Below are 248,967 nucleotides of genomic sequence, written 5' to 3'. Positions count from 1 at the left end.
TTATCATATCCTAAATATAATTGATATCTATTAGGAAAAAAAAATCAAGCAATGGATTTTTCATAATAATGTTTTTCATATTGGTCTTATGCTCATCAGGGGTAATCAAGCAATGAATATCTAATTTTCTTAATTGTCATATTGTCACGTCTTGAGTGGGGGCATTTATCCCCCACACCCACAAACGCCCATTTCCGGAGCATATTTTGATATTATTCGTGCATTCAGGATGACATTGTGTCCAAAATTATAATTTCCATGTACATATTTGTATATATCGACCATTTCATTTGACTTGTTTTATATTAACCCTTGCTATGGTACATGTCTTAATTCGCCTCGTGTATATATATTTCTTCTTCGTGTAGTCCCTTGGGATTTTTGTTATACACTCTAAAAAAAGGTTTACCTAATATCAGGTAAATGGGAACATGCATGTTGGTTGGTAAAAAGATATATTTTGTAAATTTTACGCGCGTTGAGATAGCCCTATGTGGGGTAAAAAAAATACCCAGCAAGCATGCATGTCACCTTTCTACCCAATATTGTGTAGAATTTTACTGTGTACTTTTTAGAGTTTATAGACAGATACATAATTATGTTAACTATACCCTGCTCCTGCTGAAAGGAAGTTGACATGTATTCCACATGATATTGCCGTTTGCACAACATACAGCCATCCCCCGGAAGGGGGGGGGCACTTCCATTCACGAGTGGATACCATGCGCGACCATGGGGTCTCGAAAAGCACCCTAAACACGTAATTTCCATATTCTGAAAATGCACCCCTTAACGAGTATTGGCGTGTGAAACCCTACCCTTAACAAGTATTGGAAACAAAACGATACTCTTGGCAAATATTCCCTGAAATGAACCCCTAAACAAGTACAGGAATGTTTTATTGTTACGGGTACTTCGGTCGTCGGCTTTACCTTATTTGGTTTAGTACGACCCCACCTTCTACACCTCGCGCAAATAGGACTCTAAACACGTAGTGTTGGGGCAAAAAGGACATCCTTTATAAAACATTTTAATTTTGTTTTATCATCCCGCAAATTCGACCCTAAACACGTAATTTTCCTAGCGAAATAGATACCCTTTTTTCATTATTTTTGTGTTTTTGACACCCTTATCACGTTACGTACGTAACGTGCCCTATCGCGAAAAGGACATCCTTTTTACGTGTTTTTTTGGTCGCGCATGGTATCCACTTGTCAATGTAAGTGGCCCCCCGGGAGCCATCCATCCACCCATCCACTCACTCACTTATTCACCCACTCACTCAATCACCCATAGAGTGCTCTACATTCTATGCCCACATCCACCCCACACGCGCGTTCGTACACTTTCTCATATATCTTGCACACACATCCATCATACGCACACCTTCACAAATTTAAACGCGCATTTTACGTTGAACTAAAACAGCAATTATAATTGATGTTAAGTTTACCATGACCAATTTTAAAAAAGTATTTGAACTATTTGGAGTATCAACTGATAAGTTTTTGTCCTATTCATTTTTACTGGTTAAATGTTATGCAGAGGCTTTTAAATTGTAAAAAGTAGTAAGATTTTGAATACTCTTTGTAGCCAACACAGAAATAAGCATTCCATCCACTTCAAATGATAGAAATTTGAGGTGTAACCCTGATATTTCAAAATGTTTTTTTTTTGGAATTCAAGACTTTTTGAACCTACACATGCGCAGCAAGTAGGAACTATTAGCAACTATGTCACGATAACTCTGATCTGTGAATAAGTTGTGAATATTGTAATTTTATCTTGAATATGACTTTATGATTCAATAGAACATAAAGAAACCCGGAACTTGATGTGTTTTTTTTAGTGTTGTTAATGTGTATATCATGGGTGTGTGCAGGAAGAATACAAGAATCAATTCGTGCAAACTGCAAACATATTCATGACATTGGTGACTGAAAAAAAAATCATTCCATTTTTTTTCTGGGGAAATAATACTGTAAATATGATATCATTGGAATGAAAATGGGTTGGCCTCTTTGCTAATTTGTAGTACAATTTTCTCTTTTTTGTGCAGCACATAATAATGATTTCCAGGTGATTTCTTTTTCAAGACCTCATTTTACCACATATCACAGAGACAGGCAACAACCTCGGGAACTTAAGCTCAGATTTCTGAAAGTCAAGTCATGCTTAACCAATGTCTTTACATAATGTTTTGCTCTGAGCTTTCTCAACATAAGCCTTCAACATATATCACAAATGGGAAGGTTTGTGTCTGTAATTATCAGACATTGTAAAGGGAACATTTTTTTTATTTAAGGTCTTTAATATACTGTTATAGTTTTACTCTTCAAGTAACATGATGTCTAGCTATATATACAAAATTTATTCGATTGCATTTAATTCCAATACGAATCTTAGAAGTTCAGATGCATTTTGTTACATAAATCTTTTATATCGATGTAATAAAATTTGTAAAACATTTTTTATTAAACATTTTGAATATTCGTCCATTATAATTATGTAAACGCATGTTTGCATGTATGTGCAGGTGTGTACATGTATGGCGGATGTAAACATGGTAAATGCATTTGTATATTTTCAAACCGTGTGTGTGGGTGAGTCAAGGTGCGTTTGTGTTTCTGTAAAAAAAAACGTGTGTGGAATGATGATTGAGTATCTACAGAGAGTGGGGAAAGGGCTATATAGGGGAAATAGTGACGTGAGAGAGAGAGAGAGAGAGGGGGGGGGGGATTTACGAGAGAGTGTGGGTGAAATTCTGAACTTCCGGATTTTACTTGGTATTGTGAACCAAATTCGCAGAGAACATTTCCCCCGCAGGAAATATCAGATGACACTTTCACGTTACACCAAATCCTTTTTAATTACTAATTCCCCACACCTCAAAATTTCACAAAACAGTATAGGCCTACCAGGAAAAACAAAACATATCACCGCATTTGGACAGTTACTCAATATTTTCGATGTTTTCAATCATGTCAATGATCATTTAGTTCATTTTTGTTCCATCTGCTCACTGAGACTACAAGCATCCGTGCCGAGAAGAAAAAATCTGCCGATATTACACTCTACATTCTTTATTGATACAAATTCGATTAGATAAGAAAAAATTACATTCCTCCACTGAAAAAGAAATTCATGCAGTTTCACTATTACACTGAACATTCTGCCAACTATATCTTCAAAATCATACTGAAATTATATATCTCTGATGTGTAGATTAGGGAATATCTATCTCCTTTGAGGTTTCACCGCGAAAATCTTGTTTTAATCTATGCGTTAATCTACAAAATCACCCTTAACCTAAATGGATCGTATTACCTGAAACACGAGTATAAGTAACATGATTCAAATTACTAATCATCATTGGATTTATCTTTCATCTGCCATATTCAACGACCGAGCGGAGGGGCGACTGTGCTTGAATAAGCTTTTCATAGCGTCAAGTATAGTATATTGTTTCAGGAAAAGGTAAGAGATAGATTTGCTCGTGTTAAATATCATTAATCTAAATAAATGTTCTCTGTGTAAATTGAACGACCTGCACCTGCATTTAATTATTTTATCCTTTAATGCAGCTTACTAACAACTACTAACACAGTTACAGGTGTTTAAAATCGGTCTCACAAATTAATAAGAGTGATTTTATCGTACATTTTAATCTTTTTTCTGATAACTTCGTGTTTGCAATTCTATCTTGTGTGATCAAAGTTGAAGTACAAGAAAGATTACCTGACTGCACTGGAATATTGGATAGTACCCAAATTTTGACAACTGGAAATTATAATGGAGTCTAGAAGCGCTGTAAAATAGAAAACGAGCAGGAATAAGAAAAATGAATAATTATATTATTGGTACACATAATTACATTTAATCTAAAAACTAAAGCAAATAAAGCTCGGGATTTAAACTTGTCTTTCTTCAATGCAGAGTTCTCTAATTTGGTTTTTTGCCGGGTTTTGTTTTAGTGGTATATTAAACCAGAGTTTTGCGTTGGTAAAATGGGGAGGAGCATTCATGCATTTAGATCGACACTCTTATACATATCTCCTCGCAGAAAAGACGTCACAATCAGTTACTCAAAATACATTGTTAATTTTTCCTAGTTCACATTATGAGCATTTTCAATGTTCTTGAATAACTTATAATGCCAGATGTAATATCAGTTAATCAAGGTGAATGAAACCTTTGAAACAAATTGAACTTCAGAAGGGGAAAAACATAAGTTACACTTTAATTATGCTATGGTTACCCTTCTGGGAATGTGACCAAGATGTGATGTCACACATGAAATGTATTTAAATAATTTTTTTACATGAATTATAGGCCTAATATAGGAGGGCATAATTCAGCTTTCACAAAATATGCATTTGCACTATTACTAGAATGAGCAGAAAGAGGTGTTCTGTGGTGCATTTTCATTGTCGAAAGGGAGAGTTGTACATGTATGACGTCACACAATTTGGTAGCAATGACAATGTGGGGATCCCAATAGTTTAAGCGTTCTCGACATTCAAATGCTCATAACTTTCCTGTGTCAAATTGTTCTCAAACTTTCATTAAAAGGGTAGTCCAGACTAAAAATGAAACGATTTGAACAGATAAAGAAAAATCATACAAAACATTGAAAATTCGGACATGGGATAACAAAGTTTAAACCCAGGGTTTAAACATTTCCATTATTTCGGTGAAACAATACTATGCATGTCTTCACGAATATTCAATGAGAAAACGGATGACGTCATATCTCCATCTCCTTTCGTTATAAGGGAGACATATCCCTCACGCATATGAAAAAATGAAATCATAATTATCATACGTAATAACATAAGAAAAATGAATTTTCATGTCGACGTGCATATAGCTGTTTTCACAAATTATTGCTTCGTTGTTTGGATCCGATTTGATTTACCTTTCAGCATTTTGCTCAGTGAATTGTACTCCCTTTGATTTTGTTTAATTTTTTTTTTTTTACAAGAGATAACTATATAGTCCCAAGGGTTTGCTCTGCTTGAACGTACTCAACAATAATTGCTGACATGGCTAATATATTCAAGATTTTAAACGAATGCTATGTTCTTTCACTCAGTGGTACGAAACAGCAACCGGGGCAAGTGCTAAAACTTAGGGGAGCGTTTCATCAACATTTATAAGTTGTCAGATCTCAGAACTTTCCTTGACGTCAATTGGCTGAGCGGTCTGTTACTCTGGAAACTCGAATAAGACGAGTTTGTAGGATAAAATCATGTCCGACATTTCATGAAACCGTCCCCAGGTCAGACGTTGCCGGAATGTTTCAGATAAAAAAAGGGCTTACCTTTACAGCATCATTCGCCGGCATTCACAACTTAGGGTAGCATTTTGTCCCCAATTTCGGGTAGCGAATTGGTTATGATGACATTTACTGTGCAATTTGACGTCTTTTCATTCGAACCCCCCCCAAAAAAAAAAATGATTAAAGAATCATAAGTTTCCAGCATTTTTATGCCTGTACTTTCATTTTGAATTAGCAAGGTAACGGAATCCTTGCATTTCCCTTGACTACTTTGTTAAATACCACTCTTTTCCCAATAAATTTCCTTTCTAGACTGCATCCAGGAGACGGCATCTACCATGGGCCTTAAGGCGACACCTCTCCTGACCATTCTGATTCTTACAGTGGTATCAGCTCGTTTGATCAAGAACCATGCCGAAAGCGTTTCCAAATCAGACAGCCGGGGCGACGGAAGAAGATGGAACAAAATTCTGAATCCTATTCAACTTTGGGTAGACAAGGACAAGCGTGAAGTTGTCCCAGACGTGGCGATCACCGGCACAGCGAAAGCCGTACCGGACGCCGATGTGACCATCCAAAGCCATAGCGACCACGGTGAGGAAGATTATCCGCCATTTCCCGACGGCGATGATGTCGGCACGAGTAATGAGAGAAACGGGGTCGATACGACCAGTCGGTCAATGGAGAGCGATCATGATGATCGCAACTCGGATGGTCGCTCGAAGGGCATGAGAGACGACAGCGATGGCAATAGCGACTCGGAGAGCAGTGACGAGAGCGATTCGGGAAGTCGTCATAGTCGAGAGGTAAGCAAGGAAAGCGGCAACGACAGTCGACAGAAACGAGGCGCAGCATACCGTGAGAACCGTGAGAGCAGTCATTCTGGAGTTTCTGAAAGCGATAGCAACAGCAGGCAGATGTTTAGGAGGCAGGTGGATGACGTCTCAAATGAAGAAGACGATGATTCTAACAGTAGACTTAAAAGAAGCATCAGCAACGAACAGGATAACAGCGCCGACAGTAGATATAGAAGAAATGCGATCGATGTCAGCCGTGATGACGACCGCTCTAACAGCAGACAGGTGAGAAGTGCTGACGATGATAGCGCCGATAGCCGTCAAAAAAGGGAGATCCACGAAAGCGGTGATGACGACGAAGATGACAATTCGGATGAACAAACACAAAGAGACAATGCAAGACCCGTCGAGCCACCTACCGTAGGCGCTCAACCGTGATAATCATAAATCGCATTTAAAAATTAGATTGTAGGCCTCTATAGCATGTCGGTATGATATTTAAATTTGCATGAATGTATAAAGAATTAACCCATAGGAAATTCAAAACGTCGAATTTACAGGAAATACATATACCAATTAAAAATTGAAATCACAAATACGATGGATTTGAAATGTGTCCACGGGAAAACGGAAGAGATTGAACTTGACGATCGATAAGCGTTGTGTTAGGGACTTATTGGTTTACACCCTGGGCGTTTAAATTATTGATTATCATATTATTATTTCACAATTTTTATTATCATTGTTATCATTATTATTATTATAAGCATCATCAATATCGCGATGATGGTCATAATTATTTTACTATTGTAAATATACTTATTTACATTATTATGAAACATATCAATATCGTTACTTTTGTCATTAAAGACCATATAATTTCTCAAGGAAGGTATATTTTGTCCATCACAGATAAACTATGTCTGGCTGTCTGCCATCTATAATTTTCTGACTCCTTTGTAATTTGATTTTTCTCATTTTCAGAATCATGGCACACGCACACCTTATAAACACAAATAAAATAAATAGGCTTATATACAGTGATTACTTTACATAATTTTGATTATTTTTTGTCAAAAAGATATGTTTAACATATATCAATAAGTTGTTTTATGTTGAAGAGTACTTCTATATCTTTTATAAAAATGCTTCCAAAAGACATCTAAATAAGCATAAAATGATAACCATTATCCCTTATTCTCGTTAACTCAAGATTCCATGTTGATATAATTTTTAACCCCCAAAATGGTAAATGAATAGTACTATTTATGTTGACATTATTGTTACTATTATTATATTTTCTTTTATTCTTTTCAGTATCATTATTATTATTACTATTATTGTATTATTATGATCATTACTATTATTATGTACATTTATCATCATTGGATTATTTGTATTAATACAAATGTTTATTACAAAATATTATTGTTAATGAGGTAGATCCAGCTGAAGAATAGAGAGAAGAACGTGAGAAGTATCATCAGAAAAATAATTATATAATACTTTTGTTTCAATGGACTACGGAAAATGTGTATCTAATAAAGATACACATATGTCTGCATCCAAAAATTGCATTTAAAGGGCAACTGATGTCCAGTCGCAGACCTACTGCGGTGCTCTAATAGACTGAACCCGGGGGGGGGGGGAGGGGGGCACTTACATTGACGAGTGGATACCATGTGCGAACAAAAAAAAACACGTAAAAAGGATGTCTTTTTCACGATAGGGCACGTTACGTACGTAACGTGATAAGGGTGTCAAAAACACAAAAATAATGAAAAAAGGGTACCTATTTCGCTCGGAAAATTACGTGTTTAGGGTCGAATTTGCGGGGATGATAAAACAAAATTAAAATGTTTTATAAAGGATGTCCTTTTTGCCCCAACACTTCGTGTTTAGAGTCCGATTTGCGCGAGGTGTAGAAGGTGGGGTCGTACTAAACCAAATAAGGTAAAGCCGACGACCGAAGGTCCCCTAACAATAAAACATTCCTGTACTTGTTTAGGGGTTCATTTCAGGGAATATTTGCCAAGAGTATCGTTTTGTTTCCAATACTTGTTAAGGGTAGGGTTTCACACGCCAATACTTGTTAAGGGGTGCATTTACAGAATATGGAAATTACGTGTTTAGGGTGCTTTTCGAGACCCCATGGTCGCGCATGGTATCCACTCGTGAATGGAAGTGCCCCCCCCCCCCGGACTGAAATAAAAGAATCTTGATACATTTAAGGTTGATAAAAGCAGTCAAAGGTACATTGTGAAGTTTGGTATACATCATGCAGGCCATTGAGATAAACTGAAACATTTCGAGGTTATTGATGATCAATCCCGTGATCAATCCGTTTATTCCTTAACAACGTATTTGTGGTAGGACTGTTGGAAAGAGTAGAGTTGAAAAAAAGTTTTATCATTTGATTGGGTTTAACATTGTATAAGAAAACATGTATATGATCAACATGTTGCATTCTGGGAAAGAAAGCAGGAACTGTGAGAGCACCTCAGGGTACTGCTGGTCTATTTGGGTATATAGCATATGATCTTTCAGGTCAACCCCCTCCCCCCCCAAAAAAAAAAGTTGACTCGTATAACTATAGACAAATAAGACAAGCATAACACAGAGTTACATTTTGACGCTTTGCTGGTTTTAGTTTCTTCACAAAAAGCCTAAAACAAATCTTGGCAATATGAAACTAGCACATCAATGATGTGGAGCTCATCCGGCATCTCGCAACGAGATTTAACACAATTCTAATTTCAGCCCAGTTGACACTGTAGTGAGTTATATTGGTCACATAAATTGAGCATATAGAATTGAAATTGATAAGAAATGACATAGAAGCATTTTTTGTGATCTATGAATAAATTTCATATAAATTAAGCATAAATAACTTAAAATAACTTTCCAGTCAAAATGCGTTCTCTATGTAGAACCTTGGTGAACCTCATGTAGCTCTCAGATGGAACAAAAATAATCAAAATCAATCAACAAATAAAGATTTTTTTTTTGAGTTTTGAAAATAAATGAATTAGCAAATTTAATGAATTTCAAAATTCTGTGTTGAAATTTTGTATCACCACCTCGAGCTATCATATAAAGCAAACAAAATTGAAATTGATCAACAAAATAATGAAGATTTTTTTGTGATTTATGAATAAATTTTGCATTAATTAGCATAAATAATTTTCCAGACAAAATTTCTAAATTTTGTGTACAAGTTTGGTGAACATCATGCAGCTCTACCAGATGGAAGAAAAAAATAAAATCTGTCAAATAAAGAAGAAGAGTTATTTTCTGTGATTTCTGAATAAATTTCGCATAAATTAGCTTAAATAATTTTCTCCTGAAAATTGCTATATTCTGTGTAGAAGTTTGGTAAACCTCGTAAAGTTCAACTAGATGGAAGAAAAAAAATCAAAATTGGTCTACAATTAAAGAAACATTTTATGTGAATTTTAAAAATGTGCACAAATTAGCATATCTAATGAATTTCAAAATTCTGTGTAGCAGTTTTGAATCCCCAAACTAGTGCTATCATATAAAGCAAACAGAATTGAACTCGACTTGAAATGGCAGAGAAGTAGCATTTTGAAATTGTGGACGGACGACAGATACCACACCACGGCATAAGCTCATTTGGCCCTTCGTGCCGGATGAGCTAAAAATGAGGGGGTTCATGTAGATGATGTCATACACCTTTTCTCATCTTTTGAAAAGATTTTTTTTTTCCATATGAAACACCAAATATATTTTTATATTTTCCTCCAATAATGCAAAATTTGGCTTTTCAATCACTTTTTGTCTTTTGGAAAGAATTTTTCATATGAATTATAAAATGAATTTCAATATGTTCCCCCACTAATGCCAAGTTTGAATTTATACTTTATTCATTGAAAATAAAGTTCATTATAATTTGTTATTAAATGAAGAGCTTCTTTATAAATACACTGAAATATTTGATGTACCATAAAAAGATCTACCATAAAATGATGAAAAACAGTGTGTGTGTTTGTGTAAACATAGAATAATGAGACTGATTATAGTGATATCATCTGCACATAGGGGAACTATGGTTTTCCCACGTTCCATCTGATCTGGATGACATTTTGCAACATTATATTCACTTTTCCTTCCGGTTATACAAATCTACTTGTTCTTTGTGTGGATATTAAAGGGGAATCCAGCCTTGGCCATAAAATGTTGTTTTGGAAAAGAGAAAAATAGATTAAACAGAATGGTGAAAGTTTGAAAGAAATCAGACAAGCAATAAGAAAGTTATAGCTGCTTTAAAATTGAGATCACTAATACTATGTAGATTTCAAATTGGCAACTGGGTAAGTAAATTATGACAAGGGGCAAGGACAACTTTCCCATAGGCCATGTACTTTATTATCAGGGATTTGTGGTTTTCTCTTCAGTACCAATTCCCCTGGGGAAGTAATCTAAATATAACCCAGGTAGTATGTTGTTTGATGTCCTCATGAAAGAAAAAATTCAATTTGAAATAAAACTTTGGGACAAAATGACATTTTAACCATAATATGCATTGGAGTACATGGAAGAGTAGTCCTTGCCTTACATCACTATGACATCACATGTGCGGCCAATTTGAAGTCTCCATGGGTATAGTGATTACCAATATTAACAACTTTTAAAAATTAATAACTTTCTTGTTGTTTGTCCCATATTGTTCAAACTTTCACCTATCAACTTGTCTGACATTTCTTTTCCTTATAAAAACAAGTTTTTATTTGGGTTGGATTCCCCTTTAATACATTTCTCCATGAAAGATTGAAGTGAGACTTTGGAATGCCTCATCTTCCCCTGCCAAGATGAACAGTGTCACAATGTGTTCAACATTTATGAGATGTGATTCACAGTGTGAAGAAATTTTACATTGTGGACACCTTCACAGTGTGGATGTTCAGTGGCGTGTTCACTCAGGGAATTTATGAGATATATGATTTACATTGTCAAAAAGGCTCATAATTTAACAGAGTGAAGAAATTTCACTGTGGACACCTTCACAGAATGGATGTTCACAAGAGTATTCACACGGTAAACTATGTAAAATGTTCACACTGTCCAAATGCAGTGTGAAGAATAATTCACATTGAGGACAGCTTAACAGTGCAATGTTTACACAGTGAAAATGCTCAAAATTTACCAGTGTGTAGAAAATTTTACACTGAGGACACCTTCGGAGTGTGGCTGTTCACAGGAGTGTTTACACAACGGACATTGTGAACATATGGTTCACACTGTTAAAATGCTCAAAATTTCAGTGTGAAGAAGATTTCACACTGTAGACACACCTTCACGGTGTGGATGTTCACAGCAGTGTTCACACAGCGGACTTCGCACTAGTAAAATGCTCAAAATTTAAGTGTGCATAAAATTTCAGTGTAGACATTACCTTTATTCATTTTTTATGGCCGTGAGTGTTCGCACAGCTGACCCTGTGAAAATGATTCACACTGTTAATACGCTAAAATGAAATGGCGTAAGAGCGATTTCAGACTGTGGATACCTCTACAGTGTGAATGTTCAGTATGTTCACACAGTGAACTACTAATACATGAAGATGTGATTCACACTGTTAAAATCATCATATATAATGTGTGTAAAGGTGATTTCACATTTTGTTCCACACTACACACATTTACAAAATTTCTAGAAAGGAACTCCAAAAAAGAGTGCCTTGATGTTGGGCAAATTGTGTAAAACATTTCTGTTCATCTTTTTTTCATGAATGAGTGTGTGTGCACTGGAAGCTTATATTTGTTAACTCCTGTGGGACACCATTATTTGATTTTTCTTTGGTTTATGCACCGCTTCCTTGTTTACAGAACAGATAATAGAGTTTTTCAACAGCTTGTTATTGCATGGTGAAAAATGAAATAAAGGAACTATTCCATTGTTAACCATTCAATGTCCTTGTACATCTGCAAGGTGTCATTTCTCATGTTGGTCAATTTCTGGGCTATGGCAGGAGGGAGGGGGGGGGGGGATGAGACGTCCACCACCCAACTGAAAAGTTTGATATCAATTTTCCAAAATAATGTTCTACAACAATCATGTTAATACATGTATATGCATTATAGCTGCCTGTTTTTTTTTGCTCTGGTCTAAATGACTGTAGGGCAAAACATTCTAATGTTTAAGGGATATCAAGCACTCTATTTTTGTCATATTCTATTATATAAAATAATCTTTTTTTTATTTCCTACAATACACAAGCTTTTATTTTAATAATGCAGTACTTAATTGGTGATAAAATATGACCGTAGAACAGTAAAAAAAAATCAGTTTTATACCACATGATGGGCTGTTTCTCCCTTCGCATTTCAATAAAACAAAAAAAAAATGTGCCATCATTCAAGGACTATCCAATCATACAGGAAATGTTAAGAAGGTTTAAATCTGATTTCAAATCATGTTTGATAGGCAATGTGCACATATGATATTCAATACGTAATTCAATAACAGACACGCATTGGTGTCTACTGACCATGATCTAACTTTTGACAAGGTACCCACTACCATCTTAATCAGAGCAAATTAAAACAGAACGATTTATTTGTTTGATTGAATTAAATCATGCATTTAATAACATAATCTAGTATTACAGAATACAAATTTTTCATACATAAAATTTTTCTTTCAAATACAAGAGCAACGGTATAGGAAACATAATTTACGTAAGCAGGAGAATATATGCACACAATATTTTAGAACAAAATAATTTGGAATTCACTCAAAGAGCAAAATGTTTAGATTACATGTATTAAAGACGTCTTTTAAACAGACAAAATATATCTTACAACTTGATTCTGCTTGTTTCAATATCATTAAGAGCATTCATAAAAAGGAAAGTAGTCAAGACTGATGATAGGTCCGAGTCACGAGGCAGATGTAGAAAATATTCCCCTAATGACTTTGAACGTGTGAATCAGGCCATGACCAGCAAAATGTGGCCTTGAAGCCAGCTTCTACTACATCCTTGTTCATTTTGAAATACCAAACTGTTTCTGATGAGGCCCCTAAAAACAGATACACATACTATGCTAGCAGAGTAGTGGTATATGTACATAAAATTATCATGAAGCGTAGAAGTACCAGTCAGTGAAATCCATCAAAATGTATTGTTTTAGGTGATGTCTCTAATTCATTTTTTTTTTAATTCAGTAACAATGAATATCAGTATAATCTGGAGAATGCACAAAATGAAAGCATGATGCACTCTCATTAACAAATCCGTGCTAAGAGTGTTGCATTGTGCACTATCATTAGTGAACGTGTGTTGCACTCTGCATTATTGGTGAAAGTTTGTCACACTGTGCACTATCCTTGGTAATAGTGAGTACTGTGTATCATCAATGGCGATGTGTTGTACTGTCCACTTTCATCAAAGAAAGTTTGTTGCACTGTGTTATATCATTGGCGAAAAAGTGTTGCACTGTGTCATATCATTGGTGAAGGTGTGTTGCACTCTGCATTATCATTGGTGAAAGTGTGTCACATTGCACTATCCTTGGAGAAAGTGTGTCACACTGTGCTCTATTCTTGGTGAAAGTATGTGTCACTGTGCACTATCACTGGTAAAAGTGTGGTGCACTGCACACCAATACTGATGAAAGTGTGTTGCACTGTGTATTATCACTGGTTAAAATTTTTATTGTCATAGTGAAAGAGTGTGCACTGTGCCCTATCACCAATGAAAGGGTGTTGCACTGTGTTATATCATTAGCGAATGCATGTTGCACTGCACTTTGAAAATGTGTACTGTCATGGTGAAAGTGTGTCACACTGCACTATCCTTCGTGAAAGTGTGTTGCACTGTGCACTATCACTGGTAAAAGTGTGTTGCGCTGTGCACTATCTTTTGGGAAAGTGTGTCTTACTGCGCTCTATCTTCGGCGAAAGTGTGTACTGTGTATCACAATTCATGACAGTGTGTTGCACTGTGTTTTGTCATTGGTGAATGCCTGTTGTACTGTAAGGTGAAAATGTGTAGAAATGTGTACTGTCATGGTGATAGTGTGTATTATGTGTACTATCATGGATAAACGGGTGTTACACTGTGCACTATCACTAGTGAAAGTGTGTTGCACTGTGTACTATCATTGGTGATTGTGTGTGCACTTTCATTATTGAAAGCGTGTTGCACCATGCACAATCATTAATGAGAGTGTGTTGCACTGTGCAGTACCATTGGTATAAGTGTGGTGCACTGTAAACTATCATTGGAGATAGTATGTTGCACCGTGTACTATCATTGGTGAAAAAGTGTTGGACCATGTACTGTCATGAGGAAAAAGTGTGTACTGAGCATTACTACTGGTAAAAGGGTATTGAACTGTGTACTATCGTCAGTGAATATGTGTGCACTATGCACTATCACTGATGAAAATGTGTTGTATTAGGAATTTTCATCTCCAAAAGTGCATCTAAAGCATTAAATTGTGAACCTGAACATGAAGCAAACACATGCACCATGAAAGGAAACAAGAACACTTATCAAGGAAACAGTTATGTGCTTGTTAACTTTGCCTGAAATAAGACACTTAACTTAAACATAATTGTAACTTTTTAAAAGGAATATCCTTCCTGTTATATCTGTAGTTTATTTTGATTTTTTCAGATATGGATTATAAAGCATGTAACCATCAGTTGGTTTTGGAAAGATAGCTTTATGTCCATTAATACCTTCAAATTTTTTTTTTCTGTCACTTTCACATTTCAGAGTCAAAAGGGGCCTAAGCTTTCGATCCTAGCAGAATCTTCTTCGGAGGCAAAATGACAAACATATAAAGTGGAACATTCATAATATAGACCACAGACATTCAACAGCAACACTAAAAACAAGGAGACAAAAGGGACATTAGTGAGAAGAGATGACCAATCAGGTTAATGAAGGGGATGAAAGAAAAGGAGTAGCCAGACAAAAAGCGGAGTGAGTGTAAGTAAGGCCAAAGAAAGACCTCAAGCCGGGAGGGATTAAGATAACTTTCACATTTCATTAACATTTGCTTTCTAAAAAAAAATGATTTCACAACCTTAGTTTACAAATTATTGTGGTAATACAACACTGTAGTGTATGAAAATAATCTACTTGCCAACTGATGATTGCATTTTTCCAAAATTAATAAATGAATGCTATACTCTCTAACACACAATAAACCTAATTCAAGATAAAAGTGGAAATTCCACACAATCTGAGGGGTTCGTTACAAAAATAGTTACATTTTTACAGGCACAATATGCAGATATGATAAAAATCAAACCACAAACTTTGCTGAAAGTTTCAAATATTCAAAACCATTTTTTTGTTAATGTTGATAGCAGCATATCTGTGATTATTTCCCCCTCTTTATCATCCTAATAGATGTGTGTTTTATCACACTTTAGCAACCAAATCTCAATGCTTTCTAAAAAAAAATGATTTCACAACCTTAGTTTACAAATTATTGTGGTAATACAACACTGTAGTGTATGAAAATAATCTATTTGCCAACTGATGATTGCACTTTTCCAAAATTAATAAATGAATGCTATACCCTCTAACCCACAATAAACCTAATTCAAGATAAAAGTGGAAATTCCACACAATCTGAGGGGTCTGTTACAAAAATAGTTACATTTTTACAGGCACAATATGCAGATATGATAAAAATCAAACCACAAACTTTGCTGAAAGTTTCAAATATTCAAAACCATTTTTTTGTTAATGCTGATAGCAGCATATCTGTGATTATTTTCCCCTCTTCATCATCCTAATAGATGTATGTTTTATCACACTTTAGCAACCAAATCTCAATGCCAACAATTCTTTGATTTAAAAAAAAGTTAGTGTTTTTGGTGATTCTGTTTTATTGATTACATGTATATAGCGTTCTTTGTTCGAACTTGTCATTTCCTGACTCCGTCTTTCTTTGTACGTGGGCAGCACAAGACGCTGGGCGCCAACCGGCGGTCTTGCAAAGCCGTAATACATGTATAAAATATATAAGACAACACAATTCTGAATAGATTAATATCTTATGCACTTACGGCCAAAACACATGTTCACATGTACCAATTTAAAACAATTTTGGTTTACATATTCGCAATATATGGTTTTATTCACTGGATGATGCTTGGCACATCAATGTTTTTCGCTATAATTCATAACTGATGGTTCATTTGGCAAGGTAAATTGTGTTTTTTGCGTATTATTCAGTGTTCTTCCTGAAATTGGTAAGTTTTTTTTACTGCAGAAAACTGTAGACTTCATCTTCAGAATTTTATAAGACTGATGGTCTACATCTGCATTTAATAAAGGTCTGTGGTTTAAGATTTTCATCTGACAATGTCCTGGGCCCGTCTCACAAAGAGTTGCGATTGATCTGATAAATCGCAACTATGGAAAGCCAGCAATGTCAACATCTAAACTTACATGTTTGTTCAAAATATTTTCTAGAAATGATGTATATTCATATATTCACTGTTTTATCGACAATTCAGTATGCTCCTATTTGTTTTCAAAGGACATAGAGCAAATTTACTAAAGAAAAATTATGACATTGATGGATTTCCATATACTTGAGATTGATCGGATCCATCGTAACTCTTTGTAAGACCGGGCCCTTCTGTTATGTCCTATTCCATGTGTACAGTGTATCTGTATCATTATTTTCACACCATTTCTTCATTGCTTTTCATAAAATAAAGTGATGCAAAAACAGCACATACTCTAGACCGTCCACATCCCGTATAATGGCCCATGCCATGAGGAATTGTTATTTGGCAATGAGCCTATAAACTAGACTGTTGAATCCTCAATATTCTCACTGACAATTAGCCCAAGGTGTACACACCTTGTAATGTATCATACCAAAATAAAGGACTACTTCTGCAGATTGATGGAAGTGTTCAAAAGTCAGCAGCTCATTTCTTCTGGTGTTGGAGTAAGAGATCCACAGCCTGAGCAAGGTTGTCTACAAAACCATCAGGCTTAACCTCAGAATGATGTTCATCAGAAGGTCTGAAACCCAAGAAAAAAATCGGTGTGATTGTCAATTTCTTTTCTTTCTTGGAGTATTGAATAGGTATATAGCCTGTGCAAGGTTGTCTACAGAGTCATCGGGCTTAACCTCAGAATGAGGGTCATTGGGCAGTCTGAACCCAATACAAAGTTAATATGAATATTCATTCTGCATTTTTATAGTAAATTGTAAACACAAAACATAAATTGTCTCTAAAATCTAATATTAATGGAATGTAGATTATGAAACACATATTTATTTAACAATGTAGATGTTTTATGCTGGAAATAATGATGCTTCGAATTTGCTGGACCACACAAGTTTTAACGAAAAAGGGTAATATGGGTTTGGAGAATTACAGACAGTGATATGACTCGCAATTTGCAATGGTTTTCGAGCATGTTGGATTTCACACACCACTGAGTATACTTGAACCGATTATTGTAAAACATGAAAATGCTTCAGCAGGGAAAATTGAGAGAAGGAATAGGGAAAGAGGAAAGAAACTTTGGATAGAACAGTCTACAAGAAGTTTTAGAAGAGAGGGGTGAAGATATGCGAGTGGTGCAGATAGAGTAGGCTAGGAGATAAGGATTGTGGAACATGATGATGATGATGATAATAATATAATAATACATATGATTTATGTAATGTCTTTCCAGTTTGATTAAATGCTCAAGGTGCTAAGAAGAGAGCTAAACATACATGTAGATGTAAAGAGAACTTAAAGAAGTACAAGAAAGTATCACGATATAATTCATTAGAAAATAGTATCTCGAGAAAACTGTACCTGAATTTTCCTGTTCTGACTTGAAGGCCTCGCAGTCCACACCTCTGAGCACCTCCAACATCATTGACTATATCATCTCCTATCATTATGGCCTGAAAGGCAAACCAGATGAAAACATTCAGCATTTCCTTTCCAATAACAATTCCCTAAGAATAGAGAAGAGATGGATTCTAGAATCCTGGGAACTCAATGATATGGGCTGACCAGCGGAAGTCTTCAAGAGATATTGCCTCCGGTGGGCGGAGGTATCAAAGCATGTAGCTTAATAGAATGCATAGAAATATATTCTACACAAAAGAAAACAGTGAACTCCTGTACATAACAGTATAGGACACTGGCATAAATCCAAGAGGTCACACTATTCAAGTAGGGGGGGGGGGGGAGATGACACAATGGATCACCCCCCCCCCCCCCCCGGACAATAATGTCACTGCTAGGTTTCACATCAGTGGTATGGGATGAGGCCATAATTTCATCTGCTTATCTTCACACATTAAAACGTGCATAGCACAAAATGAATTTAACTTAAAATAGCAGAATATCCTTGTAGTATGCAATAATTTTAGGGTTAAAAATAATCATGCAAGCTGGTTCATGACAAAATTGATGTCTACATAATTAGTGACCTTCCAAGGGGAACACAAAATGTGGCTTTTAATGACAGGTGGTTGCTATTGACAGGTTCCTATATACACAATCTGCTTCCATGGAATGCAGTTCTGAAAGTGATCACTTTAGGCAGGTAGTTGCTGTCGACAGGTGGATGCTATAGACAGGTGGCAGTAACACATCTTTTTAATACACAATTTGATTACCATTAATGTATTCACGATAATGAAAATTAACAGTAAACTCTCTTTCTGATGAAGCAAAATTGACACTGTATTGAGCTTTCATAAGGACTACCGGTATATCATAATTTGCGGACAGTCACTGTTCTTTTTTAAAAGCACTGGAAATCTGTATCATTGAACTGAATCTTTAGGGCTCAGTGAATTTAGCCGTCCTGTAGAATTGATTCATATGGCATTCAATCTCCAATTAGATCTGATGCTGACAGTCATCAACATAATTCTTTGTCAATTTAACCTTCAAGAAACCATTTGAAAAGGAATGATTTAAGAAAAATGAGACAAAACAAGAAAAACAAGCACACATCTAATTTTTAAATAACAAATATTGAGTGGACTTTATCATTCAGTCAAAGTAGCTGTCTAATTTTGTAATAATCAGTGAACTCACATTTTGAGGCTGAATTCCCATGTCTTGAAGTGCTCCAAGAAAGAAATTCTTGTCCGGCTTTCCAACTACAACAGCTTCACACCTCACGGCGTACTGATTAGAATGAAAAAAATTTCAAGACAAAATGGGAGATTAGAACAGAAATCATTATTTTTTCATCTATTGGTAAATTAAAAAAGCATTAAAATTAAATGTAAAACAGAAGTAGTTTGAGTTTTCTTTGGAGATAATAAATACTAGCAATGTTGCTAAATTTATAGGTGTTTTACTTCTTAAAACCCACTCCAGTTCAGCACTGTCATACAGGAGCAGGAAATAATTGGATATTTGTTCTAGTTTAGTTCATGAGTAGTTTTGCTTTGCTGTTTATAAAAATTATGACAATTGTAATTGTTATAATTATTAGTACATCTGTGTACTTGAAACATTTGTTTTTTAAATATGTCAAATAATTGTTTCTTTTATTAGCATTACCATTATTATCATCATTGATGATAAATGTAACTGGTATCATGATACTTCCACTTCTGATTATCATAACTATCATCATCATCATCATCATTATCACCACTACCATCATCATCATCGTCATCATCATCATCATTATCACCACTACCATCATTATCATCATCATCATCATCATCATCATCGTCATCATCATCACCACTACCATCATCATCATCATCATCATCATCATCATCATCATCATCATCATTATCATCACTCATCATCATTATAATCATCATCATCACTATAATTATGTTAAAACATCATTGATGTTACTATCAATATGATTATTATCAGCATTATAATTTTAATATCCCATACTACGTACATCAGTAATTCATGTAACAATCCGGAAAATAGATGACCCTTTGTAATCTTTTTCTCCAATTTTGCAGTACCACATACTAATTCATTGCTTTGCTTCTTCTTATCTTTCTCTGGTTTCTTAACAGACCGTTTATCGATCTTCTTCCCGCTCACAGAGCTCTTGGGCTCATGACTTGTGAGGCTTTTGGAGGTTGATGTGCTCGCGAGGTGCTTAGACCCATGGTGGAGCATCACCGCCAGAGTTTCGGGGGCCGAGGAGGCTCTCGGTCCGGTCGCAGACGGACTAAAATCCACCGAGTCCTGATAACGAGCGTTGCTCGAACTCATGACAGAAAACGTAAAAATACGATTCCAAAGTGCAAGAAACTATCACCTTGCCTTGAATAACTTCTGAAAATAGATATGAATAGTCCTTTGAGTCAAAATACGTCGTATTTCCGAATAAAAAACTTTTTTCTGTAAGAGTGCGGCAGGTGTTTGAACCTGCTATTTTTGCGATGAAGCGATAATGAGTGCACATGCGAGAGGCGGGATCTCAATTAGTCTCCCCTCGAGACGAACAAAATAAAATTATTCATTTCATTGACTATTATCATTCATGAAAAAATGATGCCCAGATCAACTTCATATATTATTTTGTGAAACCTTACCTCTAACGCTTTTGTGAATGGACCTACATCTAGCATTAACTCTGTTCCATGACGATAATACTTCCTAATCAAACAAAATGAGATAGAAACAAAAAAAAAGCATGAACATGAATACATACAATAACTAAAGGAAAAGCTGCTAATCGTAATTGTGAAAAAAACTTTTTTCTTTATTACTTTTTATCTTACTTTCAGGCCTAAAATCCTATATTTCATTAGAATCTTTAAAACCCCACCAAATCATCATTCTTGCAAGTTAAAAAAACATCCAAGGGGAAAAAAATCCTACATAGTGTCACTTTCCCCTTATAATATAACTCTATTTTTTTAAATAGAATAAAACCTTATTATAATTAGCAGCTCTGAATCGACATTTGCATATTAAACCACATTTATCTATGACTATTCTATTCTGAGGCGCACTTGAACAAAAAAAAGAATAAATGATAACTTGGATGAGCGATATGATGGGCCAAGAACTTATAAATATTACAATAGGGAAGACTTCAGCTTAGTTTTGAAAGTCTCTTATTTCCTACGTTCTCTAAGGGTTAAAGTGGGCACACCGTGGTCATAGGTTCAAATCCTAGCCATGGTGTGTTTTCCTTCAGCAAGAAATTTATTCACACTGTGCTGCACTCGACCCAGGTGAGGTGAATGGGCACCCGGCAGGATTAATTCCTTGAATAAACGACTGCTGAAAGGCAGCTCGAGCTAAAGCCGGGGTGATAATAATGATAACAATGCGCCTTGGAATAGAATATTTCTAAATAGATGGCACTATACAAATGTCTATTATCATTATTTTATCTGACCTTCATTGGCTACCCATTCGATCAAGGATCAAATATAAACTTCTCATATTAACATTCAAATGTATTCATGGTATTGCCCCTGCTTATCTTCAAGAACTTGTCCAGATTCATAAACCTAAGCGTAATCTCCGTTCTGGCTCACAAAATCTTCTCTCTGAAATTACTGTGAAGACCAAATCATATGGGGATCGGGCTTTCCAGAAAACTGCACCAGCACAATGGAATTCTCTTCCATCGACATTAAGAAATATTACCCAGCTTGAGAAATTCAAAGTTCAATTAAAAACCCACCTTTTTCAGAATGTTTGATTTAGTCACTCGCGCATAGAGACCTGTAGGTGTTATGCGTATTTAAGAAATGTACTATTATTTTTATTATTAAGATTTCCAAATCATATAGTCATTTAGATGGCCTTTGGGCCTCAAATATTTGAATAATCAAAAAGGGTTAACTACTTTATTTACTGGGACAATACTAAGTCATATAATTCAACTATAAACAAGATGCAAGCATTTTCTAAGAACAATTCCTCCAATTGTCTGGTTCCAACAAATCTTCCAAAGTATGTGCATTTCATGGTTGAGTGACACAAAACTTCAAACACAGAATTTGTTTTTGATGGTTCAAAAAATTACCTTGCCTATCTTTTTGAGTTTTGAACACGAGGGTCAAACATGATATTCAAATAAACAGTACAGGAATTCAGAGATGCCAAGTTCAAAGACCAGCTATGCGTGAGATTTTATGTGAATCTGAGTGAGATCACAGACATTGTGAACAATTTATATGGGGATAGGCTGTGATAGTTGCGTGAGACAGAGATTTGAGGGGATGAACAAGAGTCCAAAATGCTTGAGTCTCACACATAATGCATGAGACTTGGTAGCTCTGGGAATTAAAGCATTTAGGGTACTTGCTACCAGGACCCAATTGCATAAAAAGTTATCACACTGGTGGCTTCCATGGAATTGTTGTTATTGATTGGGTGTTGAACATCGCTACCTTGGTTATTACCATTAGATAGTAACATTACCGCAAAAGTAATTTCTCTGCAATATGGCCCTAGAGGGTAACAACAGCTACCAGCTTACCCTGCACCCATGGATATAAGAACAGGTGGATCCATCTCCAGGAGTTTCCTGAAGGCGTTGTTCATCGTCTCATAGTTGAAGACATCAGCAGCATCACCTACAACCACACAGGTTGGCTTAGCTCCAAGGTCAAAGGCCTCAAACTCTGGTAAAACATCTGTGGGAGCAATGTAAAGAACAGCATTGTTAGGACTCTTCCAAAGGCATTAGTCATGTAGTTGAAGACATACAGTAGGCAGAATTATATAAAACCACACATAATGGCCCAGCCCCTAGGTCGAAGGCTTAAAATTGTGGTGAAACATCTGTGGAAATAGTGTAAAGAACAACACTGTGACAACTTTTTTTAAGGCATTATAATACGCAGAATCATCTACAACCCCACAGATTGGCTTAGCCCCAAAGTCAAAGGCTTCAAACTCTGGTAAACATCTGTGGGAATAAAGCACATGAGGTCTGACAATCAATCCAAGTTAAATTGCCACTACTGTCAAAATAATCATGATGTGCTTCTTACTCTGAAGGAAATCTAAAACAGAGTTGAATAATTTCTTCTTGATATTAGGTAATCAAGGGGCCAATCTTGATATGGGTTACAATCAATTAAAGTCCATCTGAAACTAGGTTGAATTCAAACTGTGTAGTTATTAAACAGGAATTGAGATCGATCAAACTGAGCTTGATATGGATCTAACTCAACACTTTTAAAGGAGGGGCCTAAGGACAATGGGTGATATCGAGTTTGGTGCTGAGCTATTCGTGTTGGAGATAGGGCCTAGTGTTGGTGTTTGGTCAATTTCTGTGTCATCATGGCAACAAACTTAAAATGAAGCTACGATGAATCTCACTATAAATTGAGCCATCAATATTGCCATATGCATCATTTTTGTAATCTCATATTAGGTTTTGGAGCTGGGAAAGTAAAAAAAAAAATGTGCTTCTGACGCCAACACCAGTACCAACACCAAAGCTTGAAATCATCCATTCTTCTCACCTGGATAGACCAGCAGGTGTGGTGTTAAACCTCTTGCCTTCAGCAACTGGCAGGCTGCAGGTGCAGGCGCAAAGACTTCCGGGACAGAGAGCTCAAAACCCAACCTCTGGAGTTTATCCACCAGCTGCTGGCGAGTACACTGGGTCTCGTTGGTGCAGAACCTGACCTGGATACCTGAGCCCTTTAATCTGCAAGCAAAAAAAAAATATATATATATAAAAAGGTGTTAAGGTTTGGGATTTTATGATTATTTTTCTAAAAAGATTTTATTTTTTGGAAACAGGAACCAAGTCTCAAGATTCAAAGTTAGAAGTACCTGTCTATCTCTGTGGATGGTCCGATTTGAAAAAACATCTACATTGTAATTTTCATTCCCTTGTGTATAGATAGGGAAGGTGGGCTTGGGGGCACTGGACGCTAAAAATATTCTACAACCAAACAAATCGAAGAATAAGGAGAAGGAAAAGTAAGGGAAAAGGCTGATATATCTATTTGAGCAAAATCTATCACAAAATAAAATGGACAAACCTTTTTGATCGCCCACCGCTTCTAATGGAAAATTTTGCCCAGCCATACTTCATTATATGCCCCCTAAAATCTTTGGGCTCAGCATGCCACTGATTTCTGTGTGACAGAGAATCCAAAGTCTTGAACTTCTGAGCGTGAGATAAAGACATCCTAACAAAAGATGTCAGGAACAGACTCACTTCATGAAGCAAAACTATGTGGGTGGTTGGAAACAAACTCTGCATTATCACAATTCATTAATAATATCTCACCAAATTTTATGGTTGATAGTTGATACCCCATCATACTGGAAAGATCAAGATGGAAAAAATACAATGAAAACAAATTCTTGATGAAACAATCCTCACATAGGATAGGAGGATGTATAGGATGATACAACACAACTAATAACATAGAAGTGGTGCCTGAACTTTCATTGTCCAGAGGGGGATGCAAATTGCAGCTAGGTGAATTAATTTAAAGATTATTCTTGATGAAAAAAAAGGGTTTTAGTCATTACATAATAACTCGATCTTCAGCACCATTTTACCTCTACCTCCCCTTTTCCTCTTATTTTTTTTTATAAGATGGAGCCCAATTTCAACAAGAGCCATGCTCAGGAATGATAAGTTACAGCAGAAATTGTTACGATAAGATACAAGTAAAACTATGGCCTACAGCATATCCATGTATGCAGGCTTGAGTTTTTTTTTTTGGGGGGGGGTTTGCTTTAACTGTAACTGGTGCAGGCGTCAACTCTTGCTTTCTTCCTTGCTTACCTTTTAACTGCATCGATTGAACCAGGTATTGGAACTCCCCCTTCGTCTGTGCTATCATACAGTACACCAGTAATGTCTAGAAGGATGCCCTCTATGGCAGAATCATACCAGTTTCCAGTAGACATCTTGCAATAGCTGTATTCGAACTGTGGACATGATTGATAGAGAAATCAGCATTCTTGCCAGGCCTACATCTCACCATGTTGATTTTAAATCATATTACAAAATACACTCCAGTATAGCATTTACTACCGCAAACAACAGTGTTTAAAGCCAAAGGGAAAGTTAACCCTAACAAAAGTTTTGTTGTAAAAATACCCAAAGAAAATTATAAAAATATTTGTTAAGGTATGAGGAAAATTGATCGAAGACTCGGAAAGTTATTCCAATTTTAAATGATTGATTTGTGAAGTGAGCTAGCAGCTGCCCCACATTTTATACACCAGTAGGCCCTAATATAATATGTATTTCAATAATGATTCATGATGACTATTTTTTTTATATATGATGGTGGGCCCCAAGTCTGCGCACCTAACAATTTTAGTTAAGATTGAACATGAATTTCTTCTTATTTCACAAAATCTTTCAGTTGATAATGTTCCTTACATCATAATGAGTTAGCGTACCAAATATCTCATAAAAATGTGAAAGAAATGTATGATTTTCTTGGAAAAAACCTCAGGCAGTCATTTTCAAATTGAAAAAAAAATGGTACCCCATGTCTGCGCACTCATTCACTTTGCACACGATTCGGGGATTTTGATGAGAAATGCTGCATTTTGAGGCTGTCACATGAAATGCCCTGAATACATTATTTTTCCACCATTTTGAGTCGGATTTTTTAATGAATACCTGTCTATGTATTGCATGTGTAAAGTTCGTGTTCGTTGCGTATCTTCTTTTACTAGAATATCGCAGATATGTGGGTGCGCAGACTTGGGAGACCACGCAGACATGGGGGAACTGACCATACTGTTTTGAAATAGATCGGCAGCAAATTATTTCTACGTGTGAGGAACTCAATGTTAACTTGGCATGAAGTCACCAATTTCGAGGCTATATAATATAACCGGAGGATGGATACGGAGTGAAATATTGTTTTAAATTCAACTCCACTGTAGATTAATTAATGTTAGACTCCTCAGCTCAACCGAGTTGCATGATGTAACTAGCTTGTTAACAATCAATCCGAGAAACAGATCGACTTGAACTTAAGTTGTAGCTTTATTTCACTTACTCCAACAAACAAGTATAAACTTTTGATTATCAATCAAAAACAGTCACAAGTCATGGCTTACACAATCAATGGTTGAACCACTCATTCAATGAACAAGGTATGATTGGTTGAACGTAGACTCTAGATTATAAATTCATACAAAATACAGCACGTCCTCCGGTCCGGGCCGGGGCAAGACTAACACTAATAACGTATAGTGATAGATCGATGGAATGGAATCATCACTTTATTCAAACTATAATTGATAAACTCAGTCAAACTACTGTCAGACTCAGAGAAATATTGGTATAGTACCGTATTGGTAGGCCTAGTTGACCGCTCTGCTCCGCCCACCTCAGAGTTCCGGCCGACTCAGCTCGCTCCGGCTCCGTGCACGTTAGTTTCCAACTGCCAGGCTGACCCAGGGAGCTCCCTGGGTTACTGCCAGGAGATCCTAGATCCTACGGGGGCGCGGCCGGCGTCTATACCTTAGCTCTAGCTGTGTGCTGCTGCCGCCGCGGACATTGACGCGGTACACGTGTCACCTGCCGAATTGGTGTGGAAGGCAGCTCCAGCGGAAAAGACTGTCAATTCGTCCAGGAATTGATGATTTGATAATAAACTGGGATTCATTAGGTAATTGTTGTCACTTGAAACAATTGGTAAGACAATTTTAAAATGTATGAATAGATGACTGCTCGTTTTGCTTACCTTTTTCAATCGTGTTTTTCTCCACCAGTTTTTTTTTTCAATCTGCATAGGCCTACATAAGATTTAACATGTGGGACTGTACTAATGTGTGAAAACGAATAGATAGCGGGCGCGGGGAACCGAAGCAGGGGCGGAGGGGGGGCCGGGGGGGGGGGGGGGGGGCGAGGTGGACCAAAATGCTTCAGGCGCAGGCCTTAGCCAAGGCACTAATGCTGTTTCACACCGGCCAACTTCGAAAGAATTTCCCCATCTGGTTAGACTTTACGACAATCTCGACTGGTATCTGTCACCATTAAAGTGGCGAGATCAAAATAACATAAATTCTACAAACACAAACGTTTTTATAAATAAAAATGACCTAGGCCTACACGGTAAAATAATATGATACAGAAAATTATTACATTTAAAACTTACATCGTGTACTTTGAGGTCCACTTTACAGAACAAAGATGATCTTGATCTTGTCACTCGTACATCCACGATAAAGGTCGCCATCTTGAAAATATCGAGTTACGCGAAATTTGATTTCCGGGTTTTATTTTCTCCCTCATCATCGCCATTTGATGAAACATCAAATTTTTTTCTTTGCGAGCATGATTTCGAATTTGATAAGTTCTTTTGATCCTGGAAATATGAAATGGGTGAGCAAAATTGTGTTTTTCCAGTGATTTTTTGTTTGCATAATTCCTGAATAATATCAATTTTTGTTTGGACTTTATCTTTGGGTGATGGTCATTATCCAACTTTACTAATGTGTCGCATATCGCCCCCAAGTTAAACGCAAGGCGATATCGGACTAATGAGTCATAATCTTTCTCGAGTTTGAACGAGATGAACTGGCATTAATAATGACCCTTTTGAAATTTTTGTTTGATATATATAACAATTCGTGCCTCTATGAATAACAAATGTCGGGTTCAACTTGTGCAGTGAGGTGAATGAATGGATCGAGCTAAGTGTGTCTCTAGCTAGTGCAGTGGTCACTGGTACGGTAGAACATGTCTTTGACTTTTGGTTAAATTTGTGGAAATTTTAAGAAAGGAAAATGTAATTTTCGAAGTCCCCACCCCCTGCTGCATCATACTGGATAATTGAAATCTGCAAGACTAATTTCTTGTTTGTTTGTGTTTTGTCTCACCTGCATAGCAGAGTGAGACTGTAGGCGCCACTTTTCCGACAGCAGTGGCGTCATCACCAAATCTTAACCCCAAAGGTTAAGTTTTTGAAATGACAGCATAACGTAGAAAGTATATGGACCTAGTTCATGAAACTTGGCCATAAGGTTAATAAAAGTATTACTGAACATCCTGCCCGAGTTTCAGGTCACATGACCAAGGTCAAAAGTCATTTAGGGTCAATGAACTTAGACCATGTTGGGAGAATCAACATCAAAATCTTAACCTAGGGTAAGGTTAAGTTTCAGTTTCAATTTGGTTTATTTTCATATCTCCTAAAATATCAAATACAATGTAACGTCCATCAAAAGACAGTAAATACAATACATCACCATTATTCATAATAAATAAGACAAATTTTATACAATTGAACGTTCAGATTGGAGACAGAATAAGATGAGGATATGATGGGCAAACTATTAAAAAGCAGAGCTTGTAATTTATATTTTCTTTTTCTCTATTAATATAAGTTGTCGACTTGTTTTAATATCAATATGTTACAAGAAAAGAAAGAAAAAGAGAAAAAAATATTTCCTAAAAAAAAAATGAAAGGAGTGAAAAAACAACAGAAAAACAGTTTTTAAAATTTGTTAAAAAATGTTTTGTAACAAAATATATAGACCTAGTACATGAAACTCGGACATAAGGTTAGTCAAGTATTACTAAGTATCCTGCCTGAGTTCAAGTCACGAGACCAAGGTCAAAGGTCATTTAGGGTCAATGAACTTTGGTCAAGTTGGGGGTATCTGTCATAACTTTGAAAGTTTATGGATATGATTCATGAAAATTGGACATACGAGTAATCAAGTATCACTTAACATCCTGTACAAATTTTAGGTCACATGACCAAGGTCAAAGATCAATGATCTTTGGCCATGTTGGGGGTATCTGTTGAATTACGATCATAACTTTAAAAGTTTATGGATCTTATTCATGAAGCTCGGACATAAGAGTAATCAAGTATCACTGAACATCCTGTGGGAGTTTCAGGTCACATGAACAAGGCCAAAGGTCATTTAAGGTCAATGAACTTTGGCTATGTTGGGGTAATTGTTGAATTACCATCGTAAGTGTATTGGTCTACATAGTTCATAAAACTTGGACATTGAGTAATTAAGTATTACTTAACGTCCTGTGCGAATTTCAGGTCACATGACCAAGGCCAAAGGTCATTCAAGGTCAATGAACTTTGGCCATGTTGGGGGTATTTGTTGAATTACCATCATAAGTGTATTGGTCTAGTTAAAAAAAACTTGGACGTAAGAGTAATTAAGTATCACTGAACATCCTGTGCGAGTTTCAGGTCACATGACCAAGGTCAAAGGTCAATGGACTTTGGCCATGTTGGGAGTGTTTGTTGAATAAGCATCATAACTCTGAAAGTGTATGAAAGTGTAGTATCACTGACAAGTCTTAGGTCACATGATCAAGGTCAAATGTCATTTGTTGTCAATGAACATAGTATTGTATCATACATGTATGAATGGTGTGTTTTGTGAATGATTATTTTATACTGTAGTACTTAGTTTTCAAAGTCAGCACTGCTGCTATATTGAAATCGTGTGATGCAGGTGAGACTGCCAGAGACGCTCCACTTGTTTAAATATAAATTTACAGACTTAAAAATGATATAAATCCAAGAAAATAATACTAGGAAAGGGTTCCAGTAAAAATCATCTCTAAAATTATCACAACAAACCCCCTCTTTTGGTTGGATTCAGACAGTTTTCTCAGTGTATGATGTATTGTAAACTTAACCTCTAACATGTGGTCCGTCACCGAACTCACTGAGCTAGTTGGATTGGATTTGTGAAAGACATGGGTTTCACAGTGATTACAATCCCACCTGTGCTTGAACCTCGGGTCTGAGCATCAGTCTGTAAGTTTATAACCTCCCCAATGTATCTTGGATAGATTCTAACCCAATTTTGTGACATTCCCAAGGCTATTGATTTTGATTATTTATTATAAAAGCAATGCCATGGGAATAGAACACACAATTTATTTAATTACTGGACAGGATACAGCTTAACTCCCTTTATCAAACAGGCATTTGATGGAATAAAACCATATTTTGGTATGTTCATGTTGGGTCTATCCAACTTTTCCTTGCTAAATATCTTATTTTGAGATATGAATTTTGCAAACTTTCCCATTGAATTTTTAGAAAATTTGATAGAGGGTTCATACAACTGACCCCCCCCCCCCCGGAATTCCAAATTGTGCCTTTAAATTTTGGGTCTATAGGTGATTTTTGTTGTTGATTTAATGACAGTTTGACAGTTCTAACCCTTATAAATAAGTCTTTAACCAAGTATATCTTTTTTTATAACTTCAGGTAATGTTCATCAATGGCTTTCAGACGTCTATCTCTCACCAGACTCATCCTCTTCCTCATTGTGATATTAATCTTGCTCGTTGCCAACTTGTTAATGCGGAAACATTGTGACTGCTACGAATTAGACCAAATGGCACTCAAGATCCAAGGCTTGAAACAACAGGTCGGGGTCCAAGAAGAACAACTCAAACAACGCAGGAGACAAGACGATGACGATACTGAAGAAGATAATCTTTCATGGGGACCTCATAAATTGGCGGTCATTGTGCCATTCAGGGAACGTTTTGAGGAACTCATGGAGTTTGTACCGTATATGCACAAGTTTTTAAACATGCAGAAAGTTCGGCATCATATCTATATTGTCAATCAGATGGATAATTTTAGGTAAGTTTGGGCGAGACTCCCATATTTCATTAAAAACCAGATCAGATCTAGGAATTCAGACATAGAGTGAAAGTTTTTTTGTAAACTATTTAGCTATTTAACTATTTCATTATTAAATTGATCAGGTAAAAAAATATATTTTGTTTCTGTATTTACCATATTATTAATGAGGTCTGTGCTAAAGTTTTCAGTAGTACCATCATCATGCAGTTCTAGTAAATTCTTCAAGTCTAAATCGAAAGCATGTAATTCAAATGACATCACGAAAAGGAACTTATTGATAAAAAATGTAAAAAATAGAAAATCAAAATACATACAAATTTTGAACACACATACTCTAAAAAGATATAAGGACATAGTACATATACTTCTTTGATCATGTGAATAAAATCAATCTCTAACTCTAAAAGACCAGAAGTACGCCTAGATTGAATTATGTTATCTGTTCACTCAACTTGGAAATTCTAAAGTAGTCCATGTCATATAATGTCAAATGAAGTGCTGTACGCTTGACGTATATTAGCCGCATACTTATCTAGAGTCCATTATAAGTTAATGATTGCTTTGACAATGCAAAACGGAACAGTCATGCAAAACACACAACTGACCCTTTTTAAAAATAGCACCATAAATAGCAGTCAATTTGCTGGGACATCTACATGTAGGGATTGCTACGCAATTGTCCTGAACGACAGATTGAATTCATGAAGTCAATGAACTGTACATAGTAAAATAAAACCAATCTCATGATCTCCGTAAGTTGCAATGTTTTGATACTCAAGAGAATAGCGACCAATCTTTAAATCACCTACTAGTATTGAGTATTAAGAGGCTAAACTTGATCCAATCTTTCCATTGGAATCCTGGAAGATCAACTAATCCGAAGACTGAAGTTTACTCATGTGAGACCTCTTTGTTAATGTGTAGTGATGACCTCCATTGGTTATCACACGTATCCGACCGTCTTGTGTCCAGATGCTTTTACATTTGCCTTTGTGTTTAGACTTGAGCTCTTTGAAGAGTTCAGATCTTCACCTCGTTAAGTTCTCTTGAATGAAGCTTGGGTCAACAGATTGCTCCCTCCATTGTCTCCGTGCTTGATATACTCGGTTTTTGGCATCGTAATTGGTGAAACATATGATGATACCATGTGAGCTCCCTCTTTTCGCGCCAAGGCGCTGCGTCTTATCAATGCCGCCATCTTGAAGAATGATTCCAAGCTTTTCCTTACACATCTCTTTCACTATTCTAGTAGTAGTTTCATTTTCATTCTCCTTAAGACCATGAAAAATAAGGCAGTTTCTCCTGGATTATTGCTCAGATTCATCTTGTTTTTCTTTAAGCTCACAATTTCACTTTCCAAAGTGGTTATTCTCTTATCTCTTGAGGATAAACTCAAAATCAATTGATTCTTTCAAGTCTTCTCTGACTATATGTCCCCTCCACTAAAATTGAGAAAAAAATATATAGACAATGTTTATTCTGTAATGGTAGATCTAAGAGATTTAGGAAGGAAAAGTTGAATACATACAAACGTATGACTTCATTCTATCAAATTATTGAGTGTGTAATTGTCAATGGCATCGGTTAAATTAATCAGGAAAAGAAATCCATGATACTCTTTGAGACTAGACTTGTCTTAATATCGAATATGAAAATATAATCACTTTGAAACACACGGCATTCAGTAATTCCTGCTAGCTCAGTGAGTAAAGCGGCAGATTGGAGATGCCTCGTTCTGCAGTAATAGGTTAGAATCTTAGGCCAACCGGAAGTAAAAAAAAAAGAGAAAGATATAGATAATGAAAGAAGGTGGTATTGCCGTAGAATATTTTTAATTAGTGGAGGGGACATTTGCAAGTCTTTCCTAACTTGTACGGGTCATTGCAATTGTGTTTGGGTTCAGTAAAAAGATCAACTAGTGAAACTTTGGTTTGATAGTCTGAATAATGAAGTAACGTTTCAATGCATTTATTGTTTTCATACCTATTAATCTTATTCATTTCACCTTTTTTTGGGGGGGATTGTACCTTCAGAATAATTTGCCTTATTTTGTTGTCCAATAAGAAACCTTAATAGAAATGCAAAGCCTATTTTATTTATTGATTAATGAACCTTTAGATTCAAATAATACCACAAATGTGAGAATTAACAAACCTTTCTTTATTTCGGCACAGTTGAAGTTTATCTTGTTACACTTGGGACTACCAACCTTTGAATAATGAACCTTCATAATCATACCGGTAATGGCAAGCATATACCTCTATAATGATCATAGTAACTTTGATAAGCTTCTCTACAGTACGACTTATTACATTTGGCTTTATAATCTTTGTTTTTCAGATTCAACAGAGCAGCTTTGATCAATGTAGGTTTCCTGCATAGCAAGGAGTCCTGTGATTACATGGTGATGCACGATGTTGACCTTCTACCTCGTAACCGTGACCTCAGCTACCATTATGAGAGGATTGTCAAAGGTCCTCACCACATAGCAGCACCAGAGATTCATCCAAGATACCATTATAAGACCTTTATAGGAGGTATACTCATGCTCAAGAGAGAACATTATATAGAGGTAAATGGCCTTGCCTCCTGTCATATTTAAATTCTTCTGTTTAACAGAGGAGCATTTTGGTCTGGTAGTTCTGAATTTCACCTATGAAACAGAGGGTCATGAGTTCAATTCCCAGCAATTCTATCATTTTCTTCAGCGAGAATTTAACCCCTATTGTGCTGCACTCAATCCAGGTGAGGTGAATGGGTACTTGGAAGGATTAATTTCTTATGTGCATTTAAGTAGTTGGAGTCAAAGATTCGTTGATAAATGGTGTTCCATTGAAATTTGATTAAAGGAGAATGAAACCTTTGGAACAAGTAAGCTTGTGTCGAAACAGAAAAATCAAAGAATAAGAACAAGGAAAGTTTGAGAAAAATCAGACAAATAATGAGAAAGTTATGAGCATTTGAATATTGCAATCACTAATGCTATGGAGATCCTCCCATTGGCAATGCGACAAAGATGTGTGATGTCACATGTGAACAACTTTCCCTCTGATGGACTATAAAATACTCCGACAATGTCTCTTTTTGCTTTTTCTTAAGGTGATACAAGCTCTTTATCCATGATGTATTTAAGAATTTGTATTACATGCCCTCCTATAGAAAGAACACATGATCTACTGATAGATGTGATGAAAGAGGCAGTTTAAGTGAAAATATACTAGAGTAATGGGGAGAGTTGTTCACAAGTGACATCACACATCTTTGTTGCATTGCCACTTATGAGGATCTCCATAGCACTAGTGATCGCAATATAGAAATGCTCATACTGTAACTTTCTCATTATTTGTCTGATTTTTCTCAAACTTTTGTTGATCTGTTTCTTTGATTTTTCTGTTTTCACACAAGCTATCTTTTTCCAAAAGTTTCATTCTCCTTTAAGCAAGTTGATAATTGGTGCCTCATAGATGCTATTGCTATATATTTTTGTTATTGTTTTCCCCTCTTGCTGCTCAAGTTTTCTATTTTCCATATTTTTAAATTACATCATTAAATGTATGTTTTTTTTCAGGTGAATGGAATGTCAAACAAATTTTGGGGCTGGGGCAGAGAGGATGATGAATTTTACCATCGACTCGTGAAAGTCAATTTAGATGTAAGTACAATAGACCAGTTCGTAGTTATTCATTGACGATTTTGGTCAAATGACCTTCATTTCTTTCATTATGATATGCAGATTTCAAAGCAAGATATTACGTAAGCTTGCCTTACATAGCAGGATGAAGAAATTGAATGGACCAGGTGACTAGAATAGCACACCAATGAACTCATGAATTTGTTGCATTCCTACTTTGAATGCATATCATAGCATGTTGCACAATGACCTTGGCAAACTGTGAAATACCAGTCATTCGTGGATGCATTGTTGTTTTTTGTGGATGTAAAAGAAAACCACAATTCAAAAGAATATAAGAATAATCAAGACATCAACGTTGGTGCTTATCTCATTAGATTTTAAACCACCATGTCACTTAAGTACAAATGACCTTCATCTGATCATGCGTAGAAGCTTTTGATCATGCGCAGAAAGGAACTACATGTACATGTAAGAACTGGCTTATCATGCTGTTGTAACTATCTTTCACATGGTGACCAAATAGTGTCAATTTGCACTTTTCATAATAGAGGCCTTACTATGTTCGCTAGAGGCCTGTATCCTGTAGCATTTCACTGTGAGTGCAAATTGAAAATGAAAGTGATATTCAACTTAACAATGAATCCCAAGTACATCATATACATGGCAGAATAAGTATATACATATTATACATATTAGTAGATTTACAAGTGTGCTTCCAGGAAAACTGTTGTTTTTTTTAATGAATTTTATAATCACCTTGAAATAGAAACACTTTGATTAATGTATGGTTTTTGTTGACCAGTATCTTGGGATTATTACGAAGGAGTTTTGTTACAATAAGGACGGAAGTGGTGAACATGTACAATATATGTATTGTGAAACGCGTGAATTGAAGTTTGAGAGCCGAAATAGATAAAATCCAATTTGAAACCTCAAAAGTGCCATTTTCATATCATACGAATTTGCCCATTTTTAACTTCAAATTATTTTCCATCTGTATCCATCCCTCATACATGTATATAAAGTCATAGAAGAAAATGCAGCATTGAAAGACAAATGTTAATATTGCAAGTTTTTGAAGAATAAAACTAAGCAGATCATGCAAGACTAAAAATGAATCATTGACATGAATGAATTTTATGATTGCAGATAAGTAAACCAGAAGGAATTAAGACTGGACCAGAAGATACATTCTATCACATCCATGACAGTAAGAAGAGGAAACGGGATATGGTCAGGATACAAAATCAGAAGCAGGCAAGTTTTATTTTCTTGAATTCTTTTCTTTCATTCAGTGACTTGAATATCAGGTAAAAATTTTATGATATGATCTTCGTACCCATTAAAATTATGCTGTAGGCTTACATGCTTATTCTGTAGATCCCAGTCTACACATAGAGTGTATATGGGCTTTGTCTCCAACATGTTTAAGTATTAAGGTTTCCTTGGTGAATGGTCAGTTGCTTAAACCAGAAAGCAAATTTTAGACCCAAAACATTTTACCTGGAGAATGTCTCATAAATATTAGTTTAGTTTATTCAAAATTTCTACAAAAACAAGAGATGCATTTAAGTACAATAAGATGTAACAATACATTGGCAAAATGTGCAACATTAACTTGCCTGACAAGTTGTCTGATCCAACAACTTTCCTTTAAATGTATTGAGAGGCTCAGTTGCTATGATAACTGTCAGATAAAACATACTTTGTCAGATAAAACGTTGACCAAGCCCTTGAAAAGGTCATCTTGAAAGTTAGGTGCAGATGATTTATCATCAGTACGTTATATATTTGAGCGAGATGATACAACACACACTAGACATCCAATACAATGAATTTGAGCAAAGAAAGTAATAAACACATTTGCCCTTTTCTTTGGCTATCTCTTTTTAAATTTATTCTCTTATTAAATGAGTTTTCTTTGTATCAAAAGATGTGTAACTTAGTTAGATTTGCATGTCTATTTTTGTTGCTCATCGTATTTCTGTTATTAATGATTTGTATGTTAAAAGTGAAAAGAAGTGAAATATGATAAATAAATGTAATACGTAAATCTAATTTAATGAATTTTATAATTGGTATTCCATTGCAGGAACAATTTAAAAAGGATCTGGAAACTGGGGTGGACAACATAGATTACAAGCTCATGAGCCAACAGACATTGAAGATTGAGGGATCCAGCTGTACTATACTACATGTATCTTTAAAATGCGACAAAGAATCAACACCTTGGTGTGAACACGAAGCCAGGTAGCACATAGATGATGCGAAAGCAGACATTCCTAGACAGTAGAAGCAACTTGACGATACTACCACGTTTCTCAGAAGTGATGTGGATTTGATTGAGTGGAAAGGCCACAGAGCTTCTGAAAGCCTGCTGCTTCTCACACAATATCTGAAATTAAACTTTGTTAATTCAGGTCAAGTGTAGCAGTGGGCCATTAACTCTTTGCTGGTGAAGCCACGATGCATGTGACATCGAAGTCTGAAACTCGTTAGCTTACCCGAGGTATCAGAGACTACTTGGGTGTTTACCCAGCAGAGATGAAATTCACGACGGCTGTGGGGATATTTTTGGCCCTCAAAATGTTCAAAATCCAGAAGAATTTCAAATCACCCTCTATCAAAAACGGTTGTGTTCAGCACAGAAGATAATAAATAGAGTAAACAGAAATAGAAAAATGGCCCCCATTCTTAATGTATATTGTTTCATTGTCTCCCAGTAACAGTGTCAATCACCCAGAATAGAATTCATTGAAGACCAACAAACCTATATTCCATGGATTTCTTAAATGTTGGTAAAGTCATTGTCTGACCAAGCAACCCTGTTCAAGTTTCTGATGCTATTCTTAATATTGCAGCCCTTTTGCCTGGAACAAAAAATATGTGCTTACACAAATTACAATATTTTCTTTATCATATTGGACTCCTTCACATCAATGGTAGTGATGTTGTATACATTACCATGATAGATTAAAGATGATATTTTGATTGCAAATTATTGTCTCTACAAAGCAATCAAAATTTCATGGGGGATATACGTATATATTTATTAGCTATATTTGGACATTCTATTTTATACAAGAGGGTTTTATTGTGGCTATCTATGCAATATTTTATTTACTGCATCTCTGTTTTTGCAACTCAATTTATTGACGAACGAAGACCATTTCCATCTCATTTTTCAGTACCTTTATTTAAAAGTATAGGTGTACCATACAACTTGTCTTACACTTCTCGATTCCCCACAATCACAATGCAGTGTATGAAAAAAAAAGTATCTTTCATTCCTTTTAGTTATAATTTAAGTCTGCAGAGGTGCTAACAGATGTTATGCAAAAAAAATGTATTTTTTATTGACAAAGAAAGAAAAAACAGGGTGTGAAAACATTGTTTGGAAGTCTCTCTCCCTGAACATACTGTAATTGTAAAAGTTTTTACATGTAAAACCCATTTGAGTAGAGACTCAGCCTGCATAAAGAATGTTGGTGACATGACATTTGATCCTGCGACAATTGATCGAGGCTTTATTTCTTCTTAAGGTGAAGGGATAGGGTTGTAATACAGTACCGAAGTGTGACGTCAGTTGCCATGGTGTCATGGCGGGCTGGTTCTATAAACAGAGTCGCAGCAGACGATCGTCTGTACACATTGGCTCGTCTGAAAAATAGGTTGCAAGCGATCAAATTCCAATAGCAACCATTTTCTCCTATGAGAAACACCTGCTTTCATTGGCGGGTTCATTTGTTTAGAACCAGGTCGCCATGACACCATGGCAACTGATGTCGGCACTTCCGTACTCTAGGGTTTAGGGTTAGGTTTAAGGTAGGGTGTAGTATAAAATCCAGGGTCAAATTAGTCATTTGATTAGTGTTTGGAATTCACAGCCGAGCAATTATCGCCAGAGAAAACATCATAGAACCAGATGTTGTTTGAAGGTTTGCATGGTGGCATGTACAATTGCTGATGTGGTTTACGGAACACCATGTAGAGTGTTATAGAAACAGTGGATAGAAGAAGTTGATAGGCGAGAAAGTGGAGATTTGAGAGTAGAGTATTCTTTCTTGAAAATAGTCCTGAAAAGGACTGTAAACCAGAAGGAATGTTGAGTGAGAACAGCTTGAGTAGTAGAGCTGATGAGTCTCTACTACTCATCGTCGAGTCTCTCTACTACTCATCATCTCTACTCGCCAACTCAAGCCAGCATCTCCTCATCAGCTCTACTACTCAAGCTGTTCTCACTCAACATTCCTTCTGGTTTACAGTCCTTTTCAGGACTATTTTCAAGAAAGAATACTCTACTCTCAAATCTCCACTTTCTCGCCTATCAACTTCTTCTCTTCTTCTATCCACTGTTTCTATAACACTCTACATGGTGTACCGTAAACCACATCAGCAATCATAGAACCAATATGCGGGCTGGAGTCATTTGAAACTTTACAGCAAAGTCATTTAGTCTCCAACAGGTATATGGTGCAATCATATTTCCCCTGTGGCTGTACGGCAAGTTGAAAACAGCTGCTTTAACATTTTTTGTACATGTAATGTACGAGCTACATACATGTACAGGTGGTTTGAATAGAAATGAATAAAACGGCTGTTTTCGACTTGCTGTATGATGCTGGGCCCCAATTCTGCGCACCTAACAATTTGAGTTAAGATTTAACATGAATTTCTTCTTATTTCACAAAATCTTTCAGTTGATAATGTTCCTTACATCATAATGAGTTAGTGTGCCAAATATCTCATAAAAATTTGAAAGAAATATATAATTTTCTTGGAAATAATCTCGGGCAGTCATTTTCAGATTGAAAAAAAAAATGGTACCCCATGTCTGCGCACTCATTCACTTTGCACACGATTCGAGGAATTTGATGACAAAAGCTGTATTTTGAGGCTGTCACATGAAATGCCCTGAATTCATTATTTTTCCACCATTTTGAGTCAGATTTTTTTATGAATACCTGTCTATGTAGTGCATGTGTAAAGTTCGTGCACGTTGCGTATCTTCTGTAACTAAAATCGCGCAGATACGCGGGTGCGCAGACTTGGGAGACCGCGCAGACATGGGGGAACTGACCATACAGCTGCTGTAGGGGAAATGTGACTGCAGCCTAATCAACTGTTTGGTTTAGAGTGGAGCATACTCATCTTGTTTTAACTCCCTAGCCTGACAAGGTATTATTATCAGGTCCCTATTGGTATGTTAGAAGTGCAATATAGTAGATTCCTATTGTGTATATTGCTCAATATTCTGTCAAGAGAGGGAAGGTACAGTAGTGCGCATTCAGTTTACTTTGACCAATCAAGATAAAAAAATGTAAAAAAATAATTAAACAATGTGATCTCATTGGCTCTCCATAATTGAGGTTAAAGTTCACTGTCTTCTCTGGGTGGTGTTTCACAAGACTATTTGTAGATTACAGCTATTTTTGAGGTTTGGAAAGAGCCGAAATTTGCTATCACTGATTGTAATCCTTGGTATATAAATCATGCATTATTTGGTGTTGTGATTCATTTATTATTTTCAGTTAAACGATTTCTGGGATGTTTTCAAAGATGTGATTTGGATTTTTGTTAGTGCAGCTTGTGCTATTTATTCTACATGTATACGTATCTCAGTTTGTTTGGTTTGTTTTGATACTGATTTAGATTCACCGTATCGAATACATAAAGTGTACAACACTCGATGCTATGTGTGGTTTAAGTCCACTGTTCATGCAAATAAATTGAATACAATAAACAGTGGTCTCATTCTTTATTTATCCCTTGAATGCATTAGTGCCTTTACGGTGGCTCAGCTACAGCAGGGGTAATAATACTGTGCCAAGTATCAAGCGCAGTAGAGTATATGCAGTTATATAATTAGCTGCACTATACAAATGGAACATATTATTAAATAAAGTTTTTAGGATGCCTAAATCATAGCAGCAGCCATGAGTTGTTAAGGCCCAGTATTAAAGAAAAGCCCATAAAGAAATTCTATTTTTATAATATTTTGTATTTCAAGAGGAATTTTAAATCATTGTATAAAGTACTAGTAATCAGAGCCCATACCTGCCATTTGTTTCTAATTTGTGTGTACTACATGTAATGAAAATGAAATTTACTGACGTCATTTCAACCCATGAGTAGTGGAAAATATCTAGAAATTTTACAACCAGGAATCCCCTCTTACAACTATCTGGATGAATATCTTGAGATGTTGATGTAGCTAATGAGGTGTTTCACACAGATTCAAGTCTGAGCAAAAATTTGGTCATTCGATTAGTGTGTAGAATTAAGAGCAGATCAATTGATGCCGGAGCAAATGTCATGGAACCATCGTCAGATCATGCTTAGAGTACATGGGTGTTCATAAGTGAGATTACACATCAAAGTCAGATGGATGTCAGCTTTCTTGGGGAGCTGATAATTATTTGCTGATCCCAGACTCTGGGAAAAGTATTTGCAAATGCCTGTATAAACAGAGACGTCTTGGGAAAGAGCACACTCGGCTTACCATTGAGATTAGAAAGTAATTGCAGCAAATATTTAATAAAGATAATAGCTGGATTTGTAAAGCGCTTTTTGCCTGATACAAAGCGCTGCTATTATTAAACCGGCTTTTGTTCGAGCTACCATCACCGGTGCACAGTGCATGCAAGGAATTACTCCTGTCGGGTACCCATTCACCTCACCTGGGTCGAGTGCAGGAGTGTGGACAAAATTTCTTGTTGAAGGAAAACATGCCATGAGAAAGTTTTTAAAATCAAGGTCAATTACCACAAATTTTCATAGATCTGGTGAGTTGAAATTAACTCATACAATACAATACAATATAAGTATAATAAAGCGCTCTTCACAATGATTGTATCACAGCGCTTTACAAAATGAGCAAAATCAAAATTGTGAAAGAAGAAGAAAAAAAAAAGAATACATACATACATAAATAACAAGTAAATTTCATCTTTTTGAAATCATGAAATCTTAGCTGAAAACCGATAACTCTTACACAAAAATGCATATGTTGGACAGTCTATATATATATATATATATATATTGCTTGTAAAAGTACCTGATATTTTATGGAATTCTATCCTTATTTTGCTCATTTTTCTGCAATTACACATTTTTTCTAGAGCCATTTGGCATATATTTTTTATATAGACATACAAACACCAGGGTGGTCTGGTCATTTTATTGGAATTTTTTAACTCCTTGAGATCGTTACCACAACTGGTGTTTAAACTTTATCTTTAAGTTGCTTTGTTCTTTGTGAAACTGTACCCTTTGATTATATATTTTGTTATGTGGTTGGTTTCTAACTTATTAAAATATCTACTTGTAATAATATGAACTTGATCTCTTGCCACTGTACATTATAAATACTAATGTGAATGGTTTATTTTTCTTGAGTATTAGATTATATTCAGGACAGAGTTCGAGGAAAGACTATAAAATCTGCCCAAAGTATGTTACTGTTGATTGATTTGTGTATAAAAATATTAGTCAATTTAGTCTGAAATGTTACTTTCAATCAATTTTTATTTTCAGAATTCTAGGATTCAGATCCAGCGAAATGTATCTTTGTACACATGCATGACCAAATTATTTACAAACACCCCCAACAAGCTTTTTCTCTGTGTTCAAAATAACCCCATAAACAATTTTTTTTTGCAGGCTTTATTTACACATTTTGGCCCCAAAACAAGTTGTTGCCAGAATATGAACATGGGGAAAAGCTTAGGGAAAAAACATACCCTCAATAGATATGGCCATGCAATTGATCATTGACCAGTCTTTCAACAGGACCCTTTTTCTTGAAAATACCCTAACGAGTGCACATGAAAATGGAGAAAACACCCCTTTAAACACATTTTGGGGTCATGCATGTGTAGAGCAATATATTTGACTGCCCCTCCCCTGGGAGTTCATCTAACAGCCTATACACTTTTTAGATATTAGACTATTTGGTGTAACCTAACTGGAAATCAGATGATGGTTAATGGGCTATATTGTAATTAGCTAGACCAAATTTTTAGTAGAAAAACTGGTTGTATGCGAATTAGGAGTGAATACATTAACCTTGTAGATCATAACAGGAATGTTACTAGGGCCCTAAAACCATCCTGGTTGTTTTGCTTATCAAAATTTTAGAATGCTATATGGAGGTTGTTTGTTCTTATCCAATGTGAAATAAAACATTTAATATTTTCCTAAACTGTGACTATGTTATTATTTGTCTTATTTTGGTTTTGAAAGGATCTTTTGGTAGGGAGAGGGGGGGGGAACAAGGGAGAAGCTAGAAAATTGAGATATGGAAAGAAGTTTGGAAGGATTTACTGATAATTAACACTTATAACAAAAAGAAGAAATGAAAGTATGCTACATCATGTACATGGGTATAGAGTTCGGTAGAGTAGATACATTATGATTGTGATTACAAATCGCGACAGTCCACGTGTGGTATTTCTCGTAAAGGGTAATCCCCTGGCCTTGGTTTCAAACGGACGTAGAGGGTGACGTAGCTGAAAATGGAGCAGTTTCATATGCGCAGCGGTACGGTACACGTTCATCATGGAGCTGTTGAAAAAGTGAGCTGAACAAGCTAGCGTTAGGCTGAAGTTTAGGGTGTTAGGTCTCATGATCATCTCTAAAATTTGGGATTTGGGGAAAATATCGATTTCATTTTGAGGTAAGTAAACTTATGGATTGAGGAAGAGAGAGAGAGATGGAGATCGAGCGAGATTTTAAAATATTGACTGTTTGAACAACTTAGAGTGACGTCGACAGTGCCTGATCGGGAAGGCCGGGGCGGCGTAACCCAGCAGGGCCAGGGAGCTCCGGCCCGCTTCGCGGGCAGGAGCCCACGGCTCGTCCGTGGAATACTTGGCAGACATCACCTACATGACCTATACTCTTCAAAATGGGGTCCCAATACTAGCACTCCAAATAAAATGGGAAAAAATAAATTATGTACTTACCTCGATTACATGTATCAAGGTCTATCGTGACACAGAATAAAGTGATAAACTGGACCCTCAAAAAGACAAAAAAAGGAAAACTGAAAGTTCTGTCTCATTCTCCTGTCAAAACAAAATGGCCGACAGATACTGAGAACGAACGCGACATAGTCATAGAGGTCTAACTTTTCCTTTTTTGAGGGTCCAGTTTGTTCTAGTGCTGCAAGTCAGGCGGCATGTTCGGGTTCGGTTCGGCAATTTTTTTCCGAACTTTGGTTCGGTTCGGCGATCGGCAATAAATGCCAAATTAAATTTAACATATAAAGATCGCCAACCCACAAACAAGTGATCTCCAGGATGATCTGTCATATATTTATAATAAATTTTGTTTCTAAAAAGAATAGTTATGAAAATTGTTGAAATTTCTTTTGTTTTAATCTTTAAAGTTTAAACAAAAAATAACAGTCATTTAATAAACTACTTTCTTTTTTAAAATGAAAATTTAAAAAAAAAGAGAGCAGGTTGTTTGGACATTCTGTTTCAACTTTCCTTACCATTTCCGGAACATCGATCAGGGAACATGCGTTGATTTGGTTTGAATTTTTATATTTTCTGTGTTTTCACACTCATTCCTTCATCTCTTATTTATTTATCTTTTATATTAATATGGAAATTTCAGAAGGTGGAATATATATTCTTTACCATTACTTTGTCAGTCACAAGAAATTAATTTGTCTTGTCTTTTTTTTTTTTAAATACAAAACAAATGTACGTCCGATTACAGCAATACGTAATTAAACTACACTTTTTAACTGAGTTAAGCTTAAAATGTCCCCACATTTTACAAGGAAAACAATATATTCATGTTTATAAAAAAGAATTGAAAATGATAAAAATTTAATCAAACACGAGACCGAAACTGTCATACTTTGTCATTTACGAGGAATGAATTTATGTCTTGTTCTTTTTCTTTATTAAATACAAAATGATTAGGTCCGATTACGATCACGATCGATTACGGCATAAGTATTTAACACCACACTTTTATACCGAGTTTAGCTTCAAAATGTCCCCTCATTTTATCAAGAAAAATATATTTATATCAATAAAATATTCTTAAGTTGATAACAGTTCAATTAAAGACGAGATGGGAGCTATCATAGTGGATTTTAAAAATATATTGAGTGGAATTCTCTTTGTGCACAATCACTAACCAATATTTTTTTGTTTAATTTTACACTTAAATATATGTAGTCATCGCACTTACGCATTGCATATTAACATTTTTTTTTTACCGAACTTCCGAACCAGGCCTTTGCGTTCGGTTCGGTCCGGTTCGGAAGTGCCAAGTTCGGCGAACGTCCGTTCGGTTCGGCTGCAACACTAGTTTGTGCCTTGATGTCAGGATTCTGTGTCACAATAGACCTTCATCCGATCCATGTAAACAAGGAAAGTGCATACTAGTGTGGGGTTGAAAAAAATACAGTTTAAGGGGAAATATAAAAATAACTGAAGAAGGAGTAACATAAGCTCAATCACACATCAAACAGAAGCAAACGGAGAGGAGAAGAGGGAACTTAACTCGAAAGACACAGGAACAAGATAGAACTTAACTCGATGAAGTCTGGTAGTGCACTGTTTAATATCTGGGCTGCTTTGCCTCAGCTAAAATCAAATCATTCTATAATTTACATAAATATTTAAATCAGAAATAACAACCAATCAAAGTAAAGAAAATGGAAGGATCGAACTAAAATGTAAGAACCCAATTCATAAGATAAACCAATAAGGAATGAGATGAGATGACAAAGATGTCTGGTGATTATGTAATAATGGAAGTAGAAACTAAGGAGTCAGGTGAGGGATGGAATGAGTGGAACACCTGAAGAGAGAATAGAGAAGGAATGAAGATGACAAAAGAGAATCGGGGAAAGGCATTCAGAGAAGAATGAATGAATGGCAACTGAATATCATTAAACTCAAATAACCTAAGTTCAGACTGCAAGGGCAGTGCTGAAAAGAAATGCAAATGAACTAAAGTCTAGACAGAACAGAAATGTACAACAGCTGAAGAATAAAGGAAATAAACAAAATAGCAAAATGACAAAATAACCATCCTACACTAGTTTATTTTTTCCCCTTTTATTTGGGGTGCCCCCCTGGGATCCGCCAGTGTTACTATCCTTCAAATTAATTTCCAGACGTATGGTAGTGAGTCAAAACTTCGAGTGTGTCCATATATTGGCTACCGTTTATATATATAACTTTGTTCGTAGGATGAGTGCGTGTGTCCATACTTCGTGGACGGTCATTTATCTCAAAAACTAACCAATGTTCTTAAAATCTGACATCATCAACATGAAAAACGACCTAAGGTTACCCTTTGGCATAATTTCATTTAGGATGACTTCAGTATTCATGAAAATATTTACAAAAGATCAGCAATTGTCACTGTTCCAAGAAATTGTGCCCGTTCCAAAGAAATCTGATATTCTCAACTAATGTTGTAAGTTAGAGCAATTACGGGATCGGAGTTCGGTTCGGAAGTTTTGCTCCTAAAATCGGAATCGGTTCGGATATCGGATCGGAAGATATTCAAAAACAAAAAAATACATTAAAATTTGCATGTGGCCGGCGCGTGGACAAATGCGGCACGCTACACTGATGGCAGAATTTGTTTTGATCTCTGACAAAAGCGGAGGAAGAAGATGATGAGTTGTTTTGATCTCCGACATAATCGGAGGAAGGAAAATAAGATGACGTTCCAGCGCGCGACACTACCGCCGATCAATGATAGGCCTCTTCTCTACAACATCGTGGTGATGGCGGAGTCCGTCGTGAACTTTTAGAGGCCGCATTACTTACCGAAAAAGACGCACTATTATCCAAAGTTGTTTACGATGATATTCACCTTTTCTACAATATCGTAGCGATGGCGGAGGTAATTGTAAACTCTTAGAGGTCGCATGACCTTCCGAAAAAGACGCATTATTATCCAGAGTTGTTTACCATGATATTCACCTTCTCTACAACATCGTAGTGATGGCGGAGGTAATCGTAATCTCAAAAAGCTCGCATGACCTCCCGAAAAAGACGCATTATTATCAAAAGTTATTTGCCGTGATATTCACCTTCTCTACAACATCGTAGTGATGGCGGAGGTAATCTAATCTCAAAAAGGTCGCATGACCTCCCGAAAAAGACGCATTATTATCCAGAGTTTTTTACCATGATAATCACCTTCTCTACAAGTACAACATTGTAGTGATGGCGGAGGTAATCGTAAACTCTTAAAGGTCGCATGACCTCCCGAAAAAGACGCATTATTATCCAGAGTTGCTTACCATGATATTCACCTTCTCTACAACATCGTAGTGATGGCGGAGGTAATCGTAAACTCTTAAAGGTCGCATGACCTCCCAAAAAGGACGCATTATTATCCAGAGTTGTTTACCATGATATTCACCTTCTCTACAACATCGAAGTGATGGCGGAGGTAATCATAAACTCTTAAAGGTCGCATGACCTCCCGAAAAAGACGCATTATTATCAAGAGTTGTTTACCGTGATATTCACCTTATCTACAACATCGTATTGATGGCGGAGGTAATTGTAAACTCTTAAAGGTCGCATGACCTCCCGAAAAGGACGCATTATTATCCAGAGTTGTTTACCATGATATTCACCTTCTCTACAACATCGAAGTGATGGCGGAGGTAATCATAAACTCTTAAAGGTCGCATGACCTCCCGAAAAAGACGCATTATTATCAAGAGTTGTTTACCGTGATATTCACCTTATCTACAACATCGTATTGATGGCGGAGGTAATTGTAAACTCTTAAAGGTCGCATGACCTCCCGAAAAGGACGCATTATTATCCAGAGTTGTTTACCATAATATTCACCTTCTCTACAACATCGAAGTGATGGCGGAGGTAATCATAAACTCTTAAAGGTCGCATGACCTCCCGAAAAAGACGCATTATTATCAAGAGTTGTTTACCGTGATATTCACCTTATCTACAACATCGTATTGATGGCGGAGGTAATTGTAAACTCTTAAAGGTCGCTTGACCTCCCGAAAAAGACGCATTATTATCCAGAGTTGTTTACCATGATATTCACCTTCTCTACAACATCGTAGTGATAGCGGAGGTAATTGTAAACTCTTATAGACGTATACGGTAGTCAGATAGTCGTAAATATTACCGCGCATGTCAGCGTGTTCAACTATTTTTATTTGCCTCCGCTTAAGATCAAAACATATCGTCTTTTCGTTGTTTTTCTTCCTCCATTTTTGTCGGAGATCAAAACAAATTATCACCAATTATCATTATCATCGTTTTGTTCTTCCCCGATTATGTCGAACATCAAAACAAATCAATCTTCTCCACCTGCCTTTCCGCTAATATCGGAGATAAAAACAAATCATAATTTTCTTCCCCTTTATCTTTTTCCTTCCACCGCTTTTGTCTGAGATCAAAACAAATCACCAGCGCATTTTGACGGCAAACATGTCGCCACATGTTGTTTTTTTTGTCTTGTTATGTTTTGGTTTTTCCGATCCGATTTTTTCCCCAATGGTCAAAAATCGGAGGTCGGAAAAATGTACAAAAAAGGGGAAAATCGGATCGGATCGGGAATTGGAATAAAAATCGGTTACAGCATTATTCTCAACAAGCATGATAATATCATTTTGCAAGCAGATATCATGAAAAATGTGAGTTCAATGTGGTACTGACTGATTCTATAGCATTTTGTTGTCAATCTGATATAAATATCTCACCTTTTGCAGTAGAGGCGCACGGCCATTATGAGAGAGATTATCTCCAATATCAGAGACTTTTATAAAGAATTTGGGTATCCAATTTCAGAGACAGCCTCCAGTTTGGGAGACCAAGTTTCTTTGTTTATATTTGCTGCAAAAAGATACCTTGGGGGCAAATAAAAATGTGATAAGCAGATTCCTCATGAAAAATACCCCTTTTCACCATCTATTTAAAAAAATACACCATCTACTTTTGTTTTTATTTATAAGGATTTTTGTTTATATCTACACACAAAACAATGGGCTACTGACCTCAGCTCAGTGGGACAAAATTTGGGGTGAAAAAAATCATGCTTTTGTTGGTGTTGTTTCTTTTGTTCTTTTGCAAAGCAAGTGTCCAATATGGGAGATTGTCTCCCTTATTGGAGAGAGTCTCCCATATTGGCCGTGCGCCTCTACTGTTTTGAGCTTGAGTTTTTGTTTAAATCTCCACAATACTTTGGTCCGTGAAGTTAGGTCACACTTTTCAGAACGGTTTTCCAGCACAGCGCGCATTCATGGATCGGAATAGAATTTTGAGATCGCAATACCGGGGAAACCCCTTGACCTACTTCACAGTTTCATCAATGATTTTATCGTTCACAACTCTGTAATAGAGTTTTGGTTCAGAATAATGTAAAATAGGGATAACTGTTTATTTAGTTTGGAGGTTAGAGATAAGGTTTGGCTACATAGATTTTCCACTTGAGCAATTATTGCCAAGCAAATGCCATGTAGCCGTTTGTAAGATTAGAATGTTTGATAAAACTCAAGTATTATTACATAATTAATCCTAATACCAAAACTTTTCACAAGCTTGACATGAGTTCTTACAAAAGAGAGAATTCCAGAGAATTCTGAAATACTCATTTCATCAGGACGTAACTTGTCTTGGTTAGCAAAGGTAACTTTGGCATTTCCTAGACAAATGTTTACAGAACAACGCCCCTACTGTAGACTCTGCTCTTCTTTGAAGGTTATGATATCTTTATCAAACACACATTAACTAAAATATGTGAATATCATCAAACTTGTATGCAGATAGCATGGATGTAAAGCAGGAAACTGGTGATTGCGAGTATCTCTTGGGCATTGAAGGAGAAGGAAAATGTGCAGATGTAGGTTGGTAAATCTTTAGTATTTCATAGTGCAGTAGGTTTCACGGAACACCATGCATCGTTCTTGGGCAAATGTTGTCCTGAATAGGACTACCCAAACTTGACGTTTCAACAAGTTTGTTCTTGTTGTTTATCCCTGTAGTAATCTATGATAAGGGAGCAAAAATACTGAAAGCGGAAAGCAAAATCCCACAAGTGCTCATGACCTTGGGGAGCATTGCGCATTTAGCCAGCAGGCTTATGCGCGTATTGCACCTTCATTTTTACTGAGCGCAATGAATTGAATTAAATTGTATTGTGACGTCAGCTCCTAAAGCCGTGCAATGGTACATTTTGGATGATACGTTTTGTGTGCAACGGTACGAATGTTTGACCTTTAGTCTCCCATTTGCTTGCGGACAACAAGCTAAGAAGACTTTGTACAACATGTAATGTAATTTGAATAGATGAGCATGGTAGTAGATTCCAATCAGTTGTAATTTATTGATTCTTACTTCAATTATCTTAAAACCAATACTATCAATTAAAAGAAATGTAATGGCCCTCACTGTTACATGTCATAACCAATACATTACACAGTAGGGGAGATCGGAGTTATTTTGAACGCGGGTTAAGTTGAAACATTGTAATTTTCTTTAACGCCTGTAAAATAAATTTATGCAATACTGCCCTCAATTTATTGAGCCTATTAATAATACAACAGTTTCTAACCCCGATCTCCCCTACCCAGCCTACATTAAGGGTTAAGCATGGTTGACCGTTATCAGTCTTAAATATTTGCTTACTATTATTTCTTCATACAAGTTTCATGAGTTATTAAACTTCTACTCAGAATTTTGAGTAGAAAAGTATTTATGCTAATTTATGCAAAATCATAAATCACAAAAGATGCCTCTTCTTTATTTGTTGAATGTTTTTGATATATTTTCTTCCATGTGGTAGAGCTGCATGAGGATCTCCAAATTTTCACTCAGAATTTAGAAATATTGGAACAAAAATTATTTATGCTAATTCATGCAGCCAAAATTTATTCATAAATCACAATGTTTTTTCTCCTTCATTTGTTGATTGCAATTTAGTTTGCTTTAAATGATTGCTTTAGGTGGGGATATAAAATTTGAACATAGAATTTTGAAACCCATTAAATGTGCTAATTTATGCATATTTTCAATACTCACAAAAACTACTTCTTTAATTGTTGACTGATTTTGATTTTTTTTCCATCCGAGAGCTACATGAGGTTGACCAAAGTTCTACACAGAATGTAGAATTTTTGACTAGAAAATTATTTTAATTTATACGAAATTTATTCATGAATCACAAAGAATGCTTCTTCTAAAGTCATTTCTTCATTAATTTCAGTTCGGTTTCCTCAATTTATGTCACCAATATAATTCACTACATTTTGAACTGGACTGAAATTGAAATTTGTGTTGATTTCTTTGCGAGATGCCGGATGAGCTCCACATCATTGATGTGCTAGATTGTAAAATTTCGGGCTTAATTTCTACCTTTTTGGGACTACCTTTTTCAATTCAGGGGCTCCACTTTTTGTAAATACATTGTATGTATTTTGCTACCCAGGACAATTCACCCATCCTGCTTGTTTATCATTTGCGATTAATTTTCAAATTGTTATTTATTGTTAAATGATGAGCTGATTTATTGTTGTTCACTTTCGGGGGGGGGGGACTTCCAGATTTTTTGCCGCCCCTGAAAGCATGATTTTGGGTGACTTGGGGGGCGACTAGGTATTATCCGGGCGAATTTTTTCCTGCTTTGTATTGAAATGAAAACACTATCACTGAATTAAAGGGGTGGTCCAGGTTGAAAATATTTATATCTTAATACACAGAGTAGAATTCACTGAGCAAAACGTTGAAAATTTCATCAAAATCAGATAACAAATCATAAAGTTATTGAAGTTTAAAGTTTAGCAATATTTTGTGAAAACAGTCGTCATGAATATTCATTAGGCGAGCTGATTATGTCACATCTCCACTTTCCATTTTCTTATGTTATTACATAAAGTCATATTTTTTCATTTTTTCTTACTTGTGTGAATAATATGTCTCCCTTATAATGAAATAAGTGGCAGCAATAAATATCTAATGCACTAAATCAGTTGTCAATCCAATTTTTCTAGTTCTTGGCGAAAAAAATTTGAATAAACCTAATTTCATATAATAAAATACAAAAGAACAAGTGGAGATGTGACATCATCAGCCCACCTAATGAATATTCATGACGACTGTTTTTACAAAATATTACTAAACTTTAAAATTCAATAACTTTGCTATTTGTTGTCCGATTTTGACGAAATTTTTGGAATTTTGCTCAGTGAATTCTACTCTATTTATTAAGCTGTAAATACTTTCAGCCTGGACCACCCCTTTAAAAAAGTGATTTTGTCTTCCATTATAGATTAAAGCTCTTTTACTTTGCTCTCAATATTTATGTGAGCTTAAACGAATATTTTTCCCTTCTCCCCAGATAAAGAGATTGAGAATGAAGAGGACAAGAGACAATCGCCCATGATAGAATGCAGTGAAGAGAAGTCATATCGGTGTTTACAATGCAGTAAGACATTCATGGATGAGAGCGCTTTAATTCTACATGTACATCTGAAAGCATGCTTTAGAGAAGAGGGATCAGTTAGCAGTCTGAGAACAAAGTTAGATATGAGCTTTAAGTGCCCCCATTGTGATAAGATTTTTGAATCCCAGGATCATCTTATGACCCATGTGAGCTCACACACTGGAGAAGAGTTTTATCATTGCTCTCATTGTGAAAAGGGATTTTATAACAAGAGAGATCTTACACTTCATATAAGTGCACACACAGGAGAAAAATTTTATCATTGTGAGAAGAGATTTTCTAGAAGCAGTATTCGTACCCGTCATATAAGAAGACACCCGGGAGAAAAGCCTTACTGTTGTTCTTCTTGTGAGAAGAGATTTTGTTATAAGAGCGAACTTACTTGTCATATAAAAACACATACAGGAGAAAAAACTTATAATTGTTCTCATTGTGAGAAGAGATTTTGTTACAAGAGCCGTCTTGAAACTCATATGAAATCACACACGGGAGAAAAGCCTTACAGTTGTTCTCATTGTGAGAAGAGATTTTGTTACAAGAGCGAACTTACTCGTCATACAAGAACACATACAGGAGAAAAGCCTTACATTTGTTTTTATTGTGAGAAGAGATTTTGTTACAAGATCAATCTTACTCGTCATACAAGAACACATACAGGAGAAAAGCCTTACATTTGTTTTTATTGTGAGAAGAGATTTTCTAACAAGACCAATCTTACTCATCATTTAAGAATACATACAGGAGAAAAATCTTATCATTGCTCTCATTGTGAGAAGAGATTTTCCAGAAAGAGCACTCTTACTCATCATATGAAAACACACAGAGGAGAAAAGCCTTACAGTTGTTCTCATTGTGAGAAGAGATTTTCTCTTAAGAGCACTCTTACTCATCATATGAGAACACATACTGGAGAAAAGCCTTATAGTTGTTCTCATTGTGAGAAGAGATTTTGTCACAAGAGCAAACTTACTTGTCATATACGAACACATACAGGAGAAAAGCCTTATAGTTGTTCTCATTGTGAGAAGAGATTTTCTGCCAAGAGGACTCTTACTCATCATATGAGAACACATACAGGAGAAAAATCTTATCATTGCTCTCATTGTGAGAAGAGATTTTCTCTTAAGAGCACTCTTACTCATCATATGAGAACACATACTGGAGAAAAGCCTTATAGTTGTTCTCATTGTGAGAAGAGATTTTGTCACAAGAGCAAACTTACTTGTCATATACGAACACATACAGGAGAAAAGCCTTATAGTTGTTCTCATTGTGAGAAGAGATTTTCTGCCAAGAGGACTCTTACTCATCATATGAGAACACATACAGGAGAAAAATCTTATCATTGCTCTCATTGTGAGAAGAGATTTTCTCTTAAGAGCACTCTTACTCATCATATGAGAACACATACTGGAGAAAAGCCTTATAGTTGTTCTCATTGTGATAAGAGATTTTCTCTTAAGAGCACTCTTACTCATCATATGAGAACACACACTGGAGAAAAATCTTATCATTGCTCTCATTGTGAGAAGAGATTTTCCAGAAAGAGCACTCTTACTCATCATATGAGAACACATACTGGAGAAAAGCCTTATAGTTGTTCTCATTGTGAGAAGAGATTTTCTCTTAAGAGCACTCTTACTCATCATATGAGAACACATACTGGAGAAAAACCTTATCATTGCTCTTATTGTGAGAAGAGATTTTCTAACAAGGGCAATCTTAATCATCATATAAGAACACACACTGGAGAAAAGCCTTACAGTTGTTCTTATTGTGAGAACAGATTTTGTTACCAGAGTGATCTTACTCGTCATATGAGAACACATACAGGAGAAAAGCCTTACAGTTGTTTTCATTGTGAGAAGAGTTTTTCTGTTAAGAGTAATCTTAATCATCATATACGAACACATACAGGAGAAAAAACTTATCATTGCTCTCATTGTGAGAAGAGATTTTCTAACAAGTCCAATCTTACTCATCATATAAGAACACACACAGGAGAAAAGCCTTACAGTTCTCATTGTGAGAAGAGATTTTGTTACAAGAGCAAACTTACTCATCATATGACCAGTCCTGATACAGGTCAAGACCAATGTACTATACAAGGTAAGATACACTGCTTCATGTATGTTCAAGAGCAAGCTTGTTTAAAGGGTTAAGCATGGTTGACTGTTGAGTAAATCTTAATTATTTTGTTCGCTCTAGGTCAAACCTTCATGGTCAAACAGGAATTAGATGAAGACATGACCAACCCTGATACAGGTCAAGACCAATGTACGATACAAGATATTAAGATAGGCTGGTTTATGTAGGTTGCTTGATTGATGTTTAGAGAGTTAAGCATGATTGACTGTTATCAGTCTGAATTATTTGCTTTCTATAATTTATTTGTTCATACTAGGTCAAACCATCGAGGTTGTACAGGAAGTAGATGAAGATATGACCAACTCTTATACAGATCATGACCAATGTACCACACAAAGTGTGCTACACTGCTTAATGTATGTTCAAGTGCTAGCTTGTTTAACCCTTTGAACCCGATAGGCCGGAATACTGGCCCACCAGTAAACGCACATATACCCGATAGGCTAGAATGCCGGCCTACAGCTATGTGACTTCAAAAACATGGATTCTAAATGTCAGGTGATCTTTTCAAAATGACGTCATCTTTCTAGTACGTGTTGGAATATTTAGTCGATAATTTCAGTCAAGGTTTGTGATGATTTCGATAGGATTTAGCATAAAAAATGGCCCAAATATGCCACTTTTTTGTGGTTGCTCATGTCGTATGTTCGGTAACACAATGTGTAATACGCGGCGAGTCACATGCTTACTACGGGGAAGCAATTGGTATATCTGACTTTGGCAAAAACAGTGATTTTGAGCCCAATACAGACACTAAAGTTGATATCTCTGTTTATGGACTAGGTCTACGAGAAGGTAAACAATGTCAGTCGGCTTGGTCCGGGTACTAGCGGGGGGAATGCCGTTGGATCTTGAATCATGAGTGTTATTGAATGTGGTTGATATGTGCAAATAATTAAGGGTGTAGGTCACCAACGCCCCTAATAATTCAGGGTTCAAAGGGTTAAGCATGATTGACTATAGAGTAAATCTTAATTATTTTCTTAATTTGTTCCCTCTAGGTCAAACCTTCATGATCAAACAGGAAATAGATGAAGACATGACCAATCCTGATACAGGTCAAGACCGATTTACTATTCAAGGTAAGATACTCTGGTCTATGTAGTTTGCTTGATTGATGTTTAACCCTTTGAACCCGATGGGCTGGAATACCGGCCTGCAGTCATGTGACTTCAAATGTCAGGTGATCTTTACAATGACGTCATAAGAGTTTTATCATTGCTCTCATTGTGAGAAGGGATTTTCTAACAAGAGCGATCTTACACTTCATATAAGTGCACACACAGGAGAAAAAAATTATCATTGCTCTCATTGTGAGAAGAGATTTTCTCTTAAGAGCAATCTTAATCATCATAAAAGAAGACACACAAGACAAAAGCCTTACAGTTGTTTCGTATTGTGAGTAGAGATTTTGTTACAAGAGCGAACTTACTTGTCATATAAAAACACACACAGGAGAAAAACTTATAATTGCTCTCATTGTGAGAAGAGATTTTCTCTTAAGAGCACTCTTACTCATCATATGAGAACACATACAGGAGAAAAGCCTTATAGTTGTTTTCATTGTGAGAAGAGATTTTCTGTCAAGAGCACTCTTACTCATCATATGAGAATACATGCAGGAGAAAAATCTTATTGCTCTCATTGTGAGAAGAGATTTTCCAGAAAGAGTACTCTTACTCATATGAGAACACATACTGGAGAAAAACCTTATCATTGCTCTCATTGTGAGAAGAGATTTTCTCACAAGACCAATCTTACTCGTCATATAAGAACACACACAGGAAAAAAAGCTTTACAGTTCTCATTGTGAGAAGAGATTTTGTTACAAGAGCAAACTTACTCATAATATGACCAGTCCTGATGCAGGTCAAGACCAATGCCCTATACAAGGAAAGATACACTGCTTCATGTATTTTCAAGAGCAAGCTTGTTTAAAGGGTTAAGCATGGTTGACTGTTGAGTAAATCTTAATTATTTTGTTCACTCTAGGTCAAACCTTCATGGTCAAACAGGAATTAGATGAAAACATGACCAACCCTGATACAGGTCAAGAGCAATGTACTATACAAGGTAAGATCTCTGATTTATGTAGGTTGCTTGATTGATGTTTAAAGAGTTAAGCATGATGGACTGTTATCAGTCTGAATTATTTGCTCTCTATAACTTATTTGTTCATACTAGGTCAAACCATTACCATCAAACAGGAAGTAGATGAAGATATGACCAACCCTGATACCGATCATGACCAATGTACCACACAAGGTAAGCTACACTGCTCAATGTATGTTCTAGTGCTAGCTTGTTTAACCCTTTGAACCCGATAGGCCGGAATACCGTCCCACCAGTAAACGCGCATATACCGGCCTACAGCTATGTGACGTCAAAAACATGGATTCTAAATGTCAGGTGATCTTTCAAAATGACGTCATCTTTCTAGTACGTGTAGGAATATTTAGTTGATGATTTCAGTCAAGGTTCGCAATGATTTCGGAAGGATTAGCATAAAAAATGGCCCAAATATGCCACTTTTTTTGTGGTTGCTCGTGTCGTACATGTATGTACAGTAACACACGGTGTAAAACGCGGCGAGTCACGTGCTTATTACAGGGAAGCAATTGGTATATCTGACTTTGGCGAAAACAGTGATTTTGAGCCCAAAACAGACACTAAAGTTGATATCTCTGTTTATGGACTAGGTCTACGAGATGGTAAACAATGTCAGTCGGCTTGGTCCGGGTACTAGCGGGGGGAATGCCGTTGGATCTCGAATCATGAGTGTTGTGAATGTGGTCGATATGTGCAAATAATTCAGTGTGTAGGTCACCAACGCCCCTAATAATTCAGGTTTCAAAGGGTTAAAGGGTTAAGCATGATTGACTATTGAGCAAATCTTAATTATTTTCTTAATTTGTTCCCTCTAGGTCAAACCTTCATGATCAAACAGGAATTAGATGAAGACATGACCAACCCTGATACAGGTCAAGAGCAATGTACTATACAAGGTAAGATCTCTGATTTATGTAGGTTGCTTGATTAATGTTTAAAGAGTTAAGCATGATGGACTGTTATCAGTCTGAATTATTTGCTTTCTATAATTTATTTGTTCATACTAGGTCAAACCATTACCATCAAACAGGAAGTAGATGAAGATATGACCAACCCTGATACCGATCATGACCAATGTACCACACAAGGTAAGCTACACTGCTCAATGTATGTTCTAGTGCTAGCTTGTTTAACCCTTTGAACCCGATAGGCCGGAATACCGTCCCACCAGTAAACGCGCATATACCGGCCTACAGCTATGTGACGTCAAAAACATGGATTCTAAATGTCAGGTGATCTTTCAAAATGACGTCATCTTTCTAGTACGTGTAGGAATATTTAGTTGATGATTTCAGTCAAGGTTCGCAATGATTTCGGAAGGATTAGCATAAAAAATGGCCCAAATATGCCACTTTTTTTGTGGTTGCTCGTGTCGTACATGTATGTACAGTAACACACGGTGTAAAACGCGGCGAGTCACGTGCTTATTACAGGGAAGCAATTGGTATATCTGACTTTGGCGAAAACAGTGATTTTGAGCCCAAAACAGACACTAAAGTTGATATCTCTGTTTATGGACTAGGTCTACGAGATGGTAAACAATGTCAGTCGGCTTGGTCCGGGTACTAGCGGGGGGAATGCCGTTGGATCTCGAATCATGAGTGTTGTGAATGTGGTCGATATGTGCAAATAATTCAGTGTGTAGGTCACCAACGCCCCTAATAATTCAGGTTTCAAAGGGTTAAAGGGTTAAGCATGATTGACTATTGAGCAAATCTTAATTATTTTCTTAATTTGTTCCCTCTAGGTCAAACCTTCATGATCAAACAGGAATTAGATGAAGACATGACCAACCCTGATACAGGTCAAGAGCAATGTACTATACAAGGTAAGATCTCTGATTTATGTAGGTTGCTTGATTAATGTTTAAAGAGTTAAGCATGATGGACTGTTATCAGTCTGAATTATTTGCTTTCTATAATTTATTTGTTCATACTAGGTCAAACCATTACCATCAAACAGGAAGTAGATGAAGACATGACCAATCCTGATACAGGTCAAGACCAATGGACCACACAATGTAAGCTACAGTGCTCAATGTATGTTCTAGTGCTAGCTTGTTTAACCCTTTGAACCCGATAGGCCGGAATACCGTCCCACCAGTAAACGCGCATATACCGGCCTACAGCTATGTGACGTCAAAAACATGGATTCTAAATGTCAGGTGATCTTTCAAAATGACGTCATCTTTCTAGTACGTGTAGGAATATTTAGTTGATGATTTCAGTCAAGGTTCGCAATGATTTCGGAAGGATTAGCATAAAAAATGGCCCAAATATGCCATTTTTTTTGTGGTTGCTCGTGTCGTACATGTATGTACAGTAACACACGGTGTAAAACGCGGCGAGTCACGTGCTTATTACAGGGAAGCAATTGGTATATCTGACTTTGGCGAAAACAGTGATTTTGAGCCCAAAACAGACACTAAAGTTGATATCTCTGTTTATGGACTAGGTCTACGAGATGGTAAACAATGTCAGTTGGCTTGGTCCGGGTACTAGCGGGGGGAATGCCGTTGGATCTCGAATCATGAGTGTTGTGAATGTGGTCGATATGTGCAAATAATTCAGTGTGTAGGTCACCAACGCCCCTAATAATTCAGGTTTCAAAGGGTTAAAGGGTTAAGCATGATTGACTATTGAGCAAATCTTAATTATTTTCTTAATTTGTTCCCTCTAGGTCAAACCTTCATGATCAAACAGGAATTAGATGAAGACATGACCAACCCTGATACAGGTCAAGAGCAATGTACTATACAAGGTAAGATCTCTGATTTATGTAGGTTGCTTGATTAATGTTTAAAGAGTTAAGCATGATGGACTGTTATCAGTCTGAATTATTTGCTTTCTATAACTTATTTGTTCATACTAGGTCAAACCATTACCATCAAACAGGAAGTAGATGAAGATATGACCAACCCTGATACCGATCATGACCAATGTACCACACAAGGTAAGCTACACTGCTCAATGTATGTTCTAGTGCTAGCTTGTTTAACCCTTTGAACCCGATAGGCCGGAATACCGTCCCACCAGTAAACGCGCATATACCGGCCTACAGCTATGTGACGTCAAAAACATGGATTCTAAATGTCAGGTGATCTTTCAAAATGACGTCATCTTTCTAGTACGTGTAGGAATATTTAGTTGATGATTTCAGTCAAGGTTCGCAATGATTTCGGAAGGATTAGCATAAAAAATGGCCCAAATATGCCATTTTTTTTGTGGTTGCTCGTGTCGTACATGTATGTACAGTAACACACGGTGTAAAACGCGGCGAGTCACGTGCTTATTACAGGGAAGCCATTGGTATATCTGACTTTGGCGAAAACAGTGATTTTGAGCCCAAAACAGACACTAAAGTTGATATCTCTGTTTATGGACTAGGTCTACGAGATGGTAAACAATGTCAGTTGGCTTGGTCCGGGTACTAGCGGGGGGAATGCCGTTGGATCTCGAATCATGAGTGTTGTGAATGTGGTCGATATGTGCAAATAATTCAGTGTGTAGGTCACCAACGCCCCTAATAATTCAGGTTTCAAAGGGTTAAAGGGTTAAGCATGATTGACTATTGAGCAAATCTTAATTATTTTCTTAATTTGTTCCCTCTAGGTCAAACCTTCATGATCAAACAGGAATTAGATGAAGACATGACCAACCCTGATACAGGTCAAGAGCAATGTACTATACAAGGTAAGATCTCTGATTTATGTAGGTTGCTTGATTAATGTTTAAAGAGTTAAGCATGATGGACTGTTATCAGTCTGAATTATTTGCTTTCTATAATTTATTTGTTCATACTAGGTCAAACCATTACCATCAAACAGGAAGTAGATGAAGACATGACCAATCCTGATACAGGTCAAGACCAATGGACCACACAATGTAAGCTACAGTGCTCAATGTATGTTCTAGTGCTAGCTTGTTTAACCCTTTGAACCCGATAGGCCGGAATACCGTCCCACCAGTAAACGCGCATATACCGGCCTACAGCTATGTGACGTCAAAAACATGGATTCTAAATGTCAGGTGATCTTTCAAAATGACGTCATCTTTCTAGTACGTGTAGGAATATTTAGTTGATGATTTCAGTCAAGGTTCGCAATGATTTCGGAAGGATTAGCATAAAAAATGGCCCAAATATGCCATTTTTTTTGTGGTTGCTCGTGTCGTACATGTATGTACAGTAACACACGGTGTAAAACGCGGCGAGTCACGTGCTTATTACAGGGAAGCAATTGGTATATCTGACTTTGGCGAAAACAGTGATTTTGAGCCCAAAACAGACACTAAAGTTGATATCTCTGTTTATGGACTAGGTCTACGAGATGGTAAACAATGTCAGTTGGCTTGGTCCGGGTACTAGCGGGGGGAATGCCGTTGGATCTCGAATCATGAGTGTTGTGAATGTGGTCGATATGTGCAAATAATTCAGTGTGTAGGTCACCAACGCCCCTAATAATTCAGGTTTCAAAGGGTTAAAGGGTTAAGCATGATTGACTATTGAGCAAATCTTAATTATTTTCTTAATTTGTTCCCTCTAGGTCAAACCTTCATGATCAAACAGGAATTAGATGAAGACATGACCAACCCTGATACAGGTCAAGAGCAATGTACTATACAAGGTAAGATCTCTGATTTATGTAGGTTGCTTGATTAATGTTTAAAGAGTTAAGCATGATGGACTGTTATCAGTCTGAATTATTTGCTTTCTATAATTTATTTGTTCATACTAGGTCAAACCATTACCATCAAACAGGAAGTAGATGAAGATATGACCAACCCTGATACCGATCATGACCAATGTACCACACAAGGTAAGCTACACTGCTCAATGTATGTTCTAGTGCTAGCTTGTTTAACCCTTGGAACCCGATAGGCCGGAATACCGTCCCACCAGTAAACGCGCATATACCGGCCTACAGCTATGTGACGTCAAAAACATGGATTCTAAATGTCAGGTGATCTTTCAAAATGACGTCATCTTTCTAGTACGTGTAGGAATATTTAGTTGATGATTTCAGTCAAGGTTCGCAATGATTTCGGAAGGATTAGCATAAAAAATGGCCCAAATATGCCACTTTTTTGTGGTTGCTTGTGTCGTACATGTATGTACAGTAACACACGGTGTAAAACGCGGCGAGTCACGTGCTTATTACAGGGAAGCCATTGGTATATCTGACTTTGGCGAAAACAGTGATTTTGAGCCCAAAACAGACACTAAAGTTGATATCTCTGTTTATGGACTAGGTCTACGAGATGGTAAACAATGTCAGTCGGCTTGGTCCGGGTACTAGCGGAGGGAATGCCGTTGGATCTCGAATCATGAGTGTTGTGAATGTGGTCGATATGTGCAAATAATTCAGTGTGTAGGTCACCAACGCCCCTAATAATTCAGGTTTCAAAGGGTTAAAGGGTTAAGCATGATTGACTATTGAGCAAATCTTAATTATTTTCTTAATTTGTTCCCTCTAGGTCAAACCTTCATGATCAAACAGGAATTAGATGAAGACATGACCAACCCTGATACAGGTCAAGAGCAATGTACTATACAAGGTAAGATCTCTGATTTATGTAGGTTGCTTGATTAATGTTTAAAGAGTTAAGCATGATGGACTGTTATCAGTCTGAATTATTTGCTTTCTATAACTTATTTGTTCATACTAGGTCAAACCATTACCATCAAACAGGAAGTAGATGAAGATATGACCAACCCTGATACCGATCATGACCAATGTACCACACAAGGTAAGCTACACTGCTCAATGTATGTTCTAGTGCTAGCTTGTTTAACCCTTTGAACCCGATAGGCCGGAATACCGTCCCACCAGTAAATGCGCATATACCGGCCTACAGCTATGTGACGTCAAAAACATGGATTCTAAATGTCAGGTGATCTTTCAAAATGACGTCATCTTTCTAGTACGTGTAGGAATATTTAGTTGATGATTTCAGCACATGAAAAGAAATTAAGCTTAATCAGTTTACAAATAAAAGATTAAACCTTTATGCTCATGAATAGGTATCTGTTTATTTATGATTCAGCAATATATATCATATACATATATATACATGTATATATTTTGATGATAAAAGTGAAGACTTTACTACCATGAATATATATGATATATATTGCCGAACATCATAATGAATATATATTGATGAACATCAAAATGCCTAAACAGATACCTAGTCATGAGCATAAAGGTTTAACTGTTTATTTGTAATCTGATTAAGCTTAATTTCTTTTCATGTGCTTGCATACTGTAACTTAAGATTGGAAGAAATCATGTAACTGGTAAACACTTTACTAACATGAATATCAGTGTGTGGGACTAGAGTGAAATTTCATGGTATCTTTGGAAGAGTTTTTAAAGGTGAAGACATAAAATATCATCATTGATTTTAACATATTTTGTCAATATCATACCAATAATTAACATACACGAAAATCAAGTTAAAAAATTATTTGTCCGGGGGTCAAACTCAAGGTCAAAGTTAAGGTCAAAGGTCATGACCTTATAAATTGCTCCAATATATTATTCGATGCATGTTTTGGATTCCTCTCTAAATTTCCTATCAAATGGTACCAGTTTCATGAAAATTGGTCAACACGTAACGACACAGTGGCCATTGAAAGTTGAAGGTCACGCCCATTTTTGTCAAAACAAGGAGAAAAGGGCGGGCCGTAGCGCGAGAACCGACGGACCGATTGGACTAATTTTTTTTGTTTTGTGCTTGGGCCATGGTGAATTTTATGTATACCAAATTACAACGAATTCTGAGACGGTCGGGTGCAACCACTGGGTGAATCCAGATGGAATGACCCTTTAGTTTATTCAAAATTTCTACAAAAACAAGAGATGCATTTAAGTACAATGAGAAGTAACAATGCATTGGCAAAATGTGCAACATGAACTTGTCTGACAAGTTGTCTGATCTGACAACTTTCCTTTAAATGTATTGAGAGGCTCAGTTGCTATGATAACTGTCAGATAAAACATACTTTGTCAGATAAAATGTTGACCAAGCCCTTGAAAAGGTCATCTTGAAAGTTAGGTGCAGATGATTTATCATCAGTATGTTATATATTTGAGCGAGATGATACAACACGCACTAGACGTCCAATACAATGAATTTGAGCAAAGAAAGTAATACCGTAAGTAACGGTGTATTAACCGCACCCGTGTATTAACTGCACCCCCAACTTTGGACTAAAAAAAAAAAAAATCTTACTTTTACATGCACATTTGAGGTACGAAGAAACAAAGTTTTTAAGATTTCAAAGTATCCAAAGAGATTACCGGTATGTGGAAATCTGCTGTTCTTGATCAATTCATCTACAAATGTAAAGAAAGAAAGAACGGTCCCGACAATATTGGCAACTTACACACTCACTCACCTCACAGTCACAGTGTACACGCACACACACAGCACTGCCATTACATTGCAAACTACGATACAGTACCAGTCATGCCAGTACATCAAATTATGATCTGTGTCTTTCCCAGCGTAGGAGGAAGAAACATTCACATTTCTTGCATCACAACCTCACAATCACTTTCAGAAATTTGATGTCTTAGCATGAATTTTGGATACGGGATTACAGGAAGGTTCAAGAAACAAAGAAATTGACATTTTGTCCAGTTGTTTTTTACGGCTTCGTGCCGTCTCTCTCGTGCGTGGTTTACATGGTATCTTATGAAAAGCAAACAGGAAGGCAAAAAAAAGCTGGCGCGAAACGGGACTTTGAATAGCGCCAGCTTAAGTTGCACTATAACCACATTCTAACGCAATCTCTAAGCAAGCGTTAAGCTCACTCAACTCTCGCTCATCGGTGACAAAAATATTACCGAGTATGCTTGGCGTCTCTTTTAAATTAGCCAGGGAACTTCACTACTTTGAATCGAGAATAAAGTCAAAATTAGTGTCATGAAGGTGGGTGCGTTTGTTATGGACAACATTTAATTAAGATCGTTCGCTTCCCATTACCCGCGGCTCATACCCCTCTAAACGACATTGCCTGGGCGGCTACGCCCGGCCACTCGATGTGTTGTGAACTGGCAGACATCGTACATGTACGGGAGGGGTTACGGCGGGCTGGCTCGGACCCGTCATCGTGTATAAACCGCACCCCCGACTTTTGCTTCTATCCCGCCGAGAAAAATGTGCTCATTGTATTTCTGTTATTAATTAATGTAATAATGTTAAAAGTGAAAAGAAGTGAAGTATGATAAATAAATGTAATACTTAAATCTAATTTAATGAATTTCATAATTGGTATTGTTTCCATTGCAGGAACAATTTAAAAAGGATCTGGAAACTGGGGTGGACAACATAGATTACAAGCTCATGAGCCAACAGACATTGAAGATTGAGGGATCCAGCTGTACTATACTACATGTATCTTTAAAATGTGACAAAGAATCAACACCTTGGTGTGAACACGAAGCCAGGTAGCACATAGATGATGCGAAAGCAGACATTCCTAGACAGTAGAAGCAACTTGACGATACTACCACGTTTCTCAGAAGTGATGTGGATTTGATTGAGTGGGAAGGCCACAGAGCTTCTGAAAGCCTGCTGCTTCTCACACAATATCTGAAATTAAACTTTGTTAATTCAGGTCAAGTGTAGCAGTGGGCCATTAACTCTTTGCTGGTGAAGCCACGATGCATGTGACATCGAAGTCTGAAACTTGTTAGCTTCCCCGATGTATCAGAGACTACTGGGGTGTTTACCCAGCAGAGATGAAATTCACGACGGCTGTGGGGATATTTTTGGCCCTCAAAATGTTCAAAATCCAGAAGAATTTGCAAATCACCCTCTATCAAAAACGGTTGTGTTCAGTACAGAAGATAGTAAATGGAGTAAACAGAAACAGAAAAAATGGCCCCCATTCTTAAAGTATATTGTTTCATTGTCTCCCAGTAACAGTGTCAATCACCCAGAATAGAATTCATTGAAGACCAACAAACCTATATTCCATGGATTTCTTCAATGTTGGTAAAGTCATTGTCTGACCAAGCAACCCTGTTCAAGTTTCTGATGCTATTCTTAATATTGCAGCCCTTTTTGCCTGGAACAAAAAATATGTGCTTACACAAATTTCAATATTTTCTTTATCATATTGGACTCCTTCACATCAATGGTAGTGATGTTGTATACATTACCATGATAGATTAAAGATGATATTTTGATTGCAAATTATTGTCTCTACAAAGCAATCAAAATTTCATGGGGGATATACGTATATATTTATTAGCCAAATTTTGACATTCTATTTTTATACAAGAGGGTTTTATTGTGGCTATCTATGCAATATTTTATTTACTGCATCTCTTTTTTTGCAACTCAATTTATTGACGAACGAAGACCATTTCCATCTCATTTTTCAGTACCTTTATTTAAAAGTATAGGTGTACCATACAACTTGTCTTACACTTCTCGATTCCCCACAATCACAATGCAGTGTATGAAAAAAAAAGTATCTTTCATTCCTTTTAGTTATAATTTGATTCTGCAGAGGTGCTAACAGATGTTATGCAAAAAAAATGTATTTTTTATTGACAAAGAAAGAAAAAACAGGGTGTGAAAACATTGTTTTGGAAGTCTCTCTCCCTGAACATACTGTAATTGTAAAAGTTTTTACATGTACAATGTAAAACCCATTTGAGTAGAGACTCAGCCTGCATAAAGAATGTTGGTGACATGACATTTGATCCTGCGACAATTGATCGCGGCTTTATTTCTTCTTAAGGTGAAGGGATAGGGTTGTAATACAGTACCAAAGTGTGACGTCAGTTGCCATGGTGTCATGGCGGGCTGGTTCTATAAACAGAGTCGCAGCAGACGATCGTCTGTACACATTGGCTCGTCTGAAAAATAGGTTGCAAGCGATCAAAGTCCAATAGCAACCATTTTCTCCTATGAGAAACACCTGCTTTCATTGGCGGGTTCATTTGTTTAGAACCAGGTCGCCATGACACCATGGCAACTGATGTCGGCACTTCCGTACTCTAGGGTTTAGGGTTAGGTTTAAGGTAGTGTGTAGTATAAAATCCAGGGTCAAATTAGTCATTTAATTAGTGTTTGGAATTTACAGCCGAGCAATTATCGCCAGAGAAAACATCATGGAACCAATATGCGGGCTGGGGTCATTTGAAACTTTATAGCGAAATCATTTAGTCTCCAACAGGTTTATGGTGCAATCATATTTCCCCTGTGGCTGTACGGCAAGTTGAAAACAGCTGCTTTAACATTTTTTGTACATGTAATGTACGAGCTACATACATGTACAGGTGGTTTGAAAAGAAATGAATAAAACGGCTGTTTTCGACTTGCTGTATAATGGTGGGCCCCAATTCTGAGCACCTAACAATGTGAGTTAAGATTTAACATGAATTTCTTCTTATTTCACAAAATCTTTCAGTTGATAATGTTCCTTACATCATAATGACTTAGTGTGCCAAATATCTCATAAAAATTTGAAAGAAATATATAATTTTCTTGGAAATAATCTCGGGCAGTCATTTTCAGATTGAAAAAAAAAATGGTACCCCATGTCTGCGCACTCATTCACTTTGCACACGATTCGAGGAATTTGATGACAAAAGCTGTATTTTGAGGCTGTCACATGAAATGCCCTGAATTCATTATTTTTCCACCATTTTGAGTCGGATTTTTTTATGAATACCTGTCTATGTAGTGCATGTGTAAAGTTCGTGCACGTTGCGTATCTTCTGTAACTAAAATCGCGCAGATACGCAGGTGCACAGACTTGGGAGACCGCGCAGACATGGGGGAACTGACCATACAGCCGCTGTAGGGGAAAATGTGACTGCAGCCTAATCAACTGTTTGGTTTAGAGTGGAGCATACTCATCTTGTTTTAACTCCCTAGCCTGACAAGGTATTATTATCAGGTCCCTATTGGTATGTTAGAAGTGCAATATAGTAGATTCCTATTGTGTATATTGCTCAATATTCTGTCAAGAGAATGAAGGTACAGTAGTGCGCATTCAGTTTACTTTGACCAATCAAGATAAAAAAAATTTGGTGTTCAGTGTGCATTTTTTACTATGTGATGTCATTGGCTCTCCATAATTGAGGTTAAAGTTCACTGTCTTCTCTGGGTGGTGTTTCACAAGACTATTTGTAGATTACAGCTATTTTTGAGGTTTGGAAAGAGCCGAAATTTGCTATCACTGATTGTAATCCTTGGTATATAAATCATGCATTATTTGGTGTTGTGATTCATATATTATTTTCAGTTAAACGATTTCTGGGATGTTTTCAAAGATGTGATTTGGATTTTTGTTCGTGCAGCTTGTGCTATTTATTCTACATGTATACGTATCTCAGTTTGTTTGGTTTGTTTTGATACTGATTTAGATTCACCGTATCGAATACATAAAGTGTATAACACTCGATGCTATGTGTGATTTAAGTCCACTGTTCATGCAAATAATTTGAATACAATACACAGTGGTCTCATTATTTTATGTCCTTTATTTATCCCTTGAATGCTTTAGTGCCTATACAGCGGCTCAGCTACAGCAGGGGTAATAATACGATGCCAAGTATCAAGCGCAGTAGAGTATATGCAGTTATATAATTAGCTGCACTATACAAATGGAACAAAGTTTTTAGGATGCCTAAATCATAGAAGCAGCCATGAGTTGTTAAGGCCCAGTATTAAAGAAAACCCATGAAGAAATTCTATTTTTATAATATTTTGTATTTCAAGAGGAATTTTAAATTATTGTATAAAGTACTAGTAATCATGGACCATACCTGACATTTTTCCTAATTTGTGTGTACTACATGTAATGAAAATGAAATTTACTGACGTCATGATTTATTTCAACCCATGAGTAGTGGAAAATATCTAGAAATTTTACAACCAGGAATCCCCTCTTACAACTATCTGGATGAATATCTTGAGATGTTAATGTAGCTAATGAGGTGTTTCACACAGATTCAAGTCTGAGCAAAAATTTGGTCATTCGATTAGTGTGTAGAATTAAGAGCAGATCAATTGTCGCCGGAGCAAATGTCATGGAACCGTCGTCAGATCATGCTTAGAGTACATGGGTGTTCATAAGTGAGATTACACATCAAGGTCAGATGGATGTCAGCTTTCTTGGGGAGCTGATAACTATTTGCTGATCCCAGACTCTGGGAAAAGTATTTGCAAATGCCTGTATAAACAGAGACATCTTGGGAAAGAGCACACTCGGCTTACCATTGAGATTAGAAAGTAATTGCAGCAAATATTTAATAAAGATAATAGCTGGATTTGTAAAGCGCTTTTTGCCTGATACAAAGCGCTGCTATTATTAAACCGGCTTTTGTTCGAGCTACCATCACTGGTGCACAGTGCATGCACGGAATTACTCCTGTCGGGTACCCATTCACCTCACCTGGGTCGAGTGCAGGAGTGGACAAAATTTCTTGTTGAAGGAAAACACGCCATGAGAAAGTTTTTAAAATCAAGGTCAATTACCACAAATTTTCATAGATCTGGTGAATTGAAATTAACTTGTACAATACAATATAAGTATTTATATAGCGCTCTTCACAATGATTGTATCACAGCGCTTTACAAAATGAGCAAAATCAAAATTGTGAAAGAAGAAGAAAAAAAAAGAATACATACATAAATAACAAGTAAATTTCATCTTTTTGAAATCATGAAATCTTAGCTGAAAACTCTTACACAAAAATGCATATGTTGGACAGTCTATATATATATAGCTTGGAAAAGTACCTGATATTTCATGGAATTCTATCCTTATTTTGCTCATTTTTCTGCAATTACACATTTTTTTCTAGAGCCATTTGGCATATATTTTTTTTATTTAGACATACAAACACCAGGGTGGTCTGGTCATTTTATTGGAATTTTTTAACTCCTTGAGATCGTTACCACAACTGGTGTTTAAACTTTATCTTTAAGTTGCTTTGTTCTTTGTGAAACTGTACCCTTTGATTATATATCTTGTTATGTGGTTGGTTTCTAACTTATTAAAATATCTACTTGTAATAATATGAACTTGATCTCTTGCCACTGTACATTATAAATACTAATGTGAATGGTTTATGTTTCTTGAGTATTAGATTATATTCAGGACAGAGTTCGAGGAAAGACTATAAAATCTGCCCAAAGTATGTTACTGTTGATTGATTTGTGTATAAAAATATTAATCAATTAAGTCTGAAATTTTACTTTCAATCAATTTTTATTTTCAGAATTCTAGGATTCAGATCCAGCGAAATGTATTGTTGTACATATGCATGACCAAATCATTTCCAAAACCCCCAACAAGCTTCTTCTCTGTGTTCAAAATAACCCCATAAACAATTTTATTTGCAGGCTTTATTTACACATTTTGGCCCCAAAACAAGTTGTTGCCAGAATATGAAAATGGGGAAAAGCTTAGGGAAAAAACATACCCTCAATAGAGATGGCCATGCAATTCGTCCCTGTTTTCACGAAGTGACGGATGTGCGCGCAACTTTTTAAAAGCCAGTTTTGAGTAAATCGCTTGCAAAGGTTTAGACCTCAATCTCAACCTCTTTAATGTATGCAGGGTGAATAAATATCATATTTTCGTAGAGAGCATATTCTAGACAATCTTCGATTCCAATCATTTGCATTTTCCTTTAGTATTTACGAAGATAATGAGCTATAAACAGAACCATATTTTCGTGAAAAAAAAATATTACGGGACACGCTTAGATTTATTTTCACGAAGTGACGGATAGTGCTCCGCGCGCATAGCCGTCACTTCGTGAAAACCCGAAATTCAAGGACGCGCTTCAATTTTGTTTTTACGAAGTGACGGGAAGAGGTTCCGCCTTAGTCCCACGTATAGCCTAGTGGATGCAATTCCATACTTATGTTTTAGATATACACAAACTCTTTATTTCCTATTGCAAACAAAATTAATCCTAAATGTGAGATTAATAGGGCCTGCAGCTTCCGCTAATAAGTACAAAAAATTACTTATAATACTGTTTTCTTTTTTTTCACGTAATAAAAGGGAAGCCCAATAGACACACGTTTTAAATTCTTAGGCCTATTTTATTTCAATATCATATTCATTTTTGAAAGATGAACAATGAAATTCGAAAGCTTTGTATAACAGGTCATGAAAAATGTGACTACAATGTAGTCGAATTGTCTTTTGTTCTTGTTAATTTATAAAGAGTTTAATTATATACCCTTTGTGTGCTCTGACTCCGTTTGGAAATTGAAAATTCAACATTATAAACTTTTGTTAGTCTATTAACCTCCCTACCCCCTTCATAAAATGAAATCCCGATTGATCAATGTCTCTTAAATGTTGTGTATTAATTCTTTGTTAAGGCCGAGTTAGTAATTCAACATTATTCTTTGAGACTAATACCTCGAAAATTGTAGTCAACTAAATGTGGACCTAACTTGTCAAAGGCAACAAGAATTGGTAAATTATGACTAATTGCTACCCCCCCCCCAAAAAAAGAATTTGTCAAAATAAAGCGAACAAATTTCGAGTTACATATCACTCTCGCCCCCCCCCCCCCCTCATTCTATCTCTACTCCATTTTTCCTTTATCACAATGGTCATGTATTCTCTCCTGAAAATCCTATTAAAATATCTTTTCATGCAAAATGAGAGTTATGTCATAAATCATTAAAAATACTAACGATATAAAATAAATTCTTCAAAGTTAGCAATGTGAATAAATTTAGAAGAACACTTTTAATTCTATAACATATAAAATCATAGCAGCAAGTGACAAATAGAAAATTAAAATGTAACATTTTTTTTCATATCAATCATTTCGATAACATGATAAAGGTATGCTTAATAAATTCATTAAAGTATCATCTCCATACAATGTTAACAATGGAAATATATTTTTGACAAAATTTTAAATTCAATAATACATAGGACCATAATCGCTAGTGACAAACACATCAACATTCATAATTATTAAAATTAATTTAATATTGCACTGTGAAAGGTATAGGAAATGAACCATCAGGTACACATTGTCAGAATTTTGTCATTTTATACATTTCATAAAATTTGAATATACTGTTATGCAACAATGTATTTATTTGTATATCATACCTTGCTAAACACAATCAGTATAATCCTAGTCTGGGAATGCCACATTTAGAAATACAGAATTGCTATCAAGTACCAAATTCTACATTCAAAACATTCCAATGACAAATTAATAAACTTTCAATTACAAGATTACTGGAAAATAATTAATGCTAGTGGTGCAGGAAAGTTGTATTCTCTAATGTATATTTGTATTAACATACACGTATACAAGTATAATGGCCTATTTCTTTTTCATCAAAATAGAAGTAACATTGTCAACATTACTTATTACATTCACTACTCTTTGGAATTTTTTAATGAAAAGAATGTCATAATTAAATCAATTGCCTTTAGAGTTATTTCATGTTTTTACACACTGCCAAGGACTAAAAAGTCCAATAGTACAAAAAGCTTATCTTTACCGAAGGAAACATGCAAACATTTGAATAAACAATTATAAACTATGATGGTCAAAGAAAGAAATATAATTTTAAATCAATAATTTAACGTCATATCAAACAGGATAATTTTTTAAACAAATTCATAATAAAAAATCCAAACAGCGACAAAAGCAAAAAAATATGCAAGGATAAAAAATACGAATGACTAAGTAGATTTGTATTTTTTCCATCATTCTCAAGTCATTGGCTAAATAACATTCATCAATACATTTTCCAATCAAACACTTGTTTTTTAATTGCAAATTATTGTCAGAGTCCAAAACAGGAACATATATTAAAATACACCTTAGTTTCTTCCAAATCTGAAAACTTTACAAAAAATCGTCTTCATGGTTTTAGAAAATAACATCTTTGATCTAGTGGGATTAAAAAAAGAGTAAAATTCTTACTACAAATAGACAGAAAAACATGTGCTGCAGTGTATCTTTAACCTCCAGCTAAACATAATCATGTATTACTTCTTTCGTGAATAACAAAATCTAACAGTTGGATTTTCTGGAATAAAATTACGACACATCAACTGCATGAACCAGGTGTGTGAGCGATGACAAATAAAGACCTGCAAATTCTGTAAAGAGTTGGGGGATTAAATTGAATGAGCTCTCAAACTATTGTACAGAAATGGGGGATATCAAGCTTAAAATAAAAAGCAAAAAATAACTAAAATCAGCTTAAGAATTCTCACACCCCTGATAAACCAATAAAACATTACCTCATGGAAGAGGGGGGGGGGGGGGTGTCTGTATTAATACATTTGGCTTTTGAAAATGAATTTACAAAAACCTAATATGATTTTCACCCCTACATCCTTACTAGTAATATATCATGCAGCTATCGAGTTTCACAATGCATGTCAGTCTAAATTGTATGATTGTTATTATTAAAGAATATGTAGTATTAACACAATTCATTTAAGCACAATACAGCTAATAACATTCAGTTTTATTTTAAATGTAGAAATATGCAGTATTTCTGTTTTTTAGATAGCACCAAGCAAAATGAAAACATGCGAATCAAATGAATGAAAAAGGGTAATTATTCTGCATCCATATGTGGACGATGTGTATAAGCAATTTTAACATGTAAGTATAGAAGATAAGTGACTATTCTGAACTTTATATTTGACTGTATATATAAAATATCTTTAAAGGAGTTCATAATCATATCACTATAAGAGCAGAGACTTATAGTTCAAGCAGTATAGTTTCTTTATATAATACACTGCTCTAAAAATGAAACCAGATTTGAAAGTCCTATCAAAATTAAAACTAAACTTATGTTGAAGTCAAAATCTCAAGAAAATTAAAATTGATATCAGTTACCCAGCTGGAAAAAGAAAGTTAGATGAGAGCACTGAACCTGAAAGGCCACGAGGTAGAGCCAACTCCTTCACATTTTCACAAGTGTAGACAGAGTTTCATCATTAGAATTGCAGTCAGAGTTCTCAGAAGATGTTTCTAGTTTGGTTACTTCAATAGTTCAAAACCAGGGCACACTATAAAAATCCAGTCACTACCAATTCCACTGTCATGTCACCAAATCAGATCATATCTGCGATGTTCAGGGAATCATCAATGACACATCTGACAAGTGTGTCGGCCCCTGGATGTAACCTATGTGTGTGGAATGAAATAATGTACAAATTATCTGTTTGTTTTCAAAGTTTTTTGTCAATCCAATATCAAGTTTGTAAAATAGATAGCAGACTCAATATTTTAAATTGCCCTTACCAAACATAAACCTCCCCAGTCAGTATGGTACAAGAATATACTTTATACACTCTATTTACCAATGATAATTTAAGCAAATATTTCAATTAGATGTTTCCAATTTATAAGAAAGTTTCAGCTGAAAATATGATCACATGTCAAGTTTGTAATGCTCTAGGGCAGTACACAAAGCATCTGTTAAAATGAGAATAATGTTCTTTTACAACTTAGAAATACATGTATATCTGCTAAATTATAACGTATTCCAAAATTAATATTTTCTGATTATAACTTTGAATCAACGTAGTTTTATAGCTTCATTGTTTACCAGATTTGCAATTGAAATTAATTTTGGTAGTGAGTGAAAATCAATGAATTGCTTATACTGACAGGATGTCATGTGAGTTTATAACACTATGAAAATTCTCACCTGGAATTGTATCTGACCATCAGCAACAAGTGTACCAGGACTTGGACTTCTCTCATTTGTTCTCTGAAACATCACTTATTGTATATACTGCATCTGAAAAAAATGAAAATATCTTCATCATCATGATTATGATCAAATCCGAGGTGCAATTATTTATGTAGATTCTTTCAGTTTCTGTAAAACGTTATATAGAGATAAGGGCGAGGAAGTGGCCACCAAACAACAAAGTATAAAGCTCTATCTACATTAGATGTAGACTGAGTCTGGACTTGAGATGATTTATTTAAAACATAAATCCCCAGTAATCTTCAGTTTAACTAAGGACTCAACTTATTTGCCCACACAGGTTGGCCACTAACTTTACCAAATTAATTCATGATCTCAGCATTCATATTGTTATTTATAGACCCCCCCCCCCCCGGGTGGGGGGGGTATCTTTCCATTACATATTTTTTAAAGTATGTAATTACATGATGAGTTCACTATAGCAAAGCAGATAATAAAATATATGTATTCATTTGTGATTTTTTTATGTAAATTTATTGCAAATACTATTCATATGGCCTGGGAACTTGTGAAGACAAGTTAGAACTTAACGAGTATGAGTTAACACAATGGCAATGCATGTAAATTAGACTAGATCTAGGCTAGGCCTAAACTTTTGCACCTATATACGATTATTTCACCAAATCCTCAGCCTTCATTAAATCTATTTAGTCTTGATAAATGTTATAAAATATTCTAACCCTTATGGTTTGACTGAATTTACATTCAAGTTCGATTGAGTGACAAAGTACACGCAATACTCAGTTCAATTTTCACTGACACGAAAATAAATATGTGGGGCAATGTATGTAGAGATTGGACGTTATTTTAAGGATTTTTGCTATCAGAGACGTTTAAAAAGGGTTGAAATCACTCGAAATGACTTTAAAGGCTGCATTACATTTATTTCCTTTCCTACATTTACAAAAAACTCACCATTTCATGGTCTTCGGCTGTTCCAAACTGTAAATATTTGCCTTCCGTCACTTCGTGAAAAAACTCTTTGAGTGCAAAGCGTATTCGTTTGTTTTCACGTAATGACGGCTGCTTATCCGTCACTTCGTGAAAACAAGAAATCCTTTTACCCGGTATTTTATTGAATGTCATGTCGTCATAGCAACGTAATTAGACATTATTGTGATCTGAAACTTTTTGAGGTTCAAGATATAAGTCATAGATGTCCAAAAATGCAAAAAACTCAAAATTGAAAAAGGTGAAAATTTTCCTCTTATCCGTCACTTCGTGAAAACAGGGACGAATTGATCATTGACCAGTCTTTCAACAGGACCCTTTTTCTTGAAAATACCCTAACGAGTGCACATGAAAATGGAGAAAACACCCCTTTAAACACATTTCTGGGGTCATGCATGTGTAGAGCAATATATTTGACTGCCCCTCCCCTGGGAGTTCATCTAACAGCCTATACACTTAGTAGATATTAGACTATTTGGTGTAACCTAACTGGAAATCAGAGGATGGTTAATGGGCTATGTTGTAATTACCTAGACCAAATTTTTAGTAGAAAAACTGGTTGTATGCGAATTAGGAGTGAATACATTAACCTTGTAGATCATAACAGGAATGTTACTAGGGCCCTAAAACCATCCTGGTTGTTTTGCTTATCAAAATTTGAGAATGCTATATGGAGGTTGTTTGTTCTTATCCAATGTGAAATAAAACATTTAATATTTTCCTAAACTGTGACTATGTTATTATTTGTCTTATTTTGGTTTTGAAAGGATCTTTTGGTAGGGAGAGGGGGGGAACAAGGGAGAAGCTAGAAAATTGAGATATGGAAAGAAGTTTGGAAGGATTTACTGATAATTAACGCCTATAACAAAAAGAAGAAATGAAAGTATGCTACATCATGTACATGGGTATCGAGTTCGGTGGAGGAGATACATGTACATGGTAAAGATTGTGATTACAAATCGCGAAAGTCCACGTGTGTATTTCTCGTAGGGGTAATCCCCTGGCCTTGGTTGCAAACGGACGTAGAGGGTGACGTAGCTGAAAATGGAGCAGTTTCATGCACGCTAATGGTGAAGCTGTGAGCTGAACAAGCTAACGTTAGGCTGAAGTTTAGGGTGTTACTGTTAGGTCTCATGATCATCTTTAAAATTTGGGATTTGGGGAAAATATCGATTTCATTTTGAGGTAAGTAAACTTGTGGATTGAGGAAGAGAGAGAGAGATGGAGATCGAGCGAGATTTTAATTGACTGTTTGACGAACTTAGAGTGACGTCGACAGTCGACAGTGCCTGATCGGCAAGGCTGAGCTGGGGCGGCGTAACCCAGCAGGGAGCTCCGGCCCGCTTCGCGGGCAGGAGCTCAGCTCAGGCCAGGGCTCGTCCGTGGAATACTTGGCAGACATCTACAAGGCGCTAATGCAGTTTCGCACCGGCCGGTTACCAGCATACCTCATCACCAATATTTGTTCCCAAATGTCATGACAAGTCTCTCAGTCACATTTCGATGTCAAGATATCCACCACTTTTCAAAATATCGTGATGGGGAATGGCTGTATTTCGGCTTCGATCTCAACGTCGTTGATCGACACGGCGTAGACATAGCTCCGCGGATCGCTTGGATTCACCGTGCACCGTAATGTTGATATGAACTGAAGTTAGCAACCAAATCATGCGAACATAGATTCGCATGCTGCATGCTGGCAGTTTGTTCGCCACATTTTCGCATGATTTGGTTGCTAACTTCAGTTCATATCAACATTACGGTGCACGGTGAATCCAAGCGATCCGCGAAGCGATGTCTACGCCGTGTCGATCAACGACGTTGAGATCGAAGCCGAAATACTGCCATTCCCGATCACAATATTTTGAAAAGTGGTGGATATATTGACATCGAAATGTGACTGAGAGACTTGTCATGACATTTGGGAACAAGTATTGGTGATTAGGTGTGCTGGTAATCGGCCGGTGCGAAACTGCATTAGCGCCGACATATACTCCTCAAAATGGGGTAGAATGGGGTCCCAATACTAGCACTCCAAATAAAATGGGGAAAAATGAATTATGCACTTACCTCGATCGATTACATGTATCAAGGTCTATCGTGACACAGAAAAAGTGATAAACGACACCCTCAAAAAAGGAAAAGTGAAAATGAAAAGTTCTGTCTCGTTCTCCTGTCAAAACAAAATGGCTGACAGATACTGAGAACGAATGCAACATAGTCATAGAGGTCTAACTTTTCCTTTTTTTGAGGGTCCAGTTTGTGCCTTGATGTCGGGATTCTGTGTCCCACTAGACCTTCATCCGATCCATGTAATCGAGGAAAGTGCATACAACTAGTTTATTTTTCCCCCTTTTATTTGGGCCCCCCCCCCCCGGATCCGCCAGTGTCCCTATCCTTCAAATCAATTTCCAGACGTATGGTAGTGACTCCAAACTTCGAGTGTGTCCATATATTGGCTACCGTTTATATCATGTATATATGCATGTAACTTCGTTCGTAGGATGAGTGCAAAAACTAGCCAATGTTCTTAAAATCTGACATCATCAACATGAAAAACAACCTAAAGTTACCCTCTGGCATAATTTCATTTAGGATGACTTAAGTATTCATGAAAATATTTACGAAAGATCAGCATTAATTGTCAATGTTCCAAAGAAATTGCGCCCGTTCCAAAGAAATCTGATATTCTCCACAAGCATGATATCATTTTGCAAGCAGATATAAAAAATCTGAGTTCAATGTGGTACTGACTGATTCTATAGCATTTTGTCGTCAATCTGATATAAATATCTCACCTTTTGCAGTACTTAGAGGCGCACGGCCAATATGAGAGAGATCATCTCCAATATCAGAGACTTATATAAAGAATTTGGGTATCCAATTTCAGAGACAGTTTCCAGTTTGGGAGACCAAGTTTCTTTGTTTACATTTGCTACAAAAGGATACCTTGGCGGCAAATAAAAATTTGATAAGCAGATTCCTCATGAAAAATTACCCCTTTTCACCACCTACTTAAAAAATACACCATCTACTTTTGTTTTTATAAGGATTTTGTTGTCATCTACACACAAAACAAATGGGCTTTTGACCTCGGCCCAGTGGGACAAAATTTGGGGTGGAAAAAATCATGCTTTTGTTGGTGTTTCTTTTGTTGTTTTGCAAAGCAAGTCTCCAATATGGGAAATTGTCTCCCTTATTGGAGAGAGTCTCCCATATTGGCCATGCGCCTCTACTGTTTTGAGCTTGAGTTTTTGTTGTCTCACCTGCGAAGCAGAGTGAGACTATAGGCGCCGCTTTTCCGACGGCGGCGGCGGCGTCAACATCAAATCTTAACCTGAGGTTAAGTTTTTGAAATGACGTCATAACTTAGAAAATATATGGACCTAGTTCATGAAACTTGGACATAAGGTTAATCAAGTATCACTGAACATCCTGCACGAGTTTCACGTCACATGACCAAGGTCAAAGGTCATTTAGGGTCAATGAACTTTGGCCAAATTGCGGATATCTGTTGAATTCCCATCATAACTTTGAATGTTTATGGATCTGATTCATGAAACTTAGACATAATAGTAATCAAGCATCACTGAACATTTTGTGCGAGTTTCAGGTCTCATGATCAAGGTCAAAGGTCATTTAGGGTCAATGAACTTTGGCCGAATTGGGGGTATCTGTTGAATTACCATCATAACTTTGAAAGTTTATTGGTCTAGTTCATTAAACTTGGATATTATAGTAATCAAGTATCTCTGAACATCCTGTGCACGTTTCAGGTCACATGACCAAGGTCAAAGGTCAATGAACTTTGGCCGAACTGGGTGTATCTGTTGAATTACCATCATAACTTTGAAAGTTTATGGATCTGATTCATGAAACTTGTACATAAGAGTAATCAAGTATCACTGAACATCCTGTGCGAGTTTCAGGTCACATGATCAAGGTCACAGGTCATGTAAGGTCAATGAACTTTGGCCATGTTGGGGTTTTTTGTTGAATAACCATCATATCTCTGTAAGTTTATTGGTCTAGTTCATAAAAAGTGGACATAAGAGTAACCATGTATCACTGAACATCTTGTGCGAGTTAGAGTAGTATTCAAAGTCAGCACTGCTGCTATATTGAACTGCGTGGTGCAGGTGAGACGGCCAGAGGCATTCCACTTGTTTAAATCTACTTTGGTCCGCGAAGTTAGGTCACACTTTTCAGAACGGTTTTTCAGCACAGCGCGCATTCATGGATCGGAATAGAATTTTGAGATCGCAATACCGGCGAAACCCCTTGATCTACTTCACATTTTCATCAATGATTTTATCGTTCACGACTCTTGAGTTGGGATTGTAATAGAGTTTTGGTTCAGAATAATGTAAAATAGGGATAACTGTTTATTTAGTTTGGAGGTTAGAGATAAGGTTTGGCTACATAGATTTTCCACTTGAGCAATTATTGCCGAGCAAATGCCATATAGCCGTTTGTAAGATTAGAATGTTTGATAAAACTCAAGTATTATTACATAATTAATCCTAATACCAAAACTTTTCACAAGCTTGACATGAGTTCTTACAAAAGAGACAAGAATTCCAGAGAATTCTGAAATACTCATTTCATCAGGACGTAACTTGTCTTGGTTAGCAAAGGTAACTTTGGCATTTCCTAGACAAATGTTTACAGAACAACGCCCCTACTGTAGACTCTGCTCTTCTTTGAAGGTTATAATATCTTTGGTCATTTTCAAACAAAAGTGGACATGGGGGTGAAAATTAAAACTTGCTGGAAATCATTAGGCTTCAATGTTTTTTGAAACTAGACATCTTAACGTATATTTTTCCATTTCATTTACATAAAATTATTAATTATGTCTTGAGATACAGTGAATTTTATGCAAGGGAAATTAAATGTTACAAAATGTTGATTTTTGCATTAAAATTCACATATTGCCTATCACAATATAAAATTTGTATTAGAAGCACATTTGTTGGCAAGATACAAGCTGTGTATTGTATCTAACTCCTAAAAAGCAAAAAAAAATTCTGTGAAGTGTTTTTCTGAAAAAAATTGGGTTTCAAAGTTTTCAAAACTGGTTGTCGTGTCACTCACGTTTTAAATGCAAAAAGTTTTCTAGAGCTGTGTATTCTGAAAATTAATTTATCCCAGTACTGGAGCAAATACAGTTTATCTGTACCTTATTGCATATGAAGTAACTTTGTCCAATGTGTTAAGGTAAAGCTAAAATTAACTGTCAAAGTTGTGTCGTGTCACTCACAATGTCGTGTCACTCACAAAATGTCGTGTCACTCACGTATTATATTGTGTATAAAAAAGGACATCCATTAATTTTTGAAGCGTTTTACCAGGGATACAGTCAAAATGTTGTTCCTGACATCATTTAGGCCTATTTCAGGCTAATAATTTCCTCCATCTTCCTAATTTTACTCCTTTTTATGGAAATATTGAATTTGACATTGAGTTCATCTATTTTCTCTCCTCTCCTTGGTTGCCTTGGTTTAAAAAATCCTGACAATTTTCCATTGGTGTGAAGACTCGGATCCTAATTCATATTTTGGTTAATGTACTGTGATTAAGAATATAACAACATAATCAATCAACCCAAAATTATGAATGTATCAAGAGAAAACCACTATACTTAAGCAATGGACATATTTACAATGCATAAAGGGTTGGTGAGGGTGATGGTTCAAGTCATACCTACACGTAGGTATTACTCGAACATTCTCTGTCTCCATTTACAGAAATAAGCAGAAAGTTCACCTTTCTTTTGAGTAAAGTTATTTCTTTGTTATACTCAGCTAGAAAAGTCACGGATCCTTTTTTGAAATTTGCAGAAATTTTAGTGGTAAAGTAGTGTACATGAGATACAAGAGATCACCATGAACACCAAACATTTTTTTCAAATTCAGAAAAGAAAATATTTTTCTTTTCCTTCTGATTGATTAAATCAACCTTTTCATTTGCCATAAAGCTTGTATTCCAGGACATGAAATAAACAAATTTGCAAGAAAACAAACATTTCAGGTGAAGCAATGAAAAGGCGCTTACAAATTCCAGCAAAAAGCATAGAGCTGAATTTTGGTACAGTGCCTACATGTACTGCCTTGGGAGGGTCCACATACAAGCAGTGTTCAGGAGAAAACCTATGCTTGTTGAGTTGAATTTCCAATTTTCTCAAGGCGATTTGCTGATAGTCCATCTGAAGTGTGCAGCAACGTGATTGTGGTTTGGTACCAAAAAAGACATTTAAACTGCCATGTCCTATTTGGACAATGCCTATAAAAATATTAAAGGAGGATAATATTGTAATCCAATATTTCAAGAAAAGGGAGTCATACATGATATCATTGGCTACCAGACCATGCAAGATGATGTGAGTGACTATTGAGAATACCTTTCTTACAAGGAAAAATTATTCCATCCGTTGTGGATGCTGAATTGTATAAACCTGTAAACTTTCATATACAGATAGGGAGAAAGAGTCAAAGTTTTGAATGATATCAGGCCACAAAAAGAATGTTTGAGTTGATGTCAATGCCAAGACCTCATAACACCTCCTTCAAGTGCCTCCTCCTCCTCTAAAGAGGAGAGTGGTAGAAGCCCTAGTGTGACAATGTGGTATGGTATAGGGAATGTGAGTTGATGGGCAAATATGACCATAAACCAAGAATAAAACATCAGGATGACATATTATGAACTTAAAAGAAAGCAGTTATTATGTAATTAAGCTTGTTTTTTGGTTAATGGTATTTTACTCTTCTACATCATGCAAAAAATACTTTCAATGTTGAGATAAATGTTGTATTTTTGCACTTGTCGTGTCACTCACGTTTTGGATGTCGTGTCACTCACGGTATATAGGAGGGTACCATTTTCCATAGAGAAGGCTTGATTGATTTCGACCATATGTGTTAGATAGGTACACTATTTATGTCCATTTACTGGTACTCACAGTACTCCATGACAACTACTTGGGCACGAATCCAACCATATGTGTTAGTGGTCAGAAACCCATGTCCAAAATTTGTCGTGTCACTCACGCACCATTTTTTAATCATATCTGCTAAACGAATTGTTGAATTCAAATCAAACTCGTAGTGGCCCATGCCAGTCCTACATTGTATATAATATAGTAGTCATGATTGATTCATAACCTTAAAGTTTGAAGATATGAGCCCTTAAACCTCTCCGATTGTCGTGTCACTCACGTTTGAAAATGACCCTTTATCAAACACACATTAACTAAAATATGTGAATATCATCAAACTTGTATGCAGATAGCATGGATGTAAAGCAGGAAACTGGTGATTGCGAGTATCTCTTGGGCATTGAAGGAGAAGGAAAATGTGCAGATGTATCATCATATGAACAAGAGCAAGGTTGGTAAATCTTTAGTATTTCATAGTGCAGTAGGTTTCACGGAACACCATGCATCGTTCTTGGGCAAATGTTGTCCTGAATAGGACCACCCAAACTCGACGTTTCGACAAGTTTGTTCTTGTTGTTTATCCCTGTAGTAATCTATGATAAGGGAGCAAAAATACTGAAAGCGGAAAGCAAAATCCCACAAGTGCACATGACCTTGGAGCATTGCGTATTTAGCCAGCAGGCTTATGCGCGTATTGCACCTTCATTTTTACTGAGCGCAATGAATTGAATTAAATTGTATTGTGACGTCAGCTCCTAAAGCCGTGCAATGGTACATTTTGGATGATACGTTTTGTGTGCAACGGTACGAATGTTTGACCTTTAGCCTCCCATTTGCTTGCGGACAACAAGCTAAGAAGGCGTGGTACAACATGTAATGTAATTTGAATAGATGAGCATGGTAGTAGATTCCAATCAGTTGTAATTTATTGATTCTTACTTCAATTATCTTAAAACCAATAGTATCAATTAAAAGAAATGTAATGGCCCTCACTATTACATGTTATAACCAATACACCACACAGTAGGGGAGATCGGAGTTATTTTGAACGCGGGTTAAGTTGAAACATTGTAATTTTCTTTAACGCCTGTAAAATAAATTTATGCAATACTGCCCTCAATTTATTGAGCCTATTAATAATACAACAGTTTCTAACCCCGATATCCCCTACCCAGCCTACATTAAGGGTTAAGCATGGTTGACCGTTATCAGTCTTAAATATTTGCTTACTATTATTTCTTCATACAAGTTTCATGAGGTTATTAAACTTCTACTCAGAATTTTGAGTAGAAAATTATTTACGCTAATTTATGCAAAATCATAAATCACAAAAGATGCCTCTTTATTTGTTGAATGTTTTTGATATATTTTCTTCCATGTGGTAGAGCTGCATGAGGATCTCCAAATTTTCACTCAGAATTTCGAAATATTGAAACAAAAATTATTTATGCTAATTCATGCAGCCAAAATTTATTCATAAATCACAATGTTTTTTCTCCTTCATTTGTTGATTGGAATTTAGTTTGCTTTAAATGATTGCTTTAGGTGGGGATATAAAATTTGAACATAGAATTTTGTAACTCATTAAATGTGCTAATTTATGCATATTTTCAAAACTCACAAAAACTACTTCTTTTATTGTTGACTGATTTTGATTTTTTTTTCCATCTGAGAGCTACATGAGGTTGACCAAAGTTCTACACAGAATGTAGAATTTTTGACTAGAAAATTATTTTAATTCATACGAAATTTATTCATGAATCACAAAGAATGCTTCTTCTAAAGTCATTTCTTCATTAATTTCAGTTCAGTTTCCTCTTATGTCACCAATATAATTCACTACATTTTGAACTGGACTGAAATTGAAATTTGTGTTGATTTCTTTGTGAGATGCCGGATGAGCTCCGCATCATTGATGTGCTAGATTGTAAAATTTCGGGCTTAATTTCTACCTTTTTGGGGCTACCTTTTTCATTTCAGGGGCTCCACTTTTTGTAAATACATTGTATGTATTTTGCTACCCAGGACAATTCACCCATCCTGCTTGTTTATTAATTGCGATTAATTTTCAAATTGTTATTTATTGTTAAATGATGAGCTGATTTATTGTTGTTCACTTTCGGGGGGGGGGGGGGACTTCCAGATTTTATGCCGCCCCTGAAAGCATGATTTTGGGTGACTTGAGGGGCAACTAGGTATTATCCGGGCAAATTTTTTCCTGCTTTGTATTGAAATGAAAACACTATCAATGAATTAAAGGGGTGGTCCAGGCTGAAAATATTTATATCTTAATACACAGAGTAGAATTCACTGAGCAAAACGTTGAAAATTTCATCAAAATCAGATAACAAATGATAAAGTTATTGAAGTTTAAAGTTTAGCAATATTTTGTGAAAACAGTCGTCATGAATATACATTAGGCAAGCTGATGATGTCACATCTCCACTTTCCATTTTCTTATGTTATTACATAAAGTCATATTTTTTTCATTATTTCATACTTGTGTGAATAATATGTCTCCCTTATAATGAAATAAGTGGCAGCAATAAATATCTAATGCACTAAATCAGTTGTCAATCCAATTTTTGTAGTTCTTGGCGAAAAAAAATTGAATAAACCTAATTTCATATAATAAAATACAAAAGAACAAGTGGAGATGTGACATCATCAGCCCACCTAATGAATATTCATGATGACACTTACAAAATATTACTAAACTTTAAAATTCAATAACTTTGCTATTTGTTGTCCGATTTTGACGAAATTTTTGGAATTTTGCTCAGTGAATTCTACTCTATTTATTAAGCTGTAAATACTTTCAGCCTGGACCACCCCTTTAAAAAAGTGATTTTGTCTTCCATTATAGATTAAAGCTCTTTTACTTTGCTCTCAATATTTATGTGAGTTTAAACGAATATTTTTTCCCTTCTCCCCAGATAAAGAGATTGAGAATGAAGAGGACAAGAGACAATCGCCCATGATAGAATGCAGTGAAGAGAAGTCATATCGGTGTTTACTATGCAGTATGACATTCATGGATGAGAGCAGTTTAATTCTACATCTGAAAGCATGCTTTAGAGAAGAGGGATCAGTTAGCAGTCTGAGAACAAAGTTAGATATGAGCTTTAAGTGCCCCCATTGTGATAAGATTTTTGAATCCCAGGATCATCTTATGACCCATGTGAGCTCACACACTGGAGAAGAGTTTTATCATTGCTCTCATTGTGAAAAGGGATTTTCTAACAAGAGCGATCTTACACTTCATATAAGTGCACACACAGGAGAAAAATTTTCTCATTGTGAGAAGAGATTTTCTAGTAGCAGTATTCGTACCCGTCATATAAGAAGACACCCGGGAGAAAAGCCTTACTGTTGTTCTTCTTGTGAGAAGAGATTTTGTTATAAGAGCGAACTTACTTGTCATATAAAAACACATACAGGAGAAAAAACTTATAATTGTTCTCATTGTGAGAAGAGATTTTGTTACAAGAGCCGTCTTGAAACTCATATGAAATCACACACGGGAGAAAAGCCTTACAGTTGTTCTCATTGTGAGAAGAGATTTTGTTACAAGAGCGAACTTACTCGTCATACAAGAACACATACAGGAGAAAAGCCTTACATTTGTTTTTATTGTGAGAAGAGATTTTCTAACAAGATCAATCTTACTCGTCATACAAGAACACATACAGGAGAAAAGCCTTACATTTGTTTTTATTGTGAGAAGAGATTTTCTAACAAGACCAATCTTACTCATCATTTAAGAATACATACAGGAGAAAAATCTTATCATTGCTCTCATTGTGAGAAGAGATTTTCCAGAAAGAGCACTCTTACTCATCATATGAAAACACACAGAGGAGAAAAGCCTTACAGTTGTTCTCATTGTGAGAAGAGATTTTCTCTTAAGAGCACTCTTACTCATCATATGAGAACACATACTGGAGAAAAGCCTTACAGTTGTTCTTATTGTGAGAAGAGATTTCGTCACAAGAGCAAACTTACTTGTCATATACGAACACATACAGGAGAAAAGCCTTATAGTTGTTCTCATTGTGAGAAGAGATTTTCTGTCAAGAGGACTCTTACTCATCATATGAGAACACATACAGGAGAAAAGCCTTACAGTTGTTCTTATTGTGAGAAGAGATTTTCTCAAAAGAGCACTCTTACTCATCATATGAGAACACATACTGGAGAAAAGCCTTATAGTTCTCATTGTGAGAAGAGATTTTCTGTCAAGAACAATCTTACTCATCATATGAGAACACACACTGGAGAAAAATCTTATCATTGCTCTCATTGTGAGAAGAGATTTTCCAGAAAGAGCACTCTTACTCATCATATGAGAACACATACTGGAGAAAAGCCTTATAGTTGTTCTCATTGTGAGAAGAGATTTTCTCTTAAGAGCACTCTTACTCATCATATGAGAACACATACTGGAGAAAAACCTTATCATTGCTCTTATTGTGAGAAGAGATTTTCTAACAAGGGCAATCTTAATCATCATATAAGAACACACACTGGAGAAAAGCCTTACAGTTGTTCTTATTGTGAGAACAGATTTTGTTACCAGAGTGATCTTACTCGTCATATGAGAACACATACAGGAGAAAAGCCTTATAGTTGTTTTCATTGTGAGAAGAGTTTTTCTGTTAAGAGTAATCTTAATCATCATATACGAACACACACAGGAGAAAAGCCTTACAGTTCTCATTGTGAGAAGAGATTTTGTTACAAGAGCAAACTTACTCATCATATGACCAGTCCTGATACAGGTCAAGACCAATGTACTATACAAGGTAAGATACACTGCTTCATGTATGTTCAAGAGCAAGCTTGTTTAAAGGGTTAAGCATGGTTGACTGTTGAGTAAATCTTAATTATTTTGTTCGCTCTAGGTCAAACCTTCATGGTCAAACAGGAATTAGATGAAGACATGACCAACCCTGATACAGGTCAAGACCAATGTACGATACAAGATATTAAGATACACTGGTTTATGTAGGTTGCTTGATTGATGTTTAGAGAGTTAAGCATGATTGACTGTTATCAGTCTGAATTATTTACTTTCTATAATTTATTTGTTCATACTAGGTCAAACCATCGAGGTCGTACAGGAAGTAGATGAAGATATGACCAACCCTTATACCTGTAGATCATGACCAATGTACCACACAATGTATGCTACACTGCTTAATGTATGTTCAAGTGCTAGCTTGTTTAACCCTATGAACCCGATAGGCCGGAATACTGGCCCACCAGTAAACGCACATATACCCGATAGGCTAGAATGCCGGCCTACAGCTATGTGACTTCAAAAACATGGATTCTAAATGTCAGGTGATCTTTTCAAAATGACGTCATTTTTCTAGTGGAATATTTAGTAGATAATTTCAGTCAAGGTTTGTGATGATTTCGGAAGGATTTAGCATAAAAATGGCCCAAATATGCCACTTTTTTGTGGTTGCTCGTGTCGTATGTTCGGTAACACATGGTGTAATACGCGGCGAGTCACATGCTTACTACGGGGAAGCAATTGGTATATCTGACTTTGGCAAAAACAGTGATTTTGAGCCCAATACAGACACTAAAGTTGATATCTCTGTTTATGGACTAGGTCTATGAGAAGGTAAACAATGTCAGTCGGCTTGGTCCGGGTACTAGCGGGGGGAATGCCGTTGGATTTTGAATCATGAGTGTTTGTGAATGTGGTCGATATGTGCAAATAATTCAGGGTGTAGGTCACCAACGCCCCTAATAATTCAGGGTTCAAAGGGTTAAAGGGTTAAGCATGATTGACTATTGAGTAAATCTTAATTATTTTCTTAATTTGTTCCCTCTAGGTCAAACCTTCATGATCAAACAGGAATTAGATGAAGACATGACCAATCCTGATACAGGTCAAGACCGATTTACTATTCAAGGTAAGATACTCTGGTTTATGTAGTTTGCTTGATTGATGTTTAACCCTTTGAACCCGATGGGCTGGAATACCGGCCTGCAGTCATGTGACTTCAAATGTCAGGTGATCTTTACAATGACGTCATAAGAGTTTTATCATTGCTCTCATTGTGAGAAGGGATTTTCTAACAAGAGCGATCTTACACTTCATATAAGTGCACACACAGGAGAAAAATTTTATCATTGCTCTCATTGTGAGAAGAGATTTTCTGACAAGAGCAATCTTAATCATCATATAAGAAGACACACAAGACAAAAGCCTTACAGTTGTTCATATTGTGAGAAGAGATTTTGTTACAAGAGCGAACTTACTTGTCATATAAAAACACATACAGGAGAAAAAACTTATAATTGCTCTCATTGTGAGAAGAGATTTTCTCTTAAGAGCACTCTTACTCATCATATGAGAACACATACAGGAGAAAAGCCTTATAGTTGTTTTCATTGTGAGAAGAGATTTTCTGTCAAGAGCACTCTTACTCATCATATGAGAATACATACAGGAGAAAAATCTTATTGCTCTCATTGTGAGAAGAGATTTTCCAGAAAGAGCACTCTTACTCATCATATGAGAACACATACTGGAGAAAAACCTTATCATTGCTCTCATTATGAGAAGAGATTTTCTCACAAGACCAATCTTACTCGTCATATAAGAACACACACAGGAGAAAAGCCTTACAGTTCTCATTGTGAGAAGAGATTTTGTTACAAGAGCAAACTTACTCATAATATGATCAGTCCTGATGCAGGTCAAGACCAATGCCCTATACAAGGAAATATACACTGCTTCATGTATGTTCAAGAGCAAGCTTGTTTAAAGGGTTAAGCATGGTTGACTGTTGAGTAAATCTTAATTATTTTGTTCACTCTAGGTCAAACCTTCATGGTCAAACAGGAATTAGATGAAGACATGACCAACCCTGATACAGGTCAAGAGCAATGTACTATACAAGGTAAGATCTCTGATTTATGTAGGTTGCTTGATTAGTGTTTAAAGAGTTAAGCATGATGGACTGTTATCAGTCTGAATTATTTGCTCTCTATAACTTATTTGTTCATACTAGGTCAAACCATTACCATCAAACAGGAAGTAGATGAAGATATGACCAACCCTGATACCGATCATGACCAATGTACCACACAAGGTAAGCTACACTGCTCAATGTATGTTCTAGTGCTAGCTTGTTTAACCCTTTGAACCCGATAGGCCGGAATACCGTCCCACCAGTAAACGCGCATATACCGGCCTACAGCTATGTGACGTCAAAAACATGGATTCTAAATGTCAGGTGATCTTTCAAAATGACGTCATCTTTCTAGTACGTGTAGGAATATTTAGTTGATGATTTCAGTCAAGGTTCGCAATGATTTCGGAAGGATTAGCATAAAAAATGGCCCAAATATGCCACTTTTTTGTGGTTGCTCGTGTCGTACATGTATGTACAGTAACACACGGTGTAAAACGCGGCGAGTCACGTGCTTATTACAGGGAAGCCATTGGTATATCTGACTTTGGCGAAAACAGTGATTTTGAGCCCAAAACAGACACTAAAGTTGATATCTCTGTTTATGGACTAGGTCTACGAGATGGTAAACAATGTCAGTTGGCTTGGTCCGGGTACTAGCGGGGGGAATGCCGTTGGATCTCGAATCATGAGTGTTGTGAATGTGGTCGATATGTGCAAATAATTCAGTGTGTAGGTCACCAACGCCCCTAATAATTCAGGTTTCAAAGGGTTAAAGGGTTAAGCATGATTGACTATTGAGCAAATCTTAATTATTTTCTTAATTTTTTCCCTCTAGGTCAAACCTTCATGATCAAACAGGAATTAGATGAAGACATGACCAACCCTGATACAGGTCAAGAGCAATGTACTATACAAGGTAAGATCTCTGATTTATGTAGGTTGCTTGATTAATGTTTAAAGAGTTAAGCATGATGGACTGTTATCAGTCTGAATTATTTGCTTTCTATAATTTATTTGTTCATACTAGGTCAAACCATTACCATCAAACAGGAAGTAGATGAAGACATGACCAATCCTGATACAGGTCAAGACCAATGGACCACACAATGTAAGCTACAGTGCTTAATGTATGTTCAAGAGCTAGCTTGTTTAAAGGGTTAAGCATGATTGACTGTTATCCGTCTGAATTATTTGCTCTCTATGATTTATTTTTTCATACTAGATCAAACCATTACCATCAAACAGGAAGTAAATGAACACATGACCAACCGTGATACATGTATGTAAAGTCATAAAAGAAAATGCAGCATTGAAAGACAAATGTTAATATTGCAAGTTTTTGAACAATGAAACTAAGCAGATCAAACAAGACTACAAATGAATCATTGACATGAATGGATTATGATTGCAGATAAGTAAACCAGAAGGAATTAATACTGGACCGGAAGATACATTCTATCACATCCATGACAGTAAGAAGAGGAAACGGGATATGGTCAGGATACAAAATCAGAAGCAGGCAAGTTTTATTTTCTTGAATTCTTTTGTTTCATTCAGTGACTTGAATATCAGGTAAAAATTTTATGATTATTTTTCGTACCCAGACCAGACCCTGACCCCAGTCAGCACATAGAGTTTCTATGGGCTCAGTCTCCAATAGGTTAAGGTATTATGGTTTTCTTGGTGAATGGTCAGTTGCTTATAACAGAAAGCAAATTTTAGACCCAAAACATTTAACCTGGAGAGTGTCTCATAAATATTAGTTTAGTTTATTCAAAATTTCTACAAAATCAAGAGATGCATTTAAGTACAATAAGATGTAAATTGGCAAAATATGCAACATGAACTTGCCTGACAAGTTGTCTGATCCAACAACTTTCCTTTAAATGTATTGAGAGGCTCAGTTGCTATGATAACTGTCAGATAAAACATACTTTGTCAGATAAAACATTGACCAAGCCCTTGGAAAGGTCAGATAAAACGTTGACCAAGCCCTTGGAAAGGTCATCATGAAAGCTAGGTGCAGATGATTTATCATCAGTACGTTATATATTTGAGCGAGATGATACAACACACACTAGACGTCCAATACAATGAATTTGAGCAAAGAAAGTAATAAACACATTTGCCCTTTTCTTTGGCTATCTCTTTTTAAATTTATTCTCTTATTAAATGAGTTTTCTTTGTATCAATACATGTGTGACTTAGTTAGATTTGTAATGTCTATTTTTGTTGCTCATCGTATTTCTGTTATTAATGATTTGTATGTTAAAAGTGAAAAGAAGTGAAATGTGATAAATAAATGTAATACGTAAATCTAATTTAATGAATTTTATAGTTGGTATTGATTCCATTGCAGGAACAATTTAAAAAGGATCTGGAAACTGGCGTGGACAACATAGATTACAAACTGATGAGCCAACAGGCATTGAAGATTGAGGGAGCCAGCTGTACTATACTACATGTATCTTTAAAATGTGACAAAGAATCAACACCTTGGTGTGAACACGAAGCCAGGTAGGACATAGATGATGCGAAAGCAGACATTCCTAGACAGTAGAAGCAACTACCACTTTCCAAGTTTCTTTGAAGTGATGTGGATTTGATTCAGTAGGAATGGCACAGAATTTTCTGAAAGCCTGCTGCAGAGCTGCGAAGTAGTACAATTTTTCTGTTTTTCATACGGAAATCAATTTACAATACGGCAGTACGCTTTTTCATGATAAAATACGGGAAAAACAAATTAGAGAAGAAAAGGTATTGTTTGCCCCACTAAGCATCCGGGAGCTTTCGGGCGGAGATGAAAAAATGGCAGCCTTGTGTTGCTGCCCTCTACGTTCAATGAGTTGTGCTTTCATCAAGGCTTTCCGATTAGAATTCTCAATATCCTGGCTTATCAATGCTGTCCGTCTTCAGTCAACCTGTCCGAAACGTCGAGTCTCTCTACTACTTATCATCTCTACTCGCCGACTCAAGCCAGCATCTCCTCATCAGCTCTACTACTCAAGCTGTTCTCACTCAACATTCCTTCTGGTTTACAGTTCTTTTCAGGACTATTTTCAAGAAAGAATACTCTACTCTCAAATCTCCACTTTCTCGCTTATCCACTTCTCTACTTTTATTCTCTGTTTCTATAACACTCCACATGGTGTACCTCAAACCACATCAGCAATTGTACATGCCACCATGCAAACCTTCAAACAACATCTTATCTCACACAGTAAAAATACAGATTTTTTGTCAAAATACTGATTTTGGGGGATAAGAATACTGAAAATGCAAAATACAACTTGGCAGCTCTGCTGCTGTTTCTCACACAATATCTGAAATATTATTTGACTGTTTCAGCTCACGTGTAGCAGTGTGCCAGTAACTCACTGCTGGTGAAGCGACGATGCATGTGACATTAAAGTCTGAAACTTGTTAGCTTCAGAGACCATTTGGGTGTTTACCTAGCAGGGATCAAATTCACAAGGGCTGAAGGGATACTGGCCTCCCCTCAAAAATGTTCAAAATCGCTAGAAGACTTTGCAAACTTCCACTATTAAAAATAGTTGTGTTTAGCGCAGAAGATACATAAGAGTGAACAGAAGCAGAAAAAATGGCCCCCATTCTTAAAGTATATTGTTTCATTGTCTCCCAGTAACGGTGTCAATCACCCAGAATAGAATTCATTGAAGACCAACAAATCTATATTCCATGGATTTCTCCACTGTTGGTAAAGTCATTGTCTGACCAAGCAACCCTGTTCAAGTTTCTGATGCTATTCTTGATATTGCAGCCCTTTTTGCCTGGAACAAAAAATATGTGCTTACACAAATTTCAATATTTTCTTTATCATATTGGACTCCTTCACATCAATGGTAGTGATGTTGTATACTTTACCATGATAGATTAAAGATGATATTTTGATTGCAAATTATTGTCTCTACAAAGCAATCAAAATTTCATGGGGGATATACGTATATATTTATTAGCCAAATTTTGACATTCTATTTTTATACAAGAGGGTTTTATTATGGCTATCAATGCAATATTTTATTTACTGCATCTCTGTTTTTGCAACTCAATTTATTGACGAACGAAGACCATTTCCATCTCATTTTTCAGTACCTTTATTTAAAAGTATAGGTGTACCATACAACTTGTCTTACACTTCTCGATTCCCCACAATCACAATACAGTGTATGAAAAAAAAAGTATCTTTCATTCCTTTTAGTTATAATTTGATTCTGCAGAGGTGCTAACAGATGTTATGCAAAAAAAATGTATTTTTTATTGACAAAGAAAGAAAAAAACAGGGTGTGAAAACATTGTTTGGAAGTCTCTCTCCCTGAACATACTGTAATTGTAAAAGTTTTTACATGTACAATGTAAAACCCATTTGAGTAGAGACTCAGCCTGCATAAAGAATGTTGGTGACATGACATTTGATCCTGCGACAATTGATCGCGGCTTTATTTCTTCTTAAGGTGAAGGGATAGGGTTGTAATACAGTACCGAAGTGTGACGTCAGTTGCCATGGTGTCATGGCGGGCTGGTTCTATAAACAGAGTCGCAGCAGACGATCGTCTGTACACATTGGCTCGTCTGAAAAATAGGTTGCAAGCGATCAAATTCCAATAGCAACCATTTTCTCCTATGAGAAACACCTGCTTTCATTGGCGGGTTCATTTGTTTAGAACCAGGTCGCCATGACACCATGGCAACTGATGTCGGCACTTCCGTACTCTAGGGTTTAGGGTTAGGTTTAAGGTAGGGTGTAGTATAAAATCCAGGGTCAAATTAGTCATTTGATTAGTGTTTGGAATTCACAGCCGAGCAATTATCGCCAGAGAAAACATCATAGAACCAGATGTTGCTTGAAGGTTTGCATGGTGGCATGTACAATTGCTGATGTGGTTTACGGAACACCATGTAGAGTGTTATAGAAACAGTGGATAGAAGAAGAGAAGAAGTTGATAGGCGAGAAAGTGGAGATTTGAGAGTAGAGTATTCTTTCTTGAAAATAGTCCTGAAAAGGACTGTAAACCAGAAGGAATGTTGAGTGAGAACAGCTTGAGTAGTAGAGCTGATCGTCGAGTCTCTCTACTACTCATCATCTCTACTCGCCAACTCAAGCCAGCATCTCCTCATCAGCTCTACTACTCAAGCTGTTCTCACTCAACATTCCTTCTGGTTTACAGTCCTTTTCAGGACTATTTTCAAGAAAGAATACTCTACTCTCAAATCTCCACTTTCTCGCCTATCAACTTCTTCTCTTCTATCCACTGTTTCTATAACACTCTACATGGTGTACCGTAAACCACATCAGCAATCATAGAACCAATATGCGGGCTGGAGTCATTTGAAACTTTACAGCAAAGTCATTTAGTCTCCAACAGGTATATGGTGCAATCATATTTCCCCTGTGGCTGTACGGCAAGTTGAAAACAGCTGCTTTAACATTTTTTGTACATGTAATGTACGAGCTACATACATGTACAGGTGGTTTGAATAGAAATGAATAAAACGGCTGTTTTCGACTTGCTGTATGATGCTGGCCTAATGCTGGGCCCCAAATCTGCGCACCTAGCAATTCGAGTTCAGATTTAACATGAATTTCTTCTTATTTCACAAAATCTTTCCATTGATAATGTTCCTTACATCATAATGAGTTAGTGTGCCAAATATCTCATAAAAATTTGAAAGAAATATATAATTTTCTTGGAAATAATCTCGGGCAGTCATTTTCAGATTGGAAAAAAAATGGTACCCCATGTTTGCGCACTCATTCACTTTGCACACGATTCGAGGATTTTGATGACAAAAGCTGTATTTTGAGGCTGTCACATGAAATGCCCTGAATTCATTATTTTTCCACCATTTTGAGTCGGATTTTTTATGAATACCTGTCTATGTAGTGCATGTGTAAAGTTTGTGCACGTTGCGTATCTTCTGTAACTAAAATCGCGGAGATACGCGGGTGCGCAGACTTGGGAGACCGCGCAGCCATGGGGGAACTGACCATACAGCTGCTGTAGGGGAAATGTGACTGCAGCCTAATCAACTGTTTGGTTTAGAGTGGAGCATACTCATCTTGTTTTAACTCCCTAGCCTGACAAGGTATTATTATCAGGTCCCTATTGGTATGTTAGAAGTGCAATATAGTAGATTCCTATTGTGTATATTGCTCAATATTCTGTCAAGAGAGGGAAGGTACAGTAGTGCGCATTCAGTTTACTTTGACCAATCAAGATAAAAAAAATTTGGTGTTCAGTGTGCATTTTTTACTATGTGATGTCATTGGCTCTCCATAATTGAGGTTAAAGTTCACTGTCTTCTCTGGGTGGTGTTTCACAAGACTATTTGTAGATTACAGCTATTTTTGAGGTTTGGAAAGAGCCGAAATTTGCTATCACTGATTGTAATCCTTGGTATATAAATCATGCATTATTTGGTGTTGTGATTCATATATTATTTTCAGTTAAACGATTTCTGGGATGTTTTCAAAGATGTGATTTGGATTTTTGTTAGTGCAGCTTGTGCTATTTAAACTACATGTATACGTATCTCAGTTTGTTTGGTTTGGTTTGTTTTGATACTGATTTAGATTCACCGTATCTAATACATAAAGTGTATAACACTCGATGCTATGTGTGGTTTAAGTCCACTATTCATGCAAATAATTTGAATACAATAAACAGTGGTCTCATTATTTTATGTCCTTTATTTATCCCTTGAATGCTTTAGTGCCTATACGGCGGCTCAGCTACAGCAGGGGTAATAATACGATGCCAAGTATCAAGCGCAGTAGAGTATATGCAGTTATATAATTAGCTGCACTATACAAATGGAACATATTATTATTAAATAAAGTTTTTAGGATGCCTAAATCATAGCAACAGCCATGAGTTGTTAAGGCCCAGTATTAAAAAACCTGTAAAGAAATTATATTTTTATAATATTTTGTATTCAAGAGGAATTTTAAATTATTGTATAAAGTACTAGTAATCATGGACCATACCTGACATTTTTCCTAATTTGTGTGTACTACATGTAATGAAAATGAAATTTACTTATTTCAACCCATGAGTAGTGGAAAATATCTAGAAATTTTACAACCAGGAATCCCCTCTTACAACTATCTGGATGAATATCTTGAGATGTTGATGTAGCTAATGAGGTGTTTCACACAGATTCAAGTCTGAGCAAAAATTTGGTCATTCGATTAGTGTGTAGAATTAAGAGCAGATCAATTGTCGCCGGAGCAAATGTCATGGAACCGTCGTCAGATCATGCTTAGAGTATTTGGGTGTTCATAAGTGAGATTACACATCAAAGTCAGATGGATGTCAGCTTTCTTGGGGAGCTGATAATTATTTGCTGATCCCAGACTCTGGGGAAAAGTATTTGCAAATGCCTGTATAAACAGAGACGTCTTGGGAAAGAGCACACTCGGCTTACCATTGAGATTAGAAAGTAATTGCAGCAAATATTTAATAAAGATAATAGCTGGATTTGTAAAGCGCTGCTATTATTAAACCGGCTTTTGTTCGAGCTACCATCACTGGTGCACAGTGCATGCAAGGAATTACTCCTGTCGGGTACCCATTCACCTCACCTGGGTCGAGTGCAGCAGTGTGGACAAAATTTCTTGTTGAAGGAAAACATGCCATGAGAAAGTTTTTAAAATCAAGGTCAATTACCACAAATTTTCATAGATCTGGTGAATTAACTCATACAATACAATACAATATAAGTATTTATATAGCGCTCTTCACAATGATTGTATCACAGCGCCTTACAAAACGAGCAAAATCAAAATTGTGAAAGAAGAAAAAAAAGAATACATACATAAATAACAAGTAAATTTCATCTTTTTGAAATCATGAAATCTTAGCTGAAAACCGATAACTCTTACACAAAAATGCATATGTTGGACAGTCTATATATATTGCTTGTAAAAGTACTTGATATTTTATGGAATTCTATCCTTATTTTGCTCATTTTTCTACAATTACACATTTTATTCTAGAGCCATTTGGCATATATTTTTTTATTTAGACATACAAACACCAGGGTGGTCTGGTCATTTTATTGGAATTTTTTTAACTCCTTGAGATCGTTACCACAACTGGTGTTTAAACTTTATCTTTAAGTTGCTTTGTTCTTTGTGAAACTGTACCCTTTGATTATATATTTTGTTATGTGGTTGGTTTCTAACTTATTAAAATATCTACTTGTAATAATATGAACTTGATCTCTTGCCACTGTACATTATAAATACTAATGTGAATGGTTTATTTTCTTGAGAATTAGATTATATTCAGGACAGAGTTTGAGGAAAGACTATAAAATCTCGGGGATGTTTCACAAAGATTTAAGTATGACTTAGAGTCGCACTTAAATGTCTAGTTGCGCGCAGTATAAAAAGCATGACAGCATTGGTCAGATCATGCCAAGAGGACGCGCACTACTGCGTATTGATCAATAAGATTGCGTGTCATCATGTACGCGTCTACATTTAAGTGCGACCTAAGTCATACTTAAATCTTTGTGAAACTCCCCCCTGCCCAAAGTATGTTACTGTTGATTGATTTGTGTATAAAAATATTAGTCAATTTAGTCTGAAATGTTACTTTCAATCAATTTTTATTTTCAAAATTCTAGGATTCAGATCCAGCGAAATGTATTGTTGTACACATGCATGACCAAATTATTTACAAACACCCCAACAAGCTTTTTCTCTGTGTTCAAAATAACCCCATTAACGTTTTTTTTTGCAGGCTTTATTTACACATTTTGGCCCCCAAACAAGTTGTTGCCAGAATATGAACATGGGGGAAAAGCTTAGGGGAAAAATATACCCTCAATAGATATGGCCATGCAATTGATCATTGACCAGTCTTTCAAAAGCACCCTTTTTCTTGAAAATACCCTTAACGAGTGCACATGAAAATGGAGAAAACACCCCTTTAAACACATTTTGGGGTCATGCATGTGTAGAGCAATATATTTGACTGCCCCTCCCCTGGGAGTTCATCTAACAGCCTATACACTTTTTAGATATTAGACTATTTGGTGTAACCTAACTGGAAATCAGATGATGGTTAATGCCGGGCTATATTGTTATTAGCTAGACCAAATTTTTAGTAGAAAAACTGGTTGTACGCGAATTAGGAGTGAATACATTAACGTTGTAGATCATAACAGGAATGTTACTAGGGCCCTAAAACCATCCTGGTTGTTTTGCTTATCAAAATTTTAGAATGCTATATGGAGGTTGTTTGTTCTTATCCAATGTGAAATAAAACATTTAATATTTTCCTAAACTGTGACTATGTTATTATTATTTGTCTTATTTTGGTTTTGAAAGGATCTTTTGGTAGGGAGAGGGGGGGGGGGGCAAGGGAGAAGCTAGAAAATTGAGATATGGAAAGAAGTTTGGAAGGATTTACTGATAATTAACACTTATAACAAAAAGAAGAAATGAAAGTATGCTACATCATGTACATGGGTATAGAGTTCGGTAGAGTAGATACATTATGATTGTGATTACAAATCGCGACAGTCCACGTGTGGTATTTCTCGTAAAGGGTAATCCCCTGGCCTTGGTTTCAAACGGACGTAGAGGGTGACGTAGCTGAAAATGGAGCAGTTTCATGCGGCGCGCGGTACACGTTCATCATAGAGCTGTTGAAAAAGTAAGCTGAACAAGCTAACGTTAGCTTTAGGCTGAAGTTTAGGGTGTTAGGTCTCATGATCATCTCTAAAATTTGGGATTTGGGGAAAATATCGATTTCATTTTGAGGTAAGTAAACTTATGGATTGAGGAAGAGAGAGAGAGATGGAGATCGAGCGAGATTTTAAAATATTGACTGTTTGAACAACTTAGAGTGACGTCGACAGTGCCTGATCGGGAAGGCCGGGGCGGCGTAACCCAGCAGGGCCAGGGAGCTCCGGCCCGCTTCGCGGGCAGGAGCCCACGGCTCGTCCGTGGAATACTTGGCAGACATCACCTACATGACCTATACTCTTCAAAATGGGGTAGAATGGGGTCCCAATACTAGCACTCCAAATAAAATGGGAAAAAATAAATTATGTACTTACCTCGATTACATGTATCAAGGTCTGTCGTGACACAAAATAAAGTGATAAACTGGGCCCAGGCTCAAAAAGACAAAAAAAGGAAAACTGAAAAGTTCTGTCTCGTTCTCCTGTCAAAACGAAATGGCCGACAGATACTGAGAACGAACGCGACATAGTCATAGAGGTCTAACTTTTCCTTTTTTGAGGGTCCAGTTTGTTCTAGTGCTGCAAGTCAGGCGGCATGTTCGGGTTCGGTTCGGGGTGATAGGCAATAAATGCCAAATTAAATTTAACATATAAAGATCGCCAACCCACAAACAAGTGATCTCCAGGATGATCTGTCATATATTTATAATAAATTTTGTTTCTAAAAAGAATAGTTATGAAAATTGTTGAAATTTCTTTTGTTTTAATCTTTAAAGTTTAAACAAAAAATAAGTCATTTCTACTTTCTTTTTTAAAATGAAAATTAAAAAAAAATATATTGATAATGAGAGAATCAGGACAGAAACAGAATTACAAAGATCAGAATATTTTTTTCATGATTATTTCATGTAGCTATGATCATGATCGATTACGATGTCATTGCCAACGCAGCTTCTCAAATTGGAAAGAGTTGATCGGGAATGTCGAAACAGTAGACAAACAACCTCCACTCAACTGTTATTACATCGGTAAAATTCACATTCCAAAGAATATGAGTGTTTTTCTGGAAAGTGGTAAAATCTGGTCAATGATGGTCCAGAAAGATCGATGCTACGTGACTTCAAACATATTTCCAACACGAAAATGAGTACATGGGACTGTACTGTGTATTTTAGTGTTGTGAAATCACTCGGCATTGATCGTCAGAACTAAGACGGAACTGATATTTTTTTCATTTTCAGTAATTGACCAGATTAAACCACTTTTAAGAAAATATTGACAATGGAAAAAACGTTTCAAGTTCGGAATACGAATTTTACCTGTATAATAGCAACCGAGAGCAGGTTGTTTGGACATCCTGTTTCAACTTTCCTTACCAACCATTTCCGGAACATCGATCAGGGAACATGCGTTGATTTGGTTTGAATTTTTATATTTTCTGTTTTTTCACCCTCATTCCTTCATCTCTTATTTATTTATCTTTTATATTAATATGGAAATTTCAGAAGGTGGAATATATATACTTTACCATTACTTTGTCAGTCACAAGGAATTAATTTGTCTTGTCTTTTTTTTTTTAAATACAAAACAATTAAATGTACGTCCGATTACAGCAATACGTAATTAAACTACACTTTTTAACTGAGTTAAGCTTAAAATGTCCCCACATTTTACAAGGAAAACAATATATTCATGTTTATAAAAAAGAATTGAAAATGATAAAAATTTAATTAAACACGAGACCGAAACTGTCATACTTTGTCATTTATGAGGAATGAATTTGTCTTGTTCTTTTTCTTTATTAAATACGAAATGATTAGGTCCGATTACGATCACGATCGATTACGGCATACGTATTTAACACCACACTTTTATACCGAGTTTAGCTTCACAATGTCCCCTCATTTTATCAAGAAAAATATATTTATGTCAATAAAATATTCTTAAGTTGATAACAGTTCAATTAAAGACGAGATGGGAGCTATCATAGTTAGTGGATTTTAAAAATATATTGAGTGGAATTCTCTTTGTGCACAATCACTAACCAATATTTTTTTGTTTAATTTTACACTTAAATATATGTAGTCATCGCACTTACGCATTGCATATTAACATTTTTTTTTTACCGAACTTCCGAACCAGGCCTTTGCGTTCGGTTCGGTCCGGTTCGGAAGTGCCAAGTTCGGCGAACTTCCGTTCGGTTCGGCGGTTCGGCTGCAACACTAGTTTGTGCCTTGATGTCAGGATTCTGTGTCACAATAGACCTTCATCCGATCCATGTAAACGAGGAAAGTGCATACTAGTTTATTTTTTCCCCTTTTATTTGGGGTGCCCCCCTGGGACCCGCCAGTGTTACTATCCTTCAAATTAATTTCCAGACGTATGGTGGTGAGTCAAAACTTCTAGTGTGTCCATATATTGGCTACCGTTTATATATATAACTTTGTTCGTAGGATGAGTGCGTGTGTCCATACTTCGTGGACGGTCATTTATCTCAAAAACTAACCAATGTTCTTAAATTGTAAAATCATCAACATGAAAAACAACCTAAAGTTACCCTTTGGCATAATTTCATTTAGGATGACTTCAGTATTCATGAAAATATTTACAAAAGATCAGCAATTGTCACCGTTCCAAGAAATTGTGCCCGTTCCAAAGAAATCTGATATTCTCAACAAGCATGATATCATTTTGCAAGCAGATATCATGAAAAATGTGAGTTCAATGTGGTACTGACTGATTCTATAGCATTTTGTCGTCAATCTGATATAAATATCTCACCTTTTGCAGTAGAGGCGCACGGCCAATATGAGAGAGATTATCTCCAATATCAGAGACTTTTATAAAGAATTTGGGTATCCAATTTCAGAGACAGCCTCCAGTTTGGGAGACCAAGTTTCTTTGTTTACCGGTATATTTGCTGCAAAAGGATACCTTGGGGGCAAATAAAAATGTGATAAACAGATTCCTCATGAAAAATACCCCTTTTCACCATCTACTTATAAAATACACCATCTACTTTTGTTTTTATTTATAAGGATTTTTGTTTATATCTACACACAAAACAATGGGCTACTGATGGGCTCAGCTCAGTGGGACAAAATTTGGGGTGAAAAAAATCATGCTTTTGTTGGTGTTGTTTCTTTTGTTCTTTTGCAAAGCAAGTGTCCAATATGGGAGATTGTCTCCCTTATTGGAGAGAGTCTCCCATATTGGCCGTGCGCCTCTACTGTTTTGAGCTTGAGTTTTTGTTTAAATCTACACAATACTTTGGTCCGTGAAGTTAGGTCACACTTTTCAGAACGGTTTTCCAGCACAGCGCGCATTCATGGATCGGAATAGAATTTTGAGATTGCAATACCGGGGAAACCCCTTGACCTACTTCACAGTTTCATCAATGATTTTATTGTTCACAACTCTGTAATAGAGTTTTGGTTCAGAATAATGTAAAATAGGGATAACTGTTTATTTAGTTTGGAGGTTAGAGATAAGATTTGGCTACATAGCTTTTCCACTTGAGCAATTATTGCCAAGCAAATGCCATGTAGCCGTTTGTAAGATTAGAATGTTTGATAAAACTCAAGTATTATGACATAATTAATCCTAATACCAAAACTTTTCACAAGCTTGACATGAGTTCTTACAAAAGGGACAAGAATTCCAGAGAATTCTGAAATACTCATTTCATCAGGACGTAACTTGTCTTGGTTAGCAAAGGTAACTTTGGCATTTCCTAGACAAATGTTTACAGAACAACGCCCCTACTGTAGACTCTGCTCTTCTTTGAAGGTTATGATATCTTTATCAAACACACATTAACTAAAATATGTGAATATCATCAAACTTGTATGCAGATAGCATGGATGTAAAGCAGGAAACTGGTGATTGCGAGTATCTCTTGGGCATTGAAGGAGAAGGAAAATGTGCAGATGTATCATCATATGAACAAGAGCAAGGTTGGTAAATCTTTAGTATTTCATAGTGCAGTAGGTTTCACAGAACACCATGCATCGTTCTTGGGCAAATGTTGTCCTGAATAGGACTACCCAAACTTGACGTTTCAACAAGTTTGTTCTTGTTGTTTATCCCTGTAGTAATCTATGATAAGGGAGCAAAAATACTGAAAGCGGAAAGCAAAATCCCACAAGTGCACATGACCTTGGGGAGCATTGCGCATTTAGCCAGCAGGCTTATGCGCGTATTGCACCTTCATTTTTACTGAGCGCAATGAATTGAATTAAATTGTATTGTGACGTCAGCTCCTAAAGCCGTGCAATGGTACATTTTGGATGATACGTTTTGTGTGCAACGGTACGAATGTTTGACCTTTAGCCTCCCATTTGCTTGCGGACAACAAGCTAAGAAGGCGTGGTACAACATGTAATGTAATTTGAATAGATGAGCATGGTAGTAGATTCCAATCAGTTGTAATTTATTGATTCTTACTTCAATTATCTTAAAACCAATACTATCAATTAAAAGAAATGTAATGGCCCTCACTATTACATGTCATAACCAATACACCACACAGTAGGGGAGATCGGAGTTATTTTGAACGCGGGTTAAGTTGAAACATTGTAATTTTCTTTAACGCCTGTAAAATAAATTTGTGCAATACTGCCCTCAATTTATTGAGCCTATTAATAATACAACAGTTTCTAACCCCGATCTCCCCTACCCAGCCTACATTAAGGGTTAAGCATGGTTGACCGTTATCAGTCTTAAATATTTGCTTACTATTATTTCTTCATACAAGTTTCATGAGGTTATTAAACTTCTACTCAGAATTTTGAGTAGAAAATTATTTACGCTAATTTATGCAAAATCATAAATCACAAAAGATGCCTCCTCTTTATTTGTTGAATGTTTTTGATATATTTTCTTCCATGTGGTAGAGCTGCATGAGGATCTCCAAATTTTCACTCAGAATTTCGAAATATTGAAACAAAAATTATTTATGCTAATTCATGCAGCCAAAATTTATTCATAAATCACAATGTTTTTTCTCCTTCATTTGTTGATTGGAATTTAGTTTGCTTTAAATGATTGCTTTAGGTGGGGATATAAAATTTGAACATAGAATTTTGTAACTCATTAAATGTGCTAATTTATGCATATTTTCAAAACTCACAAAAACTACTTCTTTTATAGTTGACTGATTTTGATTTTTTTTCCATCTGAGAGCTACATGAGGTTGACCAAAGTTCTACACAGAATGTAGAATTTTTGACTAGAAAATTATTTTAATTTATACGAAATTTATTCATGAATCACAAAGAATGCTTCTTCTAAAGTCATTTCTTCATTAATTTCAGTTCGGTTTCCTCAATTTATGTCACCAATATAATTCACTACATTTTGAACTGGACTGAAATTGAAATTTGTGTTGATTTCTTTGTGAGATGCCGGATGAGCTCCGCATCATTGATGTGCTAGATTGTAAAATTTCGGGCTTAATTTCTACCTTTTTGGGGCTACCTTTTTCATTTCAGGGGCTCCACTTTTTGTAAATACATTGTATGTATTTTGCTACCCAGGACAATTCACCCATCCTGCTTGTTTATTAATTGCGATTAATTTTCAAATTGTTATTTATTGTTAAATGATGAGCTGATTTATTGTTGTTCACTTTCGGGGGGGGGGGGACTTCCAGATTTTATGCCGCCCCTGAAAGCATGATTTTGGGTGACTTGAGGGGCGACTAGGTATTATCCGGGCAAATTTTTTCCTGCTTTGTATTGAAATGAAAACACTATCAATGAATTAAAGGGGTGGTCGAGGCTGAAAATATTTATATCTTAATACACAGAGTAGAATTCACTGAGCAAAACGTTGAAAATTTCATCAAAATCAGATAACAAATGATAAAGTTATTGAAGTTTAAAGTTTAGCAATATTTTGTGAAAACAGTCGTCATGAATATACATTAGGCAAGCTGATGATGTCACATCTCCACTTTCCATTTTCTTATGTTATTACATAAAGTCATATTTTTTTCATTATTTCATACTTGTGTGAATAATATGTCTCCCTTATAATGAAATAAGTGGCAGCAATAAATATCTAATGCACTAAATCAGTTGTCAATCCAATTTTTCTAGTTCTTGGCGAAAAAAATTTGAATAAACCTAATTTCATATAATAAAATACAAAAGAACAAGTGGAGATGTGACATCATCAGCCCACCTAATGAATATTCATGACGACTGTTTTTACAAAATATTACTAAACTTTAAAATTCAATAACTTTGCTATTTGTTGTCCGATTTTGACGAAATTTTTGGAATTTTGCTCAGTGAATTCTACTCTATTAAGCTGTAAATACTTTCAGCCTGGACCACCCCTTTAAAAAGTGATTTTGTCTTCCATTATAGATTAAAGCTCTTTTACTTTGCTCTCAATATTTATGTGAGCTTAAACGAATATTTTTTCCCTTTTCCCTAGGTAAAGAGATTGAGAATGAAGAGGACAAGAGACAATCGCCCATGATAGAATGCAGTGAAGAGAAGTCACATCGGTGTTTACAATGCAGTAAGACATTCATGGATGAGAGCGCTTTCATTCTACATCTGAAAGCATGCTTTAGAGAAGAGGGATCAGTTAGCAGTCTGAGAACAAAGTTAGATATGAGCTTTAAGTGCCCCCATTGTGATAAGATTTTTGAATCCCAGGATCATCTTATGACCCATGTGAGCTCACACACTGGAGAAGAGTTTTATCATTGCTCTCATTGTGAAAAGGGATTTTCTAACAAGAGCGATCTTACACTTCATATAAGTGCACACACAGGAGAAAAGCCTTATAGTTGTTCTCATTGTGAGAAGAGATTTTCTTTCAAGAAGACTCTTACTCATCATATGAGAACACATACAGGAGAAAAGCCTTACAGTTGTTCTTATTGTGAGAAGAGATTTTGTTGCCAGAGCGAACTTACTTGTCATATAAGAACACATACAGGAGAAAAGCCTTATAGTTGTTCTCATTGTGAGAAGAGATTTTCTGCCAAGAGGACTCTTACTCATCATATGAGAACACATACAGGAGAAAAGCCTTATAGTTGTTCTCATTGTGAGAAGAGATTTTCTCAAAAGAGCAATCTTACTCATCATATGAGAACACATACTGGAGAAAAGCCTTATAGTTGTTCTCATTGTGAGAAGAGATTTTCTTTTAAGAGTTCTCTTACTCATCATATGAGAACACATACAGGAGAAAAGCCTTATAGTTGTTCTCATTGTGAGAAGATGTTTTCTAACAAGTCCAATCTTACTCGTCATATCAGAACACACACAGGAGAAAAGCCTTACAGTTCTCATTGTGAGAAGAGATTTTGTTACAAGAGCAAACTTACTCATCATATGACCAGTCCTGATACAGGTCAAGACCAATGTACTATACAAGGTAAGATGCACTGCTTCATGTATGTTCAAGAGCAAGCTTGTTTAAAGGGTTAAGCATGGTTGACTGTTGAGTAAATCTTAATTATTTTGTTCGCTCTAGGTCAAACCTTCATGGTGAGACAGGAATTAGATGAAGACATGACCAACCCTGATACAGGTCAAGACCAATGTACGATACAAGATATTAAGATACACTGGTTTATGTAGCTTGCTTGATTGATGTTTAAAGAGTAAAGCATGATTGACTGTTATCAGTCTGGATTATTTGCTTTCTATAATTTATTTATTCATACTAGGTCAAACCATCGAGGTCGTACAGGAAGTAGATGAAGATATGACCAACCCTTATACAGATCATGACCAATGTACCACACAATGTAAGCTACACTGCTTAATGTATGTTCTAGTGCTAGCTTGTTTAACCATTTGAACCCGATAGGCCGTAATACCAGCCCATTAGTAAATGCGCATATACCCGATAGGCTAGAATGCCGGCCTACAGCTATGTGACTTCAAAAACATGGATTCTAAATGTCAGGTGATCTTTTCAAAATGACGTCATTTTTCTAGTACGTGTAGGAATATTTAGTTGATAATTTCAGTCAAGGTTCGTGATGATTTCGGAAGGATTTAGCATAAAAAATGGCCCAAATATGCCACTTTTTTATGATTGCTCGTATTGTATGTACAGTAACACACGGTGTAATACGCGGCAAGTCATGTGCTTACTATGGGGAAGCAATTGGGCAATTCCATGAGATGGGTGCCATGGGGTGAAAAAATAAATTCATAATTTGGAACTTGTCACCCACCTAATTTTGTTCAGTATACTTCTGGGCATACGGAACAGCATTTTTTTTCCAAAAATTCCATCAAGAATTGCAAATATTGAAATTTGAACTTAACTTACAACTCTATTGAGAAAAAACAGTAAAATTTACCTAAAAAATTAATTTGAATTAAAAAATAATGAAAGAATGGTCAGCAGTTGTTCAGTTGATTTTTAGAATGTATGGAGCATTAGTTTTGAGTTGCCAAAGACACAAAAGTGTCTTCCAATCCCATGAGTGGGTAAAAAGCATGCCACCCCATCGCTTAAACCAATGTAACGTGAGTAACGAAAAAACTGAAAAAGTTTGATATTTTAATATTCCCTTCCATTCAAAATGTGCCAATGGAAATTTTCTTCATTCTCCTTGTACCTGATAATAAAAATAAAGTAGGAGCTGTATACATGTCATGGTATTACAATGAATGAGGCCCAAAAAATGTAACGTGAGTAACAATGTAACGTGAGTAACGATGGTGTAACGTGAGTAACGACATAAAATTGTGATATTGATATGTTATTCACAGGCTATGGTACAGTACCCTTTTACTGTATGACTAAGGGGTAAAAACAAAGACTTTGGTCCATTAATGACCTTTAATGACCCTTTTAAAGTGGTCATTAATGTCATTAAAGAGAAATTTGCCAGTGCCAGTTGTGGTAAAGATCACAAAATTAGTTCAATCAGAATCAATTGAAATGACCAACCAAGTGTTTGTATATATTAAATAAATAAGAAATAAATAAAAATGTGCCAAATGGCTCTTGAAGAAAATGTGTAATTGCTGAGAAATTAGCAAAATAAATTCCATCAAAAGTCAGGTATGTTTCCAAGCAATATTGATACACTGTCCCACATATGCTTTTCTGTGTTAGTGATCATGAGTGTTGTCAGTTTTTAGCTAAGATTTCATGATTTCACAAAGATAAGTTTATGTTATTTATCTAGATCTATAATAATAGAATGACAATCAACCTTGATTCTAAAGACTTTCCCATGAAATAATTGTTTGCTGCAACTACATACATGTACATTCTTTTGTCATTAACATATAGATAAACCAGATGTAGCTAACAATCGTTGCCCTTTCAAGTTTACTGTTCATTTTTAGGCCTTTCTCAGACTTTTCATCAATAAAGATGAATAAATTTGTATCTTTGCTTAGAAGAGTCTGCATGATTTGCATATATATAGCCTAATGTTCAAATACCAACACTAAACTTTGGTGCATTGCTTTCATGTACTAGAAATAAGTAATTTCATAAATTATTAAGCTGTCTAATGATTACAGATGGATAAAGCATAAACAGATATTACACTTCATTTCATTTGAGTTTGCTTAAAGGTGAAAATTTCTGTTTTCACAATTTGCATTTTTTTGAAGGGGGAAGGGATATATAATTTCTTAACCTTGTAATTCAATAATTAGATGTTTTGGTCAGAATTACTATATTATCTGTTGAACACATAATTCTGCTCCCCTTAATCTTTAAGCAAGCACATTAACTTTATCAGATAGGTTTGCTTGATATATGCTTACAGTACAATTAATTCATTCATGGGATTTCATGAAAGAGAAACATAACAGAGTATGTATGTAAGTTCATGTGTGAGGTTGGATCAGATTGCACATAAATGTGGTGTGGAGTCTAGGGGAATATTTTTTTGATACTCATTCTGCCAGTTGATATTTTGCTTCACGATTATTAAAATCTTCAAACGACTGACTAAATAAAATTCAAGTGTCTCTGGACTCAGTGATTCAGAGAAACTTGAAAGGAATTTCATTTTAGGAGAATGGAATTAAAGGAGAATATTTTTCACTCCACATCACTTACAAAATTCATGTATTTTCACTAAAATTGACATCGTACGTGTATGTGTCGTAATTGCTAATGATAAGTCATATAAAATGGACAATACAGTCATTCTTGAGAAAAGAGGTTAACAACCCTGTTCCATTTTATGCCTAAAATAATTCTAATAGTTAATTACATCTAAATACACACTTTCCAGCAAATATTCATGGTCAGGAGCATGGCAATGAGTTATGTTCAATATGTAACGTGAGTAACGTGTAACGTGAGTAACGCTAATTTTGGTAAATTTGTCAAAGATATGAAATGTTTCAAAATTTCTGAGCATCTACATTTGTGAACCTCTATGCCAGCTATAAAAATCATAAACCCACTAGTTGTTATTCCACTCAGTATGAGGACACTTTTTGAACAAAGTCATGTTCTTGATTTATGTGGTCCAAAAATGTAACGTGAGTAACAAGAATTTGCTTGCCTATATTTTCTGGATAGAATAGTCAAACTAAATTATGATAATATACCAAGGTGTATTAAGTTATCATAAACCTTGTGCAGAAAAGAGAGATTGTCAAACCCCACAGTAAGCAAAAAATGGCAATTACAATATGTTAAGGTGCCTAAATTGTGTAACGTGAGTAACGTGGAATTGCCCAATTGGTATATCTGACTTTGGCGAAAACAGTGGTTTTGAGCCCAAAACAGACACTAAAGTTCGTATCTTTGTTTATAGACTAGGTCTACGAGAAGGTAAACAATGTCAGCCGGCTTGGTTTGGGTACTAGAGGGGGAAATGCTGTTGGATCTCGAATCATGAGAGTTTGTGAATGTGGTCAATATGTGCAAATAACTCAGGGTTTAGGTCACCACCGCCCATAATAATTCAGGGTTAAAGGGTTAAGCATGATTGACTATTGAGTAAATCTTAATTATTTTCTTAATTTGTTCCCTCTAGGTCAAACCTTCATGATCAAACAGGAATTAGATGAAGACATGACCAATCCTGATACAGGTCAAGACCGATTTACTATACAAGGTAAGATAATCTGGTTTATGTAGTTTGCTTGATTGATGTTTAACCCATTGAACCCGATGGGCTGGAGTACCGGCCTACAGTCATGTGACTTCAAATGTCAGGTGATCTTTACAATGACGTCATAAGAGTTTTATCATTGCTCTCATTGTGAGAAGGGATTTTCTAACAAGAGAGATCTTACACTTCATATAAGTGCACACACAGGAGAAAAACCTTATCATTGCTCTCATTGTGAGAAGAGATTTTCTGACAAGAGCAATCTTAATCATCATATAAGAAGACACACAAGACAAAAGCCTTACAGTTGTTCTTATTGTGAGAAGAGATTTTGTTACAAGAGCGAACTTACTTGTCATATAAAAACACATACAGGAGAAAAACCTTATAATTGCTCTCATTGTGAGAAGAGATTTTCTCTTAAGAGCACTCTTACTCATCATATGAGAACACATACAGGAGAAAAGCCTTATAGTTGTTTTCATTGTGAGAAGAGATTTTCTGTCAAGAGCACTCTTACTCATCATATGAGAACACATACAGGAGAAAAAATCTTATCATTGCTCTCATTTTGAGAAGAGATTTTCTCTTAAGAGCACTCTTACTCATCATATGAGAACACATACAGAAGAAAAGCCTTATAGTTCTTCTCATTTTGAGAAGAGATTTACTCTTAAGAGCACTCCTACTCATCATATGAGAACACATACAGGAGAAAAGCCTTATAGTTGTTCTCATTGTGAGAAGAGATTTTCTGTCAAGAGCACTCTTACTCATCATATGAGAACACATACTGGAGAAAAACCTTATAGTTGTTTTCATTGTGAGAAGAGATTTTCTGTCAAGAGCACTCTTACTCATATGAGAACACATACTGGAGAAAAACCTTATAGTTGTTTTCGGTTACAGCCCGATAGACCGCGGGTCCGATAGACCGCGGGTCCGTTAGACCGCGGGTCCGATAGACCGCGGGTCCGATAGACCGCGGGCCCGATAGACCGCGGGTCCGATAGTCCGCGGTGTATGTAAAATTATGATCAGGACAATATAGTGAAATCCATGTCCTCAAGAGGTCAAAAGGCCATTGATACGAGTCCATGGGGTTCTATAACGATGACCCACAGGACAATCGCCCCTGACATCTGTTCAAGGAAAATATCTCCATATTTTTATCGTCGGGGACTGTTACCCCCCCAATGTTTTGTTAATCATCAAAAGGATGAGTAATATGGGGTCTTCCTACATTAATAATGCGAGCACAAAATACGAGCAGAAAAGTTTTGATATTGTGATCTGAAACTGGATAATGACTTAAATTAGAGAACAAGTTGGGTATCTGAATAAACATGCGCGAGAGTGTTTCATATTTAGACCTAGAATCTAGGCATTCTAAATACAACTTTAATCATGAAAATCATGAAACTTTGATGGTCCGATCTGAAAAAAGAGTCAATTTCAGCTTTATATTTCTAGCACTTTGTAGAAAAATTGTAAGGTGGGTATGGATTGCACTTAAAAAAGAGCTGATATTAGTATTGCTTTGAGTTTTGACATAGGACCGGGACATCCTTACGACATGCCATCATATGAAAATGATGACTATCATCCTATTCATCTTGCTAAGCGTGAGATGAAACAAAGGAACAATTTAATTATTAAATTTATATCATATTTATTAATGCCTATGAGGGCGCGAAATCTGATGATATCATGGCATAAAACATTTCACTTTTGTGATTATGAATAGGATTTATCAGTTTATATATTTCTAACCATTAGGCGAGCGCAAGTCGCGAGCTATAATTTTTGATAAACTGTCATGAAAAGGGGATTTTAAGTAGTTTGTTGTATAAACAATATTGAAACATTTATATAACTCGCCAATCAAAATGAGAGCGTGCAGCGCTCTAGCTAATGCGCCTTAACAATCAGACCAGAAAAGGAATATTTTGAAAACTTTATGGAATATACGAAAATATAGGTACCTGATAAATCAAAATTTGCGAGCGCGTAGCGCAAGCAGCAAATGTTAACATTCAAACCATAAAAGTGACACTTTTACAGAGCACTTATTAAAAACCAATTTGTAAATTACACAACATAATGAAAGTTCGAATTCCGAGGTGAAATATGTGTGTATATTGACTACCAAACTTGATATTCGAACTCCATATTGAACAAGATATGTAAATCACCTAATAGGCAATGTGAGCGCGAAGCGCGAGCGAAAGTTTTATATAGTTGCACGAAAGATTCTTTTTATTTTCCAAGTCTTCCCCTCATCTTATTTTGTGCCTTCGTCGTCCTTCTCATTCCTTTTCTCCTTTCTTTTCCCTCCTGTTTCCTTCTTTCTTTCCTTTTTTCCCCTTTTTTTTGCTCCGCCAAGGGGGGGGGGAGCTCGGCCCCCTGGATCCGCATATGGGGACAAGGGGCGGGAAAATATGACAAGCAAAAAAAAAGGGTTATCATCGCCAAAGTAAGGTCATCTCGTCCCAAAATACATGTTTTATTTCGATTTAGAACTATTAGGTGAGCGGCCAGAAGCCAAAAAGTGCCTTATTTCTTGACTTTAATCCCCCCGGCTGGATCAAAGCAAAATCATACATCAAATTAAAGGAAATTTCCTGAATTTTCCGGAATTGGGCATTAAAAATGCCGTAATGTGTAGCATCACTATGGAAACCAGCCTTGAACAAGCCACGCCCATTTTAGATACTTATTGAATATTTATCACGAATATTGAATTTTTACTTATTAATTTAAATTATCAGATATTTTTTCTTATTTTCAAGGCTAGATCTACTATATATTGTAAGAAGAATTACTGAAAAACAACTTAGCATGAATTTTATGAACATTTTCTTTGAAATTGTTGCCTAGCAACATAACTTTCCTTAGCAACCATTTAGCTCCTTAAGTTAACCACTTATTTTTCCATTTCAAACCAAACTTTTAACTTTTTAACTAGGTTGAATTAAACCAAGTAAGTTACACCAATGAAATTACATAAATTATTATTTAAAAATAATATAAAGAACTGAAACCCCCCATTTAAGCTATTGAGAACCTCAAATTAATTTGCTATGCTCAACCGGACACACCCCTTCACATCGTACAAATCGCCATTTTATTGTTCATTTTGACTACATTGCTACATATACATGTACGTAAAAGTCACATACTTTATACTATTTTGTGGTGAAAAAGTTGATTGAGTGAATAATTCCTGATCAATTATCTTGTCTTCAATAGCACAGCAACAAAATGACCATTTCACATTATCCATGGATACCAATTTGTTGCCTAGCAACGACTATTTTCCATAGCAACGACTATATTAACACTCTTTTCCCTGGACAAATCTGTGGAAAATAGTCCATTATGAGCAATAATACTGAAACAATTATCAATTTAGATGTCTACAAACTCGTTTTCAGTAATCATTCAACAAACTGTCTATTTTATAGCTTCCATGGAGTCAAATGTGTTGCCCAGAAACAATATTCCCTAGCAACGGCTATGTTACCACTCTTCATCTCGGCTAAATGTGTTGATGAAGTTGTGCCTTAGAGTAAAAATATTGAGAGAATTAACATGTCATAGTTTGTTATCGATAGGCAAACAATATTCCGGATTTTACCATTATGTACTGACACAATTTCATTGCCTAGCAACACTATTAACCTTAGCAACGATATGTTTCCCCCTAACGAATTTGGGGGAAAATAATCCACTTTTAAGTGTACAGTACCATTTGTACGATAATATACCTACATGCATACTGGCAATGGTAAATTGAAGGACACCCCTTCGTTTCTTTATCGTTTAAAAAAGAGCAGCTTCAAAGAGAAATTTAAATGTTTTTGCAGATAAAAATAGAATAATATGGTTTGGATGATTCATAAACTGAAACTGAAATAGCTGCTGGGTACATAGCATTTTTCTTTCTTTTTTAGTTTGCTACAGTAGGTATAGCATTGATGATATGATAAAATGGACAACACTACTATAATTTAGGCACAGTCCCTTATTAAAACTTTGATCATACAGTGGGCCTTCACCTAAAGCTTGTACAGATATTTTTTTTTCAATTTCAGGGCCCTCCTATACTAGTACTCAATTGGGTCATTGGCAATGGCTTTTGGATGCATATTTACATGTAGATTACTTTCTTCGAGTGAATATGGAATGGTTAACAAATGGATCTCTCTTGTCAAATAGTACCTAATCACCCATGCATATCCATCTTCCAAAGTTGTGTCTGTGTTGAGGTTGTAGCCCAAAGATGCCAAAGCTGTGAGTTCGACAAGTTTCTGATGAAACTTTAATACTATTAATAGGTGTCAGAAGTTTAATCACAGGGAATTTATTATGTCACTTTCAATCTGATAACTGTCAAGAAATCAGAAGGATGAAAGTATGAAAACTTTGGATCTTAAGCCTTAATATGGTGTTTTTTACCCGATTGCTAAGAAAGCATGAATGCTTTTAAGCAAACAACCAGAGGACCGACGGCTTAATGTCCTCTCCAAGACCTGGTAATGAGGGTGTAATGAGGATGTGCCTTAAAAAAGAGCACAAATACACCAAGTGAGAATCAAATCCAGGTCACCGGAATCCGAAACCCCCGCTCTATCATGTCTATTGACTGAGCTATCCTTCCGATCAGGCCAAGAAAAGGACAATAAAACCATTAAGGATAGAAAGGCTTACTCAAGTGGGAGATGTTTTCTATGCCTAAGTGTCATGTAATATGTCATGAGGTTTGCACACATCTGCTGAATAGAGACAACCAGGGTGGGGCATACAACGAAAGTCCCAGAATATAGATAGGAGGCATATCAGCTTATGTAATCTTTGATGTTGTCTTTCGGGTATTTTCTGCTACAGCGATAGTGTCAGTGACTGCGATGGTCAAAAACTGATGCCTTGAATACTCAGTTTAAAAAAAGATGTCTGAAAGAATAGACAAGGATTCCTCTCAACATGCATACATATGTAAATGACGTTGACATTGGTAAAGCTTCAGAAAACAGGTGCAGATGCCTCTATTGTCATGATTGTTGGGCTTACACTAACGCTACTGTTCGTTCCATGGAGATTTAGATCAATGTAAATCTCAAACACATCCATGGCATAAGAAATATTTCTGAGAAAATATCTGAAAATTGGGATGATACCCCTACAGTATTGGTAAAACATGCTGATACTAATAATACAAATACAAATGCATCTGCATTTGTAATGATGATTTGTTCAAATGATAAGGCTGGAACATTTAAATTACAGCCATAATTTTGTATCACTACTTGAATGGAGTAGAAATACATTGAATTGAACAGTAATCTCTAAAGTAATAATCACTCCTCAGTGTGCCAAAACGGACTCAGTAATGATCTGGCAAGTTTAACTCCTTACTGTGCTATAAATCATCTCTGTTCCGATCCAGAAAGACTCAAACTTAGTGTATTCCACCTTTAGAACAGAGAGCAGATCAAAAACTGAGGGTCAGGTGGTAATAAGCCAACCTACCTTGGCGTCATTGTAGACCGTTCTTTTTTCATACAAAGAACATGCTGCCAAAACAAATGCAAAATTTGGAGCAAAGGAATATCATTCTGAAGAAGCTGGGAAACATATGGGGAATTGATAGATGCCAAATCTCTCTGTGCACAGCTCTGACTTTATGCTTCTGCACTGCTGAGTACGCAGTCCTTGGTGCTAAATATTGACCCCAAATCTTGAATGGAGCTTGCAGAGCCATCACTGACTGCCTGTGACTGAAAGAAGTGGGTAATCTTTACCTACTATGTATTATTGCCCCCACCGTACGTCAGATGAGAAGTCATCAGCACAGATGAAAGAAAAAAACAATCAAGAACATAGTTTTCCACTCGTCATTCATGAGCCTGCAACGAGACTCAAATCTAGACACAGTTTTCTCTGCTCAATAGAATCCCTTGATGACTCTGCTCGCATAAAAGCGTCACCCACTGGTCTAACAATCTCCAGTCTGTGATGCACAATCTCACCTATGGACTTAGTACGTTACTCTCCAGGTCCAAGTGAAGAATGGCCTACCTGATCTTGTTGAACCGCCTATGGGGCTACAATAGGATTGAAGAAACTTCCTGCAACTGTAAGGATGATCACAGGATACAACACTTTTTTGGCATACCCCTCCTACCAGAGCTTTGAACTGCCACTGCCTTTGCCACTGCACTCGATTCTTTCCACAGAAAAACTACATGTAGATCTTGTACCATTATCAGGACATGACATCTTTAATGAGCTAAGTAGTATGTCATTAATTATCTGACTGGTAGAATACACCTATTTATGGTAATCTGACATTTGGGGAAAAAATATTATTTGGTCATGGGTTGTTGGATGGGGGAGGGGACAGGGACTTAATTGGTTCCTGATGGGGTTGTCGGTTAGGCCATGGACCTAGGTCCATGGTGAGGCTAAAATTTTGCTGAAAACGGTGCCTATATTCTGAATGTTAGTGTTTTAAGGGGAAATTTACAATTTGTCAGTGAAAGAGCAAAGATATTCGATGCTAACAATCTTACCCAATATCTACATACCCCCTTAAAATGCCACCTATTGGAGAGACAAACTCCTGCACACCTTTGCTTTCATTTGGTCATAGCGTACTGAATGATTTTAAAGGGCAATATTTGCGCTGTGCCCATCTTCTCGGGTAACGACACAAGTCCTTTGTAGTCGAGGGTTCAAGCAAGATCTGGCTTTTGGGTTGAGTGACTCCAGATCTTTGGCAGCGCACGGCTCTGGTAGGAGGGGGGGGGCAGACCAAAAAAGGTGATCCTCTCCTCAGTCGTAGATAGTGTCTGCATCCCTGCTGTAGCCCCGAACTGCATATTAATGACTGCACCTTTTTCTTCCAGACCATATGTAAGACATAGCCATGTAAGGCATAGCCAGGATGGCCAATTGTCATTTGAACCTGGGGCGTGATTCGTAGGTCACATGGAAAGCTTTTGCGTCACAGACTGGAGGTGGTTTGTCCCTAGGGCGATCCTTTGACTGTGTGCATAGCTATCAAGGGATTCAGTCAAGTGAAGGAAATTGTCTTGATTCCAGTCTCTTTATGTCAGGTTCATAGTTAGAGTGGAAGAAGGACATCTTTTTTGCTCTTTTTTCCACCCGTGCTGATACCTCTATATCTGGGGGACTGTGCCACACAATAGGTAAAGATCATCTACTCTTTATGGTAGCATACAGACGGATTACTTGGTCGTCTGTGTAGATGTTAAAGAGGGGTTGGGCAAGGACACTTCTTTGTGGGAGACCTTTTTTCTGCCTCCACCATTTGCTGCTGGAACCACTGAGATTCACAACCGGTTTCATCATTTTTTGAATTAGCCTTGTCAACTTGACTTCCTTTGTCACCACAATGACTTTCCTCGTAAGAAGGCCTATCCCACGATTAACTGTTTCATAAGCTGCAGTTAAGTTAACAAAGGCAGCTCTAGTTTTCAGACCTTCCTCAAACCATCTGATGTACCGAGTCAGATTCAGTACTTGATAAGTGAAGGACTTTACTGGCCTGAATCTACTGGAATGAAGAACTCAGTCACAAAGGGAACAATGCGGTTAAGCAGGAGCTTTTCAAAGGGCTTGTATGTGTGACAGAGTAGAGAGATTTTTCTGTAACTCTGATTGGGTCTTTGCCTGGCTCGACTTTGGCAACTACCCTAAATTTCCTCTTTTTTCTTCATGCAAATAGTGGTTTAACATGTCAGCAGCCATTGGTCCAAGAAGGGTGATCTGCTCACAGAGGACATCATCTAATCCAGGTACCTTGTTGCTCTTAATTATTCCCTTTGATAGCCTAGCACAAGCAGACAAGACGTTCAGGCTGAATGGTCTTGTGAATTTAAATGACTCTTAGTTGGGAGACTGTCACTGCACTTTTATTTAAGGGAGGTTGGCCCTTCGTGGGCAATAAATAGGGTTACCTTGACTGTACACAAGAAGGTAGTGGGCCACTTGAACGGTGGTCACTATGGGTATATATTGAATCGTTTTTCAAGGATCCGAATCGTTTTCCCCGGCTTTTCTGCTGTTGTGAGTCATGTCCATTGATTTATTAAATTACTGTCACTTTCTATTTTATTATCCATAATGGCAGTTGTCAATTTCCAACACATTCAAGTGTATCGGCACCAAAGGGGCCATTCTCAAAGCTCCTGAAATATTTACTGTACAGCAGCTTCATCATTCGTCAAGCCCGGAGAATAGTTTGTACAGCATCCTCGTGGGATATTCTCTGATGATTTCTTCAATAGCTTTCCAAATGTGTCGTAACTAGTAGGGAGTGCTGGAAGATCCTGTGGATAGTTATCCGGATCTATGACAAACTGCTCCCAGATTGCTTTCTTCAGGGTGAAACATCTGTGAAAGGGAAGTGTGCGTAGAGTGATGGCTTCATTCACCTTCAGCTCAATAGGTTGATGTTGAGTGTGCGGGAGAGGGTCAAGCACAACTTTGTCACATTTTGTTGGGTGATGCAATCTGATTTGCATCTGACCAGTTCTCAACAAGTTCTCCATCTCGTTGGTTCCTCCATACCCCCAGATAATGCTGTGACTGTTGATATCCCCAATAATTACATTTTCTCGATCGGAGGTGGCTTCTCGAGAAATGGAGAGAGATTGGTTTGGAGTTATAGAAAGAACTTAAATGGGAATACTCATAAGTTCTATGGTTAGGACTTTGCCATTAATCTTGATGAGACAATAACAGGGCTTACACCTAATTAATTCTACTTAAACAGATATGTGACCTGCTAATGAACTGCTGGAATCAGTAATGTAATGCCCACTAATGTACAGAGACTAATCGGTTCTAGTGAGCAACAGGCACAGATTAGAGTAATTTTTGTTGTCTAGTTGGTACATTCGACATACTGAGGATCTCTTGATCTGTGTTTAAATCATGGCAGGTGATCATTGAAAAGGTTTTTTTTCATCAAGTTGTGCAGATAAACCAGCAATCATGTTTGAAGGTCTGCAAGTATACTACTGTGTTAAACTGCCCTATTGCCCATCCATTGGTATGATAACAAAAAAAAACTTCCAACAACACAGGAAAATTGCCAGAATTGCAGATAGAAACTTTGATAGTTCATTGTGATTTACATATTTTAGTAGGAACCTCATAAAGTAATTAGTTTTTTAGTTCACAATGTACAGAGTTGCCAGAATTGCAGATAGAAACTTTGATAGTTCATTGTGATTTACATATTTTAGTAGGAACCTCATAAAGTAATTAGTTTTTTAGTTCACAATGTACAGAGTTGCCAGAATTGCAGATAGAAACTTTGATAGTTCATTGTGATTTACATATTTTAGTAGGAACCTCATTAAGTAATTAGTTTTTTAGTTCACAATGTACAGAGTTGCCAGAATTGCAGATAGAAACTTTGATAGATCATTGTGATTTACATATTTTAGTAGAAACCTCATAAAGTACAAGTTTAGCTTTCGAGTTCACAATCACTATATTTCCACAAGATAAATAATTCCGTTTTCCCATGGCAGGCACTTATTGGCTGGTCTTGGATACACTTTAAGACTTATTGGTTGGTCTTGGATATATATATATTACTTTTCCTAAAATGTATAATAAAATGTTCCAAATAACAAACTAAATGATACTGTTAATAATACTCATTTCCTCTACCATGGCCGTACGCAGCGAAAAGATGCATTTTTAAACTGAAAATTTTCACAAAATTCACCAAAAGTGTGCATTATATCCTTCCATTTACTATGAAAAAGCATCCCTTGCAAAACTCAGTCGCTTTGCTTCCTCGCTTTGTTTCTTGGAGACTTTCTTGTCACCCCAAAGGAAAAGTTTTCTGTATACAGCCATGCCCTCTCTCATTATGCTGACTGCCTGGCCAGATGACTGAAATTAATTGTCATCACCACAATAAATGCTTAGAATAGTACAAGATGCATTTTGAGGACCAAAAACAGGAATTTTGTGGAGGTTACAGGCTTGAAATATCGCGAAAAAGTGATGGTTGCTAGTTAAAATGCTGTTGCTAGACAACGTAATGGTTTCCATAGGTAACAGAAAATTCTATGAATACTGAATTATTTAGATTATACAAATAACTTGACACAGGGTATCTAACTGAAAATTTTCACAAATTTCACTAGGTGTGCATGATATCCTTCCATTTACTATGAAAAAGCATCCCTTGCCAAACTCAGTCGCTTTGCTTCCTTGCTTTGTTTCTTGGAGACTTTCTTGCCACCCCAAGGAAAATTTTTTTGTATACAGCCATGCCCTCTCTCAATATGCTGACTTCCTGGCCAGATGGCTGAAATTAATTGTCATCACCACAACAAATGCTTAGAATAGTATAAGATGCATTTTGAGGCCCCAAAATAGGAATTTTGTGGAGGTTACAGGCTTGAAATATCGCCAAAAAGTGATGGTTGCTAGGGAAAATACTGCTGCTAGGCAACATAAAATGGTTTCCATAGGTAACAGAAAAATCTGTGAATACTCAAATATTTAGATTAGAACAGATAACATGACACACTAGGGTATCTATTTGATTTATAACAATATTACAATATCCATTAAATGATTCATATAGTCGTAAATACACACAAACATATCTATTTAGTGATATCCGTCACATGCAGGGGTTCATCAAACACGGCAATAAGGTAACTTTTCATGATCATATATGCATTATACATCCTAGTCTTCCCCTTTTATCACTTTTTCATCAAAATTTACCTTTTTCATTAGTTTTTACAAATTAAAAACTTTAAAAAATTATAAAATGAATTAATCTGGTAAAAAAATTAAAGAATATTGAAAAGTGAATATGGTTGCTAGGGAAAATAATGTTGCTAGGCAACGATTTTGAAATCAAATATGTATGAAATATATATTTGGTTGCTAGGCATTATCATATTATTCAATCTGTAGTGATTTTATCCTTGAAAATTCTATACTTATATATAAATTAGTATAATTAATTAACAAATCTAAATAATAAGTTGCTGCTTTGCATTTATCGCAAAAATGGGCGTGGCCTATTCAAGGCTGGTTTCCATGGTGAAGCTACACTCTGCGACACTTTTAACTCTCAGTTCTGAAAAATTCAGAAAATTTCCTTCAAAATGATGTATGTTTTTGCTTTGATCCAGTCGGGGGGATTAAAGTCCCAAATTTTGGCCTCTCGCCGCTCGCCTATATGTATTTCTATGATTATCAAAGACCAAAATAGTAGGGGGACATTTGATATTGTGTCCCCCCTACTATTTTGAGTAGGTGGGACACGTCCCCCTGTCCCCCTGGGATTTCCGCCCATGATGTAATATCAATGGGAGCGCGAAGCACAAGTGATTTTGGGGGGTTTCAATTTGGTTTAACTTCTCATCAGAGTAGGCCCTACTAGAATATTGTGAACGGGAGCTGTAGTTTCTGTACTGTTGTTTTAGTATACCCTTGAATATTATTAATGATAACCTCCAGGAAATATGCAATCTCGACTAATTATCCTCATCAGTGGCGTATTTATTCAGCATGGGTCCAGAAGGGAGGGCCGAGGGCACCAAGATAAAAAAAGAAAGGAAATGGGGGAGGGGTAGACGTTGAAGAAAATCTGAGATTTTATTCTAGAAAAACACGTTGAGGTATCTCACAAGGCCTAAATAAATAATGAGAACGCGAAGCGCGATCTGATTTTTTAAAAAGAATTTTCCTGTATTTTATCCTGAAAGTCTAAGTCAGGGGCGGACCCAGCTTCCGACAATAGGGGGAGGGGCCATTTTTTTTCACCCGTATTTTCCCTGATCAGCCGCTCAAAGTTGATTTGTCTAAGTGCCGTAATGAGCCAACAATTTCGAGGGGGCTCGATATGGCGTATCGCATAAAATTAATAAGAAGTTGGCAGTGAGCGAAGCGGGCAAGTAAATATGTTTACACTTTTATTACAAAAATACAAGGTTGTGATAGATTTTGACATAATATTTGGAAAATAATAGTATATTTCATCCTAATCACTTTCCTTTTCTCTCTATTTTTTCTTAGCCTTGATTCTCTCTCTTTTTGTTGGGTGGGCAAACGCCCATGTCCTAGCAGTCATTTTCTAGATTTATTTTATAAGCAACATAAATGTGTTATAATCTCATAAGCCATATGCAAGCTAAAAATAAAATGTCATGTATATTGTCCTGAAAATTTAACATTCTGGGCAATGTTTGTGAACCTGAACAGGACGCGTATGTATCTAGATAATTACCACGAGCGCGAAGCGCGAGCAGAAATGTTAAATATTATGGACTGGTCGAAAAGTTAGTCATTAAGACAATACATATTTCAACGATTAAACTGAAAATTTTTGATATTCCAACCTAAAAAGATGAGATTTCAAATCCCCCAATGGGACATTCGACATTCATTTCCATCTTTCTTTTTCTTATTCTATTCCTTTCTTTTCTTTTCTTTCTTTTCCCTCTTCCTCTTTTTTTCTCTTTCCTCCATTACTTATCCCTCTTTCTTTTTCTTTCCTTTCCCCTTTTTTCTCTTTCTTTTTTTCTTCTCTCCCTCTCCCTTCCTCTCTCTCTCTCTCTTTATTCTCTTCTTTCCCCCTCTTCCTCTATCTCTCCTTTTTCTTCCCATCTTCCTCTCTATATAAATATATTCTTCTCTTCCTTCCTCTTTTTTTCTTCTTTTTCCTCCTTTTCCTTTCTCCTAGCTTTCTTTTCTTCTCTTCCTTTTCCCCTCCTCTCTTTTTTCTCTTCTTTTCCCCTGTTCCTCTCCATTTTTCTTTGTCTTTCCTTTCCCCTTCTTACTCTCTTTTCTATTATCTTCTTTTCCCATCTTCCTCTCTCTTTTTATTCTCTCCTTTTCCTCTCTCCCCCTCTTTTTTTGAGCGGGGGGGGGGGGGTGAGGCAGTTCCCCCTCGCCCAATGGATCCGCACCTGATAGAACCCCCATGGCGGCGGCGGCGTCAACATCAAATCTTAACCTGAGGTTAAGTTTTTGAAATGACATCATAACTTAGAAAGTATATGGACCTAGTTCATGAAACTTGGCCATAAGGTTAATCAAGTATTACTGAACATCCTATTAGAGTTTCATGTCACATGACCAAGGTCAAAGGTCATTTAGGGTCAATGAACTTAGACCATGTTGGAGGAATCAACATCGAAATCTTAACCTATGGTTAAGTTTTTGAAATGTCATCGTAACTTAGAAAATATATGGACCTAGTTCATGAAACTTGGACATAAGGTTAATCAAGTATCACTGAACATCCTGCATGAGTTTCACGTCACATGACCAAGGTCAAAGGTCATTTAGGGTCAATGAACTTTGGCCGAATTGGGGATATCTGTTGAATTCCCATCATAACTTTGAAAGTTTATGGATCTGATTAATGAAACTTGGACATAATAGTAATCAAGCATCACTGAAAATTTTGTGCAAGTTTCAGGTCTCATGATTAAGGTCAAAGGTCATTTAGGGTCAATGAACTTTGGCCGAATCAGGGGTATCTGTTGAATTACCATCATAACTTTGATAGTTTATTGGTCTAGTTCATTAAACTTGGACATTAGAGTAATCAAGTATCACTGAACATCCTGTGCATGTTTCAGGTCACATGACCAAGGTCAAAGGTCAATGAACTTTGGCCGAATTGGGTGTATCTGTTGAATTACCATCATAACTTTGAAAGTTTATGGATCTGATTCATGAAACTTGTACATAAGAGTAATCAAGTATCACTGAATATCCTGTTTGAGTTTCAGGTCACATGATCAAGGTCAAAGGTCATGTAAGGTCAATGAACTTTGGCCATGTTGGGGTTTTTTGGTGAATCTCTGTAAGTTTATTGGTCTAGTTCATAAAAAGTGGACATAAGAGTAACCATGTATCACTGAACATCTTGTGCGAGTTAGAGTAGTATTCAAAGTCAGCACTGCTGCTATATTGAACCGCGTGATGCAGGTGAGACGGCCAGAGGCATTCCACTTGTTCTTCCCATCTTCCTCTCTATATAAATATATTCTTCTCTTCCTTCCTCTTTTTTTTCCTTCTTTTTCCTCCTTTTCCTTTCTCCTAGCTTTCTTTTCTTCTCTTCCTTTTCCCCTCCTCTCTTTTTTCTCTTCTTTTCCCCTGTTCCTCTCCATTTTTCTTTGTCTTTCCTTTCCCCTTCTTACTCTCTTTTCTATTATCTTCTTTTCCCATCTTCCTCTCTCTTTTTATTCTCTCCTTTTCCTCTCTCCCCCTCTTTTTTTGAGCGGGGGGGGGGGGGTGAGGCAGTTCCCCCTCGCCCAATGGATCCGCACCTGATAGAACCCCATGGTCTCGTATAATTTGACCTTTGGACCTCTCGATGACATTTGATATATCTGATCACAATTTTACAAGCACTGCGGACTGTCGGACCCGCGGTCTATCGGACCCGCGGTCTAACGGACCCGTGGTCTATCGGACCCGCGGACTATCGGACCCGCGGTCTATCGGACCCGCGGACTATCGGATCCGCGGTCTATCGGACCCGCGGTCTATCGGGATGTCCCCGTTGTTTTCATTGTGAGAAGAGATTTTCTGTCAAGAGCACTCTTACTCATCATATGAGAACACATACAGGAGAAAAATCTTATCATTGCTCTCATTGTGAGAAGAGATTTTCTAACAAGGGCAATCTTAATCATCATATAAGACCACACACTGGAGAAAAGCCTTACAGTTGTTCTCATTGTGAGAACAGATTTTCTGTCAAGAGTAATCTTAATCATCATATACGAACACATACAGGAGAAAAACTTATCATTGCTCTCATTGTGAGAAGAGATTTTCTCACAAGACCAATTTTACTCGTCATATAAGAACACACACAGGAGAAAAGCCTTACAGTTCTCATTGTGAGAAGAGATTTTGTTACAAGAGCAAACTTACTCATCATATGACCAGTCCTGATACAGGTCAAGACCAATGTACTATACAAGGTAAGATGCACTGCTTCATGTATGTTCAAGAGCAAGCTTGTTTAAAGGGTTAAGCATGGTTGACTGTTGAGTAAATCTTAATTATTTTGTTCACTCTAGGTCAAACCTTCATGGTCAAACAGGAATTAGATGAAGACATGACCAACCCTGATACAGGTCAAGAGCAATGTACTATACAAGGTAAGATCTCTGATTTATGTAGGTTGCTTGATTAATGTTTAAAGAGTTAACCCTAAAAAGACTGGGGGGGCTGAATCAGTCCCCCCCCTAAACATTTTTCGCGATAAACCCGCCGCGCAAATTTTTTTTATTGCGTCGCTCGCTGACTTTTTACTTTCAAGTCTCGCGCAACTTTTGAGACCAAAATTGTGACCCCCGGGTACGCGGTTCGGAAATTACGCAACATTCCGTAAGTGCATGCAGACCCAAAATTACTCAAAAACGTGAATTTGAGTACAAATCCAATGCAAATAGTGTTTTTAGCAAAAATTCATAAATGTATCATTATTTTTCCTTTTACTGCTTAAAATCAATTGATTTTCTCTCTTTTATGGTCAAAATAATGTCCCCGACAATTTCCATTGAAAAAGCAATAAAAAAACAAAAAGTCGAAAAACAAAGAAATAAATAAGAAATTTAGAAAACAATAGAATACATAAGAAAATAAATGTGATGTTGAATTTTTTTTTAAATAAATTTGATCAGATGCCTATCTAGAGTATGTGAAACAAAAATTAGCATTCCAGGGGCATTACTTTTTTAATTAGAACAAACTTATGATTTACGCATAAATTAGCATAATTAATGAAACATGGGATTTTTGCAGAATTTGATGTTATAGTTTTGTAGATAATGCCATTGGTAACGGGTGTGCCAATTTTCGTTGCGATCGCGCGATCGACGGCCGAGATCATAAGGGGGGCCTAAATCAGCCCCCCCCCCTAGTCTTAGGCGTTGAAATAGCCCAGTCTATTTAGGGTTAAGCATGATGGACTGTTATCAGTCTGAATTATTTGCTTTCTATAATTTATTTGTTCATACTAGGTCAAACCATTACCATCAAACAGGAAGTAGATGAAGATATGACCAACCCTGATACCGATCATGACCAATGTACCACACAAGGTAAGCTACACTGCTCAATGTATGTTCTAGTGCTAGCTTGTTTAACCCTTTGAACCCGATAGGCCGGAAAACCGTCCCACTAGTAAACGCGCATATACCGGCCTTCAGCTATGTGACTTCAAAAACATGGATTCTAAATGTCAGGTGATCTTTCAAAATGACGTCATCTTTCTAGTACGTGTAGGAATATTTAGTTGATGATTTCAGTCAAGGTTCGCAATGATTTCGGAAGGATTAGCATAAAAAATGGCCCAAATATGCCACTTTTTTGGTGGTTGCTCGTGTCGTACATGTATGTACAGTAACACACTGTGTAAAACGCGGCGAGTCACGTGCTTACTACGGGGAAGCAATTGGTATCTGACTTTGGCGAAAACAGTGATTTTGAGCTCAAAACAGACACTAAAGTTGATATCTCTGTTTATGGACTAGGTCTACGAGACGGTAAACAATGTCAGTCGGCTTGGTCCGGGTACTAGCGGGGGGAATGCCGTTGGATCTCGAATCATGAGTGTTATTGATTGTGGTCGATATGTGCAAATAATTCAGTGTGTAGGTCACCAACGCCCCTAATAATTCAGGGTTCAAAGGGTTAACCCTAAAAAGACTGGGGGGCTGATTCAGCCCCCCCCCCTCGACACTTTTCGCGAAAAATCTGCTGCGCGAAATTTTTTGACCGCGTCGCTCGCTGACCTTTTACTTTCAAGTCTCGCGCAACTTTTGAGACCAAAATTGTGACCCCCGGGTACGCGGTATTATTTTCTTAATTTGTTCCCTCTAGGTCAAAACTTCATGATCAAACAGGAATTAGATGAAGACATGACCAACCCTGATACAGGTCAAGACCAATGTACTATACAAGGTAAGATACACTGCTTCATGTATGTTCAAGAGCAAGCTTGTTTAAAGGGTTAAGCATGGTTGACTGTTGAGTAAATCTTAATTATTTTGTTCGCTCTAGGTCAAACCTTCATGGTCAAACAGGAATTAGATGAAGACATGACCAACCGTGATACAGGTCAAGACCAATGTACGATACAAGATATTAAGATACACTGGTTTATGTAGGTTGCTTGATTGATGTTTAGAGAGTTAAGCATGATTGACTGTTATCAGTCTGAATTATTTACTTTCTATAATTTATTTGTTCATACTAGGTCAAACCATCGAGGTCGTACAGGAAGTAGATGAAGATATGACCAACCCTTATACAGATCATGACCAATGTACCACACAATGTGTGCTACACTGCTTAATGTATGTTCTAGTGCTAGCTTGTTTAACCCTTTGAACCCGATAGGCCGGAATACTGGCCCACCAGTAAACGCGCATATACCCGATAGGCTAGAATGCCGGCCTACAGCTATGTGACTTCAAAAACATGGATTCTAAATGTCAGGTGATCTTTTCAAAATGACGTCATTTTTCTAGTATGTGTTGGAATATTTAGTCGATAATTTCAGTCAAGGTTTGTGATGATTTCGGAAGGATTTAGCATAAAAAATGGCCCAAATATGCCACTTTTTTGTGGTTGCTCGTGTCGTATGTTCGGTAACACATGGTGTAATATGCGGCGAGTCACATGCTTACTACAGGGAAGCAATTGGTATATCTGACTTTGGCGAAAACAGTGATTTTGAGCCCAATACAGACACTAAAGTTGATATCTCTGTTTATGGACTAGGTCTATGAGAAGGTAAACAATGTCAGTCGGCTTGGTCCGGGTACTAGCGGGGGGAATGCCGTTGGATTTTGAATCATGAGTGTTTGTGAATGTGGTCGATATGTGCAAATAATTCAGGGTGTAGGTCACCAACGCCCCTAATAATTCAGGGTTCAAAGGGTTAAAGGGTTAAGCATGATTGATTATTGAGTAAATCTTAATTATTTTCTTAATTTGTTCCCTCTAGGTCAAACCTTCATGATCAAACAGGAATTAGATGAAGACATGACCAATCCTGATACAGGTCAAGACCGATTTACTATACAAGGTAAGATACTCTGGTTTATGTAGTTTGCTTGATTGATGTTTAACCCTTTGAACCCGATGGGCTGGAATACCGGCCTGCAGTCATGTGACTACAAATGTCAGGTGATCTTTACAATGACGTCATAAGAGTTTTATCATTGCTCTCATTGTGAGAAGGGATTTTCTAACAAGAGCAATTTTAATCATCATATAAGAAGACACACAAGACAAAAGCCTTACAGTTGTTCATATTGTGAGAAGAGATTTTCTCTTAAGAGCACTCTTACTTATCATATGAGAACACATACTGGAGAAAAATCTTATCATTGCTCTCATTGTGAGAAGAGATTTTCCAGAAAGAGCACTCTTACTCATCATATGAAAACACATACTGGAGAAAAGCCTTATAGTTGTTCTTATTGTGAGAAGAGATTTTTTTACAAGAGCGAACTTACTTGTCATATAAATACACATACAGGAGAAAAAACTTATAATTGCTCTCATTGTGAGAAGAGATTTTCTCTTCAGAGCACTCTTACTCATCATATGAGAACACATACAGGAGAAAAGCCTTATAGTTGTTTTCATTGTGAGAAGAGATTTTCTGTCAAGAGCACTCTTACTCATCATATGAGAATACATACAGGAGAAAAATCTTATCATTGCTCTCATTGTGAGAAGAGATTTTCCAGAAAGAGTACTCTTACTCGTCACATGAGAACACATACTGGAGAAAAACCTTATCATTGCTCTCATTGTGAGAAGAGATTTTCTCACAAGACCAATCTTACTCGTCATATAAGAACACACACAGGAGAAAAGCCTTACAGTTCTCATTGTGAGAAGAGATTTTGTTACAAGAGCAAACTTATTCATAATATGACCAGTCCTGATGCAGGTCAAGACCAATGCCCTATACAAGGAAAGATACACTGCTTCATGTATGTTCAAGAGCAAGCTTGTTTAAAGGGTTAAGCATGGTTGACTGTTGAGTAAATCTTAATTATTTTGTTCACTCTAGGTCAAACCTTCATGGTCAAACAGGAATTAGATGAAGACATGACCAACCCTGATACAGGTCAAGAGCAATGTACTATACAAGGTAAGATCTCTGATTTATGTAGGTTGCTTGATTGATGTTTAAAGAGTTAAGCATGATGGACTGTTATCAGTCTAAATTATTTGCTCTCTATAACTTATTTGTTCATACTAGGTCAAACCATTACCATCAAACAGGAAGTAGATGAAGATATGACCAACCCTGATACCGATCATGACCAATGTACCACACAAGGTAAGCTACACTGCTCAATGTATGTTCTAGTGCTAGCTTGTTTAACCCTTTGAACCCGATAGGCCGGAATACCGTCCCACCAGTAAACCCGCATATACCGGCCTACAGCTATGTGACTTCAAAAACATGGATTCTAAATGCCAGGTGATCTTTCAAAATGACGTCATCTTTCTAGTACGTGTAGGAATATTTAGTTGATGTAGTCTGTGGGATGGACAAGGAAAATGTCTCTAGTTTTTCATTTCCGTGGGGCGGCAAATACAACCACGGTTCATGGACATGATAATATGTAAAATATTATGAGTGAATACATGCACAATGTTGCCATCGGTAAATTCTGCTCCTGACCTCAAAATTAAAATAATAATATGCAAAATCATACCATTGACTCGACTGGAAATACCGCCATTCACCCCATGTGTTAAGGACTTCCGTGAACGCGCGCAAGCGTGCACAATGCATGTAACCTCGTTCGCGTTGTATTTTTTTTTATTCGCTGTACATGATATACGTTATATACAGAATATACGATGGCAGATAAGATGTCGTCGTCTTCGTCGTGTGTTGACAGCGAAAATGACGATTTATCACGAGCAAATATATGCTACATGCACGTCTTACCCAAGGAAAGAGGGCCAGTAAATTCCTTTCAAGTAAAGATCTAGAACAAATTTAAGCCTTTGCTGCATTTGTTGATGTAGACTACCTGGGACTTCAGAATAAAAATAGCTATTCGTGCAGCAGAGAAGTTTGCGATTGACTTGCATGCAACCCGGCCCATCCCAGGGAGCAGTTGCTTAACAGTGCAGGGGGGGCAAGCTATCCCCCCTGTTGGAGTTCACCGGGAACTTAAAGGGGAAAAAGGAAAGGGGGAGAATGAAAGGGGAAAAAAGAAAAGGGGGAGAATGAAAGGGAAAGGGGAAAAAGAGGAACTGGAAAAGGAAAGAAAGAACAGATAGATTGTCATGAAAAGGTGATTTTATTTTTTTTAAATAAGCATGCAAAATCATAAATAAATCTTGTTTACCGTGGCGTACACACCAAGAAAAAAAAGGAAAAGGAAAGAGACAAGGATGAAAAATATGCTATCTTCTTTAACATTATGTCAAAATCTGGATTTTTGTAATAAAAATGTATAATTTTTTGACCACTCGCGTTGTTTTTTTTACCCGATACACCATATCGCCCCTCAAAATGTTGCCTCATGACGCCATCGCCTGCCCCCCCCCCCTTTTGAGAAGCAAAATACTAAAATTTGTAATGTAAATATGCCATTTTATTTCGTAATTCTCCTGGAGAAATTACAGGAGATCCTGCCCGCGCATGCGCAGTCATTACGTTCGCAGCATTGATTTGGCAGTCATATTCCGCCATTTGGGGTAAGATAAAAATTGCTTTTTCTTCCCCTTCTTCGAGTTGGTTGCTGGAAATTTTGCGCTAGAGCTCTTTTCTATTACAACCTCCTTCTGATATCGACATTGGGTTCGAGTTGGAGTACTTCATGACAAAAATACGATTATGAATCGTGATTCTTGAATGTGGGTACCAGCCCGCCGGCGACTCAGTCGCAGCGGAGTGTGGTTTCTCCACCGGGCCAGACGCCGGCGAAGCCGGGCGCAGGGACCCGTTCCACGAGCCAGCAACCAGCGTCGCATCAACAGTCTTCGTATTCGACGAAGTCGAATACAGTTATAGATAACTTCATGATAAAGGAGATATGATTGAATCTCCGTCGGGCTTTTCGGGCATAGGTACCGATATGGCACTATTGAAAGCCAAGCCCAATAAAATTGTCAAAAACATAAAGATAAAGGAGATATTAAATCTCCGTCGGGCTCTTCGGGCATAGGAACCGATATGACACCAACAAAGCCAAGCCCAAAAAGAATAAACTTTCCCCCTCAACTTCAAACTCTGAGTTTGAGGAGAGACTAAATTAGAATCGCTTTTGACTGAAGCACTGGAGAACCAGGCTTTTCAGAACCAGTCAGGGAGCCAGTTACTCCCCAGGCATAGGTCAGCCATTATCAAGATAGTATTCTGAGGCTGTCTTTTTACGATGATAATAATGATTACGATGATCAGAATTCTTAAATACAGTTCCACGCAGGTCAGGTCCATGTGACCAATGTCAATGATGACAATTCACATGCTCCAGATTTCGAGAGTGGGGAAGGTGAATGTGATGTGGGCCAATTAAGGCCCAGGCATACTGGCATTAGCCGCTAAGTTTGCCCAGCCCCAAGAGATGGGGCACGGCAATTGATAACCTTGGTCGATATGCCAAGAGTTAATGCTCCCATTTGGGACAAACTAAAACAAGTAGGCCTAACTAGACAAAGAAACCTGCAACTACAAAAAATTCAACGTTCACTAACCAGAGGTTTGACAGCATTCATGCAATCTTTAGACCCAGAGAATATTTCTGAAGCTCAACAAGATTGCCTCGCTTTGCTCAGCAATACCAATTTTGAGCTAAATTGCACAAGGAAACGTCTTATCAGACCTGATATGAATATGAAATTTACACCATTGTGCAAATCTTCCCAAGTGGGCAAGTTCTTATTTGGAGATGATCTTGCTAAGCAAGTGAAAGACCTGAGTGGGCAGCTGCAGGGATGATGAGAGGCCAATTGAAGGACAAGCAATTCAAGTCTCACACATATCACCCATATGCTAGGAATAAAACCAGTACTCGTGAATCTGGATGGGCTCAGTCAGCCCAACATGATTTGTGGTCAGGCAACCAGAGGGTCCTTTTTTAGGGCATCCCCAGTGGAAACGACACAAGAACAAGGGTCATGAACAACCAGTGGCAGAACCCAGGCTCGCAGAGCAGAATGCCTCTCAACAGCCCCTTTCCCCCCAAAGCAGGGTGCATCTTGGAAGAAAACAAAGTAACTACTTCTACTGAAGAGACGAGTTAACTCAATGATTATTCAAAGTTTCCTATTGGTGGCCGAATGAGGCATTTTGTAAACAATTGGAAAATATTACTTCTGATCTCGTCATCTTATCAGCTGTTGAAGGGTATAAATTAGAGTTTGAAAATTTATCTATTAAACCATACCGTTCACTACCCCCACACTCTTTTCATATCAGAACAGTTGAAGTAATTCAAATCAAGAATTATACACTTGAGGAAAAGGTGATTGAACAATGCTCCCATGAGAATGGAGAGTTCGTGTCCAACATTTTTATTCGGCCCAAGAAAAATACTGGGCTAATTAAGAGTTATTCTGGATCTTTCTGACCTGAAAAAGTATGGCTGTCAGCATTTTAAGATGGATAGCATACATACAGCAACACAATGTCAGAAAATTTGTTTTCTTGCCTCAGTGGACCTCCGGGATGCTTACTTTTCGGTCCCAGTTCACCCTTCAGATAGAAAGTACTTAAGATTTATTTGGCAAGACTCGCTTTTTCAATTTACATGTTTACCAAATGGTTTGAGTACTGCACCACGGCTCTTTACCAAAATTTTGAAACCAGTGTTTGCCACACTGCACCAAGCAAACCACATCTTAGTGGGTTATCATGACAACACCATTATTGGTAACAATAAGGCCCAAGTACAGAAGGCAATTGATGCCACGGTTGGCCTTTTATCAGAGCTTAGGTTTATTATTCACCCTGATAAGTCGGTACTCAAACCATTACAGGAAATTACTTTCCTTGGATTGGCCCTTAATTCAGTGAATATGTCCATTACACTCCCTTCTGACAAGGTAAATGAAGTTAAAAAGTGTTGCCTATAGGCCTCCTCCAAACTAACTTGCCTAGTATTAGAGCAGTCTCCAGAACAATTGGGAAAATACCATCATTCCCTGCTGTCCAATATGGCCCTCTTTTCTATCGGGCTTTGGAATTTGACAAAATTGTAGCACTGAAAATTAACAAAGGTCATTTTGATAGACCCATTCAACTCTCGCAGGCAGCTCGGTACGATCTTGAATGGTGGATAGCAAACCTGCACCTGCACATTGTATACTCGTCTTTGAGAGTAAAGAACCGGACCTGGAGTTGTACTCCGATGCAAGCTGTTCGGAATGGGAAACTACATGTATAGAGCTAAATTCTAGTAAATTAAAGGTCGGCGATGGAATGCCGAGGAGCTTGTCAAAGCTCAGAATAGTGAGATTGATTATCTTGAATTACTGGCAGCCTTTTTTGGACTAAAGTCCTTTTGTACATCTATGAAAAATACCATATCCTACTACGCATAGATCATGTAGTTGTAATGAAATTGCAAATGCAATCTGTAAATGGTGTTTAGAGAGAAATATTTGGCTGTCTATTTCTTATATTCCAGGCAAGCTAAATGTAGAAGCTGACAAGCTGTCTTGTAAATTCAATGATAGGACAGAGTGGACACTGGATAAACAAGCTTTTAACCAATATGCTCCTTACTTTGGCTCACCAGATATTGACTTATCTGCATCTCGACTAAATAATCAATTGCCTAGGTATGTCTCTTGGCAACCCGATCCTAGTGCATTCTTGGTTGATACATTTTTTTTTTTCTAAACTGGGCCAAGTTGAATTTTTATGTCTTCCCACGTATTTTGTCTCATGCCAAGTTGCTTGCAGAAATTTCTGAATGACAAGGATATACGGGCTTACTAGTTGTCCCATATTGGCCCTCACAATTTTGGTTTTCCTTGCTCCAAATTATAGGGAAACCTGTAGAATTCAAGAGGAGGAAAGGGTTACTAACTTTACCCTTCTCAAATTTCACCCCTTTTGAGATCACATTGATCTATTATGTTGCAGGATCTCCGGAAACATTTCAAGAGACTGAATAAAAAGACCACAGAGATCATAAGGTCTTCACGGAGAGACTCTACTAAAAATCAATAATAATAATGCTCAATTCTTGTAAAGCGCATATAGCATAGCATGTCCCTATGCGCTGTATCTACATAAGAAAATGGAAAAACTTTATTTAGACAAAGGTTGGAGTTATGTTCAATCATTAAGACATTAATTGGAGTTCTTTACAAATTTATATGAACACCGAGCTGGTTATAGTACCTTGAACACTACAGAAGCACCTTGTCTAAATTTTTAGTTTTAGATGGTCCTTTAACAGTGGGAACTCATTCATTAGTGCACCACTTTATGAAAGGAACCTTTCAACTTTGACCACCCAAACCCAGGTACACTAACATATCTGGGATGTTAAATTAGTGTTGAACCATTTGAGGAAGCCAGCACCCGAGAGAACCCTTAGCCTCAAGCTCTTGAGCCTGAAAATTGTCACCCTCTTGGCACTAACCTCAGCGCAGCGGGTGCAGTCGCTTCATCAGTTAAACATTGAGCATATGACTCTTAAGGATACTAGTAGTGGAGCTACGTTTTGCTTTGGTCAACTACTGAACAAGACAGACCAGGGCATATGAAGATATGACATTGGAAGCTTATACCCTCTAGATAAGCGACTGTGTGTTCTTGATTATCTAAAACATTATATTCGAAGAACAGAACGTCTGAGTGGATCATAAAAAGTTCCTTTTTATCAGCTATCAGAAGCCTCATGTGAGGATATCAAACCATTTCCCTTTGGATACGAGTAAATCTAGCTGCAGCTGGGGTAGACACTGATTTCTATAAGGCGCAATCCACGAGGGCTGCGTCGGTGTCAGAAGCTGAGAGGTCAGAAGTTCCCATCGCTGCTATTATCTCAGACAGGCTGGATGGACTAATGAGAAAACTTTTAACAACTCTATCATACGCTTTGGATCAGAAAAGTGACTTCTCAGCCTCCTTGTTAGGCAGTGCCTCATACTCGGTTGTAGAGGTTATGTTGTGTTCACACCAGGGTTGTGACTTGGTGTAATCAAATATGCCTCCTGAGCTTTGAAATCTCCTGTAATTTCTCCAGGAGAATTACGAAATAAAATAGAAAGATTAAATGAGAACAAAGTTTGAAATTTAATATTTATTTTATGAGTAATTTGGAGGGAGAGATTACAGGCCCCCCACTCCCTCCCATTACTCAAGGGCAAAATTAGCTCTAACTTGTTCTCATCTTAGTTTAATCTTTCTTGCTGTTTTATCAGGAGTCATATTTGATGCTTTGAATGATGACTGCGCATGCGCGGGCGGGATCTCCTGTAATCTCTCCCTCCAAATTACTCATAAAATAAATATTAAATTTCAAACTTTGTTCTCATTTAATCTTTCTATTAAAACAAAGGTGTGCCCCCTCTTTTGAAATTGAAGACCCTTTTTTTCGTGTACGAAATATACTTCATTTGTTGGTGAAAACCTTTATTTTTTTTTGCTTGTCAATTGGTTGAAAAACTTTTTTTTTTTGGGGGGGGGGCTGGTCGAAACTTTCCTCTGAAAAATTAGCCCCCTTTTGGAAAATCATGGATCTGCCCCTGATAAGACCGGAGATTTTTTTGCTCTTGCCCCTCCTGCATGGTCACCGACCCGTTACGCTCCTGCCCAGCCCGACCAGCATTGCAGCAAGATCCGAATGGATCAAACTAACGTTATAGATGTAACGCGTTACATCTTGCTCAGAGCCAGGTCAAACATCGTTCGTATCACCAGCATTCCAACAATCAAGCTATCGAAGGTGAAAAAGATACAGAGGACGATTTTGAGATGGTGATCCTTGTTATAGCGATCTTTGTCCATGCCAAAATTGTTTCACTTTGTGCTTTTGCATTTCATTCTCTGCAAAAGTGAAGCAGTACAAGCTTTGATGATTTTTGTATAGGTCTAGATTTCTTAATAGATTCGATACATAATGTGACTCATGTCATGACTTCCTTCACCGCCACATTTACAAGCCTATAAATAGAAGACGAAGTAAGTCATGAGTAACATTATTCATCGACTCAATTAAGAAATCTAGATGTAGACCTATACAAAAATCATCAAAGTTTGCACCGCTTCACTTTTGCAGAGAGTGAAATGCAAGAGCACGAAGTGAAAACAAATTACCTTCGATCGCTTGACTGCTCAATGCTGGTGACATACGAACGATGTTTTACCTGGCTCTGGGCAAGATGTAAACGCGGTAGGCCTACATCGAACATCTATATTTATTTTGATCCATTCGGATCTTGCTGAAATGCTGGTCGGACGTCGGGCTGGACTCCCGGGGCCGGGCTGCATGCAAGTCAATCGCAAACTTCTCTTCTGCACGAATAGCTATTTTTATTCTGAAGTCCCAGGTAGTCACATCAACGAATGCAGCTGCAGCAAAGGCTTAAATTTGTTCTAGCTCTTTACTTGAAAGGAATTTACTGGCCCTCTTTCCTTGGGTAAGACGTGCATGTAGCATATATTTGCTTGTGATAAATCGTCATTTTCGCTGTCAAAACACGACGAAGACGACGACATCTTATCCGCCATCGTACATTCTGTATCATAACGTATATCATGTACAGCGAATAAAAGAAATAAAACGCGAACAAGGTTACATGCACTGTGCACGAATTGCGCGCGTTCACGGAAGTCCTTAACATATGGGGTGAATGGCGGAATTTCCAGTCGAATCAATGGTACGAGTTTGCATATTATTATTTTAATTTTGAGGTCAGGAGCAAAATTTACCGATGGCAACATTGTGCATGTATTCACTCATAATATTTTACATATTATCATGTCCATGAACCGTGGTTGTATTTGCCGCCCCACAGAAAGTCACAATTTTAGCGACCATCCCACAGTCTAATGATTTCAGTGAAGGTTCGCAATGATTTCGGAAGGATTAGCATAAAAAATGGCCCAAATATGCCACTTTTTTGTGGTTGCTCGTGTCGTACATGTATGTACAGTAACACACGGTGTAAAACGCGGCGAGTCACGTGCTTATTACGGGGAAGCAATTGGTATATCTGACTTTGGCAAAAACAGTGATTTTGAGCCCAATACAGACACTAAAGTTGATATCTCTGTTTATGGACTAGGTCTACGAGATGGTAAACAATGTCAGTTGGCTTGGACCGGGTACTAGCGAGGGGATGCCGTTGGATCTCGAATCATGAGTGTTTGTGAATGTGGTCGATATGTGCAAATAATTCAGGGTGTAGGTCACCAACGCCCCTAATAATTCAGGGTTCAAAGGGTTAAAGGGTTAAGCATGATTGATTATTGAGTAAATCTTAATTATTTTCTTAATTTTTTCCCTCTAGGTCAAACCTTCATGATCAAACAGGAATTAGATGAAGACATGACCAACCCTGATACAGGTCAAGACCAATGTACTATACAAGGTAAGATACTCTGGTTTATGTAGTTTGCTTGATTAATGTTTAAAGAGTTAAGCATGATGGACTGTTATCAGTCTGAATTATTTGCTTTCTATAATTTATTTGTCCATACTAGGTCAAACCATTACCATCAAGCAGGAAGTAGATGAAGATATGACCAATCCGGATACAGGTCAAGACCAATGGACCACACAATGTAAGCTACAGTGCTTAATGTATGTTAAAGAGCTAACTTGTTTAAAGGGTTAAGCATGATTGACTGTTATCCATCTGAATTATTTGCTCTCTATGATTTATTTTTTCATACTAGATCAAACCATTACCATCAAACAGGAAGTAAATGAACACATGACCAACCGTGATACATGTATGTAAAGTCATAAAAGAAAATGCAGCATTGAAAGACAAATGTTAATATTGCAAGTTTTTGAACAATGAAACTAAGCAGATCAAACAAGACTACAAATGAATCATTGACATGAATGAATATTATGATTGCAGATAAGTAAACCAGAAGGAATTAATACTGGACCGGAAGATACATTCTATCACATCCATGACAGTAAGAAGAGGAAACTTGATATGGTCAGGATACAAAATCAGAAGCAGGCAAGTTTTATTTTCTTGATTTCTTTTGTTTCATTCAGTGACTTGAATATCAGGTAAAAATTTTATGATTATTTTTCGTACCCAGACCAGACCCTGACCCCAGTCAGCACATAGAGTTTCTATGGGCTCAGTCTCCAATAGGTTAAGATATTATGGTTTTCTTGGTGAATGGTCAGTTGCTTATTAACAGAAAGCAAGTTTTAGACCCAAAACATTTAACCTGGAGAGTGTCTCATAAATATTAGTTTAGTTTATTCAAAATTTCTACAAAATCAAGAGATGCATTTAAGTACAATAAGATGTAAATTGGCAAAATATGCAACATGAACTTGCCTGACAAGTTGTCTGATCCAACAACTTTCCTTTAAATGTATTGAGAGGCTCAGTTGCTATGATAACTGTCAGATAAAACGTTGACCAAGCCCTTGGAAAGGTCATCATGAAAGCTAGGTGCAGATGATTTATCATCAGTATGTTATATATTTGAGCGAGATGATACAACACACACTAGACGTCCAATACAATGAATTTGAGCAAGGAAAGTAATAAATACATTTGCCCTTTTCTTTGGCTATCTCTTTTTAAATTTGTTCTCTTATTAAATGAGTTTCTTTTGTATCAATACATGTGTGACTTAGTTAGATTTGTAATGTCTATTTTTGTTGCTCATCGTATTTCTGTTATTAATGATTTGTATGTTAAAAGTGAAAAGAAGTGAAATATGATAAGTAAATGTAATACGTAAATCTAATTTAATGAATTTTATAATTGGTATTCCATTGCAGGAACAATTTAAAAAGGATCTGGAAACTGGCGTGGACAACATAGATTACAAGCTCATGAGCCAACAGACATTGAAGATTGAGGGATCCAGCTGTACTATACTACATGTATCTTTAAAATGTGACAAAGAATCAACACCTTGGTGTGAACACGAAGCCAGGTAGCACATAGATGATGCGAAAGCAGACATTCCTAGACAGCAGAAGCAACTACCACTTTCCAAGTTTCTTGGAAGTGATGTGGATTTGATTGAGTAGGAATGGCACAGAACTTTCTGAAAGCCTGCTGCAGATCTGCCAAGTAGTACGATTTTTCTGTATTTCATACGGAAATCAATTTACAATACGGCAGTACGCTTTTTCATGATAAAATACGGGAAAAACAAATTAGAGAAGAAAAGGTATTGTTTGCCCCACTAAGCATCCGGGAGCTTTCGGGCGGAGATGAAAAAATGGCAGCCTTGTGTTGCTGCCCTCTACGTTCAATGAGTTGTGCTTTCATCAAGGCTTTCCGATTAGAATTCTCAATATCCTGGCTTATCAATGCTGTCCGTCTTCAGTCAACCTGTCCGAAACGTCGAGTCTCTACTACTTATCATCTCTACTCGCCGACTCAAGCCAGCATCTCCTCATCAGCTCTACTACTCAAGCTGTTCTCACTCAACATTCCTTCTGGTTTACAGTTCTTTTCAGGACTATTTTCAAGAAAGAATACTCTACTCTCAAATCTCCACTTTCTCTCCTATCCACTTCTCTACTTTTATTCTCTGTTTCTATAACACTCCACATGGTGTACCGTAAACCACATCAGCAATTGTACATGCCACCATGCAAACCTTCAAACAACATCTTATCTCACACAGTAAAAATACAGATTTTTTGTCAAACTACTGATTTTGGGGGATAAGAATACTGAAAATGCAAAATACAACTTGGCAGCTCTGCTGCTGTTTCTCGCACAATATCTGAAATATTATTTGACTGTTTCAGCTCAAGTGTAGCAGTGTGCCAGTAACTCACTGCTGGTGAAGCGACGATGCATGTGACATTAAAGTCTGAAACTTGTTAGCTTCAGAGACCATATGGGTGTTTACCTAGCAGGGATCAAATTCACAAGGGCTGAAGGGATACTGGCCTCCCCTCAAAAATGTTCAAAATCGCTAGAAGACTTTGCAAACTTCCACTATTAAAAATAGTTGTGTTTAGCGCAGAAGATACATAAGAGTGAACAGAAGCAGAAAAAAATGCCCCCCATTCTTAAAATATATTGTTTCATTGTCTCCCAGTAACGGTGTCAATCACCCAGAATAGAATTCATTGAAGACCAACAAACCTATATTCCATGGATTTCTCCACTGTTGGTAAAGTCATTGTCTGACCAAGCAACCCTGTTCAAGTTTCTGATGCTATTCTTGATATTGCAGCCCTTTTTGCCTGGAACAAAAAATATGTGCTTACACAAATTTCAATATTTTCTTTATCATATTGGACTCCTTCACATCAATGGTAGTGATGTTGTATACATTACCATGATAGCTTAAAGATGATATTTTGATTGCAAATTATTGTCTCTACAAAGCAATCAAAATTTCATGGGGGATATACGTATATATTTATTAGCCAAATTTTGACATTCTATTTTTATACAAGAGGGTTTTATTATGGCTATCAATGCAATATTTTATTTACTGCATCTCTGTTTTTGCAACTCAATTTATTGACAAACGAAGACCATTTCCATCTCATTTTTCAGTACCTTTATTTAAAAGTATAGGTGTACCATACAACTTGTCTTACACTTCTCGATTCCCCACGATCACAATACAGTGTATGATAAAAAAAAGTATCTTTCATTCCTTTTAGTTATAATTTGATTCTGCAGAGGTGCTAACAGATGTTATGCAAAAAAAATGTATTTTTTATTGACAAAGAAAGAAAAAAAAAAAAACAGGGTGTGAAAACATTGTTTGGAAGTCTCTCTCCCTGAACATACTGTAATTGTAAAAGTTTTTACATGTACAATGTAAAACCCATTTGAGTAGAGACTCAGCCTGCATAAAGAATGTTGGTGACATGACATTTGATCCTGCGACAATTGATCGCGGCTTTATTTCTTCTTAAGGTGAAGGGATAGGGTTGTAATACAGTACCGAAGTGTGACGTCAGTTGCCATGGTGTCATGGCGGGCTGGTTCTATAAACAGAGTCGCAGCAGACGATCGTCTGTACACATTGGCTCGTCTGAAAAATAGGTTGCAAGCGATCAAATTCCAATAGCAACCATTTTCTCCTATGAGAAACACCTGCTTTCATTGGCGGGTTCATTTGTTTAGAACCAGGTCGCCATGACACCATGGCAACTGATGTCGGCACTTCCGTACTCTAGGGTTTAGGGTTAGGTTTAAGGTAGGGTGTAGTATAAAATCCAGGGTCAAATTAGTCATTTGATTAGTGTTTGGAATTCACAGCCGAGCAATTATCGCCAGAGAAACATCATAGAACCAGATGTTGTTTGAAGGTTTGCATGGTGGCATGTACAATTGCTGATGTGGTTTACGGAACACCATGTAGAGTGTTATAGAAACAGTGGATAGAAGAAGAGAAGAAGTTGATAGGCGAGAAAGTGGAGATTTCAGAGTAGAGTATTCTTTCTTGAAAATAGTCCTGAAAAGGACTGTAAACCAGAAGGAATGTTGAGTGAGAACAGCTTGAGTAGTAGAGCTGATGAGTCTCTCTACTACTCATCGTCGAGTCTCTCTACTACTCATCATCTCTACTCGCCAACTCAAGCCAGCATCTCCTCATCAGTTAGTGTGCCAAATATCTCATAAAAATTTGAAAGAAATATATAATTTTCTTGGAAATAATCTCGGGCAGTCATTTTCAGATTGGAAAAAAAATGGTACCCCATGTTTGCGCACTCATTCACTTTGCACACGATTCGAGGATTTTGATGACAAAAGCTGTATTTTGAGGCTGTCACATGAAATGCCCTGAATTCATTATTTTTCCACCTTTTTGAGTCAGATTTTTTTATGAATGCCTGTCTATGTAGTGCATGTGTAAAGTTCGTGCACGTTGCGTATCTTCTGTAACTAAAATCGCGCAGATACGCAGGTGCACAGACTTGGGAGACCGCGCAGACATGGGGGAACTGACCATACAGCCGCTGTAGGGGAAAATGTGACCGCAGCCTAATCAACTGTTTGGTTTAGAGTGGAGCATACTCATCTTGTTTTAACTCCCTAGCCTGACAAGGTATTATCAGGTCCGTATTGGTATGTTAGAAGTGCAATATAGTAGATTCCTATTGTGTATATTGCTCAATATTCTGTCAAGAGAGGGAAGGTACAGTAGTGCGCATTCAGTTTACTGTGACAAATCAAGATTTAAAAAATTTGGTGTTCAGTGTGCATTTTTTACTATGTGATGTCATTGGCTCTCCATAATTGAGGTTAAAGTTCACTGTCTTCTCTGGGTGGTGTTTCACAAGACTATTTGTAGATTACAGCTATTTTTGAGGTTTGGAAAGAGCCGAAATTTGCTATCACTGATTGTAATCCTTGGTATATAAATCATGCATTATTTGGTGTTGTGATTCATATATTATTTTCAGTTAAACGATTTCTGGGATGTTTTCAAAGATGTGATTTGGATTTTTGTTAGTGCAGCTTGTGCTATTTATTCTACATGTATACGTATCTCAGTTTGTTTGGTTTGTTTTGATACTGATTTAGATTCACCGTATCGAATACATAAAGTGTATAACACTCGATGCTATGTGTGATTTAAGTCCTCTGTTCATGCAAATAGTTTGAATACAATACACAGTGGTCTCATTATTTTATGTCCTTTATTTATCCCTTGAATGCTTTAGTGCCTATACGGCGGCTCAGCTACAGCAGGGGTAATAATACGATGCCAAGTATCAAGCGCAGTAGAGTATATGCAGTTATATAATTAGCTGCACTATACAAATGGAACAAAGTTTTTAGGATGCCTAAATCATAGAAGCAGCCATGAGTTGTTAAGGCCCAGTATTAAAGAAAACCCATGAAGAAATTCTATTTTTATAATATTTTGTATTTCAAGAGGAATTTTAAATTATTGTATAAAGTACTAGTAATCATGGACCATACCTGACATTTTTCCTAATTTGTGTGTACTACATGTAATGAAAATGAAATTTACTGACGTCATGATTTATTTCAACCCATGAGTAGTGGAAAATATCTAGAAATTTTACAACCAGGAATCCCCTCTTACAACTATCTGGATGAATATCTTGAGATGTTAATGTAGCTAATGAGGTGTTTCACACAGATTCAAGTCTGAGCAAAAATTTGGTCATTCGATTAGTGTGTAGAATTATGAGCAGATCAATCGTCGCCGGAGCAAATGTCATGGAACCGTCGTCAGATCATGCTTAGAGTACATGGGTGTTCATAAGTGAGATTACACATCAAGGTCAGATGGATGTCAGCTTTCTTGGGGAGCTGATAACTATTTGCTGATCCCAGACTCTGGGAAAAGTATTTGCAAATGCCTGTATAAACAGAGACATCTTGGGAAAGAGCACACTCGGCTTACCATTGAGATTAGAAAGTAATTGCAGCAAATATTTAATAAAGATAATAGCTGGATTTGTAAAGCGCTTTTTGCCTGATACAAAGCGCTGCTATTATTAAACCGGCTTTTGTTCGAGCTACCATCACTGGTGCACAGTGCATGCACGGAATTACTCCTGTCGGGTACCCATTCACCTCACCTGGGTCGAGTGCAGGAGTGGACAAAATTTCTTGTTGAAGGAAAACACGCCATGAGAAAGTTTTTAAAATCAAGGTCAATTACCACAAATTTTCATAGATCTGGTGAATTGAAATTAACTTGTACAATACAATATAAGTATTTATATAGCGCTCTTCACAATGATTGTATCACAGCGCTTTACAAAATGAGCAAAATCGAAATTGTGAAAGAAGAAGAAAAAAAAAGAATACATACATAAATAACAAGTAAATTTCATCTTTTTGAAATCATGAAATCTTAGCTGAAAACCAATAACTCTTACACAAAAATGCATATGTTGGACAGTCTATATATATATATATTGCTTGGAAAAGTACCTGATATTTAATGGAATTCTATCCTTATTTTGCTCATTTTCTGCAATTACACATTTTTTTCTAGAGCCATTTGGCATATATTTTTTATTTAGACATACAAACACCAGGGTGGTCTGGTCTTTTTTTTAACTCCTTGAGATCGTTACCACAACTGGTGTTTAAATTTTATCTTTAAGTTGCTTTGTTCTTTGTGAAACTGTACCCTTTGATTATATATTTTGTTATGTGGTTGGTTTCTAACTTATTAAAATATCTACTTGTAATAATATGAACTTGATCTCTTGCCACTGTACATTATAAATACTAATGTGAATGGTTTATTTTTCTTGAGTATTAGATTATATTCAGGTCAGAGTTAGAGGAAAGACTGTAAAATCTGCCCAAAGTATGTTACTGTTGATTGATTTGTGTATACAAATATTAGTCAATTTAGTCTGAAATGTTACTTTCAATCAATTTTTATTTTCAGAATTCTAGGATTCAGATCCAGCGAAATGTATCGTTGTACACATGTGTGACCAAATTATTTACAAACACCCCCAACAAGCTTTTTCTCTGTGTTCAAAATAACCCCATAAACAATTTTTTTTTGCAGGCTTTATTTACACATTTTGGCCCCAAAACAAGTTGTTGCCAGAATATGAACATGGGGGAAAAGCTTAGGGGAAAAACATACCCTCAATAGATATGGCCATGCAATTGATCATTGACCAGTCTTTCAAAAGCACCCTTTTTCTTGAAAATACCCTTAACGAGTGCACATGAAAACGGAGAAAACACCCCTTTAAACACATTTTTGGGGTCATGCATGTGTAGAGCAATATATTTTACTGCCCCTCCCCTGGGAGTTCATCTAACAGCCTATACACTTTTTAGATATTAGACTATTTGGTGTAACCTTACTGGCAATCAGATGATGGTTAATGGGCTATATTATAATTAGCTAGACCAAATTTTTAGTAGAAAAACTGGTTGTATGCGAATTAGGAGTGAATACATTAACGTTGTAGATCATAACAGGAATGTTACTAGGGCCCTAAAACCATCCTGGTTGTTTTGCTTATCAAAATTTTAGAATGCTATATGGAGGTTGTTTGTTCTTATCCAATGTGAAATAAAACATTTAATATTTTCCTAAACTGTTATTATTTGTCTTATTTTGGTTTTGAAAGGATCTTTTGGTAGGGAGAGGGGGGGGACAAGGGAGAAGCTAGAAAATTGAGATATGGAAAGAAGTTTGGAAGGATTTACTGATAATTAACACTTATAACAAAAAGAAGAAATGAAAGTATGCTACATCATGCACATGGGTATAGAGTTCGGTAGAGTAGATACATTATGATTGTGATTACAAATCGCGACAGTCCACGTGTGGTATTTCTCGTAAAGGGTAATCCCCTGGCCTTGGTTTCAAACGGACGTAGAGGGTGACGTAGCTGAAAATGGAGCAGTTTCATATGCGCAGCGGTACACGTTCATCATGGAGCTGTTGAAAAAGTGAGCTGAACAAGCTAGCGTTAGGCTGAAGTTTAGGGTGTTAGGTCTCATGATCATCTCTAAAATTTGGGATTTGGGGAAAATATCGATTTCATTTTGAGGTAAGTACACTTATGGATTGAGGAAGAGAGAGAGAGATGGAGATCGAGCGAGATTTCAAAATATTGACTGTTTGAACAACTTAGACTTAGAGTGACGTCGACAGTGCCTGAAGCCCTGATAGCTGATCGGGAAGGCCGGGGCGGCGTAACCCAGCAGGGCCAGGGAGCTCCGGCCCGCTTCGCGGGCAGGAGCCCACGGCTCGTCCGTGGAATACTTGGCAGACATCACCTACATGACCTATACTCTTCAAAATGGGGTCCCAATACTAGCACTCCAAATAAAATGGGAAAAAATAAATTATGTACTTACCTCGATTACATGTCTATTGTGACACAGAATAAAGTGATAAACTGGACCCTCAAAGACAAAGGAAAACTGAAAAGTTCTGTCTCGTTCTGTCAAAACAAAATGGCCGACAAATACTGAGAAAGAACGCGACATAGTCATAGAGGTCTAACTTTTCCTTTTTTGAGGGTCCAGTTTGTACTAGTGCTGCAAGTCAGGCGGCATGTTCGGGTTCGGTTCGGCAGGGTTCGACAATTTTTTTCCGAACTTTGGTTCGGTTCGGGGTTAGGCAATAAATGCCAAATTAAATTTAACATATAAAGATCGCCAACCCACAAACAAGTGATCTCCAGGATGATCTGTCATATATTTATAATAAATTTTGTTTCTAAAAAGAATAGTTATGAAAATTGTTGAAATTTCTTTTGTTTTAATCTTTAAAGTTTAAACAAAAAATAACAGTCATTTCTACTTTTTTAAAATGAAAATTTAAAAAAAATTATATTGATAATGAGAGAATCAGGACAGAAACAGAATTACAAAGATCAGGATTTTTTTTCATGATTATTTCATGTAGCTATGATCATGATCGATTATGATGTCATTGCCAACGCAGCTTCTCAAATTGGAAAGAGTTGATCCCGATCGGGAATGTCGAAACAGTAGACAAACAACCTCCACTCAACTGTTATTATATCGGTAAAATTCACATTCCAAAGAATATGAGTGTTTTTTCTGGAAAGTGGTAAAATTTTTGTATATTTAATTTTGTAAACCCCAATTAGTGAGGAGAGCTTCATAACAGAAATTAGTTTTTCTTTAGTCATCCTCAGGCACTAGTCGGTGGTAATTTCTCCTTCTTGTACTTATTCTTGATGTCTTTTGCCTGGAAATAAAATAAATAAAAAATAAATAAAATAAATAAATGATGGTCCAGAAAGATCGATGCTACGTGACTTCAAACATATTTCCAACACAAAAATGAGTACATGGGACTGTACTGTGTATTTTAGTGTCGTGAAATCACTCGGCATTGATCGTCAGTTCCTAAGACGGAACTGATATTTTTTTCATTTTCAGTAATTGACCAGATTAAACCACTTTTAAGAAAATATTGACAATGGAAAAAACGTTTCAAGTTCGGAATACAAATTTTACCTGTATAATAGCAACCGAGAGCAGGTTGTTTGGACTTCCTGTTTCAACTTTCCTTACCAACCATTTCCGGAACATCGATCAGGGAACATGCATTGATTTGGTTTGAATTTTTATATTTTCTGTTTTTTCACCCTCATTCCTTCATCTCTTATTTATTTATCTTTTATATTAATATGGAAATTTCAGAAGGTGGAATATATATACTTTACCATTACTTTGTCAGTCACAAGGAATTAATTTGTCTTGTCTTTTTTTTTTTAAATACAAAACAATTAAATGTACATCCGATTACAGCAATACGTAATTAAACTTCACTTTTTAACTGAGTTAAGCTTAAAATGTCCCCACATTTTACAAGGAAAACAATATATCCATGTTTATAAAAAAGAATAGAAAATGATAAAAATTTAATCAAACACGAGACCGAAACTGTCATACTTTGTCATTTACGAGGAATGAATTTATGTCTTGTTCTTTTTCTTTATTAAATACAAAATGATTAGGTCCGATTACGATCACGCTCGATTACGGCATACGTATTTAACACCACACTTTTATACTGAGTTTAGCTTCAAAATGTCCCCTCATTTTATCAAGAAAAATATATTTATGTCAATAAAATATTCTTAAGTTGATAACAGTTCAATTAAAGACGAGATGGGAGCTATCATAGTGGATTTTAAAAATGTATTGAGTGGAATTCTCTTTGTGCACAATCACTAACAATATTTTTTTGTTTAATTTTACACTTAAATATATGTAGTCATCACACTTACGCATTGCATATTAACATTTTTTTTTACCAAACTTCCGAACCAGGCCTTTGCGTTCGGTCCGGTTCGGAAGTGCCAAGTTCGGCGAACTTCCGTTCGGTTCGGCGGTTCGGCTGCAACACTAGTTTGTGCCTTGATGTCAGGATTCTGTGTCACAATAGACCTTCATCCGATCCATGTAAACGAGGAAAGTGCATACTAGTTTATTTTTCCCCTTTTATTTGGGGTGCCCCCCTGGGATCCGCCAGTGTTCCTATCCTTCAAATTAATTTCCAGACGTATGGTAGTGAGTCAAAAATATGTGTCCATATATTGGCTACCGTTAACTTTGTTCGTAGGATGAGTGCGTGTGTCCATACTTCATGGACGGTCATTTATCTCAAAAACTAACCAATGTTCTTAAAATCTGACATCATCAACATGAAAAACGACCTAAAGTTACCCTTTGGCATAATTTCATTTAGGATGACTTCAGTATTCATGAAAATATTTACAAAAGATCAGCAATTGTCACCGTTCCGAGAAATTGTGCCCGTTCCAAAGAAATCTGATATTCTCAACAAGCATGATAATATCATTTTGCAAGCAGATATCATGAAAAATGTGAGTTCAATGTGGTACTGACTGATTCTATAGCATTTTGTCGTCAATCTGATATAAATATCTCACCTTTTGCAGTAGAGGCGCACGGCCAATATGAGAGAGATTATCTCCAATATCAGAGACTTATAAAGAATTTGGGTATCCAATTTCAGAGACAGCCTCCAGTTTGGGAGACCAAGTTTCTTTGTTTATATTTGCTGCAAAAGGATACCTTGGGGGCAAATAAAAATGTGATAAGCAGATTCCTCATGAAAAATTCCCCTTTTCACCATCTACTTAAAAAATACACCATCTACTTTTGTTTTTATTTATAAGGATTTTTGTTTATATCTACACACAAAACAATGGGCTACTGACCTCAGCTCAGTGGGACAAAATTTGGGGTGAAAAAATCATGCTTTTGTTGGTGTTGTTTCTTTTGTTCTTTTGCAAAGCAAGTGTCCAATATGGGAGATTGTCTCCCTTATTGGAGAGAGTCTCCCATATTGGCCGTGCGCCTCTACTGTTTTGAGCTTGAGTTTTTGTTTAAATCTACACAATACTTTGGTCCGCGAAGTTAGGTCACACTTTTCAGAACGGTTTTCCAGCACAGCCAGGGTGACCAGATTACACAAAATGAAATACGGGACATTTGACCAACGAAGATCAACAAAGAAGCCCACACACAAAGTATTAGACTTGTGAAAAATATAAAGAATTGGAAGAGAAGGTGAACGAAAGAATAAAGGAGAAAGAAAAGAGATGATTGAGAAGGGAGGAGAGAACGTAAAAAAGAGAAAATAATGGGAGGAGAGAAAGAACGAAAAGAAACAGGAGACGAAGAGAGAAGGAAGCCAAGGTAATTATAAGGGAAGAATAAAAAAGGATATTTGATAAAGAAGAGAAGAAAAAGAAGGAAAGAAAGAAAAATGAACAGAGAGAGAGAAAAGAAAATGTCTAGGAAAGAAAGAGAGGAAATGAAGATAGATGGAACAAAAAGGGCAAGCAAAAAAGGTAGGGTATATAAAGAAAAGGGGAAAAGTTCAAACTTCAAGTAAACAAAAAATCCAGTCATCTAATAAAAATCATAATTTTATTTGGTGTTTTTAAAATGTATTTTTAAAAATTAAAAAATAAAATGTTTTAGAAATTAATAAAATTTCAAAGTGAAACACATTGTCAAACTTAAAAATTAGGTGAAACATTGTGGCATCGTATAAACCAAGACCCAAAAACGAAAGCTGAAACAACTAGATCTATGAAAAGTCAATAACTTGTTCCTCCGATTACATCTCCAAATCATTAATCTGAGAATCCATTTTATAGTTATAAGTATTTCCCGCCGATTTTGTGATTAGTGGTGGAAACTGTTTATCATGTGAGATTGTTTGCACCATTGAGAATTTGCTTCGATCCTACATGCCTAGCTTGTAGCCTGCCACACACAGGCAGGAGGCCAGTTCATTTGCAATGTATTGGGTTAGCAAGAAATCACCACAGAACTTGTAAAATACTGTTATCGATTTAATTGTTGTCCCTGCTTCGTCAGCTGTTGGTTATTTAGTGAAAATTCGTCACTTTTATAACTACATTTTGTTCAATATTCTGAAATACGGGACAAATAGGCGTCCCGGGAAGGGTTTGTCGGGACGCCGGGACACAGGAACAAAATACGGGACAATCCCGGGAAATACGGGACGTCTGGTCACCCTGAGCACAGCGCGCATTCATGGATCGGAATAGAATTTTGAGATCGCAATACCGGCGAAACCCCTTGATCTACTTCACATTTTCATCAATAGGGATAAATGTTTATTTAGTTTGGAGGTTAGAGATAAGATTTGGCTACATAGATTTTCCACTTGAGCAATTATTGCCGAGCAAATGCCATATAGCCGTTTGTAAGATTAGAATGTTTGATAAAACTCAAGTATTATTACATAATTAATCCTAATACCAAAACTTTTCACAAGCTTGACATGAGTTCTTACAAAAGAGACAAGAATTCCAGAGAATTCTGAAATACTCATTTCATCAGGACGTAACTTGTCTTGGTTAGCAAAGGTAACTTTGGCATTTCCTAGACAAATGTTTACAGAACAACGCCCCTACTGTAGACTCTGCTCTTCTTTGAAGGTTATGATATCTTTATCAAACACACATTAACTAAAATATGTGAATATCATCAAACTTGTATGCAGATAGCATGGATGTAAAGCAGGAAACTGGTGATTGCGAGTATCTCTTGGGCATTGAAGGAGAAGGAAAATGTGCAGATGTATCATCATATGAACAAGAGCAAGGTTGGTAAATCTTTAGTATTTCATAGTGCAGTAGGTTTCACGGAACACCATGCATCGTTCTTGGGCAAATGTTGTCCTGAATAGGACTACCCAAACTTGACGTTTCAACAAGTTTGTTCTTGTTGTTTATCCCTGTAGTAATCTATGATAAGGGAGCAAAAATACTGAAAGCGGAAAGCAAAATCCCACAAGTGCTCATGACCTTGGGGAGCATTGCGCATTTAGCCAGCAGGCTTATGCGCGTATTGCACCTTCATTTTTACTGAGCGCAATGAATTGAATTAAATTGTATTGTGACTTCAGCTCCTAAAGCCGTGCAATGGTACATTTTGGATGATACCTTTTGTGTGCAACGGTACGAATGTTTGACCTTTAGCCTCCCATTTGCTTGCGGACAACAAGCTAAGAAGGCGTGGTACAACATGTAATGTAATTTGAATAGATGAGCATGGTAGTAGATTCCAATCAGTTGTAATTTATTGATTCTTACTTCAATTATCTTAAAACCAATACTATCAATTAAAAGAAATGTAATGGCCCTCACTGTTACATGTCATAACCAATACACCACACAGTAGGGGAGATCGGAGTTATTTTGAACGCGGGTTAAGTTGAAACATTGTAATTTTCTTTAACGCCTGTAAAATAAATTTATGCAATACTGCCCTCAATTTATTGAGCCTATTAATAATACAACAGTTTCTAACCCCGATATCCCCTACCCAGCCTACATTAAGGGTTAAGCATGGTTGACCGTTATCAGTCTTAAATATTTGCTTACTATTATTTCTTCATACAAGTTTCATGAGTTATTAAACTTCTACTCAGAATTTTGAGTAGAAAAGTATTTACGCTAATTTATGCAAAATCATAAATCACAAATGATGCCTCTTTATTTGTTGAATGTTTTTGATATATTTTCTTCCATGTGGTAGAGCTGCATGAGGATCTCCAAATTTTCACTCAGAATTTCGAAATATTGAAACAAAAATTATTTATGCTAATTCATGCAGCCAAAATTTATTCATAAATCACAATGTTTTTTCTCCTTCATTTGTTGATTGGAATTTAGTTTGCTTTAAATGATTGCTTTAGGTGGGGATATAAAATTTGAACATAGAATTTTGTAACTCATTAAATGTGCTAATTTATGCATATTTTCAAAACTCACAAAAACTACTTCTTTTATTGTTGACTGATTTTGATTTTTTTTTCCATCTGAGAGCTACATGAGGTTGACCAAAGTTCTACACAGAATGTAGAATTTTTGACTAGAAAATTATTTTAATTTATACGAAATTTATTCATGAATCACAAAGAATGCTTCTTCTAAAGTCATTTCTTCATTAATTTCAGTTCGGTTTCCTCAATTTATGTCACCAATATAATTCACTACATTTTGAACTGGACTGAAATTGAAATTTGTGTTGATTTCTTTGCGAGATGCCGGATGAGCTCCGCATCATTGATGTGCTAGATTGTAAAATTTCGGGCTTAATTTCTACCTTTTTGGGGCTACCTTTTTCATTTCAGGGGCTCCACTTTTTGTAAATACATTGTATGTATTTTGCTACCCAGGACAATTCACCCATCCTGCTTGTTTATTAATTGCGATTAATTTTCAAATTGTTATTTATTGTTAAATGATGAGCTGATTTATTGTTGTTCACTTTCGGGGGGGGGGGGGGGACTTCCAGATTTTATGCCGCCCCTGAAAGCATGATTTTGGGTGACTTGAGGGGCGACTAGGTATTATCCGGGCAAATTTTTTCCTGCTTTGTATTGAAATGAAAACACTATCAATGAATTAAAGGGGTGGTCCAGGCTGAAAATATTTATATCTTAATACACAGAGTAGAATTCACTGAGCAAAACGTTGAAAATTTCATCAAAATCAGATAACAAATGATAAAGTTATTGAAGTTTAAAGTTTAGCAATATTTTGTGAAAACAGTCGTCATGAATATACATTAGGCAAGCTGATGATGTCACATCTCCACTTTCCATTTTCTTATGTTATTACATAAAGTCATATTTTTTTCATTATTTCATACTTGTGTGAATAATATGTCTCCCTTATAATGAAATAAGTGGCAGCAATAAATATCTAATGCACTAAATCAGTTGTCAATCCAATTTTTGTAGTTCTTGGCGAAAAAAAATTGAATAAACCTAATTTCATATAATAAAATACAAAAGAACAAGTGGAGATGTGACATCATCAGCCCACCTAATGAATATTCATGACGACTGTTTTTACAAAATATTACTAAACTTTAAAATTCAATAACTTTGCTATTTGTTGTCCGATTTTGACGAAATTTTTGGAATTTTGCTCAGTGAATTCTACTCTATTTATTAAGCTGTAAATACTTTCAGCCTGGACCACCCCTTTAAAAAAGTGATTTTGTCTTCCATTATAGATTAAAGCTCTTTTACTTTGCTCTCAATATTTATGTGAGTTTAAACGAATATTTTTTCCCTTCTCCCCAGATAAAGAGATTGAGAATGAAGAGGACAAGAGACAATCGCCCATGATAGAATGCAGTGAAGAGAAGTCATATCGGTGTTTACTATGCAGTAAGACATTCATGGATGAGAGCGCTTTCATTCTACATGTACATCTGAAAGCATGCTTTAGAGAAGAGGGATCAGTTAGCAGTCTGAGAACAAAGTTAGATATGAGCTTTAAGTGCCCCCATTGTGATAAGATTTTTGAATCCCAGGATCATCTTATGACCCATGTGAGCTCACACACTGGAGAAGAGTTTTATCATTGCTCTCATTGTGAAAAGGGATTTTCTAACAAGAGCGATCTTACACTTCATATAAGTGCACACACAGGAGAAAAGCCTTACAGTTGTTCTTATTGTGAGAAGAGATTTTCTGACAAGAGCGAACTTACTTGTCATATACGAACACATACAGGAGAAAAGCCTTATAGTTGTTCTCATTGTGAGAAGCGATTTTCTGTCAAGAAGACTCTTACTCATCATATGAGAACACATATAGGAGAAAGGCCTTACAGTTGTTCTTATTGTGAGAAGAGATTTTGTTACAAGAGCGAACTTACTTGTCATATACGAACACATACAGGAGAAAAGCCTTATAGTTGTTCTCATTGTGAGAAGAGATTTTCTGCCAAGAGGACTCTTACTCATCATATGAGAACACATACAGGAGAAAAGCCTTATAGTTGTTCTCATTGTGAGAAGAGATTTTCTCAAAAGAGCAATCTTACTCATCATATGAAAACACATACTGGAGAAAAGCCTTATAGTTGTTCTCATTGTGAGAAGAGATTTTCTCTTAAGAGCACTCTTACTTATCATATGAGAACACATACTGGAGAAAAATCTTATCATTGCTCTCATTGTGAGAAGAGATTTTCCAGAAAGAGCACTCTTACTCATCATATGAAAACACATACTGGAGAAAAGCCTTATAGTTGTTCTTATTGTGAGAAGAGATTTTTTTACAAGAGCGAACTTACTTGTCATATACGAACACATACAGGAGAAAAGCCTTATAGTTGTTCTCATTGTGAGAAGAGATTTTCTGTCAAGAAGACTCTTACTCATCATATGAGAACACATACAGGAGAAAAGCCTTACAGTTGTTTTCTTTGTGAGAAGAGTTTTTCTGTCAAGAGTAATCTTAATGATCATATACGAACACATACAGGAGAAAAAACTTATCATTGCTCTCATTGTGAGAAGATATTTTCTAACAAGTCCAATCTTACTCGTCATATCAGAACACACACAGGAGAAAAGCCTTACAGTTCTCATTGTGAGAAGAGATTTTGTTACAAGAGCAAACTTACTCATCATATGACCAGTCCTGATACAGGTCAAGACCAATGTACTATACAAGGTAAGATGCACTGCTTCATGTATGTTCAAGAGCAAGCTTGTTTAAAGGGTTAAGCATGGTTGACTGTTGAGTAAATCTTAATTATTTTGTTCGCTCTAGGTCAAACCTTCATGGTCAAACAGGAATTAGATGAAGACATGACCAACCCTGATACAGGTCAAGACCAATGTACGATACAAGATATTAAGATACACTGGTTTATGTAGCTTGCTTGATTGATGTTTAAAGAGTTAAGCATGATTTACTGTTATCAGTCTGAATTATTTGCTCTCTATAATTTATTTGTTCATACTAGGTCAAACCATCGAGGTCGTACAGGAAGTAGATGAAGATATGACCAACCCTTATACAGATCATGACCAATGTACCACACAAGGTAAGCTACACTGCTTAATGTATGTTCTAGTGCTAGCTTGTTTAACCCTTTGAACCCGATAGGCCGGAATACTGGCCCACCAGTAAACGCACATATACCCGATAGGCTAGAATGCCGGCCTACAGCTATGTGACTTCAAAAACATGGATTCTAAATGTAAGGTGATGTTTTCAAAATGACGTCGTTTTTCTAGTACGTGTAGGAATATTTAGTTGATAATATCAGTCAAGGTTCATGATGATTTCGGAAGGATTTAGCATAAAAAATGGCCCAAATATGCCACTTTTTTATGGTTGCTCATATTGTACAGTAACACACGGTGTAATACGCGGCGAGTCATGCGCTTACTATGGGGAAGCAATTGGTATATCTGACTTTGACGAAAACAGTGATTTTGAGCCCAAAACAGACACTAAAGTTGATATCTCTGTTTATAGACTAGGTCTACGAGAAGGTAAACAATGTCAGCCGGCTTGGTTTGGGTACTAGCGGGGGAAATGCTGTTGGATCTCGAATCATGAGAGTTTGTGAATGTGGTCAATATGTGCAAATAACTCAGGGTTTAGGTCACCACCGCCCATAATAATTCAGGGTTAAAGGGTTAAGCATGATTGACTATTGAGTAAATCTTAATTACTTAATTTGTTCCCTCTAGATCAAACCTTCATGATCAAACAGGAATTAGATGAAGACATGACCAATCCTGATACAGGTCAAGACCGATTTACTATACAAGGTAAGATAATCTGGTTTATGTAGTGTGCTTGATTGATGTTTAACCCTTTGAACCCGATGGGCTGGAATACAGGCCTGCAGTCATGTGACTTCAAATGTCAGGTGATCTTTACAATGACATCATAAGAGTTTTATCATTGCTCTCATTGTGAGAAGGGATTTTCTAACAAGAGAGATCTTACACTTCATATAAGTGCACACACAGGAGAAAAATTTTATCATTGCTCTCATTGTGAGAAGAGATTTTCTGACAAGAGCAATCTTAATCATCATATAAGAAGACACAAAAGACAAAAGCCTTACAGTTGTTCTTATTGTGACAAGAGATTTTGTTACAAGAGCGAACTTACTTGTCATATAAAAACACATACAGGAGAAAAAACTTATAATTGCTCTCATTGTGAGAAGAGATTTTCTCTTAAGAGCACTCTTACTCATCGTATGAGAACACATACAGGAGAAAAGCCTTATAGTTGTTTTCATTGTGAGAAGAGATTTTCTGTCTCATCATATGAGAACACATACAAGAGAAAAATCTTATCATTGCTCTCATTGTGAGAAGAGATTTTCCAGAAAGAGCACTCTTACTCATCATATGAGAACACATACTGGAGAAAAACCTTATCATTGCTCTTATTGTGAGAAGAGATTTTCTAACAAGGGCAATCTTAATCATCATATAAGACCACACACTGGAGAAAAGCCTTACAGTTGTTCTCATTGTGAGAACAGATTTTGTTACAAGAGTGATCTTACTCGTCATGAGAACACATACATGAGAAAAGCCTTACAGTTGTTATCATTGAGAGAAGAGTTTCTGTCAAGAGTAATCTTAATCATCATATACAACACATACAAGAGCAAAAACTTATCATTGCTCTCATTGTGAGAAGAGATTTTCTCACAAGACCAATCTTACTTGTCATATAAGAACACACACAGGAGAAAAGCCTTACAGTTCTCATTGTGAGAAGAGATTTTGTTACGAGCAAACTTAATCATAATATGACCAGTCCTGATACAGGTCAAGGCCAATGCACTATACAAGGTACGATACACTGCTTCATGTATGTTCAAGAGCAAGCTTGTTTAAAACGTTAAGCATGGTTGACTGTTGAGTAAATGGAGCGTGGAGCGTTGTGGCCCAGTGGATAAGTCTACTGACTTTGAAACAGAGGGTCGTGGGTTTGAATCCCAGCCATGGCGTAATTTCCTTCAGCAAGAAATTTATCCACATTGTGCTGCACTCGACCCAGGTGAGGTGAATGGGTACCCGGCAGGATTAATTCCTTGAATGCATGAGCGCTGAGAGGCAGCTCGAGCTAAAGCTGGGGTAATAATAATAAAACAACGCGCCTCGGAATAGAATATTTCTTGATAGATGGCGCTATATAAATGCCTATTATTATTATTATTATTAAATCTTAATTATTTTGTTCACTCTAGGTCAAACCTTCATGGTCAAACAGGAATTAGATGAAGACATGACCAACCCTGATACAGGTCAAGAGCAATGTACTATACAAGGTAAGATCTCTGATTTATGTAGGTTGCTTGATTAATGTTTAAAGAGTTAAGCATGATGGACTGTTATCGGTCTGAATTATTTGCTTTCTATAATTTATTTGTTCATACTAGGTCAAACCATTACCATCAAACAGGAAGTAGATGAAGATATGACCAACCCTGATACCGATCATGACCAATGTACCACACAAGGTAAGCTACACTGCTTAATGTATGTTCTAGTGCTAGCTTGTTTAACCCTTTGAACCTGATAGGCCGGAATACCGTCCCACTAGTAAACGCGCATATACCGGCCTACAGCTATGTGACTTCAAAAACATGGATTCTAAATGTCAGGTGATCTTTCAAAATGATGTCATCTTTCTAGTACGTGTAGGAATATTTAGTTGATGATTTCAGTCAAGGTTCGCATTGATTTTGGAAGGATTAGCATAAAAAATGGCCCAAATATGCCACTTTTTTTGTGGTTGCTCGTGTCGTACATGTATGTACAGTAACACACGGTGTAATACGCTGCGAGTCACGTGCTTACTACGGGGAAGCAATTGGTATATCTGACTTTGGCGAAAACAGTGATTTTGAGCCCAAAACAGACACTAAAGTTGATATCTCTGTTTATGGACTAGGTCTACGAGAAGGTAAACAATGTCAGTCGGCTTGGCCCGGGTACTAGCGGGGGGAATGCCGTTGGATCTTGAATCATGAGAGTTTGTGAATGTGGTCGATATGTGCAAATAATTCAGGGTGTAGGTCACCAACGCCCCTAATAATTCAGGGTTCAAAGGGTTAAAAGGTTAAGCATGATTGACTATTGAGTAAATCTTAATTATTTTCTTAATTTGTTCCCTCTAGGTCAAAACTTCATGATCAAACAGGAATTAGATGAAGACATGACCAACCCTGATACAGGTCAAGACCAATGTACTATACAAGGTAAGGTACTCTGGTTATGTAGTTTGCTCCTAATTGATGTTTAAAGAGTTAAGCATGATGGACTGTTATCAGTCTGAATTATTTGCTTTCTATAATTTATTTATTCATACTTGGTCAAACCATTACCATCAAACAGGAAGAAAATGAAGACATGACCAACCCTGATACAGGTCAAGACCAATGGACCACACAATGTAAGCTACAGTGCTTAATGTATGTTCAAGAGCTAGCTTGTTTAAAGGGTTTTAAGCATGATTGACTGTTATCCGTCTGAATTATTTGCTCTCTATGATTTATTTTTTCATACGAGATCAAACCATTACCATCAAACAGGAAGTAAATGAAGACATGACCAACCGTGATACAGGCAAAGACCAATTTACCACACAAGGTATGATACACCGCTCCAAGTATGTTCAAGAGCAAGATTTTTAACCCTAAATAGACTGGGCTATTGCGATGCCTAAGGAGACTATGATCTCGGCCGTAGATCGGGACGAAACTTGGCACGCGCGTTACCAATGGCATATTCAACAATGCTGCAAGATCATTTTCTGGAAAAATTCTCATTGCTAATTAATTATGCTAATTTATGCGTAAAATCAAAATTTTGCTTTAATTAACTAAATAATCATGACGAAAATCTCTGTTTGAGAGCAGCTATACCCCAGTTTCCCTTATCAATTCTGTTCTCCAAGTATTACAAATCCTTATTGCCCCAAGCATGAAATTTAAGTATAGAAACACCTGTTTCTTCATCTCGGTCCGAAGATAACACATCGCAGCATATACAGTCACAGCAGGGGGCCACACACACGATGGATTGCAATGTGTGTAGTTCTAGAGCATTCTATGGAGTTCCATGTATACACGCGGTGAAAGTGCAACTTTTTTCTTCCTGCCTTCCTTTCTCTCTTTCTTTCTTGCTTTCCTTTCTTTCCTTCTTTATTTCTGTATGGCTGTCTTATTTTTTTCTTTCTAGACTTATTTTTCTTCACCCCTTTCTACACCTCTAAAGAACCTGCATTTGCCAAATAAAAAAAAAAATGATTTCATATTTGTTTGCATATCAGCCGCATGATTATTATACTTTGTATGTTGGTATGCCATTACTTCTTTTTTTCGAACGTTAGGACTGTATCATTGCGCGAGTGAACGGCATGCATCCCATATTTTCTTGCTGGACGGACAGAAACTATGGGATGCACCGTGATCCCTCCGTGCTAAGCATACCAACATTTTTATTCGCTTACTTTGCTTATTTCGAGGTCGATTTTCTTCGTTCGAAATTGAAAATGGACTAATATTGGATGTCTGAATGTAATATGCCTTTGAAAGCGTGATTAATATCGAATACAATAATTTCATTCCGAAGGTCCTTCTACAGGCAGACAAGTCTTACGTAATAGCACAGTTGTTGTTTATCAGTTCGTCCTTGGCTCAACGCTCACCACCACGGCCTGTGGTGGTGAAATTGAGACAAGGGGATTACCTCCCTGGCCAAGATGGGTTCATCGGGGTTGGAAATGTTGAGATTTTTCAAATGAAAAATGGGGTATGGGACCGCAGTTTACAGTCTGAACTGCGGTCTTTATTCAAATGGGGGTTTGACGTAATGCCCCCTAAAATGCTAATTTTTGGTACACAGACACTTTATATGAATCTGATCAAATGTACAAAATAAAATCAAAATCACATTTATTTTGTAATGTTGTGGTTGGTTGGTTGAATTCTGTATTTTATATTTGATTTGTTACTTGGATGGAGTTAGATGCTATTCTATTGTTTGCAATCTTTCTATTGATGTGAAAATCTCAGTTTGTGTGATCGTCTTCTTATATCTACTTTCACTGATAAAATTCATTAGGGATCTGGGATTATTAAGGAAAGACTATGATTAAAATCCAAATAAAAAAAACGTGCATGCTTTCATTGACTCCGAGTAATTCCTCCCAAGCAAATCAGCCGTCGACTTTCGCCGGGGAACAGATGTCAGTGCAAAAGGGTACATTTTTGGAGCGTTGTGGCCCAGAGAATTTTTCTCCGGACTTTGAAACAGAGGTTATGGGTTCAAATCCCAGCCATGGCGTAATTTCCTTCGGCAAGAAATTTATCCACATTGTGCTGCACTCGACCCAGGTGAGGTGAATGGGTACCTGGCAGGAATTTATTCCTTGAAATGTGTGTGCGTTATGAATAGCTTAGCCGGGTAATATAGGAGCGCCTTGAGCACCTAATATATGAATATGTGCGCAATATAAATAACCTATATTATTGTTATTAATATGCTAATCAAAGTGCATGAAAAAAAATGCTTCTTCTTTATTTGTTGATTGATTTTTGTCTCACCTGCATAGCAGGGTTCAAATCCCTTCAGATTTTAGGTCACATTATCAAGGTCAAAGGTCATGTGAGGTCAATGAACTTTGGCCACATTGGGGGTATTTGTTGAATTACCATCCTATCTCTGTAAAGTGTATTGGTCTACTTTATAAAACATGGAAATAAGAGTAACCAAGTATCACTGAACATCTTGTGCGAGTTATATCTTGGTCACATTTGCTACCGCCGCCGTAGATTCTAAAATTTATACGGCAAGTAGTAATTCTACGGTCGCCTCAGAATTTCCACAGCCACTTACTCTAGCGGTCACAGTATGTTATGGTCGCCGCACGGCGTATTTTTTATTTTATGGAGAAAAAAAATCTGCGGCTGACGTAAGTCCTTGAAATCATGACGTATGGTCGCCCTTGGGCGACCCTGCGCTGGCTGTAGGTTTTTGACAAATTTTACGGCAGACATGAGGTGGCCGCAAGGCGCCCTCACGGCGGCCGCAGGGGGACTATACAGTGAGTATACCATGAATTGCTTTTCACACTCATGATATTTTACATTAGACATTTCATTTCAGAAAGTTTTCACAGTTTCGACCACGCCCATACACGTATTCTGGGCGGGAGGGAGGGGTTGGGTTTTCGGGGTCCGGGCCCCTGGGTAGGCAAAAAGGGGGCACCAAAAAGAGGGAGGGAAGAAAGGGAAAATAAAGGGAGGTAAAAAAAAAAGGAGGGGGAAAGAAGAGAAACAGAAAAGGGAGAAAAGAAAGAGATAAGTAAACAAGAAGAAGGGAAAAGGAGAAAGAGTAATAAAAGTGCAGGGGCACCAAATTAATGTTCGACATAGGAAGGGGGGTCGCCAAATTAATGTTTGACACTGATCTGAGTATTATACGATCAGTAAAGTTCGACCTAGGAAGGGGGGGACAAATTTGACCTTTGGGGTGATTCGCACGTCGCGCTCGCATCGAATAATTAGTTTGATGGACATCCTGTTAATGAATACCTAAATTGCGTAGAATGTCCAGTTTTGGAACGGAGTATAAAAAAAGTTCAGCTTGCGCTTTGCGCTCGCGTCGAATAATTTTTAAGTGCCCATCCTATTCATGAATACCAATAATGCTTAGAATTTCCAAACTTTGGGTCATTTTGGAATATAAACAATTTTCAGCTCTCCCTGACAGATAGATAAATACCCATCCTGCTCATGCTTACAAAATTTATCAGAATATGCTATTTTCAGGTCTATACACAAGTTAAAAATCGCGTTCGCATTATTTATTTGAACTTATAAACATGTTAACTTGTTTGTAGGAATAAAGTTAAGATGTTATTGAACGCATTAGTCTTAAGTAAAAACTATAGGAAACAATCAGCATTTAACTCCATATGATGATAATGATGATAATAATGATAATAATAATAAGGTCATATTTTACCCAAGTTAGCCCCTGGTGAAAAGGCAATATCTGTGCTTCCTGGTCACATTGTTCTTTAAAAAAGTGGTATTACATCATATTCATGGATAGTTTGCTTTTTATTAAGTCATCATTAAAAAGTGGTCTGCAGTTGCCCGTTTTCATGTGATTATGAAATAAGATAATCCAACATGCATTTAAGGTACCCGTTTGCCTGACGAGGAGGGGTCGCCATTTTTTGTTCGAAAAGTACACATGCATATGGGCCAAATATTTTGCTTATTCATGCAAAATTTATTCATAAATCACAAAAAAATGTTTTTTTCTCCTTCATTTGATGATTTCAGTCTAGTTTGCTTTATACGATAGCTCTAGGTGGGGATGTAAAATTTCAACACAGAATTTAGAAATTCATTAAATGTGCTTATTTATGGATTTTTTCAAAACTCTAAAAAACTGCTTCTTTATTGTTGACTGATCTTGATTTTTTTTTTCCATCTGAGAGCTACATGAGGTTCACCAAAGTTCTACACAGAATTTAGAATTTTTGACCAGAAAATTATGTTTTAATTCATACAAATTTTTTTCATGAATCACAAAGAATGCTGCTTCTAAAGTCATTTCTTCATCAATTTCATTTCTGTTTCCTCAGTTTATGTCACCAATATACATGTAATTCACTACAGTGTCAACTCGGCTGAAATTGAAATTTGAATTAATTTCTATGCGAGATGCCGGATGAGCTCCACATCATTGATGTGCTAGATTGTAAAATTTTGGGGCTTCATTTCTTCCTTTTTGGGGCTACCTGTTTCATTTCAGGGGCTCCACTTTTGTAAATTATACATTGTATGTATTTTGCTACCCAGGACAATTCACATCCTGCTTGGTTACAAATCAATTTAATGTTTAACATTGTTTATTAATTTCTATTATTTTTTTCTAATTGCTATTTATTGTTAAATGATTATCTAATTTGTTGTTCACTTTTGGGGGTGACTTCCAGCTTTTATGCCCCCTGAAAGCATGATTTTGGGTGATTTCGGGGGCAACTTTAGGCATTTCCAGGACGAATTCACTCGCCGCGACTGAGTATTTTTTCCCTACCTGCTTTATATTGAAATGAAACTCTGTCAACAAATGAAAAAAAGTGATTTTCTCTTCGATTTTTAGATTAAAGCTCTTTAACTTTGCTCTCAATATTTATGTGAGCTTAAACAAATATTTTTCCCTTCTCCCCAGATAAAGAGATTGAGAATGAAGAGGACAAGAGACAATCGCCCATGATAGAATGCAGTGAAGAGAAGTCATATCTGTGTTTACTATGCAGTAAGACATTCATGGATGAGAGCGCTTTAATTCTACATCTGAAAGCATGCTTTAGAGAAGAGGGATCAGTAAGCAGTCTAGACCAAAGTTAGATTTTTGAATAAGATTTTTTTTAGATAAGATTTTTGAATCCCAGGATCATCTTATGACCCATGTGAGCACACACTGGAGAAGAGTTTTATCATTGCTCTCATTGTGAGAAGAGATTTTCTGACGAACAATCTTACTCGTCATATAAGAAGACACACGGGAGAAAAGCCTTACACTTGACCTCATTGTGAGAAGAGATTTTCTTGCAAGACCAGTTTTACTCTTCATATAAGAACACTTACAGGAGAAAAACCCTTCATATGCTGTCTTTTTGAGAAAGAATTTTCCAGAAAGAGCAATCTTCCAAGAACTCATACGGGAGAAAATTTTCGTCACTAAAAACAATTTGGTTCTTCCTATAGGCCTATTACTATTATTGTTTTGAGTTAAACAAATATACTCTATCAATGATCTAGTTTTGTTTATTCATTCTATTACGAAGCAAACATAAAATAAACTGAGAAAGTTATACAACATAATTAATTTTCATTTAATATCACCAAACAGTTATATTCACATCTTGATTGGTATGCAAATGAGGGGACTGATAACATTACTCACCCGCCTCTATATTTTGTATTTCTTTATATGAAATATTCCAATTTACTTCCTTTTTTACTGTGAAAAAAGTTGTATTCCTCCCTGAACATGTCAGATTACCATTGTTTTAACAAATTATGGTTCAGTAAAGTTGGTCCTTATTATCACATCTGATCATTGATTCTCTCATTTGCATGTCACTGAGTTGTGCTTATATAACTGTTTTGTGTGAAAATTCAAGTTGTAACTTTGATATTTTACATCTGATTTTGATCAAATTTTCAGCATTATGCTTGTAGTATTTTTTTTACGCCTGTCATAGATGGGACGTGTATGGTATCACCGGGAGGGGGGGGGGCACTTCACGAGTGGATACCATGCGCGGCCATGGGGTCTCGAAAGGCACCCTAAACACGTAATTTCCATATTTTGAAAATGCACCGTCAAGTTTTGGCGTGTGAAACCCTACCCTTAACAAGTATTGAAAACAAAACCATACTCTTGGCAAATATTCCCTGAAATGAACCCCTAAACAAGTACTACAGGAATGTTTTGTTGTTTGTTTTATCATCCCAGCAAATTCGACCCTAAACACGCAATTTCGTAGCGAATTAGATACCCTTTTTTTCATTATTTTTGTGTGTTTGACACCCTTATCACGTTACGTACGTAACGTGCCCTATCGTGAAAAAGACATCCTTTTTATACGTGTTTTTTGGTCGCGCATGGTATCCACTCGTCAATGTAAGTGCCCCCCCCCCTTCGGCTAAAAAAAAGAGAGAGGGAAAGAAAGAGGGGAAAGAAAGGAAGAAGGGAAGAAAAAAAGAGAGGAAAAGGGGGAAAGAAAAAAGGAAAAGAGAGAGAGGAGAGGGGGTAAAGAGAGAGGAAGAGGGGGAAGGAAGAAGAGGGAAAAAAGAGAGAGGAAAGGGGGAAAGAAAAGAAAAAGGAAAGAGGGGGAAGGAAGGGAAGGATAAGAGAGAGGAAAAGGGAAAGAAAGAGAGGGAAAGGAAAGAAGGGAAAAAAGAGAGAGGAGGAAAGGAAGAGAAGAAAAAGAGAGAGAGAGGAAAGAAAAGGAGGAAGAGAAGAAAATAAAGGGGGAGGGAGAGGGAGGAAAGAAGAGAAGAAAAAAAAGAGGGGGAAAAAAGAAGGGAAAGAAGAAGAGGGGAAGGAAGAGAAGAAAAGGGAGGGAGAAGAAAAAAAGAGGAAGAGGGGGGAAGAGAGAGGAAAAGGAGAAAACAGGAAAAAGAGGAAAAAAAAGAGAGAAAAGGGGAAAGGAAGAGAAGAAAAGGGAAGAGGGGAAAGAAAAGGAAAAAAAGAAGAGGGAGGAAAGAAAAAAAGAGGGGAAAGAAAAAAAGGGGGATCGAAAGAAAGAGGAAGAGGGGGAAGGAAGAGAAGAAAAGGGAGAAAAAAGAGGAAGAGGGTGAAAAGAGAGAGAAGGGGGAAGAAAAGGGGAAAGGAAGAGAAGAAAAGGGAAGAGGGGAAAGAAGAGGGAGGAAAGAAAAAAAGGGGGATCGAAAGAAAGAGGAAGAGGGGGAAGGAAGAGAAGAAAAGGGAGGGGAGGGGGAGAAAAAAGAGGAAGAGGGTGAAAAGAGAGAGGAAAAGGAGAAAGAGTAAGAGGGAAGAGAAGAAAGGGGGAAAGAAGAGAAGAAAAGTAGAGGGGAAGGACGAGAAGAAAAAAAAAGAGGAAGAAAGAAAATGATGTTCGAACCAAAAAGGCGCTGAAATGATGTTCGAAGGAATGTCAAAATGCTGTTCGAACTGGGGGCAGAATTGATGTCTGAACGGGGGGGGGGGGCGAATTGATGTTCGACGTAGGGGCGCCAAATTGATGTTGGAACTAGGAGGCGCCAAATTGATATTCGAACGGGGGGGGGGCGAAGAGATCGATGATCGACCTAAATGTAGGGGCGCCAAATTGATGTTGGACCTACATGTAGGGGCGCCGAATTGATATTCGAAAGGGCGCAGAAATGATGTTCGAAGGGATTTTAAAATGATGTTCGAACTAGGGGGGGTGCAAAATTGATACTCGAGCTAGGGGGGAATGATATTCGAACTAGGGAAGTCAAATTAAGTTCGAAGGGATGCCAAACTGATGTTCGAACTGGGGGCCGATTTATGTTCGAACTGAGGGGGGGGAATTGATGATCGACCTACATGTAGGGGCGCCAAATTGATTTTCAACTAAGGGCGCCAAATTGATGTTGGACCTACATGTAGGGGCGCCAAAATGATGTTCGAAATGGGGGCGCCAAATTGATACTCGAACTAGGGAGGGGGCCGAATCGATGTTCGAGGTAGGGGGCGCCAAATTGATACTCAAACTAGGGGGCGCCAAATTGATGTTCAAACTAGGAGGCGCAAAATTGATACTCAAGCTAGGGGGGCGAAATAATATTCGAACTAGGGAAGGCAAATTGAGTTTGAAGGAATGCCAAAACGATGTTCGAACTGGGGGCCGAATTAATGTTCGAACGGGGGGAGGGGCAAATTGATGATCGACCTACATGTAGGGGTGCCGAACTGATATTCGAACAAAGAGGGCGCCGAAATGTTTGAAGTGGGGGCGCCAAATCGATATAGTCATCATATTCATATGATAACATGTCAAGGTCCTATGTCTCAAAATTAAACATATCAGCTCTTTATCAAGTGCGATTTATATCCACCTTGCAAGTTTCCTACACAGTGTTTGAAATATCAGATCGGAATATCTAATATTTTAAGCTCGCGCTTCGCGCTCGCTTTTATTTTCATGATAAAAGATTGTTTAGAATGCCTAGATTCTAGGTCTCAATCTGAAACACGCGCGCGCATTTTCATTCAGTTATCCAGTTTCAGATATCACGATATCAAAAAATTCTGCTCGCCCTTTGTGCTCGTATTATTAATGTCGGAATTAGATCCTTCGTGATTACAAAACATGAATAGAGTATCCTGTTCAAGGTCGAAATCTCGATTTTTTGTACGCTCGCGCTCGCATAATTTGATTGTCAAATATGTAATGTCTTCATGGCTATGCAAGCAGTCCTTAAAAGGCACTTTTCGATCAATTTAAAACGTATATAAATATTTTCTGCTCGCGCTTTGCGCTCGCATTATTAATGTAGGAAGATCCCCTCTTACTCATTTTTTTCATGATTTAGGAAACATGAATAGAGTGTCCCGTTCTAGGTCTAAATCTAGAATTTTTCCGCTCGCACTTCGCGCTCGCGTCAATTGTTTAGTTATACTGTATAGCTATCCTGTACATGATTACAAAAACTGACTAAGTTTTCCACTCTTTATGTAGAAATGTCAAATATTTTCAGCTCGCGCTTCGCACTCGCATTATTTGATTGATGAAATATGTAATGTCTTCATGGCTAAATGCAAGCAGTCCTTAAAAGGCACTTTTCGATCAGTTCAAAACGTATACGCGCTCGCATTAATTAATGTAGGAAGATCCCCTCTTACTCATCTTTTTCATGATTTAGGAAACATTAAAGGTCAAGTCCACCTCAGAAAAATGTTGATTTGAATCAATAAAGAAAAATCAGACAAGCACAATGCTTAAGATTTCATCAAAATCGGATGTAAAATAAGAAAGTTATGACATTTCAAAATTCCGCTTATTTTTAACAAAATAGTTATATGAACGAGCCAGTTACATCCAAATGAGAGAGTTGATGATGTCACTCACTCACTATTTCTATTGTTCTTTATTGTTTAAATTATACAATATTTCAATTTGTACGAATTTGACGATTGGGACCTCCTTGCCTGAAGCACAAAATGTTAAAATAATGGAATTCCACGTTTTCAGGGAGGAATGAAACTTCATTTCACTTGGCAATGACGAGAAAATCAAAATATTTCAATTTCAAACAATAAAAAACAAAAGAAATAGTGAGTGAATGACATCACCAACTCTCTCATTTGGATGTAGCTGGCTCGTTCATACAACTGTTTTTGTGAAATGAAGCGAAACTTTGAAATGTCATAACTTTCTTATTTTACATCCGATTTTGATGAAATTTTCAGTGTTATGCTTGTTGAGTTTTTCTCTTTTTATTCAAATCAAGTTTTGTGTGGTGTCCCATCCTAGGTCTAAATCTAGAATTTTTCCGCTCACACTTCGCGGTCGCATCAATTGTTTAGTTATACTGTATAGCTATCCTGTACATGATTACAAAAACTGATTAAAGTTTTCCATTCTTTATGTAGAAATGTCAAAAATTTTCAGCTCGCGCTTCGCGCTCGCATTATTTGATTGTTGAAATATATAACGTCTTCATGGCTTACTGTATGTAGTCTTTAACAGGACTGGTAGGCCTACCTTTCCGATCAGTTCAAAACGTTTATCAAAAATCTCTACTCGCACTTCGCGTTCGCAGTAATTATTGCCCCCCCCCCTAACAAAAAAGTTGATTTGATTAAAAAGAGAAAAATCAAACATAAAAATCGGATGAAAAATAAGAAAGGTATGACATTTTTAAGTTTCGCTCAATTTCACTTAATAGTTACATGCACATCCAGGTCGGTATGCAAATGAGGGAACTGATGACATCACTCATTCACTTTTCTTTGTTTTTTAGATATGAAATATTATAATTTTCTCCTCATTGTCCTATGAAATAAAGTTTTATTTTTATTTTTTATTGTCAAATCTGTAAAAAAATTGAAATATTGTACAATTCAAACAATGAAAACCAAAACAAAAAGTGAGGGTCTTATTTTGCATCCGATTTAGATGAAATATTTTGCATGATGCTTGCCTGATTTTCTCTGTTGATTCAAAACAATCTTTTCTGTGGTGGACTAGACCTTTAATGTGAAGATATGCATTGCTGGAAATAATGATATGATACTTGGGACATATCATACACACATGTATGAAAATATGAAATAATTATTTCATTTTATAAAATAAGCCTAACAAATATTCCTGACGATCGTGTGTACATTGGGTTAATTTTTTACCAAAATGTTGTTAAATTTCAAATTCAATAACTTTGTTATTATCAGATTTTAATGAAATTTTCAGCATGATCCTTTTCTGATTCATTCTCTCCCTACCAAAATCTCCCCTTTTCTCATGCTTTCTTTCTATGGTCCCCTTCATTCTCCTTATAACTATGTTATATGTAAAGTGTAACCGGTCGTCCAACCAATTTGATTGAAGGGCTAGAGGTACTCGAGACTGAAAGCTATGTGATATAATTCAAAGTGTACATCAGACAAACAAAAAACACTGAAAATCTCATCCAAATTTGTTTAGGATTAACAAAGTTTTTACGAATTAAAGTTGTTATTTTTTGCTAAAACTGTTCTCTGCAAGTCCTCATGAATATACAAGATCACAATTTATATATTTTTTGTATTATATGAATTTAAATTTTGTCCAAGCTCGGTTGTAAAAAATTACGATTGACTACTGATTTACTGTGTAAGACAATATAACACAACAAAAATAGACAGAAAAGAAATAAGTGGGTATCTTGTATATATTATTTTCTATATATTTTGCAAAAAAGGTCTCTATTTTTCTTCTGTTTTTTAGTTTTCCAAATTGAATAATTTTCTTTCCTTATTTTCCTTATATTTTTTTTCTATGTGTGATATATTATTTATTTATTAATGTATCATTATTGTATTTATGATAAACTTTTAGCGTGTTTCTACAGTAAATCATTAAAAACGGTTTATCTTTTCCGGACTCGAATTACGATTGACTACTAATTTACTGTGTAAGACAATAATCTTTCTCACACATATTTAACACAACAAAAGTAGACAGAAAAGAAATAAGTTGGTATCTTGTATATATTATTTTCTATATATTTTGCAAAATAGGTCTCTATTTTTCTTCTGTTTTTTAGTGTTCCAAATTGAATAATTTTCTATCCCTTATTTTCATTATATTTTTTTTCTATGTGTGATATATTATTTATTTCTTAATGTATCATTATTGTATTTATGATAAACTTTTGGCGTGTTTCTACAGTAAATCATTAAAAACAGTTTATCTTTTCCGGACTTGAATAACCTTATCGTTCTTAAACCAACCTGTTTCTACAGACTGAATAATCTGATTAACTTGCATTTCGCGTCGCAAATAATGTGGAAATCGGAAAATTCAACCTATAACCTCACATTGCATTTTGGTATGTCAAAAATTGCATCTCGTTAGGAAAATTTTCAAAATTCATGGTAGATCTCACTCATTGTAGCAGGTACACGTTTCGCGATCAGCTGGCGAGATAAAAAACGGCCAGAATATATGTTTACTGTGAGATCGCACTTCTTGGTTCAAGCACTTAAGCCAGACACGTATGCTATTTTGCCCCGTGTTTTTACAGAAAAGTTAAACGGATTAACATGGCAATAACCACCTCTCAGAGAGATGGTTATGAGAAACCGTATTTTGCGCGATGCAATTTATCAATAAACCGCATCGCGTCTGTTTCTACAGGAAAGTTATCAGGGATTCTGGATACTTAGGCGGGTAATACCTTTTAACAATTCTATGTAGAAACATGCCATTGATATATCTTTTTAGGTGAAAAGAAAAAAGAGACCAATTTGGGAGTACTATTTTCCCCCCTTTTGGGGATATTTCATTTCTTCTAGGTGTGGTACCCTTTATTCATTTGGCCATGTGAAGGCTATCACACATTTTGAGTTTAATCTTCGAAATTTGGTGTTCATTAGTTTGTTGTCCAAACTCTGTCTTACATGTAAATTTGTTTATAGGAAGATTAACATAATATTTATGTGGAGTGCAATCATTGATCTCTTGTGGAGTCGCACAGTCACATGTATTCATAATATGGTGCTTTTATGCCATACCTGTCAATACTCTTTTGTACTTGAACTTATTCGTAAAAAAATGTTTATTAATGTCGTTGAAAGCAATTACACACAACAGATTTAACATCAAGTTTATTGTATTACAAGTATCAGGTTTGTATGCAGAACAGTGGTTTTGCCAAGTACTCAATCCATGTAAAAAGCAATATGAGAGAACAGGTTTATTCTTGGAAATGTTAGCCTTCATTTGTGTTTTTCAATCAAACTCTGTCTTGATGCATGTTTACTTTTAGATAACAAGATTGACAGAGTATAGATATCAACGAGTAGCTAAGTCATATATATTAATAACTTATGTGCTTTAATTATAAAGTCTATACTTGTGAATACTCTGTGCCATTTATGCTGTACTTAAACTTCTTATAGTAAAAACATTTTATTGACGTTCTTGAAATAAGTAACTGTTTTCATTTTTTTTCTTGTGTATACTTATTCCATTATTAAGCCTACCACTAACCCCAGAGATATGCTGTTCACCAATGGTCTACCATTCACTGTACTTTATTGGCCTACTATACATTGCACATCGTTGTTCTACTGTCTACCATTCAGTGTAAACCATTGGTCTACCATTGAACTTGTGGTCTATAGTGTATGACCAATGGTGTTATTTGAATGGTTGACTAATAGTATAGTGTGTATGACAGTGTTGTATGGTAAATGGTAGGTCAATGGTGTACAGTGTATGGTAAGCCAATGGTGTATGGTAAGCCTATGGTGTACGGTGAATAGTAGTTCAATGGTGTATGGTAGGCCAATGGTGTACTGTAAATGGTAGGTCAATGGTATACGGTGTATGGTAGAATGGTGTAAAGTGAATGGTCAATCAATGGTGTGTGGTGTACAACGAATGGTAGTTGAATGGTGTATGGTGAGCGGTGAATGGTATGTGAATGGTGTACGACGAATGGTAGTTGAATGGTGTATGGTGAGCAGTGAATGGTACACGAATGGTGTACGGCGAATGGTACGCGAATGGTGTACAGTGAATGGTGTACGATGAATGGTACGCGGATGGTGAATTGTACACGAATGGTGAATGGTACACGAATGGTGAATGGTACACGAATGGTGTATGTTGAATGGTAGGCGAATGGTGTATGGTGAATGCTGTAAGGTAATTGGTAGGCCAATGGTGTCCAGTGAATGGTGGCTGAATGGTAAATGGTAGGCCAGTGAATGGTGGCTGAATGGTGAATGGTGGTCAATGGTAAACCTGTCTATAGTGGCCATATGGTAGATCAATGGTGAATGGTGTTTGATCAATGGTATATGAATGGTAAATGGTGCTCATGAATATGGTAATAGTAAGGTCCGAATTATTTAAATTAGTTTGAATGGTATACCATTGAGGCTTGAATGGTATACCATTGGTGTATGGTGGGTGCTGTGCGAATGGTATTCCAATGGTATATAAATGGTGTATGATAAATGGTAGTCAATGGTATACCATTCAATTTTTTTTATAAGGGCCCCCCCCCCCCACGAGTTACAAGCAAAAAGAAAAAAAGCAAAACGGGAATAAGAAAAGGAGGAAAAGAGAATGAGAGAATGAAAGGGGGAAAGTGAAAAAGAAGAAAGAGTTTAAGAGAAAGGGCCGGGAAAACAAAAACTGGCCTGCAGACTCCAAACAAAAAAAATAAACTGTCGGGCACACGGGGCTGTTCCAACTGATTCGGTTTTTAGTTCCACCATCTTTGTCGGTAAATATCAATTGAACTGGAGGATTATACACTTCTATATTGTGAATTTTACGCAATGCTACTTTCAGAGCTACCGATAGTGAGGACAGACTGGGCTGACCAGGGACAGGAAGAAGGTAGAGAACAATTTTTCAGTAATGTAATTGTAAAAATAGAAATTCCTGCCAGTACCCATTCATCTCACCTGGATTGAGCGCAGAACAATGTGGATGAATTTCTAGCAGAAGGAAATTACGCCTTGGCCCGGGGGGGCCACTTACATTGGCGAGTGGATACCATGAGCGACCAAAAAAACACGTAAAAAGGATGTCTTTTTCACGATAGGGCACGTTACGTACGTAACGTGATAAGGGTGTCAAAAACACAAAAATAATGAAAAAAGGGTATCTATTTCGCTAGGAAAATTACGTGTTTAGGGTCGAATATGCGGGGATGATAAAACAAAATTAAAATGTTTTATAAAGGATGTCCTTTTTGCCCCAAAACTTCGTGTTTAGAGTCCGATTTGCACGAGGTGTAGAAGGTGGGGTCGTACTAAACCAAATAAGGTAAAGCCGACGACCGAAGAACCCGTAACAATAAAACATTCCTGTACTTGTTTAGGGGTTCATTTCAGGGAAGTTTGCCAAGAGTATCGTTTTGTTTCCAATACTTGTTAAGGGTAGGGTTTCACATGCCAATACTTGTTAAGGGGTGTATTTTCAGAATATGGAAATTACGTGTTTAGGGTGCTTTTCGATACCTCCTGGTCGCGCATGATCCACTTGTGAATGGAAGCTAGTGCCCCCCCCCCCCCGGGCGCCTTGGCTGAGATTCGAATCCACGACCCTTGATGATCTGTTTCAAGTCAGTAATCCACACAACTCCAAGTGCTAAGAGATATATTTGCGTGGTTTATATTGACTTGAAAAGGATTATATTACCTCGTCAAACAGACAATGCGAGCACCAGGAAAAACGAAAGACGCAGGCTCTCGGCAAATTGTGTTTCATATGTGAAAAAAAAAATTCTTATGCATTGGCGGCGCGCGGAAGCCAAAAAAAAATTAAAGGGATATCCACCTGAAGTTTTGGGGTGGACGCAGGAAACAAAATTGACAAGCAAAAAAAATGTTATCAACAGAAATTTTAGGGGCCGGGGCCGACCCCCACCTTAAATTTAGGGGGAAAGGACCCCCCCCCCCCCCGTTCCGCCGCCTATGTTCTTATGTATAGGCCTAATATACCGGATAATGTAATGAACAATAATTTTCTAATTTTCCCATTCTTTTTTGCCAGCTGATGGGGGGGGGGGACATGCCCCGTAGTTATGCCACTGGAGATTTAAATAAGAAAGGACCCCTGAAAAGGACGCAGTTTTCGAGTCGCGCACACCTTTGCTTTAATAGAATTCATTCAAATTTTCAATGACAAAAGTTGATTACAAAATTGGAAGATGGTATAAATTATCAATTTTTTTTCAGAATGATTTTTAGTTTAACTTACACCGGTGATTCGATTCATTTAGTAATTGTTCATTTGCAGAGGCGTCGATCCTGGGGGGGGGGGCAAACATATCGTTTTGCCCCCCCCCACCCCAATAATTCCGCATGTGCAACTAAAAATTAAATAAGATTGCAATGATACACTGAAATCAGCAAGCAATGAAATACCAACTCGATTTTGATTTAAAATCGTGCTCAAAATATCTGCTGTTCAGATCGATTGGAATATAAAAAATTTCAGCTCGCGCTTTGCGCTCGCATTATTTCTATACCAAAAACCCATATTTTTTCATGATTAACTAGGTGAATAGAATGTCTCGTTTTCAGTTCTAAACCTCGAAAGAACTCCCGCTGCGATCGATTTGCAATGATCGATCTTTTGTTGGATATATATCTTTATCAAAAGCGTCCATTAAACTGTCTTTTTTTCCAGATCGAAATATCAACATTTTCAGCTTGCGCTTCGCTTGCATCTATTGTTCTTCTAGATACCTATCTTAATCATTGGTACAAAAAGGCTCAGAATGTCAAGCTTCAGTCAGGTCAGCTAATATAAAGAAATTTCACGCTCTCTAGTGAGATACATGTATCTATTCTCCTCCTGGGTTACTTCAAACAAACCTAAAGAGGTACAGTTTTCCTGTTTTTATGTCATTCTAGAAAATTTTATGCTCGCGCTTCGCGCTAGCATTGTTGGTGAGGTTGAGATATGTGTCTCTTTCTCATGATCGAGTCATACATAATTATAATATAGGCATAATGTGTATGGGGATGTAGGGGTGTGTGTGAGTTCGTTTTGTGTGATCGAGCGTATTTGGAACGTTGATTCATGATTTTGCCCCCCAATCTGAAAAATGGATCGACGCCCCTGTTCATTTGAATTAAATAGAAATTTATTTGAGACATTTCGCTGCAATTTAATAGGCCTTGACGCTTACGGCATATATGGGGTGCCAAGGGGGGGGGGTGTTGGCGTTTCATATCTCTATTACCCCGATTCGTCGGGATACCGGTAGGCCTACTGTGTTCAAGACGGTAACAATAATATGCTTTTTTCACAGCTTTCATTTTAAGAAGCAGTAAGTAACACTTTCACCTGACGATTGTGATTTAATATTAACGTTAGACACTGATTTTTTTTTGTCATTATTTTAGTTAGACTGAGCGGCCTGATTTAGTGATTAGCTTAGCGAATGTTCACGGGCCGCCGAACCAGACGAAGGGTGAAGCGCGAGCCTTATACCGCCCGGGCTCCCCCCAGCCTGAGCCGGCATCGTACCGTTATTCGGCCGGCGCACGGTGGTCCTGGACTGGGTTCGCGTTCGGGGTTCAGACCATGATACTGATAGACAAATAAATACCGGTAGGCCTACCTAATTCCGCTCATTCAATGAACAAGGTTATGATATAACCTTATTCTCAGTTACATCTCCATGTGTGGCAAAATAAGGGTGGCAATGTTTGGTTTATTTTCTCCTTTTTTATGGGACAAATGCTTGATTTTCTTACAAGTTACACTGTCATGACTGTCACAGTGTCAGTTTTCATTACGCTATTCATTATAAATTATATACATATTGTAACTTGGCTCTTATGTAAATTTGATTTTTTAAATTATTTTTTTCTTAATTAAAAATAGAGAGTGAAAATGAAAATTTTTAGCTTGCCACATTGATTAGGACGATGGTATGCCAATATTGAGCACACACTTTAAAAAATCAATAAAATATCACTTTTGACAAAAGTGATAATTTTGGTCACAAAAGTTTTGTGACCAAAATTATTAATGCCATTTTCACCAATAGAGGGCGTACACAAAAATATGCCCAAAATTCAAGTTTTTGAGCGCTCTGGCTGGGTGAATAAGAAATTATACCCAAGTTACTAACGAAAAATAAATTCCAACTGTATGGAAATTAATAATTTTGGTCTCAAAAGTGATATTTTATTGATTTTTTAAAGTGTGTGCTCAATTCAATACAGCATTGGCATAGACCTTATTGCAAATAGATTCACGCAAAGGATCATGGGATCGCAAAGGGGGCAATAGCGCCGCTATTGTCCGGATGCGACCGCAAGCAGCCGACAATAAAGTGTAAGATTTCCATAGTGAATCAAAATACGATCAACGCCCGCAGCCAACATTTTGCCAACTTCCAGTAAACGCCTCGTCATATTTGTTCCAGAGTCTAACACCACTTTTCTTAATCATGGGTGGCAGAGATAGATGTGCTATCTATAGCTGCAAGAATTACCACAGACTTAATGAAAACAAGTGCAATTTTGTTTCATTTTCGCACAGTGTCTGTGTGTGCGTATTTTTAGCTGTGCAGCTGTGACTGTGCAAAGCGTGCTTGTATGCACGGACAGCGGTCACTCTCGGTCCAGGGATAGTGTACGTCGGCGAGGCAGTGGAGGAAACTGGTCCCGGCCACTTCCAAGCAATAATAAAACAAACTCTGCAGTAGATTACTTTATTCTAGTTATACAGTGCGTCCCAGAAAAAACGAAACCGAGATTTAGCGATGATTTATCATAACTTAATCATAAATAAAATAGACAAATGACCTATCAATGTAAAGCTTAGACTCTCTTCTTTCATCTGGTATTACTTAGATTATTTCTCATTCACGCATGAGTGAGCAAAAACAATTTGAAAAGGGGGTACCAAAAAGTCACTTGGCGGGCCGTATCTGTGTTTTAAAAAGAAAACCTCATTTTGAAAAAGTTCAATATCTGCTCTTTAATTTGATACCTCAATTACAGAAAATGGTCAAGAAATGACAAAGTTCTGGTTATTTGAAATAAGGCTCGAATTTCAATAATTTCAGAAAATGAAGAGGTTTTACAGGCTAGCGTTCAAACTAACTCGACACTCCGTTTTGTTGACGATCAGCCATGCATGAAGTCTTTTGTTACCGTGCGATAGCTTCTGTGGGAAACCAGTGAAAACAAGTTTATTTAATGAAATTAGGGAAATACAACCATTATTTCGAGAGATCATAACTTTTTTAATTCTTGTCCATTTTCTGTGATTGAGGTATCAAAGAAAAATGCAGATATTGAACTTTTTAGTCATGTGATTTTCTTTTTGAAATTCAGATACCCCCCGCCAAGTGAGTTTTTGGCATCCTCTCTTCGAATTGTTTTTACTCACTCATGCGTGAATGAGGAATAATCTAAGTAATACCAGATGAAAGAAGAGACTCTAAGCTTTACATTGATAGGTCATTTGTCTATTTTATTTATGATTAAGTTATGATAAATCATCGCTAAATCTCGGTTTCGTTTTTTCTGGGACGCACTGTATAGTCAAGAATATATGTTTCATAAATAATTATCTTCTTAATCACAATTTTATTCAGAGTAGGCCTATAAATCGAGAGCTGTGTTTTTTTTATTCTCCACAGATAGACTACATAATTATTGCATATAATTCAAGATCATGGTTGGACATTCTGAAGTTGTATTAGTGGCATGCTTAGACAAGCTAATGAATTAAATAGAACAAAAATGAGAATAGATGAAAGTATGTTGAGAGAAAAATAAGTTTAAAAAAAGAAAAAAAAATGAGGAAGGTGAATCTGTGCAGTGAAGTGACTGAATGCGATGAAATTAATTGAAGATGTAAATGTTCAAATAAGATTTTTTAATCATTTATATGCATTAAATATCCATCACTGCTAAGTTTCAGACAAAATGAAATCACAGTGGGAGGGATATAGGGTCTACACAGGGTCATAAAATGTTTTAAATTCAGTGATTTATTCAGTATTTATCCTGCATGTTATAGGCCTGTTATTTTATATGTCCTTTATTATATATAAATAAATATACACACACACACATACCAGCTGGTTTATAATATACTTTATATTTGTCTCACCCCCCCCCCCCCATCACCGTCTCACATTTTCCACAAAATCTTCCCAAGTTTAGCCCCAGAAAACTTCGAAAATACGGTGAGTATTGAGTTCATACTTTCACTGGACAATCATGATACAAGGATTGTTCTATTAACCCACATTAAAGTATCCAAAATAATTTAAATACAAAGAAGTCAGTCTTTAAAAAAAGCCTGGATTTTGAGTAACACTACACAAAACATATGGCGTTGTATGGCTTCCCGATAGCCGATTCCGCGTTTGCCCCCTTTCGTATCCCGTGATCCTCTGCGATGACAGACGCCCTCATGCGACAAACGCTATTTGCTATAAGGTCTATACCATCGTCCTACCTGTACTGTAGGTTCTCCACAGGCAGGATGGTAGCAGTGAACAAGTGCCTAATTCTGTGAACGTGCGTTCATCACGAATGTTCAGACGTAGACCAAAAGCTTGAGTTTCTGTACATTGGTTAGCTCACTTGGCTGTTCCACCTGTTCACTGCAACCATCTACCAAAAGCTAGTACAGTCTGTACTTTGCACTCATTCATTGAACAAGGTTAAGATATAACCTTGTTCTCGGTTATATCTCCATGTGTGGCAAAATAAGGGTGGCAATGTTTGGCTAATTTTCTCTTTTTGTTTGGGGCAAATGATTGATGTTTTTACACTGACAGTTTCCATTACACCTATTATTCATACAACTTGGCTCTTACTTAGATTTGATACTTTAAATCATTTTTTTCTTAATTAAAAATAGAGATCAAAAAATGAAAATTTTCTTGCCATATTAATTTCCACCAATAGAGGGCGTGCACAAAAATATGCCCAAAATTCAAGTTTTTGAGCGCTCTGGTGAATACAAAAATTATTCCCAAGTTACTATTCTTCTTAGTTGTTCTTCCCCCGGTATTCGAGGATCAGCGGCTATCCGCAGGTTGGGTGTTGAGTAGAAGTAATTTCTCTACACGAATGTGATGAATTTTAAGAATGTATCTGAGGCAGTGGGTCATAACATTGGCAGCAAGAGTGATAGAAAGGTGCGAGGAGGGTAATAAGATATTAGTGGCAAGGATGAGGGGGTGAGCAGAGGTGAAAGCTTGGCTGACTGAAGCAGGGAGGTTTAGAGATAGGACATGTTGGATGAGAACACACCGTTGGGGTTTGAGGACTGGGCAGGAAGCATGGAAGTGGGTGGAGCTTTCTTCCTCTGTTGAGCAAAGTCTACAGGTGGTGCTGGGAGACTTGCCTATGGTCTTCAGTCTTTGTTGTGTTAGATATGTGCCTGTCAGAAGTTGGGAGCGAAGTCTTGCAGCAATACGGAGGTGTGAGGGAAGTGCAGGGGGGAATAGATGGCTAGGGCCTGGGAACGTTGAACAATGCTTCCAGAAGGCAAGAGTGTTCTTCTCTTGAATGGCATCAACTAGGTCAGCATTGTGCTTCTTGAAGATGGCCTGGCGGCACAATATTTTCCAAGTGAGGTAGTCGATGCTCTGGGAGCCAGATAGGATGGCAGGCAAGCTGTATTTGGCGATTAGCTGCTTCCAGTAGGAGATGAAAGGGACATCAGCAGCAAGAGTATTTAGAAGTATTCTATGCTCAAACCTATCGCTTGGTAGAGTAACCAGTTGCCCGAGAGTCATCAAGGTGTTCAGGTCAATCTGCATAGAGAGAGGGATAATTTCGGTAAGGAGAAAGACTGCCTCGTTTGCTGTGCTTCTGGGGAGCCCTAGGAATTTTTTGAAGAGAAGGGCCTGTGCTGAGTCTAGCTTATCCCTGGATCTCTTGGTAACTCTAATGGCAGCAATGCCATAAAGCATCCTAGGAATCCAATAGGTGGTCCATAACTTCGCAATAGTTGGAGGCCAGAAGTTGTTTCTTGAAGCCGAACCACCTAGCAGAGCAAATATGGAGTTATATCCCTTGGCAATGATGTTCGCTGCAGGATCTTGAGAAGTTGAGGACTTGGTGACACCAAGATGGGGATGCTGACTGACTTCCTTAATTTCCTCTTCATTCAGGTACCAAGTGTGCTTGAGGTGGTCTTGAACATTAAAGACAAGGATTGCACTTTTTGATGGATTGATCTTGTACTTCCATGTGGTTGCATAGGTATGGGTAAGACTCAGCATGCATTGAAGTTCTTTGGCTGAGGAAGCTATGAGGGCCACATCATCAGCTAGAACAATTACCCCCGCATACAGGTTTTGGCAGTGGCAACCAAGATTTTTGTCTCTTAGCAACTTTATCAAGCCGTCAATGAAGATGTTGTAGAGAAGAGGGGAGAGGATTCCTCCTTGTCTCACACCCTTCTGAAGAGGAAAGGAGCAGCTGGCATCCCCTTTCCATAATACTCTGCTGGATGCACCATTGTACATTTCCACCAATGTTGACTGAGCTTCGAGTGGTATAGGCGTGTCAGCTAGCTTTTGAAAGAGGCCAGGGTTCCAGACACAATCAGAAGCTTTAGCAGCATCCAAGAGGGCAAGATATGTTGGCTTCTTCTGGGAAGTATTCAGCTCAATAAGCATCTCAAGGGTCAGTGAAGCAAGAATACAGGACTTTGAGGCTTGGAATCCAAACTGAAGTTCGTCAGGTGTGTTGACTTCAGCCAAAGAGTCCTCAATCTTAGGTTTTAGGGCAATTTCCACGAGCTTTGATAGAGTTGGGGTCAGGGAGATGCCTCTGTAGCTAGAGGGTTCGCTGACAGGTTTGCTCCCTCCTTTGTGCAGTGGAATAATCATTGCTTCCTTCAGTGACGCTGGAAGATGTGCCAGTTTGATGGAGTTTTGGAGGAGAAGGAGAAGAAGGCGACGGAAAATTGGACCTGAGTGAACCAGATGCTCAGAAGTTATGCTGTCGAGGCCTGGGGCTTTGTGAAGCTTGAGTTTCCTAATGGCTGTGTCAAGATCATGGGAGGTGAGAGTAAGACTTCTTCTGCACCTTGTGATTGAGTGAGGGGCACATTAGGGGAGTGCTCAGTCATTTGTTTGGTTCCTTCGAAGTTGGTTGCAGTAGGATCTGAGGAGAGATCTTGGAAATAAGATTTCCAGCCCTTGATGACATCCTTGCCCTTGAACAGGGTCTCCTTGTAAACCATGAATGGGAGGTCAACTGTTGAGGATTTGCCTGCTTTGTTTGACTTTACCAGGCTGTAGAACAAGGAGCTGTTCATGTTATTTGCTGACTCTATCTTTCCATGCAGTTTGAGTCTTTTGGAGGCTTCAGATTGTCTCAGGGCTCTCCTAAAGTCCTTTTTGGCTTCCAAATAGGATTTCCAAGTAGGATGCTCATCTACAGGTTTATCAGCCTGTTTCCACTTCTTCCAGTAGGCTAAGGAGTGGGAGTAGGCAGATTTGACATCCTGAGTCCACAATGGTTTGCCTTGCTTCTTGTCTTTATGGGCTTTGTGAGGAAGTTTCAAGGAGAGCTCTAGCATCTGATCTTGAAGGCGACCAAAGAGCAAATCCACAGTGGCATGGTCCAGAGATAGTGAGTGTAGATTTCGGAAGATGGTGGCTGCTTCTAGTTCCAGAGGGTTAGTGTAAATTGAAGCGATTTCATTGCGATCACTGGGCCACAAGATGGAGTATCTCTGGATTGGTGTGAGATTGTTAGCGGTTGCCTCAGGCATGCGCTTTAGTCCAGATGGGGACTGAGAAGTAGGGAGTTCTGCAGTGATGAGAACAGGACGATGATCTGAGGAGTTGAGGGGATGTTTTGCAATAATTTTATGTTGAGAATAGAGCCCTAAATCCTGTGGTGGGATGATAAAGCCATCGATCCTGGATTTCTTAGAGCCATCATCAGACATGAAGGTACTGTATAATCACTACTAGAGCAACTAAGAGAAGTAAGACTGCACAAGTCTTCTGAAGCAAGAAAGGTCTTGAGAATGTCAGCCGTGCATTTCCTGGGAGAAGTCTGTGTGGGGTCAGCATTGAAATCTCCTGCAACAATCTTAATGTAGTTATGTGTGTCCACAGAACTCAAAAATTACAAAATAGTGGACAAGCATAAATGCATTCACTTCATCATGAGAGGTACCTGAAGGAAGGTAGCAGTTTATGAAGAGGAGGTTTGTTGATGTTGAGATATGCTTGGTTGAGATGGTTTGAACCCGTGGTGTGGTGCTTTTGAGATCTTTGGAATCTATGAAGAGTGCTTTACGTAGGAAGATGGCAAGACCTCCCTTGCCTCTTCCAAATTTGGGAATGCCAGGGTAAGTCTCCTCTTCATGTGCTTTGGCAAAAGTGAGAAAATGTGAGTCTAGAGAGTCGGGAGAGGGAGTGGAGCCCATGTTGGTTTGCCCAGTGCTCTTGGATGCAGGTAACATCTGAGGTGCATAAAAGGTGCTGGATGAAGGGAGTGCTACTTTGTGGTGCCTCGAGAGTTGAATGTGACTACATTGATTGAGCAGGAGGTAGAGCACTCAGGCTGCTTTGAGCTAGATGGATTATTTGATGGTGAAGGACGTGTAGGTTTGACAGAGCGACCTGATCCTGAGGAAAGTTTGGGTGGGAGAGAAGGTAAAGAGCTTTTGATGTGGCAAATTGGAGTGATTCTAGGAGGGACGCATGTGTCAGTGCCGAGGCTCTGCCCTGGTGAAAACCCGAAGGGGTTGAGTTTGGGCGGTGCGTTGATGAAGTCGGAGCTGCATGGGTGGTCACACATTGGGCAGGAGGAGGATGTGGAGGGTTCCGCTCAGAGGCACTGCTACTGGGATGTGGCAGAGAAGTGTTTGTGGGGGGCTGTGAATATGATGAAGCAGACCTTGAGGGACCCTGGGAGGTAGGAATAGAGGGTACCTCAAAGGGGTGGCGAGCATTTCCTGCACGAAGGAGTGGCGTAGGTGAAGGGACATTGCATGGTGAAGTGGCTGATAGAGGGTTGGTAGGAGATAGGACAAAGCAATCACTAGGTTGAGAGGTAATGGAGTTGTCCAACCTGGTAAGTGGAGTTTTTTGGCCTGGGGTAATTGAGCCTCTTAGACTGTTTTTTGGAGGATGCCTTGACCAGCTGGTAGAGTGTGTAGGAGAACTGTTAGGCTCAAAGAGATCAGGACTTTGAGTGTCTGCAGTAATGGTGGTAGAAGCACGACTCTGTCTGGATCCCATTTGCGTTTGAGCTGCTGAAGCAGGACTCTTCTGAATTCTGATCTTCATAAGAGGTGGAATTTGGCTAGGTGAAGTAGGGTGATCAAGTCTGGGAATGGAAGTGGCTTGGGTGCAGAGGTATCTGCATTCTGCTTTGGTGACATGACATCTCTGGGTCTGTTGCTCCGGGAGTGAGGACTTCCTGGGCTAGTAGAAGACTTGCTTTGCTCTCTCGGAGGAGAGATTCTAGATCTGTTGCTCCGGGTAGCCGTGACTCCTTGCCCAGTGCAAGAATTAGTCAGTCCTCTATTAGGGGAGTCTCTAAGTCTGTTACTCCGGGCAGGAGTGACTCCTGGTGCACTAGAGATCTTATTCTCTCGTCTCTGAGGAGAATCTCTGGTACTGTCGCCCCGGTTGGAAGGGTCTCTCGTTCCAGTAGAGGTTTTATTCTGTCCTCTCAGGGGGGAGGAATTGGTCGCCGAGGAAGTTTGGGCATGGATTGAGATTGCAGGGGAGGCAGGCTTGGGAACAAGACGCTTCTTGGGCAAGTTAGATACATCGACTTTGGTAGTAGAGGTTGGAGTCTGACTTTTAGAAGAAGAAACTCTAGGGTCCAAAGGCTTAGGAGGGCTTTGGAATGCTCTCCTTTGAGATGGAGAGTCAGCTGGCTTGATATGGCTTCCTCGGTTAGGAATCACTAGGAAAGGGTCCAAGATGGATTGTCTTGAGGAGATCCTGATCGGTTTTCTTGAAGTAGCCAGAAACAACCTTGTTCTGTTTGTGTGTCTCAGATGACGTTTGGCCTGACTTTCTATGTGTGTGTTGTGAGTTACTACATGTAGATGTAGGATGAGGCTTAACAGAATTGCCGTGTTCCTCCTCTGTTCCAGCATAGGAAGCATGTAGTGATTCATTCAGATGGTCTGAGAGAATGCTAAATCGATTCGATGTGGAGACGTCCTTCGCGTGCAACAGAAACTTTGTGAGTGGTGGGAGTTTCCAGGCGAGAATAGGGAGGGAAATGGTGTGTCACCTTGTTCACCTTGCTGTGTCCAGTAGCGCGCTTGTCCTCTAGAGGATACGGAAGTTCATTCTCATCAATGTCATGGTTCAGGCAGATAGCAACAAGATGGTCATTTGAGGATAAGAGCGATACAATTTCTTTCTCCTTCACGTTGAGCTCTGATGTTAGGTCTGCTATTGTTTTTTGTACCTCCTTCTTGTGATTAGAATCTGCTGAACGGAGCTTTTTGAGAGACTCAATTTCGTACCTGGCTTGTTGTAAGTTGGGTACCACTTGTTCATACTGCACAAGAAGGACATCTTTCGATAAGATGATGTTGTCCAGTTTATCTTTGGTGTCCCTTAGCTTCTTGGAGAGGCTGGTACATTTGCAATCAGATGGTATTGGCATCATATCCTGGGGAGGGTCACAAGCAGCATCCTGTTTAGAGGGGTTTAATGGATTGAGTTGGGTATGCTGACTAGTAGGGAGACTGGTTTGAGAAGCCCTCGAGATTTTCAGATCTTGCGGGATAACGGCGAGAGTAGTTTGAGTGGCCTTGGGATGCTGTCTCAGGTACTGGGTCTGAGTAGATATAGAAGTAGACTCAGAGCGGGAGGGTGGACTGAAGTCAGTAGCATCTGAGTAGTAGCAGCAAGGGCATACACAAAGAGTGTCATCTTCTGAGATGAAGGATGGAGGGAGGCAAGCTCTGCGGTACCATGTGTCACAAAGGTTACACTCCAGCGAGTCTGAGATAGCTAGATGGTGGCAAACAGGACATGTACATCCAATATCGGGGGGCTCAGAGACCACCGACGTGGGGGATTTCTGGATCAGGACAAGGCACGGGGCACACAAGAATACATAATCAGGCTTGGGGAGATTTTTAATCTCATCTTTAGGGAGTTCAGTGCAAGTGTAATGTAGCCCTTTTTTGCAGTTGGAGCACTGAACTGCATCAAAGCATGCGTGACTGTTACAGGAGGCACATGATATTTCTTTATCTGTAGAGGAGCAGTTGCACAGGCTCAGGGTATCTTGGCTTTGGAAGAAGGCTGGATATGACTATAGAAATCCTTGAGGAGAGTAGAGAGTTTATTGAAAAATAAATTGCAACTGTACGGAAATTTGTAATTTTGGTCACAAAAGTGATATTTTAATGACTTTTTAAAGTGTGTGCTCTGGACAACATGAGCATGTATAGTCCTACCTGTAGATTCCCCACAGGCAGGGTGGTAGCAGTGAACAAGTGGTATTTTGGTTGTTCCGCTGTTCAACTGAAGAGCTTAGGGGCCCGTGGCTACAAGTATAGACAACTTATAGTGAACTAGTGTTTTATAGATTGTGATTTAAAACTTTTTTTTACAGTTTCATGGTTTCCATTATTAGGGAAATATAAATAAGTAATTACATACCTAAGTTGGACCAGAGTTATTGAAAAAAATCCACTGGATGATTAAGAAATCTGTCATCTAAGACATTTTCTCCTGACCTGACGGTTTTTCTTGCGAGTTGACGTCATTATCGTTATTAACTTAATTAATGTCTTGATATATTGCGATTATAACTAGTATCGTTTGTCTTTGTGTAGTGTATGTATCGTATTATTGTATTTGTATCCCGGGGGGGGGGGCCCACTTACATTGGCGAGTGGATACCATGCGTGACCAAAAAAACACGTAAAAAGGATGTCTTTTTCACGATAGGGCACGTTACGTACGTAACGTGATAAGGGTGTCAAAAACACAAAAATAATGAAAAAGGGTATCTATTTCGCTAGGAAAATTACGTGTTAAGGTCGAATATGTGGGGATGATAAAATAAAATTAAAGTGTTTTATAAAGGATGCCCTTTTTGCCCCAAAACTTTGTGTTTAGAGTCCGATTTGTGCGAGGTGTAGAAGGTGGGGTCGTACTAAACCAAATAAGGTAAAGCCGACGACCGAAGGACCCGTAACAATAAAACATTCCTGTACTTGTTTAGGGGTTCATTTCATGGAATATTTACCAAGAGTATCGTTTTGTTTCCAATACTTGTTAAGGGTAGGGTTTCACACGCCAATACTTGTTAAGGGGTTCATTTTCAGAAAATGGAAATTACGTGTTTAGGGTGCTTTTCGAGACCCCATGGTCACGCATGGTATCCACTCATGAATGGAAGTGGCCCCCCCCCCCCCCCCCCCCCCCGGGATTTGTATATTGCCTTGTGGTGTGCTGGTGGAATGCAATATCGATATCACATTCGTAAATTGTTGATGCCCTCTCCGTTCGTTTGTAAATATTTCATAGTTTGGCTGCCATTTTGATCGTTTTTACTGTGTTCTTCCCAACTAAACATTGGTAAAGTATAATTTTCATGCATTTTCATCTATATCGTATTTTAAAATTGAATAGGGCTAATTAAATATTTTTAGTTTGTAGTTTATATATCCTTAGAGTGTAACTTCGGTAATATTACACCAAAGTTTGGACTCTGGATTGACAAAAGTGCGGGTGTTACAACAAATGCGATCCCATATGGAAACTACCGTCAGTGAATGGGGATTACAGTAAAATGTCATAAATTGTTGAATAAATCCCCAGAAACGACGGTTATTCCTGTCTAGCAACCATCCTGCCTGTGGGGAATCTACAGTACAGGTAGGACTATGGTATACATGCCAATGCTGTACAGAGCACACACTTTGAAAAATCATTAAAATATCACTTTTGTGACCGAATTACTAATTTCCATACAGTTGCAATTTATTTTTCATTAGTAACTTGGGAATAGTTTTTGTATTCACCAGAGCCAAGTGCCAAGTTATATGATGAATAGCTGTAATGAAAACTGACAGTGTAAGAAAATCAAGCATTTGTCCCATATAAAAAGAGAAATAAATCCAAACATTGCCACCATTATTTTGCCACACATGGGGATGTAACTGAGAACAAGGTTATATCATATTCATAACCTTGTTAATTGAATAAGTGCCTGTGGGGAATCTACAGGTAGGACTATGGTATGCCAATGCTGTACATAGCACACACTTTGAAAAATCATTAGAATATCACTTTTGTGACCAAAATTACTAATTGAATGAGTGGGCTGTTCCACTGAACTATGTTGTCTACAATACATGACATGACTTATCATTCAACAACATGGCGAGGACTAACATCAGAAATTTTTAAACAAATAATATATTTGACACTGTTTGAAGTTGAAATTTAAAAAAAATCCTAAATCTAACAAAAGCCTAGAGTTAAGTTAGACATCCAATCAGCGTCAGATTCTAACTCGGTCTAAGTTAGATCTAACTGATTCACATGTCCTGTGCTTGACTTGTTTTGGTCAAGGTTAATTTGGAATTGATCTCTAACATTTTCCTTTTTTCCCAGGACAGGTATGAGGATCAATGAAAAAACTTGTGTTATCGGAACTAATGTGGTGTTGGTACCTTACAAAGAATATCATGTGCCAAGGTGAGTTGCTACATGTATGCCAATATGCCATGGCATATGGAAGATCAACTGAAGCGGATAAATTCCACCAATTTTTACATTCTGATTTTGTTCCAAAATTGTACTTGTTTGATAACAGTTCTTTAAACTTATTAATTTTGTAATGGTCATCAGATCCATCTATATTTAGGTTTTCAGAGTTATTATTTTGATTCCTTAAAATGCCTTGCTTAATACAGTTTACTGATTGTGTAGTAAATTGTTATTGTTAGATCATCAGGTATCCATTTTATTACAACCTTTAAACTAAAATTTAGTTTCAGTCTTTTGTTATTGTAAATCATTGTTTTGATGAACTACATGTATATATGTGTAATATAAAATCACCATTCTAATTTCATTACCCGGTACTCTGTTCTAAGAATATTAATCACTGTTTTGAATCATTATTGAATGATCATCATCTACATGTACTGGTATAATACAAAACTTCTTTTTCTGTTATTCTAAGTTTGTAAATTGTTTTTTGGCTCCATTAAATGTGACATTTTAAGATCATCATCTTCTAGCTATACTTTAGCCTTTACATATGTTCTAACTTCTAAGAATTTTTTAAAATCTAGTTGGGTTTACTTGTTATTGGATGTGTAATTTAGGATTGATCATTTATCAAGTCTAAGTAATACTAAATTTCATTTGCCTGTGCTAAGAATCCTAATTTTCAAATATTTTGACTCCCAAGTTGAATGGGTAGTATTGTTACAATGTAGATCATGATTCATCATCTATCTATGCTAAATTTCTACTTTCTTGAGAATGATAACCATAAGTATCAAATACTTCTATTTCTTTCCTCTGTTCTTAAAATGTTAATCTTTGTTTTGAATCTGTATTGAATGTGTAATACTGTTAAATCTTCACCCATTCTAATACTACATTGTAAATTTCTGTGTTCTGTCATAGTGATTGAAATCACTAAATGTATAAGATTCTAGGATCAACCATCCATTCTAAATTTCAATTTTCGATTCAAATAAATCATTGTGAGTCCTCTCATAGTCATTAATCACATGATTGTCATAAATATTTGAAATTATTTTTTTTATCTATTAACATAATGGGCATTTCCATAGGTTGGTGGACATGAGCTTAACAATTAAAATTCATTATTTTCTTGAATTTCTTAAATACTTGAATAAATTCAGGAACCAAAAATAAAAAGTTTATTTTCATATGCATACTTTTGAAAAAAAATGGTCAAAAATTGTGCCTTCCATTCTGTACCAAAAATGGTGAGTTGTGAAGTTATTTTTTATCATTTAAAAGCAAAATGAGGGTACATTGATGTGACTCTTATGTCATCAAAATATCAGTGGTCATACATGTACAATGACACAAAAAATTGAATACTAGTAGAAGTATTCACATTGCGAGAGTGCATTAGTAAGACTTAAAGTTTCGATTAACCAAACTTTAAAGAGTGTTTGAACAATACATTGCATAAAATACCTGTAACCCTATCTGAGCATGATCGGTTAAGGGTTCGCATTGAGGTGAAAAATTTTTTTTAAGGTACTTTTATCAAATTTGCTTTTAAAATAATCTTTGATATCTCAGGTTTCAAAAAACTAAGTTTCATGAAGATTGATGATTCCGAAAGTACCGGAATAGTCCATTTTATTCATGGGGGTGCTGCTACCTCTCATCACGGACGGACATTTCTACTCAAATTAAATTCACTCTAGTTTTATTGTTTTTAAAGTTACTCTAATTTGGTTTGGATGTTCTTGCACTCTGAACATTTCTCTATTATCAGACATAATATAGTAGAAAAAAAATATTGGGAACTAATTTTTTTTGGTAGGTTTTAACATTTCCATTTTGAAATTTCCGTTCGTGATGGAAAAAAGATGAAAAGTTTTTTATTCTTTATCAGAGTAGAAATAAAAAGTAAAAAGATTTAGAGGTATCTCTCTAAACACTGTACATCATTTTATTTGAACATGGCTAAAATCCATACATTTTATCCATATCATAAACTCAGTCATAAATGATCACGGACGGACATTAATTTGATCACGGACGGACAAAGTTAATTCACTCAAATTCATTTCACTAAAGTTTTATTGTTTTCAAAGTTACTCCAATTTTTTTTAATGGTCTTGCACTCTGAACATTAATCTATCATCAAACATAAATTAGTAGGAAAATAATATGGGAAGTAAACTTTCCTTGTAGATGTTAACATTTCCGTCCGTCCGTGATGAAATTAATGTCCGTCCGTGATCATTTTTGTCTCACCTGCGAAGCAAAGTGAGACTATAGGCGCCGCTTTTCCGACGGCGACGGCGACGGCGGCGGCGGCGGCGGCGGCGGCGTCAACATCAAATCTTAACCTGAGGTTAAGTTTTTGAAATGATGTCATAACTTAGAAAGTATATGGACCTAGTTAATGAAACTTGGCCATAAGGTTAATCAAGTATTACTGAACATCCTATTAGAGTTTCATGTCACATGACCAAGGTCAAAGGTCATTTAGGGTCAATGAACTTAGACCATGTTGGAGGAATCAGCATCGAAATCTTAACCTGAGGTTAAGTTTTTGAAATGTCATCATAACTTAGAAAATATATAGACCTAGTTCATGAAACTTGGACATAAGGTTAATCAAGTATCACTGAACATCCTGCATGAGTTTCACGTCACATGACCAAGGTCAAAGGTCATTTAGGGTCAATGAACTTTGGCCGAATTGGGGATATCTGTTGAATTCCCATCATAACTTTGAAAGTTTATGGATCTGATTCATGAAACTTGGACATAATAGTAATCAAGCATCACTGAAAATTTTGTGCAAGTTTCAGGTCTCATGATTAAGGTCAAAGGTCATTTAGGGTCAATGAACTTTGGCCGAATTTGGGGTATCTGTTGAATTACCATCATAACTTTGAAAGTTTATTGGTCTAGTTCATTAAACTTGGACATTAGAGTAATCAAGTATCACTGAACATCCTGTGCGCGTTTCAGGTCACATGACCAAGGTCAAAGGTCAATGAACTTTGGCCGAATTGGGTGTATCTGTTGAATTACCATCATAACTTTGAAAGTTTATGGATGTGATTCATGAAACTTGTACATAAGAGTAATCAAGTATCACTGAACATCCTGTTCGAGCTTCAGGTCACATGATCAAGGTCAAAGGTCAAAGGTCATGTAAGGTCAATGAACTTTGGCCATGTTGGGTTTTTTGTTGAATAACCATCATATCTCTGTAAGTTTATTGGTCTAGTTCATAAAAAGTGGACATAAGAGTAACCATCTATCATTGAACATCTTGTGCGAGTTAGAGTAGTATTCAAAGTCAGCACTGCTGCTATATTGAACCGCGTGATGCAGGTGAGACGGCCAGAGGCATTCCACTTGTTATTAGGATAATGTCTATGGATTCAGCTTTTTATTCTTTATCAGAATAGAAACAGAAATAAAAGTGTGTAGGAGTATTTCACTGGACACTGTTCATCATTTTATTTGAACATAGCTAAAATCCATACATTTTATGCATATAATAACTCAAGGAAAAATGATCACGGATGGACATTAATTTCATCACGGACGGACGAGTGAAATACTTGTGGAAAGATTCATATATGCAAATGAGAAACTTTGCTGAGCAGATTATGAGTTTAATTTTAGCTTCTAACTGCAGTGAAAAATGGCTCTGAGAATTATTCAGAACTCAAATGGAATAAGCCGACAACTCTTCACAATTTTTTGTGATATCTTTGTTTGGCCGTTATTGGGGCTATATTGTTGTCAGGAAAATTGTTAAGCATTATTGGAATGCAGATAGAGTTGAAAAGGTACATGTACATGTATATGCCAAAAAAGCGGGAAACAAAGTATGGCAAGAGCAAGTCCAAAGCTGTAGATTTCATCAATTCAAGCTTGCAGAAAGTGATGGAGAAGAAGTAGAATGCAATGCATAATCTGATAAGCAGAAAAATAAATTTTTCCATGTACAAACTTTTATGGATTCACAATGCTTCTAACAGAACATAAGTTTGTGAAAATTACATGAATACCTTTTTTCGAAGTCCATTTTGGAGTTAATTTTAAGCAAATCGCTTATCTGGTAAACTGAAAATGCATAAAGCTTGCACTGCAGTGTTTAGAAGTTAAGCTTTGGATTGGAATATCAATTTCAATTTTGGATTCGGTCAGGTCCTAAATACATGAGGGCTGTTGATGTTATGGGGTGTCTCCGCTTTGATATATGCAAAAGATGGATTAAAGAGAGCCCCTGACAAGTGTTGATCCAACAAACAAGGATAAGGATCAGCGACCTGTTAATCTCTTAGATTTAGTTTTTGGACCTTAAAAAAACATCTTTGCTCTTGGAAAATTAATGCCTAAAATCATCATGATCATGAAAATACTTGTATCAACATGATCAATGATCAACTAGCTGTTGATTTTGAACCTACTTGTATTCTACACTTTAAAAAGACAATAGGGGAAGGCGGGGTAAGTTTTGACACTTTTTGCATTTTGCACGTTAGAATTGATATGACTAGTAATATTGTAGAAATAAGTACCTTACCTTTCAATTTGATTCTTGGGAAATATTTTTCACATATATATAACTTTCTACCCCCACGCTGAATGTCATTGTGACCTTTGAAAAAAAGGATGTCAAATTGCTCAACTTGCCCCATCTGTGGGGTAAGTTGTGCCATCGTCTGGGGTAAGTTGAGCCACAAAAACTATGTAAAAAATGAATGCGGGAAGAACCAGGATGTCAATTTTTCATTTAAAGTCTTTTCACTTGCTAATTATGTATGAATACTAACATCTTCTGGAAGTAAAAGGACTGTCATGTGAATTTGCTCCTTTCTGCCTGCATATCAATGGCTTTTTACGCTTTTTTTATACATCACCTATTCTTTACATTCGATTTTGACAAGAAATGTGTTAAGAGCAATCGTATGTCTAGATTATACTGTGCGTCTAGCCATATCAATTTGTTGAGTACAAAAAACGTTCCTCTTAAAAGGCATAGAAATGGGACGTTTAACCCTATCTAGGCCGGGGGGGGGCCTCGGAGGCCCCCCCTCAACGAATCGCGCGATATTTTCGCCGTGCGAAATTTTTTGACCGCGCCGCTCTCTGAGTTTTTACTTTCAAGTCTTGCGCAACTTTTGAGACCAATTTTGCGTCACCCGGGTATGTGGTTCCGAAATTACGCAACATTATGTAAGTGCATGTCAGACCGAAAATTGCTCAAAAACGTGATTTCGTGTACAAAGTCAATGCAAATTGTGTTTTCAACCAAATTTCATAAATGTATGATTATTTTTAGTTTTGCTAGTCTAAATGTATTCATTTTATGCTTTTTATGATCACAGAAGAGTCCCCAACAAATTTCATTGAAAAAAACAATGAAAAACAAAAGGTCAAAAAACAAGGAAATACATAAGAAATTGCAAAAAACAATATAATACATAAGAAAATGATTTGATATCACATTTTTTTTCATGTACTCTTGCTTAGGACACCACAAAGAGTTTCTATACCAAAAATTAGTACATTTGGAGCTTTATTTAGGGAGTTAGAGGAAAAAGTATGATTTCGCATACTAATTACGCATAAATTAGCATAATCACTTAATAGCAATTCGCATGAAATAAATTACTATACAATCTTGTAGATTATGTCCCAGGCAACCCGTGTGCCAATTTTCGGCGCGATCGCGCGGTCGACAGCCGAGATCTTAGGGGGGGCCTGGGAGGCCCCCCCCCCCGGCCATAGGAACTCCCAAAATACCCCGGCCTAGATAGGGTTAACGCACAGTCACTAATACGCTCAGCTGTCTTCGCATCGTGCAGGCAGTCTACGTGTATAGTGGCGGGGTGCGACATTGCGGTGCAGGGGTGTTCAACTTACATATCGTGAGCGCACTCAGCTGCGTGTTTTCACTTCTTCTCCTTTCCTTTTCTTGTCATTTTTCCTCGCATTACTTGTTTTCATAAATTTCCCTCTTACTTTCCTTGTTTTCTCACTCCCTTCAGTTTTGTAACTCTTCTTGATCACTTGCATTCATTGGCACACCCCCCGGTCAAAAATGGTACGGTCCTATCCAACATACACTCAAGTCGTCGCTGTACGAATAATGAAAACGTGCAAAATTATTCACGCGCTGCGTTGCCTAACTATGCGTGTGTACTGTGTACACACAATGCCATCGGCTGAACCCGCCAAACTATAGTGACCAATTATTGCAAAAGCTTTTGCAAATGTGAAAAGTGACGGAGGTTTTTTTTTTATCCAATCAAAATCATTCTTACATGTAGGTATTCGCAATCTACAGCATTTTCTGCAAAATGTCTTTTTTTGATAGGGTCTATTGTGACGTATATATTTTTTTACAACAATGTGAATTCGCACCAAACGTTTTGTTTCCCGCACTTGCCCATTGGCTCATGTACAAATGGATTTCCAAAATCATCAAGAAAGGTTCCAAAAACCTCAAAAGTGACAGAACTTAATTTGACTAAAATTAAATGAAAATCATATCATGTTCAAGGTGAGAATCTGCTCTATTCTATTCTGTTTTGATAGATCACCTTGTTGACGCGTTTGGGAGATATCTAAGTAGCAAATCCCTCAAAAACGGCGTATTTTCTATTATTCTCCATAGGGAAATAATTTAACACGCTATGCACTGCAAAAAAGGAGCGCAAACAAATTGATATGATAGAAATCAAGTTGCAGCAACTTGATTGTGCAACTAATACTGTTTAATATTATTAAAATATGTACAAATCATCAAACAATTGCATTTGTTTACCAAAAAAAGTACAAAGAACTTTTTACAGAGTACTTCCATTGTATTTTAATTGTGTCCGTCCGTGATGTCCGTCCGAGATGTTTGTCCGTGATGGAAAATATTTGCAATTCTCTCAGAAGTTTGATATTGGTTAAGAATTCAATATGCTGCTAACATTCCCGAGTGTTAGGTGCATTAACAATAATTGGTCCATGTAAAGCTGTTTAGATAGAAACAATAAAAATGTACAAAAATTCTAAAAACCACATTTCTATCTTGTCCGTCCGTGATATGGCACATTTACTGGATACCTGTGTTTGTAGGTAACCATGGCAACAAACTTTTTTAATCATTCAGCATACTATGTCCTACCCTTCACTATAAAACACAAAGGAACCTTGTTCATCTTATTCCTAATTTGTTACAAGCCTTCAAGTCTTTCAAAATCTATCAAATGTCCGTCCGTGATGAACCGATCATGCTCATCAGGCGCGTACGCAGGATTTTTGAAAGGGGGGGGGTTTTCGAGCTGATATTTTTTTTTTTAATCTCCCGCCCAGTCTCTAAAAAGTGATGAGCGGGGGGGGAGGTGATGATTTTTTTTCTTTTTTTTTCAGCGCTGCAAATAAGACAATAACATTTAAGTGGGGATGGGTATGTAACAGCACGGTCATGACCCGCGAGCGAGCAGAAATGTTCTCGTTTTTGCGTTGAAAACATAACCTTTTTGTCAATAGTTTGTTGGTATCATAGTCGATGCTACATGTCCTTCGGATCGTAGCACTCATAATATGGCCAACCGCGTAGCCAGGATTTCATTTTGGAGGGGGCGGTAAATGCACGCGAAGCGGGCTCCCTAGGGGGTGGGTGCAGGGAGGGGGAGTTTCCCCCTCCCGCGCAAAGCTTTTAGTGTTTCATAAATTAAAATGAAAAGGAGCCGTTTCTCTTGTCTCTAGTACCTCCAATTCGGTTGAGTATATTGCGATTTTGAACCTTGTTTTCAAAAGTGATTGTAAACGCACAAAAGAGGTATACAATGGAGGAAATTAAAATGATAATAACTCCGCGCGAAGCGCGGAAGCTAAAGTGATTTATCAATTTTTCTTGCCATAAAAAGGGTCCCGAGAAAAGGGTATTCTCAAAGATATATTGAAACTTTCTTTGGAAAGATCAGATTTGATTACAAACAATTTAGCATCAGTGCATATTTTTAACTCGCAAAACAGAGGAGAAGATTGGTAAAGGAAGATATTCCTCCCAGCGATGAGCAATGAAACTCTGAAATTTCCGACCAGACCAGAAGTTGCGCGATCAATTGAAAAAAAAAAAATAACTTCATACATTTACTTCGGCCTAACCTTACTCAAATTCATGCCCTAATGTATACAATTTTAACTTTAACTGGCAAGAAGCACATAGCTGAGGTGGAAAAACAGGGTTAGAGAAAAGGTGGGGGAACAATGGAGAACTTCAATAGTGTCATTTAACCGCGCGCAGCGCGGAAGCAAAATTCATATATGAATTTAAAGCAAGAAGAGTGAAGGAGTTTCTCTTTTGAGAAAAAAATAAAGAATAAATAGAAAAAACACAAAGCTACCTTTCTTCCCTTTCCTTTCTTCCCTTTCCTTCCTTCCCTTTTCCTTTTCTCCTCTCCTTTTTCCCTTCTTTTTTTTTCTTTTTGGGGACGTTTTGGGGGGGCGACCGCCCCCCCCCCCGGCTACGCGCCTGGATATGGCCTTGATCAGAACACCAGAAACTTGAGAAATGTCATGAATAATTACGAGCGAGCGGAGCAAGCGAGCCGAAATGTTTGCGTTTTCCGTCAAAACATACAATTCTTCTCAATAGCTTGTTGGTAATGATTACATATTAGTTGATGATACATGTCCTTCTGCTCGTAAGTCTCATGATATGGCCTTGATCAGGAGACTAGATACTTATGGAATTTCATAAATTATTACGAGCAAGCGGAGCGAGCTAACCGACATTTTAGCGTTTTCCGTCATTTTGGTTTTCATATTGGTAAAATATATTTTGTAAGAAAAAGTATGTCTTTGTCTTGGTTCACTTGTATTCATAAGTATACATCATGATAATCATGTATGGCCTTGTTAATGGCGATACCGTGATCATGTCGGTGACATGCGGAAATAAAAGATATAATAAAATGGAGCGAGCGGAAATTTTTTCTGTGTTTTTTGTCTGAAACATGAGATTCTGTTCATTATTGCTGTCATATACATTATTGGGGAGGGGAACTGTCCGTAACCAGACCAAGGAGTTATCAGGCGCTTGCCCAATAACTCCTTGACCAGACCGACCTCTGGGGAGACAAGCAAAAAAAAAAAAAAAAGGAAACGAAAAGGGGGGGGGGGGGTTTGAACCCCGAAACCCCCCCCCTTGCATACGCGCCTGATGCTCATCTACATGTAGGCCGGGGTATTTTGGGAGTTGATATGGCCGGAAGGGGGGGAGTCTCCCAGGCCCCCCTTGAGATCTCGGCCATTGGCCGTGCTGAAAATTTGCACGCAGGTTGTCTTGGACATAATCTACAAAACAGTAATTTATTTCATGCAAATTGGTATTAAGCAATTATGCTAATTTATGCATAATGCGAAATCATACTTTTCCCTCTTACTCTCTAATTAAAGCTGCAATTGTTCAAATTTTTGGTATGAAAACTCTTTTTGGTGTTCCTAGCAATTAATTTTACACACATTATTGAATTTTTAGTGACATTTTTGTTGTTAACCATACATGGACAAAATGTAACGTGGGTAACCGTAATGTCAGTAACCACTTTATCTGCACCCGTAGTAAAAACCATGTATTCTTTATTTCTTTAATTATATACAAAGTTTGGCGCTCCCTAATATACTTTTTTGAAATGGATATAATCAACTTTCATAAAAGCCTTGTATGAGGACACTTTTCACTGTCAACTTTTCATTTTATGCATGTCCAAATCATGTAACGTGAGTAACCGACACATTTCAAAGATTTGCCAGGAGAATAATAAAATTTCCCAAGTTTTGTTTTTATACTAATGATAGTCAGACTGTGTACTATGTTGTAATATATGAGATGTTTAGTTCCTATCAATAATAATGGAGTTACAGCTCCAAGCATGAGTCGAGGTGTCTCCAAATGTAACGTGGGTAATCGTGGAATAGCCCTAATGTACATTACATTGAATTCTCAAAGATCAGTATTACTGGAATTTTGTTTCATATTACAATGAATTCTTCACAATCATGACATTATTTTTAGCATTGGAGATTTCATATCGTAAATGAAATCTGCAGTGGAAAAGAGCATCATTATTGCATACAAACATTATTTGTTTTGTTTATTAGGTGGTCTGTCTTTGACAGATAACCTCTTAATTTCGTCAGAATTTTCTTTTTCTTTCTTTATTTATTTTTACGGATCATTTTCTTGTCGCCAAGATATCTCAAAATGGACTTGGTCAATTTCATTGAATTTCATGTCATTTATAGGATCTGTCATGGACACGTCAAAATAAGCTTTTCAAGGTCATCAGGTCATGATGACGTCATCTAGGCGCCATTTTGTAAAATCACATTCAATCATATCTCCATTATCAATTATCAAAAATTAACAATATTTACATCACATCAACTTCAGGTCAAGGGTCATCAGGTCATGTCATCAAAGGTCACCTGGAGGTCACGACGTGCGCGTCAAAATTCAAAAAAGCTCAAAATCACTTTTTGACCAAAGTAGAGTATGTTTCAGGTCATTCTATAATTTGCGCGCGCACATGCATGCGCGCGCATTTCCGCGCTAATGCCTTAACGCAGTGCAAAAACACCGTTGTTTACATCATTGCATTGATAATATAATTCTGGGCAATTTGATACCCAATTTAGCTCTCTATGACTAATAATGACGAAATTAACACCCGGTTAAAGTTTGCAGCACGTGTGCGCGCGAGCTCTCACTATAGGCCATATATGGGCAAAAACATGCCTATTGCAAATTCACTGTAGCTCTTTAAATAGTCCACTGACCCCCAATTTTTTTTTCATATATCGATAGAGTATGAGTTGTAGATTTGATTTCATGTCATCAATGTCCCTAAATTATATCATGACATCATCAAAAATGGCGCCTAAACTAAAAATTTCATTTTTTCAAAAATTACGTCATCAAATTTATGCAAACTTCTCGAATATACATGTAGATCGTTTTTTGCCCAAATTTGGATATGTAGTAGTTTAGAATGTACTCTTTCTCCTCAGTTAACATGAATTTTTGTTTTGAGAAATGCATCATTGCGTAAAACAGCGAAGAAAAGAGGCATGTCACTTTTTCTTATTTTGTGTGTAATATGGGAAATGACTTTTTGTCAAAACTAGATTCGACATTCTTCTATTACGTGAGCCATATCTCCATTGTTTCTTGTCAGTTTTCCCTGAGATTTTAGTATTTTGTAGCTGAGATTCTAAGCTTTCGGAAGTGTGCCCTCCATTTTTTGATCAGATTCCGGGATCATGCCTGTTTTCACTTGCAAAATTGGACTTGTAATTCTCAAAATTGCTTACGTGTATTCTCTATTGGGAATATCGTGGCTCAATGGATAACGCATTTGACTTGCTTTCTAAAGGGCGCAGGTTCGAGTCCTAGGGTAAACGATTTTTTTCCCCATTTTTTTTTCTTTTTACCACCTCGTACATGATCCTTCATGATAATTTAATGGTATAAAAGTTAAAATTTAGCAAGATAAACAGATTTCAATTACTTTTTTTCATATCACATGTATTGTCATACATCAAAGAGACCCATTCACAGTGCTTTATCATCTCCCGTCTTTCACAAGTATTCCATCCGTAATGAGCATTCCGTCGTCATCATGAAGATCATATTGATATGCATGAACATGGTAATAGTAATCATGATGGCGAGAATAAAGACAGACCACCTAATTCGTCCGCATGACGAATTAAAATCTAGTTACTTTTGAATTTGATGTAGCATCTTGGACTCCGTCTCATCCAAGATTTCATTTTGGCTTTTCCAATTCCTGATTTTTGTCTCCGGAGAAGCTGGAGGATTAAAAAGACGCTAATAAGAAAAAGATTGGGATTCCTACTCCAATCATCAGCTAACCATGGCTCAGACAGGTACCTTGATATATATATTTTTCTTTATACACCCTCTAAACAGATACCATGAATGGATGAAGTCTACTGAGTTGCAGGAGTTGACCGCATCAGAACCTCTATCTCTCGATGAGGAGTATGAGATGCAGAAGAGCTGGTATGAAGATGAAAACAGTAAGATCCATTGATTGTACAATACATTTGGGGATTTCAAGTAAAAGCATTGGGAGTAGAATGTGAATCAGTCTTATTGACCTAGAAGTCTATTAAAAAAAGGCACCTGCCTCAGTTTGGTTCCTACTCTCGTCTTTCCAACAGACGATCATCGGTTCAAATGCCAGCCATGATATGTTTTCCTTAAGCAAGAATTTTTCTGTGTTTTGAGTCTTGATGGGACCCTTTGCTTGGTACCTCAGTAAACTTGATCTGGGATGTCTGAGTTTGCTGTTACCTCTGATGTATTGCAATCTGAGCTAGTTTTGATGGCAAATATGATTATTATTACCCTATTTCTATGCCCCCCACAGACAAAGTCTGGAGTGAACATTAGGTGTTGCACCTCTTTGTCTGTCAGTTCCCCACTTGGTTGCCGCGCAATAACTCAAATAATATTTAACAATGGATTTTTAAAATGTTGGTGTGTTGGAAGATGCACCAAATTACAGGCTAAGTTTGAACTGCAGGTCAAAGATCACAGCTCATCAAATATGCGAGTTGGTTTCCGCGCAATAACTCGAAAAATATTTTGTAGTAATGAATTATGAATATTTTTGGAGTGTAGGTCGATGACACCAAAATACAGGTTGAGTTAGAATTCGGAGTCTACAGGTTAAAGGTCACAGCTCATTATATATGAGTTAATTCAAAGGTCTAACTTTGTTCATTATACAGTGCGTATAAAAAAAAAAACTTACACTTTGAAAAAATCTTGTAAATTTATACATTTGTAATGTCCTGAAGATTTTTCCACATTTTAACATTGGTACAGATCCATTTTTAAGCAAATGACGATATAACTGTCAAAATATGTTTCCGCTGGAGCACCACTTACTTTGGAAAGTTAGTGAAAAATTAGTTGCGCAGAACCTTTTATAGTTATGCAAATAAAAGTAGACCTTAATCATGTAGAACACGTGGAATTTAGCTAGTAAAATTGATTTGAAGATATATTTTACATTTTTTTAAATTGACTTCTTGCCCAAAACACTTCAAAGAATGCATTGCACCCCACCCCACTCCCCAACACACCGAGGCCATCTTGACGATATTTGCTTTACACTGAGCAGTGATTTACATGAATGGCTCAGGCTTGATTTTTATTTTGTTAGTCATTGTCAAGCTTGGGAAAAGTGTGGAGAAACAAGTATTACATGTAAAATGAAATGTAAACCCACTTTAAATGATAAAAAAATGCTGGATATGTCTGATATAAACTTTTGTTCAGATTCAGTTATGTCTTCAGATCCAGCTGGTACAAAAAGGGTAAAGGTTGTGCTTACTAAATGTTGAAATTTCAATTTGGGTGGCAAAATTGTTACAAAATGTTAGTGAATGTAGCCATTTTATTTCAATTGACTAAAATCGCAAGGGAAATGTATGAGAAATGTTTCGCAGGGTAAGTTTGATTTTGCCCTTCCCCCTTGACACAGCGTGAAAATGAGCATTTCTGCGCAGATTTCTGCGAGCTTAACAAAAATAGGCAGTGCTCACTCAAGTGTAACATTCTGTCATAACTTTTACTTCATTGGATAAATGAGACCCAAACCCAAGTTTATATGTGAAATAATTACCCTTATGTTGTATATATTTTTTTAATTCCCAGGGCTTTTCCAAAGTGTAAACCTTTTTTTGATATGCACTGTATACAATATATATATATATTGGTTTCTGCATGATATTAAAAGTTAAATCATATGAAATTCTAATTGCATTAAGCGGGGGCATCTGTGTCCTTGGACACGTCAAATTTCTAGTTTTAGTATGTGCGCCGTGGCATCGTGGGCTCGTATTTACGACTCTCGTCTTTTTATCAGAGGGACTTCGGTTCGAATCCAAGCCATGGCGTTTTTTCATTCAGCAAGAAATTTATCCACATTGTGCTGCACTTGACCCAGGTGAGGTGAATGGTTACCCAGAAGGATTCATTCCTTGAATGCTTTAGTGCCTATACGGTGGCTCAGCTACAGCTTGGGTAATAATATGATACTAAATATCAAGCGCAGTATAGTAGCTGCGCGAAACAAATGGAACATATTGTCAAATATGTTGTCTATTCATAGAAGTGTCAGTGATATGAATTTCATAGTGTATCAATATATTCTTGCTCTCTATGTAAACCTTCCTAATCTAATTAACCCATCTATCTATTTAATATCTATGTATGTATCTATCTATCTCTCCATGCGTCCATCCGTCCACCTACCTACCTATCGTTTTTTTATCTTCAGAATGTACATTCATCATACTGGACAAGACCAAATGGGCTTCAAGCACTAATGAAATCGGTAAGCAATATGACCGGCTCACAGAATCGTCATATGACGGCAGACAAAACCAATACATCACCCAGACATCAATACAAAAGTACATGAATTTTGGTATTCTATAGTGCTTTTCCGTAGTAAAATTTCCAAAGATTTCTACAATTTTCAATAACCGAAAATAGTTCTGCCCTGCTGTTTTGGGGGCTTTTTAAAAATTAATTTTACTGAATAACAGAAACAAATGTTCATGGGAAGTGGGGGGTGCTGGGGGTGCAGAGGCATCCCCTTGTTTTATCTAGGGGGTGCTGCGTGTACCATTTTCCATCGGCAGCACCCCTGGAATTCTGGTGGTAGGTATGTCAAATTGGAGAAATGTCTGTAAAATGGCCAACATTTTGTGCTGAAGCCTTTTTTTGAACATTTTTGCTTCTCAGAGTTTTTGGGACCAAAAATACCTTCAGTTTTGTAACGAAACCTTTTAAAAAAAATTAAACTTTTTTTCTTGTCAACTTTACTTCAGCACCCCCAGCAAAAAAAATTGTTTCCAGGGCCCTGCAGATGTTGCTGGAGGGACTATTCCAAATACTTTGACCACTGACAATTATACATTGTTGAAGTTTCTTGGAATTCATTCAATGAGCTTTTATTACAAATATCATGGCTCTGTCTTACAAATAGGCCTACTTATAATTGATCCAATCTGTCTTAACTGTGGAATCCATAGATGTCATCATCATCATCTAGACTACCATCTATTCAATGTGTTGTATCAATATAGAAATTATGTATGATTGTTTGAACCAAATTATGCTCCCTCTGTTTACTGCTGTACTTCCTTGATGAAGAATTATGGCATCGCTGGCTTTCCATGTTTGACATGTATTGGATCAATCGCAAGTCTGTTGAATACATGGCGGCATCATCATGGCCAAAGTGGGGACAAACATTTTCATGATCAAGGAGCCATAACTTGGTTGTAGACCACAGTCAATGAAAACTGTATGCCAGATATTCTGGACAGACCATTTTTGGGATGGTTTCTAATTCCAGTGATAATACAAAAAGAAGAGACTAGTATTGCATAATCAGACTTGTACGATTAAATTATACCGGTAATAAGAGGGCACCTGTTATTGTTATACCACCCTTCCAGCAATAAGCCAGTTCGTAGTTCCTTTCTGCGCATGATCAAAAGATTCTACGCATGATCAGAGGAAGGTCATTTGTACTAAAGTGACACGGTGGTTTAAATCTAATGAGATAAGCACCAACTTTGATGTCTTGATTATTCATATATTCTTTTGAATTGTGGTTTTCATTTACATCCACAAAAACAACAATGCGTCCACGAACGACTGGTAATTCACAGTTTGCCAAGTACATTGTGCAACATGCTATGATATGCATTCAAAGTAGGAATGCAACAAATACCTTCATAAAGTGTTCATTGGTGTGCTATTCTAGTCACCTGGTCTATTCAATTTCTTCGTCCTGCTATGTAAGGCAAGCTTACGTAATATCTTGCTTTGAAATCTGCCTATCATAATGAAAGAAACTGGCCATGAATAACTACGAACTGGTCTATTCTTAACTCGTGACACTTACCAAACCCAAACTCTCTTATTCTTGCTAGTTTACTTGTGCCTCTCAGGATAAAGTATTTCCTGCAGATGAATATGTATTGTCATGCCTTATTGAATATTGAATATTTTTTCGATTCTGTCTTTTTTTTCTTGTATTCAATCAGAAAGCATGTGTGGAGATGTCAATCTGTTCTTCAATGATCATGAAGCGCCCTCTCAAGCTGAGATAGAGATAATGGTAGCAGGTAAAGTAGAAACAAATGGAGTGTTAAAATAATGTGTTGATCTTTAAGCCTTAATCATCACTTCTGTTTGAGGTGATGCCTTTATGCTTTAGTATGCCACTGTTGCTGGTTAACACCAAATAATACACTTAAATAGGGGTGTTGTGGCTCAGTGGATAAGTCTCCGGACTTTGAACTACAGAGTCCTGGGTTTAAATTCCACCGCAGCACTCGTGTCCTTACATGTGCCACTCTCCACCCAGGTGGAGTAATTTGGTACCTGGTAGGAAGGAATTCCTTGAATGCTTGAGCGTCCGATCAGGGTAGCCATGCTAAAGCCGGGGTAATACAATGTAGTATGCAGCGCTTTTCATCTGTATTAAGCGCTATATAAATGTCGCATATTATTATTGTTAAATATCAGTGGCCCATATATTGAACTTGGAGCTTTAATTCAAACTCTGAAGTTGTGGTTAACTATGGATAGCCAATTGTGACACGATTCTCAAACAGATTCACCACTGTCGAGGATTAATTGGTTTACTTCACCATTATAGCATGATAGCAAATTGAGCATAAGAAATGAAAACTTTTTTTGACATTTTTGGATTACCTTACCATAATTTTAGTACAGAATTAGACCATGGTCCAAGTTAACCCAGACTTCAGAATGTGAGCCATAGAGTTACAATACATCTGGGCTCTGTCTTACAGAGAGTTACGAATGACCTGATCAACCTAAACTCTATCAAAATCCAACAGTGTCATAATTTTTTCTCCAGGAAATTTGCACATTGCCCTTTGTAAGCAAAGAAAAGCACACTGAATTTTCAAGAAAATGATGAATGTATATTACTTTTCTTCATATCTAGAAAATATTTTGAACAATTATTCATTGTCTCACCTGCATAGCAGAATAAGACTATAGGCGCCGCTTTGGCGGCGGCGGCGGCATCAACATCAAATCTTAACCTGAGGTTAAGTTTTTGAAATGACATCATAACTTAGAAAGTATATGGACATAGTTCATGAAACTTGACCATAAGGTTAATCAAGTATTACTGAACATCCTATTAGAGTTTCATGTCACATGACCAAGGTCAAAGGTCATTTAGGGTCAATGAACTTAGACCATGTTGGGGAATCAACATCAAAATCTTAACCTGAGGTTAATTTTTTGAAATGTCATCATAACTTAGAATATATATGGACCTAGTTCATGAAACTTGGACATAAGGTTAACAAGTATCACTGAACAACCTGCATGAGTTTCATGTCACATGACCAAGGTCAAAGGTCATTTAGGGTCAATGAACTTTGGCCGAATTGGGAGTATTTGTTAATTACCATCATAAGTTTGAAAGTATGTTGGTCTAGTTCATAAAACTTGGACATAAGAATAATCAAGTATCACTGAATATCCTGTGTGCATTTTAGGTCACATGACCAAGGTCAAAGGTCAATGAACTTTGGCCATAATGGGGGTATCTGTAAGGGTATTGGTCTAGTTCATAAAACGTGGAAATAAGAGTAACCAAGTATCACTGAACATCTTTTGCGAGTTGTAGTAGTTTTCAAAGTCAGCAATGGTGCTATGTTGAATCGCATGATGCAGGTGAGACGGCCAGAGGCATTCCACTTGTTTTAGATGTTGACATTGCTCGCTTTCCATAGTTGTGGATGATCGGATCGATCGTAAATCTTTATATGATGGGGCCCAGGTCTAAGAGTTAATTCTATTCAGAATCGAGTGGAGGGGGGGCGGGGAGATTCTCCCACTAACCCATTATTCAGTTGTATTTGGACATAAAATAGATAAAAACTTCATTTTGTTAAATTCTGAAACTGCAGTTCAATTAATGGACGTCACTGGAAGTGATTTGACTTGTCATCTTAATAATTGTAGTTGGGAAATCACATGTTAATAATTTAATCATGTGGATGACTGAAGAATGTTCTAATGTGTTTAAATGACACTATTGTATCCTGTATATTGATTGAAGTAGATTTGTAATCATTCATTAATCTACAGAATCATCATGTCGTGGAAAGGGTTATGGCAAGGAAGCTCTCCTGATCATGATGTACTATGGTGAGTGATATTGATGATTGACTTTCAGATTGAATTTTAAGTTTCGCAGATCAGAAATAAGATGAAAGCTTTATAAAATTATCAAAACAGAAAAAAAACAGTGAAAAAAACAACAAGGATAGCATGATAAATATGTAACACCATTAAGTATGTCTTTGATAATGATATTGTATTTGTTATGTATACATGTAGTGGATTTGCTTAAAAGGCCACTTGTGAGACATTGCTTTCTATGATTCTATTGCTTTTTATCACTTATTTCTCAGGTGTGGATTTCTTAAGGCCACTTGTGAGACATTGCTTTCTATGATTCTATTGCTTTTTGTCACTTATTTCTCAGGTGTGGATTTCTTAAGGCCACTTGTGAGACATTGTTTTCTATGATTCTATTGCTTTTTATCACTTATTTCTCAGGTGTGGATTTCTTAAGGCCACTTGTGAGACATTGCTTTCTATGATTCTATTGCTTTTTGTCACTTATTTCTCAGGTGTGGATTTCTTAAGGCCACTTGTGAGACATTGTTTTCTATGATTCTATTGCTTTTTACCACTTACTTCTCAGGTGTGGATTTCTTAAGGCCACTTGTGAGACATTGCTTTCTATGATTCTATTGCTTTTTATCACTTATTTCTCAGGTGTGGATTTCTTAAGGCCACTTGTGAGACATTGCTTTCTATGATTCTATTGCTTTTTATCACTTATTTCTCAGGTGTGGATTTCTTAAGGCCACTTGTGAGACATTGCTTTCTATGATTCTATTGCTTTTTATCACTTATTTCTCAGGTGTGGATTTCTTGAAAGTTTCCAGATTCATTGCGAAGATTGGAGAGAAGAACACAGTCAGTCTTGGCCTCTTCAAAAAACTTGGATTTCAAGAGGTTAGTATGTTGACTTTGTACTGTCATGACTGATTTAGACAATCTTTTTATTGTACTGTCAGTTTTGTCTTTTGATGATGATAACCTAAGTGCGTTTATGACTGTCCATCTAAGAACGCAGTAAGTCGGCTAAATCGAATAATCTTATCTGAAATCAAAATAAGTCACCGACAGATAATAACAACATGTGGAGAAGTATAGGTTCTAAAAAGAAAAATATGTGTGCAACATGTTGTCAAAGAGTGAAAGATTTAACCCTCATCTTGAAATAAATAACAGAAAAACACTATTGTCATGGAATTATTTGAAATTTTACAATGCAGTAGCTATAGCAGCATTACCAACAGATCCACAGAGAGACAGGTTCATCATATGGTATATTCAGATATTGACATAAGCTCATTAGCATATACATTGGCCTTATTAATATTTACTGAATGTATTTTCTGTGCTATTGTGGGTTTAACTTGGGCAAGGGGGGGGGGGCCCATGTGGGGAGGAAGTGCCCCATGTGCAACTCTCAAGGGGGCATGATTGGAGTCAAAGCAAATATGAATTAAGAACAAAAATGGTGAATGTAGAAACAATAACACGAACTTCTCATGTCAGCCCATGAAAATACATACTGCATGTTAGTTTAAAGGGGCATGATTTTAGCCCCTTTTTACCATTTCATACCAATCATCTTTGCATTTCTTGATTCATTTTCCCTCATAAAGGTATCTGTCAGCAAAGTCTTTCAAGAGGTGACCCTTGAGCTTGAGGTCAAAGGTCAATTCCATGACTGGCTAAAGGAACAGATGAGCCACTTGCAGATTGCAGAGTACTCCCCAAAAAGGTGACATCAGAATAGCAGTTTGTGAAAAGCAGATATTTGTTACTGACAGTGAAGCTCCAACATGCACTTGTATGTTGGGTGAAGGTATATTATGTTTACATGTAATTGGCAAGGTGCGATGGCTCAGTCAGTAGAGCGGGGATTCGTATTCCAGTGACCCCGGTTCGATTCCCTCTTGGTGCGCTACTGCCCTTTGGTAAAGCATTAATCTTCAGTACAAGGTCCTTGAGAGAGGACCTTAAGCCGGCGGTCCTCTGGTTGCTTGCTTACAAGCATTCATGCTTTCTTACCAATCAGGTAAAAAAATCACCACCAATTCAGGAGTTGTGCTAACCGTCGGTCACAGACGTTGTTAGACCACTCAGCCGTAGTCTGGGCCACGTCTTTCAGTAGATATCTTACAATGGCATTTAGAGTGGCGGATTAGAAGCAAAAGGTTGCTGAGGATGACCACTCAGCATCTGTCACGCATACCGTGGGCATTCCTGTATCCTCCATTGTTTTGGCTATGCTGGAATGGAAGGAGTAGAAGCAAAAAACAAAGAGACATAGCTCAGACTTCTGTTATTGTTCCTAATCAAGGCTGTAAGAATGGCAACAATATAAAAACACAGTGTATTGTGATATCAAAGGTAAAATGAATACCGGTATGTGTGTCCATGCTTTGGTGATATAGTAAATTATTAAGGTTTTAATTTACATTGTATTTTAGACAAGAAATCTGCCTTGAAATGCTTTTAAAGCTAAATGAAAGTAGTTGCAGTAAAACACTGATTTCGTGAGAAAGTCTGTGAAACCAAGGTTAAGTATTACTATATCATCATGGATCTATATCTGGTACAGTGACATAAACTGAACTTTGTGAAATCATAAAATCTAAGCTGCACAAACGATCACACTGAAGGTCGTCAGCAATTACACAATTTCTTCCAGAATCATTTGGCACATATTTTTTATTCATACAAACAGACACTTGGGTGGTCATTATATTGGATTCTGTAAAAAGTCACTTTTAGATCGTTACCACAACTGGAATTCATCTTTAAGAAGAGATTATTCCCATTACTCCAATACTGTATAACCCACCTGGGTCCAAGGGAAAGGGTCATAAAGCGTTGTGGCCCAGCGGATTAGTCTTCTAACTTCTAACCCATGTGAGGTGAATGGTTACCCGGCAGGATTAATTCCTTGAATGCATGAGCGCTGAAAGGCAGCTCGAGCTAAAGCCGGGGTAATAATAATAATAATATTGCGCCTCGGAATAGAATATTTCTAGATAGATGGTGCCAGATGAATGCCTATTATTTTTATTATTATAAACATTTTGTCCATAAGCAATACTTAATTCTCTGAATCTTAGATGCAAAAAAAGAAGTATGAGAACATTTCTGAACAATGACATTTATTCATTAAGGATGATACATTTTGTAAGGTTTGCTGTATAAATTGACAGCAACTGCAAAATAGTGTAGCACTCTGTGTCATTGCAATACCGGTTCCATTCACGGTTTATTAACAAGTTTCAAGTTTCAAGTTTCAAATTTATTAACGATCCTTCAAATAAAACCCCGAAGGGGTGTACAAGGATACAACAAATGAAATAACATAACCTCTGAGGCAGCCCACTCATACCTTCCACACTGGAGCATGAGGTCGATGTGGAATCAAGCAATGATAGTCATAGTGGAGAGGTCATGTGTGGGTGGGCTCAGGGGTCATTCACAGCAGCATGACAAGTGAAGTATAAACGATAATAAACATGGCAAGATACATAAAGAGTGATAACTATAAAACTGAGTGCTATTCCATCAAACTAGACAGCTTTTTTTTTTTTTTTTTTTTTTTTTTTTTTTTTTTTTTTTTACATAATGATCTACTTAACAAATAAAGTTGGAAACTTCATTCAAAACAATATGTGTAATATCACGGTTATACACATGTACTTATTAAGTTATTTAAATGCATTTATCACCAATTTGGTGAAGACAGCCAGGTTTTTAATGATTGGTATTTCCGTAGAATTAAAGAGAGAATACATTTTGTGAATATTGTAATAATTTATAAAATGAGTACCAAGAAGTGAGTTTCTTTCTTGTTCAAACTTACTACAAATAAAAATGTAGTGGAACTCGTCTCCTATTCCGGAGTTGCACAAAGTACATACTCTATTTATCCTTTCAGTATTGTCATATCTACCAGTCACAATTGGTATTCTGGAATTGCCAGTTCTAAATTTGCATAAATAATAGAAAAGAGAGGGGGGAAGAGTTATCAAGTAGTTCTCTAGTTTATGGGTAGTTTTGAAGATACGATAGTTCGAGCATGAACTGGAGCTATTAATATCTGAAGACCATCCTTGACAAAATTGATCTTTTAGTCTTTGAAGTAAGCGTTTCTTAAAACTAGATATAAAGTCAATTCTTTGGTTCAGCCAAGCAAAGGAATATCCATTACAATCAAGAACATGCTTCACAAACAAAAGCCAGTTAGAATGAAATTTGTTATCAGCACTAAGAGAATACAAAAGCTTATAAATAATACTAGATGTCCTACATAAATCGCTAGTAACTAGTCTATACCAACAAGAAACTACTCTACTTTTAATATAAATGTCTAATGGGAACCTACCAAGCTCTCCATATACCACACAGTTAGGGGTAGATTTTTTAACTCGTAAAATAGATTTACAATATCTTAAGTGGAGTTTTTGAATCAGAGAATTATTTTCATGACCCAAAATTTCACAACCATACAAAAGAATTGGTACAACCAGAGAATCAAATAAATTTAACTGAATATCAATAGAGAGGTTTAAGTTTCTAGATTTACTTATGAGAGCATACATAGCCCTAGTTGCCTGGTCATAGAGATATTTTTTTGCTTTACTAAAATTTCCATTATAATTAAATATAATACCCAAATACTTGTATTCAAAAACAACCTCAATTTTTTCATTTCGGAAAGTGAATTCTGGTATTTTCCTAATTCTACCCTTTGAAAAGACCATGACTTTTGTTTTCTTAACATTTACTGTGAGATCCCAGTCAGTACAATAGGTTTCAAATGCATTTAGAGCAGTCTGGAGATCATCTTTACTTTCAGCCATAATAATAGTATCATCAGCATATAACAACGTATTTAATTTTAAATAAATTACAATATCATCAAAATCAACTTCATTTTCAATTAAGTCTGAAAGAGCAGTGAGGCCATTATATTTACTGAACAGATCTGTTTCCATATCATTCAAATAAAGAGCAAAGAGGAGTGGAGAGAGGTTATCTCCCTGTCTTACTCCAACCTGACTCGGGGAAAATATCAGAAATAAAACCACTTGGATGTTTGACACACGATTTTGCTTTTTTATACAGGTTTGAAATAGTGATCAAGATTTTACCATTGATGCCATTGCTGATTAGTTTGTGCCAAAGTTTGTTTCTACTTATCGAATCAAAAGCCTTCTTAAAATCAACAAAGGCACAAAACAGTTTTTTATTCATGTATCTTGTATACACATCAATAATACATTTTAATGAAAATAAATGATCAATGGTTGAATACTTGTGTCTGAATCCAGCTTGATTTTCCTTTAAAATGCCATAATCATCAATAAATGTGGTTAACCTGTCATTTAAGAGGGAAGTAAACAATTTACCAATACAGCTAAGGATTGAAATACCCCTGTAGTTACCAGGGTCATCTGCAGGTCCATTGTTTTTATAAATTGGGGTTATGACCCCGATGCCCCATATGTCAGGTACTACACCAGTATTTAACACAATATTATATAATTTAGTGAGTATTGGGGAAATAACATCAGAAGTATCTATAATAAATTCATTCACTATACCATCAATACCACAAGCTTTATTCCTTTTTAACTTTTTAATTGCGTTCTTTACTTCATTGAGAGTAAAATCATTATTGATAGGATTTTCAAGACCACAAAACTCTGGAGGGTTAGTGTTACCTGAAGATTGATTAAGTTCCTTAAAAGAATTAACAAGGTCTATAAAGCTGGCTTCTAATGATGGTTTAAGGTTATATGCCTTGTCTTTAAGAATATTCCAGTATTCATTGGGCTTACTACATTTTAGATTACACAGTTTATTATTGAGCTCATTATAATAAGAATTACGGCAAGTCTTAAGTTGTTTTTTATATTTTTTACATAAGCGATTCATTTTGAGTTTATTATATTCAGACTTTGATCTGATGAAGGTATTTCTGGCATTGCGATATTTTTTCCTCAATTTATTGCAAAAATGATTAAACCAGGGTTGCTTAAAATGCTCAATTCTGGCATTATGTGAATAGCAGTTGGAAATTTTAGCTGAATTCAGTAGATTATTGATAGAATTAGTAACTTCATTAATAGCATTATCATCCACTACTGATAAATTTTCAAGAAAGGAATTAGGATGTTGTTCTATGAGAAGGGTAGCTTCAGCATTGAGATTTTCAATTATTTTAATTCTATGTTCGGGTTTCAATTTAGGTCGGGTAATTTTATTTGACGTGATGCCAATATCAGAAACACCTTCACCATCAGCATTATCAGAATTAATAACATCATGCTCCTTACATTTAAGTTTAAACACTGCATGAACCAGGTTGTGTGCATCAGAAAATAGCGGTTCAAAATCCAGTATTTCAAAGGTGGCTAGTCTGCATATTATTTCAGGGGACAAAATAAAATAGTCAACAATACTTGAGTTTTTACAGGTAAATTTACCATCACAGTCACCTCTTAATCTACCGTTAGCAATAAAAAGATTATTGTTTTTACATAATTCAATGAGTCTATGACCATACCTGTTTGTTTTCTTTTGCATACACTTTCTGTTAGTTTCAATGCCCAGGGCATCTAGATTAACAATGCTATTTAAATTTTCCAGGATGGGGAGGGATTGCAAATAATCAACATTAAAGTTAGTTTCAGATTTGACACTAACATCAACATAGTCGGACAGTTCACCACACCAGGCGTTGAAATCGCCACATAAACAAACTGGAATTTTGTCTTTGTTTACTGGGTTAGCCAGCCTCAGAATATCTTCCTCAAGTGAATCAAATAAATCAATACTAGAAAAATGTGATGATTCCGGTGGGATATAAATCACTCCTAATAGAAATTGGTTACCAATAAGGACTTTATCAAACAGAAGCCATAAACAGTGGTCATTATCAGAATTCAAAACAGTTATATGATTATAGATACTATTTCTAACAAAAACTCGGACACCACCTGACTTGTGCTTGAATTTTGAACGATTTTGAGCAATAAACCTATAGTTAGGAACACAAATATTAGGTAGGTCAAATTTATCCAATTTAGTTTCAACAATTGCAAATATATCGTTATTAGTAATTTCATTAACAAAATCTGGGATATTCAGTTTGTTAACGAGTCCTCCAACGTTAAGTAGGGAAACGTTTACTTTGGCTGATGTGAAATAGGGGTGGTCGAGAGAGACATTATCGGTAATGTGATCATTTGCGTTATTTAGGGATCGGATATTGATATTAGCAACAGTAGAGACAGTACAGGCAGGTTCGGTTGGCTCAGTAGGTTCATATATACAAGATCGTTGGACAGGATGATCCCGCCTCTCTGCAAGACCCTATTTGTTACTAGGCATCTCCAGGCCAAGCTTTACGTAATCAACACTGTCGACACCAAGCTTGAAGAGGTCATCTGCTGTCTCAATGACAACTAGTCGCTTGTCCCTCAGGTTGCAGAACAATTTCCTGTTTCTGCTGTTGATCCTCTCGACGTTGGGTAGTGATTTGGCGTATGAAAGCAGTTTGTAGCGGAGGGTAGTGAGGTCCTCGTTGATGTAGACCGTATCTTTGCAAGCAGGGACGTCTTTCAATCTTCTACGATTCTTTATCAGCTCGTCCTTTCGCATCCGGTTGGTGAAGCGACAGATGACTGCCCGTGGTTTTCCATGTTTAGGTTTCCCCACTCTATGAATGGCCGAGATATCTTGGCGAGATAAAGCGACGCCAATTTCAGCAGCGAGCTTTACCATTTTGTCAGCCAGATCCTCACTCTCCTCTTCAGCAAACCCAGAAACTTTTATGTTCTCCCTTCTTGTGTATTGTTCGAGGTTGTCAATCTCGTACTTTGTGAGGCGCCTGTGTGTGTCCAGAGAATCTTGAACTTGTTGGAGGTCAGCTCGTACCTCTTGGATAGGGTCTAGTTTTTCGTTGATTTTCGTCAGCATCTTTTCAAAAGCAGTTTCAATGAGTTTGTTGAGGACTGGGACCATCATATCCACTGTTTCCATCACTATTTGTTTAGAGGAGCTTGGGCTAGAAGGAAGCTGAGCAGAGGCTCCATCTGAAGCATCAAGTAGGGACCGAGTGATCGCATCCCTATCATTATCACTCATCACGGGGGCTGACATGGGGTCTTGATCGTGACCAGGGTCGAGGTTCGTCATCGGATTCAGGTTTGTGTCATCAGTACCAGTCCCACTTGTCTTTTGTTTCTTCATCTCTCTGCGGGGAGTATTAGTGTTAGAGTGAGTGACATTACTGTAACCATCCCTCTTTTGGTTTGAGCTAGACATTGCGAACTGTTAACCACAAACGGTTACCCACAGGCTACACGTAGAGGCGCAAAATGTTTACACGAAGTTAGTGCAGTGTATATTTTTTTATGGAGACGAAGAGCGGGGGTTGTCAACGTGGCTGGGCTGCACGATCCGAGCAAAACGTGCGGGTACTGTACGTGGTCGGCCGCGTGGTTTCTGCTATACAGCTAGTGTTAATGCACAGAGCTGAATCAGCCGCAAATTTGTAAGACCAAAATAACTCGAAGTAGATCACAACCACTTACGGGGACAGGTAAAGAAAGTCACAATGGCGAAGGTAGTAGAATAATTGCAAGGATAGCATCCAATTATAAGAAAAAACTTTTGATGGAAACCGTTATTATCCAACTCCAGCGTCATCGCAGACTCATGATGTTACACAAACACATGCGCTGTGAATAAGCATTTATCGTCAGCATAGAGCGCGATATTTTGTATATTGTTCCTGATAACAACATCAGTGCCTTTCAATCTCCAACGACGAGAGATTACAGAATGTCAGATTCTATAGGATGTAAATTATTATTATTATTACTTATTATTTGTACTGCGCTTTTCCCATTAGGCCCAAAGCGCTTACAATGAATAAGATGTAATATTTTAAAAACTACAAAGTATGAAAAAGGTGAGTTTTTAATGACTTTTTGAAGATTGCTAATGATGGAGACTGTCTAATTATTAGTAGCAGGTTTTTCCAGGATTTTGAAGCCGACACCGTAAAAGTTCTGTCTCCAGCTAATGTACGAGTTAATGAATATGTGAGGCGAAGGTGATCACTGGCTGATCTAAGAGCTCTAGTTGGTCTATATAGATTAAGGCAGTTACTTAAATGCTGTGGAGCCTGTTTATTCAGTGTTTTGTAGACAATCAAGAGTAATTTGAAAGTACTTCTCTGTTTAAAAGGAAGCCAGTGAAGAGAATTAAAGAGTGGTTGGGAAGGATGATCCCGGGAGACCTGTAAAATTAATCGTGCTGCCCAATTTTGTAGTCGTTGAACACGGACTAATTGATTAGAGGGAATTGTAGAAAGGAGCCCATTGCAATAATTAATACGAGGCAGAACCAATGAACGAACAGCATTGTGACAGGCAGACTGGTCAATAAACCTGATTCTAGAAATGTTCCCTAAATAAAAAGTGACTGTGCTACAGATAGGAGAGATATGGTACGACATTGACATGCGGGAATCAAATATGACACCAAGGTTTCGTATTTTTTTCTGATGGTCTAATGAGTGTTTCATCAACATCAACTTGAACATTTGGAAGATTGCGCAAGTTTAAGTAGGAGCTGCAACAATAAAATTCAGTTTTATTATCATTAAGTTTTAGTTTATTCACTATCATCCACTGTCTTATATCTGATATACAATTCTGGAGTTTAACCAGTGCATTATTGAGAGCTCCAGGAGTCTTCGGATCAAAAGAAACATATAATTGTCTGTCATCAGCGTAAAAATGATAATTGATACAGTGATTTCGGATGATATCACCAAGTGGAAGAGTATATATTGAATAGCCTATGGGTCCGACTATTGACCCCTGAGGGAGTCCAAATTCTAGAGTTATGGGATTTGACAATGTGCCATCAATATCAACTTGCGAAGTCAATCCAGACAGGTATGATTGAAACCAGGATAAGACTGGACCTAATGCCTATTCTATTGAATAACCGGGATATGAAAATGTTATGATCTATTGTATCAATAAAACAATTTCACAACAATTGGACACAATCCAGGCACTCCATTCTTCCTTTTAGTTTATTTCTTTGGGTCACCGACTCGATGCAAGTGATCTATGTCATCCTTCGAAATATTCACTCCTAGGGAATCCTACGCCAATTGGCAGATGACGTCATCCATTGATTCATTATCCTGCTCTTCAACACCAAATATCTGAAGACAATCCCTTCGCGTATACTGATGGAGATCAGATACAGATAAGTGAAGGTTATTGATTATGGTGCGTTGATCCGTAACAAAAGATGTGAGACGATGAATCTCGTCAGCCTGTGACTTGTTCTTGATCTCGGCATCAAGCAACCTGGCCTCCTGTTCATCCATGCTATAAAGTAACACGTGAAATAACTTTTGTACAGCCTCATGAAATGTGACATTGGTGGATTCAAATAGTTTTCATTCATATTTTTCTCATTGGTCTGACCTATACAGTAGATGCCATGTTGGATGATGTGAAAATATAAAATGCTGAGTTGTGACCATCTGCAGGAGACAAATGTAGTTTATGAAAATGCACTTAAAGGTATATGTATCAGAATTCATAGCTTGTTCCTTCTCTCCTTATGAACAGGCAGACCCTCCGTCAAGTGTTATAGTCAGTGTTTATCACATGTTCATTACAGGTTTATAAAATACAATCGATATGACATACCAGCTCCTCAACAGATTGAATCGGTAATGGTATTCAGATATTCTAAAAGTATATGAACAAATATCATGCGGTTAGAGGTTTGGGTTCCAAGGAAGTTGTAGAGAAAGATACACTAACAAAGTGGTAAAGGTCTTTGGCTCTTTGTACAATGTACATATATGTAGGTCTCGAAAAATGTGGCTACAACAAATGAGAAAAATTAGAAAAAAAATCACCGGAACAAGAAATAAAAATCCACTTTTTTCTAAAAAGAAATCAGACAAAGTTCTTTACCCGAGCGCTATTCCAAAGAATTTAGTATCCAACTCACTAAAAATCAGTAAACGTCTTGCTTTGAAGGTATAAAATATCCCGGAATCCCAGCAGGAGCAAAATTTAAACACGCCTGATGGCAGTCAAGTTCCATTTGTATGGATTACGATCTGCACAATAAAATTCACAACAAGAACTCGTAATCACAAACTCTATCTCTTAACTGTAACTCGAAAAAACCTCGAAATTGAACTCTATGCAATTGACTGAATAGCGAATAGCGACCAAACATATGACAAAAAGTGTCTTCAACAAAATACAAGAAATTTGATAAATTTATTTTTTACAAAATGGCCTCGAAATGGTCGCCGTAATTTTCTGGAATTCCGAGCAGATGACCTGTCGTCAAGGTATGTTGCTACCTTGGGCAGGTTAACCGAACATCATCAACAAAACTTACATCCAGTCACAGCAAAGTGGAAAATCAAGTGGTTTGCGGGCCCCGGGGATGGATTAGCCCCGCTCTCCCCTACCTGTCCTGCTTTCATAGCTTCAATTCACCTGCTTACATATTAACAGTATGACCTACTTCTAATCAAATGTCAAATATTCGCACATGAAACAAAATTCAAATCTATCGATCAAGAACATTAATTTGAGAAACTCCTTAGAAGGTGTTTTTTTTGTGTGTGTGTGTGGTTGCGGTATCGATATTTGTAATCAGGATATAGTTAACTCTTATAGTCCCGTAACACTATCAACTACTAGTATTGAATTCGCTGTCTGTGCTCTGGTCCATATGAATTAACCCAAATCATATGTATTCTTGATTCCAAACTTAACAGGCTCTTTTGTATGAATGTGGTTATTGACTTCCAGTTTATATTTTGAGAGGGTTACTGTCGGCAATTTTAATTTTCAAAATTTGGTCTCTCTCATTTAAAGGTTAGTTTTCCTCATTCAAAGTGTTAGTTTGGAATTAGCAGGCAGTGACAAATTCATGTTCCTATACATGAAGGCAAACTTCATCATGATGCTTCCCCATATCCTAGTGGAAGATCCCTGGTGTAGTGATTCTGACTCTCGCCTTGTAAACAGAAGGACGTGTGTTCGAATCCCATCGGGGCAAGGTCAAGTTCATCCACACTTTGCCACTCCCAACCCAGGTGCTCAATGGGCACCCAGTAGGATGATGTGAAAGCCGTTGTAGCTTGTCCTGTACTGTGTGTGCCTCAATGGCGACTGACTGGAACACTCCCCAGGGAGTGGAGGATAGGCATACCTTCTGTGCGGGAATGACTGATTGAATCCGATGACCGCACATCTGTATAGCGCTTAGACAAGTCGTACTGATGTAGTAAGTGCTATGTTAAAGCGGAATATTATTATTATTAAAATCTTATTAGAAGATGATCAATCCAAAGCAAAGTCTAGCAGGTGTATAACATAGGACTGTTAAATCAACACTATCCTGATGCCTGGGATGTTGAGTGCCACGCATTTGCTTGCAGGTTCATCTTATTGCCTTATGATCCATTGAAAATGTTCTTAACACCCCCAAAATGAGATGAAAATAACTTAAAAATTGTACCTCTTGTTCATAATAATGACCTTGTTCCAAAGTATAATATTCTTTTAATTGAGCAAGATTGAAGATTGGAACATAAGATTGGAAGGTACCCTTTAAATGAAACGTTCATGAATGCATTAGAACATAATAATGATAATAGGCATTTATATAGCGCCATCAATCTAGAAATATTCTATTCCGAGGCGCGTTGTTATTATTACCCCGGCTTTAGCTCGAGCTGCCTTTCAGCGCTCATGCATTCAAGGAATCAATCCTGCTGGGTACTCATTCACCTCACCTGGGTCGAGTGCAGCACAATATGTATAAATTTCTTGCTGAAGGAAATTACGCCATGGCTGGGATTCGAACCCACGACCCTCTGTTTCTAAGTCAGAAGACTTATCCACTGGGCCACAATGCTCCACATGATGATCTGATAAATAACAAAATTATGAGAGTTTTCAAGAAAATTCTCGAAGTTGAAGAGGAAAGAACCTCCAAGACACTCTACAATATAGCATATTGTGAATCTCTTGCCAAAATCTTGTAAACTTAAGAAATGTCTTGTCATATTTTTTATGTAAACAGTTTGAAACATATGATGGCTGTTGATCTTCATTGAAAAATAAACAAAACATGATTCTTGACAATGTAGACATGACATTGGCAAATGTACTGGTACTGAAATGTAAGGAGTAGTGTATAGTATTCTAATTTGCATATATTTCAAGAGGTTACGATCAGAATGTTGCATCCTGGATGGGGAAAAACGATTAACAACTTCGCTGTAGATAGTGCAGGCGAAGGACATATGGATCATGAGAATTTCATAAATTAAAATATGCTTTGAATAAGTAAAATACTGATGGTTATAGGACCTAGTAGCATATACAGTGGTGCTAAAAAGTTAGTAAAAACCCACCAGAAAATGCACTACTTTATGTTGAGTGTCGAACGTAGACAACGACTCTACAATGTCTGCCAAACCCAGAGAAACAAATTTTATTGATTGTTTTATTTATCACATGACTGTAGGTCTCGAAAAATGTGGCTACAACAAATGCGAAACGTTAGAAAACAAATCACTGGAACAAGTAAGAAAAATCCACTTTTTTCTAAAAAGAAATCAAACAGAATATCCAACTCACTAAAAATCAGTAAACGTCTTGCTTTGAAGGTATAAAATATCCCGGAATCCCAGCAGGAGCAAAATTTAAACACGCCTGATGGCAGTCAAGTTCCATTTGTATGGATTACGATAAAATTCACAACAAGAACTCGTAATCACAAACTCTATCTCTTAACTGTAACTCGAAAAAACCTTGAATACTGTAATCTTGTACTCTACCTTGAACTGTAACTCTCAAAAACCTCGAAATTGAACTCTATGCAATTGACTGAATAGCGAATAGCGACCAAACATATGACAAAAAGTGTCTTCAACAAAATACAAAATACAAAAAATTTGATAAATTTATTTTTTACAAAATGGCCTCGAAATGGTCGCCGTAATTTTCTGGAATTCCGAGCAGATGACCTCTCGTCAAGGTATGTTGCTACCTTGGGCAGGTTAACCGAACATCATCAACAAAACTTACATCCAGTCACAGCAAAGTGGAAAATCAAGTGGTTTGCGGGCCCCGGGGATGGATTAGCCCCGCTCTCCCCTACCTGTCCTGCTTTCATAGCTTCAATTCACCTGCTTACATATTAACAGTATGACCTACTTCTAATCAAATGTCAAATATTCGCACATGAAACAAAATTCAAATCTATCGATCAAGAACATTAATTTGAGAAACTCCTTAGAAGGTGGTTTGTGTGTGTGTGTGTGTGGTTGCGGTATCGATATTTGTAATCAGGATATAGTTAACTCTTATAGTCCCGTAACACTATCAAGTACTAGTATTGAATTCGATGTCTGTGCTCTGGTCCATATGAATTAACCCAAATCATATGTATTCTTGATTCCAAACTTAACAGGCTCTTTTGTATGAATGGGGTTATTGACTTCCAGTTTACATTTTGAGAGGGTTACTGTCAGCAATTTTTATTTCAAAATTTGGTCTCTCCTTTAAAGTTTAGTTTTCCTCATTCAAAGTGTTAGTTTGGAATTAGCAGGCAGTGACAAATTCATGTTCCTAAACATGTACTTGAAGGCAAATTTCATCCAACCTTTATATTGTAACCTTTTCATCATGATTCTTCCCCATATCCTAGTGGAAGATCCCTGGTGTAGTGATTCTGACTCTCGACTTGTAAACAGAAGGACGTGTGTTCGAATCCCATCGTGGCAAGGTCAAGTTAGTCCACACTTTGCCACTCCCAACCCAGGTGCTAAATGGGTACCTGGTAGGATGTGAAAGTCGTTGTAGCTTGTCCAGTACTGTGTGTGCCTCAATGGCGACTGACTGGAACACTCCCCAGGGAGTGGAGGATGTGCATACCTTCTGTGCGGGAATGACTGATTGAATCCGATGACCGCACATCTGTATAGCGCTTAGACAAGTCGTACTGATGTATTAAGTGCTATGTAAAAGCGGAATATTATTATTATCAAAATCAACACTATCCTGATATCTGGGATAATTTCCACGCATTTGCTTGCAGGTTCATCTTATTGCCTTATGATCCATTGAAACTGTTCTTAACACCCCCAAAATGAGATGAAAATAACTTAAAAATTGTACCTCTTGTTCATAATAATGACCTTGTTCCACAGTATAATATTCTTTCAATTGAGCAAGATTGAAGATTGGAACATAAGATTGGAGGGTACCCTTTAAATGAAACGTTCATGAATGCATTAGAACATAATAATAATAATAGGCATTTATATAGCGCCATCTATCTAGAAATATTCTATTCCGAGGCGCGGTGTAATTATTATTACCCCGGCTTTAGCTCGAGCTGCCTTTCAGCGCTCATGCATTCAAGGAATTAATCCTGCCGGGTACCCATTCACCTCACCTGGGTCGAGTGCAACACAATGTGGATAAATTTCTTGCTGAAGGAAATTACGCCATGGCTGGGATTCGAACCCACGACCCTCTGTTTCTAAGTCAGAAGACTTATCCACTGGGCCACAACGCTCCACATGATGATCTGATAAATAACAAAATTATGAGAGTTTTCGAGAAAATTCTCGAAGTTGAAGAGGAAATAACCTCCAAGACACTCTACAGTATAGCATATTGTGAATCTCTTGCCAAAATCTTGTAAACTTATGAAATGTCTTGTCATATTTTTTATGTAAACAGTTTGAAACATATATGATGGCTGTTGATCTTCATTGAAAAATAAACAAAACATGATTCTTGACAATGTAGACATGACATTGGCAAATGTACTGGTACTGAAATGTAAGGAGTAGTGTATAGTATTCTAATTTGCATATATTTCAAGAGGTTACGATCAGAATGTTGCATCCTGGATGGGGAAAAACGATTAACAACTTCGCTGTAGATAGTGCAGGCGAAGGACATATGGATCATGAGAATTTCATAAATTAAAATATGCTTTGAATAAGTAAAATACTGATGGTTATAGGACCTAGTAGCATATACAGTGGTGCTAAAAAGTTAGTAAAAACCCACCAGAAAATGCACTACTTAATGTTGAGTGTTGAACGTAGACAACGACTCTACAATGTCTGCCAAACCCAGAGAAACAAATTATATTGATGGTTGTATTCATCACATGACTGCACAATGAAATATCTAAAAGATAACAAAATTTGAACACTCTTAAATATGGTCATTTTCTGGTGGGGATCACTAACCTTTTAGCACCACTGTATAATGACTCATTTTCATGTTTGGCAAGTAGATATGTAAAACACCCAGAAACTAAAGAAGTACATAATAATGAATTGATTCCCTGGTTAAAGATAAATTCCAGTTTTGGTAACGATCTCAAAATGACTTTTTACAGAATCCAATATAATGACCACCCAAGTGTCTGTTTGTATGAATAAAAAATATGTGCCAAAGGATTCTGGGAGAAATTGTGTAATTGCTGAGAAATAAGCAAAATAAGGGCGGATTTGGTCACTTCCGTCGGGTCTTTATTCCCGCAATAATAATACACTGTCCCAAGTGTGCCTATCTGTGTTGGTGATCTTCAGTGTGAACGTTTTTCAGCGTAGATTTCAAGATTTCACAAAGTTTAGTTTATGTAACTGTACCTGTACCAGATCTAGATTCTCGATGATATTCTGACAATTAAGCCTGGTTTTACAGACTTTCTCATGAAATCAGCGTTTACTGCAACTACTGGAATTTCTCTTTAAATTTAATGAGTACCTTAAGCAAGTATTTGGTCACGTTTCCCCACCCTAAATAAAGTCTTGTCTGATCCTGAAAACCATTCTTTTTTTAATGTATTTGTCGATGAGCATGATGTCCAACTTGTAATGACAGTGGGCCCTCCCCACCCCCTGGTAATTCTGTTGTACGCAAGATTGTCATACAACATAGGAAGTTCCTCATAAATAAAGATGTAGCTTTTTATTAAAACTTTTGGGCCTTGAGCAAATGTAACCTTTAATGTATACTCACAATGATTTTAAACCCAGAAGTTACATGTAGTCTGTACCACTTGTATGAAATGATTTTATTCAAAAACTTTTTTTTTTTTTGATAGGTGGAACTTCCCTTTTTGTTCTGTTAATTCTGACTATGGTCAGTGATAATTTGTTAGATTAAGAAATACAGATAGCTCTAAAGAAATACGTACGTGGTAGGAATTCATTTCTATTTGACACTTCTCGGTTGCAATTCTAAAGAAGGTGCTTTATATACAAAATTGTATGAAGTTATGTTGAATATTATTCATTCAACTTTAAGTGATTTTTTATTTGTTACAGGGGTGTATCATATTCTGTTTTTTTTTCTTAATGATAGGAATATTTGCATGTTTCGTTTATTAAACAAACAGTTGTAGTTGCCAAAGAATAATTTACAGAAACTGATCAAGTATAGTCTAATGATTTCATAGATTTCATGTAAATATCCGTATGGAACGTCTTTTGGTTTTCACTGTATTATCTGTTGAGTTTTTTGTGAAATTATGAAGGTCCCAAATTATTGTATATGGAATGCTCGTGATCATTTTAACTGGCAACTCCCAAATGAAATATGCACATGGACTGCGCACACACACCCTCACACTGCAAGAAACTGAAGTCTATACACAGTGAATTTCTGGGTGATACCCATGCACAAGTCTCTATGTTAAGATTTTACATACTTCAGCCTTTTCATTTTAGCAGGCAAAGTAAAAAAAAATGGACAGCTTTCCCACTACAGAACAATAAGTAGTAACCTTATTCCAGGTTTCAAGTGTTGTGAGAAGACACGGTGGAAAAAAGGAAGCAGTTTCTTAGTAATGATTTATTAGATTGCTCCGTAGAAGTTGTATAAAAAAATAATGTTCTTTTTAATGTTCAGATTTTTCTGTTCTGTAACTATCAGTGTGCTCCGATTAGAAATTATTTGCAATAAAGTTTATAAGTGAATAAGCCATAATCAACATTTCTTTTTATTCTTTCATCATTTATTGCAGTGTAAAGCATCTTAATTTTGAGAGCGTGGTGTAATACAACGGTATTATAGAGATAAAATGAAGTAATAAAAAGAGAATAGTTAACACAGTAAGGAAGAAAGAGGGAAAGAAGCATAATTCAACAAAGTATAAGCAAATACAAAGAGATTGTTTAGATAGATACTCATCCTGTTTATGGTTCCAAAATGTGCTTAGAATGACAAGTTTTGGGTCGGAATATAAAAAATTCGGAGTTCGCACTTCATGCTTGCATCGATTCATTAGATGCCCATCCTGTTCATAATTAAAGAAAGTGCTTAGAATGTCAAAATTTTAGGTCAGAATATCAATTTTTCAGCTTGCGCTTCGCGCTCGCACAATTGTTTTGATAGATACCCATCCTGTTACTGGTTACAAAAATACTTAGCATCTCAAGTTTTGGGTCGGAAATTTAAAAAATGTCAGCTCGCACTCGCATATAAAATATTGAGATAGATAAGGAGACGATCCTGTTCATGGTCAGATAAAGTGCCTAGAACTTCCAACTTTGGGTCGGAATATCAGAAATTGAAAACTCGCGCTTCGCTCTCGCATTAAACGATTTGTTAGATACCCATCCCGCGGAAGCTTAAAAGTGCCACCGAGATGTTGAGATAATAATCTCGGGAAGTCGACATATTGATAGCAAAAGATAAGATGACGAGATCCCAGATCTCATCATGTCGACATCTTTTAGAAGAGATGATGAGATGACAAGATCCCGGATCTCATCATGTTGACATCTTGTAGAAGAGATGATGAGATGACAAGATCCCGGATCTCATCATGTTGACATCTTGTAGAAGAGATGATGGGATGACAAGATCCCGGATCTCATCATGTCAACATCTTTAAGAAGAGATGATGAGATGACAAGATCCTGGATCTCATCATGTTGACATCTTGTAGAAGAGATGATGAGATGACAAGATCCTGGATCTCATCATGTTGACATCTTGTAGAAGAGATGATGAGATGACAAGATCCCGGATCTCATCATGTTGACATCTTGTAGAAGAGATGATGAGATGACAAGATCCCGGATCTCATCATGTTGACATCTTGTAGAAGAGATGATGAGATGACAAGATCCCGGATCTCATCATGTCAACATCTTTAAGAAGAGATGATGAGATGACATGATCATGGATCGAAGATCTTGTCATCTGATCATCTCTTCTACAAGATGTTGACATGATGAGATCCTGGATCTTGTCATCTCATCATCTCTTCTAAAAGATGACGACATGACGAGATCCGGGATCTTGTCATCTCATCATCTCTTCTAAAAGATGTTGACATGATGAGATCCGGGATCTTGTCATCTCAACATCTCTTCTAAAAGATGTTGACATGATGAGATCCGGGATCTTGTCATCTCAACATCTCTTCTAAAAGATGTCAACATGATGAAATCCGGGATCTTGTCATCTCATCATCTCTTCCAGAAGATGTTGACATGATGAGATCTGGGATCTTGTCATCTCATCATCTCTTCTAAAAGATGTTGACATGATGAGATCCGGGATCTTGTCATCTCATCATCTCTTCTAAAAGATGTTGACATGATGAGATCCGGGATCTTGTCATCTCATCATCTCTTCTAAAAGATGTCGACATGATGAGATCTGGGATCTCGTCATCTTATCTTTTGCTATCAAGATGTCGACTTCCCGAGATAATTATCTCAACATCTCGGTGGCACTTTTAAGCTTCCATACCCATCCTTTTCACGATTATCAATGGTGCTTATAAATGTCAAAATTTTAGGTCAGAACATAAATTTTTCAGCGCGCGCTTCGCACTTGCATGAATTATTTAGATGTAAATCCATCCTGTTCATGGTCACAAAAATGGATTTTTCAAATATGAGGTCAGAATATAAACAATTTTCGCGGTCGCATCGATACTGTTTAGATAACGCATGATGTTCACGGTTGCAAAAAATGCTTAGAATGTCTGAATGAAATTATCCCCCCCCCCCTCATTGGCGAAAGCTGGATCCGCCCTGGTAGAGAAATTATAGCTCCTGCACACAAAATTTTAGTAGTACCTAACACTCTGATGAGAAGTTTAAACTAAATTGAATCCCCAAAGTGCTTAAAATTCTGTTTTCTGTTCCCATTTATTCTTTTCAAAAAGTGGTATCACAACATATTGATGGATTTTTTTTTCATGAACACATTGTAAAAATGGTCTTCGATCGCCCTTTTTCACGTGATTATGCATGAAATAAGACAATTCAACATGCATTTAAGACAACTATGATTGTCTGGCGGGTGGGGGGCGCCAAAATTAGGTCGGTTCCCCCGGGTGAAAATCCTGGATACACGCCTGTGTACAGGGTGACACACCCGATATTTTGTGGTCCCCTTTTACCAAAGATAGAATTTTCTTATTTGTACATCAATAAAATTGTCTTTGTATATATATTTTTGGTAATAAAGTTTCAAAATCAATCTTTAAAAAAACGGGGTGCCAAATTGGTCTCGATATTCAATATTATTCTTAAGGGACGTCAAATTGAAGTTGAACATCGATTGGGGGAGGGGAGGTCTTACTTAGGGGGGCGCCAATATGATCTTCTTCTTATGTTGGTTTGAGTGGCGATTAGTCATATTTTACTATTGTCGCCATTTACTCTATTGATAAAAAATCTCACTTCTCACATAATGATATTATTACCAATATGATGTATACATATGTGAAATATTTTTCTTGAGCAACCTTCTAATATGAAAAGGGATAATTATGGTATGTACAAAAGTTTGCCGTAACTCTAGAAAAAAAACCGCTATCTTCATTGAAGTTAAGGTGTTGGCAAATTTAACTAAAACTTAGCAGGCGCCAATTCTATCTGGCCTAAGGGGCACCAAAATCACGATGACCAGAAATTGAGGGACGCCTACTTGATCTGAAACTATAGGGCACCGGTTTGATTTGAAGCTTGAAGGGCGCCAAATTGTCACACTTTTAAAGCCGTAATCAGTGGCGAATCGTAGGTCAAAGCTTTTAAGTTATCATACTGGGCTTTTGGCCGAAATGTTTTCTTCAATTATTCTCTTTAAGAAGAGTATTTCGCACAACGTAAAGTCCCCCTAACTCAAGTATCACTGAATACTTGATAGTGGCTATAGTCGCTGGCTCAAAGGGCCAGCGTATTTCGTGCATGGATGAACATTTATTTTTTTTTCTCTCGATCAAGTTGCATGCATCCTTCCCCATATTGTGATTTAGGCTTTACTCGATTACATAATGACAAAAATACCCCCCTGCAGTTCATTACCTGGCTATGAAAGGGGCATTCTTTTCAGGATATTGTGCAGAAGTGAGGTTCATTTTAAAGTACTAAAAAAAGAATTGACCGAAATAGTCGCAAGCTATCTCGATTAGGATTACCTACAGATAAAGGCGTGGTCACACCGCCCGAACGTGTTGTGTTATGTACCGTGCGTGTCAACACCACCCTAGTTCAGGAGAATTTGCTATGACCCATGTCAGCAATTTTACAACATAGTGTATACTTTGCTTCATCCTTGATTCTACTCTACTCTTCACACATATATTATAAACAATGATCAAAGCGATTGCTGGTGCATATATCCACGCCCCTCTCATCATATATATATATATATATATATATATATATATATATATATATATATATATATATATATATATATATATATATATATCATTTTGACCGAGGACCGGGACATTCTAAGAACACGTTGTCATCATATGAACATGATGACTATGTTCATATTCTTCTTCCTAAGCGCGAGATAAAACTTGATATTAAGGCCTGAAAATTAAGTGGACATTTTAAGCACTATTAATGATAAGATGCACGGGTTAATTATACTTTTGTGAGCACAAGTCACGAGCCAAAACTTTTGAATAACTGTAACGAAAAGGGTATTTAGAGGTATACATAAATTAACTCAATCAAAATGCAAGCGCTCAGCGCTAGCTGATACGTTATTTGGACAGTCAGACCCGAGAAGGGATATTTTGAGAACTTAGAATTGGTACTAGCATTGTACTAACAAATCAAATAGAGCGAGCGTATGGCAAGCCGTATTGATATATATTGTAATTTTGTGATATCACGAATTCGAATTACTGATATCACTAATTCGATTTAGTGATATCACTAAATGAATTTGTGATATCATTTGTTTTTCACACAAATCCCTTTTTTGATATCAAGAAATAGAATTTGTGATATCACTAAATCGAATTAGTGATATCACTAAATCGAATTAGTGATATCACAAATTCGAATTCGTGATATCACTAAATGAATTTGTGATATCAAAAATTCGAATTAGTGATATCACTAATTCGAATTAGTGATATCACTAATTTGATTTAGTGATATCACTAATTCGAATTAGTGATATAACAAAATGACAAAAGAAATTTAGCACTCATGTTGTGAAAGATATCGCTTTGATTTCGAGCTTTACCTCAGTGCTAGAATTCACGTGGTATTTTGAGCTTTACTTTAGTGCTAGAATTCACGTGGTATTTTGAGCTTTACTTTAGTGCTAGAATTCACGTGGTATTTTGAGCTTTACTTTAGTGCTAGAATTCACGTGGTATTTTGAGCTAAATTAAGGCACAATTACAAAATGAATTTGAGCACAATACTAATGCTCGAAAACAAAAAGTGAAATTCTGCGTAAAATCAATGTTTAAATGTTTGTACATTTTGTGATATCACAAATTCGATTTTGTGATATCACTAATTCGAATTAGTGATATCACTAAGTCGAATTAATGATATCACAAAATCGTATTATCACTAAATGAATTTGTGATATCAAAAATTGGAATTAGTGATATCACATATTCGATTTAGTGATATCACTAATTCGATTTAGTGATATCACTAATTTCTATTCATTTACTACACAAACCCCTTTTTTGATATCACGAAATAGAATTCGTGATATCACAAATTCAATTCCTGATATCACTAATTCGAATTTTTGATATCACAAATTCATTTAGTGATATCACAAAAATCGAATTTGTGATATCACTAATTCGATTGAGTGATATCACTAATTCGATTTGGTGATATCACTAAATCGAATTAGTGATATCACTAAATCGAATTAGTGATATCAGTAATTCGAATTAGTGATATCAGTAATTCGAATTCGTGATATCACAAAATCACAATAAATATCAATACGGCTTGCCATACAAGCTCGCAGCGTGGGCTGAAAATGTTGATATATTCAGACCATAAAAATCAAACAAAACAATAGACCAGTTCGTAGTTACTTCATGGGCAATTTTGGTCAAATGACCTTTCATTTCTTTCATCATGATAAGCAGATTTCAAAGCAAGATATTACGTAAGCTTGCCCTACATAGCAGGATGAAGAAATTGAATAGACCAGGTGACTAGAATAGCACACCAATGAACACTTAATGAAGGTATTTGTTGCATTCCTACTTTGAATGCATATCTTAGCATGTTGCACAATGTTCTTGACAAACTGTGAAATACCAGTCGTTCGTGGAAGCATTGTTGTTTTTTGTGGATGTAAATGAAAACGACACTTCAAAAGAATATATGAATAATCAAGACATCAAAGTTGGTGCTTATCTCATTAGATTTTAAAGCACCATGTCACTTTAGTACAAATGACCTTCTTCTGATCATGCGTAGAATCTTTTGATCATGCGCAAAAAAAGAACTACGAACTGGCTTATGAAAGCTGTACGTCCGAGCAGAAATATATTTTGTATATTGACTTCAAAACTTGATATTTTAGGCTCGATATATCAGCTTATTACTCTTATTGAGCAAGAAGATAAGTATCTCATTGAACAGGTAATGCGAGCGCGTAAAGCGTAGGCGAAAATTTTATATATTGTAGGGTGGCTACTGGAGTAAGAGTTAGGGTTCACTACACAGGTGTTAACTATAGTGTCATGAATTACACAGAGAAGTTTCTCTATTCAAGGCTAGGGTCGAACTACCCGTGAGCACATGGCCCACTTTATTTCTGCCTTCTTTCCAAATAGTCATCCAATTAACATAAACATCAACCAATCAAAAGGTAGTGTGTCCTCTGGGTGGACACACTCTATCTATAATACATGAAACATAGGATAAATCAGATAACCAATCAGGAAGTAGTGCATGCAACATAAAAGAAATCAATAGCCAATCAGCAAGAAGTGTGTATAGTGTATCAATGTGTGTGTAACCGAACATACAGAGAATCAATGAATTGAAGCATGTAATCCAGGTCAACTCCATGTCTAGCTAAACAAAAAAGTGAAATTTACAAAGACTGAGCAGATGAATTGAATTGCATCTAACATTCCAACTTGTTTACAGAAAGTTCTCTGACCTATAGAATACTGAAATGAATCTAACCTGTACATAAAAGTTCTCTGATCTATGGAAATAAGGCTAGAGCTACAATAGTGACAAGGAAACGTGTTTTTTTTTAAATCATTTTATAAGACTTTCCCTAATCTTATTGTATGACTCGTCTTCCTCCTCCTTTTCCCTCTTCTTTTCATCTGTCTTTTCTCTTTTTTTCTTTAGGTGACGATGCATCCGAAAGACGTGACCAGGGCTCGACCCTCAAACCTCTGCATCACTTTGTAATTTCCCCACAGCTTGGATTACAGGCGCACGCCACAATGCTTTAGCCGCACGTTTAGTAATCCGTTAATCCAAAGTGCGACTTTCCAATCTTTTATTCCATTGGAGGCAATACACAATAAAAGCCTACTTTTATTCTGCCTGCATGACTGAACCTGTAGAAACGTTTTATGAAGAAACTTAGCCAACTCTCGACCGGCACATTCAAAGTCAACTTTGCTGTAAACATACATGTATACTTGCAACTAGCGTATATGAACTGATACACATTCAAGGAACGGAGTGTTGAGCTGTAACTGCATTGAAGAATAAATCGATTTCAGCAGTCGAAATAAAATAGTATGTATATGCTTGGTTATTTTGTTAGGTTTTTCTCTCTTTTTGATTTTTTTTTCAAACTGAATATCCTCTGTGTTTGTTGTTTGGTTTGTTCGCTGATGTACTTAACTTTCAGATTGTACATAAAATATACGAATCAACTGCGTTATTCCCGGTGAAATTTTTCAAACCTTTTAAATCTTGAAAAAGTTGAGCTATTTTCATTTCTAGTAGTTATCCAATCAATTTAACAACTCGTTCAAATCTTTTAGATTTCTTTTCCATTTTGTATTTAAGTTTCATGTTCCGATTGAACAGAAAATAAAAAGGTGTTGAACAAGATCAAGTAGTGACAATTGTTCAGTCAAAAAGGTAGACCTATATAATTGAATATGGAAAGGCAGTTTTTTTTTAGCTCATCCGGCCCGAAGGGCAAGATGAGCTTATGCCGTGTCGTGGCGTCCGTCGTCTGTCGTCCGTCCACAATTTCAAAATGCTACTACTTCGCCATTTCAAGCCCGATTTCAATTCTGTTTGCTAGTATATGATAGCAATAGGTGGGGCATTCAAAACTTATACCCAGAATTTTGAAATTCATTAAATATGCTAATTTATGAGTATTTTTCAAAATTCACAAAAAATGCTACTTCTTCATTTGTTGACCGATTTTGATTTTTTGTGCTTCCATCTGGTAGAGCTTTATGAGGTTCACCAAACCTCTACATAGAATTTTGAAATTTTGACCAAAACAATTTTTATGCTAATTTATGCGAAATTAATTTATGCATATTTTTAAAAAATTCACATAAAATGATTCTTCTTCTTTATTTGTTGACCGATTTTGATTTTTTTGCTTCCATCTGGTAAGCTTCATGAGGTTCACCAATCTTCTACACAGAATTTTGACCAGAACAATTTTTATGCTAATTTATGCGAAATTAATTTATGCATATTTTTAAAAATTCACATAAAATGATTCTTCTTTATTTGTTGACTGATTTTGATTTTTTTCTTCCATCTGGTAGAGCTTCATAAGGTTCACCAATCTTGTACACAAAATTTTGAAATTTTGACTAGAACAATTATTTATGCTAATTTATGCGAAATTTATTCAGAAATCACAGAAAATACCTCTTTTTTATTTGTTGCCAGATTTTGATATTTTTTCTTCCATCCGGTAGAACTTCATTAGGCCCACCAAACTTCTACACAGAATTTTGAAAATTTTCAGTAGAAAATTTTTATGCTAATTTATGCGAAATGTATTCATAAATCACAGAAAATTCTTCTTTATTTGTTGACAGATTTTGATTTTTTTTTCTTCCATCTGGTAGAGCTGCATGAGGTTCACCAAGCTTGTACAAACAATTTTGAAATTTTGTCTTGAAAATTATTTATTCTGATTTATGCAAAATTTATTCATAAATCACAAAAAAAATGTTTTTTCTTCATTTGTTGATCAATTTCAGTTTTGTTTGCTTTATATGATAGCTCGAGGTGGTGATACAAAATTTAAACATAGAATTTTGAAACTCATTGAATCTGCTATTTATTCATATATTTTCAAAACTCACAAAAATTGCTAACTTATTTGTTGATTGATTTTGGTTATTAGGTTCACCAAGATCTACACAGAGTTTAGAAATTTTGACTAGATAATTAATACTTAATTCATATAAAAGTTATTCATAGATCACAAAAAATGCTTCTATGTAATTTCATCATCAATTTCAATTCTATATCCTCAATTTATGTCACCAATATAATTCACTACAGTGTCAACTGGGATGAAATTAAAATTGTGTTAAATTGTGTTGCGAGATGCCGGATGAGCTCCACATCATTGATGTGCTAGTTTTTCTAATTGCCGATCGAATCTCACACATTTACCTCCCCCAACCTGCCTGTATGTTTACTGGTATTTGTTGATGCCATACGTGTACATTTTTCGTTTAATTTAATTTACTTAATTTTGATCAACTTTTCTGTGGTTTCCCTTTTTCCTCTTATGTAATTTGTCATTCCTTGACATTTTCCCCTTATATAATTTGTCATTCCTTGACATATTGAAGATGTATACAGTACTTTCTCATTTTTAAGCTGAAAATGAATAGATTCAATTGAACTTAGCCGAAATGTATGTTCACTTCAGATTCATTTCCAATGTAAAAGCAACATCAAAAGTAAGCTTTCGCCAATAAGGGGGAGGGGTTGCGAAAAAAATTCCCCCATATTTTCCCCGATCGGCCACTAAAAGATGATTTCTGTTTGTTTCTTCATAGCAGCCACTTCTTGCTTTATTCTTATAAAACATAGTAATCTCATAAGCCATATTAAGATAGCGCTAGCGCGAGCTCTTTTTTTTCTTTTTTTTTTTTGGGGGGGGAGAGAACTTCATGTCTCTGTTCCTGAAAATCGAGCTTGGCAATGTTTGTGATCCTGAACAAAATGCGTATATAACTGATCGAAAAGGGGACTTCTTGAGGACCGTTTGTAGTTAGCCATAGTGCGAGACATATTCAAAAATCAAATAAGGCGAGCGCGAAACACGAGCTGAAATTTTTGACATTCCAACCTAAAAAAAAAATTGGAAATTCTAAGCATATTTTATAATCATGGGCAGGATAGGCATTGCCTATCATTAGGCATATAGCTCAACAATGCCAGCGCGAAGCGTGAGCGGTAAAAGGAGATTTAGACCTAAAAACGGGTCACCCTATTCATGTTTTGTAAATCGTGAAAAAAAACCTGGTAATTGGGTATCCTAAATCAATGTGAGCGCGAAGTGCGAGCAGAAAATTTTAGTGTGGAACTGGATAATTCAAGCATATTAAAATAAAGAACAAGCGGTGTATCTCAATAATCATGAGTGCGTGTGTTTAAGATATATAACTAGTTTCTGGGCATTCTAAATAAATTTGTATTATGAAAATCAACAATGTGATCGCGAAGTGCGAGCTGAAAATATTTGATATTCCTATCTGAAAAATTGTCAATTTAAGCACTAATTCAAGCACTATGTAGGAAAATTGTGAAGTGGATATTAAGGATCGCTCTTCATAAATGATGTGAGCGCGAAGCGCAAGCTGATATTTTTGATCTAGGATCTGGACATTTTGTCACATGAAAATGATGACTTTCTTCTATTCTTCTTCCTAAGCGCGAGCTATTCCATTCTGGAAAAAAAGGAAAATTTAATTATTAGGAATTCATGAAAATGCTATTTTTGTCTCACCTGCATAGCAGAGTGAGACTATAGGCGCCGCCTTTCCGACGGCGGTGGCGGCGGCGTCAACATCAAATCTTAACCTAAGCTTAAGTTTTTGAAATGGCATCATGACTTAGAAAGTATATAAACCTAGTTCATGAAACTTGGCCATAAAGTTAATCAAGTATTACTGAAATTCTCATTGAGTTTCATGTCACATGACCAAGGTCAAAGGTCATTTAGGGTCAATGAACTTAGACCATGTTGGAGGAATCAACATCAAAATCTTAACCTGAGGTTAAGTTTTTGAAATGTCATCATAACTTAGAAAATATATGGACCTAGTTCATGAAACTTGGACATAAGGTTAATCAAGTATCACTGAACATCCTGCATGAGTTTTATGTCACATGACTAAGGTCAAAGGTCATTTAGGGTCAATGAACTTTGGCCGAATTGGGGGTATCTGTTGAATTCCCATCATAACTTTGAAAGTTTATGGATCTGATTCATGAAACTTGGACATAATAGTAATCAAGCATCACTGAACATTTTGTGCAAGTTTCAGGTCTCATGATTAAGGTCAAAGGTCATTTAGGGTCAATGAACTTTGGCCGAATTGGGGGTATCTGTTGAATTACCATCATAACTTTGAAAGTTTATTGGTCTAGTTCGTTAAACTTGGACATTAGAGTAATCAGGTATCACTGAACATCCTGTGCACATTTCAGGTCACATGACCAAGGTCAAAGGTCAATAAACTTTGGCCGAATTGGGTGTATCTGTTGAATTACCATCATAACTTTGAAAGTTTATGGATCTGATTCATGAAACTTGGACATAATAGTAATCAAGCATCACTGAACATCCTGCGCGAGTTTCAGGTCACATGATCAAGGTAAAAGGCAATGTAAGGTCAATGAACTTTGGCCATGTTGGGGTTTTTTGTTGAATAACCATCATATCTCTGTAAGTTTATTGGTCTAGTTCATAAAAAGTGGACATAAGAGTAACCATGTATCACTGAACATCTTGTGCGAGTTAGAGTAGTTTTCAAAGTTAGCACTGCTGCTATATTGAACCGCGTGATGCAGGTGAGACGGCCAGATGCTTTCCACTTGGAATACCCTCATGTACCAAGAACACATCCACAATTCTTGCTCGATGTGGGCGGGCATTGTCATCCATCAGTTCAAAGTCATCTCCAATGGAAGCGGCGACTGATACGACATGTGGATGACGGGATTCCATCCACGTATCTGTTGACAATGGTCCACACCTTAACACTTCCACCACCAAACGCAGGCCCCCCTTGACACCTCGGCCGTCGATCGCTGTCACGTGGGAAGTGACTTTTTTTAAATTATTTAACTACTGCTGCTTGACACCAAATAAGGAATACGTAAAAACTGAGAATTACAGTTATGAAAGATTTAATCAAACCTTTTCAATATTTTTTTTGGTTTCCTTGACAATGATTGTACACGAAATATACATGATGTGGATTATGGATAACAAAATATAACTTAACTTAAACGGTAATCGTTGATGTGAGCCCCATCATCCTGTCTGATCTGACACGCCCCACTTGGCCCTGGTGGTCGGTCCAGTTCCTGGCCTCCGCAGGTTGGGATGTCTCTTCTCCACTCGGCCTCCGCAGACTGTGTTACCCCTCGATGAGTAGCCCCCCAGGAGATGTGGCTTCAACGAATTAGTGGACGAGATCGAGCCCCAATGATGACATGATTTTTGACCAGTCATGTCGGTGGAGAACCGGCGGCAGCTGGGGTCGTTATCTCGTCACCGACGTAGTCCCTCAGTTATAACTTAGACTGCCTACACGAACATCTGTAGTCTATTCTGGCTTAGGTGGTTCTTCCTGAATTACTAAAATTATCCTCCTAATATACCCTACCGTTACTAGGTCTGACTGTAAAATTTCTATAAAGTAATTCAAAGGATTTCAATAACAGATGAGTGCATAAAGCAACACATTCTTATTAATAAAAGACACTTCCTGTGTATCTATACATCTACACTCATCAATGCTAGATCACTTTTGGTTATTTACGACACCTGTATGAAAATGCTTCGCCTAATAAGAAATATTTCTAACACCTGTATAAAATATGACATAAACCTGGTACACTTGTTCTCTAAAAGGGGGGGGGGTATAAACGTTTCCAACGCTTGCCTTTGAAACATTCAAAACATATGTACATACAACTGTCTGGCCTACCCTAACTTGGACTAAGCAAATATTTTAAACACATGTTTCAGGGGCGGATCCAGGATTTTGAAATAGGGGGGGGGCGCCAGCGGCGAGGGAGCGAAGCGACCGAGCGGGGGGAGGGTGTGGGAGGGGGGATACCCCCCTCCCACGGCAAGGACTTCTTCAAAAAATCATGTCCAAAAGTCGTATTTTGAGAGCACCTTTAGAAGAAAAATGCACACTTAAATCACTGTAACTTCATGAATAAAAGACACATACTGACTCATTTAGGAGCTGGTTTCCAGTCACACACCGTAAAAGCGGTCATTCAAAACATACATTTGGCAAAGGCTCTTCACTTGCTTGCATCGTGTGATTGAAACGTCAAATTTAAATGATACGAAACTGAGACTTGTAATCGATAAGTTCCGAATAATCCATTCTGTTTATTGTCATTTGTGTATTTACATTGTGTGTTTCAAACGAGAATTGTTTAGTCGTATGGCAACATGCATAAAATTTGGTTCCTTTTTCCCCAAAATGCACAGTAAATTGTTACAAACTACAGAAAAAAACGACATCATCTTCTGGTAATCAACATTTTCCCTCGTATTATTTTCAAATCATCTTCAATAATCCAGTCATTCTGCACAACCTCAAAGTAATATAATGCTTCTTAAGGGGATTCTCCTCTCGAGTCTGCCCTCTGTCCCATTCTTCTTCGACCAGATGCTCGTCGGATTCCCCTTCCTCAACAATCTCGACTGCATGCTGTCTCTGCCTTGGCTGTATACTTCGTCATGTTCGTTTCACACTTGCAGTATGAATTATGAAAGACACAAAGTAATATAATGCTTCTTAAGGGGATTCTCATCATTTTTATTGTTTACGTTCAAAGTCTCTCATCGCGTTGCCATCTTAACTTATGACCAGCCAGGGTGAAATTGTATTTATATTTATTTTAACATAAGATAATCAATTTTTACGAAGCACTTGTTAAAACTATACCACAAATAATTAAATAAGGTCAATGATAAAATGCTAGAAAATACATGTAAGGAGCTTTGATATCCAGTCCATAATTGTATAAGTTATAACTATCAGTGGCAGAAAATGTAAAATAAACCGAGGCTCGTCTTCGGTATACAGAGTTCAGAAGGCATTTTGTAAGCTTTTCATTTATGAAATTACAACTTGTTTAGACCATGAATTCATATAGGCTTCCAATTTGATGTTTTTCTACATGTTGAATCAATGTATACTAGCTTTCCAACCAACAAAGTAAATGTTGTAAACTGTTTTGATTGCCTTCTGTTGGCCAAAGCTATTCCTGCCAAGTTTGAGCTCAATCATGACTTTTATTTTTTTAAGATGAAAATATGGAAAGTTTATTTATGCAAGACAAACGAAGAACAGACGAAATAGTGGAATTTAATTACTCACACTATAATATATAAGGGATATACTTTTAAAGCTCTGCACTATATAGATCCCGTCAGGCGCGTACGCAGGATTTTTGAAAGGGGGGGGTTTTCGAGCTGATTTTTTTTTTAAAATCTCCCGCCCAGTCTCTAAAAAGTGATGAGCGGGGGGGGGGGGGAGGTGATGATTTTTTCCCCTTTTTTTCAGCGCTGCAAATAAGACAATAACATTTAAATGGGGATGGGGTATGTAACAGTGCGGTCATGACCCGCGAGCGAGCAGAAATGTTCTCGTTTTTGCGTTGAAAACATAACCTTTTTGTCAATAGTTTGTTGGTATCATAGTCGATGCTACATGTCCTTCGGATCGTAGCACTCATGATATGGCCAACCGCGTAGCCAGGATTTCATTTTGGAGGGGGCGGTAAATGCACGCGAAGCGTGCCAACACTTACAGAGCGCGCGAAGCGCGCTCCCTAGGGGGTGGGTGCAGTTTCCCCCTCCCGCGCGAAGCGCGAAGCTTTTAGTGTTTCATAAATTAAAATGAAAAGGAGCCGTTTCTCTTGTCTCTAGTACCTCCAATTCGGTTGACTATATTGCGATTTTGAACCTTGTTTTCAAAAGTGATTGTAAACGCACAAAAGAGGTATACAATGGAGGAAATTAAAATGATAATAACTCCGCGCGAAGCGCGGAAGCTAAAGTGATTTATCAATTTTTTCTTGCCATAAAAAGGGTCCCGAGAAAAGGGTATTCTCAAAGATATATTGAAACTTTCTTTGGAAAGATCAGATTTGATTACAAACAATTTAGCATCAGTGCATATTTTTAACTCGCAAAACAGAGGAGAAGATTGGTAGAGGAAGATATTCCTCCCCGCGCAGAGCAATGAAACTCTGAAATTTCAAAGGGTGGACGTTTCATCAAATGTAGATATCTCTAATACCCGATCGTCTCTAATTCAATTGATTTTCTAAGATTATTGAACTTCATTACAAGGAAAATAGTGCGCATAAAGTTGAAACTTCTGTGATTTATTGAAATTATCTATCTTTATGATAAAGGATGATTAATTTTTTTGACTTATCCTGAAGCGCTTCATTTTGAAAATAAAGAAACTTAAGTGTCATTCAAAATTTCAAACTGAGGGCGCAAAACAGGACAGGAGATGAATGTATACAGGGAAATGACATGAAGTTTAATACAATTTGATAAAAAAAATATTGTACTTTTTTATTTAATACGACACGAATTCCATACCTTCCTCTTTTTAAATTAGGAACCTGTTTGCCCCCAAATTATGGTTGTTTATAGTAATGAGCTGAAAAGCGGGAGAAGCTGACTTTATGGAGGTGACGGCAGAAACTGATATAAAGATTTTACCCACTCGGAGCCGACCAGACCAGAAGTTGCGCGATCCATTGAAAAAAAAAAAACTTCATACATTTACTTCGGCCTAACCTTACTCAAATTCATGCCCTAATGTATACAATTTTAACTTTAACTGGCAAGAAGCACATAGCTGAGGTGGAAAAACAGGGTTAGAGAAAAGGTGGGGGAACAATGGAGAACTTCAATATTGTCATTTAACCACGCGCAGCGCGGAAGCAAAATTCATATATGAATTTAATGCAAGAAGAGTGAAGAAGTTTCTCTTTTGAGAAAAAAATAAAGAATAAATAGAAAAAACACAAAGCTACCTTTCTTCCCTTTCCTTCCGTCCCTTTTCCTTTTCTCCTCTCCTTTTTCCCTTCTTTTTTTTCTTTTTGGGGACTTTTTTTGGGGGCAACCGCCCCCCCCCTGGCTACGCGCCTGGATATGGCCTTGATCAGAACACTAGAAACTTGAGAAATGTCATGAATAATTACGAGCGAGCGGAGCAAGCTAGCCGAAATGTTTGCGTTTTCCGTCAAAACATACAATTCTTCTCAATAGCTTGTTGGTAATGATTACATATTAGTTGATGATACATGTCCTTCTGCTCGTAAGTCTCATGATATGGCCTTTATCAAGAGATTAGAAACTAAAGAAATTTCATAAATAATTACGAGCGAGCGGAGTGAGCGAGCCGAAATTTTCGCGTTTTCCCGTCAAAACATACATTTCTTGTCAATAGTTTGTTAGTAAATCAAGTATTAGTCGATGCTACATGTCCTTCTATTCGTAACACTCATAATACGGCCTTGAACAGGAGACTAGATACTTATGGAATTTCATAAATTATTACGAGCGAGCGGAGCGAGCTAACCGACATTTTAGCGTTTTCCGTCATTTTGGTTTTCATATTGGTAAAACATATTTTGTAAGAAAACGTATGTCTTTGTCTTGGTTCACTTGTATTCATAAGTATACATCATGATAATCATGTATGGCCTTGTTAATGGCGATACCGTGATCATGTCGGCGACATGCGGAAATAAAAGATATAATAAAATGAAGCGAGCGGAAATTTTTTCTGTGTTTTTCGTCGGAAACATGAGATTCTGTTCATTATTGCTGTCATATACATTATTGGGTAGGGGAACTGTCCGTAACCAGACCAAGGAGTTATCAGGCGCTTGCCCGATAACTCCTTGACCAGACCGACCTCTGGGGAGACAAGCATAAAAAAAAAGGAAACGAAACGAAAAGGGGGGTTTGAACCCCCGAACCCCCCCCCCCCTTGCGTACGCGCCTGGATCCCGTTTGCTGCCTGTGCAAGTCTCGAAGTTCTGTGGGCATAGCCACAAAATATTATATACGTTTTTCGTAAGTGAAATACTTCAGTAAATAATTTGATAACGAATATCACACCCAAATGTATTTCTATGACATGCATGATTAATTCAAGGAAGTTTTGCCGTACAATGCATTATCACGTAAGCGCGATTGGAGGAATGTTATGAGAATGTCCCGCTTTAGATTTAATACCGTATCCTCCCATTTTGTCATAATTATATTGTGTTAAGATACTGCATACTTAACTAGTTCATCATCATTACAATGTTGTGATTGCTTTCAGCTAGGTTTGTGTCTGTTCAGTGGTGTTGATCTTTTTTTTTTTTGCGTAATCGCTGGTACAAATTTAGTTTCTGAAAAAGAGATGATTTTTCTTCTTATGGTGGAGCGGTAAATAGTTATTTAGTCTGCAGACTTCTATTTCATTTTTTCATTTTTTCATACCATCTTAGCCGGGGGGGACGGGGGACGTGTTCTCCCTCAAATATTTCGGGGGAGGTCGTCCCCCCCTAGTGTTTTTTTTTTGCTGGCAATTTTTTTTAAAGATATATTGTAATCAGCAAACCTATAGATTATCAAACATTAAAAATGGGGTAAGGGGGGGGGGTTAATGTCACAATTTCTACTTTTTAACAATACACAATGTGTCCTCGGGACGTTTTCCCCAGCACGAAAGTATTTTTATTCTCCCCCCCCCCCCCCGTCACATAAAATCTTCGCTCCTTACGCTGACATATAGCTGCCTATACACAGCAAACGCGGAGTGGGGTCGACTGGTGATTGAGAATACAATTTTGCTCCTTGATAATTCGTTGGAATGATTGCTTCGGCGAAACTTAGTTGGGGCGCCCTGGATAATATGCCTCTGAATCTACCAGAAAGTGTAAAAGTTAGTTTACATTAAATACAAATTATGTCTGACCTATACATTTCAGTGAAAACGTACATGACCAAGGCAGAATGATAATGCTGCGCACGTGGCGCCCGCGATATAGGGCTTCATCTTTCAGTGAAGAATAATCTCGGGGATAGACATTATCATTCGCATCGTTGACACTTTCTCTCGCGATCTGTTACTTACAATTTACATGTATTTGCCATAAAGACGGACAAACGCATGTTACAAAAAACACAAAATTTCGGGAAAAAATGATATCCAATCCAACATCTTCACACTGGTCACTGCACTGCAACTCCCGATTACAAGTGGTGCAACTTTCCAACCAATCGACTTGCGCGCCCTGGAATTCCGGAATTTACATATTGCAATACAGTATGACAGAGGTGCATTTGTGCGAACACAAAGGCCATGAGCGTAAGTTAAAATATAGTTTTGACTAGATCTAGCCCTTGAAATTGACTACATTGTACCAATCCAGTAAATATAACCATAAAAAAAAAAGAAATCCGGCGAAAATAGGGGGGCGCGCGCCCGGGGCGCCCCCCTCTGGATCCGCCACTGTGTTTGAACTCAACTGAAACATTCTATAATTAAATTTCTTTCCTGACAATCGCGCGATCGCGCCGAAAATTGATTTGGGACACAATGCATGTACAAAATTTAGTGGTAATTTATTTCATGCGATTGCTAATTCATGCGTAATTAGCATACTTTTCCTTTAACTCCCTAAATAAAGCTGGAACTCTTTGTGTTATTCTTGGCAAATATACAGTACGTGAAAAATTGCGATAGCAGATCAATTTCCTATATATATATACTGTAATTTGCAATTTTTCATGTATTTCTTTTTTTTACCTTTGTTTTACATTGAGTTTTTAAAAGAACTTTGTCGAGGACTCTTTTGAGATCACAAACATAAAATAAATCTATTTAGACCAGCAAAACTAAAATTAAAAATACATTTATGATTTTTTTTTGGTTGAAAACACAATTAGCACTTACTTTGTTACACGAAATCACGTTTTTTAGCAATTTTTTGGTGAGGCATGCACTTACAAAATGTTGCGATATTTCTGAATAGCGTACACGGGCGTCTTAAAATTGGTCTCAAAAGATGCGCAAGACTTGAAAGTAAAGAGTGTGATGGAACGGCGCGGTAAAAAATTTCGCGTAAATCATCATCCGGCCTAGATATAGGGTTCAAATGTTAAACAAAATAATATACTAGGCCTACTCCATTAAACAGCGTTATCAATATAAAAGTATAAACAGCCTTTATACTGTGTATTGTAGCGGCATACCGAAAAATAAACCCGAAATTGTGCACTGGTAAATTGTAGACCAGTGTACCTAAAAATCTAAGATGGCTTCTAAAATGGCTGCCAAAGCCTAGAAATGCACAATTCTTTCTTTCTTATCTTAGCGTTTTTAATTTTGTTTCTGTTCAATGGTTTTAAGGGTCAACTAGTAAATTGGGACAACTTACAAGGACAGTCAGTGGTCAAGAGTATGTCAAAATCCCAGATTGCTTCCAAACATGGAGTCTAAAATGGCTGCTATACTACTTACAAATGGACATAGTTCATTCAAGAAATCTGCCTGGAATTTATGATTTTGGTGTCTAAACTATTAAAGGGTCAAATAATACATTAGGACAAGGTAAAAGTCTACTCAGTGGTCCAGTTTGTCCACAAATCGAAGAGGGCTTCTAATGGAGTCTAAGATGGCTGTTGTTACATACAAATGGACTTTGTATAATATCTGCCTGGCAGATATGATTTAGGTGTTTAAACCATATGATTTGATTAGCCAAATAATACATTGGCAAGTGCTACAAAAACAGTCAGTGGTCCAGTATATAAAAAAATCCAAGATGGCTTCCAAATATGAAGTCTAAATTGACTGCTGTGACTGAAAAACATATTAAAAATCCACCTGAGAGATGTGGTGTCTTAATAATACAACGTAGTTCACGTATAGCGCTTATTACATTATGTCATAACGTCCCTATACGCTTCCAAAGTACTTGGATATTATTACCCTGGCTTTAGCCCCGCAGCCTTTTACAGCGCGATGACATTTCAAGGAATGAATTCCTGCCAGTTACCCATTCACCTCACCTGGGTTGAGTGCAGCACTATATGTATGAATTTCTTGCTGAAGGAAATTACGCCACGGCTGTGATTCGAACCCACGTCCCCCTGTTTCAGAGTCAGAAGACTAATCCACTGGGCCACAACGCTCCACAGTACTATGGTTTAAAGGGTCAAGTTATATTTGGGACTGTTCATAATGATATGCAGTTGTCAATTTTGCCCAAAAATTCAAGATGGCTTCCAAAATGGCGTCTAAATAACTTCCATCTAACATCCCAATCTAACCTATCCTAATGTATTGTACAATTTAAATCATAATTTAGACAGCAGAGGAGGCAGCATAGCTCATTCGGTGAGAGCGCATGTTTCTGATAAGATCTCAACGTGGTTCGAGTCCCGCTCATGCCGAAACGCGTCTAACAAAATAGTCTGATGCTATAGCGTTGTGTGATAGCGTGCCTCACCACTGTATTCAGTGCAGGTGTGAATGCAGTTGGAAAACACTCCGTCCATCGGAAAGGACGCAAATTCATGGCAGTTGGCAAAATCATGTACCAGTTGGCAAAATGGAGGATAGGGGAGAAAAAGAAAAGAGGGAAAGAAAGGGAGAGAAAAAAGAAAGAAAGAAAAATCATGAGGGCACTAACTTCAGAGAAGGTTACGACTCAGGCTTAGAGCCCTACTAGTCAGCAAAATACAAAGGACAAAACAGATGGAGCTATAATAACACACTAAGTAAGCCCCCGGTCCTCCCCCAATATAAACAAGCTAGAGAGTTTGCAAATTATACCACAATTATTGACGATTTAACAAACACGTTAGTTTTGTAAAATTAGAGGCAAGACAACATAAATAAATATGGGGTGGGATAAATATCCAAGGTTTAAGTTGATTAATCAAAGCCAAAGTATAGTTGGCAAAATAAAAAGTGGGCCTATTAAAGTGGCAGAACACTACGCTCTACCAGTCAGCAAAGTGATGTACAAGTACTGCCCCGTTTCAGATCTGAAAAGAACAGAACACAAGACTTAAAAAACTGGTAACTCTGCAGTTGGCAAATTCATGAAGACAAGTCTACAACTTGTAGACTTGTCTACAAGTTTGCAGTTGGCAAAAAACATAAAAATGTTATAAGTTATTTTTACTAAATTCTATCTTTCTTTTTTTTTGTCTCTACGCCATCGTGAACGTGATTGTTTTTTTATGATCGTGCGCGAAGATCTTTGCGGCGGTAGCGTGAAGAGTAAAAAAAAAGTGGTACACAGTGTGGCGCATGGGCCAAAAAAACGACTTGATAAAAGTCCCGAGCGAGCGAGGTGAGAAAGACAAATAATTCACCTTTTCATGAGAATCTAACTTTGAGACATGTCTGACATTATATTCAGTAAATATGCCCTAACATCATATTTTACACTCTTCCTTTGCTGTTCTTTCCTCCTTTCTTGTTCTTGGTTGTAGAACTTTTGGAGGACATGGCCAAACCGCCAATGCTACATGTATGTGGGTGGGTTTCAAGGCGGAGCCCCGGAAGCTCTTGATATCAGAGCCATTTTAAACCTTACAGATTGCCGTTATTTTTAATCAAATCGCAGATATACACAGTATTTCGTCTTTCGTTCCTTTTCCCGCTTCCCTTCCGTTTCTATATTTATGATTTTTTGTCTCACCTGCGAAGCAAAGTGAGACTATAGGCGCCGCTTTTCCGACGGCGGCGGCGGCGTCAACATCAAATCTTAACCTGAGGTTAAGTTTTTGAAATGACGTCATAACTTAGAAAGTATATGGACCTAGTTAATAAAACTTGGCCATAAGGTTAATCAAGTATTACTGAACATCCTATTAGAGTTTCATGTCACATGACCAAGGTCAAAGGTCATTTAGGGTCAATGAACTTAGACCATGTTGGAGGAATCAACATCGAAATCTTAACCTGAGGTTAAGTTTTTGAAATGTCATCATAACTTAGAAAATATATGGACCTAGTTCATGAAACTTGGACATAAGGTTAATCAAGTATCACTGAACATCCTGCAAGGTCAAAGGTCATTTAGGGTCAATGAACTTTGGCCGAATTGGGGATATCTGTTGAATTCCCATCATAACTTTGAAAGTTTATGGATCTGATTCATGAAACTTGGACATAATAGTAATCAAGAATCACTGAAAATTTTATGCAAGTTTCAGGTCTCATGATTAAGGTCAAAGGTCATTTAGGGTCAATGAACTTTGGCCGAATCGGGGGTATCTGTTGAATTACCATCATAACTTTGAAAGTTTATTGGTCTAGTTCATTAAACTTGGACATTAGAGTAATCAAGTATCACTGAACATCCTGTGTGCGTTTCAGGTCACATGACCAAGGTCAAAGGTCAATGAACTTTGGCCGAATTGGGTGTATCTGTTGAATTACCATCATAAGTTTGAAAGTTTATGGATCTGATTCATGAAACTTGTACATAAGAGTAATCAAGTATCACTGAACATCCTGTTCGAGTTTCAGGTCACATGATCAAGGTCAAAGGTCATGTAAGGTCAATTAACTTTGGCCATGTTGGGGTTTTTTGTTGAATAACCATCATATCTCTGTAAGTTTATTGGTCTAGTTCATAAAAAGTGGACATAAGAGTAACCATGTATCACTGAACATCTTGTGCGAGTTAGAGTAGTATTCAAAGTCAGCACTGCTGCTATATTGAACCGCGTGATGCAGGTGAGACGGCCAGAGGCATTCCACTTGTTTTTCTTAAAAATTATTTTCACCTTGTCCCTTTTCCTCCTTTCTTTCTTCCTCCCTTTTCTCCTTTTCCCATTTTTCCCCCGGTGAAATCCGCGGGGGGGGGAGCCTCGCCCCTGTCCCCCACCTGTTACGCCACTGACTTAATCGACAGAGAAAAATCAAATAAGGATAAAGCTGAAAATGTCATCAAAATCAGATGTAAAATAAGATTATGACAGTTTTAATCTATAACGCTAGGCCTACCGGCAGTGACAATCGACGTAGAACATCGGGAATACACAACTTATTTTAATTGTCACACAAATATTTACAGTTACAGAGCTGTATAGACCTAACTGATGCACATGTAGACTGTACTAGGCTGAAAGAACTCTGTCGCCTTGCCGCTTACGGTCTGTGTACATAGGCCGACATAGGCCTACCGGAGTGCTTTAACGTTACTGTTATGCCATAGCATTCCACACAGGGATTTTTTCAAATCAGATCTCTAGATCTAGATGATGTTCTGGGTCTACCCTGTTCTAGCGTGGTCTGATGGCGTCGGACTAACAGTTAGGCCTAGTCTAGCTTCATCTTTTTCTATCTCTAGATCTAGGTCTAAAGTTAGGCTAGTATAGGGCCTACATAAGCTATAGAACTCTAACTTAGTGATGTAGATCTACTAGATCTAACTTAGATCTAATTAAGAATCTAATGTACTTAAAGTTCCACTTCATTGCCCACTCGTATTCGTAACTAGCCCTTACAGTTAGGCTCGGTCCTAGTCTGCGTGGAGTGTAGGCCTAGACCTCTAGATGTAGGGTACTCTATCTTTGTTTTATTTGAAAGAGTCTAGAATTTTAAGTTAGATCTAGATAAGTTAGAATCTAGTCTTGCATTTCAGATCACACACTTTATTAAGTTATCTAGATCTAGAGCTCTAGCTTACATGTGCAACAGTTAGGTCTATACATGTAACTGTCAATATTTGTGTGACAATTTTAAAATTGTGCATGTCATGAAAACTTTGTTGTGAGCGACATGAACGATTCGTCCAGCAGTGGGTTTCCGTGCAGTGCTGCATGACAAATTAATTTTCATGCATGGCAAACTGATTTATAACGAATCAAAATGAAAATTTGTCAAATAAAGACCACATTTCATTACGAATTAAAATTCGTCTGACAAATCTTATCCAATAATATGTCAAGGAAATGTGCTTGCATGGCAAATTCAAAGTTTGTCAAATAAGACCATGTTTTGACGATTTTTTTTTGTCAATCTACTAGGTGTAAGGTATATGAATAACACTAATGACGTCAATTGTTTTATTTTTGTTTCAGATAAAATGAACTGCATAAAGACATCTGACCAACTTCTGGAGTACATCCAGCGAAGCAACGTAAAAACCGTAAGATTTGAATTCTCAGATATCAATGGGATCACAAGGTGCAAGCTTATATCAACTCACAACCTTAAAGACTTTGCGGTCTATCTGGATAAGGGAGTTCAGTTCCCATCACTATGGCTCTGTGAAGACACCGAGGGAAAGATATATGATTGTGCACTCACACAAAAGTATAGATTTACTGATGTCTCTGGCTTGCCTTCTCTTAACACATTCACTCTTGTTCCTTGGAACCAGGGCCTAGCTCGAATCACAACTGTCATCAACGACCTTCATGGGAAAGCTCCCCTGTTGGAACACCCAAGAAACATAGCGACCCAGCAGCTGGAGCATCTCAAGGACTTGGGATACTCTTTGCTTAGTGGGTATGAAGCGGAATTTCGTATACATGAAGTGAAGAGTGGAGAACCTTTGTTGAATCAAGTCATTAGTGGAAACGTGCTTCGCCTTCTAATGGCCAACGATTACATTAAGGATTTGATGGAATATTTGCCACAGGTTGGGGTGGATGTTGACACAGTTCACTCTGAATCTGATGTAGGGTCACTCGAGGTTACATGCAAACCTTCCTTTGGAATAACTTCTGCTGATAAAGTAGTCATGTGTAAAAATGCATGCAAGGAGATTGCTCTTAACCATGGCTACATTGCATCCTTTATACCAAGTGTAAACGAGTCGTCGGAAGTTTGCAGTCTTCATTTCAATCATTCTCTTTGGGATAGTAAAACTGGCAATGTTTGTCATGACAAGACAACAGGTGCTCTCACGAACATTGCAAAGCATTGGATAGCTGGTTTGCTTGCCCATGCAAGAGCGCTTACTACTCTCATGGCTCCCTCCGTCAATGGCATCAAATCTTTTGGTGCCTATCAACCAACTTCAAGCTTTGAACCCTCGTTCGTAACCTGGGGCAAACACAACCGTTCCGTAACCTTTCGTGTTAAAGAAAGTGGGTCGCAGGATTCTTACATTGAAAACAGGATCCCAAGAAGTGATGCTGACCCCTATGTCATATTAGCGGGTACCGTAGCAGCAGGAATGGATGGTGTCATCAACAAGTTATCACTACCACCTGAGAGCACTGGAGACGCCAGCAAAGAAAGCAACATCCCACCGCTGACACCAAAACTCCCGTGTGATATGGAAGACGGGATCAGTGCATTGTTGGAAGATAAAGTCTTACGGAGAGCTCTTGGCGAAGACTTTATTGACCTCTTTGTTGCTGCCAGAAGAAATGAAATTAAGAGATATAATGGACCGACGACGAGTAAGCCTGAACAAGATAAATACAAAGGGTTTTTTGATGTCATGTAATAATAAAATAAGAGGTTGATTATTCTTATGATCACTCTAGGTATTTGCCGGAGACCATGTGTTTTTCAGTCTTCCATTACTCCTATTTTTCTTTTGCGCAATAACTAAAGAACCATTCGACGGATCAACTAAGTAAGCAACTGTGAAAATTATGTTCTCGTGTCATATGACATTTAGTTTGACCAATATAGACAGGTCATCGAACCGATACCTTAAAAAGTAATAAAACAACCCAAACAATACTAGTCGAGAAAAGAAAACTAAGAGATATTTCAAGTAACCTTGAAGCATCAGAGGAACTTCAAATGAGAATATACAACATGGTCAAACTAAATGGCAAGTATTCTAATATTACTTTTTTCATCTTTGAATCTATACTCTGTAAAATATTCAATATTCTTGTTGTTCTTTAGGTAATATTATATTTTTCTCAATTGATATTTGGGTTTCAAATCTATCATTGTATCATATACAGATATATATATATATATACAGTGCGTCCCAGAATAAACGAAACCGAGATTTAGCGATCATTTTTCATAACTTAATCATAAATAGAATAGACAAATGACCTATCAATTTAAAGCTGAGAATCTCCTCTTTCATCTGATATTACTTAGGTTATTTCTCATTCACGCATGAGTGAGCAAAAACAATTTGAAGAAAGGATACCAAAAACTCATTTGGCGGGGGTATCTGGGTTT

The 248,967-nt window shown here is 37.0% G+C and overlaps 6 protein-coding genes and 1 long non-coding RNA gene across 15 annotated transcripts; 4 read left to right on the top strand and 3 right to left on the bottom strand.

Moving 5' to 3' along the window:
- Positions 1-16,775: 16,775 nt before the first annotated feature.
- On the bottom strand, positions 16,776-26,841 carry LOC121424723 (phospholysine phosphohistidine inorganic pyrophosphate phosphatase-like). Of its 4 annotated transcripts, none has more exons than XM_041620473.1 (8): positions 26,736-26,841; positions 24,809-24,954; positions 23,523-23,710; positions 22,529-22,685; positions 20,622-20,685; positions 19,138-19,230; positions 17,896-17,987; positions 16,776-17,104 (listed from the first exon to the last, which is right to left on the bottom strand). In XM_041620473.1, the coding sequence occupies exons 1-8, from the start codon at positions 26,781-26,783 to the stop codon at positions 17,008-17,010; spliced, it is 885 nt and encodes a 294-aa protein (XP_041476407.1). In that variant the 5' UTR covers positions 26,784-26,841; the 3' UTR covers positions 16,776-17,007. The 4 variants fall into 4 exon arrangements, with proteins under 4 accessions (XP_041476407.1, XP_041476409.1, XP_041476408.1 ...); XM_041620475.1 differs by lacking the exon at positions 26,736-26,841 and adding an exon at positions 26,379-26,475; XM_041620474.1 differs by lacking the exon at positions 26,736-26,841 and adding an exon at positions 26,107-26,370.
- LOC121424722 (beta-1,4-galactosyltransferase 7-like) lies at positions 26,511-38,191 on the top strand. 2 transcript variants are annotated; one of them, XM_041620472.1, is made up of 6 exons: positions 26,511-26,660; positions 30,249-30,632; positions 32,976-33,207; positions 34,204-34,287; positions 35,419-35,526; positions 36,362-38,191. In XM_041620472.1, the coding sequence occupies exons 2-6, from the start codon at positions 30,262-30,264 to the stop codon at positions 36,521-36,523; spliced, it is 957 nt and encodes a 318-aa protein (XP_041476406.1). In that variant the 5' UTR covers positions 26,511-26,660; positions 30,249-30,261; the 3' UTR covers positions 36,524-38,191. The 2 variants fall into 2 exon arrangements, with proteins under 2 accessions (XP_041476406.1, XP_041476405.1); XM_041620471.1 differs by having other exon boundaries at positions 26,511-26,686.
- Positions 38,192-51,633: 13,442 nt separating this feature from the next.
- Positions 51,634-163,659, top strand: LOC121424719. Its single transcript, XM_041620468.1, has 39 exons — positions 51,634-51,720; positions 53,729-53,847; positions 54,888-54,968; positions 55,879-55,959; positions 56,071-56,151; positions 56,811-56,891; positions 57,003-57,083; positions 57,743-57,823; positions 57,935-58,015; positions 58,675-58,755; positions 58,867-58,947; positions 59,607-59,687; positions 59,799-59,879; positions 60,539-60,619; positions 60,731-60,811; positions 84,588-86,456; positions 87,501-87,581; positions 88,494-88,574; positions 88,686-88,766; positions 104,751-105,707; positions 106,003-106,083; positions 109,306-109,386; positions 124,500-124,580; positions 125,445-125,525; positions 126,307-126,387; positions 126,683-126,763; positions 127,436-127,516; positions 128,516-128,596; positions 128,708-128,788; positions 136,942-137,022; positions 152,729-154,111; positions 154,211-154,291; positions 154,407-154,487; positions 155,143-155,223; positions 156,669-156,749; positions 156,861-156,941; positions 157,602-157,682; positions 157,993-158,073; positions 162,676-163,659. Exons 1-39 carry the CDS (start codon positions 51,716-51,718, stop codon positions 162,852-162,854), a joined length of 7,185 nt encoding a protein of 2,394 aa, XP_041476402.1. The 5' UTR covers positions 51,634-51,715; the 3' UTR covers positions 162,855-163,659.
- On the bottom strand, positions 71,794-74,946 carry LOC121424724. The gene is made up of 3 exons (XR_005971423.1): positions 74,679-74,946; positions 73,698-73,790; positions 71,794-73,171 (listed from the first exon to the last, which is right to left on the bottom strand). It is a non-coding gene; the product is annotated as an uncharacterized LOC121424724 (long non-coding RNA).
- A 10,816-nt stretch (positions 163,660-174,475) lies between the features above and the next one.
- On the top strand, positions 174,476-207,819 carry LOC121425388 (N-acetyltransferase 9-like protein). 5 transcript variants are annotated; one of them, XM_041621426.1, is made up of 8 exons: positions 174,476-174,509; positions 186,803-186,881; positions 198,877-198,986; positions 201,260-201,316; positions 203,043-203,123; positions 205,135-205,194; positions 205,979-206,073; positions 206,793-207,819. In XM_041621426.1, the coding sequence occupies exons 2-8, from the start codon at positions 186,805-186,807 to the stop codon at positions 206,913-206,915; spliced, it is 603 nt and encodes a 200-aa protein (XP_041477360.1). In that variant the 5' UTR covers positions 174,476-174,509; positions 186,803-186,804; the 3' UTR covers positions 206,916-207,819. The 5 variants fall into 5 exon arrangements, with proteins under 5 accessions (XP_041477360.1, XP_041477359.1, XP_041477357.1 ...); XM_041621425.1 differs by having other exon boundaries at positions 186,798-186,881; XM_041621423.1 differs by lacking the exon at positions 174,476-174,509 and adding an exon at positions 185,648-185,756.
- LOC121425270 (putative protein TPRXL) lies at positions 181,719-182,480 on the bottom strand. The gene has a single exon (XM_041621294.1). It carries the CDS (start codon positions 182,478-182,480, stop codon positions 181,719-181,721), a length of 762 nt encoding a protein of 253 aa, XP_041477228.1.
- Positions 207,820-229,881: 22,062 nt separating the features above from the next.
- On the top strand, positions 229,882-248,748 carry LOC121425465 (lengsin-like). Its single transcript, XM_041621526.1, has 2 exons — positions 229,882-230,290; positions 246,885-248,748. The coding sequence occupies exon 2, from the start codon at positions 246,890-246,892 to the stop codon at positions 248,261-248,263; it is 1,374 nt and encodes a 457-aa protein (XP_041477460.1). The 5' UTR covers positions 229,882-230,290; positions 246,885-246,889; the 3' UTR covers positions 248,264-248,748.
- Positions 248,749-248,967: the final 219 nt, after the last annotated feature.

This window comes from Lytechinus variegatus, chromosome 12 (assembly GCF_018143015.1).
Source record: "Lytechinus variegatus isolate NC3 chromosome 12, Lvar_3.0, whole genome shotgun sequence".
Classification (NCBI taxonomy): Eukaryota; Metazoa; Echinodermata; class Echinoidea; order Temnopleuroida; family Toxopneustidae; genus Lytechinus; species Lytechinus variegatus.
Note: the sequence above shows the minus strand (reverse complement) of the source record. Positions and strands in the feature narration are given on the sequence as shown.

Excerpts from the sequence above, each read along its gene's own strand:
- LOC121424723 (XM_041620473.1), bottom strand. The coding sequence starts at position 26,783 with ATGCAGATTGAAAAAAAAAACTGGTGGAGAAAAACACGATTGAAAAAG. Across the intron at positions 23,711-24,808 it reads TCAATCGATGCAGTTAAAAG|ATTAAAGGGCTCAGGTATCC; the intron begins GTAAGCAAGGAA and ends TTTTGCTTGCAG. Across the intron at positions 17,988-19,137 it reads TGGGAATTCAGCCTCAAAAT|GCCATAATGATAGGAGATGA; the intron begins GTGAGTTCACTG and ends TTTGCCTTTCAG.
- LOC121425465 (XM_041621526.1), top strand. The coding sequence starts at position 246,890 with ATGAACTGCATAAAGACATCTGACCAACTTCTGGAGTACATCCAGCGA.
- LOC121425270 (XM_041621294.1), bottom strand. The coding sequence starts at position 182,480 with ATGAAGATCAGAATTCAGAAGAGTCCTGCTTCAGCAGCTCAAACGCAA.
- LOC121424722 (XM_041620472.1), top strand. The coding sequence starts at position 30,262 with ATGGCTTTCAGACGTCTATCTCTCACCAGACTCATCCTCTTCCTCATT. Across the intron at positions 34,288-35,418 it reads TCGTGAAAGTCAATTTAGAT|ATAAGTAAACCAGAAGGAAT; the intron begins GTAAGTACAATA and ends TTATGATTGCAG. Across the intron at positions 35,527-36,361 it reads GGATACAAAATCAGAAGCAG|GAACAATTTAAAAAGGATCT; the intron begins GCAAGTTTTATT and ends ATTCCATTGCAG.
- LOC121425388 (XM_041621426.1), top strand. The coding sequence starts at position 186,805 with ATGAGGATCAATGAAAAAACTTGTGTTATCGGAACTAATGTGGTGTTG. Across the intron at positions 198,987-201,259 it reads CTGGTATGAAGATGAAAACA|AATGTACATTCATCATACTG; the intron begins GTAAGATCCATT and ends TTTTATCTTCAG. Across the intron at positions 205,195-205,978 it reads CCTGATCATGATGTACTATG|GTGTGGATTTCTTGAAAGTT; the intron begins GTGAGTGATATT and ends CTTATTTCTCAG.
- LOC121424719 (XM_041620468.1), top strand. Across the intron at positions 56,152-56,810 it reads TGACCAATGTACCACACAAG|GTCAAACCTTCATGATCAAA; the intron begins GTAAGCTACACT and ends TGTTCCCTCTAG. Across the intron at positions 128,789-136,941 it reads TGACCAATGTACCACACAAG|GTCAAACCTTCATGATCAAA; the intron begins GTAAGCTACACT and ends TTTTCCCTCTAG.